Below are 263482 nucleotides of genomic sequence, written 5' to 3'. Positions count from 1 at the left end.
GGCCCGAAAGATCATTGGGGACCCGAGTCACCCCAACCACAAACTGTTCCACCTGCTACCATCTGGGGAACGGTGCTGTAGCATAAAAGACAGGACCAACAGGCTCCGGGACAGCTTCTTCCACCAGGCCATCAACCTGCTTAATTCATGCTGATGCAACTGTATTTCTATGTTATATTGACTATCCTGTTGTGCATAATACATATTTACTATAAAATTAATATAATTGCACATTACACATTTAGATGGAGATGCGACGTAAAGATTTTTACTCCTCATGTATATGAAGGATGTAAGTAATAAAGTCAAGACAATTCAATAAAAGAAACAAAGAGTGACAACTCCTAGGTGGGTATTCATGGAAGCAGCAGCAAATTCCACAGTAAATTATTTTTAAAATTGCAGCTGCTAAAATTCTGAAATAAAAACAGATAATGCTGCAAGTGTGGCAAAGCTCAAGTGGCATCTGTGGAAAGAAAGATCTTCCACCTGAGATCTTAACTATTTGTTTTCCCTTATCTGCTGCCTGTTGTGCTAAATGTTTCCAGCATTTTCCGTTTTATCTCAGATTTCCAGCATTTGCAGTGGTTTGATTTCCAATCTCAGTGAAGATTGGTGTCAAGCAAGGCCTGTGAATGTCTTTAAAGATTTCAGTCTTTATCACTGCAATATTGCACCTCACCTCCAATGGCAAAGGAGCTAATTTTCAACAGTAATGCGGAACTGTTTAACCAATGACAACTAGTCTAGAACCTAAATCACTCAAACTGTGTCATGAGTGCTATAGATAACAGAGAACCCAAGTGCAGTGTATGGTCTAGAATTAACACAGACCTGAAATTAACAAAATGACACAAACAAAATCCAAAGGCAAAAACAACAAACAGTAGCACTATGAATGGAATTCCTCAAAGTTCAAAGTAAAATTTATTATCAGAGTGCATACATTTCACCATATACAACCCGGAAATTCTTTTTCCTGCGGGCATACTTAGCAAATCTATAGAACAGTAACTGTAAACAGGATCAAAGAACAAATTGTGCAAACACTAATATAAATATATAGCAATAAATAACAAGCATGAAATAACAAGATAAAAAGTCCTTAAAGTGAGACCATTGGTTGTGGGAACACCAGAAATAGGATGAGTGTAGCTATTCTCTTTTATTCAAGAGCCTGATGGTTGAGGGGTAGTAACTACTCTTGAACCTGGTGGTACAAGTCCTGAGGCACTTGTACCTTCTACCTAATGGCAGCAGTGAGAAAAGAGCATGGTCTGGGTGGTGAGGAACTTTGATGATGGATGCTGCTTTTCTACAGCAGCAGTTCATGTAGTTCTGCTCAATGGTTGAGAGGGTTTTACCCATGATGTACTGGGCCAAATCCACTACCTTTTGTTGGATTTTCCACTCAAAGATATTGGTTTTCCCACACCAGGCTGTAATGCAGACTTCCCAGCTCATATCTATAGAAGTCTGCCAAGGTTTCTGATGTCATGCCAAATCTCCACAGACTCCTGAGGAAGTAGAGGCGCTGTCATCAACTCAATTGAGCTGAAAATGCTGAGCTGTAATCAATATAGACTATCCTGATGTACAGTATAATCTTTGCTGTCCAGATGCTCCAGGGTTATGTGAAGAGCCAGTGAGATGATATCTGCTGTAGACCTGTTGCTTCAGTTGGCAAATTCAAGCAGATCCCAAGTCACCATTCAGACAGGAGCTGATATACCCCAACACCAGCCTCTCAAATCACTTCATCACCGTGGATGTAAGCGTCACTGGGGGGAGTCACTGAGGCAGGTTACCACAACTCTTTTTGGGTACCAGTATGATTGAATCCTACAATTAAGCACAAGGCCTTGTACAGACTTTCCATGAAGGAATGTAGCTGGCAATAATTGGTAGTCTGAATGTTAAAGGGACAGTGGCAGGTAACCATACTATGGGGAATTGGAGCGCCAAATCATGGATGCCTGCTCCTGTTCAGCTAGGACCATGACAAAACCCACCCTCCTAACGGCAGGCTCCAGACAGCCTGGGGTAATCAGGGTGGTGTTTGTGAATGTCCTCTATCAGGGTAGGGTCCAAAGTGTCCCAAGAAGGAATCCAGCTTCTTTCTTCTGGGACATATCCCTCCTATTCCACAAGGTGCTGCCTTTCAACTGAAACATTGCAGGTGTCCAAAAGTTGCCAGACTATGTAGGTGGGTTGTCCCTCAACAATTCTGAAAGATGGAGGATGTTTCAGATAGGCTGGCATTCAAGGTTTTGAGGCAGGATACATGGATCCGTATCATGCTCAGGAGTTGGAGATGATAGATAACTGGGTTAATGTGTCACCTATAATGAGGGGCCAATTTTCTGGATTCAGCCTGCATACAGAGATCTCCAGTTGAGAACCAAACCCACTGAATGAGATGAAGTGCTGGAAATTCAGATTAACACACGCAAAATGCTGGAGGAACTCAGCAGGACAAGCTGAGGGAAATAAACAGTCAAAGTTTTGGGCCAAGACCCTTCATCAGGAATGGAAAGGAAGCTGGGAGAAGCCAGATTAAAAAGGTAGGGAAACAAAAACAGAACAAGCTGGTAAGTGATAGATGAAACCAAATGAGGGGGTAGGTAGGTGGGTGGGGGAGGGGGATGAAGTGAGGAGCTGGGAGATGATATGTGGAAAAGGTAAAGGGCTGAAGAAGAAAGAATCCCATAGGGTAGAAGGGTGAACTATGGGAGAAAGGGAAGGAGGAGGGCACTAAAGGAAGATGATGGGCAGGTGAGGAGAAGAGAAAGGTTAAGGGGGAGAGACAGAATGGGGAATGAAAGAGAGAAAGGGGAGTTAGAAAAATTGACGTCAATGCCATCAAATTGGAGGTTACCCAGGTGGAATATGAGGTATTGCTCCTGCAACATGAGAGTAGACTCATTGCAGTCGTAGAAGATGCCATGGACCAACATATCAGAAGAGATAAAGGAAGTAGAATAAAAATTAAAAGCTTTATTCCAAGCTTTGTCAGGGGAAGAGAGAGGAAAAGATTCAAACCTGTGCTCAGATCCTTCTTCAGAAATATAATAACTCCATTGATTTTCCTTAAGCAGAGAGCAACAGTCAAATTTGACCATATTTTAATAACTAAGAGCTTGATTTTCAAGCTAAACACATATACAAACAGAGAATCGAGGAACACTTCAACTCCTCGGACCCCCGGTGCATGTGGCATGGCAGACAGGACATTACAGACTTCAAACCACCTAGTACTGTGCCCCCTTCCAGCTCTGCTTCCCTCCCTGATGAGCTCAATTACTTCTACGCTCGCTTTGACCGAGAGAACAAGGTCACCCTCAAAGCAGATCTCCCACCTGATGAACTGCCTCTCTCACTTTCCACCTCCGATGTTTGTGCCACCCTGAGCGGGGTGAATGTACGGAAGGCAGCTGGTCTGGATGGAATACCTGGCCGTGTGCTCAGAGTCTGTGCAGGGCAGTTGGCCGAGGTCTTCACAGACATTTTCAATCTGTCCCTGGCCCAGGCGGTTGTCCCCACAAGCTTCAAGACTGTCACCATCGCGCCAGTGCCGAAGCATTCCACTGCCATGGGCCTGAATGACTTCCGCCCAGTTGCACTCACCCCCATCATTGCAAAGTGCTTTGAGAGACTGGTTCTATCACATCTGAAATCCTGTCTGCCCACTACCCTGGACCCCCATCAATTTGTCTATTGCACCAACAGGTCAACAGAGGACGCCATCTCCACGGCACTTCACTCTGCCCTGACCCACCTGGACAGCCCCAACTCTTACGTCAGAATGCTGTTCATTGACTTTAGTTCGGCATTCAATACTGTGATCCCCTCCAAGCTGATCACCAAACTTCGCCAGCTTGGTATCAGCATATCCCTCTGCAATTGGATCTTCTGACTAACAGACCCCAATCAGTTAAGTTAGACAACCTCTTCTCCTCCACTCTCACCCTGAACACTGGCATGCCTCGAGGCTGTGTGCTGAGCCCTCTTCTGTACTCCCTTTTCACCTATCACAGCATTCCTGTACAAGGTTCTAACTCCAAAATCAAGTTTGCAGATGACACCACGGTGGTTAGTCTGATCAGAGGGAATGTCAAGACGGCCTACAGGGATGAGGTCCAGCACCTGGCCACGTGGTGTGCTGACAACAACCTGGCCCTTAACACCCAGAAGACCAAGGAGATCATTGTGGACTTCAGGCATGCCAGGAGTCACACTCACGTCCCCAACTACATCTACGGAACTTTAGTGGAGCATGTATCAAGCTTCAAATTCCTTGGTGTCCACATTTCCGAGGATCTCACCTGGTCCCTGAACTCCTCTATCCTGATCAAAAAGGCGCAACAGCACCTTTATTTCCTGCGGATCATCAAGAAAGCTCACCTCTGTCCCAGGATACTGACGGACTTTTACTGCTGTACCATTGAGAGCATACTCACCAACTGCATCTCAGTGTGGTATGGCAATTGTCCCGTATCGGCCTGCAAAGCACTCCAGCATGTGGTGAAAACTGCCCAGCGGATTATCAGCACCCAATTGCCCACCATTGAGAACATCTACCATAAACACTGCCTGGACGGTGAAAGGCATTATCAGGGATGCATCTCACCCTAACCATGGACTTTTCACTCTCCTCCCATCCGGTAGGCGCTACAGGAGCCTCCGCTCCCGCACCAGCAGGCACAGGAAGAGCTCCTTCCCTGAGGCTGTGACCCTGCTGAACCTCACATCACAGCGATAAGCAGTATTGCATCCATATTGTACTGTTGCAGTACTTTTATATTTGTGTGCTGTAGCACTTTTTTATTTGCAGTTATTTTGTAAATAACACTATTTTTTACATTTCTGGTCAGATGCTAAATGCATTTCATTGGTTTTGTGTCTGTACTCGGCACAATGACAATAAAGTTGAATCTAATCTAATCTAATATATGCAAGAAACACAATACAATTGTAGTGTATCTCATTACTTTCACTTTTCCATTAAATCAATATATCCTTTATACCTTAATTGCCAACTTGTACTACACTTTTCCCTATAACTATGACACCATATTTTACATTCTGTTATTGCTTTTCCCTTTGTACTTCTTGAAGTAGTCAGGTATGGAATGAGCACCGACACTGTGGAATGAGCTGTCTGGATGGCGCACAGACAGAAGTTTTCACTGTATCATGGTACATGCAACATTAATAAACCACACTACCAATTCTATTTAAACTGCATGAGTGACTCTTTAAACCAAAAAGTGTCTGAGAGGACAAGTGTTTAAAAGGCTTACACAGCAACCTGCCCCTCAATGTCCAGTGAAGGCAGGACTCCAGGCAGTAGGCCCATCCCCACAGAGCCTCTACAGTGGCAGCATCGAGATTCCGAGTGTGTCTCGGCATGCACTCCTGTAGCCTGGATTGTGTCAGAGGGCCTGCCCACAACAATCCATACATGATCTCCCTAATCCCCTATATTTGCTGAACCATAACTTTTCTAGTTTTTCATCCAATTTTCTTCCTTTCCTAATTCCAGAAAGGTAGCTGCACTCGGATGCAGCAACTCCGACTGGGCCAACCAAAGGTGTTTTTCGATTTCAAAGCTTGCTATCTAGCTAGCTTTGTGTCATCGGCGAATTTAGATGTTATACCTTTGGATCACTTCCCCCAAACACTGAGGCCGGGGTTGACCATGGACATTGTATAGTAGCTGTCTATGTGATACACAAATCAGTGCACAAGCCAGGTGAGTGTGATGTGGAGAGCAAGCAGTTGCCCATGCAACAGCTCCTCCTCTCCATGCAGCTGATGAATCCAAAGGAACAACAGAGACCAATACAACTTGGCACCAGCTGTGCTGCAGGAGTTGCCAGTCAGCATTGAACTCAACGCAGGACTGCTTTACGAACTCCAGCTCCGGAATTTTCCTTGAGGTTTCCTCCCAAAGCCTTGCCCATGAGTGGGTATAACTGCAAGGCAACGGAAGATGGAGATCAGATTTTCTTCTCCTACGGCAGGTAAGTCCCATCTGCCCAAAGCAACTGGTCTTAAGGGGCCAGTAATCCACCTTTGCCCCTTCTCCTGTCAGTAGAAATGGTTCTGCTGGGTTTAGGAGCTGCAGGTGAAAGCAAGAGTTAGACTTGGTTGTCAGAGGCTATTTGAGATGTACGTCATTGTGAGCTTATCCCCACTAAAACTCCTGGCTGTAACAGCCTTAAGGAAACTTCTTCCAAAACATGTATACTAATTGTTAAAAAAAGATGAAGGCCCAGTATCAACCGCTGAGGAATTTAATTCATTGGATCTTACCAACTAGTAAAATACCAATCTGAGTTTAGAAGAATTAGGGGGATCTCATTGAAACCTATTGGAAAATGAAAGGTCTAGTGGATGTGGAGAGGGTATTTCCTATAGTGGGCGTATAACACAGAGCACAGCATCAGAAAAGAAGGATGTTCTTTTAGAACAGAGATGAGGAATAATGTCTTTAGGGTGGTGAATCTGTGGAATACATTGCCACAAAGTGGAGGCCAAGTCACTGGGTATATTTAAAGTGGAGGTTGACAGATTATTGATTAGTAAGAATGTCAAAGATTGCAGGGAGAAGGCAGGAGAATGGGGTTGAGATGATTGAATGGCTGAGCAGACGCGAGGGCCAAATGGCCTGCTTCTGCCTTCATGTGTCACGGAATTCCTGTGTCCTAATAGTGATGATTCTTCAGTCCACACCACTGAATTGGCCCCTAATCATAACCTTGTATTTTCAACAATAAATTCTGAGGTGTCACTTTATCTAAATACCAAATGAAAAATCCAAGTCCATTGCATCCATTACTTCCCCTTTTTGTCAAGTAACTTCAATAAGTTGGACAACTGTAAGGAAGCCAGAGGTCCATGAGCCAGTCCTCATTGAGGGATCAGAGGTGGAGAAGGTCAACAACTATAAACTCCTTTTTGTTATTTTGGGGGATCTGTCCTGGGTCCAGCATGTAATGCCGTTACAAAGGAAGCACGACGGTGCGTCTCTTTTATAGAAGCCTGCAAAGATTCGGCATGTCATCTAAAACTTTGACGAACTTCTATAGATGTGTGCGTGGAGATCATATTGACTGGTTGCATGACAGCCTGGTATGGAATCACCAGTGCCCTTGTACGGAAAAGCCTATCAAAAAAAAGATATGGACCAGTTCATCACGGGTGAAGCCCTCACCACCATTGAGTATATCTACGCGGAGTGCTGTCACAGGAAAGCAGCATCCATCGTCAGGGACCCCCACCATCCAGGTCATGCTCTCTTCTCACTGCAGCCATCAAGAAAAAGGTACAGGAGCCTCAGGACCTGCACCACCAGATTCAGAAACGGTTATTATTCCTCAAGCATCATGCTCTTGAACCAGAGAGGATGACCTCACTCAGCTTCACTCCACCCCATCACTGAACTGGACTCACTTTCAAAGACACTTCATCTCAGGTTCTCGATATTTATCTATTATTATTTTTTCTTCTCTTTCTATTTGTTATTTTTGCACATTGGTTGAAGTTCACCTGTTGGGCGTGACCTTTCACAAACAAGAAAAAATCTGCAGATGCCAGAAATCCAAGCAACACACACAAAAACATTTAATCTCTCCCTCTCCCAATGTAGAGTGCCCTCCTGCATCAAAACATCCACCATTGTCCCTGTACCTAAAAAGACCAAGGTAACCTGTCTGAACGACTGGAATCCTGTCATACTCACCTCAATAATAGGCAAATGCTTTGAGAGGCTTGGCAAGGACTACATCTGCAGCTTGCTACCACCCACACTGGACCCCCTACAGTTCGCCTACCAACACAACCGATCGACAGACAACGCAATCACCACAGCTCCACACACCGTCCTTACACATCTGGAGAAGAGGGATGCTTATGTGAGAATGCTGTTCTTGGACTACAGTTCAGCATCCAACGCCATAATTCCCTCCAGGCTCAACAAGAAGCTCAGAGACCTCGGACTTCATCCTGCCTTCTGCAGCTGGATCCTGGACTTCCTGTCAGATCACCGGCAGGTGGCAAGAGTGGGCTCCCTCACCTCTGCCCCTCTGACCCGCAACACAGGTGCCCCTCAGGGCAGTGTACTAAGCCCCCTCCATTACTCCCTGTATATCCATGACTGTGTCACCACCAACAGCTCTAATCTGCTAATTAAGTTTGCTAACGACACTACACTGATTGGCCTAATCTCCTCAAATAATAATGAGGCAGCCTACAGAGAAGAAGTCATCACCTTGACACAGTGGTGTCAAGAAAATAACCTCCCCTTCAATGTCACCAAAACAAAGGAGCTGGTTGTGGACTATAGGAGGAATGGAGACAGGCTAAAACTTATTGACAACAATGGATCTGGGGTTGAGAGAGTGAATGGCTTTAAGTTCCTCAGTATACACATCACCAAGGATCTCACGTGGTCTGTACATACAAATTGTGTGTTAAAAAAACCACAACAGTTCCTCTTCAACCTCGGATGGTTGAAGAAGTTTGGTATGGGCCCCCAAATCCCAAGAACTTTCAAACAGGGACACAATTGAGAGCATCCTGACTGGCTACATCACTGTCTGGTATGGGAACTGTACCTCCCTTAATCACAGGACTCTGCAGAGAGTGGTGCGGACAGCCCAGCACATCTGTAGATGTGAACTTCCCACTATTCTGGACATTTACAAAGATAGGTGGGTAAAAGAGGCTCGAAGGATCACTGGGGACCCGAGTCACTGCAACCACGATCTACTCCAGCTGCTACCATCCAGGAAACGGTACCACAGCATAAAAGCCAGAACCAACAAGCTCTGGGAAAGCTTCTTCCACCGGGCCATCAGACTGATTAATTCACGCTGATACAATTGTATTTCTATGTTATATTGACTGTTATATTTAATATACTATTATTTATTATAATAGTATAATAAATACATACTATTTATTATAAATGCTTATAAATTGCACATTGCACATTTAGAGACATAATGTTTCATTTCATTTTTAAAATCTTTTTATTGATGCATAATCTTCTACAGTTATAAAATGATACAAGACTTCAACAAATTGATATATATACAGTTAATAAAGCTGAAAAAACTTATCAAAAAAGAATAATGTATAATGAAAAAATATATATTTTTCATAAAGAAGGGAAAAAGAGAACCCCATCTAACTAAAAGGAAAAAACCCTCTAACTACAAGAGAAAGAAAAAGAAAAAAGAAGAAAAAAAACACATTAGGCACCAACTCCCAGAGCAATACGTCTTACAATCATCTATATATATTGTTACGTACCCCGTAACTGGGTTGCCAAACCAGCAGAAATGGATCACTCAGTTGGAGTCTGGATTACTAGAACTAAGAAAGTTTTATTAAAGAAACAAGCAACACAGTAATCGAAAGGATAATAAATGCAACAGTTCAGCAATGTTAACCACACATGTGCACAGAATTAAGATAACAGCATCAATCAAGCTCTATCGTTGTCTAGGGGTAAATGACCAAATTTCAAAGAGATTCAAAGTTCAGTTCGCAGTAATCGTTGCCATGGCGATGGACAAGGTGGGGGAAAGAACAGGAACAACTGATCATTCAGAACAGAACACTGCTTCACTCACAGACCGGCGGGATGGCTCACAAGCAACTTTTTGGGCGGGTCCTTGGTGATGTCACCTGAGGTCACCGACTGTGACCCCTCCTCCAGATGCGGTCGATCCTCTGCAGTGAACCCGGCACCCAGGCAAGGGCAGACACACACCGGGTTCCCGCTGATCGTACCTTTCCACCCTGGTCGTTGTCTGATACTTCTCACCCACTCGTGAGAGGCGCACCGCTTCCAGGGTCTCGTTACCTCGGGTGGCGTGTGTGTCCTGCCTTAGCGAACCGGTCCCTTTTTATCCCCCTGCTGGGGTATCACCTGTCCATCACTTCAAACAGTTCAAGGTTCAAAGAGGGGAGCCGCTCCAGACAGCTCTCTCTCCCACATTCCTTCATTACACATCTCCAGACGCTGCTCCATTGTTCCTTATCTCTCCTTCCCCTGAGGGCAGGTGGCAGACCAACTACTGATGTCACTGATGCTAACCCAGGCCAGCAAACATCTTAATTTTATGTGTATTCTCGTAACAATATGAAGAAGAAAAATCATCAACTGCCAATTCACATTTATATAAAATAAGATTGGAAGGAAACCATATAAATTAATTCAAACTAAATGATAATATTTGGCAAAAGAGCCCTATCTTCTCTCAAAATCGAATCGAGGATCAAGAATACTACTTCTAATTTTTCCCAAGCTAAGACATAACATTGCTTTAGAAAACCATTGAATTAATGTAAGGACAGAGGAGGTATCTTTCCATTTCAATAAAATAGCCCTTCTTGCCAACAATATGACAAATGCAATTACATGTTAGTCTGAAGATGAAATACCCTGAATATGATGCGGAACTATTCCAAATAGAACAGTCAATGTATTAGGTTGTAAGTTAATTTTCAGAGCTTTAGAAATTGTAGAAAATAAAGATTTCCAAAAAGATTTTAATGAAGAACATGACCAGAACATATGTGACAAAGTGGCTACTTCAGTTTTACACCTATCACAATGGTTGTCTATGTTAGGAAATATTTTGGATAGTCTTTCCTTTGTTAAATAATAACGATGAACAATTTTAAATTGAATTAAACAGTGATTGGCACATATCGAAGAAGAATTGACCATTTTCAGAACTCGCAACCAATCTTCATTAACAAAGGTCATATGTATTAAGTTCTCTCTTCCAATCTTGTTTAATCTTTAGTGAGAGGTTATCTTTTTGTAGTAAAAATAAATTATAAATTCTACCAATGGAACTTCTCACAAAAGGATTCATATTCAAAATAGTATGCAACAAATCAGATTCTTGCATATATGGAAACTTAGATTTTTTGTAAAAAGTGTCTAACCTGAAGATATTGCAGGAAGTGTGTCTGAGAGAGAGAATATTTGCTAAGTAACTCTTCAAAAGTCATCAATCGACCATCACAAAATAAATCTGCAAAAAAACAGATCTCCTTATTTCTCCATAAGAGAAAAATGGGATCGGTTATTGAAGGTTTAAATAGAAAATTTCGATATAAAGAGCTAGACAGTTTAAATTGTTTAAAGTTAAAAGAGTTGCGAAACTGAAACCAAATCTGTAAGGACTGTTTAATAACAGAGTAAAGATTTAAATATGGAATTTTAGCAAGTTGTAAAGGTAATGGAGCTCCTAATATTAAGGTTAAATGAAATTGTTTGATAGCTTTTAATTCCAAATCAGTCCAAGCTGGATTTTGGCTCTTATCAAGCCAATATAGCCAAAAACGTAATTGTTGAATATTAACAGCCCAATAATACAATCTTAAATTAGGTAGTACAAGTCCACCATCTTTTTTAGATTTTTGTAAATGATACTTATTAATTCTTGGTTTTTTATTATTCCAAATAAAGGACAAAATAATGGAATCAATTTGATCAAAAAGTTTTTTAGTTAAAAAGATAGGTATATTTTGAAAAATATATAAAAATCTAGGTAAAATCATCATTTTCACGGCATGAATATGACCTAAGTGGGTTCCACACAGAAAGTAATTGTTTCATAGAGTCCATTAAAGGAACTACATTAGCTTTATAAAGATCTTTATATTTTTTAGTAATGATAATACCTTAATATTTAAAAGAATTCACAATTCTAAATGGAATATCATCATACATAAAAACAGGAGCATTTAATGGGAACAATTCACTTTTATTTAAGTTAAGTTTATATCCTGAAAATTTTCCAAAATCATTTAATATTTCCAAAAGTTTAGGAATAGATTCTTCAGGGTTCGAAATATAAACCAAAAGATCATCTGAATGAAGAGATATCTTATGTGTGGTCCCATTTATAGAGATACCATGAATATTTTTAGCTTCACGGAGTATTATAGCCAAGATTAAATAATGTTAAAGATTAAATAATAAAGGACTTAATGGACATCCCTGTCCAGTACCTCGTGAGAGTGAAAAAAAGACCTACCAATAAGTGTCTGTTAATCATCAAAAAAAAGACCCGAAATTACAAAAATTAAATTATATAAAAAATAAGTAGCAATAAGATTCTTATAGATCATTTGAATCCACTTATTAAAATTATTACCAAAGCCAAATTTGTCTAATATATTAAACAGATATGTCCATTCAACTCTATCAAATGCCTTTTCTGCGTCAAGAAAAATAACACATTGGGTATCTTGGATAGGGATAAGTATATAACGTTCATCAATCTCCGAACATTGGAGAAAGAGTAACAGCCTTTAATAAAGCCTGTTTGATCCGTAGAGATGATTAGATTCAACTTTATTGTCATTGTGCTGAGTACAGATACAAAGCCAATGAAATGCAACGAGCATCTGACTAGAAGTGCAAAAGAATAGTATTATTTACAAAACAACTGCGAATAAAAAGGAAGTACTACAGCATACAAAATATAAAATATGTGAAGGATGTAAGTAGTAAAGTCAATTCAATTCAAAGTGCTGGAGGAACTCAGCAGGCCAGGCATCATCTAGGAAAAGAGTACCGTCAGCCTGAAACGTCGACTGTACTCTTTTCCATAGATGCTGCCTGGCCTGCTGCATTCCTCCAGCACTTTGTGTGTGTTGCTGGGTGAGATCTTTCATTGATTGTATTGTCTTTCTTCTGTTTATTGTGATTGCCTGCAAGAAAATGAATCTCATGGCTGTACATGGTGACGAATATGTATTTGATAATATTTACGTTGAACTTTCACAAAACCGTATAAGCAATAGACTGTTTACTGTTGAAGATGGCTGTTGCAAGTCTGTCCTTTGCTATTCGTAAGCCGAGGAGACAGACGTCAGGCAGAGCCGTGGTAGTAGGGGACTCCATAGTGAGAGGTACAGAAAGGGATTTCTGTAGCAACAGGCGAGATTTAAGGATGGTGTGTTGCCTCCCTGGTGTCAGGATCCAGGATGTCATGGATCGATTGCAGGGAATCCTCAAGAGTGAAGGTGAACATCCGGAAGTGGTGGTGCACGTCAGCACAAATGACATGGGGAAGAAGAGGAACGACATTCTACAGCGCGACTTCAGAGAACTTGGAAGAAGGCTGAAAAGCAGGACTTCCAGGGTGGTTATCTCCGGTTTGCTTCCAGTTCCCTGTGCTGGAGTGGTCAAGAACAGGGAGATAATGGATCTGAACGTGTGGCTGAGGAACTGGTGCAGGAAGCAAGGATTTACATTCTTGGACCACTGGGGTATGTTTCAGGGTAAGGATGAAGTGTACAAAAGGGACGGGTTGCATCTTGATAAGCGGGGCACCAGCATTCTGGCAGGCAGGTTTGCCTCTGCAACACGGGTGTGTTTAAACTCAGTAGTGAGGGGTGGGGGGAGACGAACTGGAAACATAAGGATGGAGATAAAGGGAAAGTGAGAATAAGAAAAGTTAAGAGTGACAACAGAATCAACAGAGCAGAAAGCTCAAGAAGGGATCGTACAGTATGGCCAAGTGAAATAGGAATTGATGTGGGAGGTGAGGGGAGTAATGAATTAAAAGTATTGTATATGAATGCACGGAGTATAAGAAATAAAGTGGATGAGCTTGAGGCAAAGTTGGAAATTGGTAAGTATGATGTTGTGGGAATATTAGAGACACGGCTTCAAATGGACAGGGCCTGGGAAATGAATATTCAAGCATATACGTCCCATCGAAAGGACAGACTGATGGGCAGAGGGGGTGGGGTGTCTCTGTTGGTGAGGAATGATATTCAGTCCCTTGCGAGGTGGGCATAGGATCAGGAGTCAGTATGGATAGAACTGAGAAATTCTAAGGGCAGAAAGACCTAATGGAAGTTATCTACAGGCTCCCAAACAGTAGTCTGGATGTAGGGTGTAAGTTGAATCAAGAGTTAAGATTGACATGTCGCAAAGGTAATGCTACAGTTGTTATGAGGGACTTCAACATACAGGTAGACTGGAGGAACCAGGTTGATACTGGACCCCAAGAAAGGGAGTTTGTGGAGTCCCTCCGAGATGGATTCTTAGAACAGCTTGTACTGGAGCCTACCAGAGAGAACGCAATTCTAGATTTAGTGTTGTGCAATGAACCAGATTCGATCAGGGACCTTGAGGTAAAGGAGCCATTAGGAGGTAGTGACCATAATATGATAAGTTTTAATCTACAATTTGTGAGGGAGAAGGGAAACTCGGAAGTGTCAGTATTACAGTTGAACAAAGGGAACCACGGAGCTATGAGGGAGGAGCTGGCCAAAGTTCACTGGAACAATGCCCTAGCAGGGATGACAGTGGAACAGCAATAGCAAGTGTTTCTGGGAATAATGCAGAAGGTGCAGGATCAGTTCATTCCAAAGAGGAAGAATGATCCTAAGGGGAGTAAGGGGAGGCCGTGGCAGACAAGTGAAGTAATGGACAGTATAAAAATAAAAGAGAAGAAGTATTACACAGCAAAGATGAATGAGAAGCCGGAGGATTTGGAAACTTTTAAAGAGCAACAGAAGGTAACTAAAAAGGCAATACGTGGAGAAAAAATGAGGTACGAAGGTAAACTAGCCGAGAATATAAAGGAGGATAGTAAAAGCTTCTTTAGGTATGTGAAAAAGAAAAAAATAGTTAAGACCAAAATTGAGCCCTTGAAGACAGAAGCGGGTGAATTTATTATGGGGAACAAGGAAATGGCAGATGAGTTGAACAGGTGCTTTGGATCTGTCTTCACTAGGGAAGACACAAACAACCTCCCAGATGTAATAGTGGCCAAAGGACCTAGGGTAATGGATGAATTGAAGGAAATTTATATTAGGCAGGAAATGTGCTGTTGGGTCTGAAGGCTGATAAGTCCCTGGGACCTGATGGTCTGCATCCCAGTGTATTTAAGGAGGTGGTGTTAGAAATCATGGACGCATTGGTAATCATTTTCCAATGTTCTATAGATTCAGGATCAGTTCCTGTGGATTGGAGGGTGGCTAATGTTGTCCCTCTCTTCAACAAGGGAGGAAGAGAGAAAACAGGGAATTATAGACCGGCTAGCCTGAAGTTGGTGGTGGGAAAGATGCTGGAGTCAATTATAAAAGATGAAATTACGACACATCTGGATAGCAGTAACAGGATCAGTCTGAGTCAGCATGGATTTACGAAGGAGAAATCGTGCTTGACTAATCTTCTGGAATTTTTTGAGGATGTAACTATGAAAATGGACAAGGGAGAGCCAGTGGATGTAGTGTACCTGGACTTTCAGAAAGCTTTTGATAAAGTCCCACATAGGAGATTAGTGGGCAAAATTAGGGCACATAGTATTGGGGGCAGAGTACTGACATGGATTGGAAATTGGCTGGCTGGCAGAAAACAAAGAGTAGCGATTAACGGGTCCCTTTCGGAATGGCAGGCGGTAACCAATGGGTGCCGCAGGGTTCAGTGCTGGGACTGCAGCTGTTTACAATATATATTAATGATTTAGATGAGGGAATTAAAAGTAACAGTAGCAAATTTGCCAATGACACAAAGCTGGGTGGCAGCTGGGTGTGAGGAGGATGTTATGAGAACGCAGGGTGATTTGGACAGGCTGAGTGAGTGGGTAGATGCATGGCAGATGCAGTTTAATGTGGATAAATGTGAGGTTATCCACTGTGGTGTAAGAACAGGAAGGCAGATTATTATCTAAATGGAGTCAAGTTAGGAAAATGGGAAGCACAACGAGATCTGGGTGTTCTTGTACATCAGTCACAATCATGCAAGTACAGCAGGCAGTGAAAAAAACTAATGGCATTCTGGCCTTCATAACAAGGGGAATTGAGTATAAGAGCAAAGAGGTCCTTCTGCAGCTGTACAGGGCCCTGGTGAGAGCACCCCTGGAGTACTGTGTGCAGTTTTGGTCTCCAAATTTGAGGAAGGACATTCTTGCTATTGAGGGAGTGCAGCATAGGTTCACAAGGTTAATTCCCGGGATGGCGGGACTGTCATATGTCGAAAGATTGGAGCGACTGGGCTTGTGTACTCTGGAATTTAGAAGGATGAGAGGGGATCTGATTGAAACATATAAGATTATTAAGGAATTGGACACGCTGGAGGCAGGAAGCATGTTCCCGCTGATGGGTGAGTCCAGACCCAGAGGCCACAGTTTAAGAATAAGGGGTAGGCCATTTAGAACGGAGTTGACGAAAAACTTTTTCACCCAGAGAGTGGTGGATATATGGAATGCTCTGCCCCAGAAGGCTGTGGAGGCCAAGTCTCTGGATGCTTTCAAGAAAGAGATGGATAGAGCTCTTAAAGATAGCGGAATCAAAGGTCATGGGGATAAGGCAGGAACTGGATACTGGTATTGCAGCCATGATCACAGTAAATGGCGGTGCTGGCTCGGGGGGCCGAATGGCCTACTCCTGCACCTATTGTCTATTGTCTATTGTCATTTATATGTTGTCTAGGTCTTACTATATGCAGGTTTGGACTACTTCATAGTCTCATTTAAAAGGTAAGTTTTGGCTGAGACACAGGGTGTTAAATGTCTCATTGAATCTTTGCAGTACTTTGATGAGATCTTCTCTTCCCAAATAACTACTGAAATAATGAAAATATTTTCTCATAGTTCTGAAAGAGATTCAGTATTCAAAACAACTTTTCTTTACTTTTTCATTCCATTATGCATGCCAGTAGAAAAATATTTGTTCTAGATGTCATTTTCAAGAGTTTTAAAGTACATCTGGGATGCCACGGTAGCGTAAATGCTCGCACAACACTGTTACAGTTGGAGTTCGGAGTTCAATTCCACATCAATTTTGATGTTGTTAAGAAGGTGTATGGTGTGATGACCTTCACCAACTGTGGAAATGAGATCAAGAGCCGTGAAGTAATGTTAAAGCTATTTTAGACCTTAGTTAGACCCCACTTTGAGTAATGTGTTCAGTTCTGGTCACTTCACTACAGGAAGGATGTGGATACTATAGAGATAGTGCAGAAGAGACCTACAATGATGTTACCTGGATTGGAGACCATGCCTTATGAGAATAGGTTGAATGAACTTGGCCTTTTCTCCTTGGAGTGATGGAAGATGAGAGTTGACCTGATAGAGGTGTATAAGATGATGAGAGGCATTGATCATGTGGATAGCTAGAGGCTTTTTCTAGGCAACACACACAAAAAATGCTGGTGAACGCAGCAGGCCAGGCAGCATCTATAGGAAGAGGTACAGTCAACACTTCGGGCCAAGATCCTTCTTCAGAACTAACTAAAAGAAGAGATAGTAAGAGATTTGAAAGTGGGAGGAGGAGGGGGAGATCCAAAATGATAGGAGAAGACAGGAGGGTGATGGATGGAGCTAAGAGCTAGAAAGTTGGTTGTCAGAAGGGATACGAAGGTGTATAAGATGATGAGAGGCATTGATCACGTGGATAGCTAGAAGCTTTTTCCCAGGGCTGAAATGGCTAACATGAGAGGGCACAGTTTTAAGGTGCTTGGAAGTAGGTACAAGGGGATGTCATAGGTAAGCTTTTTGCGCAGAGTGGTGGGTGCGTGGAATGGTAGTAGAGGTGGATACAATAGGGTCTTTTAAGAGACTCTTAGCTAGGTACACGGAGCTTAGAAAAATAGAGGGCTATGCGCTAGGGAAATTCTAGGCAGTCTCTAGAGTAGGTTACATGGTCGGCACAACATTGTGGGCTGAAGGGCCTGTAATGTGCTGTAGATTTCAATTTTCTATGTAAGGACTTTGTACGTCTCCCCATGAATGTGTAGGTTTCCTCTGGGTGCTTGGCTTTGCTCCCAGAGTCCAAAGGTGTACTGGTCAGTAGGCTAATTGGTCATGTTAAATTGTCCCGTGATTAAGCTGGAGTTAACTCTGTGCATTGCCTGCGGTGCAGTTCGAAGGCCAAAAAATGCACTGAATAGTGCAAAAAAGTGCACTATTTTGCACTGAATCTGTAAATAAATTTGATCTTTTGAATTTACCATTTTTTGTTATTTTAGGAAAAATTGTATTGTTTTGACCTGCAACATAGTTCCTGCAGCCAGTACTTTCACATTTGTCAAAGAAGCACAATGACACCTAAACTGAGCAGTGATAGGGGCTTGTCTTATGAAACTCAGCTAACATGTCTTATCTTTCCTTTGAAAAGATACGTGCGCATATTAGAAACCTGTGCTGATTACAGTGTGAAGTTCAAAGCAAATGTGGTTTTGCAAAGTGCCGGCAGTCTAGTGCTACAAATGTGAAATTTAATTCGCTTATCACTTGTTTTACCCCGTTTCAGGCAAGAAACACCCTACTGATATCATATTAGAACATTCTGGGCACAATCAAAAAAAGGACAATGAATTAGGGTCTGTTTGTATTTTCTCCCCCACTGATAATGTAACATGTTCCTTAGTGAATAACAACCTTTTGTAATTCTCATTGTTAACTTCTACAGATCCACTTTAGCTTTCTTTATTTTTCCCTCTTTATCTTTAAAGTGTTAAACAATTGAATCAGTTCTGCCAAGTATTTAACAGGGAAGCAGCCATTGTATTTTAAAATGTATGACAGCGAGATTTTGCACCTGATACACTGATAAATAAGCAATAAACAAGGAGGAGAAGATCTTAACAGGCTGGCTCCACATGTCTAGTAAAGAAAGGCTTACCTGTCTCTGCAAACCCATCACCTCAGGGGTCTCCTATGTTTATGGCATTCAAATGCAAACTCAAGACAGAAACAGATTTGTTCTCTCAGGTTCTTGGAGTGGAGGATGATTTTTTTACACTCAAAATAAAGAGAGAAAGAAAACAGAAAATGCTGAAAACAATCAGCAGATTTTTTTTGGTATTGGTAACACAAAAAGAGAGTTGATTGAAATTCGGGTCTGATGAAGGGTCTTTGACCTGAAAATGTCAAAAGAAGCAACACACATCAAAGTTGCTGGTGAATGTAGCAGGCCAGGCAGCATCTCTAGGAAGAGGTACAGTCGACGTCATAGTAGCACAGTAGTGTCAAAAGAAGTTCCTTTTATTTCTTTCCATAAATGCTGCCTGAAATACCAAGTGTTTCTACCATTTTTCTGCTTTTATTTGCTTCTAGAGTTTTGTGGATCGTGAAGTGACTGATGTAAGATCCAGATATAAATGCTAGGCAGAGATTGGTCAGATTCTAGGTGCTTACACTTGGGCTTCATGTATTCCCAGCAGAGAGAGAGCAAAGTGATAAATGTATTGTTCTCAAGTGGAGTTTATTGCAACATGCACAAGTACAGCTCAATAGTTCCATTTAATATCAGAGAAATGTACACAATATGCATCCTGCAATTCTTGTTCTTTGTAGACCTCCACAAAAACAGAAGAGTGCCTCAAAGAATGGAGGAAAGCAAAAATGTTAGAACCCCAAAGCCCCCCTACTCCTCCCATGCGCAAGCAGTGGCAAAGCAACAACCCTCCCCACCCATATTCGCTTAGCAAAAAAGCATCAGCACCCTCCACCCACTGAGCATGCAATAGCAAAGCCCACAATAAAGACCGTGATCTGCAGTGCAACAAAAACTAATCGTTCACCCCACAATTCAACATGCCACAGGCTCTCTCTCTCCCTAATGAAGGGAAACAAGGTGTCCCCTTTCACAACAAAACAATGCACTGCTTTTCAATGATAAAATCTGACGTGTAACTTTTTTATTCTGAGTTCTCTGACCCGAGAATCCGCAACAAACTCTCCTCTACCAACGAGAGAGAGAGCACTCAATTTGCTGAGTACGGCACCTCCGACAGCTGATCCAATATTCGTTTTTCTCCCGCAATGCTTCAACTGCACCAGCATAGACTCAGTCCGTCTGTGCCGGTAGACAGGGCCGCGTGAGGCACAATGTCAGCAGCACGACAAGGGAGCGGATACAAACAACACACAGAATATAACTTAGACCAGAGAACGGAGGGAGAGAAAAACAAATCCCTGGAAAAACAAGATCTTAGTGCAAAAAATATGGACACAATCTGGGACAAGTTCCATTGCTAAGTTAGGGTTAGGGTTAACAGGTCAGTTCAAGAGCCTAGAAGTTATAGGAAAGTAGCTGTTCCTGAACTTGATTTTCTGCTTTGTTCCTGAATGCTCTTGGTTGAGGAATTGCCATGAGGCAGGAGAAGATGTCTCTAGCAGAGATGGTAGTCCAGACATGCATGCACTGAGCACAAAACTCTGATCTCATTTCTTTACTATCCTTCTACAATATCTGGATGTCTGATGTATGGTACCTGCCTTGCAGAACTCAGGACTTTCACTTCCACATTTCCCTGGAGGATATCCAGTCTGGATGTGTTTTTGGGATCGAGGATATTTTGCTTCAATTCCCATTTCATAGGTTTTCCAGTGACTAAAATGAAGCCAATAAGGGAATCAAAGACTCTTCCATAAGTGGGGCAACGGTTGTAGACAGGACAGTCAGGATGCGTTGTTTTCAAGTTGGTACATTTCTTTCATTGCTTGCGTATCCAGCTGATTTCTGGATTGGAGGCTCTCAAAGCCCACTTAATGTTTCCTTCTCCATTTTAAATGATCATAGATTTGTTCCACCGATAACATGGTGTTGGCCTTTCTGGTCCAACCAATGGTATAATCCTTTATGTCTTTTTTACAGTCACAAGACACTGCTGGTTATGAAGAACATCAAGTACTCCCAGTCTACCCCGCTAGCAAGTTGCTGGATAGTAATGTAATTGGACTTGTTGCCTGCTACAACCACCCAGGGAAAAAGGTGTCAGAGGTGGTGTGCAGAGGTGTGGTCCAACAAATAGTGCAAGTGATTATCTTGGACATTTTCCTTTCTGATTGCAAGACCCTGTAGAACATTGTCAATGTAGAATAGTGCAAGTCTGGTTCACTAGCTAATTAGCTAGACTGACAGCGGGGAGCTATGTTGCCTCAGTTGTTGCACGGACCAGGCCCTCTTGCCGTGGCATTGCCTGTTGCAGCTGCCCAGGGGAGGAGACACCGGATGTGATAGCAGAGGCACAGCAGACGTGCCGGAGTCCGTGCTGATTTAGGGGCTGATCCCTCCCATTGGTGCTGCTCTCCAGTGTTCGCTCAATGGAAGACAAACTGGATTGTGTTCATATGTGGAAGCACAAGTGTGTGATGAGGAACTGCTGCATGCTTGTCCTTGCAGAAACATGGCTTCAGTACATCATCCCATGCACCATCAATCTACAGGCCATGCTACTGAGGAGCTGGGGCTAGATTATTTTTTCCTTGTGGCTGCATGTTTTTCAGCTCTCATAACTATATGTGCTTTGTGCTGTGTGTGACTGTTGATACTATATTTTGTACCTTGGCCCCAGAGGAATGCATTTGACTGCATTTGACTGCATTTGTGTGTATGGCTGAATGACAATTTCACTTGAAGCTTGTAACATTTATCACTTATCCTCCAGTGAGTTTGGAAACTTTAGTGAAGACAACAGTGGTGGTATTTTTTCAGTTCCTTGAGATGCTTGCCATAGGTAATCCAGGTCTCCCTCAGATGTAAGGTGTACAGATCACTGAGTGAGGTATTAAAATGTAATTCAGAATTGCTCACTTGTGTAGATTTCTCAAACTATCCTTTTGAGTGAATGGGAGATTTCTTTTCAGATCAACCTCTCTTCCAGGTATGTTTCATTATTGATGGCTGTTGTGGAAATAGTACCTTTGAGAGATACTCTTCTGTGAAAGTAATGATGCAGTGAAACTGGTTGAGGGCCAAGTCCTATTTTATCAGTTGCTTCTGTAAGAATCCATTTCCAAGTTGGACTTCAACCAATTTCAGCTGTCTTCTGTGTTGACACACAGCTGGGCATCAGAGTTAAACAGAGCCATATTTTAGCATGTCAAAAATGAATACAATCTTATTTCTAGGGAATAATAATTCCTTGTAAGAAATGTATGCAGCTTGCCAGAATCAGGTTAAGTAACACTGGCATCTGTCATGAAATTTGTTGTTATGCAGCAGCAGACATTGCAATACATCATAATAAAAACTAAATTGCAGTAAGAAGTATATATATAGTGCCATGATGGAGCTAGCTGAATTTACAACTTTCTGCAGCTTATTTTGAACCTGTGCAGAGGCCTCCCTCATTCCAGATAGTGATGCAACCAGTTAGAAGGCCCTCTATGGTACATCTGTAGAAATTTGTGAGTGTCTTTGGTGACATACCAAATCTCCTCAAATTCCTAATGAAATATAGCCACTGTTGTGTCTTCTTTGTAACTACATCAATATGTTGGGCCCAGGATAGATCCTCAGAGATGCTGACACCCAGGAACTTGAAATTACTCACCCTTCCCACTTCCAATCCCTCGATGAGACTGGTGTATGCTCCCTTGTATTATCCTTTCTGAAGTTCACGATCGATTATTTGGTTTTACTGATGTTGTTCAGATGACACTGCTCAATCAGTTGATCAATTTCTCTCCCGTATGCCTTCTCATCACCATATGAAATTCTGCCAGCAATGGTTGTGACAGGGAGAAGACAGGTTACAATTGGCTATTAGTGTCAACCTGTAATCCTAAATGATATCCTAACACAAATATTAAGTATCAGCTCCAGATATCTGGATCTAATGTAGATGCTTCCTAAAATTAGACACAATGAATTCCAAAAGACTGGGGGAGGAGGTGTTTGCTGTTTTGAGGAAAATTAGAATGGGTAGATCCCCGGGGACTGACAAAGTGTTCCCTTGGACCCTGTGGGAGGTTAGTGCAGAAATTGCAGGTGCTCTAGCAGAGATAAATAAAACATTCTTAGCTACACATGAGGAGCCAGAGGACTGGAGGATAGCTAATGTTATTCTGCTGTTTAAGAAAGGCTTGAAGAATAAACTAGGAAATTATAGGTCAGTGAGCCTGATATCAGTAGTGGGAAAGTTATTGGAAGGTATTCTAAGGGACTGGACATAAAAGTATCACACACAAAATGCTGGAGAAAGTCTGCAGGCCAGGTAGCATTTTGTATGTGTTGCTTGGATTTCCAGCATCTGCAGATTTTCTCTTGTTTGTGATTGGACATAAAATTATTTGAATAGACAGGGACCGACTCGAGAGAGTCAACATGGCTTTGTGTGTGGTAGGTCATGAGTTCTTTAAGGAATTTACCAGGAAAGTTGATGAAGGCAAGTCAATGGATGTTCTCTACATGGACTTGAGCAAGACATTGACAGGGTCCCACATTGGAGGTTGGTCAAGAAGGTTCAGTTGCTTGGCATTCAAGATGAGGTAGTAAATTGGATTAGATATTGGCTTCATAGAAGTCAGAGAGTAGTTGTAGATGGTTGCCTTTCTAACTGGAGACCTGTGACTAGTGGTGTACTGCAGGGATTGGTGCTGGGTCCATTGTTGTTTGTCATCTATATCGATGAGGTGGATGATAACTGGATCAGTAAACTTATTGACGACATCAAGATTGGGGATACAGTGGATATCTAGGAAGACTTTCAAACTTGCAGTTGGATCTGGACCAGCTGGGAAAATGGAATAATGCAGACAAATATGAGGTGTTGCAATTTAGGGCACCAACTAGGATAGGTCTTATATGATGAGAGGTAAGGCACTGCGGAATGCAATGGAACAGAGGTTCTGGGAATGCAGATCGCTAATTCCTTGAAAGTGGCATCATAGATTGATAGAGTTGTAAAATAAACTTTGGGCGCATTGGCCTTTATAAATCAATATATCGCTTACAGGAGTTGGGATGTTAAGTTGAAATTGTATAAGACACTGGTGGGGCCTAATTTGCAGTACTGTGTGCAGCTTTAGTGACCTACCTGCAGAAAAGATGTAAATAAGATTGAAAGAGTGCAGAGAAAGTTTACAAGTATGTTGCTGGGACTTGAGGACCTGAGTTATATGGAAAGGTTGAAGAGGTTAGGACTTCATTCCCTAGAAGACTGCGAGGAGATTTGATAGAGGTGTACGATAGGGGAAATGTAAGCAGGCCTTTATTACAGAAGTTGGGTGACACTACAACTGGGTTAAGAGTGAAAGGTGAAATAATATAGACATAGAAACCTACAGCACATTACGGGCCCTTCGGCCCACAGTGTAACACCGACCATGTAACCTACTCTAGAAACCACCTAGAATTTCCCTAGCGCATAGCCCTCCATTTTTCTAAGCTCCGTGTACCTATCTAAGAGGCTCTTAAAAGACCCTATTGAATCCACTTCCACCACCGCCGCCAGCAGTGACATTCCACGCACCCACCACTCTCTCTGTGAAAAACTTACCCCTGATGTGCCCTCTATGTCGTAAGTAGCTTAAAACTATGCCCCCTCGTGTTGACCATTTCATTTGATTCTCCAGAGGAACTGATTATTTTTGCAAAGAATTTGATAAGTGACTGAATGTGATTTTCTTTATTTAAAAGTTGTAATGTTGGAGAACTGTCATGAGAAGAATTTAGCTGTATATATATATTCTTTTTTTTGGTGTTGAATGTGAATTTGTAGACATACTGACCGGGAACTGAAACTGAGACAAACCATATTGCATAAAAATAGGAATACAATTAGTTTCCTAACTAACTAAGGATAAATAGAAAGGCAAACGTTATTCTGTAAACCTTTAAATAGAGAATAACATTATAGAACATAGAACATAGAATAGTACAGCACAGTACAGGCCCTTCGGCCCACAATGTTGTGCCGACCCTTCAACCCTGCCTCCCATATAACTCCCCACCTTAAATTCCTCCATATACCTGTCTACTTTTTTTTTGAGTAGATCTTGTATTTATTAGTAATAAGACAATTAGACAAAGTAGTAAAACAAAGGCCAAAACAATGCTGATAACAGAAAGAAATAAATAGCCCAGTTTCTGGAATAGTGCATTTACTAGCAATAAGCAATCATTGTCCGATTAGAATATTCTTTCAGTGAGATACAATATGTGCATAACAAATGACAATTATTTCTTCTTGGAATTAGCTGAACCTAAAAGCAAACAGTGTAAAGATTGCCCAAGACCACTGTGAGTCATTTCTCATGACTGAAGCCTTCTCTTTTTACTTGAAACTTACGTCCTTGTCAAAAGCTGCACTTGCTGAAGAATTTGTTCTTGGAATGCCTGCTGTTCATTGTGATCTTGTTCAATACTTATTCTCAAATTCATGTTTTCTAACTGTCTTTGAGCAGCAAAACTTCATCTTGCCATTAGTAAGAGAAATTGAAATAATAAAGTTTATTTTAATGAATCTCACTGATTCTAACTAAAAAGAGTAGAGGAGATCTTACAGAAACATATAAAATTATGAAAGGAATAGATAAGATAGAGGCAGGAATGTTGTTTTCACTAGTAGGTGGGACTAGAACTAGGGGACATAGCCTTAAGATTCAAGGGAGAAGATTTAGGACAGAGATGAGGAGGAACTGCTTTTTCCAGAGAGTGGTGAATCTGTGGAATTCTCTGCCCAATGAAGCAGTGGAGGCTTCCTCAGTAAGTATGTTTAAGATAAGGTTGAAGAGATTTTTGCATTGTAGGGTAATTAAGGCTTATGTGGAAATGCGGGTCGGTGGAGATGAGTCTATGGCTGGATCAGCCATGATCTTTTTGAACGGTAAAGCAGGCTCAATGAGCCAGATAGCCTACTCCTGCTCCTATTTCTTATGTTCTTAAAAGGAATTTGGTTTTTATTGATATCTGAAACAGAATGATGGAATTTTGAAATGTTCTTACTCATGTAGATAATGGCTCTGCTGGTAAAGAATGACATTCGATGATTAGAAAGATGTGACATAGGGTTAGAAGATGTTGAATCCTTGTTAAGAAACTGCAGGGGTAAAAGATCCCTGATGGCTATTATATACAAGCCTCCAAACAGTAGCTGGGATGCGGACTACAAATTACAATAGGAAATAGAAAAGGCGTGCCAAAAGAGCAATGTTATGATAGTCATGAGAGAGTTTAACATGCAGGTAAATCAGGCTTGTAATGGATCTCAGGAGAGTGAATTTATTGACTGACTACAGGATGTCTTTTTAGAGCAGCTTGTCATTGAGCCTACTAAGAGATCAGCTATACTGGATTGGGTGTTATGTAATGAACTGGGGGTGATTAGGGAACTTATGATGATGTTTTCCACGGTGGGGTAGTCTAGGACAAGAGGGCACAGCCTCAAGATGGAGAGGGGTATCCATTTAAAACAGAGATGTGGAGAAATTTCTTTAGTCAGAGGTGGTAAATTTGTGGAATTTGTTACCACATGCAGCTGTGGAGGTCAGGTCATTGGGTGTATTTAATGCAGAGCCTGATAGATTGATTGGCCACAACATCAAAGGTTACCGGGAGAAGGCCGGGGAGTGGGGCTGAGGAGGGGAAACACGATCAGCCATGATCGAATGGAAGAACAGACTCAATGGACCGATGTCCTAACCCTGCTCCAATGTCTTATGGTCTTATTTTGTATATATTGCTATTTTTATAAACAAACTTACCACTAGAGGAGTGTATCTTCTATTCACTGCCTCCTTTCGATACCTAGAGCTTCTGATGATCTTTCAGTACCTAGTGTAGTCCTATGTAATTTGATTTTCCCATAAGGAGTGAAGCGACCAATCACACGAAAAGGCCAGCACTACACAGGCGTTACAGGAGGCAGTTTATTAGATAAACACTAAACACACTGTTTAGTATACACAGCACCAATTCTTATTGTTCAAACTCACTTTCATTCAGTTAAAATCTACAGTGAAAGAAAAGTGTGTCAAAATCCCAAACGCTGTTTTAGTCAGTGGTATAACAGGGACAGGAAAAGATGAGGAAATACTAGACTTTCTAAAAGAGTATGTTTCAGTTGCCACAGTTATTCCTCTAACTGACTCCGGTGCAGAATCTCCCTAGTACCTCACAGTAGAATACAATGTTGGCTCTGCAATGCAAGATCTCCATCCCTTGTTACTGTACATGCAACAAGCAAACGGTGACCAAGAAGATTCCAACCTTGTTATTACTTTAGCCAGTGTTTACACTCTGACACCACTCAAGCTTACCGCAGTGGGAAAGATTATGACAAAATCCTGAGAGAGGTAACAAATTCCATGTCACATGCCAGTGATAATAAACCTGATTCTCAGATGGCAACACAGATCAATGAAACCCTTACTATCGAGAGTAGGGAAACAGTCACTGTTGAAATTGATGAGGATGTACATCACAAAACCACATCTGCTCATACCAGAGCAGGCTCCTCTGATACTAACCAGTCAGACACAGCTCTAGCTGCTCTGCAGAGTAACTCAGTCCCTGTAATACAAACTAATGGAGTTGCAGTGAACCCATCCCTCTCTCCCAGTGACCTTAACCCTCCAGGTATTCAAAAGTTGTAGTGGAGCACATTGTGCACAGTAATGACTTGATGGCTCATGGCAAACCACCAGTAAGGCTCCGAACTTTTTCTGGCAGAATTCCTTGTCCACTTGATGAGATGGATTAAGAGACTTGGTGTGCCCATGTTGAACTGTTCTTGCACGACCCAAGTGTGCCTGATCTTCATAGAGCATGGAAAATAGGTGGAAGTATTCTTCCACCAGCTTCTGACATCATCAAGTCAATAAGACCTGGAACTTCACCTGCTAAATCCATGCAACTCCTAGATTCAGCTTTTGCCACTATGGAAGATGGTGATGAATTATTCACTAAATTCATGAACACAGTACAGAACAAGGGTGAAAAGCCATCTGCCTACCCACAGCGGCTACAGGTAGCATTGACTCTGACCGTAAAGTGAGGCGAAGTTGCTGAAACTGAAGCTAACTGGAACAGAGAAAACAAAACCCACCATTGTTTACTGAACAACATACATCAAAGTTGCTGGTGAACGCAGCAGGCCAAGCAGCATCTGTAGGAAGAGGTGCAGTCGACGTTTCAGGCCGAGACCCTTCGTCAGGACTAACTGAAGGAAGAGTGAGTAAGGGATTTGAAAGTTGGAGGGGGAGGGGGAGATCCAAAATGATAGGAGAAGACAGGAGGGGGAGGGATAGAGCCGAGAGCTGGACAGGTGATAGGCAAAAGGGGATACGAGAGGATCATGGGACAGGAGGTCCGGGAAGAAAGACAAGGAGGTGGGGGGGGGACCCAGAGGATGGGCAAGGGGTATATTCAGAGGAACAGAGGGAGAAAAAGTTATTATTCCCTTAGTTTTCCATGTTAAAAAGGCCTTGACTGAAATTAATGGTTTAAAAAAATAGTTAAAATGGATATTACTAGAAAGAACAAATGGTGGTAAGGGAGGAAGTGTAAGGGCATGTGTAGCACTTGTTCTGCTTACACGGATAAGTGCCAGGAGGGAGATCAGTGGGGAGGGATGGGGGGAACGAATGGACAAGGGAGTTGCGTAGGGAGCGATCCCTGCGGAATGCAGAGAGGGGGGGGAGGGAAAGATGTGCTTAGTGGTGGAATCCCGTTGGAGATGGTGGAAGTTACGGAGAATAATATGTTGGACCCGGAGGCTGGTGGGGTGGTAGGTGAGGACCAGGGGAACCCTATTCCTAGTGGGGTGGCGGGAGGATGGAGTGAGAGCAGATGCACGTGAAATGAGGAAGGGAAGCCCCTTTCTTTAAATTTCGTCCTAGAATGAAAAGCCTCATCCTGAGAACAGATGCGGTCGAGACGGAGGAATTGCGAGAAGGGGATGACCTCCGTCTCCGCTGCATCTGCTCTCAGGATGAGGCTTTTCATTCTAGGACGAGGGAGATGTCTTCCTTTTTTAAAGAAAGGGGCTTCCCTTCCTCCACTATCAACTCTGCTCTTAAACGCATCTCCCCCATTTCACGTACATCTCCCTCTGTCCCTCTGAATATACCCCTTGCCCATCCTCTGGGTCCCCCCATCCTTGTCTTTCTTCCCGGACCTCCTGTCCCATGATCCTCTCGTATCCCCTTTTGCCTATCACCTGTCCAGCTCTCGGCTCTATCCCTCCCTCTCCTGTCTTCTCCTATCATTTTGGATCTCCCCCTCCCCCTCCAACTTTCAAATCCCTTACTCACTCTTTCTTCAGTTAGTCCTGACGAAGGGTCTCGGCCTGAAACGTCGACTGCACCTCTTCCTACAGATGCTGCGTTCACCAGCAACTTTGATGTATGTTGCTTGAATTTTCAGCATCTGCAGAATTCCTGTTGTTTATTGTTTACTGAACAATTGCCATTTCTATGCACTGAGGAAAATAAGCATGCTTCCAGAACCGCACGTATGAAACAGCGTTTAGGAACAGTCAAATAATGTGCCATTAAACAGCCACAGACCACAGGTGCCTGAGCTAACACAGCTAACTTCAGTTACTTCTCAACTGACTAAACAAATTGCTGAGCATCAAAGTCCACTAGCTACTCTACAAGCTACAAAACAGCAGAAGGAAAAAGCGAGCTCCGAGACAGCAAATGATAAGCCACTAAAAGAAAAGGCTGACACAAAAGATAAGCAAGAGACCACAACCACTGACAAACAGCCAAGTGTCAAAGTTAAAACCTTGGTACTATTTTAAATGTGGTGAAGATGGGCGCATAACCGGCTTTTGCTGCTATGAACCTAATCCGGCATTAGTAGCAGAAAAGAGAAGACACCTCGAAAAGAGACGGAGTGAGTGGGAGTCACGTTATGGTACTCAAAAGCCTCTTTTAAACTAGGAGCAGATCCTGTGGCAGGACAAATGAGGACTGATGTTGGCAAAGCATGTTCCAAAAGTTCCGAGACCTTTCTTGGTGAAACAAAGTCCAGAAAACAGACTGTTAACCTACCTAAGGGATTAGTTGGCACAACGTGCACTGCTCAAATAGGCCTAGCTGGAAGAAAATCCATTTGTTTATTACATAGAGGATTGCAGGTTACTACCATCTCTAAATCCACTATGATCACGACTTGTCAGACCTACCAGTTCATTCTGTCACCAACTTGATGGAAGTTTAGTGTGCTAATGGACAAGCTGTCCCATTCCTGGGATATGTAGAGGTCAATGTTACATTCCCAAAAGACTTTATAGGAGTGGATGTAGAAGTGCCTACCCTAGCATTGATTGTTCCAGATATCTCTTTATGTTCACAGCCTGTTCTGTTAGTTGGCATGAATACTCCAAACTGCAAAGTAGCCAGAAATTCCCTTCTAAGTTTGGCTGTAAGCTAGTCCTGGAAGTTTTACAAATGTGACAATTTCAGACTACAGAGGGAAATGACACCACACTCAGGTTGGAGGAACGACACCTTATATTCCGTCTGGGTAGCCTCCAACCTGATGGCATGTGTTCAAGTGCTCTACCTGACAGTTATGCATAGGAAAACCAGTCATTTCTCATCTCTCTGATGCTGAGATTACAAACTCCCATTTAGCTGCTGCTTGTATTAGGGAAGTTGTCATGCAGATAGAAACTGGAGAAAAACCATCCCCTTCAGTGAGAATCACAATTGCTAGACTACCCTACCTTCTCAGAGAATGAGATCATCTGGAGCTAAAAGATGGAATTCTCTACAGGAGAAGATTAACTGGAGATAAAACAACGAAGCAGCTTGTTTTACCTGAAAAGTTTCAAACTGAGGTACTTAAAGAGTCTTCACGATGACTTTGGTCACATGGGTATTGATCGTACTCTGGATTTAGTCAGAAGGCAATTCTATTGGCCCAAGAAGGCTGCTGATGTGGAACACAAGATTAAAACATGTGGTTGATGCTTAAGAAGAAAGACCTTGCCTGGCAAAGCTGCTCCATTAGTGAACACTATTACTACTAGATCCTTGCAGGGGTCTGCATGGGCTTTCTTACATTAGAACCCAATCAAAGTAACATAATAAGTGCGCGAGTAATGACTGATCATTTTACTAAATATGCTTTGGCTATTCCTACACCTAACCAGAAGGCCAAAACGGTTGCAAAGTGCCTACGGAGGCACTTCATCTCACTTTATGGTTATGCTGAGTGTCCACACAGTGACAGAGGGCCTGACTTTGACTCCCACTTGATTAAAGAACTGTGTGAGCTAGCTGGAATTCAAAAAGCCAGAACTACACCATATCATCCTAAAGGAAACCCTGACGAGAAGGTTATCAGGACCTTCTTAAATATGCTAGGAACCCTGGAGGTGAAAAGTAAAAGTTGTTGGCAAGTATTTGTGAAACCCCTAGACCATGCTTATAATTGTATGAGGAATGAGATGACTGGCATTAGTCTGCATGAATTATTATATCGAGGACCTCGATATAATAGCTATCACTACTATTATGGTAACACACATCAAATTTGCTGGTGAATGCAGCAGGCCAGGCAGCATCTCTAGGAAGAGGTACAGTCGACGTTTCAGGCCGAGACCCTTCGTCCAGGATCTGCAGAGTTCCTCATGTCTACTATTAAGGTAGTGCTGAGCAAACCTGTGGCCCTGAAGATAGATATATCCCCTGGTCCTGATGGAATACACCCCAGGATACTGAAAGAAATGGCAGAAATTATAGTAGAGGCTTTGGTGATGATTTACCAAAATCCTCTAGACTCTGGAGGACAGGTCCTGGTGGATTAGAAGACGGTTAATGTCACGTCACTATTCAAAAAAGGATGTAGGCAAAAGGCAGGTAACTATAAGTCAGCAGTTTAACATCTGTAGTTCAGAAAATGCTTGAAGCTATCATTAAAGAAGAAATAGTGTGGCATCGGGAAAGAAATGGATCCACCAGGCAGACGCAGCATAGATTTAACAAAGGCAGGTCCTGTTTGACAAACTTACTGGAGTTCTTTGAGGATATAATGAGTGCAGTGAATAGAGGGGAACAGATAGACGTTACTTACTTGGATTTCCAGAAGGCGTTTGATAAGGTTCTGCATAAAAGACTTGTCCATAAGATAAGGATGCATAGAGTTGGGGGTGACGCATTAGCACAGATAGAGAATTGGTTAACCAATAGAAAGCAGAGAGTTGGAAGACATGGATGTTACTCTGGTTGACAATCAGTGGTGAGTGGTGTGCTGCAGGGGTCGGGGCTGGACCTGCAAATGTTCACGACATACATTAACAATCTGGAAGAGGGGGCCAAGTGTAGTGTATCTAAGTTTGCTGATGATACTAAATTGAGTGGAAAAGGAAATTGTGCAGAAGATACGGAGAGTCTACAGCATGCTACTGTGCAGCTGGACTTGGGAGTGCTTGTGCATGAATCACAAAAGGTTGGCTTGCAGGTGCAGCAGGCCATCAAGGAAGTAAATAGAATGTTGGCCATCACTAAAGGGATTGAATTTAAGAGCAGAGATATGCTGCAACTGCACAGGGTACTGGTGGGACGATATCTGGAGTACAGCATTCAGCTCTGGTCTCCTTACTGAGGAGGGATATACTAGTTTGATTCCAGAGATGAGGGGTAGACTATAAGGAGAGATTGAGTCATCTGGGAATGTACTTGCTGGAATTCAAAAGAAGAGGAAATCTTATAGAAACATATAAAATTACAAAATGGATAGATAAGATAGAGGGAAGAAAATTGTTTCCACTGGTAGGTGGGGGCTAGAACTAGGAGACATAGCCTCAAGACTTGGGGGAGTAATTTTAGGATGGAGATGAGGAGGTACTGCCTTTCCCAGACAGTGGTGAATCTGTGGAATTCTCTGCCCAATGAAGCAGTGGAGGCTACCTCAGTACACATACTTAAGAGAAAGTTGTAAAGATGTTTGCATAGTAGGGGAATTAAGAGTTATGGGGAAAAGGCAAATAGGTGGAGATGAGTCCATGGCCAGATCAGCCATGATCTCATTGAATGGCAGAGCAGGCTCAATGGGCCAGGTGGTCTACTCCTGCTCCAATTTCTTATGTTCTTATGTTAATAAACAGTCGGTTGAAGAGGAAGAAAATCCAATTGATTCTGAAGTGGACAAGGATGAGATTTATTACCTGCGACCAAGATTTGACATTGTAGATGAACCTTCTAAGAGTCAAGAAATCTATGTTTGAAAGCTTTACCAGTAAGCACTTGAAAAAAGAGCTGTGAGAGAACAAGACGTGGCGGATGAATGGCATGGATAAGCAACAGAAACAGCAAACTATAGAATCTAACTAAAGATATAAACTCTTAAAAATGGAACTAGTAGTTAGTATCTCTACCCTACTTATCAGAAATCCTCAGGATGAAACCCCTGGAGGAGAAATGATATCGATAAAAGATTTATTGAAGCTACGGCTATAACGAGCACCAGCTGCAGAGAGAAGTGTCCAAGATCCCTACCATGTAACCAGGAATTAGTTCTGTTAAGTCATACTAAGGGATTTGGTGAGTTAAATCACTTTTACTGTTCCAAGTGTATAATTTGTGCAAGTTATTTTGAAAGAGAAAATAGAATGCTTATAAGAATTTATGGATTGTAATCCTGTTGTATACAGGTCAGGTTTTTTTGTGTAAGTTTTGTGAATCGACTTCCCATAGATGATCCACCATTTCATCCAATGAAGAAGAAAATAAGATGGTGAGCCACCCAATATCAAAGAACCAGCACGGGAACAGAATGTTCAAGACAAAGAGGATTTAATACGGTTAGATGTATAAGTTCATTTCTCATTGAAAGGATCTGAATTTGATTTTCTGGAATAACTGATTATTTTTGCAAAGACTTTGATAAGTGACTGAATGAGATTTTCTTTGTTTAAAAGTTGTGATGTTGGAGAATTCTGGTGTAAAAAGTTAAGCTATGTATATATTTTTATTAACGACCTGGATGTGGGGGTAGAAGGGTGGGTTGGCAAGTCTGCAGACAACACTAAGGCTGGTGGTGTTGTAGATAGTGTGGAGGATTGTCGAAGATTGCAGAGAGACATTGATAGGATGCAGAAGTGGGCTGAGAAGTGGCAGATGGAGTTCAACCTGGAGAAGTGTGAGGTGGTACACTTTGGAAGGACAAACTCCAAGGCAGAGTACAAAGTAAATGGCAGGATACTTGGTAGTGTGGAGGAGCAGAGGGATTTGGGGGTACATGTCCACAGATCCCTGAAAGTTGCCTCACAGGTGGATAGGGTAGTTAAGATAGCTTATGGGGTGTTAGCTTTCATAAGTCGAGGGATAAAGTTTAAGAGTCATGAGATAATGATGCATCTCTATAAAACTCTGGTTAGGCCACACTTGGAGTACTGTATCCAGTTCTGATCACCTCACTATGGTAAGGAAGTGGAAGCATTGGAAAGGGTACAGAGGAGATTTACCAGGATGCTGTCTAGTTTAGAGAGTATGCATTATGATCAGAGATTAAGGGAGCTAGGGCTTTACTCTTTGGAGAGAAGGAGGATGAGAGAAGACATGATAGAGGTATACAAGCTATTAAGAGGAATAGATAGAGTGGACAGCCAGTGCCTCTTCCCCAGGGCACCACTGCTCAATACAAGGGGACATGGCTTTAAGGTAAGGGGTGGGAAGTTCTAGAGGGATATTAGAGGAAGGTTTTTCACTCAGAGAGTGGTTGGTGCGTGGAATACCCTGCCTGCATCAGTGGTGGAGGCAGATACACTAGTGAAATTTAAGAGACTGCTAGACAGGTATATGGAGGAATTTAAGGTGGGTGTTATATGGGAGGCAGGGGTTTGAAGGTTGGCACAACATTGTGGGCCGAAGGGCCTGAACTGTGCTGTACTATTCTATGTCTATGTCTATATATATATATTTGGCATTGAATTTGAATTTGTAGACATGCTGACCTGGAACAAAGGTTATTCTAATGAATCTCACTGATTCTAACTAAAAAAGAATTTGTTTTTTGTTGATATCTGAGTCTTGAACCTAAGACAGAATGTTGAAATTTTGAATTGTTCTTACTCATGTAAATATTTTATATATATTGCTATTTTTATCAACAAACTTACCTCTAGAAGTAATGTGTTTTCTATTCACTGCCTCCCCCCAATACCAAGAGCTTCTGATGGCCCGCCAGCACCTAGTGTAGTATTACGTAATCTGATTTTCTTATAAAGAGTGCAATGACCAGCCACACGAAATATGACAAGCAACTACACAGGTGTTACAAGTTGCCATACCAAGCTATTATGTGTCTCGAGAAGTTGCTTTCTGTGGTGTGTCAATCAAAACTGGTAATTTTTAGTGGAGACATGCATAATTTTTTAGCCTCCAGAGGAAAGAGATGTGTTGGTGAGCATTCTTGATAATGGCATCAATGTGATCAGACAAAGACAGGCTATTGGTGATGATCGCTGTAGGAATCTAAAGCTTTCAACCTTCTCAATCTCAACATCATTGATGTGGACAAAAGCATGTTCATGACCCATCCTTCATGTAGTCAATAACCAGCTCTTTTATTTTGTTGACATTGAGAGAAAGGTTGTTGTCATGACATCATGTTACTAGGCGCTCCATCTTCTGCAGTTGAATCTTTGATTTCATAACCAACAGTCCACAATCAGAAAGGATAGGTAGCAATGACTGTGCCATGATTGTTGTAAACACTGCTGTTGTTTACCTATCTCAGGCAGCTGTTTGTTGATTGCAGCTCAATGTTGAACTCAGCATCCCTTAGTACTAATCAACAAGCTTCAAAGCATAAGCCTCTGTGTCTCCCCTGCAACTAAATTCTTTGACCTCCTCGTCAGGATGGAGTTAGTATCTCCACCTCACTGAGAATCAACACAGGCACACCTGAAGGATGCATGCTTAACCCATTGCTGTCCTCTCTCTCTACACTCATGAATATGTGGCTAGGCACTGCTCAATGCTATCTATTAATTGACCAATGACACAATTATTGTTGGCAGAATATCAGAGGGTGATCAAGAGGCTTACAGGAGTGAGATTTAGACATAAAACATAGGAGCAGAATAAGCCCATCAGCCCATGAAGTCTGCTCTGCCATTCCATCATGGCTGATCCTATATCCCACTCAACCCCATACACCTGCCTTCTCACCATAACCTTTGATGCCCTGACCAATCAGGAAACTATCAGTTTTCACTTTGAATATACCAACCGTCATGGCCTACACTGTTGTCTACGGCAGATCATTCCACAGATTCACTAAGCACTGGCTAAAACAATCCTCCTTATCTCTGTTCTAAAGGGTCGTCCCTCAATTTTTAGGCTGTGCCCTCTAGTTCTGGACAGCCCCACCATAGGAAACATCCTCTCCACATCCATCTTATCTAGTTCTTTCAGCATTCAGTAGGTTTCAATGAGATCCCCACACATTCTTCTAAATTCCAGTGAGTACAGGCACAAAGCTGTCAAATGCTACTCATATGTTAACCCCTTCATTCTGAGAATCAACCCCTTCATTCCAAGAATCATCCTCATGAACCTCCCCTGGACTCTCTCCGATGACAGCACATCCTTTCTGAAATATAGGGCCCAAATCTGTTGACAATTCTCCAAGTGCAGCCTGACTAGTGTCTTATAAAGCCTCAGCATTATCTCCTTGGTTTTATATTCTATTCTCCTTGAACTGAATGCCAACGTTGCATTTGCTTCTATACCACAGACTCAACCTGTAAACTAACCTACTGGGAGCCTTGCACAAGTACTCCTACGTCCCTTTGCATCTCAGATGTTTGAACTTTATCCCCATTTAGATGATACTTTGCAGTTTTGTTCCTTTTACCCAAATGCATTATCATACATTTTCCAATACTGTATTCCATTTGCTACTTTTTTGCCCATTCTCCCAATTTGTCTAAGTCCTTCTGCAATCGTATTGCTTCCTCAGCACTACCTACCCCTCCATCTAGCTTCATCTCATTTGCTAATTTTGTCCACAAAGCCAACAATTCCATTATCTAAATCATTGACAAACAATGTGAAAAGTAGTGGTCCCAATAGTGACCCCTGAACAACACCACTAGTCACTGGCAGCCAACCAGAAAAGGCTACATTTATTCCCACTCACTGCTTCCTGCCTGTCAGCCATGCCAGTATCTTTCCTGTAATACCAGGGGATTTTATCTTGTTAAGCAGCCTCATGTGTGGCACCTTATCAAATGCCTTCTAAAAATCCAAGTAAATGACATCCACTGCCTCTCCTTTGTCCACCCGCTTGTTCCTTCCTCGAAGAACAATAACAGATTTGTCAGGCAAGATTTCCCTTTACAGAAACCATGCTGACTTTGACTTATTATCATTAGTCTCCAAGTACCCTGAAACCTTGTCCTTAATAATGGACTCCAACACTTTCCAGTCCACTGAGATTAGGCTAACTGGCCTATAATTTCCTTTCTTTCACCTTCTTCTCTTCTTAAAGAGTGGAGTGACATAATCTTACAGTCCTCCAGGACCATGTCAGAATCAAGAGATTCATGAATGATCATGACCATTGCATCTACTATCTCTTCAGCCACCACCTTCAGAGCCCTGGGATGTAATCCATCTGGTCCAGGTGACTTATCCACCTTAAGATCGTTGAGTTTGCCTAGCATTTTTCCTTTGGCACTTTCCTTTTCCAATGGCACTTACTCCTGCTCCCTGACACTCACGGACCTCTGGCACACTGCTAATGTCTTCCACAGTGAAGACTGATGCAAAGTTCTTATGAAATTCATCTGATAGATCACCTGGTTGTGTCGTGTCACAACAACGAACTTGCACTTAACATCAGTGAGACCAAGGAACTGATTGTGGACTTCAGAAAGGTAACATTGAAGGAACACACACCACTTATCAAGGGTCAGCATTGGAAAGGGTGAGCAGCTTCCAAGATCCTGGGTGTCAACATTTCATAATCTATCTGGGCCCAACATAGTAATACAATCATGTAGAAGGCACACCATCGACCGTAGAGAGCTACAGGAATTAGAGTAGGGAGATGAGGAACTACAGTGTGGAGCACCAGTGCTTACAATAATCATGGCACAGTCGTTGCTGCCTATCCTTTCTGATTGTGGACAGTAGGTCATGAAATCAGTGATTCAGTTGCAGAGGGAGGCCTTGACTCTGAGGTCCAGAGTTTGGTGATGAGCTTTCTTTAAGTAATAAGTGGTGAAGGCAGAGCTGTGGTCAGTAAACAATAGTCTGATGTACTGTAGGTGACTGAGACTTGTAATCTTAATTTCCATGTACCGGGAAACAGTTTGTCTTTCTCTACTCTATCAATTTAAAACATTTTAAACTTCTTAGTGAGGTCACTCCTTCATTTTAGAGGTTTGAGGTAACACAACGGAAGTTCATTCAGCTATTCTCTGCGAGTTAACCAGCTTGACCTGAGTGAATTCCATGGGCCTGCCTTATTTAAATAAGAGCTACAAGGATGCCAGTGTCTCCCTCAGATTAACAAAGGTGGTTGAACATTTTAGCAACTACTTAATTACAAATCAACTTCCCTCTAACTGATATACAGTATTTTTGAAGCTAGAATTTATTTTTAAACAAATAAAAAATTATTAATGTTGGTTAACAAAACTGAGAAACTCTGGGAGAAGGATGTTGCAACACTATGTGTAAAATGTATTTTTCCCCACCCCACTAATTCTGCATCAGTTTAGCTCCCATATAGTAAAAATGTATGAACATCAGCAGCTGCTCAGTCTGTGTTCACACTCAGTAGGTAGGCCCTTTTGTTTGCAGAGATCATCAGGGAAAGAAGAGGATGGAGAGCGCTCAGACATGTTAATCGAGCTTTGGCCACCGGCTCCATCCACCCAGCAGCAGTTCAATTCCTTTTTTCAGCTAAGCAAGAGTTTGTTTAATTCATTGGAGCTGAGTTAAACAGTTTAAGAGCTTTTTGTTGGTATGAGAAATCAAATGGTCAAAAATCATTATTAGGAATATCAGTTATGAGTTCTACATCGGGTGGAAGATAGATAGATAGATATACTTTACTGATCCCGAGCGAAGGTGCAGGAGGCTAGGAGTTGTGCCACTAGATTCAGGAACATTAAGTTCCTGGACTGGCATGGATGGCTCCACTTGCCTCAGCACTGAACTAACTACACAGCCTGTGGGCTGACTTTTGGGGATTCTGCCTTTGTAACGGAAAAAGAGAGGAAAAACAAACAAGGCCCAGTTGTTAATTTGGGCAAAATTCTAAAGTTTACACAATGTCCTACATTGTTGTTGTTCCTTTCCGCACCTTGTGGCACATCAGGCAGCTATCTTTGCCACTTCTTTAGCACTTTTCTGTTTTGTTTTTACGAGGTTGAGTTGCTAGCTTAATGCTCAACACAGCATGGATGTGAAGCGTGTGAGGATTTGAACCCTGCACCATTTGCTTTGAAGTCCGACGTGGATGCCACTACACCACCAACTGGCAATCCCTACATGATGTTGACATAATGTCCAACCCCTAGTCCATTCTTACTTTCTCTCTAGAAAATTTTATTTTTTATCTCTGCTTCCGTATGATAGGAAAATCCTACACAGCTTCATATACAAATAATATCTGCACAATCAAATTCTCACATTCCCCAGAAATAGGCAATATATTCACAATCTATTGACAGTGGATACTACAAACTATGGGTATTTTATTTTATTGAGACACAGTGTAGAGTAGGTCTTTCTGGCACTTCGAGCCACACTGCCCAGCAATCCCCCAAATTAGTCCTAGCCTAATCACGAGATAATTTATAATGACCAATTAACCTACTGACTGGTATGTCTTTGGACTGCGGGAGACCTACACGGTCAAGGGGGAGAATGTACAAACTCCTTACAGTGGCAAGAATCGAACCCAAGTCACCTGTGCTGTAAAGCATTGTGCTAACGACTATGCTCCATAATAACACTCACAACATGCTGGAGGAACTCAGCAGGTCGGGCAGCATCCGTGGAAACGATCAGTCAACATTTCGGGCTGGAACCCTTTAACTGAAGAGGGAAGGGGCAGAGGCCATATAAAGAAAGTGGGGGGAGGGTGGGAAGGAGAAGGCTGGTAGGTTCCAGGTGAAAAACCAGTAAGGGGAAAGATAAAGGGGTGGCGGAGGGGAGGCAGGGAGGTGATAGGCAGGAAAGGTGAAGAAGGAATCGGGGAAAACACAATCGGTAGTAGAAGGAGGCGGAACCATGAGGGAGGTGATAGGCAGCCGGGGGAGGGGGCAGAGTGACATAGGGATAGAGGAAGGGAGAGGGAGGGAATTACTGGAAGTTGGAGAATTCTATGTTCATACCAAGGGGCCGGAGACTACCCAGACAGTATATGAGGTGTTGCTACATAATATCTGCTCAATCTCCATTGATACTTCCACCATTACATGCTGCCTGTTCTCCCTCTAGTAGGACGTTATCCATGTCAAATACCCCATATTCAATGGGCTGAATGGCCTAATTCTGTTCCTGTCTTACAGTCTGGAGACCATAGAAGAAAGGGAAGGAAGAGGAACACTCGAGGGAGGTGATGGGCAGGTAAGGAGATAGGGAAACAGGAATGGGGAATGGTGAAGGAGAGGGGTCGAGGCGAGATAATTACCGGAAGTTCTCATATGACTAAATGTGGCAGTCATTCTAAACCAGCAAAGACACGCAACTCCAATAAAAGGAATCTCAGTATTTTTGTTTGAATACCTTCAGCTGATGAATGCCCTTTGGACCAGAAAACTGAGGCAGCAATGTGATTTATAGAATCTTTTGATGGGATTAGAGAGTAAATCTCTAGATAAAAGAACAGTTACTAAGAGTTTAGTTCAACAATGACATACTGATTTAAAGCTGAACACTGGGAGTACAGCAGACTCGGCTCGTTTAGGGGATTACACAGTCATAAAGTAGGGCAGGGACCATGTTTTGCCTGTGTCAGCTGCAAACCGTGAGTAGGTATTTATTGTCTAAAGAAGGCAACATCTATTATCAGGCCACACTATTTTCACATGGCTGTTGATGAAACAGATCAACTGCTGCCTGAGATGCGACTTGGACCTGCTCCAATTTGCCTACATGGCACAACAGGACCACGGCAGATGCCACTCACCGGCTCTTCACTCAACCCTGGAACATCTGGACAGCAAAGGCGCAAACATCAGGATGCTGTTTATCAACTTCAGCTCGGCCCCCCCTCAAGACTGATCAATAAACTTCATGATCTAGATTCAACACCTCCTTACGTAATTGGATCCTCGATTTCCTTTCTTACAGGCCCCAGTTAGTTCTGATTGGCAACAATATCTCCTCCACAATCTCCCATCAGCACAGCTGCACCAGAAGGCTGTGTGCTCTGCCCTCTACTCTACTCACTTTACACTTACGGCTGTGTGGCTAAGAACAGCTCCAATGCTATATTCAGGTTTGCTGACAACACCACCGTCATTGGCAGAATCAAAGGTGGTGACAAATCAGCATATAGGAGGGAGATTGAAAATCTGGCTGAGTGGTGCCACAACAGAAACCTCTTGATATTTATTGCATATTTATTATTGTTATTATTTTTTCTTTCTTTTTGTATTTGCACAATACATTGTCTTTTGCACACTGGTCGTCCACCTAGTTGGTGCGGTGTTTCATTGCTTGTATTATGGTTATTGAATTTATTGAGTATGCCCACAAGAAAATGAATCACAGGGTTGTATACGGTGACATATATGTATTTAAAAAATTTACTTTGAGCTCTGTCACCGACAGATTTAAATAACAATCCACTTTTTTCCCCTTTATATCGCAAAATAACACATCATATAAACCAGGGGGGTCAGGCAGCATTTATGGTGGGAAATGAACAGAGAGGGGATATAGTCAGTATAAAATGGTGAGGGGAGGTAATCGGTGGATTCAGGTGAGGGGGTGATAGTTGGGGGGAGGAGAAGTGGGAATAACGTAAGAAGCTGGGGCAGAGATAGGTGGAAGTGACAAAGGACTGAAGATGGAATCTGACAGGAGAGGAAGTTGGACCGTGGAATAAAGGGAGGAGGTGGTGAAGGGATCCAGTGGGAAGAATGGGGAGATTGAGAATGGGAAAAAGTTACAGGGATAATTGGAATAAGTAAAAGAAGAAAGAGAGAAAGGAGAGTGGTTACTGGAGAAAGTGTTGTTCATGGCGTAAGAGCACAGCAAGATAGAATATGAAGTGCTGTTCTTTTAATCTGTATCCTGCCTCAATTTAGCAGCAGAAAAAGGCATCGACACACATGTAGGTGTGGGAATGGAATTAACATGGCTGACCATTGAGAGATCCAGGCTAGTACAGCAGGTAGAGCAAAGGTGCTCAACAAAGCACTACCCTATTCTGCGTCAGATCTCACCGATGAAGGAGGCCACACCAGAATCACTGGAGGCAACAAATGACACCAATGTGAAGGGCTGTTTAGGACTCTGAATGCTAAAGAGGGAGGTGGTGGTGGAGGCATGCGTAACACTTAGCATGGTTGCAGGGATAAGTACCTGGAGTGGGACCGGTGGCAAGGGAGGAGTGGACAAGGGAGTTGTGGAGACAATGATCCTGTTGTGCCTGATGATGAAATGCTGTTGGAGAGAGCGGAGGTTTAGATTAGATTAGATGAGATTAGATTCAACTTTATTGTCATTGTGCCAAGTACAGATACAAAGCCAATGAAATGCATTTAGCATCTGACCAGAAATGCAAAGAATATTGTTATTTACAAAATAACTACAAAGAAAAAAAGTGCTACAGCACACAAATATAAAAGTACTGAGATAGTACAATATAGATGCAATACTGCTTATCGCTGTGATGTGAGGTACAGCAGGATCACAGCCTCAGGGAAGAAGCTCTTCCTGTGCCTGCTGATGCAGGAGCGGAGGCTCCTGTAGCGCCTACCGAATGTGAAGAGGGTAAAAAGTCCATGGTTAGGGTGAGATGCATCCCTGATAACGGTGTTCGCCCTGCCCAGGCAGCGTTTACGGTAGATGTTCTCAATGGGTGCCGATAATCCGCATACATAATTTGATGCATACATAGACTTGTGAGCTGGTAGGCAAGGACTAGGTAAGACAAAACCTATCCCTGTCCTGCAGGAAGTAGAAGAGCTGCAGGTGAGAGTTCTGTTGATATCAGTGAGGGAGAAATCCTACTTTCTGAAATGAAAAGGACATTTTAGATGTCCTGGAGTGAACAACCTCATCATGAGATCAGATACAGTGGAGACAGACGATTGAGGAAAGGGAATTACATCCTTACAAGTGACAAGGTGAGGACCTTAAAACCATAAGACATAGGACCAGAATTAGGTCATTCAGCCCATCAAGTCTGCTCCGCCATTCCATCACGGCTGATCCCAGATCCCACCTCAATCCCATATATCTGCCATCTCGCTATATCCTTTGATGCCCTGACCAATCAGGAAACGATCAACTTCTGCCTTAAGTATACCCACGGACTTGGCCTCCACCGCAGTCTGTGGCAGAGTATTCCACATGTAGCCCCCTGGTAAGCCTCAGGCTCGCTCAACTCGCTTTTGTCTAGGGGAAGCAGGCTTCGGCCCCACCAAACTGGGTAATCAAGTTTGTGTGGATGCTGTGTGATGTACCCCACCCCGCCAGATAAGACAATACACCATATGCGATTAAATGATTACAATTTATAGATATTACTGGAACTATGTAATTAATAGAGATACAATATAAACAGAAAGTAAAAGGCACCAAACTTATCAGAGTTCAACCACTTCATGCACAACAGTTGGAGCTCAATTAACGGGGTCCTCTTTCCACCATTCGATCCCCTCCGACCACCTCAACCCGCCACCTGGGACCAACCACGGTGGTCGACCAGATGCTCCACACGAATCTGTCTTCGTCTCCTCTCCTCGCTGAAGACCCTGGGCCTCGGACTCCCGCTTGGGGTCCGTCCCGTTGGCCATCTTACAGCATCGCGTCTTCTCCCTCTGTCCCCATCACACCTTCTCCGCCAAAGCCCGCTCAACACAATAGCTTACAGACACACAAGAAAGAATAACATCTATCCCAATTGGTTAGCAAATGAATACAATTCTCTTTATAACCCAAACAAGCTGCTAGAGAGAGAACTTTCTCAGCAGTTAACATAACAAAGAAGCCATTTTGATTAGCCTACGTAGTAACATAAAAGAAGAAACCCCTTACACACAAATTCACTCTCTGGCTAAAAAAAATTCCTCATTACCTGCTTTCTAAATGTTTGCTCCTCAGTTTTGAGGCTGTGCCCTCTAGTTCTGGCTACCCTGTCCATAGGTAACATTCTCCCCACATCCACCTTATCTAGTTCTTTCAGCATTCAGTAGGTTTCAGTGAGATCCCCACGCATTCTTCTAAATTCCAGTGAGTACAGCCCTAAAGCTGCCAAACACTCCTCATATATTAACCCCTTCATTCCCAGAATGATCCTCGTGAACCTCTTCTGGACTCTCTCCTATGACAAAACATTCATTCTGAGATATGGGGCCTAAAATTGTTGACAGTACTCCAAGTGTGGTCTGATGTTAGAATGCTGTTCCTGGGCTTCAGTTCAGTATTCAATATTTCCTGATTCTGTAGACTTGTCTGAATTGTCATCTGCATATAATGAATTTGCTATTGGAAGTCACTGCCCAAGGTCTCAGTTTAGAAAGTTTCAGTTGATTTAACAGCTTCTAGGAGGTGAAAGTTCCTCATCTCCACTATCGCTTTGAGTGAAAAGAGTTTCCTGAAATGGCTCTCTTCCAAATTCCTCAAACTTATTTTGGAGCACCACCCACTATAATGTTCTCTGATGATGTCAAGGCTTAAGAATTATTAACTAAGAAAAAAAAAGGCAGATTTGATAAGTCAATCGTTAAATTAAGTTTTCACAATGTTGGAGACTGCAGATTTCCTTAAGATAACAGATGGGCAAATTTAAAATAACAGTGGCGCACTTGTAAAAATCGTAATTGCAAGGTATACAGTATTAGAGAAACTCATTGGGGCTAAAGGCAGATAAATCATTAGGATGATAGCCTATACACAAGGAGTTTAAAGAGTGGTTGCAAACTATAGATGAGATTCCAGGTGGATGCCAAAAGATTGGGAAACAGCCAGAGTGACTCTCTACTTCAAAAAGAAGCCAAGGTCAGCTAAATTTAATGTTAATTGTTGGCAATGTGTCAGTCACATTGATCCAAGAATGAATAATTAGTCATTAAGGAGAGCTGCATATAAACCTAGTCAACATGGTTTTGTGAAAGATAAATCATGTTTCACATATGTTTGTTAGGAAGATTTGAGAGTGGGGAGACATAATGTAGTTGGATTTCCAAAAGACATTTGACAGGGTGTGACAGAGGTTGCCTCTTGAATTAATGCCTAAATGTATTGAAGTGGAAATTAGCTCTCTCATAGAAAATAGGAGCTGGAATAATGGGTAATTTTCAGGCTGGAAGGTTTCTAACTAGTGGGGTACCCTACCCCAGGGGTTGTTCTTGCCCAACTCTTTCCTATTTACACTAAAAACTAGAAAGAGGAAACAAAATGAAAGGTTTTGAAGTTTTTCAGTGATATGAAAATATATGGAAGGACTTGGTGAATCTGCAACAGGATATAGATAGATTAAATGACTGGGCAAAAATCATGGCAAATGAAGTCAAATGTGGGCAAATATGAACTCATGCACTTTGGTAACAAGAATCAAAAGGCAAATGATCATATAAACAGTATACTCATTTTCACTAATCCCATTTCAATTCTTTATTTACCAAATTGTCTGTTTTTGTGCTACATCGATCGCTTTGACACCCAATATTACAGCTCGGACAAATTTTCTCTACTTTCTCAAAAAGTTGCTGCATTTAAAGTTGGATTTACATCTAACCTATATGCCAATTCTAATGGACTGAATTCGTCTGTTATATCATATTGAGGCCACTGATACATACATCCATGAAGAACTGGGAACAGACTACACAGATCAGTAACTTGGTTGGTCAGATTGAAATAAATACAAATTATATCAATTTTAATGCATTTACCTTTATTGGGTTGTAGCATCCAAACCAACAGCATTTATTAATAAAAACCCAAGTGTAAACATGAATTATTAAATATATTACACTGTTATTGAGAATTTCTCATGAGCAACCTTTCAGTTTCACACAAAAGTAGTAATAGTGTGAGAAATCCAAATTGGAAATCAGACACCACACAGAGGCAGAAACAGCCCTTCTAGAATGAAGCAAACATTCATTTGCACTTTCAATATAATGCTTTGAGGCTGATGTTCAATGTGGTTCCCATTACATGGAAGGACCAAACAGATTGGCCAACTGCTTTGCTAAACATCTTCAGTTCAGTTTGCATTGGTGACTAGTGACTAAGCTTCCAGCCACTTACTTTAATTCTCTAAATCTATTCCCACTTTGATCTCTCCATCTTTACTTCCCTTAGGACACCTAACAAAACTTCGAGGAACAGCTTCCATCTCTTATCTGTGATTATTACAACACTCAACATCTCAAGTAACTACCCTTTTGTGCCTCTCCACAGACATGGCTCCTTTTGATTTCAATTTTTTCTCTTCTATCTCTATTCTCTTAACAGCCATTTAAAACAAAATTAAATGTTCTCTTGATAAATTTTGTTTACCACATATATACATTTCCCTTTTCCCTCCTCCCCCTACATTTGCAACTTAAAACACCTGTGATCTTAATGCAATCTTTGCACACCTCCCTTCGTGATTCCTGTACCCAGCTTTTGATTTGGATGTCAAACATGCAGTATTCCTGCTATAAAGTTTATATTCGTATTTCTTATGACAGACAATTATTTGGATAAGTCAATGCCAACTTTGAGTAATCCTGTTCTCCCAATTCCAAACCAATTCTACTTTTCCTTTCATATATCCAGCACCAATCCAATCTCCTCTCCCCTTTACATACTGTCATTATCCTACCAACTAGTAGGTAGGTACTTGATACATGGGGCTGAGTGAGGGTTGGGGAAAACAAAAATTAGAGCATACTCAGAAGAAACCTACCCAGACAGAGAAACGTGCAAGTTCCATAGTGTTCCTGGCCCCATTGCTTCAGATTCAAGGAAAATCCTTGAGTAGCATTGTATTAGTTGTAAACAACACCTTAAAGAGTCTTAGTGAATTTACCAGAATACTAAATGTCATGCATAGAAGTTGCAAACAGAAATGCAAAAAGTTGCAGAAACTTAGCTTGTATTCCCTTAAGGTGAGAGGGAGATAATCTCTTTAGTTTTGTGTTGATTTGATCTTAAATTGAAAGAGATTGAGGTTATTTTTGTACTAATGGGAGAACAAGTGTATTCAAGGAAATCATGGGATTTTGGGTGTTGGCTCTTGACTGAAAATTGCCTTCAGATCACAGCTGAGTGAACAGGAAACCAGCATAGTATAGTGCTGATGTATTTTTAAGCAAGTTTTCCACAAGCAAAAACTTAAGTTCTGTGCCCATCTGTCACAGAGTAATTTGACCCTCACATCTACTGATGCCAATAAGAATTGACACTCATTTTCCAAGGGTAGCATCAGCGCTTTAATCCAGTCAAATGAATTATCCTTCCAATATTGATCTGTATGCTATAGTATTGCTAGGCTTCAGTTACGTGTATCATTGGTCAATAGATGTCCTCCAGTCCCAGTGTGATCATCATTCACACAAAAACACTAATAATGATTATGGGATGCCATTTAGTTACAGCATAACAGGCATGTTCCACCCTTTAATGTTTCCTCCAGCCTCAGCCACAAGCAGAGTTCAGGGGATGAATGTAGCACGTCATTGCCCAGGGTGCATCATCTGATCAGCAGATCTTCCCAAGGGCAAGAGTAATACCAGGTAGGGTACAAGTAAATGCAAACATTTTATTCAACGTGCCTATACAATGGCAGCTTTCTGACAGAGTTGGAGGACATAAAAATCTTACAACTTGCATTCCTAATCTCCAATTCCAAAAGATTTCCAGTAATTTTCCAAGAATTCACATAATTTTATTTTAAAAGTTTTAACAGCAACATTAGAGTCAATGCTCCATATGTGCAAGAATTTCATAAAAACACTTAAAACTTGATTTTTTTTTTAAATATAAAAGTTTCCATACAACTTGCCCTCAATACAGACAAGGTTCTCAGTAATCAAATGGCATGTATCGAGCTCTCATTAGACTGGTGGCACCAGGTGGCACTGCAGAGCCAATAGCACCAGCAGGGCAGAACATGACATCAAAGACACTTTTATTTGGTGGGACAACTTGAAACATTCTGTCCAAATCCAGCACAGGTGATGGTCGCAACGATGGCACAGAACATGGATCAGGGTGAAAAGGCCAGTTCGGCCTGCTTAAGAATTGGGTTGGCCTGTATGGATACAGCAACAAGCCTGATGGATTATTGTACGGGAAGAATGTGGAATACGGCAAGCTCATGGTGGGTGGCAGTGTTACATTTGGAGGGGTATATTTAGTGTAGGAAGTTGGTAACTCCCAGTGCATGTAGGGCCTTACTGAAAGCGCTGGCTCTGGATAGCTGGAGCAATGATTGTCCCAGATGGAAACAGGAGCGGATATGCCATACTCCACAGATAATCTTGGGCGCTTTGACTCTGGTCTACTTGGGGATTCTTGTTGGGAAATATTGGAGTCATCCTCAATGGAGGAAGGACTGGAAGTCGAAGTGCTTAAGGGTGAGTGAAACTGAACACCATGATTAGCCCTTGGTGAGGAAGAGAGTGATGAGGAGCACTGAGCATTCTCAGACGTGACTGGTTGACGATGCCAGGAGTTCAATTCCAATCTCTGTTGGGTAGGATCTTCATTTGAGGACTTTTCTGTGCAGTATCCAGAGGGCCCAGAGTAGCTCTTGTCCTTTTCAGACGCAGAAGCTTCCAAACTGTTCCACAATGTTTCAATGGAGAAGGAATTCTCTAGCCTGCTGTCACCATGTCGTGGAAATGCAGTTGAAGGGCCAGCAGCTTCCAACACTTGTTCCAATTTGCTGCTTTCTTCAGAAGATGCAAGACCCAAAATCCCACCCTGGATATATGCAGTAGAATTAGCTGCAAAGCTATTCCCATCCTGCCTCGAGACAGAGGTGTTTTGCCTTTTTAATGCTTCAGGTGGGATGCGAGTAACATCAACTGTCCAGTAGTTTCCTTTTCCTTGTGGCCTTTTAGGATCATTCAAAACCTAAAACAAAAAACAAAATAATATTCTAAAAAATCACTGACCAAGAGCACAAATTTCAAGTATAGCATTAGCAATCAAATAATTCATAGAGTACAACACAATACAGGTCCTTCAGCCTACAACACTCTGCTGACCTTTATAAAATTACTCCATGATCAATCTCACCCAACCCTCCTGCACAGCCCATAACCTCCAGCTTTTCTTTCTTAATAGCCAGTCATTCATTCTGTCAGGAAATTGTATATAGGCTTACAGTTAAGGCTCCACAGACAAGCTTCATTCGAATTTTATGCAATATTTATCTATGCACACTTAAACAGCATTAAGAAATCACAAACAAGAAAATTAGCAGATACTGGAAATCCAAGCAACACACAATGCTGGATGCAGCAACCAGGCAGCATCTATGGAAAAGAGTAAACAGTTGAAGTTTCAGGCCAAGACCCTTCATCAGGGCTAATCATTAAAGAATGATTAGCTTATCGAAGAATCTTGACTAAATTGCCATCAGCTGACGGCCCCCATTTTTGAACCCAGATATTGAAGCCTATTGCAATGCCTCTACACCCTCCAGAAAACCAGTGAATAACACTCAAAACTGTAGATACAAGAAATCTAAAATGAAAATGGAAGATGTCAGAAATACAGCAGCCCAAGTAGCAAACGTGGAGAGAGAAACAGTATTTCAGACCCTTACATCCTTTGCTAGAATCAAGGTATTTCTATAATACAAAATCAGTTAACACGCCAGTGATTTATGGATTATTTGACGCCAGACATTGAGAGCATGTGGCCAAGTGGTTAAGGCATTGGACTAGCGACCTGAAGGTCGTGAGTTCAAGCCCCAGCCGAGGCAACGTGTTGTGTCCTTGAGCAAGGCACTTAATCATACATTGCTCTGCGACGGCACTGGTGCCAAGCTGTATGGGTCCTAGTGCCCTTCCCTTGGACAACATTGGTGTCGTGGAGAAGGGAGACTTGCAGTATGGGCAACTGCTGGACTTCCATATAACCTTGCCCAGGCCTGTGCCCTGGAGAGTGAAGACTTTCCAGGCGCAGATCCATGGTCTCGCAAGACTGACTAACAGATGCCTTTTATGACCCCAGACTACCAGTTAGTACATGTACAATGTGCACTGTTGAAAAACAACAAGATAAGAGCAAGATCTTAAGAGCAAGAATGAGGAAACATTTGTGACAGGCTAAAAAGTTAGGTTGATGACAAGATCCTCAGGAGTCTCCATCAAGTGGATCTCCTTTTGAAGGATTTCAAAATAGAGATGTCTCCTTTTAGTGAATTTAAACATAGGGGATCATTAATTAAAATGCTCAGATTCATACACTCGAGGTTAAATTCTCTCTAGCAAGTCTTTCGATAGATTTTTTAAATATATCAAGACCAACATAGATTGATTAACTTGAACAGTTGAAATTTCACTGTTGGACAAGAATATAAAACCTAGGTTAATATCAGACATTATAATCAATTGGTGAACCAGGCTGAATAGCTGCGATGGAAACGAGTTCCACTAATTCTTAGCACATAATCAGTTCTGAAATGTTATTCCCATTTCCTTTTAGAGATACTGTCCGAATTGAATTTTTCCTGCATTTTCACTTGGTTTCATGTTTTAGATCCTTCTTCCATTGGATTGGAAAGTTCAGTGATGAATCTGCACAACAGAAAGGAAATCAGTATGACTGACAGTTTGATAAAATGCCAACTGTTGCTTTCCTTTTCATCCCTTAACAGTTGCTGCTGTTGTCAGAGAATTGTCACCAAGATGGTAATCCATCACTCTTAATTAGTCTCAGCTAGTTCCCAATGAATAACATTACTCCCTCCTGGAGTGAATACTGAGGGATTTTCAAAGCTCCTCTCCTAGCAAAAATTCCTTTACATCTCCAAAGTACAAACAAGTGAGGCCATTTATTCCAAATCATTCATCACGCCACAGGAACTTGTAATCTCCTATCACAAAAAAAAATGTTTTCTGGTGTGCACATGACTTTTGAAGCATCTCATTTGGGAAAAATTTCACAAAGGTAAGCAAGAAGCAACCTATGCCATACCACTTATCTGGCTAAAGCAAGTCATTATATCAAGCTCATATCATCTATCTGTATAAATAAAAGTGAAGTATCAAATGAGTGCAAAAATAAATAAGTATGAGGTAGTGTTCATGGGTTCAATGTCCATTCAGAAATCAGATGGCAGAGGGGAAGAAGCCATTGCCAGATTGTTGAGTGGGTGCCTTCAGGTTTCTGTACTTCCATCCTGATGGTAGGAATGAGAACAAGGCATAACCTGGGTATTGGGCTCCTTAATGAAGGACACCACATTTTTGAAGCATCCATTCCTGGAAGATGCCCTGGATACCACGAAGGATAGAGCTCATGATGAAGCTGACTAAATGCACAACTCTCTTCAACCTATTTCGATCCTGTGCAGTAGCCCCACCATACCAGATGGTGATGTAGCCTGTTAGAATGCTCTCCACAGTACACCTGTAGAAGTTTGCAAGCTTCTTTGGTAAACTAAATCTCCTCGAAACCCCAAATGAAATAAAGCCTCAGTATATTCACTGTAGGCAAAGGTTTAGTACTACTAGGAAGAACACCAGGCATCTCAGTTTTCCATCTCTATCTTGTGTTTACCATGACCGGGATCCGAATAAAGCTCAAAAGCTCCAGAGACCATATAACAGAAGGGAGCAAATCTATAGCCTTTTGTAGCTATTTATGATCAACAAGCAACTCAATCTTTATCAAAAAAAACATCTACAATACATTCGGGTTGTCTTCTACATCTTCCCCATGAACTTTGACTAATCTCTCCATAAAACCTCTTCAAGAAATTCTTCTACACATATCCCATTAGTAAATTTCACCAGAGGCAATCTTAACATTGTCTTTCAGCTGCCAGCCAGTTGAACTCTTGCCTCCAGGTTTGGAATTCATCAGGGCACTTTGCCAGAGTAGGGTGTAAACACAATCAATTCTGCAGAACACTTGAACAATACACACAAAATGCTTAACTATTTATTCCCCTCTATAGATACTGCCTAACTTGCTGAGTTCCACAGTTTATGCATTACCAGAGTAAAGTGGTCGGGTTTTAATAATGACCATTTCTAAAGGTTAATATCTGCACTGAGAGGCAAATAATTCCTCTTAAGTTTTAAATTATGTGGTTTTTAAGAGTCACATGTAGTGCAACGGAAAGGCAAGTTATATGTTCTTCATCTGTACACTAGTCACCTGCCATCACAATTTCTACCGCAATAATAAATTCCTTTATAAAAGCTTATTTCTTAGTCATACTTTATTGATCCCGAGGGAAATTGGTTTTCGTTACAGTTGCACCATAAATAAATAGTGATAAAACCATAAATAATATGTAAATTATGCCAGGAAATAAGTCCAGGACCAGCCTATTGGCTCAGGGTGTTTGACTCTCCAAGGGAGGAGTTGTAAAGTTTGATGGCAACAGGCAGGAATGACTTCCTATGTCGCTCAGTGTTGCATCTCGGTGGAATGAGTCTCTGGCTGAATGTACTCCTGTATCTATTATATAGTGGATGGGAGACATTGTCCAAGATGGCATGCAACTTGGACAGCATCCTCTTTTCAGACACCACTGTCAGAGAGTCCAGTTCCATCCCCACAACATCACTGGCCTAACAAATGAGTTTGTTGATTCTGTTGGTGTCTGCTACCCTCAGCATGCTGCCCCAGCACACAAGAGCAAACATGATAGCACTGGCCACCACAGACTCGTGGAACATCCTCAGCATCATCCGACAGATATTAAAGGACCTCAGTCTCCTCAGGAAATAGAGACGGCTCTGACTCTTCTTGTAGACAGCCTGTGTTCTTTGACCAGTCCAGTTTATTGTCAGTTCGTATCCCCAGGTATTTGTAATCCTCCACCATGTCCACACTGACTCCCTGAATGGAAACAGGGGTCACCGGTGCCTTAGCCCTCCTCAGGTCCATCACTAGCTCCTTATTCTTTTTCACATTAAGCTGCAGATAATTCTGCTCACACCATGTGACAAAGTTTCCTACTGTAGCCCTGTACTCAGCCTCATCTCCCTTGCTGATGCATCCAACTATGGCAGAGTCATCAGAAAACTTCTGAAGATGACAAGACTGTGCAGTAGTTGAAGTCAGAGGTATAAATGGTGAATAGAATGGGAGACAAGACAGTCCCCTGTGCTGCTGATCACTCTGTCGGACACACGGTGTTGCCAGCACACGTACTGTGGTCTGCCAGTCAAGTAATCAAGAATGCATGACACCAGGGAAGCATCCACCTGCATCGCTGTCAGCTTCTCCCCCAGCAGAGCAGGGTGGATGGTGTTGAACGCACTGGAGAAGTCAAAAAACATGACCCTCACAGTTCTTGCTGGCTTGTCCAGGTGGGCGTAGACACGGTTCAGCAGGTAGACGATGGCATCCTCAACTCCTAGTCGGGGCTGGTAGGCCTACTGGAGGGGATCTAAGTGTGGCCTAACCATAGGCTGGAGTAGCTCCAGAACGAGTACCTCCAGGGTCTTCATGATGTGGGAGGTCAATGCCACTGGTCTGTAGTCATTGAGGCCACTGGGGCCCGGCGTCTTCGGCACAGGGACGAGGCAGGACGTCTTTCACAGCACAGAAACCCTCTGGAGACTCAGGCTCAGGTTGAAGACATGTCGAAGTACTCCACATAGCTGAGGGGCACAGGCTTTGAGCACCCTGGTACTGAAACCATCCAGGCCTGCAGCCTTGCTTGGGTTGAGATGTTTCAACTGTCTTCTCACTTGTTCAGCTGTGAAGCCCACCGTGGTGGTTTCGTGTGTGAGAGACTTGTTCTGGAGCTGCTCCGGCCTATGGTCAGGCCACACTTGGATCCCCTCCAGTTCGCCTACCAGCCCCGACTAGGAGTTGAGAATGCCATCATCTACCTGCTGAACCGTGTCTACGCCCACATGGACAAGCCAGCGAGCACTGTGAGGGTCATGTTTTTTTGACTTCTCCAGTGCGTTCAACACCATCCGCCCTGCTCTGCTGGGGGAGAAGCTGACAGCGATGCAGATGGATGCTCTCCTGGTGTCATGGATTCTTGATTACCTGACTGGCAGACCACAGTACGTGTGCTTGCAACACTGTGTGTCCGACAGAGTGATCAGCAGCACTGGGGCTCCACAGGGGACTGTCTTGTCTCCCTTTCTCTTCACCATTTACACCTCGGACTTCAACTACTGCACAGAGTCTTACCATCTTCAGAAGTTTTCTGATGACTCTGCCATAGTTGGATGCATCAGCAAGGGAGATGAGGTTGAGTACAGGGCTACGGTAGGAAACTTGTCACATGGTGTGAGCAGAATTATCTGCAGCTTAATGTGAAAAAGAATAAGGAGCTGGTGGTAGACCTGAGGAGAGCTAAGGTACCAGTGACCCCTGGGTGTCAGTGTGGACATGGTGGAGGATTACAAATACCTGGGGATACGAATTGACAATAAACTGGACTGGTCAAAGAACACTGAGGCTGTCTACAAGGGTCAGAGCCATCTCTATTTCCTGAGGAGACTGAGGTCCTTTAACATCTGCTGGATGATGCTGAGGATGTTCTACGAGTCTGTGGTGGCCAGTGCTATCATGTTTGCTGTTGCGTGCTGGGGCAGCAGGCTGAGGGTAGCAGACACCAACAGAATCAACAAACTCATTCGTAAGGCCAGTGATGTTGTGGGGATGGAACTGGACTCTCTGATGGTGTCTGAAAAGAGGATGCTGTCCAAGTTGCATGCCATCTTGGACAATGTCTCCCATCCACTACATAATGTACTGGGTGGGCACAGGAGTACATTCAGCCAGAGACTCATTCCACCGAGATGCAACACAGAGCGTCATAGGAAGTCATTCCTGCCTGTGGCCATCAAACTTTACAACTCCTCCCTTGGAGGGTCAAACAGCCTGAGCCAATAGGCTGGTCCTGGACTTATTTCATAATTTACTGGCATAATTTACATACTACTATTTAACTATCTATGGTTCTATTACAGTTTCACCATAAATAATAAATAGTAACGAAAACCAGTTTGCCCCCGGGATCAATAAAGTATGGCTATCGCTATGGAAGGCATATAGTCATGAGAACAAGGTGGGGGACTGTGAGGAGGGGTAGGAGGGGAGAGTCAAGTCATTTATGCACATGACTTGAGGTAGGGTGGGTATAACGAGGGTATATATTTCTTTTCCCAAACTGTACAGGACTGTGCAAGTCTTAAGGCCAATTTATACTTGTCAAATCGATGCCGTAGGTACGGCATAGCTGCGTACCCTACACCGTAGCCTGACACGCACCTCCCCAAAAATGTAACTGCACATTGTGGCAACGCAGACCGCAACAACTGTGACTGGTCCGCTTGGTAACATCGCATTTCCTCCTATGCTTCAATAGCTTCCCATTGGGCGACTGAAGGGCAGGGAAGGAACTCTGGCTGCAGTGCTCTCCATAAAGCTTTACAGACCTCCGAAATTATGGAGGACCCTGTGCTTGATGCCAGTTTGTAGCTAGCTGCTACAGCCTGTTGACTTCCACCTGAAGCTAAAACTCGAATGGTGATTGCCAGTCTCCGAGTATACTGTGCGTACACAGATGCGAAATAAATGGTTGGAGACGATGAACCAAATCGTCAAATCTACCTGCAGACATCTGAAAATATTTGAGATGCATTTCCTCGTCCATGTCTCTCAGTGGCCAAACAAACACAGAAAATTCACCCTCCTTCAGTTTCAGTCACCATTGCTTGAAGTTTGAGTTTCTTGGTGTCGAAACTCAGTGACATAGAAACCCCACCACCAACTAATGTTTTGGCGGTGAATTGCAGAGCGACGCAGACACACCAAAGCGCAAGTATAAATGCTCACAACAGCGTAGGTCACTGGCGTAGGCTGTGGCAAAAGCTAGTATGCACAAGTATAAATCAGAGCTAGGGTGCTCAAGACTTTTGCACGGAACTGTATTTATCAACGTGGAGCACCGCAGGAGGGGTGTGGGGCAGGAGGCAGAAGAGTGCCAGGGATCGGGGGGGGGGGGGTCAAGGTCGACTGATTCCAAACAATTGGTTTATCAATCATTACAGAATGTCTCACCAGCTGTTCTTATTCAGGCTCTCTCTCAATCCATTCTTCCTTGGCCCTGATCTTTCTGTATGTTACAGTTCCTGCTGTTGTGTTCTTAGTTTTCTTCAGGTCTCTAATGTCACACATTTCCAGGATCTCGTGTTACCCAGGATTGAGTTTTCCCGTGGTGCTTCCCCAAGAATCTCATTGGCTGTTTCTGCCATCACTTAATTGAACTTAGCTGTCAACGTTTCAGCATCTTTGACAAGCATCAGCAGTGGTGCAAATTTTCCAGCAGCTAGAGCTTCGAAGGATTTGGCAATGGAGGAGTCCTTCAGATTGTATAATAATTTACAGCTTTTCGAATCGTGAAGGATCTCACTAAGCAGAGACCATTCAAGGCAAAGGAGGAAACTGCCTCACAGAAGATGAAGACATTCTCAACAGCTGGACTGAGTGTTGTTCAGAACTTTACAACCATCAAGGAGACCACAGTGTACTCGCAAGCCAGGACTCGTCCAATTCTGCATGAAAAAGTAGAAGTAGCCACAAGATTGCTGAAGAATGGGAAAGCTGCAGGAATAGACAACATTCTGGCTGAGCTAATAAAACATGGAGGTAGTGAGAGACATCCCCACCAAAATCTGCAACAAAATCTGGCAGACTGGGGAATGGCCAACACCCTGGATAAAAACCACTCATCACTCCCCCCAAGAAAGGCGACTTACAGCAGTGCCAGAATTATAGAACCACAAGTCTTATCAGCCATGTAAGCAAAGTGATGTTAAAGGCCATCTTGAATAGACCAAAACCACAAGCAGAAGAAATAATTGCTGAAGAGCAGGCTGGATTCAGAAGTGGAAGATGTACAACAGAACAGATATTCAGCCTCCAAGTACTGTGCAAGAGATACAACCAACAACAGGACATCTTCCAGGTGTTCATAGACTTCAATGCAGCATTCGATAGGGTGTGGCCTCCAGGCCAAAATGAAGAGATTCAAAACTATCAAGCAGCTCTACACAAAAGCTAGCAATGCAGTACTTGTACAGTTGGAGAGTGGTTCCACACATCAGCTGGAGTCCAAAAAGGACACGGACAAAATGCTGGAGGAAATCAGTAGGCCAGGAGAAAAAAAATGGAGTAGATTTAAAAGGTGGGAGGGGTGGGAGGAGTGGAGGAGTGGGAAGCACAGAGAGACACGAAGTGTAGGTGAAACCTGAAGGGGGAGGGATGAAGTAAAGAGCTAGGAAGTTGATAGGTGAAAGAGATACAGAGCTGGAGAACAGGGAACACTGAAGGCCACAGAAGAAAGAAAAGTGGAGGGGGGGGGCACCAGAGGGAGGTGATGGACAGGCAAGGAGATAAAAGGGAATGGTGAATGGTGGGGGGGGGGTACATTACTGGAAGTTCAAGAAATCTATGTTCATGCCATCAGGCTGGAGGCTATTCAGACAGAATACAAGGTATTGATTCTCCAACCCCAAGTGTGGTCTCCTCACGACAGCAGTGGAGGCCATGGATTGACATATCAGAACAGGAATAGGAAGTGGAATTAAACTGGGTGGCTACTAGGAGATACAACTTCTTCCAACCTCCGGTTCACCGATGACATTGATGGAATAGCAGGAAGTGATGATGAATTGGCCTGCCTTGTGAACTGCCTGGATGATACATCTACCAGATAATGGCATGGAGACCAGCGCAGAGAAAACCAAGCTAATGAGAAACTGTGAGGAGCCAATCACCACAAAAATGTGGTAAATTGGATCAGCAAATTTGCTGATAATACAAAGATTGGAGGTGTAGTGAACAGTGAGGAAGGTTTTCAAAGCTTGCAGAGGGATTTCGACCAGCTGGAAAAATGGGCTGAAAAAAGGCAGATGGAGTTTAACACAGACAAGTGTGAGGTATTGCACTTTGGAAAGACAAACCAAGGTAGAACATACAAGGTAAATGGTAGGGCACTGAGGAGTGCAGTAGAACAGAGGGATCTGGGAATACAGATACAAAATTCCCTAAAGGTGGCGTCACAGGTAGATAGGGTCATAAAAAGAGCTTTTGGTACATTGGCCTTTATAAATCAAAGTATTGAGTATAAGAGTTGGAATGTTATGGTGAGGTTGTATAAGGTATTGGTGAGGCCAAATTTGGGAGTATGGTGTACAGTTTTGGTCACCAAATTACAGGAAGGATATTAATAAGGTTGAAAGAGTGAAGAGAAGGTTTACAAGGATGTTGCCGGGACTTGAGAAACTCAGTTACAGAGAAAGGTTGAATAGGTTAGGACTTTATTCCCTGGAGCATAGAAGAATGAGCGGAGATTTGATAGAGGTATATAAAATTATGATGGGTATAGATAGAGTGAATGCAAGCAGGCTTTTTCCACTGAGGCTAGGGGAGGGAAAAAAAGAGGACATAGGTTAAGGGTGAAGGGGAAAATTTAAAGGGAACATGGGCGGGGTGCTTCTTCACACAGAGTGGTGGGAGTGTGGAATGAGCTGCCAGATGAAGTGGTCAATGTGGGCTCACTTTTAACATTTAAAAACTTGGACAGGTACATGGATGAGAGGTGTATGGAGGGATATGGTCCAGGTGCAGGTCAATGGGGCTAGGCAGAAAAATGGTTCGGCACAGCCAAGAAGGGCCAAAAGGCCTGTTTCTGTGCTGTAATGTTCTATGGTTCTAAAAATCACTGCTAGTGGGCAAGAACTAGAGACTGTCAATCAGTATCTTGGCGCCATCATCAACTAAGAAGGATTAAAGACTTGAGGACAGTGCAAACAGCAACACTGGCTAAACTAAAACTAATCTGGAGAGATAATCACATGCCCAGATCCAAGTTGAAACTCCTGCATGCACTTGCGCTCTCCATCTTCTTGTACACATCCGAATCATGGACGTTTGGCAGCAGAACTGCAAAAGATCCAGGCAGCAGAGATGAGGTGCTTCAGAAGGCTCCTTGGCACCTCCTATACAGACCATGCCTCAAAGTACAAGGAACCATCACCCAGCACATGAGACACTACAGAGATCTACTGTCCACAGTAAAGAATAGGAAACTAAGATAGGGATTCTCAAAGACCATTCCTCAGGGAATGGTGCAGGGGAAAAGAAAAAGAGGCAGAGAAAGAGGCTGACAACATTGCAGAGTGGGCTGGAGAGAACTTTGCTGCAATCCAGGCACTCACCCACAACCATGAGATGGAGGCAGCTGGTGCAGCGCCCCTTCGACCCAGGAGGGTTGCGGGATCCGTAAACATAACCAAATGTCCCTCGCTTCTCCTTTCCCTTTTCTCCCCCCCCCCAACTATGATTCCCTTCTCCCCATTTCCTTCCAACTCAGTCCATGTAGCCCCACATCAGAATTAAGTATATCACCCCCCACATAGGTCAAGAAATGGTGTTTTTTTTTGCAAAAGCAATGAAGTGGAATAAATAAAATTACTATGGTACTGTAAAATCTTAGGCACCCTAGCTATCTAAATATATACTCTATTGAAATCAACCCCATATTCACTGGCACTCTCGCCACCCTTAGTGAAGAAGTTCCCTCTCATGTTCCCCTGAAACATTTCACCTTTCATTCTTAACCAATGATCTCTAATTGTAGTCTCATCCAATCTCAAGCCTGTAGGCATGTGCCCTCTATACCCCTCAATTTTCCATACCTTTATCAGAACTCCCTGCGTTCTAGGGAATAAAATCCTAACCTATTCAATCTTTACCTATAACTCTTGTCCTCAAGTCCCAGCAACATCATTTAAAATTTCTCCACACCCTCTCAATCTTATTTACATCCTGAATGAACGTTGTATCATTTCTTGATGCTTGCATTTCTAAATGACAATAAACGAGGACTGAGTGTCCTCATAATCTGTTCTTTCCTGTAGGCAGGTGACCAAATGGTGAGCGTCGTGGTAGTGTTGCAGCTCATGCGACACTATTACAGCTCAGGGTGGAGTTCAGAGTTCAGTTCCAGCATCCCCTGCAAGAAAGCTCTGGCTTCCTCCCCCAGTCTAAAGATGTACCAATTGGTAGGTTAATTGGTCGTTGCAGTTTGTCCTGTGATTAGGTAAGGGTTAAATTATTGGGCAGCACAGGTCAAAGGGCCAGAAGGGCTTATTCCATACTGCATCTTCAGATTGAAAATACAAATTAAAAACAAATTTACAGTTAAATTGCCAATGAGAAGAAAAGCTGGATTTCCCCCAGTCACTGGAAAAGGGTATAAAGTTGACAATACACATCGGAAAGTATAGCTATTCCCATATAATCTTAAATCTCACTTAGGAATTCACAGTGCTTACTTACGCCACTGCTGTTTAGGGCAACAATGCACGTCCTCCATCCCTGTCTGTATAGAGGGATTCTTTGTTGCCATTTCCCTAACAATTGGATTTTGACCAGTCAGGATTGGTCCCTCTGAGCTGAATCCCTAAACCTGCAGCACTGGTGGACCACTCCTGGTCTAGAATCCACCATTGGCCTGTTTAGTATGGATGACCTTACCAAGAGCCAGAGCACGAGGCCGACTCCAGCCAACATAGTTCTCCACATAACTGGGGCTACGTCCATACTAGACCAGATAATTTTGAAAACACCAGTTTCGCGTAAAAACGATAGGCATCCACACCTGACGTTTTTGAAAATACCTCTGTCCACATTAAAACAGGTATTTGGGCGAATCTCAATAGACAATAGGTGGAGTAGGCCATTCGGCCCTTCGAGCCAGCACCGCCATTCACTGTGATCATGGCTGATCATCCACAATCAGTATCCAGTTCCTGCCTTATAGATAGATGGATATACTTTATTGATCCAGAGGGAAATTGGGTTTCGTTACAGCCGCACCAACCAAGAATAGAGCATAAATATAGCAATACAAAAACCTCAAACAATCAAACAAAATGCAAACTATGCCAGATGGAAAATAAGTCCAGGACCAGCCTATTGGCTCAGGGTGTCTGACCCTCCACAGGAGGAGCTGCAAGTTCAATAGCCACAGGCAGGAACAACCTCCCGGGCTGCCCAGTGTTGTATCTCGGTGGAATATGGCCGAAGTCCAACAGCAAAAAGTTCAATATCTGGTCTACAAACACGTTCCTCGATCGTAATATGACCCGGATTGCACCATCTGTTATTAACCAGAACAGTAAGCACCCAACTCCTTTACGCTTACCGCTCTCAGTGCACTTCTGGTCAGCCTGAATGGTCTGGAAGCCATCCATGGAGAAGTTTTGATCGGGTATGTCCTTGTGCAGCCCCGTTCCAGTGAAACACATAACACTGCACTCCCGAAATGTTCTCTGACGCCTGGCTAGCGCCGTGAACTCGTCCATTTTATTACCCACCGCACTCCTTTTCTCCATAAGTCTCTGTTGTCTCGACCCAGTCCTCTTTCCTCGACTTTGTGATCCCCCTCTGCATCCTCTGTGTTTTCCTCCAGATTTCAGCAGGGATGTCCGCCGCTCTGCTCGCTAAACCGGCCAGCATAAGCTCAATCAGCTGGTCTCTGGAATACACAATGCTACCATGCTTCTGTCCCGCTAATGAGACGTGTTGGAATGTAACTATTTCCAGCACTAAAAACCCAAGGGTGCAGCTTCGACGTGTTACCGTGCAAAGAGAAAATATAAAACATAACGCAAGTTACAAGGTAAGAAGAAAAAAGTAAGAATACTAGTCTGGAACGGCTGTAACAGGCTGCATGCACAACCGGCCGGATACAACCTGTATTTTAAAGGTTATCCCCATACCCTTTGATTCCGCTATCTTTAAGAGCTCTATTCATCTCTTTTTTGAAAGCATCCAGAGACTTGCCCTCCACAGCCTTCTGGGGCAAAGCATTCGGTATATCCACCACTCTCTGGGTGAAAAAGTTTTTCCCTCAACTCCATTCTAAATGGCCTACCCCCAATTCTTAAACTGTGGCCTCTGGTTCTGGACTCACCCATCAGCGGGAACATGCTTCCTGCCTCCAGCGCGTTCAATCCCTTAATAATCTTGTATGTTTCAACAAGATCCCCTCTCAGCCTTCTAAATTCCAGAGTATACAAGCCCAGTCACTCCAATCTTTCGACATATGACAGTCCCGCCATCCCCGAAATTAACCTTATGAACCTACACTGCACTCCCTCAATAACAAGAATTCCTTCCTCAAATTTGGAGACCAAAACTGCACACAGTACTCCAGGTGTGGTCTCACCAGGGCCCTGTACAGCTGCAGAAGGACCTCTTTGCTCTTATACTCAATTCCCCTTGTCATGAAGGCCAGCATGCTATTAGCTTTTTTCACTGCCTGCTGTACTTGCATGCTTGCTTTCAGTGACTGATGTACAGGAACACCTAGATCTCATTGTGCTTCCCCTTTTCCTAACTTGACTCCATTTAAGTAATAACCTGCCTTCCCTCACATTTATCCACATTAAACTGCATCTGCCCACTCACCCAGCCTGTCCAAGTCACCCTGCATTCTCATAACATCCTCCTCACATTTCACACTGCCACCCAGCTTTGTGTCATCAGCAAGTTTGCTAATCTCCTCCTACTGGGCATGTGCAGGACACACAGAAAACAAGTAAAGAGGAAACTGTATACTTGGTGTGTGTTTGTCCAGAAACATCTCCTACAGCCATAGTCTCTTCACTGATGAAAGGGATGACAGCTACAACTAAATGCAATAAGGCTTATTACTGGGCAAAAGTGAAATTTGCTGTTACTTCAAGCAACACACATCAAAGTTGCTGGTGAACGCAGCAGGCCAGGCAGCATCTGTAGGAAGAGGTGCAGTTGACGTTTCAGGCCGAGACCCTTCGTCAGGACTAACTGAAGGAAGAGTGAGTAAGGATTTGAAAGTTGGAGGGGGAGGGGGAGATCCAAAATGATAGGAGAAGACAGGAGGGGGGAGGGATAGAGCCAAGAGCTGGACAGATGATAGGCAAAAGGGGATACGAGGGGATCATGGGACAGGAGGTCCGGGAAGAAAGACGGGGGGGCGGGAAGAGACCCAGAGGATGGGCAAGAGGTATATTCAGAGGGACAGAGGGAGAAAAAGGAGAGTGAGAGAAAGAATGTGTGCATAAAAATAAGTAACAGATGGGGTACGAGGGGGAGGTGGGGCCTTAGCGGAAGTTAGAGAAGTCGATGTTCATGCCATCAGGTTGGAGGCTACCCAGACGGAATACAAGGTGTTGTTCCTCCAAGCTGAGTGTGGCTTCATCTTTACAGTAGAGGAGGCCGTGGATAGACATGTCAGAATGGGAATGGGATGTGGAATTAAATGTGTGGCCACTGGGAGATCCTGCTTTCTCTGGCGGACAGAGATGAAGCCACACTCAGGTTGGAGGAACAACACCTTATATTCCGTCTGGGTAGCCTCCAACCTGATGGCATGAACATCGACTTCTCTAACTTCCACTAAGGCCCCACCTCCCCCTCGTACCCCATCTGTTACTCATTTTTATACACACATTCTTTCTCTCACTCTCCTTTTTCTCCCTCTGTCCCTCTGAATATACCTCTTGCCCATCCTCTGGGTCACCTCCCCCCCCGTCTTTCTTCCCGGACCTCCTGTCCCATGATCCTCTCGTATCCCCTTTTGCCTATCACCTGTCCAGCTCTCGGCTCTATCCCTCCCCCTCCTGTCTTCTCCTATCATTTTGCATCTCCCCCTCCCCCTCCAGCTTTCAAATCCCTTACTCACTCTTCCTTCAGTTAGTCTTGACGAAGGGTCTCGGCCTGAAACGTCGACTGTACCTCTTCCTAGATATGCTGCCTGGCCTGCTGCGTTCACCAGCAACTTTGATGTGTGTTGCTTGAACTTCCAGCATCTGCAGAATTCTTGTTGTTTACTGTTACTTCATTTGTTTGTCTTTACTTTTGCCATGTCTTTGTGTATTATTTTGCTGTATTTAACATGTGCAATAAAACAAGTTACTGGGTAAAAGTGACAATTGCATCTATTGAATGTTTGCACAAGCAATACATTAATAAAGCACCTTGTTAAATGTATAAAACATGTCTGCATCAGTGTTATCTTGTATTTCCATACAATGTTACATTAAGGAACACACATCAAAGTTGCCGGTGAAGGCAGCAGACCAGGCAGCATTTCTAGGAAGAGGTACAGTCAACGTTTCAAGCCGAGACCCTTCATCAGGACTAACTGAAAGAAGAGTTAGTAAGAGATTTGAAAGTGGGAGGCAGAGGGGGAGATCCAAAATGATAGGAGAAGACAGGAGGGGGAGGGATGGAGCCAAGAGCTGGACAGGTGATTGGCAAAGGGGATATGAGAGGATCATGGGACAGGAGGCCCAGGGAGAAGGAAGGGGGGGGCAACCAAGAGGATGGGCAAGGTATAGTCAGAGGGACAGAGGGAGAAAAAGGAGAGTGAGAGAAAGAATATGTGTATATAAATAAATAACAGATGGGGTACAAGGGGGAGGTGGGGCATTAGCAGAAGTTAGAGAAGTCAATGTTCATGCCATCAGGTTGGAGGCTGCCCAGACGGAATACAAGGCGTTGTTCCTCCAACCCGAGTGTGGTTTCATCTTTACAGTAGAAGAGGCCGTGGATAGACATATCAGAATGGGAATGGATGTGGAATTAAAATGCGTGCCACTGGGAGATCCTGTTTTCTCTGGCGAACAGAGCATAGGGGTTCAGCAAAATGATCTCCCAGTCTGCGTCAGGTCTCGTCAGTATATTGAAGGCCACATTGGGAGCACTGGACGCGGTACATCACCCCAGCCGACTCACAGGAAGTGTCACCTCACCTGGAAGAACTGTCTGGGGCCCTGAATGGTGGTAAGGGAGGAAGTGTAAGGGCATGTGTAGCACTTGTTCCGCTTACATGGATAAGTGCCAGGAGGGAGATCAGTGGGGAGGGATGGGGAAACGAATGGACAAGGGAGTCACGTAGGGAGCAATCCTTGTGGAAAGTGGGGGGGCGGGGGTGGGGAGGGAAAGATGTGCTTAGTGGTGGGATCCCGTTGGAGGTGGCGGAAGTTACCGAGAATAATATGTTGGACCCGGAGGCTGATGGGGTGGTAGGTGAGGACCAGGGGAACCCTATTCCTAGTGGGGTGACAGGAGGATGGAGTGAGAGCAGAAGTGTGTGAAATGGGGAGATGTGTTTGAGAGCAGGGTTGATGGTGAAGGAAGGGAAGCCCCTTTCTTTAAAAAAAAAAGGACATCTCCCTCGTCCTGGAATGAAAAGCCTCATCCTGAGAGCAGATGCTGTGGAGACGGAGGAATTGCAAGAAGGGGATGGCGTTTTTGCAAGAGACAGGGTTAGCAGGGGAATAGTCCAGATAGCTGTGAGAGTTAGTAGGCTTATAGTAGACATCAGTAGATAAGCTGTCTCCAGAGATAGACAGAAAGATGTAGAAAGGGGAGGGAGGTGTCGGAAATGGACCAGGTAAACTTGAGGGCAGGGTGAAAGTTGGAGGCAAAGTTAATAAAGTCAGCATGCGTGCAGGAAGCAGCGCCAATAATTATTTCCCCTTTGGCTCTTCCCACTTCCTCCAAACTAAAGGTGTAGCTATGGGCACCCGTATGGGTCCAAGCTATGCCTGTCTTTTTGTTGGCTTTGTGGAACAATCTATGTTCCACACGTATTCTGGTATCTGTCCCCCATTTTTCCTTCGCTACATCGACGGCAGCATTGGCGCTGCTTCCTGCACGCATGCTGAGCTCGTTGACTTCATTAACTTTGCCTCCAACTTTCACCCTGCCCTCAAGTTTACCTGGTCCATTTCCGACACCTCCCTCCCCTTTCTACATCTTTTTCTCTCTATCTCTGGAGACAGCTTATCTACCGATGTCTCCTATGAGCCTACTGACTCTCACAGCTATCTGGACTATTCCTCTTCTCACCCTGTCTTTTGCAAAAATGCCATCCCCTTCTCGCAATTCCTCCGTCTCCGCCGCATCTGCTCTCAGGATGAGGCTTTTCATTCCAGGACGAGGGAGATGTCCTCCTTTTTTTAAAGAAACGGGCTTCCCTTCCTCCACCATCAACCCTGCTCTCAAACGCATCTCCCCCATTTCACACACTTCTGCTCTCACTCCCTCCTCCTGTCACCCCACTGGAATAGGGTTCCCCTGGTCCTCACCTACCACCCCACCAGCCTCCGGGTCCAACATATTATTCTCCGTAACTTCCGCCACCTCCAACAGGATCCCACCACTAAGCACATCTCTTCACTCCCCCCCCCCCCACTTTCCGCAAGGATCGCTCCCTTCGCAACTCCCTTGTCCATTCGTCCGCCCCCACCCCCCATCCCTCCCCACTGATCTCCCTCCTGGCACTTATCCTTGTAAGCAGAACAAGTGCTACACATGCCCTTACACTTCCTCCCTCACCACCATTCAGGGCCCCAGACAGTCCTTCCAGGTGAGGCGAAACTTCACCTGTGAGTTGGCTGGGGTGATAAACTGCGTCTGGTGCTCCTGATGTGGCCTTTTATATATTGGCGAGACCCAACGCAGACTGGGAGACGGCTTTGCTGAACACCTACACTCTGTCCGCCAGAGAAAGCAGGATCTCCCAGTGGCCACACATTTCAATTCCACATCCCATTCTGATATGTCTATCCACAGCCTCCTCTACTGTAAAGATGAAGCCACACTCAGGTTGGAGGAACAACATCTTATATTCCATCTGGGTAGCCTCCAACCTGATGGCATGAACAATGACTTCTCTAACTTCCACTAATTCCCCACCTCCCCCTCATACCCCATCTGTTATTTATATATACACACATTCTTTCTCTCACTCTCCTTTTTGTCCCTCTGTCTCTCTAACTATACCCCTTGCCCATCCTCTGGGTTCCCCCCCTCCCCCTTTTCTTTCTCCCTGGGCCTCCTGTCCCATGATCCTCTCGTATCCCCTTTTGCCCATCACCTGTCCAGCTCTTGGCTCCATCCCTCCCCCTCCTGTCTTCTCCAATCATTTTGGGTCTCCCCATCCGCCTCACACTTTTAAATCTTACTAGCTCTTTCTTCAGTTAGTCTTGACGAAGGGCCTCCACCTGAAACATCGACTGTACCTCTTCCTGGAGATGCTGCGTGTCCTGCTGTGTTCACCAGCAACTTTGATGTGTGTTGCTTGAATCTCCAGCATCTGCAGAATTCCTCGTGTTTGCAATGTTACATTAGGCTGTTACACATCTATTGTCAGATATTGTGGTGGTGCTGGAGGTTGCATTCAAGAAAACAATGAAATGCCGTGCTGCTGCCACCATTTATTCCGGCTCGTCATGACAGCGGTTTTAAAATTAGCCGGATACCCCATATACACTACAACGCCCAACCAGCATTTTCAGATTTAAACACTCTGAAGAATGTTTTAGAAAAGCTCTGTTTTTGGGGGAGAAAAACACCGTTCCAGTGTGGACGGAGGGTCAAAACGAAGAGAGAAAGCTTCGGTTACAGATTTATCTGATCTAGTGTGGCCGTAGCCTGAGGCATGAAAGCCTCCAAACCCCAAGACAAGATTGCATTTATTTATCAACACCCACAGAGGTCATGAGCGATGATTTTTCAAAAGTCGATAGATTCTGGCATGGTTCCGGAGGACTGGAAGATTGCAAATGTCACTCCACTATTTAAGAAGGGAGCAAGGAAGCAAAAAAGAATTTATAGACCTGCTAGCTTGACATCGGTGGTTGGGAAGTTGTTGGAGTCGATTGTCAAGGATGAGGTGAGAGTACCTGGAGGCATATGACAAGATAGGCAGAACTCAGCATGGATTTCTTAAAGGAACATCCTGCCTGACAATCTATTACAATTTTTTTGAGGAAATTACCAGTAGGCTAGACAAGGGAGATGCAGTGGATGTTGTATATTTGGATTTTCAGAGGCCTTTGACAAGGTGCAACACGAGGCTACTTAACAAGATAAGAGCCCATGGAATTACAGGAAAGTTACATACGTGGATAGAGCGTTGGCTGATTGGCAGGAAACAGAGAGTGGGAATAAAGGGATCCTATTCTGGTTGGCTGCCGGTTACCAGTGGTGTTCCACAGGGGTCCATGTTGGGGCCGCTTCTTTTTACATTGTACATCAACGATTTGGATTATGGAATAGATGGCTTTGTGTCTAAGTTTGCAGATGATATGAAGATAGGTGGAGGGGCTGGTAGTGCTGAGGAAACAGAGTCTGCAGAGAGACTTGGATAGATTGGAAGAATGGGCAGAGAAGTGGCAATTAAGTACAATGTTGGAAAGTGTATGGTTATGCACTTTGGCAGAAAAAATAAACAGGCAGACTATTATTTAAATGGGGAAAGAATTCAAAGTTCTGAGATGCAACGGGACTTGGGAGTCCTCATATAGGATACCCTTAAAGTTAACCTCCAGGTTGAGTCAGTAGTGAAGAAGGCGAATGCAATGTTGGCATTCATTTCTAGAGGAATAGAGTATAGGGGCAGGGATGTGATGTTGAGGCTCTATAAGGCGCTGGTGAGACCTCACTTGGAGTACTGTGGGCAGTTTTGGTCTCCTTATTTAAGAAAAGATGTGCTGACGTTGGAGAGGGTACAGAGAAGATTCACTAGAATGATTCCAGGAATGAGAGGGTTAACATATGAGGAACGTTTGTCCGCTCTTGGACTGTATTCCTTGGAGTTTAGAAGAATGAGGGGAGACCTCAGAAACATTTTGAATGTTGAAAGGCATGGACAGAGTGGATGTGGCAAAGTTGTTTCCCATGATGGGGGAGTCTAGTATGAGAGGGCATGACTTAAGGATTGAAGGGCGCCCATTCAGAACAGAAATGAAGAAATTTTTTTAGTCAGAGGGTGGTGAATCTATGGAATTTGTTGCCATGGGCAGCAGTGGAGGCCAAGTCATTGGGTGTATTTAAGGCAGAGACTGATAGGTATCTGAGTAGCCAGGGCATCAAAGGTTATGGTGAGAAGGCAGGGGAGTGGGACTAAATGGGAGAATGGATCAGCTCATGATTAAAATGGCAGAGCAGACTCAATGGGCCGAATGGCCTACTTCTGCTCCTTTGTCTTATGGTCTTATGAAATTTGTTTTTTTTGGCATCAGTGAATTTATTTGGAATTCATATATCAAGTAGAATGTGGCAATAGTTAACGACAAAATCATTCCCTTTGTCTTGATGATTAGTATCACTGTACAACGCAGGCGAGGTATTTTACACTAGGTTGCCATCTCCAGAATAGATGAATTGTGGACAGCTTTTGACAAGTAATTTACACTTCCTTCAAATTAGAGACCATAAATATCTGTCAATGCGATGGAAATTTCTGCAGAATGTGCTTTTAGGATTCCCACGCAGTTGGTTTTTAAGTAGATGAATGGAGATAAATGATTTAAATCAGACAGAAGTTAAGAATAAAGAGGAGCTGTGGTGTTCAAGATCTTATGTATGATTTTCCCCCATGTGAACTTTGCAGCCTGCATTTAAGTTCTACAATTAAGCATGCATATTCATACCAAGTCCCACCATTTTCAGCTCTACCCCACCCCCCCCAAACAACACACTAAAAGCTATGAACTAGCTCAATTGATTATGTCAAAACCAAGGCAGATATTTAAAAACACAAGATGGTCTGCAGATGCTGGAAACCCAAACCAGTACGCACACACACAGCTAGGGGATCTCAGCAAGTCAGGCAGCATCTGTGGAAATGAATAAACAGTTAATGTTTCAGGCTGAGACCCTTCAGATTTTTGTTTTAGCTTGGAGATGGATACCAAGAGTTAGAGGTTAAGATGCAGATAAGCCACTAGATAATCAGATTGAAGAATAAAATGGAGCTGTCTATTTTATTACTGTTTTATTCAGTGCAATCATGAACAATAGCCAGATCAGAAATACTGATCAAGTCAACTAGTTCCCAAACAGAACCGATAGGCCAATCAAATGGGTCACTGCTGCTCAGAGATAGAACACAAAAAAATGATAGGTACAATTAAGCAGCATTAAAAAATAATAGAAATACTGGAGTCATGATGATCATGAAGTCCGCTGGAGAGAGACATTCATACATATGCTGTCCTCTATAATTCAAAGAGATTGAAGGACAAGGTTGCAGGGTGTCAAAACGTGGCTGGATCACTTGGAACAAAAAATTAATCCCTTCCAGGAGAAAACAGCACCTGTTCTTTCCGCACTGTTCTCCAGCAGTTTAAGGACCAAGTCCAGCCAGAACATAACTCACAAGTGCTCTTGAACATCAGGTATTAACCTTACCTGCCAACAACCAAGCATTGCCAACCTGTTCCCCTTCACGATAGCTTATGAAGAGGCATGCGACTTCCCTCCCAGAGATGATAGGTGTTTGTGCACTTGACTCTTGAAGGCTTGGACCCCATCGTCACAGATGTTTCCAATCACAACATCTGGAAGGCTGTTCCAATTTCTGATAGCATAGTGAAGGAAGCTTCACTATCCAGTAAAAGCTTCTATCTACTGTTCATACATTTTAATGAGCTACAAAATTACAGTTGCAAACCCTATGCTAAATTTGGAAAATCTCTTAAGAAAGCAACTGAAGATGGTAACAATGACAAAGTAAAGATAAATAAAGCAACACACACAAAATGCTGGTGGAACGCAAGAGGTCAGGCAGCATCTATAGGAAGAGGCACAGTCGACGTTTTGGGGCGAGACCCTTTGTCAGGACTAACTGAAAGAAGAGATAGTAAGAGATTTGAAAGGGGGAGGGGGAGAGGGAGATCCGAAATGATAGGAGAAGACAGGAGGGGGAGGGATGAAGCTAAGAGCTGGAAAGTTGATTGGCAAAAGGGATACAAGGCTGGAGAAGGGAGAGGATCATGGGATAGGAGGAGAGGAACACCAGAGGAAGATGGAGAGCAGTCAAGGAGTTAGTGAGAGGGGGACAGGAGAAAAAAAGAGAAAAAGGGAAAATAAATAAGAGATAGGGCAAGAAGGGGAGGAAGGGCATTAGCAGAAGTTAGAGAAGTCAATGTTCATGCCATCAGGTTGGAGGCTACCCAGACAGAATATAAGGTGTTGTTCCTCTAACCTGAGTGTGGCTTCATCTTGACAGTAGAGGAGGCCGTGGATAGACATGTCAGAATGGGAATGGGATGTGGAATTAAAATGTGTGGCCACTGGGAGATCCTGCTTTCTCTGGTGAACAGAAGGTAGGTGTTCAGCGAAACAGTCTCCCAGTCTGCTTCAGGTCTTGCCAATATATCGAAGGTCGCACCGGGAGCACCAGACGCAGTACATCATGCCAGCCGACTCACAGGTGAAGTGTCGCCTCACCTGGAAGGACTGTCTGGGACCCTGAATGGTGGTGAGGGAGGAAGTATAAGGGCATGTGTAGCACTTGTTCTGCTTACAAGGATAAGTGCTGGGCGGGAGATCGGTGGGAAGGGATGGGGGGGGGGAAGAGAGATGAAAGTCTGGTGGACAGAGCGTAGGTGTTCAGCGAATTCCCCCCCCCCCCACATCCCTTTCCACCGATCTCCCTCTCAGCACTTATCCTTGTAAGCAGAACAAGTGCTACACATGCCCTTACACTTCCTCCCTCACCACCAATCAGGGCCCCAGACAGTCCTTCCAAGTGAGGCGACACTTCACCTGTGAGTCGGGAGTCGGCTGGGGTGATATACTGCGTCCGGTGCTCCCAGTGCGGCCTTCAGTATATTGACGAGACCCGACGCAGACTGGGAGACCGTTTTGCTGAACACCTACGCTCTGTCCACCAGAGAAAGCAGGATCTCCCAGTGGTCACACGTCCCATTCCCTTTCTGATACGTCTATCCATGGCCTCCTCTACTGTCAAGATGAAGCCACACCCAGGTTGGAGGAACAACACCTTGTATTCTGTCTGGGTAGCTTCCAACCTGATGGCATGAACATTGACTTGTTAATGCCCCTCCTCCCCTTCTTACCCCATTCCTTCTTTATTATTTTTTTCCTATTTCTTATTTTTCTCCCTCTGTCCCTCTCACTACAACTCCTTGCCTGCTCTCCATCTTCCTCTGGTGTTCCTCTCCTCCCATCCCATGATCCTCTCCCTTCTCCAGCCTTGTATCCCTTTTGCCAATCAACTTTCCAGTTCTTAGCTCCATCCCTCCCCTCCCACTTTCAAATCTCTTACTATCTCTTCTTTGTTAGTCCTGATGAAGGGTCTCAGCCCGAAGCGTTGACTGTACCTCTTCCAATAGGTGCTGCCTCGCCTGCTGCATTCACCAGCATTTTGTGTGTGTTGCTTGAATTTCCAGCACCTGCAGATTTCCTCGTGTTTGTTTTTAAAGTGAAGATAAATATTTGGCTTTGAAGCCACATATTGACCCAGTTGTTTCAGTTTACCATAGAAGGTGCTGAATATTTATAGTTTAATCACCGAAGTGACCTAGTCAAACCTTTCATGTGGAACCTAATGATTCAACAGTGCAACAGGTACAATGGTACAAAATTTTTTCATATGCTACTCGTTCTTGTGTACTGAAGAATATGCGTCATTCACTAACAATGCATAGGACTGCAAGAGGATACATAGGGTTATTGCTTTTAAATGTTGCTATTTGTCTCAACCACTATTCCTGGCAGCTCAAAAGAAAAAAGGAATAATTTATTGCATGAAGCAGCAGCTCCTAATGTTCTTTTTTTTTAAATGAATCTCTTGTCTCTGCTCTTAAATCCATGCCCTCATTTTTAATTACCACCCCCCCCCCAGGAGGAAGACTACTGTATGTAATGTTGCCTTGTCTGTGGCCTTTTATCATGTCACCCTTTATTCTCTACCTCCAGGAAATAAAGTCTTAAATTAATCAAACCTGTGCAACTCAGGCTGTCAAGTTCAGTCAACATCTTGGTAAGTCATTACTGCATTTTTTCTAGCTCATATACTTAGCCTTATGACTGATGAAAGCCAGCATGCCAAAACCCTTATTCACCACCCTATCTACCTGTGACACCACTGTCACTGAGCCATGCTCTTGCTCTCATAGGTCCCTCTGTTCCACAACACTCCTCAGGGGCCCTATCACTTGCTAAACAAGCTGTACCCACAATGCAATACTTTGGCATACAAAATACAACGCATTTATTCGAATAAAAAAACCATTTGCCAGTCCTCAATCCACATGCAAGAGAAAGTCTGCAGATGCTGGAAATCTGAGCAACACATACAAAATGCTGGAGGAACTCAGCAGGCCAGGTAGCATCTATGAAAAAAAGTACAGTCAATCCACATGGCTAGCTGAGTCCCTGCAAATTTTCATAGCTAACCAGGTCATGTCCATCCAATCCGAATGTTTTTTGAGGAAGTTACCAGGAAAGTTGATGAAGGCGTCATTGTCTACATGGACTTTAGCAAGGTCCCACATGGAGGTTTGTCAAGAAGGTTCAGTCACTCAGCATTCAAGATAGTAAATTGGATTAGACATTGGCTTTGTGGGAGAAGCAAGAGAGTGGCAGTAGAGGCCTGCGACTAGTGGAGCACAGTGGGGATCAGTGCTGTGTCTGTTGTTGTTTGTCAACTATATCAACGACCTGGATGATAATCTGGTTGACTGGATCAGCAAATTTGCAGATGACACAATTGGTATTGTAGTGGACACTGAGGAACGTTATCAAGGCTTGTAGCAGGATCCGGAGCAGATGGGTAAATAGGCTGGAGAACGGCAGATGGAATTTAACGCAGACAAGTGCGAGACTTTGCACTTTGGAAGGACCAACCAGGGTAGGTCTTACACAGTAAATGATAGGGCACTGAGGATGTGGAAGAACAAAGTGATATAGGAATACAGATCCATAATTCATTGAAAGTAGCATCTCAGGTAGATAGGGTTGTAAAGAAAGCGTTTGGCACATTTGCCTGCACAAATCAAACTGTGAGCATACAAGATGGGATGTTATGTTGAAGTTTAAGACATTGCTGAGGCCAAATTTGGAGTATTGTGTGCAGTTTGGTCATCTGCCTGCAGGAAAGTTGTGAATAAGGTTGGAAGATTGCAGAGAAAATTTACAAGAGGTTGCTGGGTCTGATTGGAGGGATGAGCTGTGGTGGTGGTGTTACAAAACTGAAGTGCAACGTGTTCAGGATGGGTTTGCAGATGGAGTTAGAGTGAGCGATTTGGAGAAGTGTCAAGGCAGATGAGTTTCCATGCCCCTCCAACTAACTGGGTGTGAGGTTGGATCGTTCTAAGCACCAAGTCGATTAGGAGAGCTTGGGAACTGCTTCAGGTCAGGCGGCAAGGTCTAGGCCCAGAGCTTAAGGCTGAGGCAGGGACCCAGTCCTAATGCAGGGCACAACCTGCTGTTGCAGTGTGTCGTTGCCTGCACACAATACTCCAAATTTGGTCTCAGCAATATCAGGCAAGACACACTGAGGCAAGGGTCAGGCTGATTTCGCACTGAGGCTGCGAGACTGCCCTGGCTGCTGTGCTTCATGTCTGTGAGCTTTGCAGAATACTGCCCCACTAATATGATGAATTGAGTCCGAGGCTTTGGGCCTGCTTGGGGATTTGGATCCAAGGACTCAATTTGGTTTGGAATGCTATTGCTGTCTTCTATTGTTTGCACGATTTGTGTTTTTTTCCATTCTCTGTGCATTGGGTGTTTTTTTTAAAATTGGATTCTTTCAGGTTTCTTGTGGGATGGCTGCCCGTAAGCAGACAAATCAATGCTGTATAATTTATACATACTTTGTGATGATAAATGTAGTTTAAATATTTGAAACCAGAGGTCATGGGTTGAGGGTGGAAGGTGAAAAGCTTAAGTGGCAGAAGCTTCTTCACTCAAAGGGTCACGAGAGTGTGGAATCAGCTGTCAGCACAAGTACTGCAAGCAAGCTCGATTTCCACGTTTGAGAGAAGTTTGGATAAGTGCATGGGTGGTAGGGTATAGAGAGCTATGGTTCTGGTGCAGGTTGAAGGGAGTAGACAATCTAAATGGTTTGGTACAGACTAGCTGTGACAAAGGGCCTGTTCCTGCACTGTACTTGTCTATGACTGATGCACCAGGTCAGGCCACGTTGTTTGATCCATCTTCATATATGTAGCCTCGGGAAAAACACACATGCAAGACAACAAATACTTTTTCAGGTCTTAAATTCCTTTGTCTGTTTATTGCAGGAAGAGGGTGTCAAGATAAAAAGGGCAAGTTAAAAAAACAGTTCCCGCTATTACGATAACAACAGGAATTCTGCAGATGCTGGAAATTCAAGCAACACACATCAAAGTTGCTGGTGAACGCAGCAGGCCAGGCAGCATCTATAGGAAGAGGCGCAGTCGACGTTTCCGGCCGAGACCCTTCGTCAGGACTAACTGAAGGAAGAGTGAGTAAGGGATTTGAAAGCTGGAGGAGCCCCTCCAGCTTTCAAATCCCTTACTCACTCTTCCTTCAGTTAGTCCTGACGAAGGGTCTCGGCCGGAAACGTCGACTGCGCCTCTTCCTATAGATGCTGCCTGGCCTGCTGCGTTCACCAGCAACTTTGATGTGTGTTGCCCGCTATTACGATCACAGTTTAACTTTGAACCACACCCTTATTATGTATGCAACTAAAACAAAATATACGTACAAATCCAATATGGTAGTGGCAATTATTTGGCACATGTGCTTAACTTCCAAACACACGCAGGCTAGACATTGAAAGGAGTTCTCCTCGCTCACACTAGTAGGCTGATTAAGGAACTTCACAATCACACTATTCCAGTGTCGATCAATTTTACTCCCGAAAATCTGTCCTCACCAAACCTGGGAAAAGCATTCGAATGTCGTCCTTTCTAGAACATGGCAGCTCTTTATTCTACTCCACCCATGCAAAATGACATCAGCATTTTCTCTTAAAGGCACAGACAGCTATTTTAGCATTACCAAGGTGAATACACAAGTGAACAAGAAAAATATGATCTTCAACAGTCACCTGGTTGCACAAGTCTCCAATACATCCACTCTGCTAATTTGTGTGATCCAAGAAAACATTCATTTCCTTTTTTCATTAGCTTCCATTATTCCCTCCCCCACAGTAAAAATTGAAGAAAAATTCTCATTAAAAATGTCACCCATTTACTTTGGCTCCACCTACAGACAACCGTGCTGAATAATGCTGTTGTGTTATTTTTGTTCATTTCACTATACAACATTCAAGCTTCTAAAGGACTTTATTGATTACTTCAGTGGATTAAGTCATACCAACTTCAGAAAAAGTACGTACACCACTTAGGGTGTACTATTTCGTTTCCAAACAAAGATGGATTTCATGTTGGCAGTCAACACCCAGTTCTTGGCTCAGGAAAAAAATTCGCAAAGCAGTTTGATATTACAATTATTGCCAGATGAAAATCTACATTTCCTGCCTAACAGCATTTTCAGCACACTGTTAAAATCAGACATGGGAACCCAGACATTTGACACAAACTTGGAATACTAATAAACCCAAGAAACATCAATTAAGCAGTTCTGTTTAGGAGGTAGTGTGTGCCTGCAGCACTTGCAGGACATAACATTCAACAGTGCATATATGTGCAGAATTGCATACATGTACACTTGGTGGCCCCTTTATTAGTTATGTCCTGTACCTAATAAGGTAGACAATATATTTTCATGGTCTTCCATTGCTGTAGTCTATCCCCTCAAGGCTTAACATGCTGTGCATTCAGAGATGCTCTTCTGCACACTACTGTTGCAATGCTTAGTTATTTAAATTACTGTTGCCTTCTTATAGGCTTGAACCAGTCTCCGAATGTGTTTTTTATACCATTCTCTGTAAACTGTATTGTGCATGAAATTCCCAGGTGGTCAGCAGTTTGAGACACTGAAACTACCCTGACTGACACCAACAGTCAATCAATCCATGCTCAAAGTCCCATATATCGCATTTTAAATCCATTCAGATGTTTGGTCTGAACAAGAACTGAGCCTCTTGACCACATCTGCATCCATTGACTTGCTACCACATGAGGGGACGATTGGATATTTGCATTAACAAGCAGCTGTACAGGCATGCCAAATAAAGTGGCCACTTAGTGAATATATTTTCTATGTTCTACCAACAATTTCAGAAAGAATGGAAAATGGCCAAGTATTGCAAATTGGGGACGGAAGGACAAGGTGATCAGTGGCAGAGAAAGGAAAGCACAATGACCCCAATAGGGATGAGGCAGATTAAAGAACAAGACTACAATTGCAGAAGGAACTCACTAAATCAAGCAGCATCTGTTGGGGTTAAGAGGGGTGGGTGTGGTGGAATAATTGTTTCACAAATGTGCACTTTCAGTCAGGGTGTTGGGTCTTGACCCAAAACACTGACAATTCTTACCCGCCACCCACAAAGATTCTGCTGAATATGTTGAGTTCCTCCAACAGCTTGTTTTTGTTCCAGGTTCTGACATTTGTCGTCTCTTGCATCTCCGAGCCTACAAGATACATACCCTGATATTTGGTAAGAGACCTGGTTAGGGCAACAAACATGAGAACATCTGCAGATGCTGGAAACACACAGCAACACACAAAATGCTGGAGGAACTCAGTAGTTCAGTGCTCCAACTCAAAACAGACTTACCCGAGGCTTCAGTCATTGAGACTTTGCCTGGAATGTAGCACTTCAGTTAGAAGGAGACTGGATAGAAGAGGTTTTGTTTTGCTTTCCTGGAATGCAGAGGCCAAGGGATGGTCTAATAGAGGTATCAAAAATTACGAGGAAGGCATATGGCACAGAGAGTCGAAGTCTGCAGTATATCCCTGCCTACCATCACACGCATGGGGTGGCATGGGCTTAACGTGAGAGGTCACGTTTAGAGCAGGGGTGCCCAACCAGGGGTGAACGGGCCCCTCAGTAATGGCAGCGGTCCAAGGCGTAAAGCAGGTTGGGAACCCCTGGTTTAGAAGGAATCCGAGGAGAAATTTGAGCTGCAAATTGTCTCACAGCATTTAACAAGTTTAAGCAAACATCTGAATCAGCAAGGAAGGCTACGGATCCAATGCGAGTCAGTAAGATTGTTATAGGTGGGTATAACAGGTAGTATTGTTAATGAAGACTGAAAGGCTGGTTACTGTGCTAATCACTAAACATGCTCAATGATTCTATGACTACTAATTAATTTTAAAATATTTCTTATTGTAATTTAGCATTTTTTAATATATTGCACTGTACTGCTGCAGCAAAACTACAAGTTTCACAACGTGTCAGGGATATGAAACACAATTCTGACTATTATATATGCAGAGGAGCCTGGCATGTTTAGTGATTAATTCTTTACTATTTAGAAATATAGTCAATTCTAAGTAAATTATCAAAACATGTAGTACATGTTACAAACAAAACTACACAAGGCACACACAAAATGCTGGAGGAACTCAGCATTTTGTGTGTGCATCTTGGATTTCCAGCAACTGAAGATTTTCTCTTGTTTGAAACTACACAAGATACCATTCTTAAAAAAATTCAAAATTAAATTGCCTTGAAAACAAAGATGGCTTTCCGTGAGAGCAGGGGGTTGAAGTGAGAAGAGGTTTCAGAATTCTGGTAATCTGTGTGAAAAAGAATGAAAGACTTGAATTTATAGAACACCTCTCATAGCCCCAGGTCATCCCGAAGCTCTTTACAGCCAATTACATCTTTTTGAAGTGCAACCATTCTTTATGTGCCATAGGAAATGTAACAGTCAATTAACGCATAACACAGACAGTGTAGGTAGAGATGATTTACTGAGGCTCTGAACTAGTTGCCTCACTTGCATCCAGAGGCAGATGGACCTCAAACATCTCAAGTATTGTTAACAATGCAACACTCAGTATTGATGCGGAATTTTCTCAGAACCTTTGCTTTAACTGACACAGTCTCCCACCCACCACCACCTCCCTCTACTCCACAGAGAAACACTGTCGCTCTGAAAAATCCCTTGTATCTCAGTTACAGAAAGGACATTGTCAATCCCCATGAATTTTCCTGGAGCAAACCAGTGGATCCTGCACCAAACTAGGTGATTATAAATAGGTAATTCCTGGGACTGCAACACGGGAATGGGACCCCTTAAAATTTAGCTAACCCAAGTCTAGCACACTCACGAGCGGATTAAAATTCTTCAGACAACTAATTTTTCATTTGTGTGGTAAGAGTGAAAAATATTGTTTTATTTCACACTAATCATGATTTGCACATTACTGGTTACCCATTAACTTTTTAAAAAATCATTCCATGACTCAAGTAGCAAATGATTATATACAAAAGTTAGAGTATGGTAAATGTGTGTATGGACCAAGGACAGAAAAAAAATTCACAGAATTATAAATTCTCGTTTCCTCATTGGCATGGCCTGAAAGGGATTAAGCTGTGGCTTCCTTTTACAGAGGGAACATTGGAAGTTGTTATGCAAGCATTAGTGCAGGCGGCTTTTAAAATAAACTCCAACTAGTCAATGTTTAATGCAACTTGTATTAAGTACTTCTCTTCACACCTCAAAATTACGGCCAGATTTGGGAACAGCTTCTTTCCAACTGTGTTTAGACTGCTGAACGGATCCTAACCCGGATCTGGGCCGTAACCTCCAAATATCCGGACCTGCCTCTCGGTTTTTTTGCACTACCTTACTTTCCCTTTTCTATTTTCTATTTATGATTTATAATTTAACTTTTTATTATTTACTATCGATTTGTACTCCAGGGAGTGCGAAGCACAGAATCAAATATCGCTGTGATGATTGTACCCTCTAGTATCAATTGTTTGGCGACAATAGAGTATAAAAGGGTAAGTATGTCTACAATACCGGCACCTCATGACTTGTAGATATCTACAATGTCACGCTCCCCTACCTCTTGCCCCAAGATGGCAAGCCTCAGCCTATCAAACTTCTTACTACTCAACCCTGCAGGAACCTCCTGCATAGGGAAATGAGAGGATTAATGCAGTTTGAAGATTTGAACATTTAAGGAATGAAGGATAAATGACAGCACCAATCAATTAAGTCCAAAAAACACTTCACTTTGTAATCTTAGTTTTATTTTGGGAGAAAAGATTTTTGATAAATTCTGTTTTTCAGTTTAGTATGACACACACAAACATGCTAAAGGAACCATCCACAGCAAACAAAAAAACAGAAAATTATGAAATATAAACACGAGAAATTCTGTATATGCTGAAAATCCAAAGCAACACCCAAAATCTCAGGCATCATCTAGGAAGAGGAATAAACAGTTGAGATTTTGGGTTGAGACCCTCCTGCATGACTGAAAAGGAAGCGGGGGGGGGCAGGGGAGAAACCAGAATAGGATGGGAGAGGAAGGAATACAAGGTGATAGGTGAAGCCAGGTGGGTGGGGAAAGGGGGAGAAGTAGTAAGAAGCTGGGAGGTGATAGGTGGAAAAGTTAAGGGCTAGAGAAGAAGGAATCTAATAGGAGAGTGAACCATGGGAGAGAGGGGAGCATCAGGAGTGAAGATAGAAATGTGAGAAGAGAAATGGCAAGTAGTAAGAGTGCAGAATTGATGAGGGAAGGGAAGGATGTTCGAGAAATCAATGCTCATGCCAACAGGTTGGAGGCTACCCAGAGTATGAGGTGTTGCAAAGGTTCATTTTATTATCAAAGTATGCACACAGAATACAACTGAGATGTCCTCTTCAGATCGCCATGAAATACAGAGAAACCATGGAAGTTGTGAGGTCCCTCTCCCACACAAAGTAAAAAGAAACAAGATTCACAAACCCCAAACTCAGTTGCACACAAAAACTAACAGATTGCCCACCCAGACCCAGCAGCCAAAACATCAAAGCTCTAACCCCTAAGCGCCTCAAACAAAAACAGCAACAGTAACATCAAACAGAGAACCCCTCCCTCACCCAAAAAACAGACTGCTCATTCGCTAATCAGCAACAAGAAAACTGGAGACCAATATAAGCTAAAGTCCACATCAATAATAATTACATACATCTCATATGTTTCTCCTCTCACCTGAGAGTGGCCTTATCGTGGCCATTGAGGTGGCCAAGACCAACGTCAGAATGGGAATGGGGACTGGAAATGAAATGGCTGGCCACTGGGAAATTTTGCTTTTTGTGGATGAAGCAAAGGCACTCAACAAAGCAGCCCCCCAATCTACATCAGGAACATGGATATAGTAGACAACTCCAACAGATGTACAGATGAAGTGTTGCCTCAATGGAAAGGACTTTTGGAGCCCTGAATAAGGGTAAGGAGGTGGTGAATGGGCAGATCTAACACTTCTCCTTGCAGCAATGCTGAAATCGTTCAGCTAAGGCAACATTCAGAATCAGGTTTACTACCCAGATATCCCACCTCTCCCGGAAGTTCCGGGAGTCTCCCGCATATTAATAGTGGCTTCCTGATGCCCGCAAATTATATACAATATCACAGAAATCAATTTTTTTGGAGAGCGAGAGAAAGCAACAGAGGGCGCGCGCGAGCGAGAGCGTGCGTGCCAAGACAGAGAGAAAGCGGGAGTGAAAGCAAGCAGGAGCACTTGAGAGCGCACAAGCAACCACAAGAAAGAGAGCGCGAGCGAGAGCGAGAGCCCGCCATGGCAGAGTATTCCAAAAAATATATGAAACGTACGTCACCCCAGACTACACTAAAGTGTACCCCTGCCTAACAGGGGTCAAAATAATGAGTGTTGCTCGCTGCACTGTTTGCAACAGTGACTTTTCTATTGCCCATGGTGGGTTAAGACTGTAAAAGACATGCTGAGGTGAGTTTAACAGGTGTCATTCGTTCATCAGCATAGCTAACGTTATTTAAACTAGCTGGCTGGCTGCTAAGGAGCTACTCTATTGCAGACATCCCACCTCTCCCAGAAGTCTCTAGCAAATTGATGGTGCTACCTCCCTGAAATGAGTTTTTGCAGGGTGGGATGTCTAACTATCACCGACAGAGACCATGACATTTGTTGTTTTGCAGCAGCATAATAAACAAATTACAAAATTATACAGAAATAACCAGTACAAAAACAGCACAATAGTAAGGTGGTGTTCATAGGCCATTCAGAAGACCATAAGACATAGGAGCAGAATTAGGCCATTCAGCCCATTGAGTGCTCTCCAGCATTTCATCATAGCTGATCCAAGATCTGGATTTACACCTGCCCTCTCACCAGATCCCTTGACGTCCTGACCAATCTGGAATCTATAAAACTTCTGCTTTGAATATACCCACAGACTTGGCCTCCATTGCGTCTGTGGCAGAGCATTCCACAGATTCACCACTCTTTGGCAAAAAAAAGTTCCTCCTTCTGTTCTAAAAGATCACCCCTCAATTTTGAGGCTGTACCCTCTAGTTCTGGACAGCCCCACCATAGGAAACAGCCTCTCCACATCCATCTTATCTAGTCCTTTCAGCATTTAGTAGTTTTCAATGAGATTCCCAATCATTCTTCTAAATTCCAGTGAGTACGGGCCCAAAGCTGCCAAATGCTCCTCAGGGGTTAACCACTTCATTTCCAGAATTAGCCCTGAGACCCTCCTCTGGACTCTCTCCAATGACAATACATCCTTTCTGAGATAGGCGGCCTAAAACTGTCGACAATAATCCAAGCACTGCCTGACTGGTGTCTTAAAGCTTCAGCATTATCTTATCTTTTATATATTCTATTCCCCTTGCAATGTTGGCATTTATTTCAATTCGCAAACACGAGGAATTCTGCAGATGCTGGAATTCAAGCAACGCACATCAAAGTTGCTGGTGAACGCAGCAGGCCAGGCAGCATCTCTAGGAAGAGGTACAGTCGACGTTTCAGGCCGAGACCCTTCGTCAGGACTAACTGAAGGAAGAGCTAATACTAGACTGTACCTCTTCCTAGAGATGCTGCCTGGCCTGCTGCATTCACCAGCAACTTTGATGTGTGTTGCATTTATTTCAATTACCTTCTTTACCACAGACTCAACCTTGCACAAGTCCCTTTGCCCCTCTGATGCTTGAATCTTCTCCCATTTAGATAGTCCTTTTACCAAAATGCATCATACGTTTCCCAACACTGTATTCCATTTGTCATTTTTTGCTCATTTTCCCCAATTTGACCAAGTCCTGTTGCAATCACATTGCTTCCTCAGCACTACCCCTCCACCTATCTTCATATCATCTGCAAATTTTGCCACAAAGCCATCAATTCAACCATCTAATTCATTGACAAACAATGTGTAAAGTAGCAGTCCTAATACTGACTCCCGAGGAACATCACTAGTTACTAGCAGCCAACCAGGAAAGGACCCCTTTATTCACACTCACTGCCAGCCATTCCTCTATTCGGGCCAATATCTTTCCTGTAACAAAATAAAATCCTATGGTGTTAAGCAGCCTCATGTGAGGCACCTTATCAAATGCCTTCTGAAAATTTAAGTAAATGACATCTATTGTCCTCCCAGCTAATTACTTCCTCGAAGAATTCTAACAGATTTTTCCAGGCAAAATTTCCCTTTACAGAAACTATGCTGACTTTGACTGGTTTTATCATTAGTCTCCAAGTACCCTGAAATCTCATCTTTACTAATGGATTCCAACACTTTCCCAACCACTGAGGTTAGGCTCATGGCCTACAAGTGCAAACACCAGGAAATCTGCAGATGCTGGAATTTCAAGCAACACACATCAAAGTTGCTGGTGAACGCAGCAGGCCAGGCAGCATCTCTAGGAAGAGGTACAGTCGACGTTTTGGGCCGAGACCTTTCATCAGGACTAACTGAAAGAAGAGCTAGTAAGAGATTTGAAAGTGGGAGGGGGAGGGGGAGATCCAAAATGATAAGAGACAGGAGGGGGAGGAATGGAGCCAAGAGCTGGACAGTTGATTGGCAAAGGGGATATGAGAGGATCATGGGATAGGAGGCCCAGGGAGAAAGAAAAGGGGGAGGGGGGAAGCCCAGAGGATGGACAAGGGGTATAGTCAGAGGCGGGGAGGGAGGGGGAGGGAGGGAGAATGTGTGTATATAAATAAATAACGGGTGGGGTACGAGGGTGAGGTGGGGCATTAGTGGAAGTTAGAGAAGTCAATGTTCATGCCATCAGGTTGGAGGCTGCCCAGACGGAATACAAGGCCTACAAGTACCTCTTTTGTCTTCCTCCCTTCTTAGAATGGAGTGACATTTGCAATTTTCCAGTACCCCAGGACCATACCAGAATCAAGTGACTCTTAAAAAAACATGACCAATGCACCCATCATCTCTTCAGCAATCCTTTTCAGTACTCTGGGATGTAGTCCATCTGATCCAGGTGATTTATCCACCTTAAGACCTTTCAGTTCGCCTAGCACTTTTTCCTTTGTAATAGCAATAGCACTCACTCCTGCTACTCATGACCTCTGAAACACTGCTAGTGTCTTCCACAGTGAAGACAGATGCAAAGTACCCATTAAGTTTAACTGCCATTTCTTTGTCCCCCATTACTACCTCACCTGCATCATTTTCCAGTGGTCCAATATCAACTCACCCCTCACTTTTATTCTTTATATAACGGAAGTCTTAAGTATCCTGTGTTATATCATCAGTTAGTTTTCCCTCATTTCATCTTTTCCCTTATAGCTTTTTTTAGTTGCCTTTTGTTGGATTTTAAAAGCTTCCTAATCATCCAACTTCCCACTCACTTTTGCTTCCTTTCCTTGGCTTTTATGCAGTCCTTGTCAGTTTATGGTTGCCTATCCCTGCCATTTGAAAACGTCTTCCTCTGTGGGACATATCTATCCTGCTCCCTTTGCAATCTCAACCCCACCCACATCTTCCCAAAAGCTTCAATCTCTGCTCTGTCTTGCATTACAATACTGATACGTGTGATGCTTCTCCCTCTCAAATTGCAGTATGAATCACTGCCTCCCAATGGTTACTTTACATTAAGCTAATAAAATCTGTGTTACTACACCACACCAAAACTAATATAGCCTTTCCCATTGTCGAGCACAGGCTCCTCTTAAAAAGCCATTTCATGTGCATTCAGCAAATTTCCTCTTGCAATCTGACACCAACCTGATTTTCCCAACCTCTTTGCATATTGAAGTCCCCCATTACTATTATGACATCACCTTTACTACATGCCCTTTCCTGCTCCCTTTACAATCTCAACCTCACCCACACCTTGGTTTCTATTTGGAAGCCCATATGAATCCTATAATTGTATTTCTTTTTTTTTTAAAAAACCCTTGCAGTTTCTTAAATCCACCCTCAGAGATTCAACATTCTCTGACCCTGTCACCTCTTTCTAATGATGTAATTCTATCTCTTACCAACAGAGCCACACCACTGCCAATGCCTTCCTGCCTGTCCTTTCTATACAAAGTACATCCTTTGATGTTAACACTCCCGACTATGGCTTTCTTTCAGCCACGACTGTGATGCCCACAACGACATATGGACCATTCTCTAACTGTGCTACTAAGCTTACCCACCTTATTCCAAATGCTATGCGCATTTAAATACAGCACCTTCAGTCCTGCATTCTTCGCTCTTTTGGAATTTTGTCTCTATGCTCAAATTTAACTCTTTGGTCTGTCTGCATTTGTACCCAATCATTGGCTTGTCCTTCCTTACATTCATATTACATCCATCATCTACTTGTAAACCTGTTGGTTCATTTTCAGCTCCATCATACTGGTTCCCATCCCCCTGCCATATTAGTTTAAACCACTCCCCACAGCTCTAGTAAACCTGCCCGCAAGAATATTGGTCCCTCTTGGATTCAAATGCAGCCCATCCCTTTTGTATAGGTCACATTTGCCCCATAAGTGGTCCCAATGATCCAGAAATTTAAGAGACTACTAGACAGGTTTACGGAGGAATTTAAGGTGGGGGGTTATATGGGAGGCAAGGATTAAGGGTCAGCACAACATTGTGGGCCGAAGGGCCTGTACTGTTCTATGTTCTATAAATCTGAATCCTTGACCCCACTCCTATTCTTCAGGCACACATCTATCTACCCCCTCTGTCTATCCCCATCCTCAACGTTGTATGACACAGGCAGATTACCAACCTTGAGGTCCTGCTTCTCAGCTTCCCTCCCAAATCCCAGTATTCTGTTTTCAGGACCTCTTCCCTTTTTCTACCCATGTCATTGATGCCGATATGTACCGCAGCATCTGGCCGTTCACCCTCCCTTTTCAGGTTATCGCGGACGCATTCAGAAACACCGCAGACCCTGGCACCTGGGAAGATAACTACCATCCGTGTTTCCTTTTTGCATCCACAGAATCACCTGTCTTTCCTCCTAACTATAGTCCTCCATTACTGCTGCCATTCCCTTCAGTTATCTGCCGTTCTGAACCACAGGGCCAGACTCAGTGCCAGAGGCATGGCCACTGTTGGCTCCCCCAGATAGGATTCTGCCCCCTTCCACCCCCCCCCCCAAAACAGTACTCAAAATGGAGAACTTATTGTTGAGGGGGATGGTCACACGGGGCTTTCCACTATCTGACATTCTCCCTTCGCTCTCCTGACAGTCACCCATCAAAGCAACACACACAAAATGCTGGTGGAACGCAGCAGGCCAGACAGCATCCATAGGAAGAAGCACAGTCGACGTTTCGGGCCAAGACCCTTCGTCAGGACTAACTGAAAGCAGAGATAGTAAGAGATTTGAAAGGGGAAGGGGGAGATCTGAAATGATAGGAGAAGACAGGAGGGGGAGGGATAGAGCCAAGAGCTGGAAGGTTCATTGGCAAAAGGGGTACAAGGCTGGAGAAGGGAGAGGATCATGGGACGGGAGGCCTAGGGAGGAAGGGGGAGGGGAGCACCAGAGGAAGATGGAGAGCAGGCAAGGAGCAATTGTGAGAGGGACAGAGAGAAAAAAAAAGTCTGGTCTGCTGCATTCCACCAACATTTTGTGTGTGTGTGTGTTGCTTAAATTTCCAGCATCTGCAGATTTCCTTGTGTTTGAGTCACCCATTAATCTGCCTCCTGTAGCCCTGGTGTGTCTATCACCACTTCACTTTCCCTAACAAGCCAAAGGTCATCGAGCTGTAGCTTCAACACCTGCAACACGGTCTCCAAGGAGCTGCATTTCGATGCACTTGGTGGAGATGTGGCAATCAGGGCTGGAAGTCTGGAAATCTGGAAATCTGACATCTGACATCTGACATCTGACATCTGACATCTGACATCTGACATCTGACATCTGACATCTGACATCTGACATCTGACATCTGACATCTGACACCCAGAACAGAACACTGGCTCTTCAGACATACCCACTATTCTCTCGAGTTAACTCAGGAAAAAAATAAGAAATAAGGAACGAACTTACCTAATTACGTTGCCTCTGCCTATTCTCACTGAAGCCTTATTGAGCCAAACCCTTACTACTATGACTCAGACTATACTGATGACAGACACACCGCTAGTTGGTGCCTCTCTTTTACAGAGACCGGGTTTTTAAAAGCTCTTAACTGGACCTGCACAGGAACGCTTCTGTTGCATCTATGCAGTAGTCCAATCAAAGACTCCTGCTGAAACCTTCCTGCTTTTTAAAATTCTTCACCAGACCTACGTGGGAACACTTCTGTTCTCCCCGCGCAGTACTCCATTTGAAGAAATCTGATGGCAGAGGGGAAGAATCCGTTCCTAAAACATTGAAGCAACACAACTCAAAGTTGCCGGTGAACGCAGCAGGCCAGGCAGCATCTCCAGGAAGAGGTACAGTCCACGTTTCGGGCCGAGACCCTTCGTCAGGACTAACTGAAAGAAGAGCTAGTAAGAGATTTGCAAGTGGGAGGGGGAGGGGGAGATCCAAAATGATAGGAGAAGACAGGAGGGGGAGGGATGGAGCCAAGAGCTGGACAGTTGATTGGCAAAGGGGATATGAGAGGATCATGGGATAGGAGGCCCAGGGAGAAAGACAAGCCGGGGGGGGAAATCCAGAGGATGGGCAAGGGGTATAGTGAGAGGGACAGAGGGAGAAAAAGGAGAGAGAGAGAGAGAGAGAGAGAGAGAGAGAAAGAAAGAATGTGTGTATATAAATATATAACGGGTGGGGTATGAGGGGGAAGTGGGGCATTAGTGGAAGTTTGAGAAGTCAATGTTCATGCCATCAGGTTGGAGGCTACCCAGACAGAATATAAGGTGTTGTTCCTCCAACCTGAGTGTGGCTTCATCTTTACAGTAGAGGAGGCCGTGGACAGACATATCAGAATGGGAATGGGATGTGGAATTAAAATGTGTGGCCACTGGGAGATCCTGCTTTCTCTGGCGGACAGAGCATAGGTGTTCAGCAAAGCGGTCTCCCAGTCTGCGTCGGGTCTCGCCAATATATAGAAGGCCACATCGGGAGCACCGGACGCAGTATATCACCCCAGCCGACTCACAGGTGAAGTGTTGCCTCACCTGGAAGGACTGTCTGGGGCCCTGAATGGTGGTAAGGGAGGAAGTGTAAGGGCATGTGTAGCACCTGTTCCGTCTACAAGGCTAAGTGCCAGGAGGGAGATCAGTGGGGAGGGATGGGGGGGGGGTGCAAGTATGGACAAGGGAGTCGCGTAGGGAGCGATCCCTGCGGAAAGCAGAGAGGGGGGAAGAGGGAAAGATATGCTTAGTTGTGGGATCCCGTTGGAGGTGGCGGAAGTTACGGAGAATAATATGTTGGACCCAGAGGCTGGTGGGGTGATAGGTGAGGACCAGGGGAACCCTATTCCTGGTGGGGTGGCAGGAGGATGGAGTGAGAGCAGACGTGCTTGAAATGGGGGAGATGAGTTTGAGAGCAGGGTTGATGGCAGAGGAAGGGAAGCCCGTTTCTTTAAAAAAAGGACATCTCCCTCGTCCTGGAATGAAAAGCCTCATCCTGAGAGCAGATGCAGCGGAGACAGAGGAATTGCGAGAAGGGGATGACATTGAGTGGGTTTTTAAAACTCCTGTACATAGAACATAGAAATTTACAGCACATTACAGGCCCTTTTGGCCCACAATGTTGTGCCAACCATGCAAACTACTCTAGAAACAGATCAGAATTTCCCTAGCGCATAGCCCTCTATTTTCCTGAGCTCCATGTACCTATCCAAGAAGCTCCTGAAAGACCCTACTGAATCCAATTCTACTACTGTCAGCCGCCAGCAGGTCATTCCACACACCCACCACTCTGTGTGAAAATCTTACCCCTGACAGCCCCTCGGTACCTACTTCCAAGCACCTTAAAACTAGGTCCCCTCATGTTAGCTATTTCAGCCCTGGGAAAAGGCCTCTGGTTATCCACACAATCAATGCTTCTCATCTTGTACCTCCTCCCTGATTGTAGTAATGAGCCAGCCAGCTGACATTTCTGCTTCTCTTCCCAGTTTTTATACAAACAATTTTGTTTTTTGCTTTTTGTTGCCCAAACAGCACTGGAAAATTCAGCATTGTTGAAATCAGAACAGTACAGAGATACAACTTTATGATTGCAGCGGCCAGGGATTGATTGCAGCCACGATGTGTACAGAGTTTGCACATTCCTATATGTTTCCTCCAGGTCCTCTGGTTATCTTTCACATTTCAAAGACATACAAGTTAGTAAGTTGCAACTGTTCTTGCCTCCAGCACCTCTCCGGCGTATATTCAAGCACACCTCCTGCTCAGTACGGAGTGAAGGGGGGAATAAAAAGAGAAAAAAGATGCCTGCGTATGATGGTGGGGTCTCAGCTTGAAATGTTGACTGTTTATTCCCATGCTGCTTGTCCTGCTGAGCTCCTCCAGCTCATTATGTGTGCTGCTCCAGATTTCCAGCATCTGCAGTACCTCCCATGTCATCCATTTTCTTGATAAGCGGTTTATGCTCCAATTGGAGCATCAAATTGCCCGTGTATGTTCGGCTACCAGTCCTCGGCCACCAGACCCTTTCTCATCTCCACAAAATTCAGCAGCTCAAAAGACAACATTGTTCTATATGGAATGTGTGAAGAAAAGTAGGTTGACTGTGGAAAGGGAAGTGAGGTGGTGGGGAGGTGTTAAGAGCATCAGAGTTTGCAGAACTTATTGGTTAGGTGAAGGAAAAGGGCCAGGATAATGATTAACGTTGGTAGGACAGCAGGCCCTGAAGGAGATCTGTCATAAGATCAAGGTTTGACAATTTAATTAAGCTGGTATCTTTCTCCAAGACAGCTCTCCTCACTGTCACATTGAAACTAGTTTGAGATGTTACATTTCTACATGATTGTTCCGCAACATTTGTGCTCAAAACTCAGTTCAAAACTCAGTATCCCAGCATGCATTGCATGCCACAACCTCACTACTGACTGAACACCTCTGTATTCATGTAATAAACAGATGGCAGTCCCAGAAGGAAAACTGAGACACAAGTCCTTAAGAGGTCAGTGGTGGAAAGAGGGATCAGCTTCAAGTTTGTGGGCATCAACACTTCTGAAGATCTATCGTGGGCCCAACACATTCACACAGTCAGAAAGGAGGACAGCATCCATCACTAAAAAGATACACCATTTGGTACATGCCCACTTCTTATTACTGCCATCAGGTAGGAAGTACAGGAGGCCGAAGACAATTTAGGATTATCTTTCCCTCCACTATTAGTCCATGAATACCACCTCATTGTTTCTTTCATTTTGCATTGTTTACTTCTGTAATTTTTGTCTTTGCAATATACTGCTGCCACAGAATAATGTTAGTGATAATAAATCTGATGCTGATGATTTAAACAGTAAATTCCTAACTTTTTTTAATTAAAAATACATATATATAGACTCAGTCATATAGCATGTTACACAATGCAATGAAATCTATTGAATAAGCTTCAGGCAACTTAAAAATTAACAAGACCCAAGAAATTCATGAAACAACACAGAAACTTCTACCTCCCACAACAAAAAAAATTCTGCAGGAATGTTGTATTCACTGAGTGGAAGATTCCTCTTGTTATTTAAGTTTCTAAATTTTTTGTATACGTTTCTCCTCTAGTCAATTGTAATTTTTCTAAACAGCTACAGAGGTTCCTAAGCAATATATACCCCTTTCTTCTACACATCTCTGCACCACAAAATTCTCCCCTTGTTCATTCACTGCCAACGATTCAGTCCCAGAATCATCAACCAAACACTTAAAAAATGTACAGTAATTATTTTTCCATGACTTTTCCACTGATTTTTAAAGAATCACACCTCCAGTGGTCTCAGAATCAAAAGGCCACATATAGGCACTGTTAAATCTTTCCTAGTAAAAACAAAATTCCAACCAACATGAAGCCCAGCTCTTCCCAATCTGTTCCGTGCTCAAAGAACAAACACAAACAAATTCCTTTCAATTACTCACTGGCCTCCAGTGTGTTTTACAGTATGGTTGGAATTACCACCAACAGATAGAAGCAGACTTACTTTGATAAAGCAGTCATTTTGAGACAAGTTGTGCCTGACAGAATCTTTCCAGCCTTTGTAATTCCCTTTGAAAAATGGAAACATGACACTGATCTCATGGAGAATCTGTAAAACATAAAGTACACTTAACCAGTTTGTTATATTTGGAAACCAGTCAGATTGCCTCAACATTTAAAATGACTGAAATATGGTTATATAAAGCAGTACCTGGGATAACTTCAGTCTCTTCTCTGGAGAGTTAAGGATTGCAATGGTTATAAGAGCAAGATAAGTATAAGGTGGTTTAGGGTATCTTTGGTAATTCTTTTTCTTCACTCGTTGTTTAGACCCACTTCCTGTATTTTCTTCATAGTCTTCTGCAGAGTTAGGGTCCATTTTATCTTGTGTCTGATTTGATATCTGTAACTTGTCATTGACATCAACAGTTGCAACATCAGAGATCTGTTCCATCCTAGAAGCATCCATCAGAGTTTGCAAGTGCAGAACTTGAGCTGAAGAATTACTCTGAACAGGAGAGCACAGTTGCAGAGAAGGACCTGCTGCATTATCCCAGTCTTGCTCCGGTAGGTGAACATTACCCTCGTCTATTCCTGGAGACGGTGCTGGAAACATCCCATATCCTTCAACTTCCCAGCTCATTCTCATGCTAATCAATGAGCATAGTACTGGAGCCACACCAACAGACTGCTGCCAGAGTTGTTTTCTCAGAAGACAATCAACATTTGCATGATGATTAAATGTTATCAGTCTTAACACAAGGGGATTAGTCAATGAATATAGGGGTGGGATCTTAAAGGGTTGCAGAAAGTTTGAGTAACTAATAGAGTTAATGAGCTTCACATAATTTTGCCCTCTTCAATCTTTTTGTACCAAATGATGCAAACTTAATTGTGGTTTTGAATTAGTCCACTTCAGAATCCTTTACGATTTTCACCTGAATCTTGTTTCCCACATTTTAGAAGGGCAAAGAAATCAAGGAAAGTAAGTTTCTTGTCATTTGCTTCTTTTTCCTTAAAAAACACAAAGGTATCATGCTTCACTAGTAGTAACTAAAATGATGAAACTTTCTGTTCTTCCAACGAAAAAAAGTAAAAGTTTTGCCCAACTGTTTCTTCTTTGACTTTCCTCCCTCCAGGAGACTATCCCTTTAAATCTTGTCTTTGTTTAGTGGGTATTTGGAGGTGATTTCACTCCACTGAGCTCTTCCTTTGAAACTGCTGATAACTAATTTCACTGATCACTGTTTTATCTTTCTTCCACCATGTTCTTCAGCATCTTCCTTTCCCTCATGAGTTAAAGTCCCTTATTTGTTGGTACAGAGTTGATCTACTTACTCTCAATTTTTTTCTTCTTTTTCCTTGTCATTATTTCTTCATAATCTGTTCAAATGCAACCCCCACTCCCAGAATTTGGCTTCAGTTTACTTGTTAATAATTTTGACTATAAACTCCATCAAAGGCTACCTCCATGATCTCAAATAATTACACTGCCTTAATCAGAACTATTTTTAATGAGAACTATTTTCTTCTGACTTGATTAGGCTTTTTTTGCCCCACTTCATCTCCCTACCCAACTCCGATGAACGTTTAGGCTCCTACTGGCACTCTCCGCATTAATCTGATTTTCTTCACCTCTCCTCCAATCCTTTTATCAGTTACTTTAACTAATATATTGTATCGCTCAGCATATCATGGAATCCAGCCTCCCCCCTCCTCCCCCTACTACTTTCCACGACCCAAGCAACACACACCAACGTTGCTGGTGAACACAGCAGGCCAGGTAGCATCTCTAGGAAGAGGTACAGTCCACGTTTCGGGCCGAGACCCTTCGTCAGGACTAACCGAAGGAAGAGCTAGCAAGAGATCCAAAATGATAGGAGAAGACAGGAGGGGGAAGGATGAAGCCAAGAGCTGGACAGGTGATTGGCAAAAGGGATATGAGAGGATCATGGGACAGGAGGCCCAGGGAGAAGGAAAAGGGAGAGGGGGGGAGAAAACCCAGAGGATGGGCAAGGGGTATAGACAGAGGGACAGAGGGAGAAAAAGGAGAGAGAGAGAAAGAATGTGTGTATATAAATAAATAACGGCTGGGGTACGAGGGGGAGGTGGGGCACCAGCGGAAGTTAGAGAAGTCAATGTTCATGCTATCAGGTTGGAGGCTACCCAAACGGAATATAAGGTGTTGTTCCTCCAACCTGAGTGTGGCTTCGTCTTTACAGTAGAGGAGGCCGTGGATAAACATATCAGAATGGGAATGGGATGTGGAATTAAAATGTGTGGCCACTGGGAGATCCTGCTTTCTCTGGCAGACAGAGTGTAGGTGTTCAGCGAAACGATCTCCCAGTCTGCGTCGGGTCTCGCCAGTATATAGAAGGCCACATCAGGAGCACCGGACGCAGTATATCACCCCAGCTGACTCACAGGTGAAGTGTCGCCTCACCTGGAAGGACTGTCTGGGGCCCTGAATGGTGGCAAGGGAGTAAGTGTAAGGGCATGTGTAGCACTTGTTCCGCTTACAAGGACAAGTGCCAGGAGGGAGATCAGTGGGGAGGGGAGGGGAGGGGAGGGGTGGGGAGGGATGGGGAGGACGAATGGACAAGGGAGTCGCGTAGGGAGCGATCCCTGCAGAAAGCGGGGGCGGGGAGGGAAAGATGTGCTTACTGGTGGGATCCTGTTGGAGGTGGCGGAAGTTACGGAGAATAATATGTTGGATCCGGAGGCTGGTGGGATGGTAGGTGAGGACCAGGGGAACACTATTCCTCGTGGGGTGACAGGAGGATGGAGTGAGAGCAGATGTGCGTGAAATGGGGGAGATGCGTTTGAGAGCAGAGTTGATGGTGGAGGAAGGGAAGCCCCTTTCTTTAAAGAAGGAGGATATCTCCCTCGTCCTGGAATGAAAAGCCTCATCCTGAGAGCAGATGCGGCGGAGATGGAGGAATTGCGAGAAGGGGATGGCATTTTTATCCACGGCCTCCTCTACTGTAAAGATGAAGCCACACTCAGGTTGGAGGAACAACACCTTATATTCCGTCTGGGTAGCCTCCAACCTCATGGCATGAACATTGACTTCTCTAACTTCCGCTAATGCCCCACTCCCCCTCGTACCCCATCTGTTATTTATTTATATACACACATTCTTTCTCTCTCTCTCCTTTTTCTCCCTCTGTCCCTCTCGCTATACCCCTTGCTCATCCTCTGGGTTTTTCCCCCCGTCCCCCTTTTCCTTCTCCCTGGGCCTCCTGTCCCATGGTCCTCTCATATCCCTTTTGCCAATCACCTGTCCAGCTCTTGGCTCCATCCCTCCCCATCCTGTCTTCTCCTGTCATTTTGGATCTCTTACTAGCTCTTCCTTCAGTTAGTCCTGACGAAGGGTCTCGGCCCGAAATGTCGACTGTACCTCTTCCTAGAGATGCTGCCTGGCCTGCTGCATTCACCAGCAACTTTGATGTGTGTTGCTTGAATTTCCAGCATCTGCAGAATTCCTCGTGTTTACTTTCCACTACCCCCTTGCTCCTCCCTCCCTCTCTCTTCCCCTCCTCCCACCCTCCCTTTTCCCCTCCCTTTTTCCCCTCCTCACCCCCCTCTCCTCTCTCAACGTACAGAAGAAACAGAAAGCTGTTACTACCAGGCTCAAAGACAGCTTCTATCCCACTCCCTTCTATTCCCTCCAACCTCAGATTTCTGAATGTGCCAGGAACCCATGAATACTATCTCACACTTTGTTCTCTCTGCACGACTTGTTTATTTTTTTATATTTTTATTGCACTGTACTTCAGCCACAAAACAACAAATTTCATGTCATTGACGTATGTTTGGTGGGGGAGGGGTCAAGAGTTGGGTTGGCATGGTAGCATAGTGGTTAGCACAATGCTTTACAGTACCAGTGACTTGGGTTCAATTCCTGCCATAAGACCATAAGACCAAGGAGCAGAAGTAGGCCATTCGGCCCAGGGAGTCTGCTCCGCCATTTTCTCTTGAGCTGATCCATTTTCTCCTATTTAGTTCCACTCCCCTGCCTTCTCACCATAACCTTTGATGCCCTGGCTACTCAGATACCTATCAATCTCTGCCTTAAATACGCCCAATGACTTGGCCTCCACTGCTGCCCGTGGCAACAAATTCCATAGATTCACCACCCTCTGACTAAAAAAATTTCTTCGCATTTCTGTTCTGAAAGGGCGCCCTTCAATCCTTAAGTCATGCCCTCTCATACTAGATTCCCCCATCACGGGAAACAACTTTGCCACATCCACTCTGTCCATGCCTTTCAACATTCGAAATGTTTCTATGAGGTCTCCCCTCATTCTTCTGAACTCCAAGGAATACAGTCCAAGAGCGGACAAACGTTCCTCATATGTTAACCTTCTCATTCCCGGAATCATTCTAGTGAATCTTCTCTGTACCCTCTCCAACGTCAGCACATCTTTTCTTAAATAAGGAGACCAAAACTGCCCACAGTACTCCAAGTGAGGTCTCACCAGCGCCTTATAGAGCCTCAACATCACATCCCTGCTCCTATACTCTATTCCTCTAGAAATGAATGCCAACATTGCATTCGCCTTCTTCACTACTGACTCAACCTGGAGGTTAACTTTAAGGGTATCCTATATGAGGACTCCCAAGTCCCGTTGCATCTCAGAACTTTGAATTCTTTCCCCATTTAAATAATAGTCTGCCTGTTTATTTTTTCTGCCAAAGTGCATAACCATACACTTTCCAACATTGTACTTAATTGCCACTTCTCTGCCCATTCTTCCAATCTATCCAAGTCTCTCTGCAGACTCTGTTTCCTCAGCACTACCAGCCCCTCCACCTATCTTCATATCGTCTGCAAACTTAGACACAAAGCCATCTATTCCATAATCCAAATCGTTGATGTACAATGTAAAAAGAAGCGGCCCCAACATGGACCCCTGTGGAACACCACTGGTAACCGGCAGCCAACCAGAATAGGATCCCTTTATTCCCACTCTGTTTCCTGCCAATCAGCCAACGCTCTATCCACGTATGTAACTTTCCTGTAATTCCATGGGCTCTTATCTTGTTAAGTAGCCTCATGTGTGGCACCTTGTCAAAGGCCTTCTGAAAATCCAAATATACAACATCCACTGCATCTCCCTTGTCTAGCCTACTGGTAATTTCCTCAAAAAATTGTAATAGGTTTGTCAGGCAGGATTTTCCTTTAAGGAATCCATGCTGAGTTCTGCCTATCTTGTCATATGCCTCCAGGTACTCTGTAACCTCATCCTTGACAATCGACTCCAACAACTTCCCAACCACCGATGTCAAGCTAACAGGTCTATAATTTCCTTTTTGCTTCCTTGCCCCTTTCTTAAATAGCGGAGTGACATTTGCAATCTTCCAGTCCTCCGGAACCATGCCAGAATCTATCGACTTTTGAAAGATCATCGCTAATGCCTCCGCAATCTCCACAGCTACTTCCTTCAGAACACGAGGGTGCATTCCATCTGGTCCAGGAGACTTATCTACCTTTAGCCTATTCAGCTTCCTGAGTACTTTCTCTGTCGTAATTGTGACTGCGCACACTTCTCTTCCCTGCCACCCTTGAGTGTCCGGTACACTGCTGTCTTCCTCAGTGAAGACTGATGCAAAATACTTGTTCAGTTCCTCTGCCATCTCCTCATCTCCCATTACAATTTCTCCAGCATCATTTTCTATCGGTCCTATATCTACTCTCACCTGTCTTTTACTCTTTATATACTTGAAAAAGCTTTTAGTATCCTCTTCGATATTATTTGCTAGCTTCCTTTCATAGTTAATCTTTTCTCTCTTAATGACCTTCTTGGTTTCCTTTTGTAAGGTTTTAAAAGCTTCCCAATCCTCTCTCTTCCCACTAATTTTTGCTTCCTTGTATGCCCTCTCTTTTGCTTTAACTTTGGCTTTGACTTCTCTTGTCAACCACGGTTGCATCCTTTTTCCACTCGAAAATTTCTTCTTTTTTGGAATATACCTGTCTTGTACCTTCCTCACTTCTCGCATAAACTCCAGCCACTGCTGCTCTGCTGTCTTTCCCGCCAGTGTCTCTTTCCAGTCAACTTTGGCCAGTTCCTCTCTCATGCCACTGTAATTTCCTTTACTCCACTGAAATACCGACACATCAGATTTCGGCTTCTCTTTTTCTAATTACACAGTGAACTCAATCATGTTATTATCACTGTCTCCTAAGGGTTCCTTCACCTCAATCTCTCTAATCACCTCCGGTTCGTTACACAATACCCAATCCAGTACAGCCGATCCCCTAGTAGGCTCAACAACAAGCTGTTCTAAAATAGAGACGGCTCTGACCCTTCTTGTAGACAGCCTCAGTGTTCTTTGATCAGTCCAGTTTATTGTCAATTCGTATCCCCAGGTATTTGTAATCCTCCACCATGTCCACACTGACCCCCTGGATGGAAACAGGGGTCACCGGTACCTTAGCTCTCCTCAGGTCTACCACCAGCTCCTTAGTCTTTTTCACATTGAGCTGCAGATAATTCTGCTCACACCATGTGACAAAGTTTCCTACCGTAGCCCTGTACTCAGCCTCATCTCCCTTGCTGATGCATCCAACTATGGCAGAGTCATCAGAAAACTTCTGAAGATGACAAGACTGTGCAGTAGTTGAAGTCCGAGGTGTAAATGGTGAAGAGAAAGGGAGACAGGACAGTCCCCTGTGGAGCACCAGTGTTGCTGATCACTCTGTCTGACACCCAGAGTTGCCAGCACACGTACTATGGTCTGCCCGTCAGGTAATCAATAATCCATGACACCAGGAAAGTATCCACCTGCATCGCTGTCAGCTTCTCCCCCAGCAGAGCAGGGCAGATGGTGTTGAACGCACTGGAGAAGTCAAAAAACATGACCCTCACAGTGCTGGCTGGCTTGTCCAGGTGGGCATAGACACGGTTCAGCAGGTAGACGATGGCATCCTCAACTCCTAGTCGGGGCTGGCAGGCGAACTGGAGGGGATCTAAGTGTGGCCTGACCATAGGCCAGAGCAACTCCAGAACAAGTCTCTCCAGGGTCTTCATGATGTGGGAGGTCAATGCCACCGGTCTGTAGTCATTTAGGCCACTGGGGCCCGGCGTCTTCGGCACAGGGACGAGGCAGGACGTTTTCCACAGTACAGGAACCCTCCGGAGCCCCAGGCTCAGGTTGAATACATGGTGAAGTACTCTGCATAGCTGAGGGGCACAGGCTTTGAGCACCCTGGTACTGACACCATCCGGTCCTGCCGTCTTGCTTGGGTTGAGACGTTTCAGCTGTCTTCTCACCTGTTCAGCCGTGAAGCCCACTGTGGTTTTTTTTGTGTGGGGGAGGGGTATAGTCATGAGAGCAGGGTGGGGGACTGTGAGGAGGGGTAGGAGGAGAGAGTGGAATATGTGTTCGTTGGGGGCCGACAACAGATGAATCATGTGGGGGATGGGTAAGGGCCACAATGTCAAATCTGTTAAAGAACAGGTTAAGTTCGTTGGCCCTGTCCGCAATGCCTTCAGCTCCTCTGTTGCAAGTTTGCCGGAACCCAGTGATGGTCCTCATCCCCCTCCAGACCTCTCTCATGTTGTTCTGCTGGAGTTTCCACTCAAGCTTCCTCCTGTACCTGTCTTTAGCCTCCCTGATCCTGGCTTTCAGGTCCCTCTGTATTGCCCTCGGCTCCTCCCTATTTCCATCTCTAAACACCCTCTTTTTAGCGTTCAGGATGTCCTTAATGTCCTTTGTCACCCATGACTTGTTATTTGAATAACAAAGGACAGTTCTTGTCAGAACATTGCAGTCCACACAGAAGGTGATGTAACCAGTGATGCACTCTGTGAGCCCATCAATATCCTCTCCATGTTTCTGCTTCTGGAAATAGGTCTTTCCTCTTTAGGCCTCTCATAATTTTATGTACTGAATAAAATTTCCATTCTTTTAACATAACCAGCACTAACCTGTCCCAGCATAGTCTTTCTTGGATTCTTTGTGCAGTTTCACTTTGTGCTTCCCGATGAGTGGAATCCTGACACTAGGGGGCACTCGTCAGCCACAAGTAGGAGGTAAATTGCAGTGACTTTCTCTTCAATCACTGCAAAAGAAACTCTCAAATCTTAAAATGTAATTCCAGAGGTATTTTTAAAGCACTTCAGCAGGGATTTTATCCATTTTGGAACACTGGTTATTTTTCAGGTGGTGTAATTGTGGCGACCCACTTTCTGGCACCCACGAACCGGCTCACAACAGCGCGCGCAGGCAGAGGGCCAGCCCCAAAAAGGGCACCAGGCCATCTTCACCAGCAGGGGGAAAATCCCGCGCGCGAAAAGGGTCTGGGAATATGCATTCCCCACAGTAGTCCCGCCCCAGAAAGGGCGGGAACGGGAAGGCTTTAAAGCAGGCCGCAAAGTTTGAATAAATCTCTTTCATCGCAACTCCAACTCACCGACTAGGTGTGGTTATTTTAGCGCTGTGTGTAGCACACCGCTACATAATGTCTTTTAAGAGACTCTTAGATAGGTACATGAAGCTTAGAAAAATAGAGGGCTATGCGGTAGGGAAATTATAGGCAATTTCTAGAGTAGGTTACATGGTCGGCACAACATTGTGGGCTGAAGGGCCTGTAATGTGCTGTAGGTTTCTTTCTCAATCTTTTTTTTATCAAGTTTCGAATTGATAAACATGACAATGATAATGATACAAAGAAATCGGGATTACATTAATAATGGTTAACATATACAGACACAGACTCCCAGTAACATATGTAATTTAAGGCTCCCAATCTCTTAATAACTGAACATGAAAAAGATTCAAAAATTTTATACAAAGTAAAAGTCCCCCTACACTAGAAAAAACAAAAAAAAACAAAACAAAACAAAGGCTGGGCTGCCATGTTTCATCAGTTAAAATCGTTATTTATCATGAACTCCGCTCCTCTATACACAAACAAAAAGTGATTGAAAAGGATTCGGAAAAGGTCAGTTTACATCATATGAAAATGTTGAATAAATGGCCTCCAAGTTTCTTCAAATTTAACCGAAGGATCCATAGTACCACTCCTAATTTTTTCCTACTTTAAACATGTTATGGTTTGGTAAAACCATTGAAATGTAGTAAGGGGATTTGAATCTTTCTATTTAAGTAAAATGGATCTTCTGGTTATTACTGTAACAAAAGCAATCAAATGGCAAGCTGAAGGGGATAAATGACTAGAGTCCATCACTGATAGTCCAAAAATTGCAGTAATAGGATGAGGTTGTAAATCAATACGCAAAACTACTGGTAGAAGCAGAGATACTGAGGAACAGATTGGGAGGCAGATTTTGGAAAGGTGTAAAAATAACAGGGTTGTCATCATGGGTGACTTTAACTTCCCTAATACTGATTGGCACCTGATTAGTTCCAATGGTTTAGATGGGGCAGAGATTGTTAAATTTGTCCAGGACGGATTCCTGTCACAGTATGTTAACAGGCCGACTGGGGGAATGCCATACTAGATCTAGTAATAGGTAACGAACCAGGTCAGGTCACAGATCTCTCAGTGGGTGAGCATCTGGGGGACAGTGACCACCGCTCCCTGGCCTTTAGCAATATCATGGAAAAGGATAGAATCAGAGAGGACAGGAAAATTTTTAATTGGGGAAGGGCAAATTATGAGGCTACAAGGCTGGAACTTACTGGTGTGAATTGGGATGATGATTTTGCAGGGAAATGTACTATGGACATGTGGTCGATGTTTAGGGATCCCTTGCAGGATGTTAGGGATAAATTTGTCCCGGTGAGGAAGATAAAGAATGGTTGGGTGAAGGAACCATGGGTGACAAGTGAGGTGGAAAATCTAGTCAGGTGGAAGAAGGCAGCATACATGAGGATTAGGAAGCAAGGATCAGATGGGTCTATTGAGGAATATAGGGTAGCAAGAAAGGAGCTTAAGAAGGGGCTGAGAAGAGCAAGGAGGCGCATGAGAAACATAGAAACATAGAAACATAGAAAATAGGTGCAGGAGATAGGCCATTCGGCCCTTCGAGCCTGCACCGCCATTTATTATGATCATGGCTGATCATCCAACTCAGAACCCCGCCCCAGCCTTCCCTCCATACCCCCTGACCCCCGTAGCCACAAGGGCCATATCTAACTCCCTCTTAAATATAGCCAATGAACTGGCCTCAACAGTTTCCTGTGGCAGAGAATTCCACAGATTCACCACTCTCTGTGTGAAGAAGTTTTTCCTAATCTCGGTCCTAAAAGGCTTCCCCTCTATCCTCAAACTGTGGCCCCTCGTTCTGGACTTCCCCAACATTGGGAACAATCTTCCTGCATCTAGCCTGTCCAATCCCTTTAGGATCTTATACATTTCAATCAGATCCCCCCTCAATCTTCTAAATTCCAACGAGTACAAGCCTAGTTCATCCAGTCTTTCTTCATATGAAAGTCCTGCCATCCCAGGAATCAATCTGGTGAACCTTCTTTGTACTCCCTCTAAGGCAAGGATGTCTTTCCTCAGATTAGGGGACCAAAACTGCACACAATACTCCAGGTGTGGTCTCACCAAGGCCTTGTACAACTGCAGTAGTACCTCCCTGCTCCTGTACTCGAATCCTCTCGCTATAAATGCCAGCATACCATTCGCCTTTTTCACCGCCTGCTGTACCTGCACGCCCACTTTCAATGACTGGTGTATAATGACACCCAGGTCTCGTTGCACCTCCCCTTTTCCTAATCGGCCACCATTCAGATAATAATCTGTTTTCCTATTTTTGCCACCAAAGTGGATAACTTCACATTTATCCACATTAAATTGCATCTGCCATGAATTTTCCCACTCACCCAACCTATCCAAGTCACCCTGCATCCTCTTAGCATCCTCCTCACTGCTAACACTGCCACCCAGCTTCGTGTCATCCGCAAACTTGGAGATGCTGCATTTAATTCCCTCATCCAAGTCATTAATATATATTGTAAACAACTGGGGTCCCAGCACTGAGCCTTGCGGTACCCCACTAGTCACCGCCTGCCATTCTGAAAAGGTCCCGTTTATTCCCACTCTTTGCTTCCTGTATGCTAACCAATTCTCCACCCACACCAATACCGTACCCCCAATACCGTGTGCTTTAAGTTTGCACACTAATCTCCTGTGTGGGACCTTGTCAAAAGCCTTTTGAAAATCCAAATATACCACATCCACTGGTTCTCCCCTATTCACTCTACTAGTTACATCCTCAAAAAATTCTATGAGATTCGTCAGACATGATTTTCCTTTCACAAATCCATGCTGACTTTGTCCGATGATTTCACCGCTTTCCAAATGTGCTGTTATCACATCTTTGATAACTGACCCCTGCAGTTTCCTCACCATCGACATTAGGCTAACCGGTCTATAATTCCCCGGTTTCTCTCTCCCTCCTTTTTTAAAAAGTGGAGTTAAATTAGCCACCCTCCAATCCTCAGGAACTAGTCCAGAATCTAACGAGTTTTGAAAAATTATCACTAATGCATCCACTATTTCTTGGGCTACTTCCTTAAGCACTCTAGGATGCAGACCATCTGGCCCTTGGGATTTATCTGCCTTCAATCCCTTCAATTTACCTAACACCACTTCCCTACTAACATGTATTTCACTCAGTTCCTCCATCTCACTGGACCCTCTGTCCCCTACTATTTCTGGAAGATTATTTATGTCCTCCTTAGTGAAGACAGAACCAAAGTAATTATTCAATTGGTCTGCCATGTCCTTGCTCCCCATAATCAATTCACCTGTTTCTGTCTGCAGGGGACCTACATTTGTCTTTACCAGTCTTTTCCTTTTTACATATCTATAAAAGCTTTTACAGTCCGTTTTTATGTTCCCTGCCAGTTTTCTCTCATAATCTTTTTCCCCCTTCCTAATTAAGCCCTTTGTCCTCCTCTGCTGAACTCTGAATTTCTCCCAGTCCTCAGGTGAGCCACTTTCTGTGGCTAATTTGTATGCTTCTTCTTTGGAATTGATACTATCCCTAATTTCTCTTGTCAGCCACGGGTGCACTACCTTCCTTGATTTATTCTTTTGCCAAACTGGGACGAACAATTGTTGTAGTTCATCCATGCAACCTTTAAATGCTTGCCATTGCATATCCACCGTCAATCCTTTAAGTGTCATTTGCCAGTCTATCTTAGCTAATTCACGTCTCATACCTTCAAAGTTACCCCTCTTTAAGTTCAGAACCTTTGTTTCTGAATTAACTATGTCACTCTCCATCTTAATGAAGAATTCCACCATATTATGGTCACTCTTACCCAAGGGGCCTCTCACGACAAGATTGCTAATTAACGCTTCCTCATTGCTCAAAACCCAGTCCAGAATAGCCTGCTCTCTAGTTGGTTCCTCGACATGTTGGTTCAAAAAACCATCCCGCATACATTCCAAGAAATCCTCTTCCTCAGCACCTTTACCAATTTGGTTCACCCAATCTATATGTAGATTGAAGTCACCCATTATAACTGCTGTTCCTTTATTGCACACATTTCTAATTTCCTGTTTAATACCATCACCAAGGCCTTGGTCAGTAGGGTAAAGGAAAACCCCAAGGCATTCTTCAATTATGTGAAGAAAAAAGGATGACAGGAGTGAAGGTAGGACCAATTAGAGATAAAGGTGGGAAGATGAGCCTGAAGGCTATGGAAGTGAGCGAGGTCCTCAATGAATACCTCTCTTCGGTATTCACCAATGAGAGGGAACTTGATGAAGGTGAGGACAATATGAGAGAGGTTGATGTTCTAGAGCATGTTGATATCAAGGCAGAGGAGGTGTTGGAGTTGCTAAAATACATTAGGATGGATAAGTCCCTGGGGCCTGATGGAATATTCCCCAGGCTGCTCCATGAGGCGAGGGAAGAGATTGCTGAGCCTCTGGCTAGGATCTTTATGTCCTCGTTGTCCACGGGAATGGTTCCGGAGGATTGGAGGGAGGTGAATGTTGTCCCCTTGTTCAAAAAAGGTAGTAGGGATAGTCCGGGTAATTATAAACCAGTGAGCCTTACGTCTGTGGTGGGAAAGCTGTTGGAAAAGATTCTTAGAGATAGGATCTATGGGCATTTAGAGAATCATGGTCTGATCAAGGACAGACAGCATGGCTTTGTGAAGGGCAGACCGTGTCTGACAAGCCTAATAGAGTTCTTTGAGGAGGTGACCAGGCATATAGATGAGGGTAGTGCAGTGGATGTGATCTACATGGATTTTAGTAAGGCATTTGACAAGGTTTCACACGGTAGGCTTATTCAGAAAGTCAGAAGGCATGGGATCCAGGGGAGTTTGGCCAAGTGGATTCAGAATGGCTTGCTTGCAGAAAGCAGAGGGTCGTGGTGGAGGGAGTACATTCAGATTGGAGGGTTTTGACTAGTGGTGTCCCACAAGGATCGGTTCTGGGACCTTGGCTTTTCATGATCTTTATTAGCGACCTGGACGTGGGGGTAGAATGGTGGGTTGGCAAGTTTGCAGACGACACAAGGGTTGGTGGTGTTATAGATAATGTAGAGGATCGTCGAAGATTGCAGAGAGACATTGATAGGTTGCAGAAGTGGGCTGAGAAGTGGCAGATGGAGTTCAACCCGGAGAAGTGTGAGATGGTACACTTTGGAAGGACAAACTTCAAGGTAGAGTACAAAGTAAATGGCAGGATACTTGGTAGTGTGGAGGAGCAGAGGGATCTGGGGGTACATGTCCACAGATCCCTGAAAGTTGCCTCACAGCTAGATAGGGTAGTTAAGAAAGCTTATGTGGTGTTAGCTTTCATAAGTCAAGGGACAGAGTTTAAGAGTCGCGGGGTAATGATGCAACTCTATAAAACTCTGGTTAGGCCACACTTGGAGTACTGTGTCCAGTTCTGGTCGCCTCACTATAGGAAGGATGTGGAAGCATTGGAAAGGGTACAGAGGAGATTTACCAGGATGCTGCCTGGTTTAGAAAGTATGCTTTATGATCAAAGATTAAGGGAGCTAGGGCTTTAATCTTTGGAGAGAAGGAGAATGAGAGGGGACATGATAGAGGTGTACAAGATATTAAGAGGAATAGATAGAGTGGATAGCCAGCACCTCTTCCCCAGGGCAGCACAGCTCAGTACAAGAGGACATAGCTTTAAGGTAAGGGGTGGGAAGTTCAAGGGGGATATTAGAGGAAGGTTTTTTACTCAGAGAGTGGTTTGTGCGTGGAATGCACTATCTGAGTCAGTGGTGGAGGCAGATACACTCGTGAAATTTAAGAGACTACTAGACAGGTATATGGAGGAATTTAAGGTGGGGGGGTTATATGGGAGGCAGGGTTTGAGGGTCGGCACAACATTGTGGGCCGAAGGGCCTGTACTGTGCTGTACTATTCTAGGTTCTATGTTCTAATATCAAAAATGTCTTTCCAATATTTTTCCAAAAGAGGGCAAGATCAGAACATATGTGTCAAGGAAGCTACCTCAGAATTACATCTGTCACAGACAGGATTTATATGGCAATATGTACTGCAGATTTCTATGTTCTATGTAAGGTTGGAAGCACAGAAGCCATTTTATGAATAGCAAACTCTCAATAATGATATACAGTTTGTTTCTGTAGGTTTGATGCAAGAATAAATGTTGTGCATAGATACCAGAAGTCATATTTAATTTAATGGTAAGAAGTGGGATCCTTCTCTGGTTGGCTGCTGTGACTAGTGGTGTTCCATAGGGATCGGTGTTGGGACCACTCCTTTGCATGTTATACTGTATGTCCATCATTTTGATAACACAATGGATGGCTTTGCGGCCAAGTTTGCAGATGTTTTGAAGATAGGTGGAGGGGCAGGTAGTGTTGAGGAAGGGTCCAAGGCATTGTTGAGTATCCCTACCACCCATCCCACAATCTCTTTGACCCACTACCATCAGGAAGGAGGTACAGTAGCATCAGGACTAGGACTGTCAGACTGGGTAAGAGCTTCTTCCCTCAGGCTGTGAGACCAAGGTGTATTTATAAGGCCGTCAAGCAGTTTATTATTTACTGTACTGTTGAGTATTTATTGACTGCCTGTGCTGCATGCTGGATGCATTTTTGAATTATATTTATTAACATATTTGTGGTTATATTTTGTTTTATCTGCTATGTGTGATATATATTTTGTGGGTGCACTGTAGTCCGGAGAAACTTTGTTTTGTTTGGTAGTATATATACACAGTCAGATGACAATAAACTTGAGCAACACACACAAAATGCTGGAGGAACTCTGCAGGACAGGCAGCATCTATGGAAAAGAGTACAGTTGACGTTTCGGGCCGGGACCGTTCGGCAGGATTGGACAAAAAAAGATGAGCTGTAGATATAAAAATGTGAGGGAGGGGGAGAGAGAAACACAAAGTGATGGGTGAAACCAGGAGTGGGAGGGATGAAGTAAATAGCTGGGAAGTTGATTGGTGAAAGAGATACAGGGCTGGAGAAGGGGGAGTCTGATAGGAGAGGACAGAAGGCCATGGAAGAAAGAACGGGGGGGGGGTGGTAAGAGCACCAGAGGGAGGCGATGATCAGGCAAGGAGATAAGGTGAGAGAGGGAAAAGGGGATGGGGAATGGTGAAGGGATGAGGGTGGGGTGGGGGCCATTACCGGAAGTTCAGGAAATCAATGTTCATGCCATCAGCTTAGAGGCTACCCAGATGGAATATAAGGTGTTGTTCCTCCAACCTGAGTGTGACCTCATTGCGACAGTAAAGGAGGCCATGAATTGACATATCAGAATGGGAATGGGAAGTAGAATTAAAATGGGTGGCCACTGGGAAATCCCACTTCTTCTGGTGGACAGAGTGTAGGTACTCAGCAAAACAGTCTCCCAATCTACGACGGGTCTCAGCGATATACAGGAGGCTACACTGAGAGCACTAGATAGAGTATATGACCCCAAATGACTCACAAGTGAAGGGTCACCTCACCTGGAAGCATTGTTTGGGGCTCTGTATGGTAGTGAGGAGGAGGTGTAGGGGCAGGTGTAGCACTTGTTCCACTTGCAAAGATAAGTGACAGGAGGGAGATCAGTGGGGAGGGACGAACGGACAACGGAGTCGCATAGGGAGCAATCCCTGCGGAAAGCAGAATGTGGGCGGGGGGAGGGAAAGGTGTGTATGGTGGTGGGATCCTATTGGAGATGGCGGATTTTGTGGAGAATTACGTGCTGGACACGGAGGCTGGCGGGGTGGTAGGTGTGCACAAGAGGGTAGAGTGGCAGGAGGTTGGGGTAAGAGCATACGTGTGTGAAATGGAAGAGATGCGGTTGAGAACAGTGTTGATGGTGGAGGAAGGGAAGCTCCTTTCTTTGAAAAAGGAGGACATCTCCTTCATTCTAGAATGAAAAGCCTCATCCTGAGAGCAGATGCGGTGGAGACGGAGGAACTGAGAGAAGGGGATGGCATTTTTAACAAGTAACAGGATGAGAAGAGGTATGGTCCAGGTAGCTACGAGAGTCCATGAGTTTATAATAGACACGAGTAGACAAGCTGTCTCCAGAGACAATAAAAGGTGAGGTCGAGAAAGGGGAGGGAGGTGTCAGAAATTTGATGAAGTCATCAAGCTCGGCATGGATGCAGGAAGCAGCACCAATGCGGTCATTGATATAACATAGGAAGAGTGGGGGACGGATACCAGTGTAGGTTTGGAACATGGACTAAGATAGCATCAGCTGCCATGAGAGAATATCCAGAGGAGGCTTACAAGAATTACCTTGGGAATGAAAGGATTGGTGCAAGAAGAGCATTTGATGGCTCTGGGATTATACTCACAGGGATTTAGAAGAATGTGGGAGATCTCATTGAAAGCTGTTGAATATTGAAAGGCCTATATATTGTGGATATGGTGAGGATGTTTCCTATAGTGGGGGAGTCTAGGACCAGAGGGCACAGCCTCAGAATAGAAGCACGTACCTTTAGATCTGAGATGAAGAGGAATTTCTTTAGCCAGGTGGTAGTGAAAATGTGGAATTCATTGTCACTGGTGGCTGTGGAGGCCAAGTCATTGGGTATATTTAAAGTGGAGGTTGATAGGTTCTTAATTAGTAAGGGGGGACAAAGATTACAGGGAGAAGGTAGGAGAATGGAGTAGAGAGGAATAATAATTCAGTCATGATGGAATGGCGGAGCAGACTCAATGGGCCGATTGGTCTAATTCTGCTCCAATGGCTTATGTTCTTATGGTTTATGGTATAAGTAATCGGAATATTTTGTGCAAGGTATGTAGCTCTATCATGAGGAGGAGGTTCAGGTGACCATAGGATCCCAGCACAGAAAGACGGCCATTTCATGGTGCATTTGCAGGAGAGGGTCCATTGTTTCCTGTTACCTTCTGGAGGAAAGTAGTAACTGGTTTATTATTGTGACATCTCCTGACATTCAGAAAATTAAGTATTTCAGTGTTGTACAAAGGGGAAATCAGTAACTATAGAGAATATAGTGTTACAGTTACAGAGAGTGCATCGCAGGTAGATAATAGGGTGCAAGGGACACAATGAGGTAGATTGAGAAGTCAAGATTTCATCTTTATCATACAATAGATCTGTTCAAGAGCCTTATAACAGTGGGATAGAAGCTGTCCTGAAGCCTGGAGGTACATGTTTTCAGGTTTTGTATCTTTTGGCCAATAGGAGGAGGCTGCCTTTACTGAGGCAGCGAGAAGTGTGGACAAAGTCCATGAAGGGGAGGGGAGGATGTTTTTGTGATGGGATGATAACCCTGCAATTTCTTGCGAACTTGGGCAAAGTAGTTGCCATAACAGGCTGTGGCATATCTAAGTGGTGCATCAATAAATACTGGCAAGGATTAACAAGGATGTACTGAATCTCCTTAGCTGTTTGAGAAAGCAGAGGTGCTGGTGTGCAGGTCAGGCTGGGGGTGATGTTTACATATAGGAACTTGAAGCTCTCAACCATCTCTATCTCAGCTTCATTGATATAAACTGGGGACTATGCTCCACCCAGCTTTCTAAGTCAATGATTCAATGGGCTCTTTTGTTTTGGAGGAACATTGAGGATACAATCTTGTGGGGTGTTGAGAATAATTGTGGCAGAAGTGTTGCTGCCTAACATTACTGATTCCAGTCTGTTGGTCAGGAAGTCCAGCATCCAGTTGTTCAAAGAAGTACTGAGTCCCAGGTCTAGGAGTCCGGAGATTAGTTTTTTTTGGAATTTATGGTCTTGAAGATGGAGTTATGGTCAATTAATAAGAGTGGATCTATTGTCAAAGTGTCAAAATTATTATCAAATAATTGTCTAAGTGGATCTATTGGCCATTAGGCCTGATTTTGGAAACCGTTTAAGAAAGGTGAGGGGAAGGAATTATTTATTGAATGATTCACTCACAGGGAAAGTTTACCCTCTCCTAGGGAACCCATTCATTTAGGCCTGTAGGATGCATTACTTCTTACCTAGAATTTATTCCTTTTTTACTCATCCCATCTACAGCTACAACAGCTTTGACACTCTCTGCTCCTTTGACAGTTCCAGTTTGCTGGTCCATCTGACTAATTTTCACCTTGGACATACAATACAGCTATAACTTCATCCATAGTTTACTAGGAAAGGCTCGGGCCTGAACAGAGGCCCAATCATTAACCCTCCATCACAACCCTGCTTCGTCTGAGTGATCTTGTTCTTGCATTTCCTTTAATTCTTCTCACTTTCAAGAAATGGAAATCTGTATGTCCTCAAGGCAGGCAGCAGCTATAGAATGAGAAATACGAGTTAATATTCCTGGTTGATGGACTTTTCGCTAGATCTGAGAAGAGTTATTCAAACAAGTTGCAAAGGAAAAATGTGGGGAAGCAGAGAGAAACAAAGGGAAGGGCTTTTATAGAGTGGAGACTAGATTATAAGAGCACAGTACAGGCCCTTTTACCCATGATGCTCAGCCAACTTTTGACCTATTCTAAGATCAAGGTATCCCTTCCCTTTTATATAATCCTCTATTTTTCTATCATTCATGTTCCTATCTAAGAGTTTGTTTAAAGCTCCAAATGTATGTGTCTAACACCTCCCCTGGCTATCCACTCTATCTTCTTGTACATGTCCATCAAGTCACCTCCTCATCCTCCTTCACTCCTAGGAGAGAAGAGAGTAAATGACACAAGTGGTGATATCAGCTAGAAGAAAGGATAAAGATCTATGTGGAGAAGTTTAAATGAAACATGAGCGAGAGAAAAAAATAACTGACTGGAGGAAAGGGGAGGTTCAGAGTAATTAACAGAAGGTAACTAATTCAATATTGTATCCCAAAGGCTGTCAGGTGCAAATTTGGAAGAAGAAACATTAAGCTCATGTTGAATTTCTTGGAATCTTGCAGGACATGACAGAAAAGGCAGTTTGGAGAATTAAAGAGTTAGGTAGCTAACCTTGTGAACTAAATGGTGCTATCCTGCACAATTGATGCCAACTCTGTGTCCATTTTCCTCTATGTTGAAGAGACTCCATTCTGAACTGTCAATTGAAAGGAAATAAAATTATTACATTACTGCTTCATCTGACAGGTGGGAAGAGAGATGGTTAAAGGGCATCTATTTCATCTCACCCAGCTGCGTGGTGGTGAGAAGGATAAATGGGAGATGGGACCAGGTCACCACAAAGCAAAAAAGTGTCTTTGAAATGCTGAAAAAGTGAAAGCAAGGGTTGATCTGAATGGTGACTGTATCTACCGGGAGTAGTGAAGAATAACATTAAATATGCTGATAGGTGGATAGAAAATTCAAAATGGAATCCAATCCCTTTTCAGGCTTAGAACTGGTGCAGAAAATTGAACAGACATAGCTGAGAGCCTTGTGAACAGTGGTGGAAGGTGTCATCATCAGAAAAGTTTCAACGGAGATAGAGCAAATAGAAGAGTGGAGTAGGTTTTAAACAGCAATCTGGATGTGAGGCAGTAGTCACGACAGCTGTGGGAATCCTTGGGCCTGTAAGACTCACTTTCAAGAACTCTACAGCACATGTTCTTAATATTTGTTTTGTTTATTTATTTTTGTATTTTTTAAAATATAATTTTTATTGAGTTTTCAAAGTGAAACATGAGAAAATAATATCTACCCTCCCCCCTCCCCTTAACCCTCCCCCTCCCAATATATACTCCTACTTAAAAAGAAAGGAGAAAAAGGAAAAAAAGAACCGCCTGAATATTGGAAGGTTTGCACATGCTCCATAGGATAAAAATAAATTTTATATATATTTGTTACTTTCCCCCAAGGAACCAAGATCTTCATCATCGGAGCTATAAATAAGGGCTCCAAATATTCAAAACTGTTACATATTTATCTCTTAAAATCTAAAACATTACTTAACTTCTCAACTCTCATAGTTCCCTGGGGAATCTCTTTGAACTTCACCATGTTGCTATGTGTTTCCCTCCCAATCATCTGGGCAAAAAGAAAAAAAAGATAGATAAGATACAAAAAAAGAAAAAAACAAAATACCCCCCCACTAATTTTGTGAATGAAAAGATACACAACACTACCCCCCTCCATTGTGCAGGTCGTGGCTATTGCCGCTCTTGCACACATGAATAACGTAGCGATTGGACAGTGTTTCTTCCAGCTCCCCCTTAACAAAAAATTATATATATATAGAAAAAAATTAATGTTATTATTCCCAGCTAATATTCCTCAAATTTTAACCTTTCTTCCCCTCCCTCATATAATTAATAATATATTTATATATTCATCCGCCTAAAAATTCAACAGGCCTAATCCTTGACCCAGTCTTCATCTTCAATCCATCTCGCTCCCCTAAGTTTGTTCTTGTAGCTGGTGAATATTCAAAGAATCTCGCACAAACTCCTCCGCTTTCCTGTAATTGTCAAAAAATCTTTTTTCTCCACCAGGCAAAAAAATCTTCAAGGTTGCAGGATAACGCAATATAAATTGATAACCGTGATCCTATAGGGCTTTTTTCACTGGATTAAACTTCTTCCTTCTTTTCAAAAGTTCATAATTTATGTCAGGGTAGAAAAAATTTTTCTTCCCTTCTATCATCAGTGGCCCTTTTCTCTTCTTGGCAGCTTGGGCAGCCGCCTGTAGAATCCTTTCTTTGTCTTGAAATCTTAAGAATTTTATTAAAATTGATCGTGGATATTGGTCATCTTGTGGTTTTGGTCTTAGAGCTCTATGTACCCGTTCAATTTCAATTGATCGGTCTTCCTCTTTCATTTGCAAGGTTTTCGTGATCCATCTTTGAAAAAATTCTATTGGATTATCTCCCTCTATACCTTCTTTAAGACCAACAATTTTAATGTTATTATGTCTACTAAAATTTTCCAACACGTCCACCTTCTCCAAGAGTTGATTTCTTTCCGTGTTCCAGACAAGCACATCATTTTCTGTTTTTTCCACTCTATCATTAATATGCTCCATTGTTCTTTCCATCTTCTGAAGTTTCTTATCCATTTTATCCTGTCTTTTCATAGCTTTATCATAGCACATCTTCACGTCTCTAAGCTCTGTTCTTAATTTTCTTAGTTCAGCCGTTGATTGCAATAAAGCCTCTCTTATGTCTCCGTCGTCTCCTTTACTTCCAGTCTCTTCCAGTTCTTCCTCCTCTTCTTCCTCTGTATTCTCTGCGATATCCAATTCTGACTCTGAGTCACTTTCAGTTGCAGTGACCATTGGTTCTTGTAGGTTAAATTGTGTCGATTTGCGCATGCGCAATTCCGGCATCTTCTTCTGAGAGACCGCTACCGCCACCATTGCTCCCTGTTCTTCTACGCCAGAGATAAAATGCGTCTCCTCTGAAGGAGATTCAACCTGAATCCGAGGCTCCATTGCTGCAGTAGGCCCATTTTTCTTCCCATCTCGCGGCGACTTCACAACAACAGACTTCTTCTGTTGCGGTTTACGAGGCATATCGTAGAGTAGTCTTACGAAGTTTATAAATAGTTTTCAGAAAGTATTTATTAACTTTACTTTGTTTAAACGGTACTTTGCTGATTTTTTATGGGAGAGCTGGATTTACACGTCTCAATCCCACGTCATCATGTGACACCCCCCCATTTATGTATTTATTATTTGCACACTTTGTCTTTTGCACATTGGATGTTTGTCAGTCTTTGTTACGTATAGTTTTTCATAAATTCTACTGTATTCATTTTCCTGTACAAAAATGAATCTCAAGGTAGGATATGGTAACATATGCTTATGTTGATAGTAAATTTACTTTGAACATTGAACTATGGTACTGGCCACTCACCTGTCCCCTAAGATAGAGGCAGAAGAACATCGAACATAGACCGTAAAATAGTACAGCACAGTACAGGCCCTTCGGCCCACAATGTTGTGCCGACCCTCGAACCCTGCCTCCCATATAATCCCTCCACCTTAAATTCCTTCATATACCTGTCTAGTAGTCTCTTAAATTTCACTAGTGTATCTGCCTCCACCACTGACTCAGGCAGTGCATTCCACACACCAACCACTCTCTGAGTAAAAAACCTCCCTCTAATATCCCCCTTGAACTTCCCACCCCTTACCTTAAAGCCATGTCCTCTTGTATTGAGCAGTGGTGCCCTGGAGAAGAGGCGCTGACTATCCACTCTATCTATTCCTCTTATTATCTTGTACACCTCTATCATGTCTCCTCTCATCCTCCTTCTCTCCAAAGAGTAAAGCCCTAGCTCCCTTAATCTCTGATCATAATGCATACTCTCTAAACCAGGCAGCATCCTGGTAAATCTTCTCTGTACCCTTTCCAATGCTTCCACATCCTTCCTATAGTGAGGCGACCAGAAATGGACACAGAACTCCAAGTGTGGCCTAACCAGAGTTTCATAGAGATGAGCAAGGAGGGAAAAAGAGGACTGAGGTAAGTCAGTAGAAAATGAAAACTGGGTAAATGCTACTTCTGGGCTCTATACTTCTGCAGGCAGCAACATCAGTGCTGACATATTTTGCAGGTTCTGTTGATTTCCATTTTTTGAAATCTTAATGCATCCATATCATCTGTACTGAGAAGTAAAAGGTACCTTTTGATAACATTAAACCACAGAGAGATGCCAGGTTGGTGCTGACTCTTTGAAGAAGCTTTTGCTTTAGTCACAAGGAAATAAAAATAAACTATATCTGCTGTAAATCTGAAATAATACAAAAAAAAACAGGTCAGGTGACATCTGGGGTAGACAACTCATCAACTCCTTGGACTGTGATGAAGGATCGGAAACTCAAAAGTTTGGCATTTTCTCCTCACAGATGCTGTCTGGTTTGCTGAGATTTCCCCCAGTGTTTTCTGTTTGCATTTCCTTTAGTTAGTTATTTGCAGAGTTAGTTTTTTTGGCCTCACTGCCAATTTAATTCATTTGTTCCACTTGCAGCAAAGGGCCACAAGAGGGGGTAAGGCTCCTTCCATTGTGTCAAAATCTGTAGGCAACCGGAACATCAGAGATCTTTTGCATTTTGTTCAAAAGTTCAAAAAGTTCACAGGTTCAAAGGTTCTTTTATTATAAAGGTATGTATGCAGTGTACAGCTCTAAGACTTGTCTTCTGCAGATAGCCATGAAACAAAGCAAACCATGGAAGTAATTCAAAGAGAAACATCAAACCCCTCCAATCCCCCGGACCAAACAAACTTACATTTTTTTGTGTTTATTCATTTAGGGGATGTGGGCGTCCCCAGCTAAGCCAGCATTTATTGTCCATCCCTAGTTGCCCTTGAGAAGGTGGTGATGAACCACTGCAGTCCCTGAGATGTAGGTACACCCACAGTGCTGATAGGGAGGGAATTCCATGACTCTGACCCAGCGACAGTGAAGGAATGGTGATATGTTTCCAAGTCAGGATGATGATTGACTTGGAGAGGGATTTCCAAGTGGTGGTGTTCCCAGGTATCTGCTGTTCTTGTCCACCTAGATGGTAGTGGTTGTGGGTCTGGAAGGTGCTGCCTTAGGAACTTTGCTGTGTTGATGTAGTGTATCTTGTAGATAGTACACACTGCCTCAATTATTCGCCGATGGTGGAGGGATTGGACGCTTGTGGAAGGGGTACCAATCGAGTGAGCTGCCTTGCACTCGACGGAGTTAAGCTTCTTGAGTGTTGATGGAGCTGTACTCATTCAGGCAAGTGGCAAGTATTCCATTACACTCCTGATTTGTGCCTTGTAGATGGTGGACAGGCTTTGGAGAGTCAGGAGGTGAGTTAAACACCACAAGACTCCTAGTCTTTGACCTTCTCTGGTAGCCACGGTGTTTATATGGCTAGACCAGTTCAATTTCCTGTCAATGGTAACTCCCATGATGTTGATAGTAGGGCATTCAATGATGGTGATCCCACTAAATGTCAAGGGACGATAGTTAGAGCCTCTCTCGTTGGAGATGGTCATTGCCTGGCACTTACGTGGCTCAAATGTTACTTGCCACTCGTCAGCCCAAGCCTGGATATTGTCCAGGTCCAGCTGCATTTGGGTATGAAGTGCTTCAGTATCTGAGGAGTCACGGCCTGAACAGCAATAGTCAGCATGACTTGTGCTGGGAGTCATGTCTGATAAATCTTTTGGAGTTTAGGACAGTGGATGTTGTCTGTTTGGACTTTAGTAAGGTCTTTGATAAGGTCCTGCATGGCAGCCACATCTGGAAGTTTACCCTGCTGTAGATTCTGTGGGAGATAGCAATGTCAATTCACAATTGGTTCGATGCTAGGAAGCAGAGGGCAAAGATTGATTCTCTAGAGGCCTGTGACTAGTGACATGCTCCAGGATCAGCGTTGGGCCTTCTGTTTTTCATTAATTATGTCAGTTACTAGATAGGATACATAGCACGATCAGTAGGTTTGCTGAAGATAATAAATTAAGGTGTCTTGTTGATAGTGAAGCAGTTTTTATAATAAATTGAAAATGGATTTTGATCATATACAGGAGATTCTGCAGATACCAGAAATAGAGTCATAGAGTCATAGAATACTACAGCACAGGTACAGGTTCTTCATCACAATTAGTCCATGTGGAACTATTATTCTGCCTAGTCCCATCGACCATCACCCAGACCATACCCCTCCATACCCCTCCCATCCATGTACCTATCCAAACTTCCCTTAAATGTTGAAATCGAACCCACATCCACCACTTCCACACCCTCTGAGTGAAGAAGTTTCCCCTCTTGTTCCCCTTAATCATTTCACTTTTCGCCCTTAACCCTCGACCTCTAGTTGAGCGCGACTGGAAAACGCCTGCTAGCACTTTCCCTTTCTATGCCTCTTGATCTATCAGATCTCCGCTCGTTCTCCTACACTCTAGGGAATAGCATCCTAACCTATTCAGCCCTTCCCTGTAACCCAGGTCCTCAAGTTCCGGCAACATCCTTGGAAATTTTCCCCGCTCTCTCAATCTTATTCATATCCTTCCTGTAGGCAGGTGACCAAAACTGCACACAGTACTCCGAATTAGGCCTCATCAACATCTTACGCAACTTTAGCATAACATTCCAACCCCTGTATTCAATACTTTGACATTTTGGCAATGAGCCTGAAGTTGTCTTTATGATTCTATTTACCTGTGAGGCCATTTTCAAGGGACGATGGACCTGTATTCCCAGACTTCTCTACTCTACTGCACTCTGCAGTGCTATGCCTGACAAGAAGGTGGGGGGAGGGGGAGGAGTACAAGCTGACAGGGGATAGGTGAAACCAGATGAGGTGAAAGGTAGGTGGGTGGGGCGGAGGGTGTCAAATCCTAGCTTCTTACTTCATTCCGGGTCCCCTAACCACCATCTATCTCTTATCGTTCTGCTTAATCCCCTTCTTATTCTGGCTTCTTCCCCATTCCTTTCCTGTCCTGATGAAGGGTCTCACCCAAAATATTGATTGTTTATTCCCCTCCATAGATTTGGATCAGTTAGGGAGATGCACTGAGAAATGGCAAACAAATTTCATTCTAGATAAGTGTGATATGATGCACTTTGGACAGTCAAACCAGGGTGGGATTTATGAATGGCAGGGCTCTGACATGTGATGTGAAACAGAGGGACCTGGGAGTATAAGTGCATAGTTCACTGAAAGAAGCTGAGTCAATGGAGAGAGTGATGAAGAAGGCATTTAGCATGTTGGCCTTCACCAGTCAGGACATGGAGCTTCAGGGTAGGGACATAATGTTTCAGATATATAAGTCACTGACGAGGCTGCATGGGAGTATTGTGCACAGGTTTGATCACACTGTTATTGGAAAGGCATTGTCAAGGTAGCCAGGGTGCAGAAGACATTTACTGAGATACTGCCTGGACTACCCGGCCTGAGTTATAGTGGGACACTAGTTCTTTACTCCCTGGAGGGCAGGAGAATGAGGGGTGACTGCTTAGAAATTACTAAAATCATGAAATCATGAGGGGTATAGTGGTTGGTCTTTTTTCCAGGCTGCAGAGGGCACAGGTACAAGGCATGAAGGAAGAGATTTAAAAAAGATCTGAGAGTTAACTCCCTCAGCATTGAATAAGGCGGACTAAGAAATAAAGAGGGGGACGACTCACAGAAGAGTGAGTGAATTAAATTGCTAACAGGCACAATAAGAGAAATAATGAAAAAGGCAGAAATAGAGATTGCAAAAGTTATATATATTCTTCTTTAAAGCTTAACAATCTAAAAATATCTTGTTACAATCTATATATTCAACGATAGAGGATCAAAAAAATCTTCCGATGGTAGACATCTAAAACAGAAACATAAAATGCTGGAAAAAACTCTTCAGTCGGGCAGCACCTACGCTCTGTCTACCAGAAGAAGCTGGATTTCCCAGTGGCCATGCATTTTAATTCCACTTCCCATTCCCATTCCGATATGTCAATCCATGGCCTCCTCTACTGTCGCGATGAGGCCACGCTCAGGTTGGAGGAGCAACACCTTAAAATTCCGCCTGGGTAGCCTCCAACCTGATGGCATTAACACCGATTTCTCAAACTTCCAGTAAAACCCCCTTCCCCTTCACCATTCCCCTTCCCCTTTTCCCTCTCTCACCTTTTCTCCTTGCCTGCCCATCGTCGCCCTCTGGTGCTCCTCCCCACTTTCTTTCTTCCAAGGCCTTCTGTCCTCTCCTATCAGATTCCCCCTTCTCCAGCCCTGTATCTCTTCCACTAATCAACTTCCCAATCCTTTACTCCCCCCCCTCCAGTTTTCACCTATCACCTTGTGTTTCACTCTCCCATGCCCCCACCTTTTAAATCTACTCCTCATCTTTTTTTTCTCCAGTCCTGCTGAAGGGTCTCTGCCTAAAACATCGACGGTACTTTTTTCCATAGATGCTGGTTCAGTTCCGTCAGCATTTTGTGTGTGTTATCTGTGGCAGAGATCAGTGTGTCTTTGACCCTTCATTAAATAGAAAACTGTGCACTTTTAATGGTCCTGCATTTTTCGCGTTCGCAAGTTAATCATTAAACTTACATATTGATTTTATGTCTTTTTAAACTACAGCCATTAAAGTCTACACCCGTAGCCACACAATTGCATGAAAGCATGCAGAGTGTGATTCTAAACAATGGGTTCACCTCAGATATAACCCTAGGTCAAACAGGGATCAAACAGGGCCATGTTGTTGCCTGAACTCCCTTCTCAAGTTTTACCACTGCAATATTCCACCTTACAAATAAAAAAATTCCCATCAGGTGGAGTGAATCCACAAATGTATGGAAAACCATTCATATAAATGGTAGGTTTAAGGTGAGAGGGGAAGGACTGAAAGGAGAACTGAGGGGTAAGTTTTTCACACAGAGGGTGGTGGGTTTATGGAATGAGGTGACAGTGGAAGCAGGAGAGGTGGGTATAATTATGAAATTTAAAAGGCATTTCGACAAATACAGTACTGTGCACATGTAAAATAATTCTGTAAAGCAAAGATGCATTCAAAAGTAACAAAAAGTTTCTAAGTATAAAAAGATTACTATAATGAACAGTAAACAGTACAAGGTAAGTAAATCAATATTTGGTGTGACCACCCTTTGCACTTAACACTGCATCAGTTCTCTTAGATACACTGTCGTGCAGTTTTATAAGAAAAATAGCTGGTAAGTTGTTCCAAGCATCTTGGGCATCTTGCCACAGCTCTTCTGCAGACTTTGGGCACCTCACTTGCTTCTGTCTCTCCAGGTAATCCCAGAGAGCCTCGATGATGTTGAGATCAGGCTCTCTGAAGGCTATGCCATCTGAAACCATATAAAAAATCTAGGGTGCCTAAGACTTTTGCACTGGACTCTACATCGGATGGGAATGATCTGAAGGGTTATGACATATGCAGGCAAATAGACTGGCTCAGTTTGGCAAACTGGTTGCCACGGCGATGTTGGACTGCAGCACCTTCTACTATGTATAATTTGACTTTATGTCAGTTTTGGGAATTTTTTTTAGAGTGGCATGTTCTGAAGGCAACAGCAAGCAGTCTGGTATTAACCATGTTAAGCAACAGCGATCATAAAAGCGGTGAAATGATCGGACAAAGTCAGCATGGATTTGTGAAAGGAAAATCATGTCTGACGAATCTCATAGAATTTTTTGAGGATGTAACTAGGAGAGTGGATAGGGGAGAACCAGTGGATGTGGTATATTTGGATTTTCAAAAGGCTTTTGACAAGGTCCCACACAGGAGATTAGTGTGCAAACTTAAAGCACACGGGGGTACGGTATTGGTGTGGGTGGAGAATTGGTTAGCAGACAGGAAGCAAAGAGTGGGAATAAACAGGACCTTTTCAGAATGGCAGGCGGTGACTAGTGGGGTACCGCAAGGCTCAGTGCTGGGACCCCAGTTGTTTACAATATATATTAATGACTTGGATGAGGGAATTAAATGCAGCATCTCCAAGTTTGCGGATGACACGAAGCTGGGTGGCAGTGTTAGCAGTGAGGAGGATGCTAAGAGGATGCAGGGTGACTTGGATAGGTTGGGTGAGTGGGCAAATTCATGGCAGATGCAATTTAATGTGAATAAATGTGAAGTTATCCACTTTGGTGGCAAAAATAGGAAAACAGATTATTATCTGAATGGTGGCCGATTAGGAAAAGGGGAGGAGCAATGAGACCTGGGTGTCATTATACACCAGTCATTGAAAGTGGGCGTGCAGGTACAGCAGGCGGTGAAAAAGGCGAATGGTATGCTGGCATTTATAGCGAGAGGATTCGAGTACAGGAGCAGGGAGGTACTACTGCAGTTGTACAAGGCCTTGGTGAGACCACACCTGGAGTATTGTGTGCAGTTTTGGTCCCCTAATCTGAGGAAAGACATCTTTGCCATAGAGGGAGTACAAAGAAGGTTCACCAGATTGATTCCTGGGATGGCAGGACTTTCATATGAAGAAAGACTGGATGAATTGGGCTTGTACTCGCTGGAATTTAGAAGATTGAGGGGGGATCTGATTGAAACGTATAAGATCCTAAAGGGATTGGACAGGCTAGATGCAGGAAGATTGTTCCCGATGTTGGGGAAGTCCAGAACGAGGGGTCACAGTTTGAGGATAGAGGGGAAGCCTTTTAGGACCGAGATTAGGAAAAACTTCTTCACACAGTGAGTGGTGAATCTGTGGAATTCTCTGCCACAGGAAACAGTTGAGGCCAGTTCATTGGCTATATTTAAGAGGGAGTTAGATATGGCCCTTGTGGCTACGGGGGTCAGGGGGTATGGAGGGAAGGCTGGGGCGGGGTTCTGAGTTGGATGATCAGCCATGATCATAATAAATGGCAGTGCAGGCTCGAAGGGCCGAATGGCCTACTCCTGCACCTATTTTCTATGTTTCTATGTCTGTGTTTCTATAATAAAAACATGCGAAATTCTGCAGATGCTGGAAATCAAAAAGCAACACGCATAACATGACAGCACACACAAAATGCTGGAGGAACTCTGCAGGCCAGGCGACATCTATCGAAGGGTCTTGGACCCGAAACGCCAACTGTTTACTCTTTTCTATAGATGCTGCCTGGCCTGCTGAGTTCCTCCAGCATTTTGTGTGTGTTGCTTGGATTTACAGCATCTGCAGATTTTCTTTGTTTGTGATTGGACACATAATATGACTGAATTTTTATATTCAGTTGAAGGGAGAGAAGAATGGTTCGAAGACCAGCAATCGAAATTAAAGATTACGTATTAACTGAGAACAATTTGAAGAGCTGAAATGCAGTGGCTGATATTCATGGGGATACTTCAAAATACATAGAAGAGCTACATTCCAATAGGGAAATCCCAAAAGAGGTCCCATTATAACAGCTTAACTAAAAATGTTAAAAGTAGTAACACCTAAAAAGAACCAGCATATAATTTCTGCAGATGACAGCATACGGTTGTTACTAAAACTCCTTCCCCTCCAAATTTGGTTCCTTCTGCCCATCACCCTTCTTTTATTTGGTTTTGCCTATAACCTACCGGCCACTTTCTATTCCTTGCCCCTTTCCCCCCCAAGCCTGCCACAACTTTCCAATTTTTTTCCTTATGTTTCCACCTATCACACTCTGTCTCACTTCTACCAGATGAATATCTTCCTCTACACTCAGTACTGATGCAGAATCTCATCTTGAAATGTTGTCCATCCCCTGACACTGCTCCCTCAACAGTTTATCTTCTGCTCCACATTCCAGCATCTGCAGTCTCTTGTGCCCCCAATGGTCCTATATAAAGTGGAACGGGGATATTTCATAATGGAAAAAAACAAGAGAATGATAAGTAGATTAGTGCCTACATCTTCACTATCAGGGATGCAAGCAAATTCCCAAACAGTAGTTGTTTATCTGGAACTGGAAGATGGAGAGAGCTAGGAAAATTACAAACAGCAGGGAGGTGAAACGGAGAAAATTGCTGGAGCGGCAGGTTGACGAATCCTCAGTCCCTGATGTACTTCATCCAAGTGTCTTATAAGCAGTGGCTGGTGAGATAGTTGTTGCATTAGTTTCAATTTTCTAAAATTCCCTAGAAATGGGGAAAATTTAATTTGATTGGAAAATATCAAATGTAACTCCTTTATTCAAAAACAGATGACAACATAAAACAGAAAGCAATAAACCAGTTAATTTAATATCTGTCATAGTAAAAATGTTAGAAATTATTACTAGAGATGTTAAGCCAGGGTACTTAGAAAAATTCAAGGTAACCAAGAAAAGTCAATATGTTTCTGTGAAAGGAGATCATGTTTGAACAATCTAATGTAGTTCTTTGAAGAATTAACATGTGCTGTAAGATAAATATATACTTAGATTTCCAGAAGGTATATGATAATTTGCAACATCAAAGGCTATCGCAGAACATAAAAGATTATGTTTAGGAAGTAACATATTGGCATGAATAGAAGGTTAGCAGGTTTTGCTGGAAGCAAAAGCTGGACTTTTTCTTGTTGGCAAGGTAGAACAAGTGAAGGTCAGCACAATCAGGTAGGTACCTCAACATTTTACTATCTATGTAAATAACTTGGATGAAGAGTCTGAAACCACAGTATTTGAATTTATTGATGATAAAGGTAGGTGGAAAAATACTTGTAATGTGGGATATAGATAGGTTAAATGAGAAAGCAAAGATCTGGCAAATGGAGCATGAAGTGCAGTTGTCTATTTTGATAGAAATGATAAAAAGGGAACCTATTATTTAGATGGTAGGAAATAGAGATTTGAGATGGAGAGGAATCTATCCGGGGTTCCCAGCTTGGGGTCCAGAGAGCCCTCAGTTAATGATAGGGGCCCTTGGCATAAAAAAGTTGGGAACCCCTGATCTAGGTGATGATCTTCATGTCTTAAAAAGGGTAGATCACAGGTCCAGCAAGTAAAAAGAAAATATTAATTTTTATTCATAATTTATTGAGAGGGAATTAAATACAGGAGCAGGAAGTTTATACTTCTGTTGTATATGGCATTGATGAGACTACAGCTGGAGCATTTATTTAAGGAAAGGTATAAATGGACTGGAAAAAATGCAGAGAATTACTTGACTTGTAACTGGAATGGGCAGGTTGACTCAGGAGATAAGAATGAACAGGCTAGGCTTGTTTCTAGGTGAGTTTAGAAGAGTGAAAGGTAGCCTGACTGAGACCTAAGATCCTGAGAGGCTTTGACTGGGTTAAGTGGAGGCAGAGATAAAGTGAATCTTTTCCTTTCACGGGGTTGTCTGTCTTTGAAACGTTCTTCATCAAAGTAAGTAAAAACAATTCTTTGAATAATTTTAAGCCAGTGATGAGCACGTCACCTGAGAAACATGCTCATGACTCGCTCCTTTCAGAGTGCTGACTGCGACACGGAACACTCTCTGGTTTGCTGCAAGATCAGACTTCGGCTGAAGAAGATGCACTACGACAAGCCTCCAGACAAGCAGCGCATCGATGCCAGTAAGACACAACACCCAGACAAAGCTGCAGAGTTCATCAATTCACTGGAGGATGCTCTCCTTGCAGACCCACCAGAAGGAGATGCTCAGCAGAGATGGGACTCTCTCAGGGACACTATCCACAGCACTGCACTCAAGGCCTTCGGGAAGAAACGGGGCAAGACACAGGACTGGTTTGAAGCGAGCTCAAGTAAGCTCACCGCTGTCATCGAGGTGAAGCATGTTGCACTACTAGAGCACAAACACCACCCCACCCAGGCAACACTGCAAGCGCTAAGGACAGCAAGAAGCAAGGCCCAGGAAACAGCCAGACGCTGTGCAAATGACTACTGGCTACAACTATGCGAAAGCATTCAGTCATCATTTGACACAGGCAACATCTGTGGAGTGTACAAGGGGATCAAGAAAGGCACAGGCCAACCCAGAGCAAGACAGCACCACTGAAAACCGTAACAGGCGAGACCATCAATGACAAAGGCAAGCAGATGGAGAGATGGGTGGAGTATTACTCTGAACTCTTCTCCAGAGAAAACAGCATCTTAAACAGCGCGCTAGACGCTGTGGAATGCCTGCCTGTCATGGAGGAACTTGATGCATTGCCGACTGCCGAAGAGCTGAGTAAAGCCATCGACAGCCTGCCCACTGGGAAGGCACCAGGATTGGATGGCATTCTGCTAGTGGCCATCAAATGCGCAAAAGGCGTCCTGCTAAACCACCTGCATGAACTACTGTGCCAGTGCTGGACAGAGGGAGCAGTGCCGCAAGACATGAGAGACTGCAACATTATCACCATATATAAGAACAAAGGGGACAGAAGGGACTGTAACACCTACAGGGGAATCTCCTTGCTGAGCATCGTTGGGAAGGTCTTCACCCACGTGGTCCTGAACAGACTGCAGAAGATAGCTGAAAGGGTATATACCGAGTCTCAGTGCGGTTTCAAGTCAGAACGCTCCACAACCAACATGATCTTCTCCCTTCGACAGCTACAAGAGAAACGCAGAGAGCAAAGACAACCACTCTACGTCGCTTTCATTGACCTCACAAAGGCCTTCGACCTTGTGAGCAGAGACGGCCTGTTCAAAATCCTCGCCAGAATTGGTTGTCCCCCGAGGCTCCTCAGGATAGTTCAGTCATTCCACACAGACATCAAGGGCGTCGTTCAGTTCGACGGCTCTTCTTCAGAGGCCTTCAACATCCGCAGCAGTGTGAAGCAGAGCTGTGTGCTTGCCCCCACCCTGTTTGGCATCTTCTTCGCAGTCATGCTGAAGCACGCCTTTGGAAAATCAACTGATGGTATCTACCTCCACACCAGATCGGACAGAAGGCTATTCAGTCTGTCCCGGCTGAGGGCAAAAACCAAGGTTCGAGAAGTACTCATTAGGGACATGTTTTCGCAGATGACGCGGCACTGGCAACACACTCTGAAGAGCAACTGCAACGCCTCATGGACAGCTTCTCAAGAGCCTGCCAGGACGTCAGCTTGACCATCAGCCTGAAGAAAACCAATATGTTGGGCCAAGGCGTTGAGCACCTCCCTGCCATTACCATCAACAACTACAAGCTGGAGGTAGTTCACGAGTTTACATACCTTGGCTCCACCATCACGGACAGCCTCTCCCTAGACCCCGAGATTAACAGACGGATCGGACGAGCAGCCTCAACATTCGCCAGGTTGACAAAGAGAGTCTGGGAGAACAGAAAGCTGACGACGCACACCAAAGTTGCAATTACAGGGCCTGCGTCCTCAGCACACTGCTTTATGGCAGTGAGACCTGGAGCCTCTACTACAGTCAAGAGCGGCGTCTCAACGCCTTCCACCTTTGCAGCCTGAGATGCATCCTGGACATCACGTGGACTGACCGAGTCACCAACAATGAGGTCCTGGCCTGCGCCCAGATACCCAACCTCTTCACCCTGCTCCAACAACGCCGTCTCCACTGGCTGGGCCACGTACACCGCATGTCAGACGGGAGGATCCCGAAAGACCTGTTGTACAGGGTACTGGCCTCTGGCAAGAGAGCACAAGGGTGGCCCCATCTTCCTTTCAAAGATGTTTGCAAGAGAGACATGAAGTCACTGAAAGTGAACGTCGAGAGGTGGGAGGACATCGCAAGTGATCACTCTCCCTGGAGGCTGGAACTACGCAGAGGTCTAAAAAGAGGAGAAGAGAAGCTGAGGCTTGCTGCTGAAGAAAAGCGCACTCATCGGAAAAACAACACCAAGACAATACTGGAGGACAGCGCCTTCAAGTGCAGTCGCTGCAGCCGAGACTGTCACTCCTGTGAGGGCCTCTACAGCCACAACAGACGCTGCTCTAACATAGACTGAAGCAAGACTTTCCAGGTGCAGATCCATGGTCTCGCGAGACTAATGGATGCCACCACCAGTGGTGGATAGACTTTTAAAAAGAAGACCATTAAAACTGATCAAAGGTGATGGGGATACAGAGGCTGAGATTAGCCATGATCCTATCGAATTGAGGAGCTAACATGAGGCGTACTCTTGACCCTAGATTCCAGATCCAAGTTTATTTATTGTCATTCTTCTGTACGTGAGTGTAAAGGGGGAACAAAAGGATGTTACTCTGGGTCCAATGCAGCATAACAAAAAAAAAACAACAAGCATAAAGAACACAATTAAAAAACAAAAAATAACACATAAATATTTTAAAAAATCCTCTAAAATATACACATTACTGTTATATACATAGACTGATTGTATGCACACAAAGTGATGCTAGATGATGTATATGTAGCGGTGGGATGATTAGTTGGGAGGGGGCGGTGTTGATCAGCCTGATGGTTTAGGGGAAGTAACTGTTTTGGAGTCCCATGGTCCTGGTGTGAATGCTGCACAGTTTCTCCCCTGATCAGGGTGGGACAAACAGTCCATGAACAGAGTGGTTGGGATCCTTCATGATATAGCTGATATGTTTGTGTGTTCAAGCAGCTGCAATGCAGCAGGTAATGTCGAATCTCTACATCAAGACCATACAGCAGGCCAGTGAAAACAATCGAAGAGTTTATTACCTCACGAACCATTCAGTCCCCCTAGCAGACATCTTCTGTGGCAGAATGTACAGATCCCACACTGGCCTCTTCCGTTGCTTCACAACCCATAGAAATGACTGGAAGGAAGTCCTCCACTGTCCCATGGGACTGACTGAGGAAAAGAAGAAGAAATCCAAAACACAAAATAATCTGCAGATGCTGGGGTCAAAGCAACACTCACAACATGCTGGAGGAACTCAGCAGGTCGGGCAGCATCCGTGGAAAAGATCGGTCGGCGTTTCAGGCCGGAACCCTTCGTCAGGACTGTAGAGGGAAGGGGCAGAGGCCCTATAAAGAAGGTGGGGGGAGGGCGGGAAGGAGAAGGCTGGGAGGTTCCAGGTGAAAAACCAGTAAGGGGAAAGATAAAGGGGTGGGAGAGAGGAAGCAGGAAGGTGATAGGCAGGAAAGATGAAGCAGGAATCGGGGAAAACACAATGGGTAGTAGAAGGAGGTGGAACCAAGAGGGAGGTGGTAGGCAGCTGGGGGAGGGGGCAGAGTGACATAGGGATAGGGAAAGGGAGGGGAAGAGAATTACCGGAAATTGGAGAACTCTATGTTCATACCAAGGGACTGGAGACTACCTAGACGGTATATGAGGTGTTGCTCCTCCAACCTGAGTTTAGCCTCATCATGGCAGTAGAGGAGGCCATGTATGGACATATCTGAATGGGAGTGGGAAGCAGAGTTGAAGTGGGTGGCTACTGGGAGATCCTGTCTGTTTTAGCGGACGAAGCGGTCCCCCAATCTGTGTCGGGTTTCACCAATGTAGAGGAGACCACACCGGGAGCACCGGATGCAATAGATGACCCCAACAGACTCACAAGTGAGGTGTTGCCTCATCTGGAAGGACTGTTTGGGGCCCTGAATGGTGGCAAGAGAGGAGGTGTAGGGACAGGTGTAGCACTTACGCTTACTGGGATAAGAAATCCAGCTGTATGAAGTAACTCAGAGCAAACCAGACACTGAGCTGTGGCTTTCCTGGTTGGTGCAGATCAATTCCAAAGTAACAACAATATGAGCGGTGATTTTGATCAACGGTGCTTCTTGTGGGCCAGACAAAAGTAAGGAAAGAAAGCTTCTAGCAGAGAATCATAGGAAAAGGGAATGGAGTTGGGCAACAGTTGGTGCAGAGCTGGGCCTAGAAATGTCCAGAAAAAGTCCTTTGCATTTGGGAATTCACTTACCGCAAAGCGGAGCAACTTTGCAAGCATTTCCAGGTGTCTTAAGAAATCCAACTCCCAACTTTTTCACAGGATTTTCTTTCAGTTTAGCATTTTCATTCTGTCGTAAAGCTGCTGCGTATGACATCAGCAACGGTACTCATGCAAAATTGGTGAGTGGCTTCTGATTCACATGGACAGCGATTGTCACAACCACGGATTCGGCAGCGCATCAGATTCAGCAAGTGCACATGTCAGCAATTACTACTTCGTTGTGATAGTATTAACTCCATTCATTCTGTCGTGGTGCTTGTCGAGACTTGGACACAGCAACACTTTGCTGCCTGCATTCCACCTTGCCTGAGAAATTGGACTGTTGAGTCAACTGACTCTGGAGACTGGCGGTATTCGTTTAATTCTTAGTTGTTCTTTTCAGCCACAGTGTAGGCTTCATTTTCCATTTGGGAGTTTTAGTTAACGGCCCTGTTTGACCTAGTGTTTATTGTTTTCTTTTCCCTTTAACACTATTTGCATTAAAGTCTGTGATCTATCGACCTGCTTCAGTGTCTCTCACTCCGCACTTGGGCCATATCCAAACCTGGTGACAATGATAAGCTTTATTTTGCATTCCATCCTGACATCATTCCAAATATAAATACAGTAATGTAGAACAAAAGGAAAAACAATAACAGAATGCAGAATAATTCTGATCTGCAAAACAGACCATATGTATTCAAAGAACAATTAAGTTCTAATAACCCATTTCTCTCAAACCTATGCTGTCAACATTCAGGTGAGACTTCATGGGCACTTGTATCAGTGAGTCCCCACAAAATCATTCAGAGTTTTCCCCAACCAGAAGCAATGAATGAACCATGAGGTCTGCAATCTGCTGAGGCCCAGATCAGAGGCAGTCAAGTCTGGTAACCAGGAAAGTTACAAGAGTTCCAGGCACGATCTCTGGAAAGCCATCGCATGGGCAAAGGGGCAATTCTGGACTACATTAGAATCTACAAAAGATGCTCGACAGTTGTGGCGGGGCTTAAATGCTATCTCCTCTTATAAGGTTAAATCAAGCGACATAGGCAACAACCGAGCTTTGCTTCCAGATGAGCTCGATGCCTTCTATGCTTGTTTTGACTGTCAAAGCATGGAGGAACCATCACAAGCTCACACAGTCCCTGATGATCCTGTCACTTCAGTCTCTGAGGCCAATGTGTGAGCAGCCTTCACCAGGTGATCCCATGAAAAGCATCCGGCTGAGTCGGGATAGCTGGCCAAGTACTAAAGACCTGCTGATCAACTGGCTGGAGCGTTCACTGAGATCTTTAACCTCTTGCTGCAGCAGTCTGAGTTACACAAGCAGGTTTCAATTTTACTGGTGCCCAAGAAGAGCGTGGTGATCTGCCCCAATGACTATTGCCCAGTAGCACTTACATCCACTGTGATGAAGTGTCTCGAGAGATTGGTGATGAAACATATCAACTCCTGCCTGAGAAATGACTTGGATCCACTCCATTTTGCCTACCGGCACAACAGGTCCACAGCAGATGCCATCTCATTGCCTATTCACTCACCCTGGAACATCTGGACAGCAAAGATACATACATCAGGATGTACCTTATCGACTGCAGCTTCGCAATCAATGCCATTATCCCTTCAAAACTAATCAATAAACTTCAAGACCTTAGCCTCAATACCTCTTCGAGCAATTGGGTCCTCCGTTTCCTCACTTGCAAACCTCAGTCAGTTCAGATTGGCAACAATATCTCCTTCACAATCTCCATCTGCACAATCAGCAAGACTGAAGAACTGATTATTGTCAGAAGGAAACCAGTTCTCTTCAGAGGATCAGAGATGGAGAGTGTCAGCAACTTTCAATTCCTTTTCAAGGACCAGTCCCGGGCCTAGCATGTAAGCGCAATTACAAAGAAAGCATGGCAGTGCCTCTATTTCCTTAAGAGTTTGCGAAGATTTGGCATGACATCTAAAACCTTGACAAATTTCCATAGATGTGCATCTATAATGTGTACCAATGTCCTTGAAACAGGCAATCCTTCAAAGTGTAGTGCTAACGTCACAGTCCATCATGGCTAAAGCCCTCCCTGTCATTAAGTACATCTACATTAAGCGTTATTGCAGGGAAGCAGCTTCCATTATTAGGGACCCCCACCACCCAGGCCGTGCTCTCTTCTTGCTGCTGCCATCAGGATCAAGGTACAGGACTGACACCACTAGGTTCAGGAACAGTTATTACCCCTCAACTATCAGGATCTTGAACCAAAGGGGATAAATTCACTCAACTTTTCTTGCCCCATCATTAAAATGTTCCCACAACCTATGGACTCACATTAAAGGACTCTTCATCTCATGTTCTTGAATCAGAATCAGAATCAGGTTTAATATCAATGGCATGTGATGTGAAATTTGTTAACTTAGTAGCAGCAGTTCAATGCAATACATAATATAGAAGAAAAAAATAAAATTATACTAATAAATAAATAAGTAAATCTTATTCAGTATACTTTATACAGTATATGTATATTGAATAGATCAAAATCATGCAAAAAACAATCCTTCAAAGTGTAGTGCTTTGTATTACACTTATAGAAGATATTTATTGTTTCTTTATTTATTGTTATTCTTTCTTTCACTTTGCATTTGCAGTTTTGTGTCTTTCGCACACTGGTTGAACACCCAAGTTGCTGTGGTCTTTTATTGATCTATTCTGGTTATTATTCTATTATGGATTTATTGAGTATGCTCACAAGAAAATAAAGCTCAGGGTTGTATATGGTGACATATATGTACTTCGCTAATAAATTTACTTTGAACATTGAACTTGTAATCTCCTTCAACAATTGCAACCACACAATGTGCTTTGGCTGTTTCTGCTCATGGCCACAGTTATTTTCAGTTTCCTTAACGTCAAGATAACGATGCAGCGGATGGCAGCGCAACGCAGCGCGCAGCGGCCACCCTGGTAATGAATATCTGTTATTTGTCAAGTAGGATGCCATGCACAATTCTGATTTGATGGAGGCAGACGTGAGGAGCATGGAGGAACATCTGGTGAAACTTCTGAAATGCCTGTTTCACTGCCGCTGCTACTGTGCGATCCAGAATCTCCAGAGGGGAAGGCCCCGAGTCCTCGGCTTTGCTTGTTGCTCAGCAGCCGGGGTGGGGTCGAAGCGCTCGGCAGAAATGGTGCTCAGTGTTGGAGGGCTGGTTGGAGGCTCGAAATTTTCGGATGGACACAGAGTCAGCTGTAGTTGGGTGCTTCCAGGGTGCTGCATCGGCAAGTTTGCGGTGCTGGAGGTTCATGGCAGGGAGAGTTTCTCCCTTCTACCGTCTGCGTGTGATGATGGGGCTATCGGGACTTTGAAACTTTTTTTTTACCGTGCCCATGGTCTGCTCTTTATCAGATTATGATATTGCTTTGCACTGTTGTAACTATATGTTATAATCAATCAATGATCTGGATGATAATGTGGTAAATTGGATCAGCAAATTTGCTGATGATACAAAGATTGGAGGTGTAGTAGACAGTGAGGAAGGTTTTCAGAGCCTGCAGAGGGACTTGGACCAGCTGGAAAAATGGGCTGAAAAATGGCAGATGGAGTTTAATACAGACAAGTGTGAGGTATTGCACGTTGGAAGGACAAACCAAGGTAGAACATATAGGGTTAATGGTAAGGCACTGAGGAGTGCAGTGGAACACAAGGATCTGGGAATACAGATACAAAATTCTCTAAAAGTGGCGTCACAGGTAGATAGGGTCGTAAAGAGAGCTTTTGGTACATTGACCTTTATTAATCAAAGTATTGAGTATAAGAGCTGGAATGTTATGATGAGGTTGTATAAGGCATTGGTGAGGCCCAATCTGGAGTATTGTGTTCAGTTTTGGTCACCAAATTACAGGAAGGATATAAATAAGGTTGAAAGAGTGCAGAAAAGGTTTACAAGGATGTTGCCGGGACTTGAGAAACACAGTTACAGAGAAAGGTTGAATAGGTTAGGACTTCATTCCCTGGAGCGTAGAAGAATGAGGGGAGATTTGATAGAGGTATATAAAATTATGATGGGTATAGACAGAGTGAATGCAAGCAGGCTTTTTCCACTGAGGCAAGGGGAGAAAAAAACCAGAGGACATGGGTTTAGGGTGAGGGGGGAAAAGTTTAAAGGGAACATTAGTGGGGGCTTCTTCACACAGAGAGTGGTGGGAGTATGGAATGAGCTGCCAGACGAGGTGGTAAATGCGGGTTCTTTTTTAACATTTAAGAATAAATTGGACGGATACATGGATGGGAGGTGTATGGAGGGATATGGTCCGTGTGCAGGTCAGTGGGACTAGGCAGAAAATGGTTCAGCACAGCTAAGAAGGGCCAAAAGGCCTGTTTCTGTGCTGTAGTTTCTGTGGTTTCTGTCAGTTTTAGTCTTGGTCTGTCTTGTGTTTCTGTGATATCATACTGGAGGAACATTGTATCATTTCTTAATGCATGCATTTCTAAATGACACTAAACGAGGACTGAGTGTCCTCATAATCTAATTCCAAGCTGCAGATGGGAATCCCTTCTATCATTGCTTGCTGCTCACTGCTGCATTTAGGTCAGAATCTCTACTTATGAATAGTAGACTGTATTTACTTATTTTTCATCCCAAAAGAGAAGGCAAAGCAAGCATGGGACTATGCCTGCATTGCTAGCTTCTGCAAAGTGAAGCATTCATAGGCTGGGCTCAGGTCTTCACAGGAACTCCCTTGCAAATTAGACCTCCACGGACTTGAACAATGTAGCTTCTGAAGACTGAGGTACTGTTCCCTCAGACCCACTGGAAGCACCATCCCTCCTATTCCTGACATTACAGTAACATTTCACTCAGTAGCAACACTCTCTTGGAACTGGAAGAACGTGGCTTGCAGAGATATACTTCTTCAAGAAGTATTTGTAAGGAGATAGCAGATATTTGTAGTAAGCACAAGGTTGTGATTGTGGGAGATTTTAATTTTCCACACACTGACTGGGAAGCTCATTTTGCAAAGGGGCTGGATGGTTTGGAGTTTGTAAAATGTGTGCAAGATAGTTTTTTGCAGCAATACATAGAGGTACCAACTAGAGAAGGGGCAGTGTTGGATCTCCTGTTAGGGAATGAGATAGGGCAGGTGACAGAGGTATGTGTTGGGGAGCACTTTGGGTCCAGTGATCACAATACCTTTAGTTTCAGTATAATTATGGAGAAGGATAGGACTGGACCCAGGGTTGAGATTTTTGATTAGAGAAAGGCTAACTTTGAGGAGATGCAAAAGGATTTAGAAGGAGTGGATTGGGACAATTTGTTTTATGGGAAGGGTGTAGTAGAGAAATGGAGGTCATTTAAAGGTGAAATTTTAAGGGTACAGGATCTTTATGTTCCTGTTAGGTTGAAAGGAAAGGTTAAAAGTTTGAGAGAGCCATGGTTTTCAAGGGATATAGGAAACTTGATTTGGAAAAAGAGAGGGATCTTCAATAAATATAGGCAGCTAGGAGTAAATGAGGTACTCAAGGAATATAAAGAATGTATAAAGAATCTTAAGAAAGAAATTAGAAAAGCTAAAAGAAGATATGAGGCTGTTTTGGCAAGTAAGGTGAAAATAAATCCAAAGGGTTTCTACAGTTATATTAATAGCAAAAGGATAGTGAGGGATAAAATTGGTCCCTTAGAGAATCAGAGTGGACGGCTATGTGTGGAGCCAAAAGAGTTGGGGAGATTTTGAACAATTTCTTTTCTTCGGTATTCACTAAGGAGAAGGATATTGAATTGTGTATGGTAAGGCAAACAAGAAGGGTAGTTATGGAAAGTATGACGATTAAAGAAGTGGAAGTACTGGCACTTTTAAGGAATATAAAAGTGGATAAGTCTCTGGGTCCAGACAGGATATTCCCTAGGACCTTGAGGGAAGTTAGTGTGGAAATAGCAGGGGCTCTGACAGAAATACTTCAAACGTCGTTAGAAACGGGGATGGTGCCGGAGGATTGGCATATTGCTCATGTTGTTCCATTGTTTAAAAAGGGTTCTAAGAGTAAACCTAGCAATTATCGGCCTGTGAGTTTGATGTCAGTGGTGAGTAAATTGATGGAAAGTATTCTTAGAGATGGTATATATAATTATCTGGATAGACAGGGTCTGATTAGGAACAGTCAACATGGATTTGTGCGTGGAAGGTCATGTTTGACAAATCTTATTGAATTTTTGATGAGGTTACTAGGAAAGTTGACGAGGGTAGAGTGGTGGATGTTGTCTATATGGACTTCAGTAAGGCCTTTGACAAGGTTCCACACGAAAGGTTAGTTAGGAAGGTTCAATCGTTAGGTATTAATTTCGAAGTAGTAAAATGGATTCAGCAGTGGCTGGATGGGAGACGCCAGAGAGTAGTGGTGGATAACTGTGTGTCAGATTGGAGGACAGTGTCTAGTGGTGTGCCTCAGGGATCTGTACTGGGTCCAATGTTGTTTGTCATATATATTAATGATCTGGATGATGGGGTGGTAAATTGGATTAGTAAGTATGCAGATGATACTAAGATAGGTGGAGTTGTGGATAATGAAGTAGGTTTTCAAAGCTTGCAGAGAGATTTAAACCTCTTAGAAGAGTGGGCCGAAAGATGGCAGATGGAGTTTAATGCTGATAAATGTGAGGTGCTACATTTCGGTAGGACTAATCAAAATAGGACATACATGGTAAATGGTTGGGCATTGAAGAATGCAGTAGAACAGAGGGATCTAGGCATAATGGTGCATAGTTCCCTGAAGGAGGAATCTCCTGTGGATAGGGTGGTGAAGAAAGCTTTTGGTATGCTGGCCTTTATAAATCAGAGCATTGAGAATAGGAGTTGGGATGTAATGTTGAGATTGTATAAGGCATTGGTTAGGCCAAATTTGGAGTATTGTGTACAGTTGTGGTCACCGAATTATAGGAAAGATGTCAATAAAATTGAGAGAGTACAGAGGAGATTTACTAGAATGTTACCTGGGTTTCATCACCTAAGTTACAGAGAAAGGTTGAACAAGTTAGGTCTTTATTCTTTGGAGCGTAGAAGGTTGAGGGGGGATTTGATAGAGATATTTAAAATTATGAGGGGGATAGATAGAGTTGACGTGGATAGGCTTTTTCCATTGAGAGTGGGGAGATTCAAACAAGAGGACATGATTTGAGAGTTAAAGGGCAAAAGTTTAGGGATAACATGAGGGGGAACTTCTTCACTCAGAGAGTGGTAGCTGTGTGGAATGAGCTTCCAGCAGAAGTGGTTGAGGCAGGTTTGATGTTGTCACTTAAAGTTAAATTGGATAGCTATATGGACAGGAAAGGAATGGAGGGTTATGGGCTGAGTGCAGGTCGGTGGAACTAGGTGAGAGTAAGAGTTCGGCACGGACTAGAATGGCCGAGATGGCCTGTTTCCGTGCTGTGATTGTTATATGGTTGTATGGTTATATGGTTACATTGTCTGCAGTAATTGCATCTGTGAAACCAGGCAATATATCAACAACGAACAGTATGTTGAACTTGGTAACTGTGTAGGAAAGCCCAACTGCAAAGTTCTGTGAACCCAACATTTAAAAGTCATGATCAGTGACACCCAGGTAATGTAATGTTAGAAATCTTCGCCTGTGGAGGGATGAAAACCAGATTTACCAAATTTTTAAAAAAGAGAATTTGGGGGAAAGAAAGCTATGTGAGAACGAGGTGTGGCTGATGCAGGTGTGGACAATCAATAGAAACACAGCAAACTATTAGAAAGTAAAGATATAAACCATTAAAAGTGGAATTTGTAGTGAGCATCCCTACCCTACTTACCTGAAATCCTCAGGGTGAAACTCCTGGTGGAGAGACAATATCAATAAAAGGTTTATTGAAGCTATGGCTATAACAAGCAACAGCTATAGAGAGACAATATCATCAGAGACGAGTATCCAAGATCTCTACCATGTAACTGGGAATTGGTTCTGTTAATTCATACCAAGGGATTTGGTCAGTTTTTTTTTATGTAAGTTTTGTGAATCAACCTTCCATGGATGACCAACTATTTCATCCAACAAGCCAAGAAGCAAGATAGTGTGCCACGCAAGATTAAAGAACCAGTGTGAGAACAAAATGCTTAATAGTCATAGTCAGAGTCATACTTTATTGATCCCAAGGGGAAATTGGTTTTCGTTACAGTTGCACCATAAATAATAAATAGTCATAGAACCATAAATAGTTAAATAGTAATATGTAAATTATGCCAGTAAATTATGAAATAAATCCAGGACCAGCCTATTGGCTCAGGGTGTCTGACCCTCCAAGGGAGGAATTGTAAAGTTTGATGGCCACAGGCAGGAATGACATCCTATGACGCTCTGTGTTGCATCTCGGTGGAATGAGTCTCTGGCTGAATGTACTCCTGTGCCCAACCAGTCCATTATGTAGTGGATGGGAGACATTGACCAAGATGGCATGCAACTTGGACAGCATCCTCTTTTCAGACACCACCATCAGAGAGTCCAGTTCCATCCCCACAATATCACTGTCCTTACGAATAAGTTTGTTGATTCTGTTGGTGTCTGCTACCCTCAGCCTGCTGCCCCAGCACACAACAGCAAACATGATAGCACTGGCCACCACAGACTCGTAGAACATCCTCAACATCGTCCGGCAGATGTTAAAGGACCTCAGTCTCCTCAGGAAATAGAGACGGCTCTGACCCTTCTTGTAGACAGCCTCAGTGTTCTTTGACCAGTCCAGTTTATTGTCAATTCGTATCCCCAGGTATTTGTAATCCTCCACCATGCCCACACTGACCCCCTGGATGGAAACAGGGGTCACCGGTACCTTAGTTCTCCTCAGGTCTACCACCAGCTCCTCAGTCTTTTTCACATTAAGCTGCAGATAATTCTGCTCACACCATGTGACAAAGTTTCCTACAGTAGCCCTGTACTCAACCTCATCTCCTAATGACGTAAAGGATTTAATATGATAGGCTGTATAAGTTTATTTTTCATTCGAAGGATCTGAATCTGATTTTCTGCAAAAACTGATTATTTTTGCAAAGACTTTGATAAGTTACTGAATGGGATTTACTTTGTTTAAAAGTTGTGCTGATGGAGAATCTGTCGGGAAAGGACTCAAGCTGTATATATTTTCTTTAATTTGAAATTGAGGACAAACTGACCTAAACTGAAACTGAATACTTAAGAATAGGAACTTTTTTAACTAGCTAGGGATAAATAGAAAGGCAATGGTTAGTCTGTAAACCTTTAACTAGGGAATAACAATAGATCTAATTAGTTAGAGAATTTTTTTTTACAAAATAAAGTTATTTACAAAAAAATTCATTGACTCTGAGTCCTTATTCAATAAAGTTATTTACAATAAATCATGCATTGACTCTCAGTCCTTATTCAGAATAAAGATGTTTACAATAAATCATTCATCGACTCTCAAACCTTAGTCAAGAATAAAACTTATTTACAATAAAAAGCCAGGCGTTGACTCTCATTTCTTTACCGAAGTTCCTTTACAGTCCATACCTTTCCACATTTCCAGCCGCTCCTGTGTCACCCTGTTGATTTATCTTTCCACACCGCTGATGAGGGGTATACTCCTCCCCACACGACCCCTCCCACTCCCGTGGGTGACGAACCTTAAACTGTGGTCCTTCCCCAATGGGCCTTCGCAGTGGCTGCACCAAGTTTGAGCGCATCACTCAGCACGTATTCCTGCAGGTGAGAATGTGCCAGCCGGCAGCATTCAGTCACCGACATCTCCATGTGCTGGTAGACCATCAAGTTTCGGGCTGACCAAAGAAGGTCCTTCACCGAATTGATGATCTGCCAGCAGCATCGGATGTTGGTCTCCGTGTGAGTCCCGGGAACAGGCCGTAAATCAGGGAGTCCTCGGTTACACAGCTGCTGGGCATGAATCTCGACACTGTCTCTTCCATTCTCCTCCACACATTCTTCGTGAACCCACAGTATGCAAAGAGGTGAGTCACCGACTCCACCCCATTACAGTCCTCCCGTGGGCAGTGGGGTGTGGAGATGACATTCCGGGCATGGAGTAACAAAGGTTATTCGAATGAGTCTCACTGATTCTAATTAAAAAGGAATTTGGTTTTCATTTGATATCTGAGATTTGGAACCTAAGACAGAATGTTGGAATTTTGAATTGTTCTTACTCATGTGAATATTTTGTATATGTTGCTATATTTTATCTCTAGAAGTGTGACAATAGACAATAGGTACAGGAGTAGGCCATTTGGCCCTTCGAGCCAGCACTGCCATTCACTGTGATCATGGCTGATCATCCACAATCAGTATCCAGTTCCTGCCTTATCCCCATAACCTTTGATTCCGCTATCTTTAAGAGCTCTATCCATCTCTTTCTTGAAAGCATCCAGAGACTTGGCCTCCACAGCCTTCTGGGGCAGAGCATTCCGTATATCCACTCTCTGGGTGAAAAAGCCTTTCCTCAACTCCGTTCTAAATGGCCTACCCTTTATTCTTAAACTGTGGCCTTTGTTCTGGTTTCACTCATCAGCAGGAACATGCTTCCTGCCTCCAGCGTGTGCAATCCCTTAATAATCTTATATGTTTCAATAAGATCCCCTCTCAGCCTTCTAAATTCCAGAGTATACAAGCCCAGTCGCTCTAATCTTTCGACATATGACAGTCCCGCCATCCCGAGAATTAACCTAGTGAACCTACGCTGCACTCCCTCAATAGCAAGAATGTCCTTCCTCAAATTTGGAGACCAAAACTGCACACGGTACTCCAGGGGTGCTCTCACCAGGGCCCTGTACAGCTGCAGAAGGACCTCTTTGCTCTTATACTCAATTCCCCTTGTTATGAAGGCCAGAATGCCATTAGCTTTCTTCACAGCCTGCTGTACTTGCATGCTTGCTTTCAGTGACTGATGTACAAGAACACCTACATCTCATTGTACTTCCCCTTTTCCTAATTTGACTCCATTTAGATAATAATCTGCCTTCCTGTTCTTACACCACAGTGGATTACCTCACAATTATCCACACTAAACTGCATCTGCCATGCATCTGCCCACTCACCCAGCCTGTCCATGTCGCCCTGCATTCTCATAACATCCTCCTCACATTTCACACTGCCACCCAGCTTTGTGTAATCAGCAAACTTGCTAATGTTACTTTTAATTCCCTCATCTAAATCATTAATATATATTGTAAACAACTGCGGTCCCAGCATTGAACCCTGCGGTACCCCACTGGTCACTGCCTGCCATTCCGAAAGGGACCCATTAATCGCCACTCTTTGTTTTCTGTCAGCCAGCCAATTTTCAATCCATGTCAGTACTCTGCCCCCAATACCATGTGCCCTAATTTTGCCCACTAATCTCCTATGTGGGACTTTATCAAAGGCTTTCTGAAAGTGCAGGTACACTACATCCACTGGCTCTCCCTTGTCCATTTTCATAGTTACATCCTCAAAAAATTCCAGAAGGTTAGTCAAGCACGATTTCCCCTTCGTAAATCCACACTGACTCGGACCAATCCTGTTACTGCTATCCAGATGTGTCGTAATTTCATCTTTTATAATTGACTCCAGCATCTTTCCCACCACCGACATCAGGCTAACCGGTCTATAATTCCCTGTTTTCTCTCTTCCTCCCTTCTTGAAGAGAGGGACAACATTAGCCACCCTCCAATCCACAGGAACTGATCCTGAATCTATAGAACATTGGAAAATGATTACCGATGCATCCACGATTTCTAAAGCCACCTCCTCAAGTACACTGGGATGCAGACCATCAGGTCCTGGGGACTTATCAGCCTTCAGACCCAACAGTCTATCCAACACCATTTCCTGCCTAATATAAATTTCCTTCAGTTCATCCATTACCCTAGGTCCTTTGGCCATTATTATATCTGGGAGATTGTTTGTGTCTTCCCTAGTGAAGACAGATCCAAAGCACCTGCTCAACTCGTCTGCCATTTCCTTGTTCCCCATAATAAATTCACCCGTGTCTGTCTTCAAGGGCCCAATTTTGGTATTAACTATTTTTTTCCTTTTCACATACCTAAAGAAGTTTTTGCTATCCTCCTTTATATTCTTGGCTGGTTTACCTTCGTACCTCATTTTTTCCTCCGTGTATTGCCCTTTTAGTTACCTTCTGTTGCTCTTTAAAAGTTTCCCAATCCTCCAGCTTCCCACTCATCTTTGCTATGTAATACTTCTTCTCTTTTATTTTTATACTGTCCATTACTTCACTTGTCTGCCACGGCCTCCCCTTACTCCCCTTAGGATCTTTCTTCCTCTTTGGAACAAACTGATCCTGCACCTTCTGCATTATTCCCAGAAACACTTGCCATTGCTGTTCCACTGTCATTCCTGCTAGGGTATTGTTCCATTGAACTTTGACCAGCTCCTCCCTCATAGCACCATAGTTCCCTTTGTTCAACTGTAATACTGACACTTCCGAGTTTCCCTTCTCCCTCTCAAATTGTAGATTAAAACTTATCATATTATGGTCACTACCTCCTATGACTCCTTTACCTCGAGGTCCCTGATCAAATCCGGTTCATTGCACAACACTAAATCTAGAATTGCGTTCTCTCTGGTAGGCTCCAGTACAAGCTGTTCTAAGAATCCATCTCGGAGGGACTCCACAAACTCCCTTTCTTGGGGTCCAGTACCAACCTGATTCCTCCAGTCTACCTGCATGTTGAAATCCCCCATAACAACTGTAGCATTACCTTTGTGACATGTCAATCTTAACTCTTGATTCAACTTACACCCTACATCCAGACTACTGTTTGGGGGCCTGTAGATAATCCCCATTAGGGTCTTTCTGCCCTTAGAGTTTCTCAGTTCTATCCATTCTGACTCTACGTCTCCCGATTCTATGTCCCCCCTCGCAAGGGACTGAATATCATTCCTCACTAACAGAGACACCCCACCCCCTCTGCCCATCAGTCTGTCCTTTCGATGGGACGTATATGCTTGAATATTCATTTCCCAGGCCCTGTCCACTTGAAGCCGTGTCTCTGTTATTCCCACAACATCATACTTACCAATTTCCAACTGTGCCCCAAGCTCATCCACTTTATTTCTTATACTCCGTGCATTCATATACAATACTTTTAATTCATTACTCCCCTCACCTCCCACATCAATTCCTATTTCACTTGGCCATACTGTACGATCCCTTCTTGAGCTTTCTGCTCTGTTGATTCTGCTGTCACTCTTAACTTTTCTTATTCTCACTTTCCCTTTATCTCCATCCTTATGTTTCCAGTTCGTTCCCCCCCCCCCACTACTGAGTTTAAACACACCCGTGTTGCAGAGGCAAACCTGCCTGCCAGAATGCTGGTGCCCCGCTTATCAAGATGCAACCCGTCCCTTTTGTACACTTCATCCTTACCCCGAAACATACCCCAGTGGTCCAAGAATGTAAATCCTTGCTTCCTGCACCAGTTCCTCAGCCACATGTTCAGATCCATTATCTCCCTGTTCTTGACCACTCCAGCACAGGGAACTGGAAGCAAACCGGAGATACCCACCCTGGAAGTCCTGCTCTTCAGCCTTCTTCCGAGTTCTCTGAAGTCGCGCTGTAGAATGTCTTTCCTCTTCTTCCCCACGTCATTTGTGCTGACGTGAACCACCACTTCCGGATGTTCACCTTCACTCTTGAGGATTCCCTGCAATCGGTCCGTGACATCCTGGATCCCGACACCAGGGAGGCAACACACCATCCTTTCTGAAGGCCAAAAGCACCTAGTATAGTACTATGTAATTTAATTTTCTCAGAAAGAATGAGGTGACCAGTCAGACAAGATAAGACAAGCACTATACAGATGTTACAACTATATATGGCTTTCAGCATTAATTTAATCAAAGCCACGATCTTTTGGCATCTCATAGGTGCAAGGAAATAGAACAATTATTTAGTGCACAAGAGCATTTATAACTTTCAGACAAGAGAAAATCTTTTATTTACCAACAAATGGATCAGGTAAAGAAAAATAATCCCTCAGTGTAAAACTTTGACATCCTGTTATTGACAAGAATTTATGTAGTTCCATTTAGATTAGACTAGATTATGAGGACACGCAGTCCTCTTTTATTGTCATTTAGTAATGCATGCACTAAGAAATGATACAATGTTCCTCCAGAATGATATCACAGAAACACAAGACAAACCAAGACTGAAAAACTGACAAAAACCACATAATTATAACATATAGTTACAACAGTGCAAAGCAATACTGTAATTTGATAAAGAACAGACCATGGGCATGGTAAAAAAAGTCTCAAAGTCTCTCGAAAGTCCCATCATCTCACGCAGATGGTAGAAGGAAGAAGAGCTCTTCCTGCTATGAGCTTCCAGCGCCGCAAACTCGCCGATGCAGCACCCTGGAAGCACCTGACCACAGCCATATCTTGAGTCCGTCCGAAAACTTCGAGCCTCCGACCAGCCCTCCGACACCGAGCACCATCTCTGCAAAGCGCTTCGACCCCAGCCCCGGCAACAGGCAATAGGCAAAGCCGAGGATTTGGGGCCTTCCCCTCTGGAGATTCTCGATCGCACAGTAGCAGCGGCAGCAAAGTGGGTATTTCAGAAGTTTCCCCAGATGTTCCTCCGTGCTTCTCACATCCGGCTCCATCAAATCAGGATTGTGCATGTCTCCTACTTCCAAATACGATATCATTTCGGAGTGGCCGCTTGCACTGCGTCGCGCTGCCATCTTCTCCTCCCCTCATTTATGAAAGCTCCACCTTTGGCATGTTAATTGTGATGTAACAGTTGGCTAGACACCAGAGAATATGCATTAGTTGAACCTCTTCTTCACCTTCAAACAAAGTCAGTTACATCCTCCTAACAAAGTTTCAGTTTGATGCTCAAAATCAATTCTGAAGAGCCCAATGAACATGAGGTTAACTCCTGGTCACAGTCACAGTCTGCTATCTTTGACACAGGATTGCTGTTAATTGAACGAATAAGACTCGTATTGTGTTGGCGCGTGGGCAAGCAGTTAAGGCGTCTGTCTAGTGATTTGAAGGTTGCTAGTTCGAGCCTTGGCTGAGGCAGCGTGTGTGTCCTTGAGCAAGGCACTTAACCACACATTGCTCTGCAACAACACCGGTGCCAAGCTGTATGGGTCCTAATGCCCTTCCCTTGGACAACATCGGTGGCGTGGAGAGGGGAGACTTGCAGCATGGGCAACTGCTGGTCTTCCATACAACCTTGCCCAGGCCTGCGCCCTGGAAACTTTCCACGGCACAAATCCATGGTCTCATGAGACTAATGGATGCCTATTTTAATTTAAGACTCATATTGAACATGAGTTAACAAGGTAAACCCCTCCTGTCTTCTCCTATCATTTTGGATCTCCCCCCCACCCCCCACTTTCAAATCTCTTACTAGCTCTTCCTTCAGTTAGTCCTGACGAAGGGTCTCGGCCCGAAACGTCGACTGTACCTCTCCCTAGAGATGCTGCCTGGCCTGCTGCGTTCACCAGCAACTTTGATGTGTGTTGCATGAGTTAACAAGGAACAGTTTTCTACAGCACTTATTTAGGTTTTACCACTTTTTGCTGCGTGAGCAGATTTGGAAGTTTATTTTGCTATCAGTGCTGTTTAAGAGGGAATAAACTGGATGTGACGATAGTTAGCCTACTTGTTGAAAAATAAGCAAACACAATAATTTACCTGACAAAAACAGAATGGAAAGAGATTTGACTGAGGGCCAAAGATACTTCTGCTAATCATTGCAAACGGTTCAGAATTCAACAGGTTCACAGTTCAATTATGTTAGCAATTTTCTCCTTCCTTGCCTAAAGGCATGGACTCATTATAGTGCAGTCCTATAGGAACTGATTGCCCCAAGTTCAAATGTTCAGTCTTCGTGTACGTGTATAAGTTTTGATTCACCAACAGTCAGAACACTTAACTTGCCAGTGAATAACAAACCAGAATTGTAATATTTACTTTGTACATGTCAGTGCTGAAGTTCAGCTATAATCATTTATGCTGAAACTTCAGCCAATTTGACTGTGACTGAAGTTTACCTCTTGACCAGATCTCCTTTCTTTTCAAATCCTTTTATTGTTATATTATACAAAAAAATAACATGAGTACATTGAACTAACAACACTTACAATGTGTCAAAAAAGACTATCTTAAAGATTGAAAAAAGAAATTTGTGATGTGACGAGAATACACATAAAATTAAGATGTTTGCTGGCCTGGGTTAGCATCAGTGACATCAGCAAGTGGTCTGCCACCTGCCCTCAGGGGAAGGAGAGATAAGGAACAATGGAGCAGCGTCTGGAGATGTGTAATGAAGGGGCGGGGGAGAGAGAGCTGTCTGGAGCGGCTCCCCCCTTTGAACCTTGAACTGTTTGAAGTGATGGACAGGCGATACCCCAGCAGGGGGATAAAAAGGGACCGGTTCGCTAAGGCAAGACACACGACACCCGAGGTAATGAGAAGCGGGAACCCGGTGTGTGTCCGCCCTTGCCTGGGTGCCGGGTTCACTGCAGAGGATCGACCGCATCTGGAGGAGGGGTCACAGTCGGTGACCTCAGGTGACATCACCAAGGACCCGCCCAAAAGCTGCTTGTGAGCAATATCACCGGTCTGTGAGTGAAGCCGTTCTGAATGATCAGTTGTTCCTGTTCCCTCTCTCTCTTCCCCCACGTTGTCCATCGCCATGGCAATGATTACTGCGAACTGAACTACTAAACTGGACTGAATTTTGAGTCACTTTGAAATTTGGTCATTTACCCCTAGACAACGATAGAGCTTGATTGATGCTGTTATCTTAATTCTGTGCACATGTGTGTTTATCATCGCTGAACTGTTGCATTTATTATCCTTTCGATTACTGTATTGCTTGTTTCTTTAATAAAACTTTCTTAGTTCTAGTACTCCAGACTCCAACTGAGTGATCCATTTCTGCTGGTTTGGCAACCCAGTTACGGGGTACGTAACAGTGATAACAAAAAAAACCTACTAAGCAGAAAAAGTGAGGAAAAAAAAGAACCCATTAGGTGTACAACCCTGAAGTCATGCATCATATAAAAAGCTTCTAAAAATAAACATCAAACCACCAGCTAGAAAAGAAAATATACTAAAAAATTTACAATTAGATCGTGGAAAAATCTATCAATTAGCTCAAATGATAATAATGAGCAAATGAGCCCCATCTTTTCTCAAAATCAAATAAAGGTTCAAAGGATTAACCTAATTTTGAGGAATTATTCCAAGAAGCACAGTTAATTTATTAGGTTGTAGATTAATTTTAAGTGCTTTAGAAATTGTTGAAAAAACTGACTTCCAGAACTGTTCCAATATAGAACACGACCAAAACATATGCGTCAGTGTAGCTATCTCAGTTTTACTTCTATCACAATGACTATCAACATTAGAAAAGATATTCTTGACCAGATCTCCAATAGCAATCTCAACTAACAGAGTATAGTGCATCAAGAATATAATAGCTAAATCTCAGTTGGTAGCTTGTAAAATATCTGTACAATAACTTTTCAGGGCAACAAGTCTTTCTGGAATGTAGTTCAACAAAACCTACACGTCATTTAAAGAAATATTTCATAATTTCCATTGTTATTTCTGTGGAAAGTGGATGCATCTTTGTTAACTAATAAAATTAAGGACAATATTTGTTGAAAGGAAAAGCTTATAACATTACAGTGATAAAGTGATAGGTTTCAGGATGGGAGCTAACCAGATGAAGTCTATCTTGGAAAAAGTAATGGACAACTAGACAAGTTTAATCACGACATTCAATGTCTCCCTAGAAAAAAATTATCATGGTTTGATAGAAAACACAGGAGACTGAAGACACTGGAATCTGGAGCAACAAACCATCTGCTGGGAGATCTCAGCAGGTCAAGCAACGTCTACAGGAGGAAAGAAAATATTGATAATTTGATACAAGTTTGTATTCCATTTGAGACAGAAAAAATTGGAACAGAAACAACTAGCTTTAACAAGTGAAATGAATTACAATGGAGTGAATATGGAGTTGGCTAAGGTGAACTGGACTAAAGATTAACAGGGAAAACAGTTCAAACATTTAAGGAGATAAGCCTCGATGTCCGGCAAAGGAAGAGAGCGTAATTTTCAATTTGGTTTTAAACATGGCGTAGAAAGTTTTCTACAGAATTATTTAGTTCTTTTAGAACATAGAACATAGAACAGTACAGCACAGTACAGGCCCTTTGGCCCACAATGTTGTGCCGACCCTCAAACCCTGCCTCCCATATAAGCCCCCACCTTAGGTTCCTCCATATACCCGTCTAATAGTCTCTTAAACTTCACCAGTGTATCTGCCTCCACCACTGACTCAGGCAGTGCATTCCACACACCAACCACTCTCTGAGTAAAAAACCTTCCTCTAATATCCCCCTTGAACTTCCCACCCCTTACCTTAAAGCCATGTCCTCTTGTATTAAGCAGTGGTGCCCTGGGGAAGAGGTGCTGGCTATCCACTCTATCTATTCCTCTTATTATCTTGTACACCTCTATCATGTCTCCTCTCATCCTCCTTCTCTCCAAAGAGTAAAGCCCTAGCTCCCTTAATCTCTGATCATAAAGCATACTTTCTAAACCAGGCAGCATCCTGGTAAATCTCCTCTGTACCCTTTCCAATGCTTCCACATCCTTCCTATAGTGAGGTGACCAGAACTGGACACAATACTCCAAGTGTGGCCTAACCAGAGTTTTATAGAGCTGCATCATTACATCGCAACTCTTAAACTCTATCCCTCGACTTATGAAAGCTAACACCCCATAAGCTTTCTTAACTACCCTATCCACCTGTGAGGCAACTTTCAGCGATCTGTGGACATGTACCCCAAGATCCCTCTGCTCCTCCACACAACCAAGTATCCTGCCATTTACTTTGTACTCTGCCTTGGAGTTTGTCCTTCCAAAGTGTACCACCTCACACTTCTCCAGGTTGAACTCCATCTGCCACTTCTCAGCCCACTTCTACATCCTGTCAATGTCTCTCTGCAATCTTTGACAATCCTCTACACTATCTACAACACCACCAACCTTTGTGTCGTCTGCAAACTTGCCAACCCACCCTTCTACCCCAACATCCAGGTCGTTAATAAAAATCACAAAAAGTAGAGGTCCCAGAACAGATCCTTGTGGGACACCACTAGTCACAATCCTCCAATCTGAATGTAGTCCCTCCACCACCACCCTCTGCCTTCTGCAGGCAAGCCAATTCTGAATCCACCTGGCCAAACTTCCATGGATCCCATGCCTTCTAACTTTCTGAATAAGCCTACCATGTGGAACCTTGTCAAATGCCTTACTAAAATCCATATAGATCACATCCACTGCACTACTCTCATCTATATGCCTGGTCACCTCCTCAAAGAACTCTATCAGGCTTGCTAGACATGATCTGCCCTTCACAAAGCCATGCTGACTGTCCCTGATCAGACCATGATTCTCTAAATGCCTATAGATCCTATCTCTAAGAATCTTTTCCAACAGTTTTCCCACCACAGACGTAAGGCTCACTGGTCTATAATTACCCGGACTATCCCTACTACCTTTTTTGAACAAGGGAACAATATTCGCCTCCCTCCAATCCTCCGGTACCATTCCCGTGAACAACGAGGACATGAAGATCCTAGCCAGAGGCTCAGCAATCTCTTCTCTCACCTCGTGGAGCAGCCTGGGGAATATTCCGTCAGGCCCCGGGGACTTATCTGCCCTAATGTATTTTAATAACTCCAACACCTCCTCTCCCTTAATATCAGCATGCTCCAGAACATCAACCTCACTCATATTGTCCTCACCATCACCAAGTTCCCTCTCATTGGTGAATACTGAAGAGAAGTATTCATTGAGGACCTCGCTATTTCCACAGCCTCCAGGCACATCTTCCCACCTTTATCTCCAATCGGTCCTACCTTCACTCCTGTCATCCTTTTTTTCTTCACATAATTGAAGAATGCCTTGGGGTTTTCTTTTACCCTACTCACCAAGGCCTTTTCATGCCCCCTTCTTACTCTTCTCAGCCCCTTCTTAAGCTCCTTTCTTGCTTCCTTATATTTCTCAATAGACCCATCTGATCCTTGCTTCCTAAACCTCATGTATGCTGCCTTCTTCCTCCTGACTAGATTTTCCACCTCACTTGTCACCCATGGTTCCTTCACCCTACCATTCTTTATCTTCCTCACTGGGACAAATTTATCCCTTACATCCCGCAAGAGATCCCTAAACATCGACCACATGTCCATAGTACATTTCCCTGCAAAAAGGCGCTGAGAAGGCGCTGCTGACTGGGGAGTGGGATCAGGTATAAATCAAAGCAAAAAGTACCAAATACTGGTCTTAAGGTGTTATACTTAAATGCACGCAGCATAAGAAATAAGGTGGACGATCTTGTCGTACAGTTACAGATTGGCAGGTATGATATTGTGGCCATCACTGAGACCTGGCTAAAGGATGCATGTCTCTGGGAGCTGAACGTCCAAGGATACACGGTGTATCGGAAGGACAGGAAGGTAGGCAGAGGGGGAGGCGTGGCTTTATTGGTAAGTAATGATATTAAATCATTAGAAAGAGGTGATATAGGATCGGAAGGTGCAGAATCTTTATGGGTTGAGCTAAGAAATCGCAGGGGTAAAAGGACCCTGATGGCAGTTATTTATAGGCCTCCAAACAGCTGCAGTGATGTGGACTACAAATTACAACTGGAAATAGAAAAGGCTTGTCAGAAGGGCAGTGTTATGATAATTGTGGGAAATTTTAACATGCGAGTAGATTAGAAAAATCAGGTCAGCACTGGATCTCAAGAGAGAGAATTTGTAGAATGTCTGCGAGATGGCTTTTTAGAACAGCTTGTTGTTGAGCCCACTAGGGGATCGGCTGTACTGGATTGGGTATTGTGTAATGAACCGGAGGTGATTGGAGAGATTGAGGTGAAGGAACCCTTCGGAGGCAGTGATCATAACATGATTGAGTTCACTGTGAAATTAGAAAAAGAGAAGCCGAAATCTGATGTGTCAGTATTTCAGTGGAGTAAAGGAAATTGCAGTGGCATGATAGAGGGACTGGCCAAAGTTGACTGGAAAGGGACACTGGCGAGAAAGACGGCAGAGCAGCAGTAGCTGAAGTTTATGCGGAAGTGAGGAAGGTGCAAGACAGGTATATTCCAAAAAAGAAGACATTTTCGAATGGAAAAAGGATGCAACCGTGGTTGACAAGAGAAGTAAAAGCCAAAGTTAAAGCAAAGGAGAGGGCATACAAGGAAACAAAAATTAGTGGGAAGACAGAGGATTGGGAAGTTTTTAAAACCTTACAAAAGGAAACTAAGAAGGTCATTAAGAGGGAAAAGATTAACTATGAAAGGAAGCTAGCAAATAATATCAAAGAGGATACGAAATGCTTTTTCAAGTATATAAAGAGTAAAGGACAGGTGGAACGATAGAAAAGAACGATAGAAAATGATGCTGGAGAAATTGTAATGGGAGATAAGGAGATGGCAGAGGAACTGAACGAGTATTTTGCATCAGTCTTCACTGAGGAAGACAGCAGGATACCGGACACTCAAGGGTGGCAGGGAAGAGAAGTGTGCGCAGTCACAATTACGACAGAGAAAGTACTCAGGAAGCTGAATAGGCTAAAGGTAGATAAATCTCCCAGACCAGATGGAATGCACCCGCGTGTTCTGAAGGAAGTAGCTGTGGAGATTGCGAAGGCATTAGCGATGATCTTTCAGAAGTCGATAGATTTTGGCATAGTTCCGGAGGACTGGAAGATTGCAAATGACACTCCGCTATTTAAGAAGGGGGCAAGGAAGCAAAAAGGAAATTATAGACCTGTTAGCTTGACATCGGTGGTTGGGAAGTTGTTAGAGTCAATTGTCAAGGATGAGGTTACAGAGTACCTGGAGGCATATGACAAGATAGGCAGAACTCAGCATGGATTCCTTAAAGGAAAATCCTGCCTGACAAACCTATTACAATTTTTTGAGGAAATTACCAGTAGGCTAGACAAGGGAGATGCAGTGGATGTTGTATATTTGGATTTTCAGAAGGCCTTTGACAAGGCGCCACACATGAGGCTACTTAACAAGATAAAAGCCCATGGAATTACGGGAAAGTTACATACGTGGATAGTGCGTTGGCTGATTGGCAGGAAACAGAGACTGGGAATAAAGGGATCCTATTCTGGTTGGCTGCCGGTTACCAGTGGTGTTCCACAGGGGTCCGTGTTGGGGCCGCTTCTTTTTACATTGTACATCAACTATTTGGATTATGGAATAGATGGCTTTGTGTCTAAGTTTGCAGACGATATGAAGATAGGTGGAGGGGCCGGTAGTGCTGAGGAAACGGAGAGTCTGCAGAGAGACTTGGATAGATTGGAAGAATGGGCAAAGAAGTGGCAAATGAAATACAATGTTGGAAAGTGTATGGTTATGCACTTTGGCAAAAGAAATAAACGGGCTGACTATTACTTAAATGGGGAAAGAATTCAAAGTTCTGAGATGCAACGGGACTTGGGAGTCCTCGTACAGGATACCCTTAAGGTTAACCTCCAGGTTGAGTCGGTAGTGAAGAAGGCGAATGCAATGTTGGCATTCATTTCTAGAGGAATAGAGTATAGGAGCAGGGATGTGATGTTGAGGCTCTATAAGGCGCTGGTGAGACCTCACTTGGAGTACTGTGGGCAGTTTTGGTCTCCTTATTTAAGAAAGGATGTGCTGATGTGAGAGAGGGTACAGAGAAGATTCACTAGAATGATTCTGGGAATGAGAGGGTTAACATATGAGGGACGTTTGTCCGCTCTTGGACTGTATTCCTTGGAGTTTAGAAGAATGAGGGGAGACTTCATAGAAACATTTCGAATGTTGAAAAGCATGGACAGAGTGGATGTGGCAAAGTTGTTTCCCATGATGGGGGAGTCTAGTACAAGAGGGCATGACTTAATGATTGAAGGGCACCCATTCAGAACAGAAATGCAAAGAAATTTTTTTAGTCAGAGGGTGGTGAATCTATGGAATTTGTTGCCATGGGCAGCAGTGGAGGCCAAGTCACTGGTTGTATTTAAGGCAGAGATTGATAGGTATCTGAGTAGCCAGGGCATCAAAGGTTATGGTGAGAAGGCGGGGGAGTGGGACTAAATGGGAGAATGGATCAGCTCATGATAAAATGGCGGAGCAGACTCAATGGGCTGAATGGACGACCTCTGTTCCTTTGTCTTATGGTGTTAAATATTAAAGAATTCAATGTGACAATAGCATATGTGTTATATGGTCTCATAATGGTTCTGTTACAACACAAGTGATCCACAGCTCTGAGTAATCGTCTGGAGATGAGCTTTGAATTCTATCACAGCAACTAGGATGTTTAAGATCAGTTAATTAGTGGATAAAACAAAATTATATCAATGACAATGGCTATAAAATACTGGATTGAAATAAAAGCTGTTTCATTGATGTACTGATGAGAAGGAAACATGCTGTCCTCACCTGGTCCAGCCCACGTTTGACCCCAGAAAGGGAGACATATGTCTGATTCTAATTTGTCCTGAAATGAAGCACAACTCCAGTTAATTCTAGAAGGATTGGTAATGGGCATAATACTGGCTTTACCTTGAATACCTGATCACATACATCATGTGCTTCAAAAAGGCAACAATTATACCAGTGCCTATGAAGAAGAATATAAGCTGCCTTAATGACTATTCCCGGTAGCACTCACATCTACAGTGATGAAATACTTTGAGAGGTTGGTTATGACTAGACTGAACTCCTGCCTCAGCAGGGCCCTGGACCCATTGATATTTGCCTATTGTCACAATAGGTCAATGGCAGATGCAATCTCAATGGCTCTTCATATGGCATTCGACCACGTGGACAACACAAACACCTGCTGTTTATCGACTATAGCTCAGTATTTAATACCATCGTTCCCACAATCCTGATTGAGAAGTTGCAGAACCTGGGCCTCTGTACCTCCCTCTGCAATTGGATCCTCGACTTCCTAACCAGAAGACCACAGTCTGTGTGGATTGGTGATAGCATATCCTCCTCGCTGACGATCAACACTGGTGCACCTCAGGGGAGCGTGCTTAGCCCACTGCTCTACTCTCTATATATCCATGACTGTGTGGCCAGGCATAGATCAAATACCATCTATAAATTTGCTGATGATACAACTATTGTTGGTAGAATCTCAGGTGGTGATGAGAGGGCTTCAGGAGTGAGATATGCCAACTAGTGGAGTGGTGTTGCAGCAACAACCCGGCACTCAATGTCAGTAAGACGAAAGAACTGATTGTGGGCTTCCAGAAGGGTAAGACAAAGGAACACATACCAATCCTCATAGAGGGATCAGAAGTGGAGAGAGTGAGCAGTTTCAAGTTCCTGGGTGTCACAATCTCTGAGGATCTAACCTGGTCACAACATATCGATGCAGTTATAAAGAAGGCAAGACAGTGATTATACTTCATTAGGAGTTGGAAGAGATTTGGTACGTCAACAAGTACACTCAAAAACTTCTATAGATGTATTGTGGAGAGCATTCTGACAGGCTGCATCACTGTCTCGTATGGGGGGGGGGCAACTGCACAGGACCGATAAAAGCTGCAGAGGGTTGTAAATTTATTTGGCTCCATCTTGGGTACCAGCCTACAAAATACCCAGGACATCTTCAAGGAGCGGTGTCTCAGAAAGGCAGCATCCATTATTAAGGACCTCCAGCACCCATTGCATGTCCTTTTCTCACTGTTACCATCAGGTAGGAGGCATAGAAGCTTAAAGGCACACACTCAGCGATTCAGAAACAGCTTCTTCCCCTTTGCCATCCAATTCCTAAATGGACATTGAACCCTTGGACACTAACTCGCTTTTTCAATGTATAGTATTTCTGTTTTTTGCATGATTTTTAATCTATTCAATGTAGGTATACTGTAATTGATTTACTTATTTATTATTCTCATAATTTTATTTTGTTTTTTTTTCCTTCTGTATTATGTATTGCATTGAAATGCTGCTGTTAAGTTAACAAATTTCACATCACATACCAATGATAATAAACCTGATTCTGATTCTGTTCCAAAATAAAAAAGGGAACAATACACAGGAATGTGGACTTTGGACGTATCATTCCACCACTGAGCTGGATAGAAACCCACACTTACCTAGAGGCCATTAATGACCACCTTTTAAACTGCGCATCACTGAGTATTGATCCGTTCTCAAGATGGTGCTGAATTACAGTTTCCATTGAGGTCATGGCTCATCCTTAATTATTTGGTTTAGTTTTTTTTAGGTTCATAGGGATGGTTTTGGAGACATGAGGGGAGTTAGAGGTCAGGTTAGGGTTTAGGGACAGGGACTTGGGGGAATTAGAGGACAGGCCAAAGTCTGTTTCCATTCTCCATTCAAAGACTAGCAGCGAGGTCACGGTTGGATATCAGCTGGCAGAGCGGCGAGGATGTTCAGAGTCCCGTCATTGGCGAGTAGGGCATTTGATGCCTAGTGTTCAGCTCCTGTCATTGGTGAGACCAGTGTTCGAGGCCTGAAGTTCAGACCCTCATTCATTGCCATCAGCGAGTCCTGAGTCAATGCCAAAGATCGAAGTCCAAAGGTCGATCAGAGCTCCAAATCAAAGCACAAAAATTGATTGTGAGTCTAGAAGTCGAGGTCTGATGGTCAGAGCTCGAATCTGCAAATCTCTGTGTGTCTTTTTGGGAAGTTGGGGTCCAGTATCTGCAAATCCATGAGGCTGGACACCGAAGGTGGCCTGTCCTTGATTAGAGGACTATGTATGTGCGTTTATGGAGGGAGAAAAGGGGCTTTTTTGCTTTGTTGCTTGTTGTGTACTGTTTTGTTGTGTTCTGTGTTGTTCTGCCAAGCATTGGGAGCATATTATGTTGATGCAAAATCGTGTGGTGACACTTGCAGAATGCCCCCAGCACATCCTTGGGTGTTCATGCAAATGACACACTTCACTGTATGTTTTGATGTGATAAATAAATAAATAGTGTTACGAGAATACACATAAAATTAAGATGTTTGCTGGCCTGGGCTAGCATCAGTGGCATCAGCAGTTGGTCTGCCACCTGCCCTCAGGGGAAGGAGAGATAAGGAACAATGGAGCAGCGTCTGGAGATGTGTAATGAAGGGATGTGGGAGGAAGAGCTGTCTGGAGCGGCTCCCCCCTTTGAGCCCTGAACTGTTTGAAGTGATGGACAGGCGATACCCCAGCAGGGGGATAAAAAGGGACAGGTTCGCTAAGACAGACACACACGCCACCCGAGGTAACGAGACCCTGGAAGCGGTGCGCCTCTCACGAGTGGGTGAGAAGTCCCAGACAACGACAAGGGTGGAAAGGTACGATCAGCGGGAACCCGGTGTGTGTCCGCCCTTGCCTGGGTGCCGGGTTCACTGCAGAGGATCGACCGCATCTGGAGGAGGGGTCACAGTCGGTGACCTCAGGTGACATCACCAAGGACCCGCCCAAAAGCTGTTTGTGAGCCATCTTGCTGGTCTGTGAGTGAAGCCGTTCTGAATGATGAGTTGTTCCTATTCTATCTCTCTCTTCCCCCACATTGTCCACCGCCATGACAACGATTACTGCGAACTGAACTACTAAACTGGACTGAACTTTGAGTCATTTTGAAATTGGTCATTTACCCCTAGACAACGATAGAGCTTGATTGATGCTGTTATCTTAATTCTGTGCACATGTGTGTTTATCATCACTGAACTGTTGCATTTATTATCCTTTCGATTACTGTGTTGCTTGTTTCTTTAATAAAACTTTCTTAGTTCTAGTACTCCAGACTCCAACTGAGTGATCCATTTCTGCTGGTTTGGCAACCCAGTTACGGGGTACGTAACATAAGTGGGGTTCTCGTCCGCGATTTTGAACGCTAAATTTGGGACGGAGTAAATTGATTGGGTTAAAATTCCCGAAAGAAAGAAAAGACAAACAGCAGAAATGGAGGTTGAGGAATTTATAAAGGCGCCGACCTTGGAGGCATTAGAGGATGCCAGGAAATCGGAATTGATAGCTGTGGCCAAACGGGTGAATCTTGCTAAGGTGAAGTCGACAATGAGGAGAGAGGAGATACACAGAGCTATTGTAGAGCACTATGTATCTAAAGGTGTGTTTCCCCAAGGTGAGCTGGGGGAGGTGTCTATTGAAAAACCTGCTGGAGACGCGGTACAGGTACAGCTTGAAAAACTGAGACTCGAGCACGAGTTCCGGGTACGGCAGTTAGAACACGAAGAGAAGCAGTTAGAAAGGCAGGAGAGAGAGTTAGAAAGGCGGGAGAAAGAGAGAGAGTTAGAAAGGCAGGAGAAAGAGAGAGAGTTAGAAAGGCAGGAGAAAGAGAGAGAGTTAGAAAGGCAGCAGAAAGAGAGAGAGTTAGAAAGGCGGGAGAGAGAGAAAGAGGTAGAAAGGCAAGAGAGAGAAAGACAGTTGGAGAGAGAGGAGAAACAGAGGGAAAGGGAATTTGAGCTGGAGAAGTTAAAGATAAGGGCCGAGCAGGGGCTCGTGCCGAACCAAGGTGGAGGGTTCCGGGCGACCCAGGAGGTTAGGCTGGTTCCCCCATTTGACGATACCGATGTGGATCGGTACTTTCTCCACTTCGAAAAAGTAGCTATAAGTCAGGAATGGCCGAGGGATAAGTGGGTTGTCTTACTTCAGAGTGTACTGAAGGGAAAGCCCAACAAGCTTACTCCGCTTTATCCCCGGAAGATGCCCAGAAGTATGAGGTGGTGAAGGAGGCCATCCTCAGGACTTATGAGTTGGTCCCGGAGGCATACCGGCAGAGGTTCCGGAATGCGAGGAAGCGGTGGGACCGCACGTATTTGGAGTTTGCTCGTGAGATGCAAACATATTGTGAGCGTTGGTGCGCCTCGAAAGGGGTAGAGGGGGATTACGACAGACTGCTGCAACTGGTTCTGATTGAGCAGTTTAAAGGTTGTGTCCCTGAGGGTATGAGACCCTACCTCGATGAGAAAGAGGCAGCCACGTTAGCCGCAACTGCTAAGTTAGCGGATGAGTATGCGTTGACGCATAAAATGAAGGTTGCCCCGAGTAAAGGCTACCAGAAGGGTAGTCAGGACGGCGGGGAGAGTCCGCCGGAAAAGTCAGAAAGTAAGCCGGGGACTAGTGAAAAGGATAAGGTAGACCGGGAGCAGCCTGGTAGGAAGTCTCCTGGGGTCGTCTGTTATAATTGTGGGAAAGTCGGACACTTTGCGTCCAGGTGCTTTGCCCCAAGAAAGGAGACGGGGAAAGGAAAAGCGGAAATTTGGAATGGCTGTATTGAGCTGTTAAGCGAACCGCTAGGGAAGGACAGGTCTGAAAAAGTCCAGGAAGGGCGCGAGAGGTTTATCTCGGCCGGACTGGTGTCAGTGAAAAAGAGGTTAAAACCAGTTCCAGTGCGGATCTGGAGAGACACGGGAGCGTGTCAGTCACTAATACTGAAGAGTGTATTAGAGTTTAGCTCAGAGACCCAGACTGGGGAGGTAGAGGTCAAAGGTGTTGGGGAAGGGACAGAGTCAGTCCCTTTGCACCAGATACATTTACAGAGCAACCTGGTCTCTGGACTAGTCACGATCGGGGTGAGGTCCGAATTACCGATGAAAGACGTGGAAGTCTTGCTCGGTAATGACATCGCCGGAGGAATCGTGTTCCCAGTCGTGAGATTGACGGGTCAGCCTGCCAGCATGGAGGCCCCGCCCGCGATGGTGAATTTGGCTGAAACATTTCTGCCAACCTTGTATGAGACAGGGTGTAGTGAGATAAGAGGTAGTGAGGGAGCTGGGACGGACGTAGCAGTAGCCAGGAAAGAATTTGTGCAGACGCAGGAGCGAGACGAGGGGCTGATGGTTTTGGCCGAGACAGCTCTCTCTGACACAGCCTTGACAAGGGAACTAGTAGGCTATTGTGCGGATGAGGAAGTGCTAAGGAAGAAAGGGAAATCAAGTACAGCATCCGCAGATGAGGAGTGGGGGGTGGTGCAAAAGAGTTATGGGGATGAGGTTTTTAACATGGCCCACGAGGTACCCCCCGGTGGACATTTTGCGGTGCTGGAGGAAACAGTTGGTGGAATCATGAAAGAGATTTACCGGCTGCCCAGGGGGAAGAATGTTATTGATCATGACCGACGCGAACTGAGACGGTCACCGGCTTTTGATATGCTAACAAACCTAGTCGGTGTTAGCGTGGAAATCAATGAAGCTAGGGGCCCCTTGATAAGAGGAAAAAACCATTTTGAAAAGATTAGGATGGGATCGGTCAGATGGGAGAAGGCTATTGTTTTGGCCAGGTCTACTGATAAGGTCTCTCCCTTAATCCCCGAAGGAGTAATTAAACGACTCGCACCCATGTGTTTGATTGTCCCGAGGAAATGCAAAGAACTGGGACGTTGGGTTATGTCGGTTACAATAGGGCGGCCAAGTAAACAACACCCATATTTTTTGAGTAATTCAGTGACTAAAGGGCTGATGAACACAGAGGTGTGTATTGGCAATTTAACACGGCTGTCTGAAGCCAGCTTGATAGTGAACCTTGGAAAAAATGAATTCGGCCACACGAATGTCACTTACCTGGGAATTGTGGTGACACAGGGGCAGCTGGCAGTGATGCAAGCTACAGTGCAGGCTATCGCTGACCTCCCAACCCCGACAGACAAGAGGGCCCTCAGAAGGCTTTTGGAGATGGTGGGGTACTGCAGGAAGTTTTGCAATAACTCTGCGGTCAATACCCGTCCCCCTCCTACTAAGCCCTTGCGAGAGAAAACTGAGCCGGAATGGGACGACCCTTGTTGTTGTGGTCCGGGACAAAACCAAATGAGAGGTTACATTGGTCGCAATTCATCAGTGTTTTTGGCCACTCTGAAGTTTGCTGAGTTGGAGCCTGGTCTAAGGGATTATTAATAACACGTGTAAAAGGAACAGAAAATGTGATGACTGTCTGTCAAGGTGTTGACAGCTTCAAATTCTCTGTATTAGCTAAATAACTGTTAAAGATGTATATTGTGTATGTATCAGATAATGTAGTCATGTTTGTAATTTTTACCTCCCGGTAAAAATCCTTAAAGGGGGGAAGTGTTACGAGAATACACATAAAATTAAGATGTTTGCTGGCCTGGGCTAGCATCAGTGGCATCAGCAGTTGGTCTGCCACCTGCCCTCAGGGGAAGGAGAGATAAGGAACAATGGAGCAGCGTCTGGAGATGTGTAATGAAGGGATGTGGGAGGAAGAGCTGTCTGGAGCGGCTCCCCCCTTTGAGCCCTGAACTGTTTGAAGTGATGGACAGGCGATACCCCAGCAGGGGGATAAAAAGGGACAGGTTCGCTAAGACAGACACACACGCCACCCGAGGTAACGAGACCCTGGAAGCGGTGCGCTTCTCACGAGTGGGTGAGAAGTCCCAGACAACGACAAGGGTGGAAAGGTACGATCAGCGGGAACCCGGTGTGTGTCCGCCCTTGCCTGGGTGCCGGGTTCACTGCAGAGGATCGACCGCATCTGGAGGAGGGGTCACAGTCGGTGACCTCAGGTGACATCACCAAGGACCCGCCCAAAAGCTGTTTGTGAGCCATCCCGCTGGTCTGTGAGTGAAGCAGTGTTCTGAATGATCAGTTGTTCCTGTTCTATCTCTCTCTTCCCCCACGTTGTCCATCGCCATGGCAACGATTACTGCGAACTGAACTACTAAACTGGACTGAACTTTGAGTCATTTTGAAATTGGTCATTTACCCCTAGACAACGATAGAGCTTGATTGATGCTGTTATCTTAATTCTGTGCACATGTGTGTTTATCATCACTGAACTGTTGCATTTATTATCCTTTCGATTACTGTGTTGCTTGTTTCTTTAATAAAACTTTCTTAGTTCTAGTACTCCAGACTCCAACTGAGTGATCCATTTCTGCTGGTTTGGCAACCCAGTTACGGGGTACGTAACAATAGTCATAGAAAAGTACAACACAGGAACAGGCCCTTTGACCCATCTAGTCCATGCAACCATTTAAACTGCCTATTCCCATCAACCTACTCTGGGACCATAGCCCTCCATACCCCTACTATTCATGTACCTATCCAAACTTCTCTTAAACACTGAAATCAAACTTGCGTGCACCACTTGTGCTGGAAACTCGTTCCGCACTTTCACAACCCTCTGTTCCCCTTAAACTTTTAATCTTTCACCCTTAACATATGAACTCTAGTTGTAGTCCCACCCAACCTCAGTGGGAAAAGCCTGTTTGCATTTACCCTGTCTATATCCCGCATAATTTTGTGTACCTCTATCAAATCTCCCCTCAATCTTCTACATTTCAAGGAATAATGTCCTGATCTATTCATTTTTTCCCTATAACTCAGGTCCTCAATCCCAACAACATCCTTGTAAACTTTCTCTGTACTCTTTCAACCTTATTCACATTTTTCCTGTAGGTAAATTACCAAATCAGCACACAGTACTCTAAATGAGGCCCCACCAATGTTTTACTGAACTTCAACATAACAATGCATCTCTTGTACCTGATCCTTTGATTTATGAAGACCAATATGCCAAAAGCTTTCTCTACAACCCTATATACCTGTGACCCCACTTTCAACAAATTATGGACCAGTATTCCCAGATCCCTTTGTTCTATCACACTCCTCGGTGCCCTACCACTCACTAGTAAGACCTACCCTGATTGGCCCTACCGAAGTGCAACATCTCATTGTCGACATTAAATTCTAGCTGTAATCTTTCAGCCAATTTTTCCAGCTGGCACAGTTCCCTTTGCAAGCTGTGATAGCTGTCGTCACTGTCCACTACACCCCAGTTTTGGTGTCACCCGCAGATTTGCTGATCCAGTTAACCACATCATCCAGATTGTTGATATAGATGACAAACAACAATGGACCCAGCACTGATCCCCACAGTATTCCATTAGTCACAGGTCTCCAGTCAGAGAGGCAACCATCTACTACCACTCTCTGGCTTCTCCCACTCAGCCAATGTCTAATCCAATTTACTCCCTCATCTTGAATGCCAAGTGACTGAACCTTCTTGACCAACCTCCCATGCGGGACCTTGTCAAACGCTTTGCTAAAGTCCATGCAGGCAGCATCCATTGCCTTGCCTTCATCAACTTTCCTGGTAAAAAATTTTATGGGGTTGGTTAGACATGGCCCATTACGCAAGAAGCCATGCTGACTATCCATAATCATTCCATGTCTATCCAAATACTTATATATCCAGTCCCTTAGAATACGTTCCAATAACTTTCCCACATTGGTGTCAGGCTCATTGGCCTTTGTTTTCCTGGTTTATTTTGAGAGCCTTTCTCAAAATAAACCTAAATCTAAATTGATGTTGGTTTACTTATTAAAACCCTTATTAATTAACTCATTTTAAATGAGACAAAATATAACATATTTTACAAGCATTCTGCATTGTTGAAGTTTCTAGACTGATCCATCCTGTCCAGTCCAACCCAATGAAAGCAGCACACATTACATTAAATGATAACTGGTTCTTCTCCAATAAATTAATTCATTTCTGATTGGACAAAGAAATTAATAGAGGAGATGCTGAGACCAAAGGTGCATCAGCCAGAAACAAATGGTGCATCATTGCCAGCTGATACATTTTCACGCCAGTTATCTCTTCTACCTTTTTCATGAAGTCACTGAGCACTACGGTACAGAAACAGCCCTCTGGCCCATCTGGCCTGGTCTTCTGCCTCATCCCATCGACTTCCATCTGTACTATAGCCCTCCATACCTCTCCCACCTATGTAACTATGAAAACTTCTCCTAAACGTTACAATTGAACTTGCACTCCTACCACTTCTGCTGGCAGCTCGTTCAACACTTGCACCACCCTTTGAGAAAAGAAATCCCCCCTCAGATTCCCCTTAAATACTTCGCCTTTCTCTAGAACTGCACAAAATACTCCAAATTTAGCCTTACCAATGTCTTTCACAACTCCAATATAGCAACCCAACTCCCGTACTCAATCCTCTTTCACCTCCCTTCTTTACCCTTCATGATCCAGAGTACCGTAACTGTCCAGCTGTGCAGACCGCACAGTACACTTGCCCTCTGACTCATTTTCCTCGGCTCCTTACAAACTACCAGACATTTAACGTCGACTGCGCCTCTTCCTATAGATGCTGCTTGGCCTGCTGCGTTCACCAGCAACTTTGATGTATGTTGCAGACATTTTAATTACTTATTTGGTTAGCTAGTTACTTAGAAATACAACACAGTACCAGACCCTTCTGCAAGCCTGTATCGCCCAATTACACCTATGTGACCAACTAGCCTAACAACCTGCATGTCTTTGGACTGGATGGAAACCAGAAGACCAAAGGGAATGTGGGGAGAATGCATGATCTCTCTAGAGACAGCATTGGGATTTGAAACCTGATGCCTGGTGCTGTAATAGTGTTATGTTTGTTGTTCTCGGTGTCGGATGTGGGAGGCCCTGGAGTCTCCAAGCCTCCCGGACGTCTACATCTGCGCCAAGTGCATCGAGATGCAGTTCCTAAGGGACCGCGTTACGGAACTGGAGCTGCAGCTCGATGACCTTCGTCTGGTCAGGGAGAGCGAGGAGGTGATAGAGAGGAGTGGAAGGCAGGTGGTCACGCCAGGGCCACGGGAGGCAGACAAGTGGGTCACGGTTAGGAGGGGGAAGGGGAAAAGTCAGGTGATGGGGAGTACCCCGGTGGCTTGCCCCTTAACAAAAGGTACTCCTGTTTGAGTACTGTTGGGGGGGACAGCTTACCCGGGGGAAGCGACAGTGGCCGTGCCTCCGGCACAGAGTCCGGCCCTGTAGCTCAGAAGGGTAGGGCAAGGAAGAGGAGGGCAGTTGTGATAGGGAACTCGATAGTAAGGGGGTCAGATAGGCGATTCTGTGGACGCAGTCCAGAGACCCGGATGGTAGTTTGCCTCCCTGCTGCCAGGGTCCGGGATATTTCTGATGGTGTTCAAGATATCCTGAAGTGGGAGGGTGAGGATCCAGAGGCCGTGGTACATATAGGTACCAATGACATAGGTAGGAAAAGGGAAGAGGTCCTGAAAGGAGAATATAGGGAGCTAGGAAGGGAGTTGAGAAAAAGGACCGCAAAGGTAGTAATCTCGGGATTACTGCCTGTGCCACGCGACAGTGAGAGTAGGAATGCGATGAGGTGGAGGATAAATGCGTGGCTGAGGGATTGGAGCAGGAGGCAGGGATTCAAGTTTTTGGATCATTGGGACCTCTTTTGGCGCAGGCGTGACCTGTACAAAAAGGACGGGTTACACTTGAATCCTAGGGGGACCAATATCCTGGCAGGGAGATTAGCGGGGGCTACTGAGGTGACTTTAAACTAGAATGGTTGGGGGGTGGGAATCAAATTAAAGAGGCTAGGCGTGAGGAGGTTAGTTCACAACAGGGGGATGGGAACCAGTGCAGAGAGACAGAGGGGTGTAAAGTGAGGGTAGAAGCAAAAAGTAGTAAGGAGAAAAGTAAAAGTGGCAGGCCAACAAATCCAGGGCAAGCATCAAAAAGGGCCACTTTTCAACATAATTGTATAAGGGCTAAGAGAGTTGTAAAAGAGCACCTGAAGGCTTTGTGTGTCAATGAAAGGAGCATTCGTAACAAGGTGGATGAATTGAAAGTGCAGATTGTTATTAATGATTATGATATAGTTGGGATCACAGAGACATGGCTCCAGGGTGACCAGGGATGGGAGCTCAACGTTCAGGGATATTCAATATTCAGGAGGGATAGACATGAAGGAAGGGGAGGTGGGGTGGCGTTGCTGGTTAAAGAAGAGATTAACGCAATAGAAAGGAAGGACATAAGCCGGGAAGATGTGGAATCGATATGGGTAGAGCTGCGTAACACTAAGGGGCAGAAGACGCTGGTGGGAGTTGTGTACAGGCCACCTAACAGTAGTAGTGAGGTCAGAGATGGTATTAAACAGGAAATTAGAAATGTGTGCAATAAAGGAACAGCAGTTATAATGGGTGACTTCAATCTACATGTAGACTGGGTGAACCAAATTGGTAAAGGTGCTGAGGAAGAGGATTTCTTGGAATGTATGCGGGATGGTTTTTTGAACCAACGTGTCGAGGAACCAACTAGAGAGCAGGCTATTCTAGACTGGGTTTTGAGCAATGAGGAAGGGTTAATTAGCAATCTTGTCGTGAGAGGCCCCTTGGGTAAGAGTGACCATAATATGGTGGAATTCTTCATTAAGATGGAGAGTGACATAGTTAATTCAGAAACAAAGGTTCTGAACTTAAAGAGGGGTAACTTTGAAGGCATGAGACGTGAATTAGCTGAGATTGACTGGCAAATGACACTTAAAGGATTGATGGTGGATATGCAGTGGCAATCATTTAAAGATTGCATGGATGAACTACAACAATTGTTCATCCCAGTTTGGCAAAAGAATAAATCAAGGAAGGTAGTGCACCCGTGGCTGACAAGAGAAATTAGGGATAGTATCAATTCCAAAGAAGAAGCATACAAATTAGCCAGAAAAAGTGGCTCACCTGAGGACTGGGAGAAATTCAGAGTTCAGCAGAGGAGGACAAAGGGCTTAATTAGGAAGGGGAAAAAAGATTATGAGAGAAAACTGGCAGGGAACATAAAAACGGACTGTGAAAGCTTTTATAGATATGTAAAAAGGAAAAGACTGGTAAAGACAAATGTAGGTCCCCTACAGACAGAAACAGGTGAATTGATTATGGGGAGCAAGGACATGGCAGACCAATTGAATAATTACTTTGGTTCTGTCTTCACTAAGGAGGACATAAATAATCTTCCAGAAATAGTAGGGGACAGAGGGTCCAGTGAGATGGAGGAACTGAGCGAAATACATGTTAGTAGGGAAGTGGTGTTAGGTAAATTGAAGGGATTAAAGGCAGATAAATCCCCAGGGCCAGATGGTCTGCATCCCAGAGTGCTTAAGGAAGTAGCCCAAGAAATAGTGGATGCATTAGTGATAATTTTTCAAACCTCGTTAGATTCTGGACTAGTTCCTGAGGATTGGAGGGTGGCTAATGTAACCCCACTTTTTAAAAAAAGGAGGGAGAGAGAAACCGGGGAATTATAGACCGGTTAGCCTAACGTCAGTGGTGGGGAAACTGCTGGAGTCAGTTATCAAAGATGTGATAACAGCACATTTGGAAAGCGGTGAAATCATCGGACAAAGTCAGCATGGATTTGTGAAAGGAAAATCATGTCTGACGAATCTCATAGAATTTTTTGAGGATGTAAATAGTAGAGTGGATAGGGGAGAACCAGTGGATGTGGTATATATGGATTTTCAAAAGGCTTTTGACAAGGTCCCACACAGGAGATTAGTGTGCAAACTTAAAGCACACGGTATTGGGGGTACGGTATTGATGTGGATAGAGAATTGGTTAGCAGACAGGAAGCAAAGAGTGGGAATAAACGGGACCTTTTCAGAATGGCAGGCGGTGACTAGTGGGCTACCGCAAGGCTCAGTGCTGGGACCCCAGTTGTTTACAATATATATTAATGACTTGGATGAGGGAATTAAATGCAGCATCTCCAAGTTTGCGGATGACACGAAGCTGGGCGACAGTGTTAGCTGTGAGGAGGATGCTAAGAGGATGCAGAGTGACTTGGATAGGTTGGGTGAGTGGGCAAGTTCATGGCAGATGCAATTTAATGTGGATAAATGTGAAGTTATCCACTTTGGTGGCAAAAATAGGAAAACAGATTATTATCTGAATGGTGGCCGATTAGGAAAAGGGGAGGTGCAATGAGACCTGGGTGTCATTATACACCAGTCATTGAAAGTGGGCATGCAGGTACAGCAGGCGGTGAAAAAGATGAATGGTATGCTGGCATTCATAGCAAGAGGTTTCGAGTACAGGAGCAGGGAGGTACTACTGCAGTTGTACAAGGCCTTGGTGAGACCACACCTGGAGTATTGTGTGCAGTTTTGGTCCCCTAATCTGAGGAAAGACATCCTTGCCATAGAGGGAGTACAAAGAAGGTTCACCAGATTGATTCCTGGGATGGCAGGACTTTCATATGAAGAAAGACTGGATGAACTGGGCTTGTACTCATTGGAATTTAGAAGATTGACGGGGGATCTGATTGAAACGTATAAAATCCTAAAGGGATTGGACAGGCTAGATGCAGGAAGATTGTTCCTGATGTTGGGGAAGTTCAGAACGAGGGGTCACAGTTTGAGGATAAAGGGGAAGCCTTTTAGGACCGAGATTAGGAAAAACTTCTTCACACAGACAGTGGTGAATCTGTGGAATTCTCTGCCACAGGAAACAGTTGAGGCCAGTTCATTGGCTATATTTAAGAGGGAGTTAGATATGGCCCTTGTGGCTACGGGGATCAGGGGGTATGGAGGGAAGGCTGGAACAGCGTTCTGAGTTGGATGATCAGCCATGATCATAATAAATGGCGGTGCAGTCTCGAAGGGCCGAATGGCCTACTCCTGCACCTATTTTCTATGTTTCTATGTTTCTACATAACTGTGCCACCCTATATCTTATCAGTATCTTTGCTTCTTAGTGGCAAGCGCATACCTTAGTTAGATGTCTTTCAGGCTAAAGCAGCAATCAGTTAAGAAATGTAAAAGAAAATTGATGCAACCAGTCTCCACTCCCTACCTAAGAAACAGGAGCAGGCACAGGCTATTTGGACTTTCAGGTCTGCTTCAATGTTCATTGAGACCACATTTGACCTTCTAACTCAGTACTGTTTTTCTGCAATCCGGAAGAATTTCAGTCACAGTTTTGATTGAGTAACTGAACCTCTTTGTTTTTATTGAATAGCTAGTTCTCACCCTATGACAGCAGACTATCTGTGTGCTTTGATCTTGTTCATTCTCCTGTGTGAAACCCATTAAAAACTGTTCTTAAGACACAAAAAACGACAATTATTATCACCTTAGCTGATCAGCTTCTTACAAGCCTCTGTTCTTCTCATAGATCCAGGTTCACTCTCCAGTCTTTGACTCTGAAACTCTGCCTTATTTTTTCATGAATACCAACAAGGTAATACATGTATTGACTGGAGATTATAGCTAAGTCATGAATAAGACTTACTTAATTTATGCCATTTGCTTTCTAACTTTCCCCCAAAGAATGATGCTGAGTCTTCGGCTCTGTTTCACCTGCCATTAGACCCTCTGACCTGCCCTAAATCTCTACCATCAGCCAACATAATTTTATATTAGTATGCATATTCACTCAGGCACGATTTAGAAAATGATGGGGGACTGTGGCCCCAATTAGCCTCCATTCCCCCTCAACCACTATTTTTACCTAAGCCACCCAATTGTAAATTTCTGGCATTTTTCCCTTTTCAGAGAATAAAGGCTGAGATCTGATTTCACCTTCATGACTCCAAATTGGGAGTCAGATTCACTTTGAATCATGCCTTTCTTGTTCCTTCTGTTGAGCTCTACTCCTCAGCCTATCTTTACCACATGTCTCCTTTTAAATTTAAAAGTATTTCTATAAAATGTTCCATGAGCAGATAGATTCTCTTTTTTTTGTTGCACATGAATGTACACAGTTAAAGAGAATCAACAGCATAGGGACAAATCTAGCCAGAAATGCCGAGCGTATGATTCATCATGATTTCATTCCAACATCCTCACCATCGCAGTTTTTTTCTTAGCTGAAGTGATCCCTCCTATGCAATAGGGGTGAGAGTGATGGATATATCCAAGAATATGGGAAATGATAATGTTCCACATGTCCATTCCAGAATTACCCACCCCTTTGGCCAAGCACTTCCAGCATAATACTGGCACCAAATCAACAGTGCTGCAAATCTCCCAAAGCCTCCTTAACCACCAATAAATACTGCATCATTAGTCTACGCTCAGTCAAAGACAAAGAAAGCATCCCATCTGGGTGTAGCACAGCTTGGCACGGCAATTGTGTTTTTTTTCCCCAAGACCACAAGAAATTGCAGAGTTGTGAACACAGCCTAGTTGATCACACAAGACAACCTGCCTCCCCCCACCCCACACACGCACACACACTCATTTCTCCCTTTGATGCTGCCTATTTTTCCAGCTGCCATGGGAAAGCAGCCAATATGATCAAAGACTCCTCCCACCACAGTCACGCTCTCTTCTCAACTCTCTCATTGGGCAGAAGGTACAAAAGCTTAAGAGCACAAACCACCAAACTCATAGGCAGCTTCTGTCCCACTAATATCAGACGCTCGAACAGACCTCTCATTTACATTTGTAGTTGAGGATAAATTCTTGAACTCTTGACCTCTCAGTCTACATTATCACCACTCCTACACATTATTGACGTAACTGCACTTTAGCTGTAACGGTACTCTCTATTTTGAATATTGTTTTCTCTTTATTATCTTCATGTAATTAAGTATGGCATGATCTGTCTGGATTGCATGTAAAACAAAAGCTTTACACTGTATCTCAGTATATACGCTTAGAGGTCACTTTAGTTACCTCCCGTACCTAATAAAGTGGTCACTGAGTATAGTTTCATGCTCTTCTGCTGCTGTAGAACATCCACTTCAAGATTCGACAAGTTGTTCGTTCAGAGACGGTCTTCTGCACACCACTGTTGTAACGCTTGGTTATTTGAGTCACTGTCTCCTTCCTGTCACCTTGCACCAGTCCGGCTATTCTCCTCTGAACTCTCTCATTAACAAGATGTTTTCGCACACTGAATTTCCACATATTGGTGTCATGGTCCAGTCTGGCAATTCCCCACCTTGCTATTACCTCAGTAATTGGGCCTCAATCCCTTTGTCTAATTTCCAATCATTCCCAGCTCCACGTATTACACACACCTGCCTTCCATCCGTAAATGCAGGATTAAAAACCCTGTAGTCACAACAAGGAGCTGCCAGTTTGTTGGTCAACTCTAGTATGAGTAAACCTCGTTTCCTGATTCCTGAGAACTCTCAGTTCGAAGTTTGGCATTGTTTCCTTTATACTCTACGTTAAACTTGTCTCTGTGTAAAGACTCTCCTGGATACTGGTTCCCCGTTCGCTGTGGTGCTAATGCCTAATGACTCTGCCTCAGCGCCTGTGTCCTGCACTTGGGTTCATCCTCAGCCTCATCCTTGCAACAGAACGAACTGGCCAAGAATGAACCCAGCGGACGCGCACCCCGTGCAACAGGCCCACGCCAGCCAGAGCTACTTACTGGGCGCCCACGACCAACTGCTCATGGAGGTCACGGAAAACCTTCGTGTGCTGTCCACGAATATGGGGAAGGGTATCTGCTTCCCTTACTCCATCCCCTCCAAGACCCCTGACTGGCCAAACCGCACAGCTGGGGATGGCTACACCCCTGGGATCGGCAACACAATCCCTACAAGAGCCGTACGTACCTGAGCCGGAACCCTACGCTGGGGACCTAGGGAGGTGCCGGGCCTTCTTATTACAATGCTCCTTGGTTTTTGAGCTACAGTCACGTACATACTCTTTGGATAGATCAAAGATTGTGTACATCATGGGGCTGTTACAAGGGGATGCCTTGGCATGGGCCACTGCGATATGGGATAACCGACCAAAGGTTTGTTCCTCCTTCCCCTCCTTCGTCTCTGAAATGAGAAAGATCTTCGAACAGCCTATTTGCGGTAAGGATGCCGCAAGGCGCTTGCTGAATCCTTGTCAGGGTTCGCGGAGCGCAGCGAAGTACTCCATCAAGTTTCGAATTTTAGCAGCTGACTCAGAGTGGAATGACGAGGCCCTATGGGAGGCGTTCCGACAGGGCCTCTCAGAGAAGATAAAGGATGAACTGGCAGCGAGGGTTGACACGGACAGCCTGGACTCTGATCTCTCTAGCCACCAGGCTAGATAATCGACTTTGAGAGCGTCTGAGAGAAAAAACCAGTCACCCCGCTCCTCGGGTCAGCCCATGTCCCACCTGACTGTCTTTTACCAGCACTAACCTCTCTCTCCCTCTGTTCCTCGTAGAGCTCCCGCTCCTACTGTTCTGGTGAGTCAGATGACCCTCCCTTCTGTTCCCCAAACCCGGATGCAGATCCCGGCTACCGTGAATTATCAACAACCGTCCCTGTCCCTATCCGCCTTGGTGGATTCCGGTACCGAGGGTAATCTGCTGGACGAAGACATAGCCTCCCAGGCTGGAATACCTCACAAGCCGCTAACTACCCCCCGGAGGCCTGGGCCCTGGACGGGAAACTGCTGGCTCGCGTGACCCACTGTACGCCGCCCCTGACCTTGATCCTATCCGGCAACCATCGGGAGGAGGTACGATTCAGTCTCATTCATTCACCTCAAGTCCCTGTAGTTCTAGGGTACCCGTGGCTGTATCACCACAATCCCCACGTCCACTGGTCTACCGGGAGAATAGTCAAATGGAGCCAGTCTTGCCACGCCAACTGTCTGTGGTCAGCCCCACCTCCCAGGGAGACTACCGTGACCCCGCCTGCCTTAGAACCCCTCAACTTGTCCCATTTACCCACAGAATACCATTACCTGGGACAGGTATTCAGTAAACAACGGGCTCTCTCCCTGCCTCCGCACCGCCCGTATGATTGTGCCATCGTCCTTCTCCCCGGGGCCTCGCTACCCACCAGTCGCCTTTTTAACCTATCCCGACTGGAGAGAGAGGCCATGGAGAAGTACATTAGCAAGTCCCTCGCAGCGGGCATTATCAGACCTTCATCCTCCCTGTAGGCGCCGGTTTTTTCTTTGTAGAAAAGAAGGATGGGTCGCTTCGTCCTTGTATTGATTACCGAGGCCTAAACAATATAACAGTTAAAAATAAGTGCCCACTACCCCTCATTAGTTCGGCATTTGAACCACTGCATGGCGTCACCATCTTCTCGAAGTTAGACCTTCGTAACGCCATCTGGTCAGGATGAGGGAGGGGGACGAGTGGAAGACGGCCTTTAATACACCTCTGTGCCACTTCGAATACTTGGTCATACCGTTTGGCCTCACCAATGTTCCCGCCGTTTTTCAAGCCCTAATCAATGATGTGCTGAGGGACTTTATTAATCGCTTCGTATTCATTTACCTCGATGATATATTGATATTTTCTAGCAGCCCTCAGGAATACATTCACCATGTCCGTCTAGTCCTCCAGAGACTGTGGGAGAACAAGTTATTTGTGAAGGTGAAGAAATGCGAGTTTCAAGTTCCTTCGGTCAGCTTCCTGGGTTATATCATTCAGAGCGGGCAGGTGAGAGCAGACCCCACGAAAATTCGGGCAGTGGAAGAATGGCCTAGGCCCACGACCCGCAAGCAACTTCAACAATTCCTGGGGTTTGCAAACTTCTACCGCCGATTTATCAGAGACTACAGTCGAGTGGCGGCCCCCCTTCCCTGGCTTACCTGGCCTACCACACTTTTGTGTTGGGACTCTGAAGCTGACTCGGCATTCACCGACCTGAAGAGGCGTTTCACCACCACTCCCATCCTGGTCCATCTGGACCCAGCCCGTCAATTCATTGTTGAGGTGGACATCTCTGACTCCGGGATAGGAGCAGTCCTGTCCCAACGATCAAGTTTGGACGAAAAGCTTCACCCCTGCTCCTTGTATACTCGCCAACTGTCCCCAGCCAAGCGGAATTACGACGTGGGGAATCCGGAGCTACTGGCAGTCAAGCTAGCATTGGAGGAGTGAAGGCACTGGCTGGAGGGAGCGGAACAACCGTTTATTGTTTAGGCTGATCATAAGAACCTGGGATATATTCAGACTGCCAAATGTTTCAACTCCCGCCAGGTCCATTGGGCATTATTTTTTGGACAGTTCAAGTTTTCCCCTCACATACAGTCCAGGATCCAAGAACAGGAAGCCAGACGTGCTCTCCTGCCAATACGACTCCAAGGGGGACACTTCCAGCACAGGGACTATCCTCCCACCATCCTGTGTGGTGGCAACCCTCACTTGGAAGATCGAGTCCAAAGTAAAGGAAGCCCAACGGGACGACCCCGACCGCGGCAATGGACCCGGTGATCGCCTGTATGTGCCCGTTTCCGTCAGGTCCCAGGTTCTCCAGTGGGGGCACACATCTCAGTTCGCCTGCCACCCCGGGAGTGATCGGGCCCTAGTGCTCCTGAGAAAATACTTTTGGTGGCCTTCCATGGAGGCGGATACCCATTCCTATGTCTCAGCATGTTCCGTCTGTGCCCGTGGAAAAGCTTCTCATTGGCCACCTGCAGGGTTACTTTGTCCTCTACCTGTCCCTGGTCGTCCCTAGACTTAGTCACCGGTCTACCCCCTTCATGCGGAACCATCACTGCCCTAACCGTGGTAGACTGGTTCTCCAAGATGGTGCACTTTGTAGCCCTCCCTAAACTCCCTTCTGCTCAGGAAACCGCAGACCTTCTCGTCCACCACTTCTTCTGCCTCCATGGAATCCTCATGGACATCGTCTTCGATTGAGGTCCCCAGTTCGTCTCGCAGGTATGGAAGGCATTCTGTCACGCCTTGGGTGCATCGGTCAGCCTGTCATCCGGCTTCCAACCCCAGACGAACGGGCAGATGGAACGGGTCAGCCAGGACCTGGAGGCGACGCTACGTTATGTAACAGCAAACAACCCATCAACCTGGAGCGACCACCTCCCGTGGGCTGAGTACGCCCACAACTCTCTGGTGAGCTCTGCCATTGGAAGGTCTCCTTTCGAGTGTTCTCTTGGGTACCAACCCCTGCTGTTCCCCATGCAAGAGGAAGAGATTGCTGTGCCATCGGTTCAGGACCATATCGATCGGTGCCTTAAGGTTTGGAAGGAGACACACACTGCCCTACTCAGATCGGCAAATTGCAATAAAAAGACGGCCGACCGACACCGGACTCCGGCGCCTGAGTTCCAACCTGGGTAGATGGTGTGGCTTTCATCCAAGGACATCCCGCTCAAGATCGAGCCTAGGAAACTCGCCTCTTGCTTCCTGGGACCATTCAAGGTTGAAAAGGTTCCACAGCACTCCGACTTAAACTGCCAAGATCTATGCGCATCCACCCTACCTTTCATGTTTCCCAGTTAAAGCCAGTTTCCGTCAGTCCCTTGTGTGTCCCGGCTGAGACTCCCCCACCTGCCCGTATCATTGACAACCATCTGGCATACACTGTCCGACTACTGGATGTGCACCGTCAGGGCAGGGGTTTCCAATACCTGGTAGACTGGGAGGGGTACGGTCCAGAAGAACGTTCCTGGGTTCCCCACTCCTTCATCCTGGACCCTTCCCTCATCCAGGACTTTCATTGGGACCATCCAGACAAGCCTGGAGGCTCCCATTGGGGGGGGGGGTATTTTGTGGTCCCATCTGGCCATTCCCCACCTTGCTATTACCTCAGTAATTGGGCCTCAATCCCCTCGTTTAATTTCCAATCATTCCCAGTTCCACTAATTACACACACCTGCCTTCCATCAGTAAATGCAGGATAAAAACCCTGTAATCACAACAAGGAGCTGCCAGTTCATTGGTAGACTCTAATGTGAGTAAGCCTTGTTTCCTGATTCCTGAGAACTCTCAGTTCTAAGTTCCACATCGTTTCCCGGATTCTCTACATGAACCTCGTCTCTGTGTAAAGACTCTGCTGGATACCGGTTCCCCATTCGCGGTGATGCTAATGTCTAATGACTCTGCCTCAGTGCCTATGTTCTACACTTGGGTTTGTCCCCAGCCATGCCCTTGCAACAATTGGATATTTTTCATTAAACAAGTGATGGCAGGTTTTTAAAAATAATATAATAATATAAACAAGGGACAATCACTGACTATTAACCTGCCCATTAATAGTTTGCATGAGATTTATCGGGAAGATTTGACTCAAGAGCACAAACATGGAGAAAGAAATTAAATTTTGAGGTAAGTTGAGAGTTATATCTGTAGTGGTTAGCTTAATGCTATTGCAGTGCCAGTAACCCAGGTTCAATTCCATCGTTGTCTGTAAGGAGTTTGTACTTTCTCTGTGACCCCATGAGTTTGCTCTGAGTGCTGTGGTTTCCTCCCACATTCCAAAGTAATGGTTAGTAGGTTAATTGGTCATGTGGGTATAACTAAACAGCATGACTCTTTGGGCTGGAAGGACCTGTTACTGTGCTGTATATCTAAATAAATATGTATAACTAAATATCCAGAGTGTGTTATCAAGGAACCACACTGAAATCAAAGGAAATGGGAATGATTGGAAAACTTCTTGCAGAGTCCCTTCTCAGACAGATGTTGCTACTGTTATTGCATGAAGTAAATCACCTTAGCCCCAGAACATTTTGGCAGAAGTTCCTCAGGCCATTGTTTTGGGACAAATCATCTTTAGGTCTCGGCCTCCAAGGAAACAACTTGGAGATGTTTGTTGATTAAAACGATCAGTTCCATTTGCAAATGTTCAGAAAATCAATTAGTTTGTGCCTTTGTGCAGTAAGACATGAGTGACATTTTGACATGATGTGGCAAGCAAGCATCGCACTCTGGAAGTGTTAGCTAATGACCTTTTCAAAAAGGTACAATTGATCACCCACTTACCTTCCTCCTCTCACCCAGACTCACTTAGTTCCTGCCAACTTGTGCTCTTCCCTTTCCCCTTACATTTTATTACACTCCACTGCCAATGTATTGATCAGACAATAACAATATTTAAAAGGCAACTGAACAGGTACATGGTTTGGAAAGGTTTAGAAGTTTATGGGATTAGTTTGGATGAGCCATTTGATCAGCATGGAGCAGGTTGGGACAAAGAATCTGTTTCTGTGCTGTATGACTCAAAGACTCTATGATTAGTTTGCAAAACATGCTAATTTGTGCTAGGTCCTTTAAACCACATTAGATTTAACTTGGCTAGTTCAACTTCTCTAACTTAGGCTCATCAACACAATGTTACAGTTAATTTTTTTATGCTTCTTTGCTTTCATCAGTAATCTTTCCCTCTTTATATTTCTCAACTATAAATACTTCTGTCTCTGCATGGATTTTATGTGATCGACTTTCACCTTTGGCAGAAGATCTCCTGCCTGAATCTCAATGTGGCATCCATCCAGCCAGAACATCTGACATGATTTTTACCGCACGTCAATTGCAGAAAGCTCGGGAACAAAATCTCCCACTTTGTATAGCCTTTGTTAACCTTACAAAAGCATTTGACTCTGGAAATTGTCCTGCCCTTTGGCAGTAACTGTCCAAAGTTGGGTGCCCAGAGAAATACCTCAAGAACCAGCAGGTCTTACACAGTGATATGACTGCAACAGTCATCAGCAACAGTGGTTCTGAAACAGTACCTGTTATGGTTGAGACCAGGGCTAGACAGTGGTACATCATTGCCCCAACTCTGTTTGCTATTTTTACTGCAAATTTTCTTCACATCACAGGCCAAGACCTCCCACAGGGAGTCCAGATTCTCTATAGGACAGATGGGGGGGGGGGGCTCTTTAAACTTAACAAGTTCAAGGAAAAGAGAAAGGTGTCAACTACTTTCATCACTGAGTTCCAATATGCTGATGACAATGCCATCGTAGCTCACCCTGAGGAGGGTCTGCAGCACATAATGTTTGCCAGAGCATACAAGCTCCTGGGACTTGATCTGAACATCAAAAAACCCAAGTCTTGCACCAAACTTCTCCAGATCAAGCTGCTAAACCTCCAACCCTTCAAGTTGACAACATCCTTCTGGGGAACACTGATCATTTCCCATACCTTAGCAGCCGTCTTTCTTCAAGAGCCAACATTAACTTTGAAAAAATCGCAGAGTAGACTGTGTGACCGGAGCTTTTGCCAAGATGAGAAAAAGGGGTTTTGAAGGTCAGGATATCAAGACCAACACTAAGCTTCTGGTCCATAAAGCCATAGTCCTCCCCTCCTTGCTATATTTAGCAGAGTCATGAACAACATATAGCAAGCACATATATCCCTGGAAATTTCCCATCAAAGGTGCCTCCAAAAGATTCTGAGAATTAGCTGGAAGAGCAGGCATACTAACTCCAGCGTCCTAGAGGAAGCTAACATTAACTCCATAGCCACAATCATAACTCAACACCAATTATAATGGGTTGGCCACATCAGCCTGACTCCAGCCTCCCTAAACAACTTCTCTTTGGCTAACTCAAGGATGCAACGCGCACTCCTGGAGGGCAGAAAAAGTGGTTCAAGGGCAATATCAAGACCCATTTGAGGACATGCCATATCGACCTGGATGGATGGGAGAAATTAGCTCAGGATAAGGAAAGCTGTCTATGAGGGGACTGCACAGCTCAAAGAATACCCCCACTGTGCCATTGAGACTAAACAGCTTCAATGTAAGGAGAGACGAGGAAAGGTCCAACCAGCTACATCCACCACCACTTCAATGACCCACAGCTGCCAATACTGCAATAGGATTTGTGGAATGCAGATCAGCCTCTTCAGTCATCTCAAGAGCCACCATTGACCGGATCAACCACCATGAGAAGAAACAGACTCGACTACGAGTGATCACTGATGATGATGATACATGGATCTGTTTGCTAGCTGAGCAACTGTTTTTGCATATTAAATCAGTAATGAGGCACTGCGGTAGCCCAGTTTAGAGTACTGGTTTCAGGAAAGGAGGGGTCATAAGAACATGCAGAAATACAGGCAGGGGCAGTCCCTCAAACCAACTCCACCATTCGATAAAATGGCTGATCCAATCTTTGCCCAATATCACATCCTTGTGCTCTCTGCGTACTCCTTGTCCTCACATATTCTTCAAAGGGAGGTGTTGTGCAATCGAGCATTAGTCAGATGCTGTGGCAATTGCCCAGACTGTGCTGATGCTGTCCGTGTTGACTGACACTGAGCTGCAACCATTGAAACTTGGACATGTTCCCTGTTAAGTTTTTGCTGCGATAATCAACCTTACTATATCTAGCCAACAGTAAACTAGAAACGTCATATCTGAATGCTTCAGTGATTAGAACATGCTGCACCTGGGTGTGCAGTGACTATTGGTACTAGTAGCTAAGCAGAAACTGTTTTTGTGTTGGTTTATTGACATCAGGCCTCCAATTCTTCGAGCTCTCACAAATAGGACCAACAGCCAATTAAATGTACCAGGTTGACGAAAGCGAGCTATTATTTTCTAGGTGAATTTTTGCAACCAGTAGAAAGAGCAGCTGGATTGTTCCTCAAGCTACAGCTTCTAATTCAATTACAGATCTTCCACAAACCTATGTAGAATTGTACTGAAGTACTGCTGTAACCTAGAAGTGGAAGTAATAAACTTACCTTCAGTGTCATGGACGTGGACATCCATCTTAACAAGTCTACTTACCTACTGGAGCTTCCTATTCTTATAATTATATAAGGAGGAGCAGTTTAGGAGGATGATGGTGCCTCACAACAACTCCTTTGCTTGCATCTTTGGAAACAGCTCTATTTCTATCTTAAATATCTCTATTTTTCCCTTTCAGGGTTCTTTTGAAGACCCTGACCTGGAGTTACATGTTGACTTCATTCTTATTTTTACTATGGACGTCCAATCCCTATACACTTCCATCCCCCACCAGAAAGGCCTCAAAGCTCTCCATTTTTTTTCTGGACATTAGTCTCCACTAGTTCCCCTCCACCACTACTCTCCTCCATCTGGTGGAACTTGCCCTCACTCTCAATAATTTCTCATTTGGCTCTTCCCACTTCCTTCAAGCAAAAGGTGTGGCCATGGGCACTCATATGGGTCCCAGATATGCCTGCCTTTTTGTCGGCTTTATGGAACAGTCAATGTTCCAAGCCTACACTGGTATCTCTCCTTAACTTTTCCTTCACATAGATGACTGCATTGGTACTGCTTCCTGCACTCATTTGAAGCTCATCAACTTCAGCAACTTTGCTTCCAACTTCCACCCTGCCCTCAAATATACCAAGATCCTACTGCACATCAAAACTGTTAAGGCTTGCTATTACAGAGTACGGTCCCTTTTTATTTGATCACCCAAAGTGCAACGTTTCATATTTGGCCATGTTAAACTACATCTGCCATTCCTCTACACATATCTGCAACTGACTTATATCCTCATCTATTCTTTCTACAACAACACCAATCTATGTATCATCTAAAAACTTACAAACCCACCTATCTACATTTTCATCCAGGTCATATATATATATATATATATATAATCACAAACAGCAGAGGTTCCAGTACAGGTTCACACCAAGAAATTCTTCATACTCTTGCAACAGATTTCCAGTCAGAATCGGTCCCTTTGATTAGTTCCTTCTGTCTTCTCGGAGCAAGGCAACTCTGAATCCAAATGCTGAATTCTTTGAGGATCCCATACGTCTTAATCTTCTGGATGAGCCAACCCTGATGGACCTTAACAAATGCCTTACTAAAATCTACGTAGACAACATCCACAGCTTTACTTTAAGGAATCACCTTTGACACCTCCTCGAAAAGCTTAATCAAGTAATAAGGCATGACTTCCCCATACAAAGACATGTCCATTGTCCCCAATCAGGCCATGGTTTTTGAAATGTTCATGCCCTATCCCAGAGATTACATTCAGTAACTTTCCTACCACTGACATGAAACTCATTGGTCTATACTTTCCAGGATTATTCCTATTTTGCTTCCTGAACAATAGAATAAAATTAACTACTCGCCAGTTCTCGACGACCTCACCTGTGGCCGGAGACAACACAAATCAATATTAATCAAGTCCCAGCAATCTCGTCTATTCCCTCTCTCAGTAACCTGGAGCATATCCCATAAGGCCCTAGGGACTAATCCACCTTAATGTTCTATTGTGTTTAGAAACATAGAAAATCTACAGCACAATACAGGCCCTTCAGCCCACAAAGCTCTGTTGAACATGTCCTTACCTTAGAACTACCTGTTTACCCATAGCCCTCTATTTTTCTAAGCTCCATGTACCTATCTAGGAGTCTCTTAAAAGACCCTATCGTTATCATTTCCGCCTCCACCACTGCCGCTGGCAGCCCATTCCACACACTCACTAATCTCTGCGTAAAAAAACTTACCCCTGATATCTCCTCTGTACCTACTTCCAAATACCTTAAAACTATGCCCTCTTGTGCTAGCCATTTCAGCCCTGGGAAAAAGCCTCTGACTATCCACATGATCAATGCCTCTCATTATCTCATTATCATTATCTATCAGGTCACCTCTCATCCTCCGTCACTCCAAGGAGAAAAGGCCGAGTTCACTCAGCCTATTCTCATAAGGCATGCTCCCCAATCCAGGCAACATCCTTGTAAATCTCCTCTGCACCCTTTTATGGTTTCCATATCCTTCCTGTAGTGGGGTGACCAAAATTGAGCACAATACTCCAAGTGGGGTCTGACCAGGGTTCTTTACAGCTGCAACATTACCTCTCGGCACTTAAACACAATCCCACGATTGATGAAGGCCAATGCACCGTATGCCCTCTTAACCACAGAGTCAACCTGTGTAGCAGCTTTGAGTGTCCTATGGACTTGCACCCCAAGATCTCTCTGATCCTTCACACTGTCAAGAGTCTTACCATTAATACTATATTCTGCCATCATATTTCACCTACCAAAATGAACCACCTCACATTTATCTGGGTTGAACTCCATCTGCCACTTCTCAGCCCAGTTTTGCATCCTATCAATGTCCTGCTGCATCCTCCACACTATCCACAACACCCCCAACCTTTGTGTCATCAGCAAATTTACTAACCCATCCTTCCACTTCCTCATCCAGGTCATTTATAAAAATCACAAAGATTCGGGGTCCCAGAACAGATCCCTGAGGCACACCACTGGTCACCGAACTCAATGCAGAATATGACCTGTCTACAACCACTCTTTGCCTTCTGTGGGCAAGCCAGTTCTGGATCTACAAAGCAATGTCCCCTTGGATCCCATGCCTCCTTACTTTCTCAATAAGCCTTGCATGGGATACCTTATCGAATGCCTTGCTGAAATCCATATACACTACATCTATGGCTCTACCTTCATCAATGTGTTTAGTCACATCCTCAAAAAATTCAATCTGGCTCGTAAGGCACGACCTGCCTTTGACAAAGCCATGCTGACTATTCCTAATCATATTATGCCTCTCCAAATGTTAATAAATCCTGCCTCTCAGGATCTTCTCCATCAACTTACCAACCACAGAATAAGACTCACCGGTCTATAATTTCCTGGGCTATCTCTACTCCCTTTCTTGAATAAGGGAACAATATCTGCAACCCTCCAATCCTCCAGAACCTCTCCTGTCCCCATTGATGATGCAAAGATCATCACCAGAGGCTCAACAATCTCTGCCCTCCCTTCCCATAGTAGCCTGGGGTACATCTGCTCTGGTCCCGGTAACTTATCCAACTTGATGCTTTCCAAAAGCTCCAGCACATCCTCTTTCTTAATAACTACATTCTCAAGCTTTTCAGTCCACTGCAAGTCATCCCTACAATCACCAAGATCCTTTTCCGCAGTGAATACTGAAGCCAAGTATGCATTAAGTACCTCTGCTATCTCCTCCAGTTTTCTTGTATTTACTGTGAATTCTCACAAGAAAATGAGTCTCAGAGTTGTATATGGTGACGTATATGTAATTTGATAATAAAGTTACTTTGAACTTTTGAACTTCCTTTTCTTCTTCATTTTAACAATGATTTATTGACATCCAAGTTTCCCTTACCTTGCTGTTTTCTCCTTCTTACTGTTCTGTACTCTGTGCTGTTAGTCATTACATACACTCCACATGCCAGATGTGGACTTGCCAAATACATCTACTCCCAATTAACTCTCCTTAGTTCGTACCTCATGCTCTGGTAATTTGGCCTGCTCTCCTGCAAGATTCACACATATCCTTATCTGTAGCCTTCTTAAACTTAAGCAGTTATGATTGTTGTTCCCTGACTGTTTTCCATCTAAAACAGCGGTCCCCAACCACCGGGCCGCAAAGCATGTTCTACCGGGCCGCGAGGAAACCTTTCCTCATTCCGTGTCACGCGCACTGTTGAACTTGAACACACGCGAGGTCTTTACTCACACGTCATCCATGTCAGCGTGGGAAGGAGATTAACTCCTTGAGCTTGCATATGGTGGTGAGCTGAAAAGTATGTTTGACATAACATCTCTGCCGGCATTCTGGATCAAAGTCAAGGCTGAATATCCTGAGAGAGCTACGAAAGCACTGAAAACGTTGCTTCCATTTCCAACATATCTCTGCAATGAATGCAACGAAAACTAAATTGCGGAATAGACTGGACATAAGGAACCCCCTTCGAGTATCTCTGTCTCCCATCACCCCTCAATGGGACTGTCTTGTTGCAGGGAAACAAGCCCAGGGCTCCCACTGATTCAGCAATATTGGTGTGTTGCAATGATTTTATATATTAATACAGGGAAAACACGTGCTGTGTGTTTAATATCCAAATGTTACTTAAAATGTTATGATGCTATTGACTTATAAGTGACTTATATAACCATATAACAGTTACAGCACGGAAACAGGCCATCTCTGCCCTTCTAGTCCGTGCCGAACGCTACTCTTACCTAGTCCCACCAACCTGCACTCAGCCCATAACCCTCCATTCCTTTCCTGTCCATATACCTATCCAATTTAACTTTAAATGATAATATCGAACCTGCCTCTGCCACTTCTACTGGAAGTTCGTTCAACACTTACTTCAAGCTCCCCTGTCCTCCCCTGATAATTGACTTATCACTATTATCATGCGAGGAAAATATGCGCTGTGTGTTTAATATTAAATCCGTTAGATGAACCCTGTTAGAAACGAAATTGAGTGTATTAGCCACTTATCACCTATATTCCGGTTGTGATTAACACCCCTCCCCCCCCGAACAGAATCGCCAAAAACGAATTGCAGAAAAAAAATTGGCATGTACACACCACGCATGTGCACACAGGTGCCTGCTCAAGGCTTCATGGTCATTGTAGTCTTTCTCGGGGTAAACACAACATATTTGACTGCTACTCTTGTCAGTTGGCAATCTTACCACCCGCCCCCCCGTCGGCCGGTCCACAAGAATATTGTCAATATTAAACCGGTCTGCAGTGCAAAAAAAGTTGGGGACCCCCGGATCTAAAACATTGATCACCTGGCTGGGCTCATTACCTAACACTAGGTCCGGTATGGTCTCTCCTCTTGTTCCACTATCTAAATGTTGATTTACATAATCCTCCTGGATGCATTGAACAAACTCTACCCTATCTAATCCTCTTTCACTGAGGAGGTCCCAGTCTGTATTGAGAAGTTGAAGTTACCCATTGCAACAACCCTGTTGTTTTTACACCTTTCTCTAATCTGTCTGCATATCTGTTTCCCAATGCCTCCAGTGGCTACTGGGGATCGTGACATACAATCCCATGAGAGTGATTGCACTTCTCCTATTTTTTGAGTTCTACCCATAATGCCCGCTGTAAGTGCAACCCTGTTATCATCTCTGATTAATAGTGTACCTCTCCCCAAAGCCTTTTATCTCCTTCTGAAATGATGAAGTGGCCCAGTGCAGTTGATCATGCAATGCTCTTCTCACAAGAACCTCAGATGGAAGAGCTGTTCCACAGTCTGGTTAAGCAGTATGCCTTCTATCACAGGGGACTTTGGAATTTCCATGGAGTTCTTTGGAAGTTCCTCTTGTCAGCAGCGCAGACCTCTGTTGGATCAGTGATACAGCAGCAGGAGGGGGTTGCCCTGGGAATCCTCACCAATTGAAAAAACACTGACAGGGTACAGAAGATACTCTACTTAGGTATAGTCAGGTCCACTATCTTGGTAACACCATTTCATGGAGTCAATGTTCGCACCAAGCACACTCTATCGTCTTGTGTGCCTTTGCAAACTCATACTGAATGGGTAAACATATCATAGATGTGACTGCTCAAAACTGGTTATCTCTAAAGTTCTGTACGTTGTTACTAGTAACAAAAATGTCTCAGTCTGTTATCTCATGGTCTGAGACTTGTGGTCAAAATGTAACCATAAATTTAGCAAGCCATTCCAGTACAATTATGACACTGGCAGTTAACAAACTGAAAAGTTGTCCAGTTATGTCCTGTGTTCAAAAAGCTGGACAAATTCATCAGTCTATCCAAACATCATGAGTAGTTCTGACACAGTGCAGCACTTACTCACCAATAACCTGTGCACTGATACTTGCGTTTTGCCAGGATCTCTCGGGTTTGGTCCTGATCATCATCTTGGTTCAAACGTGGATCAAAGAGCTAAATTCCAGGGCTGAGGTGAAGGTAACTGCCCTTGAGATCAAGGCAGCATACAGCCAAATGTGGCTTCAAGGAGAAGTTCATTGGGAATCAAGGAATGAAAAACACTTTAAAAGTTGGAGCCATAACTGCACAAGGAAGATAGATACATTGTTCGACATCAGCCAACCCAGCCTGAGGACATCACATCCAGAATTCCATAGTGCAGTTCTAGGCCCAACATTTTCAGCAGTTTTATCAACAATCTTCCATCCATCATAAGTTCAGGTGTGAAGATGTTTGTTAATGATAATTCCATTGTAAACTCCTCAGCAAATAAAACTATCCATATTTACATGCAGGAAGATCTAAGCATGGGCTGATAATTAGCAGGTAATATTTACACCACAAAAGTGTCAAGTAATGGCCATCTCCAACAAGAGGAAGTCCAGTCACCTAACCTTGACAATCAATAGTGCTACCATTACCAAGTCCACTGCTGAGGCTCACCATTGACCAGAAATTCAAATGGACCAGTCTTATAAATACGGTGGCTACAAGAACACATCTGAAGCTGGGTACGCTGAAGTGAATGTGTCACCTCCCAAAGCCTTGCACCATGTAATAAGGCAGATTCAGGTTCATGTTCATTTATTTATTACACGTACATTGAAACATACAGTGAAACATGCTACACACATCAAAGTTGCTGGTGAACGCAGCAGGCCAGGCAGCATCTATAGGAAGAGGCGCAGTCGACGTTTCAGGCCGAGACCCTTCGTCAGGGCTGTTTACATTAATAACCAACATAACTTAAGGATGTGCAGGAGGCAGTCCACAAGTATCACCACACATTCCGGTGTCAATATAGCATACCTACCATGTTCACAGTACATATAAGCATCAAAAACCGCAGAACAACAGCAAAGCCCCTAACCTTACTCCCACCTGTACATATGCACGGAGCGACCAGTAATTCCAGGACAGGCATCTCCAGGTCTCCAGCCTCCAGTGGACTTAGACTAATAGACATTGGGACTTTGACCTCCATACTGGAGGCCCACAGGCCTAGGCATGTGTATCTATAGATTAACCAGCCCTCCATCTCCCGCAGATTTCCAATCCTGGAACTGGCCGGTGACTCACTAACTTGGGAGGGCCATCAGCCTTCCAAATGGCTAATCTGTCAGCCCAATATCTGACTATAGGTGTCCTTTATCAAATGCTCATGTCACTGGCCTTCGAACACAGAGCATAGTGAAGAGACCTAGGCTCTGGCCTGACCTCTAATTTCCCCACATGCCTGTCCCTAACCTGATCCCTAAATCATCCCTACGAAAGTGTAAATCATCCTTACACTCCCTTTGCAGGAATGGGACCCACTTTCGGTGCCTCACGATCAGCTGCTTTTTGATATCCCAAGGACATGGCCTGGAAGATGAGGGCGCCTTCAGGGTGCCGGATTTTTGTGGTTCTGGAGACATGCTGATTCAAAGCCGGTGCCCCAGACTGAGGCATCATGGGAGAACACGGAACATCGTGAGCAGCAGGCTACCTGCTGGCTGTGAGTCCAGAAACCTGAGCTCTCTGAGCACAGAGCTCAGAAAAAGTGAGGCAACAGGCTTTCCTCATCATAAATCAGCAAGTTGTTTGTTATGTCTCCCCTCTCACTGTGAAATGGGGACATTTCTTTTTCCCTTATTAGGGAGAGAGAGCCTGTGGTATGTTGAATTAACAGGTGAACGAGTAGTCTTTGGGGTACTGCAAGTCTGTGTCTTTATTGATGCTTTGCTGCACATTTGAGTGCTCAGAGGGGGGCCTTTGGGATTCTAACATTTAACTATCATTCATTCTTTGGGGCACTCCTCTGTTTTCATAGATGTTTGCGAAGAAAAAGAATTTCAGGATGTATATTGTATACATTTCTCTGACATTAAATGCACCTATTGAAACCTAAAAAAAAATCAGCTGAGTCTGACCAACAAACTTGATTGAATTGAATTGACTTTATTAATTACATCCTTCATATACATGAGGAGTAAAAATCTTTGCGTTACATCTCCATCTAAGTGTGCAATTTATAATAAATAGTATGTACAACAGGATAGTCAGTATAACATAGAAATACAGTTCTGTCAGCATGAATTAAGCAGTCTGATGGCCTGGTGGAAGAAGCTGTCCCGGAGCCTGTTGGTGCTGCGGTACCATTTCCCGGAGGTGGCATCTTGACGCCATCTTGACCAGAACAAATTAATGATGCTAATAAATACTCTCCACTTGTGTGGAAAGTCATTACAACACTCTAGAAGCTTGAAACCATCCAGGACAAAATAGTTTATTTGATCGCCATCTTCTCTGCACCCTAATTGTTCATTGTGTCCATCATCAGAGTGTGTGGCTGCGGTGTGTACCATCAATAAACCACATTCTAGTTGCTCATCTAGACCTACTCTAAGGTCATCACCCAAATCGATGATCTCCACTAGCAAGAAAGGCAGAGATTTCTGGTGAATTGGAAAGTGACATGCAGCTTGCCTTTCCTGTTGGATATCATCCTGTTTTGAAAGTACTTTCTCATGCTTTAATAATTCAAGATTCAAGATTGTTTATTGTCATTTGTCAGTGCACAAGTGTAAAGGAAAATGAAATGATTGTTACTCCAGATCTGATGCAGCATAAAGAAGCACAATAAGCATAAACAACACAATAAAAGCACACAAAAATCACAACTATAAGATTAGCTTATACACTTAGACTGTATGTACACAAGGTGTACTGGAGTATTTGTATGTAAGGTGACTGACAGGAAATGATAAAATTGTGGTGGTGGGGGTTGAAGTGTGTTAATGGGCGGCGTGCTGCCTGATAACTTGAGGAAAGTAATTGTTTTCGAATCTGGTGGTCCTGGTGTGGGTGCTGTGTAACCTCTTCCCTGATAGGAGTGGGACAAAACAGTCCACGAGCAGGATGGGTGGGGTCCTTGATGATATTGCTGTTTGAGTAACTCCTCTGAAGTCTTGTGGGAGTTCCTACACTGGAAGGACATGGCAGTTCAAGAAAATAGTTCAATTCCAAGGGAAACCAGATATGCCCAACAAATACAACAAAAACATGATGCCCAAAAAGATTAATTAAAAATCCCTTAACACTTGCATGAGCTTTACCTATGTTCTTTCCAACAAAGCAAGAAATAAATGATTAACTAATATTACCTGTACTAACAGACATTTAGATATGATTAATCAGATAAAGCAAATGGTTTTCCAAAACCCAAACCAAAGACCTTGGCTGATTAACTTTTCTATATGGTTGTTTTTGTTGTTGTTTCTTAAAGATAATAAGCTCCACAGGGTGCCAAAAGGACTGTTTGTATTTTTAGCTTGGTTTAAATGCCTTCCCTCTAGCACAAATGCCTGAATCTCTTTTTTTAATTTTACTGACTTTTACACTTTGTCTTGTATACCCATTTACACAGGCACTCAGTGTTATCCCTTAACCGCTGTGAACCTGTACCAGTAGCTGTTGCCAAATGAAAGGGAGAGTTTCAGGAGCCACTTCCATAGTTTGCACTCCCAACCCCCCACCCACCCACGTACACGTTTAACGCAAGAGTTTGGCACAAGAAGCTTAAAAGGTGCTGCTTGGATTAGATTAGATAAAGTAGAAAGGAATGAAGTTCAAATTCAACGTAAACATCTGCACAGATAGTATGAACCCAATGCCCTGCTTCTGCAGTATTTGTAGGCTTGGAGTGAAGAACACTGTTTGTTCCCTAGCACCAGAGAACTGTATTTTCTGAACATCCAAAAGCTTGAACCTATAGGATCCAGCCAGGCTGGCAAATTGAACTCCAGATCAGATTGGTAATAGGAAGCAGAGGGTGGTGTTGGAGAGTTGATTTTCTGATTGGAATTCTGTGACCAGTGGTGTACCACAAAGATTGGTGCTGTGAACTTTGATGTTTGTGATATATGTAAATTAATTACCTATATGTGATTTTAGGAAATGTGGTAAGTAGGTTTCCAGGTGATATGAAAATTAGATAGTGAGGAAGATTATTTAGGTCTACAGCAGGACGTACAGGATATCAGCTAGAAGGTTTGGCACAGCAATGACAAATGGTGTTTAATCCAGACAGGTGGAAATGATATGTTTTGGGAGGGCAAACAAGGTTAGTAAATGGTAGAATCTGAGGGAATGTTGTTGAACAAAGGGACATTGGGGTAAAAGTCCATTGATTTCTGAATATATACGGCAGAGCAGATGGAAAAGTTGAAGGGCTGAAGAAATTATAGATGGGGAACAGTGAGAGATGGTTTCCCTAAACTCCCATCGAAGAGCAGATTTAAACTTCTTCAGTGTAGGCATCACCGGAAGAGGCTTCGCAGTAGTGAATTTAAAAACGCAAACACGAGGAAATCTGCAGATGCTGGAATTTCAAGCAACACACATAAAAATTGCTGGTGAACGCAGCAGGTCAGGCAGCATCTCTAGGAAGAGGTACAGTCGACGTTTCAGGCTGAGACCCTTCGTCAGGACTAACTGAAAGAAGAGATATAAGAGATTTGAGAGGGGGAGGGGGAGAATGCCTGATGTTTCTGGAACCTTGTTAACCAAAGGTATTTGGGGTAAAGGCACATTGATGGAGTGAGACAGGTTTTCGGGCTGCTGGAATGACACCCAAATGCCTGCAAAGTTCTACCTTTAAATGAGTATCACCGACCTGTGAGAAACCTCCTCTCTACGCTGCTCTCACCGCTGATTGGGACCATCTAGGCACCATTCATTTCCTAGGCATATTTTTCTTTGAAGTTAGTTGAAGGAGCCCATTAATCTGCTGCAGCTAGTTCCTGGAGATCTTTTCCATTCTCCAGAGAAATCCACCAGGACCTCAGTGTTACAATTGATTCTGATATCAAAGTCAAAATCAACATCAAGTAATAAGCAGAACTGGAATGACAAACTTACTTTTAGCAGTATCATGGGCACATTCATAAGAAAAACATAAATTGAGCATTACATTATGTACAATATTTATATGAATGAGCACAAATACAACAAAAGATCCATTTTAGCGTACATCTTTCACATGCTTTTTTGAGTTCTGGGCAGGAAAAGCTCAAGAAATCAAATGGCAGAATTCTAGCCCTATTTCTTAAGGAACAATGCTTCAGTGTGAGTTAGTACTATGAATAAGCAAAGAGATGGTCAAATGTTTCAGAAAAGATTCTCTACAATGCAGACAAGTTTTCAGAAATTTCCTGTAAGGAACTGACAGAAGTTTTAGAAAAGTCCCTATAATTATGGGGTTCCTTAAAATAAATCAGCCAACTTTTGACAGTACCTGGTATTTCCAGCAACTCTGTTCACAAGAAGTTCAAGGTCGGCAGCAGCAAAAGAGCTACACCAGCTGCAAGTTCTGTTGTAGGTCACACACGGGAAACATATGATCATTCATACACTTATGTGGGTTTACTTTATAGAACTCCCCCATCGACTGCACTCTGGGAGTTCCTCCACCTCTTTCTCAAGGTGATTAGGAGTGGGGATTCAATAGTGGCCTAACCATTGATGCCTTCAAGCATTTAAAAAAAACACAACAACCAATCATATTTGAAAATCTAAACCTACTTAAACTAGGTCTGGTTTCATCTAGTAGAAGTTTGCTTAGCTCAACATTTGGATTGCCCCTTGAAACTAAAATAGTAGTTCATTAATATAAAGTATCTCCCTACATATGTGTTAATATTTCCTCATCGTTTCTCTGTTTAGGCAGATGGAAACAAGTGGAAGCTACCTATGGCTGGAAAATATTGGCAATAATTTTGTTTAATTTTTGTTTTTTTTTTAATGTTTGTTAATTACCAGCTTTTAACTTCCTTCATAACTAACTTAGTCCAGTAAGCTGCAAAGTTGTAAAAGGCAGAGCCAAACCCAGTCGGCCTCTGTCCTCACCTCCACACTGCAATACAAGTGGTCTCACTGTCTGCCGTAATGAAAGGAAAAAAGAAGTCCAGTGTTTCCGAACCGGATCACCTTTTGACATGTCCTACTGGAAGTTAGATCCGGAAAATACTAGGCTGCCATTTGTAGAAGTTATTAGAGTGCTGTTGATCTGCAGAGAAATCCTGTCAGCAATGAATCAAGATGAGTAATGTAAAACTGAGTAACCTAAGCTGAGTAAAGGTCAGCTGGTAAATAGTCAAAAAGCTCTTGAACCTTGAACTCTTCCTCAGTTTGAGTTACTTTCAGTGCACGTACATAATATGGGCTCTTGGAAAATCACCAAGGCCTGATGTAAAGATTTCTAAATTAGGCCTCCTTCATCATCAATCTTTCATGTTTCACACACACATTGGCAATAGGCGGTTTCACAGTGCAACTTTTTAATGCAGGCTTGCTGACTCTCCTGTCTCCCACCTCATTTGTTTCTGCTTATTACTCTAGATCTGACTAAAACAAGTTGGAATGTAAATATTCATAAGTAAGTTCATCTTTAAATAGGTTTGGATAGTCCCACACATAAACTTGGCAGAAGTTTCAAGGTGATCTTTTAATTAAATTCTTGGACTCTGTAAATCTGTTAAAGGTTTCCCTTGGTATGCAAGGGCCACTCTAAAACCAAGATCCATTTTTGAGTAGAATTTACTGGAAAGCTGCTGGCTCAATGTCCTGGCAATACTTCCAGGTAAGAAAAAGAGGCAAATTCAATTGTGTCATTTAAAATTAGACTAGATAAGTAACTGATGGGGATAAAATAAAAACATGCAGTTTTGCAGAGGGTGAGATGTGCTAGACTAGTCTTTAACCTGGATTCAGTATTCTGAGGACATGAAGGAGGTAATGTAAATGCTGTTAGTTGTTATGTTGACTCTCATCATTAATGAAGACCTTCCCTTCCTTCCTTTATTCCTTAGTGAAATGGAAATGAAATTCAACTTCAAATTCTTGGAATTTCAGTGAACAGTGGCAGATTGTCCAGCTGGTGTACACCTCACATATTTACTATAATGCTATAGTATAATGCTATATCACTATAACGCTTTCCTTAGAAAGCCATTGATTTGAGTGGAGCTGTTTATTTGTTCAGTCAGGCTCATCCTTTATTTTTATACAATTGATCTGCTTCCCATTGCTCAGTCTTCCTCTTATCTTTTAATGATGTGGTGCATTATCAATTACTCTCCTCAGAGTCTGAACTGGATAGGAGTATTTTAGTGCTCAGTAATAAATGACTTTATGATTATTGGTATTATTACAATAAACCACAGAAAACCACCATATCTTGTCTTTCTTGCGATAACGTAACATTATCTAGAACATAAAAGCTAAAACAAGGGTAAGGACTAGACCATCTGCCCTTTGAACCTGCTCAGCCTTCAGGCAAGATTATCACCATTAGCTTAGCATTATTTCATAGAATTATTCCCTCATCCTTCAAATTCCATTATTAATTTTATTTATCTAGAGATACACCATGGCTACAGGCCCTTCCGGCCCAAGCGTCCACTCTGCCCAATTCCATCCACGTGACCAATTAACCTACCATCCCCTGTGTCTTTTGAATACGGCAGGAAAGTGGAGAAAAACAGAGGGAACCCACACAGTTACGGGGAGAAGTACAATCTCCTTACAGATGGCAAGCACCACAATAGCATCACGCTAACTGCCATGCCACTGTGTTGCCCCTAGCAGCATGAAGCTGTAGGTTAATGTGGAAGACACTGGAGAAAACTCTACTTGTCATCTGCCATGTTCCAGCTCACCGAGGCTCTGGTTTAGGTTCCACCCTCTGATTTTGTTCGGAACTCTGGTCGGACTTCCCCCAGAAGTCCAATGTGATATTCAGTGTACTTGACCACACAAGTGGAAGTGGCAGGGATTGAACCCGGGATTTCCTAGATGCACTGAGATACATCCCCGAATATAACCAGAATTTTATAGAGCTGCAAACTTATCTCATAATCCCCCAGCTAACGAAGGCCAACACACCATACACCTTCTTAACCACTCTATCAAGTTGTCCGCCAGCTTTGACAAATTTACAGACCTGGGCCCCAAGATCCCTCTATTCCTCCACACTGCTAAGAATCATGCTCACAATACTCTGTACTATTACTTCAAATTCAACCTTCCAAAGCAAATCACACTTATCTGGACTGACGAAGGATCTCAGCCTGAAACGTCGACTGTACCTCTTCCTAGAGATGCTGCCTGGCCTGCTGTGTTCACCAGCAACTTTGATGTGTGTTATCTGGACTGAACTGCTTCTGCCATTTCTCAGCCCAGCTTTGCATCCTGTCTAGGTCCTGTTGCAATCTATGACAAATTTCTACTCTATCCACAACACCATCAACCTTCGTGGTCATCTGAAAACTTACTAACCCACCCCTTCCACTCCCTCATCCATGTCACAACAAGCTCAAAGAGCAGCTGTCACAGTACAGACTCTTCTGGAGCACCACTAGTCTCCAAACACCTGGCAGATCATGCTCCATGTATTACTACCGCTGCGTTCTGAGGACAAATCAGTTGCAAATCCATGCCGCCAAGATTCCCTGGATCCCATTCCTCATGATTTTCTGGATGAAAAGTCTGGATAATTCTTGTATGGTTAGTATATGTCAATTTGGAACTGAATAAAGTAAATTATTATAATATTTATTTTCTTACTGACTGGATTCCTTAAGGTTGCTGCAGCTGGGGGAGGTAGTGGAGACAAGCTCCCATTACCAATAAATGCTTTCAATAGGGTGCATCTCAATGAGCCTCTGACAACTAAATCCAGCTCCTGGCTGTCACGTGTGGCTTCGCTACTCAGCCTGGCTGAACTGCTTCTACCGACAGTTACTGACGCTTTAAAACCAATCGCTTTGGGCAGATGGGGCTTGTCAGCTGTTGTTGGCAGTTCAGTTAGGAGAAAGAAAACTCTGATCTCAAACCTCCACTGTCTTGTGGCTATATCTATTGTTTGCCTACCGACACAACTGAACAACAGATGACGAAGAGGCACAATTTTACATGCCGTCCTTACACATCTAGAGGAGAAGGATGCTTATGTGAGAACGCTGTTCTTCGGCTACAGTTCAGCATTCAATACCATAATTCCATCCAACTTGTACATCTTTGGAATGCAGGGCAAACTGGAGCATCCAGAGGAAATGTGCAGTCCTGGGGAGATCATTAAAACTCTCAATACCATCCAGGCTTGAGAAGAAGCTCAGAGACCTCAGCCTTCACCCTGCCTTGTGCAGTTGGATCTTGGATTTCCTGTCAGATTGCCAGCAGGTGGTAAGAGTGGGCTCCCTCACCTCTGCCCCTCTGACCCTCAACACAGGTGCCCCTCAGGGCTGTGTCCTAAGCCCTCTCCTTTACTCTCTGTATACACATGACTATGTCACCACCCACAGCTCCAATCTGCTAACTAAATTTGCTGATGATACTACATTAATTGGCCTTATCTCAAGTAATAATGAGGCAGCCTATGGAGAAGAAGTTATCACCCTGACACAGTGGTGTCAAGTAAACAACCTTTCCCTCAATGTCGCAAAAGCATAGGAGCTGGTTGTGAGCTATACGAGGAATGGAGACAGGCTAACTCCTATTGACATCAATGGATCTGGGGTTGAGCGAGTGAACAGCTTTAAGTTCCTCAGCATACACATCACCGAGGATCTCATGTGGTCTGCACATACTAACTGCGTGGTGAAAAAAATCACAACAGCACCTCTTTCACCTCAGAGGGTTGAAAGTTTTGTATGGGTCCCCAAATCCTAAGGACTTTCTATAGGGGCACAATTGAGAGCATCCTGACTGGCTGTATCACTGCCTGATATGGGAATAGTACTTCCCTCAATTCCAGGACTCTGCTGAGAGTGATGTGAACTTCTCACTATTCAGGACATTTACAAAGACAGGTGTGTAAAAAGGGCCCGAAAGATCATTGGGGACCCGAGTCACCCCAACCACAAACTGTCCCAGCTGCTGCCATCTGGGAAACGGTACCGCAGCATAACAGCCAGGACCAACAGGCTCCGGGACAGCTTCCTCCACCAGGCCATCACACTGATTAATTCACGCTGACACAATTGTATTTCCATGCTACATTGACTGTCCTGTTGTACGTACTATTTATTACAAATTACTATAATTTGCATATTGCATATTTAGATGGAGACATAGCCTGAAGGTTTTTACTCATGTATGTGAAGGATGTAAGAAATAAAGCCAATTCAATTCAATTCAATATCCATTCATAAGGAAGATGTCAGGAGGGTCCCTGAGTTGGAGTACCTAAGGCAGTCCTACATTGAGTTCAATGCTGAATGGCAATTCCTGCGATGCTGCTGGTACTAAACTGTTTCGGTTTCTGTCATTGCTTTGGGTTCATCAGATGTGTGGAGGGGGGAGCTTGTTACATGGGCAATAGGTTGCCCACCGTATCATACTGTCCTGGCTCGTGTATCTACACAGCTAGGATGCAATATCCACCATCAGCTGGCTGCTGGAGGCCTCACTTACTCACTCACTGGATTGCATTATGAATTTACACAGAACACAACACATGCCCTGAAACCGCACATTGATGCTGAAATCGAGGGAGGATGGGAAAAGGCAATAGGGTGCTATAGAAAGCTCAACTGGGTTTCTCAATTGTACAAATAGGAGGGAAATATAAGAAAGAACATGCATTAATATAATTTCTTCAGATCCTTCTGAGAAACATCTCTAATTTCTTCACAGACAATAAATTATTTTGACATATGGTGGTGGTTCGTCTCTGCGCAAACAAGGTCACCAATGTTTGCATCACAGATGAATGACTAGTAAACCTGTGATGTTTCCATTTTTTGTATGAGTCATCTTTTATGTGTAAAATGGATAGTTCATGGAAAAGTTTAGCTGCTTATGACCCATAATGTCATTGCTAACAGAAAGATGAGAACTTAAAGTTCACTCTATTTAGGACCCTTATGTAGAAGAGAGAAGAAAAAAAGGCTTCTATATCATATTCTTTGGCTGAATTTCAGTAAAAGGATGTTTGCACTCCCTGCTACTAATACTTATATTTTTTAAATGACTTGGAAGGTGCAGGTCAAAGTGTATTTGTTGAACAAAAGAATGACGGAGCTGTGTTCACTCAAACGCAATACTAATAGACTCCTGAACATTTGGTTGTTTGACAGTAGTGTTGCAGTTAGCGTAACGCTTTTACATCATTAGCGAACTGGGCTCAAATCCGCAGCCGTCCATACGGAGTTTCAATGTTCTCCCCAGGACTATACATTTCCTCTGGATGCTCCAGTTTACCCCACATTCCAAAGATGTACAAGTAGCCAGGTGAACTGTTCACTTGGTTGTAATGAGTCATTGGGCCAGAAGAGCTGGTTACCACGCTATATCTCTAAAAATAAATAAATAAAGGTCACTCTTGGAGTATTCCCTGGTTCTGGTCACTTCATTATTGTAAGGATGAGGAAAAAATAGAAGGGGTGCAGAGGAAATTTACCAGGACACTGCCTGGATTAGAGAACACCTCTTATGAGGAAAGGTTGAAAATGCTAGGACTCTTCTCTCTGGAGCAGGTGGCTTGATAGAGATGAATAACATTATAAGCGGCATTGATAGACGGGACAGCCACCACTTTTTTCCCAGGGCTGCGATGACTAGTTTAACAAGCTGGGAAAGGTTTGCCTGCTTATGTAATGGTTTCTCTGTAGCGCAGTGTTTGGGTTATGACTAGAGATAACGGGGGTTTTGGAATGTGCGCTGGCCAACGAGGGGAGATGTTTTTTTCTTTCTTGTGGGCCCGAGAGAAGGTTTTGCCGTCTTTTGTTCAGCGGAAGATGGAGAAAGAAGTTGCCAGATTGGGAAAATCGTAGATTGCAGGACGGAGTGGACTTGGAATGGGGTCGGGTGTCGACACCCAGGGAGAAAATCTATGGAGAATGAACAGACTAGAAAACCGTGAGCTCCAACGTTGCTCATTAGACTTTTTCATGAGAATGGGCCCTTACTCTTTTTTATTTTCTTTACTAACCATATAGTCAAATTAAGAATTATAAAGCTCAATCGTTTAAATGCATATTGTGTACCGTTTGTTATTTCGTGGTACTGATTTGTAGCAGGGGAACACATCATGCAGCATCCATCCAAGCAAGATTTCTTAAGCTTGGCCGAACTGGAGGCTGTCTTCCCCTAGATTAAGTTGCTAGCCGAATCTAGGGTTATACTAGTATCAGAGGGCATAATGAGAGGGAAATTGGAGGAAAGTTCAGAGGAGATGCCAGAGGGATGTTTTTACACAAGGACTGATAAGTGCCTGGTGTGGAGGTAGAGAACAAAATGAATGTTTCTCCAGATCCAGTGCAGCACAAAATAGCAACAATAAGATGCAGAACACAATAATAAAAACACAATAAATATAAACACATAAGACAGCATATTTACATAGATTGATTGTATGCTCATAAAGTGATGCTTCTCACAGAAGAGTCTATATATTATGTGACTGACAAAAATTGATAAAGTATTGGTGATGAGGGGTGTGGTTGGGAGTGTTAGTGGGTGGAGGCATTGATCAACCTTACTGCTTAGGGAAAGTAACTGTTTTTGAATCTGGTGCTCCTGGTATGGATGCTACGTAGACTCCTTCCTGATGGGAGTGGGACAAACTGTCCATGAGCAGGGTGCGGTGGGGGGGGCGGAATCCTTTACAATGTTGCTAGCCTTGGTCTGGCATTTTTCTGGGTATATGTCCTTGATGGTGGGTAGGCTGGTGAGGTATTGGACAGCCTTAACTACCTGTTGTCAAGCCTTCCTAATGCCAGTGCAGTTTACACACAATGCGGTGATGCTCTCTGCTGCATCTGGGATAAGTAAAGAGAAAACAGCTCACTGTCCTAGTGACATCTCAGCAGTGGCAGATTATTCATTAGTCTCACTTCCTGAGGGAAGTACTCATTACCCAGTCTGAGATCTGCTGGTTAGAAAGTCCAACGTTCAATTGCACAGTGGTGCATTTAGACTGAGGAGCGGAAATTTGTTCAATAAAGTCTGCGGCAATAGTGCTGAATGCCAAACTGAAATCCAGAAACGGCATTTTGACGTTAGTGTCCTCGTCTCTAAGTGTGTCAGGGCCAGGTGCACAACAGAAGCTATGGCTATGACATCTGTCATAGAACAGTTCTGTTGACAAGCATATTGGTCAGTGTCCAGTGTGGCAGGAATTGAGCTTTTAACAAAAACCCGTAAGACATAGGAGCAGAATTAGGCATTTTGGCCCATTGAGTCTGCTCTACCATTACATCAGTTATTATCTTTTTCAAACCCATTCTCTTGCTTCTCTCTGTAATCTTTGATCCCTTGACTAATCAAGAACTTTGCTTTAAGTATACCAATGACTTGGCCTCCATAGCTAAATACGGCAATGAATTCCACAGATTCAGTGCCTTCTGGCTAAAGAAATTCCTCCTCATCTTGTTCTAAATGGACATCTCTCTATTCTGAAGCTGTACCCTCTAGTTCTAGATTCACCCAGTATACGAAACAAAAACTCTGTCTAGGCCTTTCAATATTCGATAGGTTTTAATGAGATCCCCACTCATTCTTCTAAACTTCAGCGGGTACAAGCCTAGAGCTATCAAGCTCTCCTTATACGTTAACCTTTCATTCCTGGTACTATTCTCATGAACCTCCTCTGGACACTCTCCAATAGCAGCACATTTTTTTCCTCAGAAAAGGGGCCTCAGAGAGTGCTGTCTGACTGATATCCTATAAAGCCTCAGCATTACAACCTTGCTCTTATATTCTAGTCTTCTTGAAATTCATTTGCCTTCCTTACCACCGACTCAACCTGCATGCTATCTTTCAGGAAATCCTGCACAAGGACTCACAAGTCCTTTTGCACCTCTGATTTTGAATTTTCTCCCCATTTAGAAATAGTCTATGCCTATATTCAAACGCAAACACGAGGAAATCTGCAGATGCTGGAATTTCAAGCAACACACATAAAAGTTGCTGGTGAACGCAGCAGGCCAGGCAGCATCTATTGGAAGAGGTACAGTCGACGTTTTGGGCCGAGATCCTTCATGTGTGTGCTATGCCTATATTCCTTCTGCTAAAGCACATGACCTTACACTTCCCTGCACTATGTTCCATCTACCACTTCTTTGTCCATTGTCCTAAACTACCTAAGTCCTTCTGCAGATTCTCTGCTTCCTCAACACTACTTGCCCCCTCTGTCTATCTTCATATCATCCATATGTCTGCCATTAACAGCCATTCAAAGCACTTCATGATGATAGCATCAGTGCCACTGGGCAGCAGTCATTTAGTTCTGAAGGTGTATAGTGTACAAGGTTGGCTGATTTGAAGCATACGGGACAGCAACCTGGATAACTGAAATGTTGAAGATGGCCATGACGATGTCAGTGAGCTGGTGCGCCCTGGAATATTGTCCTACGGGGGTTGACTCTCCACAGAGAGTGAAGATCTCACTGAAACTCACAAAATTCCTAAAGGGGCTTGATAGGCCAGATACATGGAACTGTGGAGAATAGGCCCAAACATTCCAAACATGGATAATAGATCAAAGTACCACAGGTGAGGTGAAAGTAACTGTTCTTGTCATCAAATCTACATTTGATCGAATGGGGCATCAAGGACCTTTTCTAGAAGGAGTCATATCTAGCACAATAGACCATTAGAAGTCAATCACATCTGCAAAACAGGGAGATCCAGGAGAAACGATTAGGCTACAGTGGGCCTAAGGTTTCTGTATGAAACAATTAAAATAAAATCACATAATTAAATGAAATAAAACAAGTAAATAATCAAAAACCACATATTACTCATGTAAATTAATTGAAAAGGTGAATGCAGTGAAATCAAGCTACTTCTTTTTCGTTATTTTTTACTGATGGTCTGTGACACCCACGAAATCAAACAAATGGGGTCACAATTGACATTTGATCCACGGAAAAGCTGAGAGTCTGAACACAAAGCAGAACAGTCTGCATGGATCAGAACATTAGGGAACACCTGCAATCTCTGTGATGCCCGACAACAGCGTGTGAGTTTAAATGTGCCTGAATCTGAGCTCTAGCACACTCCGAATCCCCCCACCCGCACAATGTTGTGTGCAAGTACAAACACCCACAACACAGAGGCTGGAGCTGCCATCAGCTCCATCCAGCCTGTCAGATCCAGGTCTATTCACAATCCCTCCCTTAATGAAGCAGTCTTGTAAAAAGACCTGAAGTATTTTCTGAACTAGAGTGATAAGGGCATGTAAGCACCTGTAACACACTTTTGAGGAAATGGCCAGTGCACTGCCTACATCCCTAACTGTGAATTCTTGACCTCATGTAATTCAAAGGTTTGTGGCAGTGTAGCTGTAGGACAATGCTGATCCAATCATATGCTCTGCGGTCCACTTGGAATCATAAATAGTTCTGGTTTCTGATCTCAGTGAACTAATCACAGAGTCATTGAGTCATAGAGTACTACAGTGCAGAAACAGGCCCTTTGGCCCATCTAGTCTATGCCAACCTGTTTTACCTCTTAGTCCCAACAACCTGCACCCAGACCATAGCCCTTCATAGCTCTCTCATCCATGTACCTATACATGCCTCTCTCAGTATTTTTAGTATTACTGTGACTAGGAGTTCCTCTAATTTATCTATTGGGACCAAGTGGTGCTGGCTAAGATCTTGGGAAGCAGAGAGACCAAAAGAGAGGCTTCACAAAACACTGAAAATTGTTATTAGATCCCTAATGATAACCGGGGGCTTAAGTGGAAAATATTTAATTTACACTATTGGTAAGTAAAGATTTCTAATCACCATTTTCACAGTTTTAACAAAAGTTAACCCCCAACTGTCTAAGTCACTCCATAGGATGATAGAGAGCTGGATGTAGGAGGTAGAACATGGATGATCTATGGCTTGCTGGATGAAATAAAAATGGAATGGGAAGGGCATAATATTGAAAAGGAGAAGACAAAAAGATCCGAAACAGGACAAACGATGAAAAAGTGAAGGTGGAATTAATGGGCTTTAATTTGGATCAGCAGATGAATAAGCAATGCAGTCTCCTGCGGATTATTCATCAGGGTCAGGTTCTATAGCAATGAAGTATACCTTTGTCCTGAATCTCTCAACCTGCCTGCTCCCCCACAGTTGTTTTGTACACCAGTGATTATTACACATTCTCTGTCCTAATATAACAACAAGTGTTACAACATTTAATTAATTATTAACGCTAAATGGCAAACTTATCTGTACCAATAATCTCAGCAATCACTAAAGCACATGACTACTTTCATCTTTCTCTAATCCTCAATCACATGAAGCAAACTTATCTCCCATTATCCTGTAAATATCCTATAATTCATTTGCAATTATATGGAATCTGATCAGACAACACCTGAAAAATAGCTGAACCCCATTTACGGAGGAGTTCCATTCCTAGAAATCTGTCGTTATGAAGATTTTCCATAACATGACACCTCATTGCCTATTGAAGAAGAGTTTAATTTCAATGGAATTTTTTACTCTCAGCAATAATGATAAGCACTGCAGCTGCTGGTTCATGATAGGGGCAACTTATGGGATTTATTTTGGAAACTGACAAGACAGCGGTATTTGGAGACACCTTCCAGCTTTCAGCCTGAATGGAGAGGTACACTTTTAGCACATATCAAAAATCAGTAAGGTAATTCTAGGATATGACTCACAGCTAACAGCAGTCATTTCGACTCACAATTTGCACTTAAGTTTGCTGCTCTTGTTTCAGACATTTAATGGGTAACTAATAGGGCATTCCCAGCTGTCTGATAAATTTGATATAATTCCTTCCAAACTCTGTTCAGCTCAAACTCCCTGATAAAAATCTCATTTGAAACTTATTCTCTGACTGTACTATAATATTAATTGGAAACCAGCCATAACTCACCCCAGATTATCTGTAATTTAAGATGTAACCCATGCAATCCCACTATTAGATCCATCCAGCAGCACATTTCTGGATTTCTTTTATTCTATATATACGTATTTTTCTATATATAAACTTTTGTTTGAATACCAGTCTGTTGCTTTCACCTGGTTATATATAGAAACAGGGTTTCTATATAGAAAGCCACTGAAACTTTCAAATACATTCCAGTCTGTTTTTTATTCTGTACTGAAATGGACAACTTCTTTTATTTTGAATTATGTTATTTGCATCTCATTGTTTGAATATCATGTCAAGAAATCTTTACCTGGACATGATGGACTCAACAACAATCGATTTATTTGTTACCACAACCTTTCAATATCCAGGGCCACAGTAACAGTTCAGTCATCATTCATAGACAGCAAGTCAGATACTTTACACTAACAGTCAGATTTTGTTAATGCCGCATTAATTATAGACTTGAAAATAAAACAGGTACTTTACAAAGCAAAGCTACAAATCTATGCATGTGTCAAGAAACGCAAGTTAAAAAATAGACATTTCCATTCAAGTATTTTCTTATCGAACCAACCTGTATATTCCTAATACCTAGCTAATCCATAATAACCTCGGTATAACAACACTATGACCAATGTGACCACTTCACTCTAAAATAGACCTTGCTTTTTTGTTTATTACGTTTCTGTATAATTTTGGATAACTTATACTTAAATTGTTTTTCATGTAAATATTGCATCTCCAAAGCTACTGTATGTGTAAGTCAGTTTCACATTGCACCTGTGTATGCATGTACTTGTGCATATGACAATAAAGGATTTTGACTTTGATTTTCACATTTTGTGAAAATGTTATCCCTTGGATATATAGCAATAAACCAGAGGTCACAATTTAGAAAGAAAAATATAATAGGCCTTTTAGGTTAAGATGAGAGAACATCTTCACTCAAAAGGGTGGTAAATCTTTGAAGTTCTTTATCCCAGATGGTAGTGAATTTCCATCACTGAGTTCATTCTGACCTGAATTTGAAACATTTCAGTAGAATAAGAGAATCTAGGAATCCGGGATAATGCAGGAAAATGGAACAGAGGGAGAAAATCAGCCACGATCTTAAAGAATGGAAGGGCAGTTTCAGGGGCCAGATGTTATGTTCCTAAGATCTTCACCAGGTCCACTGTTCAAAAAGAGATTCAGGTCTGTGATAATGCTGCCAAGTCCATTGATTATAAAGCATGATAGAGATTGTTTTTAATAATATGATTCAATTATATATTTGAGTCTCTCTCTCTCTCCCTCCCTCCATCTCTCCCCATATAACCCTTTCCCCAAATCCATTTTCCTATTTAATATTATTAATCTTTAACTAGTTGTTCAAAATCAATGCTTCATATTTCATTGTAAAACTCTCATGGTCACTGACTTGTCGTTTACAAAAATTCTTTAGGCTACAAATCCTCATGTCCAAAGTACAAAGTAAATTTATTATCAAAGCATGTAAATGTTACCTAGAGAGTCGTAAACACAAAATACCCTGCAGATGCTGGGATCAAAGCAACACGCACAACATGCTGGAGGAACTCAGCAGGCTGGCCAGCATCTGTGGAAACGAACAGTCAACGTTTTGGGCCGAGACCCTTCGCCAGGACTGAAGAGGGAGGGGGCAAGGGCACCAAAGACACTCACAAATTTCTACAGATGTGTCGTGCAGAGTGATCTAACTGGTTGCATCATGGTCTGGTATTTGTGGGCTAGTGAACAGGATGAAAAGGAGCTGCAGCAAGTTGTGAACTCAGTCAGCTCTATCATTGACACTAGCCTCCATAGCATCCAGGCATCGGTTAGTCTTGCGAGACCATGGATCTGCGCCTGGAAAGTCTTCACTCTCCAGGGCGCAGGCCTGGGCAAGGTTGTATGGAAGATCAGTAGTTGCCCATGCTGCAAGTCTCCCCTCTCCACGACACTAATGTTGTCATTAGGGCATTAGGACCCATACAGCTTGGCACCAGTGCCGTCGCAGAGCAATGTGTGATTAAGTGCCTTGCTCAAGGACACAACACGTTGCCTCGGCTGGGGCTCGAACTCACGACCTTCAGGTAGCTAGTCCAATGCCTTAACCACTTGGCCACGTGTATCCAGGACGATGCCTCAAAAAGGCAGCATTCATTATTAAGGGCCCCCATCACCCAGGACAAGCCCTCTTCTCATTCCTACCATTAGGAAGGAGGACCAGGAGCCTGAAGACAAACACTCAAAGATTCAGGAACAGCTTCTTCCTCTTTGCCATCTGTTTTCTGAATGGACATTGAATGCATGAACACTACCTCACTACATTTTTTGCTACATTTGTTTAGTTTAACTATTATATATATAAAATAAATCTCTTATGAAGCCTCAACATTACTCCGCTTTGCTCACCAGTTAGAAAATAGTTAAGCTGCATTTTTTTTTCCTTAAGGAAATCATGTTGACTTTGGCCTATTTTATCATGTGCCTTCACGTATCCCAAAACTTTATTGTTCATAATGGTCTCCAACATCTTGCCAACTACTGAAATCAGGCTAACTTGCTTATAATTTCTTGTCCTTTGCCTCTCTCCCTTCTCATTGAGTGAAGGGACATCTGAAATTTTCCAGTCCTCTGGAACCATCCCAGAATTTAGTGATTCTTGAAAGATCACTACTAATGCATCACAATCTTTTTAGCTACCTCTTTCAGAACCATAGGACCATAAAATACAGGAGCAGAATTAGGCCCTGGGCTGTAGTTCATTTGGTCCAGGCGACTTTTTACCTTCAGACCTTTCAGTTTCCCAATTACCTTCTCCATAGTAATACATTCACTTCTGCCCCCAACACTCTCTAATTTCCGGCATGTTGCTGATATTGTCCTCAGTGAAGACTGACACAATAAACTTAGTCAGTTCATCCAACATTTCTTTGTATCCCATTACTGTCTTTCCAGTATTACTTAAAGGCCATAAGACCATAAGATATATGAGCAATTTCAGGCCATTTGGCCCATCAAGTCTGTTCTGCCATTTCATTGTGGCTGATCCATTTTCCCTCTCAGACCCAATCTCTTACCTTCTCCCCGTATTCCTTCATGGCCAGTTTAATCAAGAATTTATCAATCTCTGCTTTAAATATATCCAATGACTTAGTCTCCACAGATGGCTGTAGCAATGAATTCCACAGATTCATCACTCACTTGTTAAAGAAATTCATCTTAGTCTCCATTCTAAAAAGGTGACCCTTTAATTTGAGGCTGTGTCATCTGGTCTGAGATACTTCCACCATAGGAAACATCCTCTCCACATTTACTCTATCAAGGCCTTTCACAATTCGATAGGTTTCAATGAGGTCACTGCTCATTCTTCTGAATTCCAGTGAGTATCAAACATCAAACATTCATGTGATAAGCCTTTCAATCATGGAACCATTTTCATGAACCTTTTTTGAAACCTCTCCAGTCTCAGCACATCCTTGCTTAGCTAAGAGGCTCAATACTGCTCACAATATTCTTAGTGAGGCCTCAACAGTGCTTTATAAAGTCTCAACATTACACCCTTGCTTTGGTATTCTAGTCCTCTTGAAATGAATTCTAACATTGTATTTGTTTCCTCACCACAGACTCAACCTTCAAATTAACCTTTAGGAAATCCTGCACAAGGACTCCCAAATCCCTTTGTGCCTCAGATTTTTTAATTTTCTCTCTATTTTGAAAATAGTCTACCCTTTCATTTTTTCTACCACAGTGCATGACCATGTACTTACTGATACTGTATTCCACCTGCCACTTCTATGCCCATTCTCCTAATCTGTCTAAGTCCATCTGTGGTTTCTCTAATTCATCAAAGCTACTTGCCCCTTCACCTATCTTTAGATCATCCATAAACTTGGTCACAAAGCTATCAATTCCATTATCCAAGTCATTGAAACAATCCAACACAGATGATTGTCACAGACAGTCAACCAGAAAATGCTCTCTTTATTCCCATTCTTTGCCTCCTGCCAATAGACCACTGCTTTATCCTTCCTGTTATACCATGGGCTCTTAACTTGTTAAGCAGCTTCATAAGTGGCACCTTGTCAAAGGCCTTCTGAAAATCCAAGTACAGAATTTCCACCAATTCTCCTTTGTCTATCCTGCTTGTTATTTCTTCAAAGAATTCCAACATATTGGTCAGGCAAGATTTTCCCTTAAGGAAGCCATGCTGATGACAGCCTATCTTATCAAGTGCCTCCAAATACCCCAAAACCACAACTTTAACAATCAACTCCAACATCTTCCCAACTATTGAGGTCAGACTAACTGACTTGTAACTTCCATTCTTCTGCCTCTCTCCCTCCTTGAAGAGTGGAATGACATTCGTAATTTTCCAATCTTCCAGAACCATGCCAGAATCAATTGATTCTTGAGAGATCATTACCAATGCCTCCACAATCTTTTCAGCCACCTCTTTCAGAACCCTGGGGTGTAGACCATCTGGTCCAGGTGACTTATCTACTTTCAAACCTTTCAGTTTCCCAAGAACCTTTTCCCGACTAATGGTAACTTCACACACTTCTGCCCCCTAACATTCTTGAACTTCCAGCATACTGTTAGTATCATCCTCAGTGAAGAGGGATGAAAAATGCTTATTCAGCTTATCCGCCATTTTTTCCCCATTACTACCTCTCCGGCATTGTTTTCTAATAGTCCAATATCCACTCTCACTTCTCTTTTACGCTTTATGTACCTGAAGAAACTTTTGGTATCTTCTTTAATATTATTGTTAGCTTATCTTCATATTCTATCTTTTCCTTCTTAATGATTTTTTAGTTGCAATTTGTTTTTAAAGCTTTCCAATCCCTTTAACTTCCCATTAATCTTTGCTCTATTATATGCCCTGTCTTTGACATTTATGTTTGCTTTGACTTCCCTTGTTAGCCATGGTTCTGTCATTTCAGAATACTTCTTCAGAATACCTTTAGAAAACTTCTTCCTCTTTGGTATGTATATGTCCCGTGCCTTCGAAATTGCTTCCAGAAATTCCAACCGTTGCTGCTCTGCAGTCACCCTCACCACTGTTCTTTTCCAATCAATTTTGGCCAACTCCTCTCTTATGCCTCTATAATTCCATTTATTCCACTGTAATGCTGATACATCTGACTTTAGCTTCTTCTCAAATTGCAGGATAAATTCAATCATATTATGACCACTTGCCTCTAAGGGTTCTTTTACCTTAAGCTCTCTAATCAAATCCGGTTCATTGCACAACATCCAATCCAGAATAGCTGATCCCCTACGGGGCTCAACCACTAGCTGCTCTAAAAAGCCATCTCATAGGCGTTCTACAAATCCTTCTACAAATCAATACTGCTTATCCTTTTGATGCAATGTGTATCCTTGGGCATTAAACTCCCAGCTATAATCTTCTTTCTGCCATGATTCCGTGATGCCTACAACATCATACATGTCAATCAGTAACGGTGCTACATGTTCAGCTACTTTATTCCATATACTGTGTGCATTCAAATATAACACTCTCAGTCCTATATTCACCTTTTTCAATGTTGTACACCTTTTACATTGTAACACATCCTATTGACTGCAATTTTGCCCTATCATCAGCCTCTCCTTGCTAGCAGTTTTACTACACACTTCCTCTGTTTGTAAACCAACTACTTCATCCTCAGCCCTATCACTCCAGTTCCCATTTGCCTGCCAAATTAGTTTAAACCTTCCCAATCCTATACATGTGGATATCAGTCCCCCTTGGTTTCAGATGTAACCCTGCCCCTTTTGTGTGGGTTGTACCTTCTCCAGAAGAGGTCCCAATGATCCATAAATCGAAACCTTGCCTGTGCACCAGTTCCTCAGCGATGCATGTCCATTCTTGACTCTCTTTTAGTCTTTATATCTCTGACCGCACATGTCCATTCTTGTCTCTCTTTTATATCACTGAAAAAAAAACTTTTGGTATCCTCTTTCATTTTATTGGTGAGCTTATCTGCATATTTATCTCCATATTGTTTTTTAGTTGCCTTCTTTTGGTTTTATACCTTCCCATTAACTTTAGTACATTGTATGCCCTTCCTTTTACTCTTATGCTTTCTTTGAAAGTTGACTTTTAAGTCTTTCAGCTGTCAGTAATGAGAGGTTGCCATTGACCTAGACATTATTGCGTACCAGTGTGTGAGTGTTATTATGAAATACTATATTCTCATTTCATTTACCAGGAGTAGATGGGAGAGGTTCAAATCTGTCACCTTTTCACACAAATGCACACATAGAGTTGTCTAGGTATACAGGCATTCTTCAAATATGGAATTAGTGATTAAGAGCATATGGATTAAAGTATGAGTGGGAGAAGTTCAAAGTAGATGTGCAGGGCAAATATTTTACATACAGCGAGCTGAGTACCTGGTATGTACTGCCAAGGCTTGTGGTGGAAGCAGAGGCAATGGAGGTATTTCAGAGGCTCTGAGATAGGCAAGTGAATATGTAGAGAATGTAGAGGCATATTGACCACATTTTGACAGAAGGGTGTCAACATCTTAAATAATTTGGTACAGTATTTTCAGCCACCTTGTTTTTTGGCAATGCAACGGCAGCCAAAATCTGAAACAGATTGGCTGGTTAAGCATTAACAAAATGAAATGGGGCAGCATCACCAACAACAACACATCCATTCCCGATGAGCATCGCATATTCTATGCACATTTTGAACAGAAAGGAACAAATTATCATCAGCCACCCTGGCAGTCTCCAGTGCACCTGAATCTACAGTCGCAGTAAGATCAGGCTTCCAGTGGGTGAACCCACAAGAAGTATTGAGCCCAGATGGTGTTGCTGGTCATGTCCATAGATCCTGTGTGGATCAGCTGGCAGGAGTACTTGCAGATATTTTTTAACCTGTCCCTGTTTCAGGCTGTGGTTCCCTCATGCTTTAAGAAGACCACTGTCATTTTGGACCCAAGAAAAATAAGATAACGTGTCTTAATGGTTACAGCCCAGTGACTCTACTATCTAACATGATGTAGTGGAGAGGCAGGTCATGTCAAGCATCATATCTAGTTTCCCAGACAATCTTGACCCACTGCAATTTGCCTACCATCAAAACAGGTCTATTGCACATACCATCTCTAGACCTACACTCATCTCTGGAGCATCTGAACAGTAAATACATCTACTGTAAGTCAGACCTTTGTTTATTGTGCCTTCCATTTTATTATTCCTAGCAAACTCATTACCAAACTCACAACCATGGGAGTTCATATCTCCTTCTGTAACTGCATCTTTTACTTTCTGACCAACAGACTTCAATCAGTAATGATAGGATTAACACCTTAATCACAATTAGCTTAAGCACTGGTACTCCCCTATCCAATTCTCTCTACACTTACAGCATGATTGGGTGGCCAGATTTTGCTCTAACACCACCTACAAGTTTGCAGATAACATCACTGTAGTGAGCTGCATCTCAAATAACATTGAGTTGGAGTGCAGGAAAAAGCTAGAGAGCCTAGCAACATTGTGTCATAGCAACAATCTTTCCCTCAATGTTAACAAAACAAAAGAGCTGGTTATTGACCACAGGAAGGGAGATGGTGCACTTGCTCCTGTTTACATCAGTGATCCTGAGGTGGAGAGGGTTGAGAGCTTCCAGTTTCTAGAAGTGAATATCACTGATAGCCTGTCCTGATCCAACTACATGGACACCACTGCCAAGAAAGTGGTGTCTATGTGGTCACCAATGCTCCTACTTCCTCAGAAGACTGAGGAAATTTGGCCCTCGCCATTTTTTACTGATGTACCAAGGAAAACATCCTATCCAGATGAATCATGGCTTGGTGTGCAACTGTTCTGCCCAAGACACAAGAAACTGTGGACAGTAGTGGACACAGCTCAGCACATCATGGAAACCAACCTCCACTCCATGGAACACACATGAAAGTTGCTGGTGAACGCAGCAGGCCAGGCAGCGTCTCTAGGAAGAGGTACAGTCGACGTTTCAGGCCGAGACTCTTCGTCAGGACACTCCATGGACTTTGCTTTCTCACTGCCTTGGTAAAGCAGCAAGCATAATCAAAGCCACCACCCATCCCAGACATTCTTTCTTCTCCCATACACCACCCCACCCAAGTGGACAGAAGATACAGAAGCCTGAAAACACGTACCACCAGGCCCCAGACAACTTCCAGCCAACTGTTGTGAGATTAAGAATCCATTTTAATTCACTAGGGAAATAGGAATGGAGGTACTTTTATTGCAAGACCCTGCAGCGGATAGTGAGGTCAGCTGAGGGGATCATTGGGGTCTCTCTTCCTGCCATCACAGACATTCACACCACACGCTGCTTCCACAAAGCTAACAGCATTGTGAAGGACCCCACACACCCCTCATACAAACTCTTCTCCCTCCTGCCATCTGGCAAAAGGTACCAACGTATTCGGGCTCTCACAACCAGACTGTGTAACAGTTTCTTCCCCCAAGCCATTTGACTCTTCAATTCCTAGAGTCCAGTCTGACACCAGCCTACACACACACACACACACACACACACACACACACACTCAGCTGAACACCACTCCACTCCCTTTGCAATTTTTGCTCATTTCTTTCTCAATTCCTGCTAAAACATTGTTTACATTGTTTACATTTACATCATTTATTATTATATTCTAATTTGTCCTTTACTGTGCCTATTGTCTTGTTTTTTAATTATTGTACTGTCTTGCACTGTTTTGTGCACTTTATGTAGTCCCGTGTAGGCCTGAAGTCTAAAGTAGTTTTGTGTTGTCTCACTTAGTCTAGTGTAGTTTTGTGTTGTTTCAGGTAGCACCAGGGTCCTGGAGGAACGTTGTTTTGTTTTTACTGTGTACTGTACCAGCAGTTCATGGTCGAAATGACAATAAAAGTGACTTACTTATTTACTTACTTAATTACTAGGGCGGTGCACATGATCCTAGTGCAATAAACTGGACTCTTAATCTCACAATCTACCTCATTGTGACCTTGTACCTTAATGTTTACCTACACTGCATTTTCTCTGTGCCTGCAAACACTTTATTCTGTACTGTGTTATTGTTTTATCTTTTACTAACTCAATGGATTATTGTAATGAATTGATCTGCAAGGCACGTTTCTCACTGTATGTCAGTACATGTGACAATAAAAAGGCAATTTACCAAATTCTTTCCTTTCATCATCAGATTTCTGAAGTCAAAAAACCCATGAACACTACCACTTTATTCCTTTATTTGCACTTTTATTTTATCCTGTAATTTATACCAATTTTATGTCTTTGCACTGTCCTGCTGTAACAAATTTCACATTACATCTTCTCTCTCTCTCTTCTTGGTTGTCCATTGAAATACAATGACGACGTCCATTCCTTTAACGGTGAGATCTTCGATGACCATACAGTCATCACATTAAGAATCAAAAATACAAATAGACTAAGATGTTAACTGTCCTGTGCTATCACCAGTGGGATCATCAGTTGCTCCACCAGCTGTCTTCAGGAGTTTTGGCCCGCTTATGATCAAGAATCCCTCGAGGTGGTGGGCCAGCAGTGCTAAAGCACCACCTCCCACTGGTGAGCTTAAAAACTTGGCATCTGCCTCTATCAGAGTTGTTGGTCACTTCCATCCAACAGATAGTCTACTCTTCAGGTGTCTATGCAACTACTGAAGGGTTTGCAAGATATGTCTACACTGTCTGACTATCTGCCCCTCTGGACATATTTGGTCCACACCCATGCTGATCCTGTCTCTGCTAACTCAGCTACAGTCCTGCTGGTTGACTTGATCTCTCTTCTAGTGAGGCCAAGGTCACACAGCCACTTCTGGAAAGTGAACGTAATAAACCCACGGCAGCCTACTTTGAATGGATGGCATGAGACCTTCCACCCTCTGTCTCTGCACTCTGATCTTAATTCTGCATACTTGGCTAACTTGCGCTCATGGGCTTCATCGATGTTGTCTTCCCAGGGGACTGTGAGTTCACAAACAACCACTTCTCTACTGGTGTCAGGCCATATGATTATATCTGGATGCAATGTGGTGAAAGCTATTTGCTCTGGGAAATTGCCTTTCCCATCCAGGTTGGCCTTGACACACCAATCATTGGCTGAAGAAAGTATGCTTGATCGTGAACCTGTGCTGTACACCCTTGACTTGGAGCCTTCTTTCACAAATGATATGCGATGTTCTGTGCAGCATGGGGCATGAGATAAGTTGTGCTGCAGTACTCTCTGCTCAACTGCTTTTGTTACAACTTTGAGAACGTTGTTATGTCTCCAAGTGTACCTGCCGCTGGAAAGATTGACTCTGCATGCACTCAAGATATATTGAAATGTTCCCTTCTCGCCACAAGCAGCACACCTGTCTGTCTTATCTTCATACCAGGTGCTGAGGTTGGCAGGTGTTGGGAGCAGATCGCATGCTGCTCTGCATAGAAAAGAAATGCGGAGCGGTTCCATCTGCCACAGAACATTCCAAGATAGACGTTGTTGTTCAACACTTTCCCACCAGGTTCAAGCCCCTTGTTTGGCCAGGCCAGCTGTTTTAGCTAACCTCTTCTCCACTTCTACCTCTCATATTTCTTGTGTTACAAGCTCACGGCACTCCTTACCTGTAGAAGGTGACCACCACTTGTGGGTTGTCCATCCAAGTCCCTGTTGGCCTAGCTGGGTAGCCCCAACCGGCTCCTTGTGCTTCAATCTAGACTCTGCCTCATCAAATGCTACACGGGCTGACCACTTCCTGCCTGATCTCACATTCGGCTGGGAGTGGTGACAGGGTCTTTTGAGTCTCGAACCATCAAGAATGATCTTACCTTGGCTACCTTGACCTCTTCAACAAGGGATTGCACTGGGTTGGTAAGCTTTGTCTGGCTACCGTGGATTGCAACATTGGTGATTATATATATAATTATTGGTGATTATATATCACATTATATAAGACAGTGATAATAAACCTGATTCTGATTCTAAGTTCTATATTAAATGTTAACTGTTCATGACGAAAACCAAGGCTGCCTCATCCACCTGCACCTTCCAACAGGAATCTGTATCTAACAGTAATCAGCAGAAGAATCCTGTCCATCTTGATTTTCTGTCTGAGAGGCTTTGAGGTCAATTGGGGATGATACGTCAAAGCAGAAAAGGTCATCCGTCAAAGACAAGAATTTACATCTTCCATCAATGAGCACCTTTGGGAATAGCACAGACTACTCAGACTGAACTAACTAGTTTTGAAGAGCTGGGTGGGGACTTGGGCTGGGTTTGGGAAGGTGACACCCAGAGCAGTCACCTTAGTTTAGGAGATTCAGGTTAATGAGGGGAAAGCATGGAAGCATGTTCTTTGGGGTGAATGAGTCCACACTGAGAATTAAATCCTAATTTACACTAATCCTACACTAATCCAATTTTATTCTCCTTACATTCACATCAGATTACCCCAGATCCCACCACCCTGAATATGCTGGGCTTAATTTACAGTGGCTATTTAAACTACTAACCTGTGTATATTGGGTTATGCAAGGAAACCCATTTATTCATAGGCAGAACAGAGAAACTCAATGCAGAAAGGACAAGAGATCAATATTGAGAGTTGAGAGGCAGCAGCTCTATACACTATGCCATGTGTTGCCTACATCTGCTAGGTTATTTACTTCTGACTGCTACCCAGCCATAGTTTAATCTGACCTTTCTGGTCAGTTCCACAAAGCAAAGTCCACTTAACAGCAGGGCCTTTGAGGAAGCTCTAATTACTTACTTTTCTAATGCTGGATTTACTAAATGGAGCAAGTGATAAATTTATCCCACAGACGTCAGCGCACGTTTAGAAATTAGATCCTTTCAGAGATGAAGTACGTCTCTGTGGAGTCATTCTGTTTTTGTTTATATTGCATTGCTAAATAGATCTTGGTTAAAAGTTTTGCCAGCTGGTTTTTGGGTTGTTTCCAGCTTTGGCTTGACAGAAATCCAGATCCAAGTTCAACAAGTCCTTAATATAGCTGTTGTATGCTAACACAAGTGAATACACAGACCCACATGCACACACACACACACACACACGCGCGCGCACGCACACTCAGACACAGACACAATGTAGTTTATTAATGTGTTTTAATCAGTACAACTGTTTAAGAAGAGCCTGTAAGCTAAACCAACAGTGATTTATTAAGTAGAAGAGCTTACAGAGGCCTGCATATTTTTTTCTATTGAATATCCTACAATCTCCTCCCTCAACACTGCTGTAAACAAGTGTACAAAGTTGCAACACGAGTAGGTTATTTAGCCCTTAGAGGCTGTTCAATGTAATCATGGCTGATCATCTTTTGTACTTCAACAGCCTGTTCCAATTCTCTCCTTAAAACCACTGGGCCCTTTGTTATTAAGGAATATACCTGCACCTCTCTTGAATACATGCAGTGACTTGGCTTCCACTGCCTTCTGTGATAGGGGATTCCCTACTTCACCATACTCTGTGTGAAGAAATATTTCCTGGTTTTAGCTCTTAATGGCCTACAGAGAGATGTCAGGTCATTTGCTGCAGTCCTTAAAGAGAAAGAGCCACACATTGTATATTAGATCCACAACCAGTGCTTCATTGAGAAATGCATGCTTCACACTGAAAACACAAAATTATCTCAACAGAACCTATCAGCGAAATCAGGAATCTCTAAATGTGGGGAAATGGATCTTACAAAGAAGCAATCTAATTTGTGTGCAACAGTATCCTTCATCAGCTTCCGATCATTGCTTCCTCTGTTTGACATGACATGGTCGTGTAATAATCTCATTTAAAGCTAGAGTCCTGATCAAATAGAATCAGATTTAACAATTTGAAACAGTAGAGTAATAATAAACCAGAGAGATGAGACAAATATTATTTGTCTTAAAAGGGAAAATTATTTGGAGAAACAAAAATGAATTTGAGGTTCCTGAAAATAGTAAGAGCGAGTGAGTGCTATGTTCTGAACTTGATTCACCTCTTCTCCAGCAAATAAATTATAACAGGGGAATTCCCCTGGAGGGAAATAACTTAATGCATTTGCTCTTCTTTTTTAGGGACAGATTCCAAAAATAATCCCCTAAGGTACTTACAAGTTAAAGCAAAGCAAAACTTGGCAAAAGGTCAAAGCAAGGTAAAATTATGATCCCTAATATTAAAACACAACCAGAATCAAGTTTATTATAACTGACATAAATGATGTGGAATTTGCTGTTTTGCAGCAGCCGTACTGTGCAAAAGCAAAAAAATTACTAAAAATAAGTTTTAAAAAATTAAAATTATGTTTGTTTGTTCATTGGCTGCTCAGAAATCTAATGGTAGAAGGGAAGAAGCTGTGCCTGAATCATTCAATGTGAGTTTTTAGGCTCCTGCATCACCTGCCTGATGGTCATAAACATGAAGAGAGCACGTGCCTGATGTTGAGAGTCCTTAGTAACGGGTGCCGCCTTCTTGAGGCAACATCTCTTACAGATATCATTGACGGTGGGGAAGGTTGTGTACACGACAGAGCTGGCTGACTCTATACTATATCCCATTGCAGCCTCTTGTCCTCATCTACCCTGTCAATAAGTTACCTCCTACAACATGAGTTTTAACTTTTTGTTATAATCTTTGATGCACCACCTAATCAAATATCTTCAGGAAAACTATGAATAGAACTTCCGTAGGTTCTCTTTTATCCATAGCACGTGTACTTCTTCAATGAACTCGAAACAATTGGGTAAAAAATGATTTCCCTTTCATAAATACATTTTGCCTTTGCCTGATTACCTTGACTCTTTTGAAATATCCTGCTATTTTCTCCAGTAATGGCTCTAAAATTTTCCCAAAGGCAGATGAATAGAAAGCCTGTAGTTTTCTGTTTTCTGTGTCACTCTCCATTTTAAATAAGGGAGTAACTTTTGCTCCTTTGCAATCTAATGAAACCTTCCTCAAATCTGTGGAACTTTAGAAAATCAAAACAAACAAATAAACTTTCTCATCAGCCATTTCCTTCAAAACCCTCTGTTGAAGTTCATGTGGACTGGAAACTTGCCAACTTGCAGCTCCAAATTTTTACTCAGTACCATACCTTTGGTGATTATAACTTTCCTGAGTTCCTCCCTTCCTTCCAATTCCTGATTTACTAATTGGAATGTTATTTGCATATTGTGTAATGAAGATTGATGCAAAATATTCATTTTCAATGTGACCAAAGTCATTTAGTTAACTTTTCTTTTTTAGACATCTATAGAATTTTTTATTAACTGCTTTGATATGCAGATTAGCTTTTCCTCAAAGTCTAACGACTTGTAATTCTTCATTAGGCACTTAGCCATTCTTCTCTTTTTGTTACATTCTGTCCACTTTTCTGACCTGGCAGTTCTCTGCGCGATTATATAACTTTCATTTAGCCCTGAATCAATCAACATTTTGTTTGGAGTGATCTTGGGATATTTTATATTTTGTTAAAAATATTTTTATGTTGTGTACTTTGAAATATCTCCTTAAATGACTGCCACTACATTGAAACTTACTGTGCATGGTAACTTCAAATTGATGGCTTTCAAATAGGCTACCAAAGATTCTGAACATGTTGGGCAGAACAAATGTATGCATATTCATATATTTACATATATGTAGTTACATATATTTTCTTCGGATGATGCTCTCCAGAATAAACCATCCCAATGCACTCCTTGTTTTCTTCCCTGGTTTTAGGATCCATAAACTTGAGGTCTTCCAGAACCCTGTACTAATGTCCTAACTTGTAATCATCACCCCTACACTATGTGAACTACATCTTTGGCCAATTCTTTCCTCATCTATCATAATGGCCAGGAACTTCCAGGCAGCAATGAGCCACCTAATCTCACCAGTGCTTCATCTGTTCGATCTACATCTAATGAGAGCAGTTCTTGTTTCTGCTCTGCAGATCTGTAGGACGATGACTGACGTCTTTCCCTTAGTCCCACTTTACTCTTTAAGCTCCACCTGCTTTGATTCTTTTTGAACATAGAACAGTACAGCACAGTACAACCGCAGAAGCCCAAGATATGCCAATCTTTTAACCAACTCTAAGACCAATCTAACCCTTCCCTCCCATGAAGCCCTCCATTTTTCTTTCATTCATGTACCTATCTAAGAGCCTCTTATATGTCTCAAATGTATCTACCTCTACTACCACCCTTGGCATCGCGTTTCTACACACCTATCACTTTCATCAGGGGTATAAGAGGAAATGGGCCTGGAGTGGGAGGAAGTACTTTTGTTTCTCTTTTATAACATAACATAGCCAACATAAAAGCCAAAGAGAGGGCAAATAACAGAGCAAAAATTAATGGGAAATAAGACAATTGAGAAGCTTTTACAAACCAACAGAAGGCAACTAAAAAAGTAATTAAGAAGTTAAAGGAATACAAAAGTAAGTAAGCCTTTGATATTAAAGAAGATACCAGAAGTTTCTTCAGATATATAAAGTGTAAAAGAGAAGTGAGAGTGGATATCAGACCGTTGGAGGGTAGTAATGGGGACAACAAAGTGGCAGACGAACTGGCTGCGGTCAGCATGGTTTCCTCAAGGGAAAATCATGCCTGACAAATCGACTGGAATTCTTTGAAGAAATAACAGGCAGGATAAACAAAAGAGAATCAGTTGATGTTGTGTACTTGGATTTTCAGAAGGCCTTTGACAAGGAGCCAAACATGAGGCTGCTTAACAAGCTACGTCCATCGTATTACAGGAACGATTCTAACATGGATCAGGCAGTGACTGATCGGCAGGAGACAAACAATGGGTATAAAGGGTGCCTTTTCTGGTTGGCTTCTGGTGACTAGTGGTGTTCCACAGGGGTCGGTGTTGGGACTGCTTCTTTTTATGTTATATGTCAATGATTTGAATGATGGAATTGATGGCTTTGTTGCAAAGTTTGCAGACGAAATGAAGATAGGTGGAAGGATAGGCAGTTTTAAGTAAGTAGAGATGCTACAGAAGGACTTAGACAAGTTTAGGAGATTGGGCAAAGAAATGGCAGATAGAATGCAATGTTGGGAAGTGTATGGTCGTGCATTTTGGTACAAGAAATGAAAGAGTTGGCTATTTTCTAAATGGATAGAAAGTACAAAAACTGAGGCACAAAGGGACTAGGGAGTGCTTGTGTGGGATTCACTAAAGATTAATTTGCAGGTTGAGTCCGTGGTGAGGAAGCCAAATGCAATGTTAACATTCATTTCAAGAGGACTAGAATTTAAAAACAAGGATGTAATGTTGAGACTGTATAAAGCACTGGTGAGGCCTCACTTGGAGAATTGTGAGCAGTTTTAGTATCCTTATCTTAGTAAGGATGTGCTGAAATTGGAGAGGTTTCAAAGGAGATTCACAAAAGTTATTCCAGGGTTGAATGGCTTGTCATATGAAGAGCATTTGATGGCTCTGGACCTGTATTCACTAGAATTCAGAAGAATAAGGGGTAATCTCATTTAAACCTATTGAATGGTGAAAGGGCTTGACAGAGTGGATGTGGACAGGATGCTTCCTATGCTGGGAGAATCTAAGACCAGAGGATACAGCCTCAGAATAGAGGGGCGTCCTTTTAGAACAGAGGTGAGGAGGAATTTCACCCTTGACTGCCTTCCTGTACATGGCTCTAACTCCATAATCAAGTTGACACCACGGTGGTTGGACTGATCAGAGGGGATGACGAGACGGCCTACAGGGACGAGGTCCAGCACCTGGCTGTGTGGTGTGCTGACAACAACCTGGCTGTTAACACCCAGAAGACCAAGGAGATCATTGTGGACTTCAGGCATGCTAGGAACCACACTCACATCCCCATCTACATCAACGGAGCTGTAGTGGAGCGTGTATCAAGCTCCAAATTCCTTAGTGTCCACATTTCCGAGGATCTCAGCTGGTCCCTGAACTCCTTCATCCTGATCAAAAAGGTGCAACAGTGCCTTTACTTCCTGCAGAGCATCAAGAAAACTCACCTCTGTCCAAGGATACTGATGGACTTTTACTGCTGTACCATTGAGAGCATACTCACCAACTGCATCTCGGTGTGGTATGGCAATTGTCCCGTATCGGACCGCAAAGCACTCCAGCGTGTGGTGAAAACTGCCCAGTGGATTATCAGCACCCAATTGCCCACCATTGAGAACATCTAGAATAAACGCTGCCTGGGCAGGGCGAAAAGCATTATCAAGGATGCATCTCACCCTAACCATGGACTTTTTACTCTTCCTCCCATCCGGTGGGCGCTACAGGAGCCTCCACTCCCGCACCAGCAGGCACAGGAAGAGCTTCTTCCCTGAGACTATGACCCTGCTGAACCTCTCATCACAGCGCTAAGCAGTATTGTACCCATATTGTACTGTCTCAGTACTTTTATATTTGTGTGCTGTAGCACTTACTTTTTATTCGCAGTTATTTTGTAAATAACACTGTTCTTTGCATTTCTGGTCAGATGCTAATTGCATTTCATTGGCTTTGTATCTGTAATTGGCACAATGACAATAAAGTTGAATCTAATTTAATATTAGATATATATATTATATAATAAATATATATTATTGTATTATTATAATATATATAATAATTATATAATATATATTATTAAATATCTAATATCTAATAATAGATATTCTAATCTATCAGATTAGAATCTGATCTAATCTAATTTCTTTAGCCAGAGAGCGGTGAATCATGAAATTCCTTGCTACAGACAGCCATGGAGGCCAAGTCTTTATGTATATTTAAGGCAGAGGTTCATAGATTCTTGACTGGTCAGGGCATGAAGGGATATGGGGAGACGGCAGGAGACTGGGGCAAAAAGGAAATTTGCCCCAGTCTCCTGCCCCTATTTCTGCTCCTGTATCTTATGGTCTTATGGTCTAATTGTTGGCAGAACTTCAGCTGATGAGGAGGTGAACAGGAGTGAGATACTGTTGATTGCTGGTTGAGTGATGTTGTAACAGCAACCTTGCACTCAACGTCACTAACACAAAGGAATTGATTGTCGACTTCAGGGAGAGGAAAGCAAGGGAACAATCCAGTCCTCATCGAGAGATTAGCAGCAGAAAGGATGAGCAGTTTCAAGTTCCTGGGTGTCAGCACCCTTGAAGAACTATCCTGGGCCAAACATATTACAACAAAGCCACACACACAAGCAGTTATATTTTATTATGGAGTTTGAGGAGCTTGGTATATCACCAAAGACTTGCAGATTTCCACAGAAGCAACATGGGGAGAACTGTAACTGGTTGCATCACCATCTGGTATGGAGTGGCTACTGCACTCAACCAGTAAAAGCTGCAGAAAGTCATAAACTCAGCCAGCTCCACCATGGATACTAGCTCCCTAGCAATGAGAACACCTTCAAAAGACATTGCCTCAGAAAACCAACATTCATGATTAAGTGCTCCTAACACCTAGGGGTGTTAATAATGCCCTCTTCTCACGGCTACCGTCAAGGAGAAGGCCCATACTCATGGTTTCGGGAACAGCTTCTTCCCTTCTATCATCAGATTTCTGAATGGACAATAAACCCTTGGACACTAGAGTCCTGCTGAAAGGTCTCAGTCCAAAACATTGACTATTCTTTTCCATAGATGCTGCCTGACCTGCTGAGTTCCTCCAGCATTTTGTGTAAGTTGCTTGGATTGCCAGCATCTGCAGATATTCTCATTCACAATTTTTTAGCTCTCCTTTTGTACTAATTATCTAAATTAATTTTGTATATTTTTTATTGCAATTTATACTTTTAAAATATTATTGTCACAACCACGGACTTGGCTGTGCAGAAGATTCAGAAATTGCATTCATGAATATGCACGTGTCAGCTAATTATTATTTAATTATGGCTGTATTTAATTCCCTTCTTTACATTGTTGCGCTTGTGGAGACTTGAGCAAAGCACACCAACGTTGCGCTGCCTGCTTGCGTTTGGCCTTGCCTGAGAAAAGTGGACTATCTAGTCAACTGATGCTGAAGACTAGCAGTACTCATTTTGTATTTAGATATAACTTTCAGCCATAGTGTTTGAGAGTTTTAGTTAATGACCCTGTTTGCTCTCTCTCTCTCTCTCATAATTAGACAATGTCCTTACCTATTCCCACTCTCACCAGGAACACATCCAGCATGTCTGCAGAGATTACAGATAGCTCCTTGAAAATAAACTGTACACCAACCTCGAGAAATCTGGTGTCGTTTTGAGGCTATATACTTACCCCATCCTATGTTCAAATGGACCCTAGTAAAGTTCAGGCAGTTACAAAGTGGTCCAAACAATTTACAGTCAAACAGGTGTGGTGCTTTATGGGGTTTGTGAACTATTATTCATCTGGAATTTTGGCTCTATCATGGCTCCCATAAACATACTCACCAGGAAGACCTCGGCAGGATTCTATTGCACAGACAATGCCAACCAAACATTTTTGTAGTTAAAGTGATGTTGTACCACTGCCCCAGACCCATCACAGCCAGTCATAGTCAAGGTGGATGCATCCGATGCAGGCATTAAAGGTGTCCTCTCTCAGCGCTCGTCTACGGACAGTGGCTGTACTCTTCTGCCTTTCTTTTTCATGGCTTGACTCTAGCTGAGGGGAATTATGATGTTGGGAAACCTCTCCTACATTTAGGATGCTAAGAGACTCAACTCCCATCAAGCCCGGTGGGCTCTCTTCTTCACCCGGTTTAATTTCATCCTCACCTATTGTCCCGGCAGCAGGAATACCAAGGTCAACACTCTCTCCCGGCAGTTCGACAGACCTGAGGACAATGCTGATCCAGAGCCCATCATTCCTTGCTCATGTATTGCTGCTCTGCTGACTTGGGGAATAGAGGCAAAGGTGAGGGCCGCCCAACAGTTGGACCCAGGTCTGGGTGGGGTGCCACCCAGCTGGTTGTTTGCCCCTGCTGTAACGCATTCCAAAGTGTTGGAATGGGATCATTCCTCCTGCCTGGCTCGCCATCTGGGTATTCAATGGATCCAGGAGTTTATTAAGAGATGATTTTGTTGGCCACCTATGTCCCAGGATGTCCACAACTTCATATCTGCCTGTTCCATCTCTGCTCAAAACAAGATATCACGTCAGCATCCTGTGGGTCTGCTATGTCTGCTGCCTGTGCCCCACCTCCCCTGGTCCCACCTCTGGGCTGCCCCCGTCTAATGGAAACACTACCATTTTGGTCATTGTGGATCAATTCTCCAAGGCTGCCCATTTCATTGCCCTCTCTAAGCTCCCATAGGCTCATGAGACTGCCACCCTCATGTATACAGGCTCCATGTCTTCCCTCAAATAGTGTCTGAGCATGGCCCACAGTTCACATCCCATTTTTGAAGACTTTCTGTTTTCTTGTTGGAGCCATGGCCAGCCTCTCATTTGGTTTCCACCCCCAATCCAATGGCCAGACTGAGAGAATGAATCAAGATTTGGTGACAACCCTGCACTTCCTTGGCTCTTCCAACCCCAAGTCCTGGAACTTCTAGCTGGTTTGGGCAGAGATCACCCACAATAACCACCAGTCATCTTCCGCAGCTATGTCCCCCTTTGAATGCCAGAAAGGATTCCAGCCTCCCCTCTTCCCTGTCCAGGAGATTGATGTAGGAGTTCCTGCTGCTGAACAGTTGATCCAGCGCTACAAGCACACCTGGAGACAAGCCAGGGCTTCTCTGCTGCACCCCCAGAAACAACATGCCCGGCAGGCTGACCATCTCTGCCGACAGGTAAGGCCTTTCAAGCCAGGAGGGAAGATCTGGTTGGCATCGAGGGATCTTCCCCTAGAAGTGAAGAGCCCCAAATTGGCTCCATGCTACATGGGACCATTTGTAGTGGAAAAGGTCATCAACAAGGTCTCATATAAATTGCGACTACCATCATCAATGAAGATCCACCTAGTGTTCCTTGTTTCCCAGCTCAAGCTGGTTACTACCTCTCCCCTGGCCAAAGTCACCCCACCTCCCCTTCCTCCCATTTGGTAGATGGTTCCCTGTCTGTACAGTGTGGTGCCTCCTGGCATCTTGCCGGCTACGTGGTAAGGTCCAGTACCTTGTGTATTGGGGAGGATATGGTCCTGAAGATCATTCTTGGATCCTAGCAAGGTCTTCTTGGACAAATCGCTCATCTGGGATTTCCAGCGGGCACAGGTCTGTGGCGCTTCAGGAGCTGCACCGAGGGAGAGGGCCCTGTCACAACCACAGACCTGGCTGTGCAGCAAATTTGGCAATTGTGCTTGTGAATATGCTCATGTCAGCTAATTACTATGGCGGTATTTAACTCCCTTCTTTTCCTTGTAGCTCCTGTCCAGACTTGAGCAAAGCACAACAGCATTACGCTGCCTGCTTGCATTCGGCCTTGCCTGAGAAAGTGGACTATTGAGTCAAATGACACTGAAGACTAGCAGTTTTCGTTTTGCATTTAGGTATTCCTTTCAGCCAGGGCGTTGGCATCTAGTTTTGCACTTGAGCGTTTTCGTTAATGACCCTGTTTGGCCTAGTGTTTATTGTTTTCTTTTCCCTCTAACTCTGTTCGCATTAAAGTCTGTAAACTATCGACCCGCTTCAGCCTCCCACTCTCCGCACTTGGACCATATCTGACAATTATGTATTGCAGTGTACTGCTGCAGCAAAACAACAAATTTTACCACATATGCCAGTGATATCAAACCTGATTCTGATTCTAATTCTGATTCAATACAAGTTTTGAGTCCTGCACCTTGTATTCTTCTCCATTATCCATCTGTCCCATTCTTCTCTCCCACTGCCTGGTTCCACCTACCAGCTTCCATCACAATACACTTTGTACTGTTATATACTAGCAATCTTTCCTCTTCCCTCTCAATCCTGATGCAAGGTCTTAGCAGAGTTGTCAAATTACTCAAACACTCCTTCACCTGCTGAGTTCTGGCAGCATTTTGTTTTTGTTCTACTTTCCAACATCTGAAGTCTCCTTACTCTTCAAATTCAAAGAGAATTTGGTTTGAAGAGTAGAGTGGAGTGGAACATTAGAGATTGTCAGTGCCCTGTCAAAGGTTCCCCATGAAGGGACCTAGTGAATGGAAGAAGTATGGTTTAGTTGGGGAAAAAAATTGAAAGTAGGCAAAAAGACCTATTGCTCATAGGAAGACAAGCAAATGTAGAATTGGGCATAGAGGTGAAGGAAGTCCAACTGGGTAGGTACGGTAAAGTAATCATTGGCTTATTGGCGATTGTTTGTTCTGAAGTCTAGGTTGCATAGGATGGCTGATTTGACTCTAGTTTCCAGTTTCTAAATCTAGTTTCCACTTCAACTAACTGATAAGTTATCATCTACTAAGCTAGATACAATAGGCTCTGTGTTCTACTGCCACATTGATTTTGTCCCCAATCTGGAAGTGTTAAAGGTTCACCTTACAACACTCATAAGCAAAGCAGTAATCACCTGAAAAGCAACTTTATTGTTGATTTGAACTTGGGAATGAAGATTAACGAAAATCTGCAGATAGTTAAAAACAGAGTGGAAGAACAAGTAGCAAGCAGTGCTTAGTTATAACAGGAAGCCACCTTGTGCTTGGAGCTGCTTCTGTCTCAGGATGTGATCAGATTCCCACATCCTCCAGCAGCCTCCAGATGTTATACTGGAGACTGCAGTATCCAAGCAAAGGGGGACTGGATGCAACCAACGAATAAGACTGTGACTGACGCAGTGCTGAACAAGTCCAACTCTAAACACTGACTGTAAAGCTCTGTTGACAGTTTCTTTTGCATTGGTTGTTTTTAAATCTGAACAGTTACTTCCAGCTGCTTCCCTCAAAATGCCCCGGGAGTCCTATTTGACTTGTAACCAGATGTGAGAGAGCTGGGCTTCCAGGAAATAGCACCATTAGCAGAAACCTTATAAAAGCAGCCATAGGAAGACATCAAGCAGTTACCGTGCACTTAACCCAAGGGGAGAAAGGAGGAAGGGAAAATGAGCAGCATGTTCATCTTTGGCCTTTTTCTGCAGTGTTAATGGGAGTGATGGGTTTTATTATAAATTGATGCCTGCTTTTTCATCATGTTTAAGTTACAAAAGTAAATGACAATATCTTTGTAATGAAAATTGGCCATGTTGACCAATTGTGCGAATATTGAAGGAACTTCAGTTAAAATTAGGAAATTAAAGTATAAGAATCAGATGTTTAATATCACTGGCATATATTACGAAATCTGTTGTTTTGAGGCAGCAGCACATTGCAATACATAATAATAATAAAAAACTAGATAATACATTAAAAATACATGTAAACAATTAACTTAAATAGGTAGTGAGAAAAGGAAAGCAAAAATAAAGAGAAAAAATAGTGAGGTAGGTAATATTGATTCATTGTCCATTCAGAAATCTGATAGCAGAGGAGAAGAAGCTGTTCCTGAATCGTTGAGTGTGTGCCTTCAGGCTCCTGTATCTCCTCCTTCATGGTAGCAATAAAAAGAAGGCATGTCCTGGGTGATGGGGGTCCTTAATGATGGATGCTGCCTTTTTGAGGCATCTGCTTTTGAAGATGTCCTAGATGCTGAGGAGGCTAGTGCCCATGAAGGAGCTGGCTAACTTTTCAACCTTCTGTAGCTTTTTTTCGATCCTTTGCAGTGGCACTTCCATACTAGGTGGAGATGCAACCAGGTAGAATGCTCTTCATGGTACATCTGTAGAAATTTGCTAGTGTTGTTGGTGATGTACTAAGTCTTCTGAAGTCCTATTGAAATATAGCTGCTCTCACGTCTTCTTTGTAATTCTATCAATAGGTTGGGTCTGGATATATTTTCGAAGATGTTGTCACCCAGGAACTTGAAACTGCTCACACCTTCCAATGCTGATCCCTCGACTTCCCCTTCCTGAAGTGCACAATTGATTCTTTCTCTTACTGATGTTGAGTGCAAATTTGTTGTTGGGACACCACTCAGCCAGCTGATCTTCAGTATCTCACTGAACACCTTCTTGTCACCATCTGAAATTTTGCCAACAATAGTTGTGTCATTGGCAAATTTATGGATGGCGTTTGAGCTGTAGCTAGTCACACAGACATGGGTGTAGAGCGAGTAGAGCAGTGGGCTAAGCACACATCCTTGAGATGTGCCAGTGTTGATTGTCAGTGAGGAGGAGATGTTATTTCCAATCCACACTGACTGTGCTCTCCTAGTAAAAATGTCAAGGATCCAGTTGCAGAGGGAGGTACGGAAGCTCAGATTTTGGAGCTTGGTGATTAGTACTATGGGTATGATGGTGTTGAACACTGAGAAGGAATCAACATTCAGCAGCCTAACGTAGGTATTGCAACTGTCCAGGTGATCTAAGGCCGAATGAAGTGCCAGTGAGATGGCAGCTGCTGTAGACCTATTGTGGGGATAGGCCAATTGCATTGGGTGCAGGTCCTTGCTTAGGCAGGAGATGATTCTGGCCATAACCAACATGTCAAAGCATGTCATCACAGTTGATATGCATGCAACTGGGGGACAGTCAGTGAGGCAGCTCAGCCTGCCTTTCTTGGGCTCTGGTATGACTGTCGCCCTTTTGAAGCGGGTGGGAAACTCCAAATGCAGCAGTGAGGGATTGAAGATGTCTTTAAATACCCTCACCAGTTGGTTGGCACAGGTTTTCAGTGCCGTAACAGGTAAACTATCAGGGCCTGATGCCTTACGAGGGTTCACCCTCTTGAAAGATGTTCTGACGTCAGCCTCAAAGACAGAGATCACAAGGTCACCAAGGTCAAGGACACCCCTCTTGAAGTATTCTCCCTAATGGAAACTGAAAGTCTGCCTATTACAGCAGAGGTGATCCAAAGGGAAACCAGAAAAGACCCCACACTGCCCATACTGTCTCCAGTCTACATGGGTAGAATGTGCTGGAGCACCTCACTAAAAATAAGAATGAAGTACACACATTATCCCCGGGCTTCCAAGTTTTTCTTTCAATTAATTTCTGGAGTTACAAAATATAACATGTCATGTTAATATTTGAGACTGATCCTTATCCTCATTGAGCACAATGTCTCCATCGTATTATTTTGGTCTGAGTTGTGCTGGGTTTGTCAGTCACAGGATGATGCATTCATAGAGCGATGCATTACAAAAACAAACCATTCAGCCCAACTCATTCATACTGACCAAGGTACCCATCTCAGCTGGTCCCACTTGTCCCCATTTGACCCATATCCCTCTAAACCTTCCCCATCTCTTTTATCTTTTATATGTTGTCAAGGTAATTGTCTTAACCATTTCCTATGACAGCTTGTTCTATATACACACCACCTTGGGTGAAAAAGTTGCTCCCCAAGGCTTTCTTTAAGTGTTCCCCTCTCTCTTTAAACCTCGCACCTTATTGTCTGCCTGCACTGCAATTTCTCTACAAGTGTAACAATTTGTTCTGCATTCTGTTACTGTTTTTCCTTGCACTATCTCAGTTCTCTGTTGTAATGAAATGATCTGTACAGATGGTTTATAAAACAAGTTTTTCATTGTACCTTTGGTAATGTAACAATAATAAATCAAATCAGTTCAATTCAGTCCATGCCCTTTAGATTTCGATTCCCTTTCCTTGGAAAAAAGACTGAGTGCATTGCCCTGATCTATGCTTTCTCTGATCTCACTCCTCAGTCTCCAAAGCTCCAGGGAATTAAGCCTTGGCCTGCTGAACCTGTCCCTATAACCCAGACCCTCAATTTCTGGTAACAGGGTATGAGCTGTGAAGAAAGATAGAAAGAATTAAATCTTTTTAGCCTAAGTAAATGTAGAATAAGAGGAGACATGATTGAAGTGTTCAAAATAATTAAAGTTATAAGTAAGGTGGATGTCAGCTGCTAGTTCAAAGTAAATTCATCATCAAGGACACGGGGCCATAGGTGGATACAGGATAAAGGGAGATTTCAGACTTACATTGCTTTATACAACTAGTTGTGGACACATAGAACTAACTACCTAGTTGTGTAGTTGAGAGTAGTACCTTAGATACTTTCAAATCTAAAATTAATAGTTATTTCAACCCACTAAGTGAATAGGAATTTGGCAGGCTTTGTTGGGCTGAATGGCCTGTTCTTGTCGAAAGCTTTCTAATGTTCCAATACTCATTCTCGTAAATCTTCTTTGCACTCTTTCCACTTTAATGGAGTAACCAAAACTGTATACATTAACTGTCACACCTAATAAAGGCCACAATAGATTAAAGAAACACAGACAAAATGCTGAAGGAACTCAGTAGTTCAGACAGCATCTGTGGAAATGAAGAAACAGTTGACGTTTTGGGCCAAGACTCTTGTCAGGACTGGAAAGGAAGGGGGAAGATCCCAGAATAAGAAGGTGAGGGGAAAGAGGATAAGCTGGAAGGTGATAAGTGAAACCAGGTGAGTAGGAAAGGATAAGTGATGGAGTTGAAGGAATCTGATAGGAGAGGAGAGTGGACCTTAGGAGAAAGGGAAGAAGGAGGGGCACCAAGGGGAGGTAATAGGCAAGTGAAAGAGATTTGAGGACAGAGTGGCTAATAGAAGAAGAGGGGATGGGAAGGGAAAAATAGATTAAAGAATTTCTATCACAAAATACATCACGTGCAAAATCAGGCTCTGTAGCATTTTGCACTAGTTTCAAAGCACTGTGCTGAATGTTGGCCCTGTCTACGGAACTGTCTTTGTCTCATATGAAAAAAAAAATCACCATTTTTTTTTGTTGCTAGTTGTACCAATTTATGACTCAGAAAATTAGGGGTTTTTTTTGTAGGTTCAATTAGGGACTCTGAAATATTCTGAAGTTTGAAAGCTGAAGCAAAAAATTACAGGAAATAATCTGCAGGTCAGTCAGCATCTGTGGAAAGAGAAACAGAGAACACATTTCATGTTGATAACCTTACATCAGAACAAGGCTTTTTCAAGTCAATTTCCATTCTTTATGTTTGAGCTCCCTGTAAATTAAAAATGGCCATAGTTGTAAATGCATTTTTAGCTGTATTAGTAGCATGGTACCAAGTTGTCATTCTTAAAGATAACAAGGATTATTTTTAGGATATATTTATAAGAAGAGAAAATGATTTAAAATATTGAAAATAATGATTTAAAAAAATGGGAAAAATACAATATTTATGACAAACTTCTATCTGGAGAGGCAGTATAGTCAATGTTTCTGGTTTAGACCCTATATCCCTTTGTCCCTGCCAATGCTGCTTGATCCACTATGTTCCTCCAACAGCTGTTTCTTCACTCCAAGTTCCAGCATCTGAAGTTTCTTGTGTTGTGCAGTATTTATTACAATTAGTGCCTGGATTGCTGCTCTTCTCCAGGGTGCAAACTCTTATCTTGCTGTTCATACATAAATTTATTGTATGACTATGCAAACTATTTTTTACCGGATTGTACAGTTTACTTGATAGCGAAGAAACAACAAAAATAATGAGTGTGATATATTTAATATTTCAGTAATATTTTGAGTAATATTGTTAATATATTGTTTGATTAACCATTCTTTGTTTGTTTACATAATCCTTTACAGGTTATATATAAAAGTACATGAATGGCATACATCATTACGCCACTATGTGCTTGCCTCACTAAAACAAAGAACAAAGTAGAGATGCTATTACCAGCTCCATGTTTTTCTTTCAATTAGCTTTATATTTTGCAGTTACAAAGCATAACAATGAGCAAAGTCTCATCAGAGATATATTTTAGGGCAGGGGTGTCAAACTCATTTTAGGTCACGGGCTGGATTAGGCAAAATGCGACTTCATGCAGGTCAGATCCGTTGTGCACGTGCGAATGCACACGCGCATGCTCCCACAGCTTTCGTTGCCTTCGTTTTTTCAACCTGCTCTCATGTGTGTCAGTCTCTTCTATAACTACAAAGTGTTTCACTTTACGAATTTCATTTCTTATGAAGAAGATTGCCTAGCAAGGATTATTTTTATGATTGATATTAACTTATAGTCGTAAGCTACAAGAAAGTTGTGATGAGAGAGAGAAAAAACAATGCTATTTTGGCTAAGATTGTTTTGGGAGCCACACCCTTTCCATTAATAAACCATTTGAAATCAAACATTAGCAGACACAAATGTAGACTAACGAAACAAATTGTAAATGTAGGCTACACAACTGCACCTAATTTTTATTAGCCTGCTTCCAGCAATCAAACTCAGACAATGAACACAGTTAGCCTCTAATTTTTATTGAAGTGATCACATTTACAATAATAGAATAGTCAGAAAATAAATGAATCACAATATTATGGCACTCAATATTTCATAATGCATTTTGCTTACATGTTGCAGTGCATTGAACAGTGTCACTCATTTTTCACTTGCTGCTTCCAGACAGCTGATATCTCTTGGCTTTAACCAGCCTGTCAACATCAGGGACCAATTTCTGGGCAGTTGTGATTTTCATAATGTCATTTAGATGTCTGTGTGTCAGCTACGAGCGCAGTTTGGATTTGTTAATGTTCATTATGGAGAATGCCTGCTCACAGAGATATGTTGTCCCGAACATGCAAAGGATCTTTGAGGCAAAGTCTGTCATCTTGGGGTACATTGGTCCCAGGTATTTATAGAATGAGTCCAGACCCACAGTATCAAATTTATATTTCAAAGCCGAGTTACACTGAATTTCAATTAGTTCCATTTGGAGTTCCTCCGGCACATCTGATGCTGCGTTGACGGCAAACGGCGAGCAGAATAGTGAGAATTCCTTCTCGAGCTGAGTGAAGACCTGGAAACGATTCTGAAACTCACTTTTCAGCCGTGATATTTTGTCCTTGTACCTGTCCATGTTGTTATTCCCATGAGCGACACGCACAGACTGCAAAGAGGGGAAATGAGCTGGGTTGCTCCGGGATAGTTGCATCTCCCACAGACCTAATTTAATTTGAAAGGCACGATTGCCGTCGTAGTATTACATAACAAGTTTGTTGCGGCCTTGCATGTTAACATTAAGCACATTTAAGTGCTCTGTTACATCCACCAAAAATGGAAGATCATGAAGCCAGTCTGGGTCATCCAACTCTGCCACTGGCTTCCCTTTCTCATTCATGAATAGTTCAATTTCCGCACGTAATTGAAAAAAACGCTTGAGCACAACCCGTCTGCTTAACCAGCGGACTTCAGTGTGGTAGGGTAGGCCGTGTCCAATGTTACTTTCAGACAAAAGAGAGTCAAATTGCTGATGGTTGAGTCCCTTGGCTCCAATAAAATTAACCATTTTGATTACTACATCCATAACATTGTCCATTTTCAGGCTCCTGCTACATAACGCCTCTTGGTGCATAATACAATGAAAATTGCAGAATTTCTGCTCTGGATTCTGTGTCTGAATTTTCTCTCTGAGTTTCGCAACAACACCTGCCTTTTTCCTGACCATGGACGGTGCGACATCCATTGCCACACCGACAGCGTGAGTCCAGTCAACCCCCAGTCTGTCCAAGGCCTCGACGAGGCTGAAGAAAACGTCATTCGCCATTGTGGTGTTTGTCATGGGCACCATCTCCTCAAACCCCTTGGTGACGTTCAAAGATGCATCAACACCACGAATAAATATTCCCAACTGAGCTACATCAGTCACGTTGGTGCTCTCATCAATTGCAATAGAGAAGGCAATAAGTGACTTCACTTTGTCTGTTAGTTGACTGTTCAAATCTCCTGCATGGTCCCCGATTCTCTCTGCCACAGTGTTTCTTGACACGCTGAAATTACCAAAAGCCTGTCTCTTCTCAGGGCACACAAGCTCAGCCGCCGTCAGCATGCATGCTTTGATGAATTCCCCCTCTGAGTATGGCTTCGACGCAGCAGCTATTTTGTTGGCAATAATACATCAAAGTTGCTGGTGAACGCAGCAGGCCAAGCAGCATCTATAGGAAGAGGCGCAGTCGACGTTTCCGGCCGAGACCCTTCGTCAGGACTAACTGAAGGAAGAGTGAGTAAGGGATTAGAAAGCTGGAGGGGGAGGGGGAGATGCAAAATGATAGGAGAAGACAGGAGGGGGAGGGATAGAGCCGAGAGCTGGACAGGTGATAGGCAAAAGGGGATACGAGAGGATCATGGGACAGGAGGTCCGGGAAGAAAGACGGGGGGGGGGTGACCCAGAGGATGGGCAAGAGGTATATTCAGAGGGACAGAGGGAGAAAAAGGAGAGTGAGAGAAAGAATGTGTGTATAAAAATGAGTAACAGATGGGGTACGAGGGGGAGGTGGGGCCTTAGCGGAAGTTAGAGAAGTCAATGTTCATGCCATCAGGTTGGAGGCTACCCAGACAGAATATGAGGTGTTGTTCCTCCAACCTGAGTGTGGCTTCATCTTTACAGTAGAGGAGGCCGTGGATAGACATGTCAGAATGGGAATGGGATGTGGAATTAAAATGTGTGGCCACTGGGAGATCCTGCTTTCTCTGGCGGACAGAGCGTAGATGTTCAGCAAAGCGGTCTCCCAGTCTGCGTCGGGTCTCACCAATAAAAGACCCGACACAGACTGGGAGACCGCTTTGCTGAACATCTACGCTCTGTCCGCCAGAGAAAGCAGGATCTCCCAGTGGCCACACATTTTAATTCCACATCCCATTCCCATTCTGACATGTCTATCCACGGCCTCCTCTACTGTAAAGATGAAGCCACACTCAGGTTGGAGGAACAACACCTTATATTCCGTCTGGGTAGCCTCCAACCTGATGGCATGAACATCGACTTCTCTAACTTCCGCTAAGGCCCCACCTCCCCCTCGTACCCCATCTGTTACTCATTTTTATACACACATTCTTTCTCTCACTCTCCTTTTTCTCCCTCTGTCCCTCTGAATATACCTCTTGCCCATCCTCTGGGTCACCCCCCCCCCCTGTCTTTCTTCCCGGACCTCCTGTCCCATGATCCTCTCGTATCCCCTTTTGCCTATCACCTGTCCAGCTCTCGGCTCTATCCCCCCCCCTCCTGTCTTCTCCTATCATTTTGCATCTCCCCCTCCCCCTCTAGCTTTCTAATCCCTTACTCACTCTTCCTTCAGTTAGTCCTGACGAAGGGTCTCGGCCGGAAACGTCGACTGCGCCTCTTCCTATAGATGCTGCTTGGCCTGCTGCGTTCACCAGCAACTTTGATGTATGTTGCTTGAATTTCCGGCATCTGCAGAATTCCTGTTGTTTGTTGGCAATAATATAGCTGGCCTTGACAGCTCCATCATGAGTCTCTCGACTTTTGGTGAACACTAATTGCTGTTTTTTCAGAGCTGCTTCAAGCTCATTTACCTTTGGCGTTCTGAGTCGTCCTGCATATTTGTCATATTTTTCTCCGTGCGACGTCTCATAGTGTCGTTTGATATTGTACTCTTTTGCCACAGCCACTTGTTGTGAGCATATCAGACACACAGGTTTGCCGTTGACCTCACAGAAGAAAAAACGATCTTTCCAATTATCATTGAATATCTGACCTTCGATGTCAACTTTTTTTGGAAAGCATCTTGAACCACAGCAGCAAACAGTCTCAGCCTTGCTACAGGTGTTACGTACCTGAGTACTCTGTGTGTTTATACTGTGTCTGACGACGTAAGTGGGGCCCCAGTGGTCTTCAGTGCGGGGTGGTAGGTGCTTATGCACAGCGGGTGGTTAACTGCACCCTATTGTTTTCTAAGTACACACAACAAGCTGCCGGCGCAGCAGGCGGCACAGACAGCGGTGGGAGAGAGAGCGGCTGCCGTACAGATACATAATAAATAGTCGTGAATACACATTTTCTTTCCCAAATCACCCCGAGGGCCGGATTGGACCCCTTCGCGGGCCGGTAGTTTGACACCCCTGTTTTAGGGAATGATTCTTCGTCTATCAACTGCATCATTAGTCACAACAGCTCATGTAATTTTGTTAGAAGTTGCAAATTTAACAAGGCTTTTTGCTAATCTTTACTATGATTGCAATGCACTAGATATTCATCCCTTTTTCTTCTAAATCTAGGACATTATCTTGCAAAACTTAAGGGAATTTCCTGCTAGGGTATATAACAATGTGTGCTTTTGTTTATAATGTAGCCACATCTGAGGAAGCAAAAACCAGATGCGGGGAAGAGAGTTAACAGTTTTATTAATTCCACTTTGTAACATTTTACATTTGACGTGGGTAAACAGAGGTAAGGCAGGAAATGTGAGTATTTATAAAAGACTGGGGGAATCCAAGACCAGTCCTTTAGCATAGATTACATGGAAAAATATTTGGTAATTATTTTCCCAATGTGTTTTCAAACATACACCATTAAAATCATATCAAAATATTTTATATTGCTATATACATATGATGCAACTCACTTAAACACAAAAATTAATTTGCAAGTCTCTCTTGCAGTGAAAGAGTTTGCCTCAGACGTTCAATTTTTTTTACTAAAGTGTTAGAAATAACAAACCCACAGTTTGTCTTGCTAAGCCTTGCGATGATTATTAGTCATAGAGTCACCTGTGACACCACTTTCAATGAACTATGGACCTGTATTCCCAGATCCCTTTGTACTACCACACTCCTCAGTGCCCCACCATTCACTGTGTAGGTTCTATCCTGCTGAATACATGCAGCACTATATGCATCTGGATTATGATGATGCTACTGAAGAAGTGCAACTACTTACTGATAAACCATAAGGCAAGAGAATCAACTGAAAACTTTATTTATAACATCTTTCATGAAACAAACTGCGGTGAGTTATTGCCACAGACAGTAAGGAAGCAGGCAGAGGTGAGGCGGTTTCAGGGGATGGGCCGTGCTGAGGTATTGCGATGCGCAACATGTTTGAGCTGCAGGGTTCACCAACTGAGTTCATATCACTACTGGAGATGGAGTGAGTGATTTGGAGAGGAGTCGATGCTGAAGAGGTTGGATCACTCCAAGCGCTGAACCAGTTTGCTGAGTCTGAGAGTGGCCTCGGGTGGGGCAGCCCAGGTGTATAAGGGTGTCTGGATCCGTGTCCTGGACTGTAGCACGACTCAGTTCTTGGAGAATTTAAATGCCAGCTCAGTAGATTGGAAGCCAGAGGTCGGGCTGATTTCGCTCGCTGCCTTGCAAATGTTCATTCCTTTCTCCATGGCTGTGAACTGGTCCATAAGACCATTAGGCCATTTGGCCCATCGAGTATGCTCCACCATTCAATCATCACTGATCCTTTTTTCCCCTCCTCAGTCCCACTCCCCAGCCTCATCCCCATAACCTTTGATGCCATGTCCAATCAAGAATCTATCATGCTCTGCCTTAAATACACTCAAGGACCTGACCTCTACTGCTGCCTGTGATAACAAATTCCACAAATTCACCACCCTCTGGCAAAAGAAATTTCTCTGCACCTCAGTTTTAAATGGACGCCTCTCTATCCTGAGGCTGTGCCCTCTTGCCCTAGACTCCCCCGCCATGGGAAACATCCTTTTCACATCTACTCTGTCTAGGCCTTTCAACATTTGAAGGGTTTCAATGAGATCCCTGCTCATCCTTCTAAATTCCAGCCAGTACAGACCCAGAGCTATCAAACGTTCCTCAAATGATAACCCTTTCATTCCCAGAATCATCCTTGAAACCTCCTCTGAGCCCTCTTCAATGCCAGCACATCTTTTCTTAGATAAGGAGCCCAAAACTCCTCTCTCATATCATTGTCATTTCCTTTACTCTGCTGAAATACTGCTATGTCAGACATTACTTTCTTCCTATCAAATTTCAAGTTGAGCTCAATCATATTGTGATCACTGCCTCCTAAGTGTTCTTTTATCATAAGCTCCCTAACCACCCTCGGTTCATTGCATAACACCCAATCCTACATTGAGTACTGGAGAAACCTAACATGGGTACTGGTGCATTTGCATAGTGGAGCACATTCAAACATGCTGCATCTTTGTGGGGTTTGGAAACTGCACTGCGATGGACAAGAGGGCTCTACAATGGTTAGTTAAACTGTCCAATGGATCACCGGCACTGGCCTACCTACCATCAAGAACATACATACAGAAAGGTGCTGGAAAAAGTCCAACAGTATCATAAAGGATCCCACCCACCCAACTAATGGACTATCTGTCCCACTTTTATCGGGATGCAGCTATGAAGTATCCACACCAAGACCACTAGACTCGAAAATCAGTTACTTCCCCCAAACCATCATGTTCATCAACCCCTCCATCTATTAATGCACCCCATCACCACCACATATACATCACTTACCATCACTTTATGTACATACAGTCAGTCTCCGTACAGCATATAATACATTGTGTTTTATAGGATTGCTTGTATATTTATACTTACCGTGTTTTTATGCTTATTGAGTTTTATTATGTTGCATCAGATTTGGAGTACCATCATTTTGTTCTCCTTTACACTCACGTACTGAAGACTGACAGTAAACAATCCTGAATATGAATGTTATTAGAGTGTGTGCTACTTGGTAGCACCGCTATCAATAGATTCCATCAGTTTGTTGCCCATTAGGTGGTAATTAACAACTATGAATTTACAATCTTATCCAAGTGGCAATGAGTTACAGGGCAAAATGGCCCCCTTCGTATGACAAATTACCTGTGACACTACTATTCCAGTATTCTAACAGCTACTCATGGAACATTTTGCTAGTAGGAGCACTGAACAATGAAAGGACTGAAAACAATTGTGATGATGTCCTATTTCAGTCTTAGTATTGTTCTCCTGATAGGGCATGAGACACAGGGTCCTTTACATTATTCTTGTTTTTTTTTAAATAGGGTGTTGTAGTTGTACTAGAATAGAGTTCATGAAAAGCCAGCTCTGGAGCAAAGTTTGTTGTTACACAATGGCATGAAGTTTGCTCCCATAACTTTTCCCATGCTCTCAACCATTTCTTGGTATCACATGGGTGAATTGAATTAGCTGGAGACTGGCTTCTGAGATGATGATGATTCAGAAGGGAGGTGAGATTGTTTTTATGTAGATTGATTTTCTGGCAGAGGTAAAGCATTCAAGACAACACCACTTCCCTGTCACAAACTTCGAACACACACACACTTACAATCTCCTTGAAATAATAGAGTAGATTCTTTTACATCAGATCGGGTAAGTAATTGCTGTTATGTATTTAATATTTTAGTGGTATTGTAAATATATCATTTTATTAAGCATTCTTTGATTGTTTACATAATTCATTATGGGTTATATTAAAAGTACATGAATGGGATATGTCGTTACATCACCATGTCATAGGTACACGTCTCCCTAAAGTAAAAACTAAACTAGACATGTTATCCCTGGCTCTATGTTTTGCTTTTGATTAGCTTTATGTTTTGGAGTTACAATATATCGAAGATGGCTACTTACCTGTTGAAGCACAGCAAGATATTTGAGCTTTTAAAAATGTGCAGCACGCTTTCTTCACAAAAGCAGAAAAATGGTCGAGTAAAAAAAAGGCAGAAAACAGATGAAATTCACAGCTTCATAAACAGTGAGTATCAGGTGATAACAATAATAAATTCAAAAAAGAAATGGCTGGTTGTATCGAAAAGATAGATGCATTTGATTGTACAAGAGATAACTGGATATTGTGTACTGAGTCCATTGAAAAGTGTTTTGAAACAATAGAAATAGTCAATGAAAAGTGACTGCCAGCTTAGTAGTCTAATCATTGGGTAGTACCTAATTCATTTTTTTCCAAGATCACAGACCTCTAACTACAGAGGTGATCAAAAGTGGGTACTTGGAAAGATTAAAGACAGAATTAGACCATTCTCCTACACAGTGGAGATTGTGTCTGACATCATCTAGAGATGACACAATGATTAGAGAAGAAAGGTGGCCAGAGCTGTCAGAACCACTTCCTGCAATTCCAGAGTCAACTCTTACAACCACTACGGAGGAGAACTGAGATTGTTTCACAGCCACAAGTCTAACCTGCCAAGCAGAGTAACCCCCTGCCACACCAAATCCCCTACCGCCTTGTCAGAAATAACGTTATTCCACAAGGATAAGAAATCCTCCACACCAATTAAATCTTTAGGCCTGAATGGGGGAAATGAAAAATTACTATGTTATGGATGTCTATATAGTAGTTGTATTATATAGTATATATATGTAGATAAGTTGAGTTGCATACTATATTGAGTTGGAGTTTATGGCTAAGCAGGGAAGATTGTTGTGTTTAATATTTCAGTAATATTTAAGTAATATTGTAAAGATATTGTTTGATTAAGTATTCTTTGTTTAGTTACGCAATTCATTACAGGTTATATGTAAAAGTACATGAGTGGCATAGTCATTATGCCACTATGTCATATCCGCATGCCTCATTAAAGTATAAGCAAAACTAGTCATGTTATCACTGGCTCTGTGTTTTTCTTTCAATTAGTTTTACATTTCGGATTTACAACTGGGAGCTTGGTTTAAGGCATTGGCCAGAAGGCATCACCAGCATCAGCACAGCATTATCTCAATGCTACACTGGAATTTCAGTCTAGATCGGGAACACATCCCCGAAGTAGAAGGTGAACCAAAAACTTGTCTCTTTCGGAAACAAGAGTGTTCAACTGAACCCACAGCAGGATGAAAACTGTTTCATCCCATATTACCTAAAGGAAATTGTGTCCTATGCACAATCAGGGGAGATGCATATCATTACTGAAATAGGACAGAATCACAACTGTACTCTGTCTTTTCATTGCTCAGTGGCCACGCCAGTAGGATTTCCATGAGTGGCTATTAGATAGTGACCTAGATGAACAATCCTAGTATCATGGAATCATAGCAAATTTGCCAGATAGAAGGTCGTTTTGCACAACATGTCATTGCCATTTAGAAAAGAGCTAACCAGCCTAATCCCACTTTCTAGCATCAACACCATAGCTGCCCAGGTCACAGAATTTCAACATCCAAGGACATGACTAAAGAATGTCATTGAGCTAGAGAGAGTGCAGAGAAGATTCACCAGGATGTTACCTGTATAAATGACTTTAGTCATGGGGAGAGAGAGCTTGGATAGGCTGGGCTTGGTTTCCCTGGAGTAAAAGAGGCTGATAGAAAATTATAAGATTATGAGAGGCTTAGATAGTGTAGACAGTCCATATCTTTTTCCCTTCAGAGGAAAATAGAAAAAGAGATGGGCAAAGGATTAAGGAGAGAGGAAGGAGTTTTAAGTGGTGAACATACTGCCGGATGGGGTGGGGGGATCAAATGCATTTGTTATGTTTTGGAGGCATTCAAATAGACAGTTAAGTAGGCAAGGAATAGGAAAGTACAAACCTAATGAGGGCAAAAGGAATTAGTGTAGATGGACAAAAGGATCAAATGGACCAAAAGGCACATTATACTGCGGTACAGCTCTTTGACTCTATGAGTCTATGACTTTCGGAATCTGCAGTTTACCAACCCAGCAGATGACCCGACTCAAAATTCAGTATATTTACGGAGCAAAACATTTGAGCAGCTCGGATCTATCACAATTTAATGTATGATATCCTCTACACAAACAGTTACATCATAAAGTGCTAATTTGGTTACACTGTGGCTATTTCTGGGCATGCTTCCTCTTGGATTGTGATTGATGCTTCCTGCCTGTTTTTTGATCTCTGGAGAATGACCTCTCAAACCACCAGTTGGGAGGCCAGAATCAGGGAAATGGAAACTATGATATCTTTACAAAAGATACACAACAAATTAAAGGAGAGGTTTTATGCTCCTCTGATGGGGTTGGGGGCAGGGAAATAGACTATCTACCCTACCTAGAATTCTGCTTGAATGTGCTTGCTGTTTTTCAAACATACTTACCTGAAATCAATGTAAGAGGAACAACAGGCCATAGAGGTTTAGCTTGCTCCTTTCGTGTTTCCACAACTTTTTGAACCAGTTTGGCAAACATTATGCAGACTACATTCCAAGGTGAATTTATCATTAGCAGGCTCCCACAATTAATCCACTTCTTTTGCATGCAAGGTCATGAAGAGATCTACTTATAATATTTTAATGGTAAGTTTTGACTTAATTTGTTAAAACCTATCATCTAATCCAATGTAAGTAGAAAATAGTTTAGTATATTTGTTTTAAGTGAATTTCAATCATGAGGAATGTAGTTATTCAGAGTTGTGGGAATAACACTTTTTAAAAAAGTTTCATTTTGTACTAAATTAGTCTTCAGCTGTTTTACTCAAATTGCCGCTTCGAAATATCTAAAAGAAAAATTCTCATTGAAAAAAATATGCAGGATTGTGTTGACATTACAATCTTGTGGTTTCAAATTGACTATAATTTAGGACACTTATGCCAGAATAACTTCTGATTACAGCATTGTCATATAGCAAGAAACTAATTCAAATGGATTTGCATTTACAGGATTTAAGAAGAATGACATGGAGCTAGTTAAGACATAGAAAATTCCAAGGAGATTCAATAGTCTCGAAGGGAGGAGAATCCTTCCCTAGGAGGTGGGAAGGTATAGAATTTGGAGTCACAGTTTCATGAAACAGGATCAAGTATTTGGTACAAGATGAAGAAGAATTCCTTCATTCAGAGACTAGTGAACCTATGGAGTTTGTTACCACAGGGGATTGAGGGGTCAAATGGGTAAATATATTTATGAAGGAGGTACACTCTTTTACAGATATAAAAGACATCATGGGGTATAAGGAGAGAGGGCAATTATGGTATTGTGATTGATATCAATCACGATAGTAATAAATGGAGCGGGAGGAGAAGATGGCGACGCAATGCAGTGCGCATAGCCTTTCCGGTGAAATTATATCGTATTGTTAAGTAGGGGCCGTGCACAATTCTGATTTGATGGAGACAGCTGTGAGAGCACAGAGGAACATCTGGAGTAACTTCTGAAATGCCTGGTTCGCTGCCGCTGTTACTGTGCGATCGAGAATCTCCAGAGGAAAGGCCCCAAAATCCTCGGCTTTGCCTGCTGCTGGCAGCCAGGGCTGGGGTCGAAGTGTTCGGCAGAGATGGTGCTCAGTGCTCGGTGTCGGAGGGCTGGTCAGAGCTCGAAGCTTTCGGACGACTCAGAGTCGGACTGTGGTCGGGTATGGCAGGGAGAGTTTTCTTCCTTCTCCCGTCTGCGTGAGATGTGGGATTTACGAGTGACTTTGAGCTTTTTACAGTGCTAATGGCCTGTTCTTCATCAAGTTACGGTATTGCTTACACTGTTGTAAATATATGTTATAATTATGTGGTTTTTGTCAGTTTTTCTGTCTTGGTCTGTCCTGTGTTTCTGTGATATCACACCAGAGGAATATTGTATTATTTCCTAATGCATGCATTACTAAATGACAATAAAAGAGGACTGCATGTCCTCATAATCTAAATGGTGGGGCAGGCTTAAAGGACCAAACTCATGCTCACAGTTTTTCATGGTTCTTTCAAAATATGCTCAATTATTGCATAAAATTAAATGTTATATTGGATAAATATCAGTGTACAATTTGTCTTTCAATTTACTTTTTGACACTGTTTTGCGCTTATAAACAAAACAAGAACTTGTGTTTATCTCTCAGCCTCTTTTCCCTATTTGGCAGTCTCTCTGAGTCAGGGACGATAATTGTTTTCACATCAGTTCTGCAATTTCATCAGTTGTGACTGATGAAATTCTCAGAATTGCAGACAATCCCAAGATGGGCAGGAGATACATGACAATCTGGGGGATGTACAATCTTCCTATCACTTCTGTATGAACATCTCGAGTTCTCCGTTCCATCCCAAGTACATTTTGAAAGCTCATTGTCCAGGAATCCCCATGAGTTGGTGGTGGTTGTTACAGTTTTTGGGGGAGATCCCAGAATGTTTTCATTTTGAAAACTGTCTAGTGAATCATCCATCATTATCAGATTCTTACTCCTTCCACCTCACCAGCCAAGCCACCTAGAGTGCCTCTGTCTACACTCCTCTTTTCCTCTTTGCCGTCACTGAATATAAGCCTCACTGCAGACTCCTGCTCAATTTCTGTGCCTGTTGCCATCTCCTGCACATTGTTTTCTTTCTTTCCCTGTTTCTCTCTCCACAGATGCTGCCCGTCTGCCTGATTGTTCACAGCCCTTTTTGCTTTCTTGTGACAGAGCTTGGACGAGAGTCCGTTTTTGGTCATTCTAACAACATGGCATGCTAATTGAAGGCAACCGACCACAAGGAAAGTGACAAAGATGATCTCTCGTTGTTAGACTGCCCACCACCTTCGCACACTCTTCTCATCCCATACCTCTGATATAGGCAGCAGCACGATCCACACCAACTCCAGCTCCTTCAGTGTCTCCGCCTATGAGCATGTCACTGATGGGGTAAACCCGCACGACTTTAATTTGATTGACCTTGTAGAAGCCACTGCGATTGAATGCGACACTAGCTTACCAGAAGCCATTCACTGAAAACATCTCTCACTTTGTCAGGAATCTGGCCACAGATCTTCACTGTCAGAGTATACAGTGGGACCAGGTAGAAATTAGGATGACCTTGATTTTGGAATGTGGGTGACTTCAGTTGAAAATTTTCCCATTTATCCAGCAAATTAACTCTTTAGCAGGATGCTTGTTGGAGATGAGGTTCATATTTCAGCCAGTAGTGTTATGGAAACTCTGGGGCAATAATACAGCTTAGTTTGGAGTTGCACACAGTCCCTTTCAATGGATAGTTTTTGTGAGGTCAAAAAAGACCATGTATATTGGTTGAAGATACTTCTTACATTTTGACTTTATATGTTGTGAGGACTTGTCCACAGATATGGACTGAATATATGTTCAATGTCTTCTGCTGTTGTAGCCCATCCATATCAAGGCTCAGCGTGTTGTGCATTCAGAGATGCTCTTCTGCAGACTCTGTGGTAACATGTGATTATTTAAGTTACTGCTGTCATCCTGTCACACTGAACCAGTCTGGCCATTCTCCTCTGACCTTTCTCATTAACAAGGCATTTTTGCCCACAGAGCTACCATTCGCTAGATTTTTTTTGTTTTTCGCACCATTCTCTGTAAACTGTAGAAACTGTTGTGCATAAAAATCCCAGAAGATCAGCAGTTTCTGACATATTCCCTGAGTATAGGAAAATACTGAAGACTGCAGCACCCGTGGTGAGGACCAAGAAGGTATGGACAAGGGAAGCACAGGAGTGCTTACAGGACTGCTTTGAATTGGTGGACAGGACTGTATTCAGGGATTCATCATCGAACCTGTCGCAGTTGTTACTGACTTCATTAAAACCTATATGGATGAGTGTGTGCTTTATGTAAACTTGCTGTACGTTCCCAAACCAAAAGCTGTGGATGAACCAGGAGGGGACCAAGGCCTGAACAAGAAAACCAGGTATGACTTGCGGGGGGGGGGGGGGGGGGCGGGGGGGGGCTATTTCATGATCAAAGAGACAATTCCGAGTGAACTTGTAGGCGACATTGGATGCACATCAACTCTGGCAGGGTTTGCAGGACATTACTTCCTACAAAGCAAAACACAATAGCATGACAAACAGCAACGCTTCACTACCAGATGAGCTCAACACCTTTTATGCCTGCTCTGAAAGGGAGAATATAACCACAGCTGTGAAGATCCCTGCTGTACCCAGTGACCCTGTGATCTCTGTCTCGGAGGCCAATATCAGGTTGTCTTTCAGGAGGGTGAACCCTCATTAGGCGGCAGGTCCCGATGGAGTACCTGGTAAGGCTCTGAAAACTTGTGCCAACAAACCGGCTGGTTTATTCAAGGCCACTTTCAACCTCTCACTGCTATGGTTGGAAGTTCCTACCTGTTTCAAAAGGGCAACAATTATACCAGTGCCCAAGAAAAGTGGTGTGAGCTGCCTTAATGACTATCATCCAGTAGCATTCACATCTAATGTGATGAAATGCTTTGAGAGGTTGGTCATAGCCAGAATGAACTCCTGTCTCCTCAAAGACTTGGACCTACTACAATTTGCCTATCACCACAATAGGTCTACAGCAGATGCAATCTCAATAGCTCTTCACATGGCCTTAGATCACCTGAACAATACAAACACCCTATGTCAGGATGCTGTTCAACGACTTTAGCTCAGGATTTAACACCATCATTCCTACAGTCCTAATCGATAAGCTACAGAACCTGGATCTCTGTGTTTCCCACTGCAATTGGACCTTTGACTTCCTAACTGGAAGACCACAATCTGTGCAGATTGGTATTAATAGCTCCTCCTCGTTGACAATCAACACCGGTGCATCTCAAGGTTGTTTGTTTAGCCCACTGCTCGACTCTCCCTGTACCCATGACTGTGTGGCTAGGCATAGCTCAAATACCATCTATAAATTTGCTGATGATACAACCATTGTTGAAACAATCACAGATGGAGATGAGGGCATAAAAGAGTGAGATATTGAAAGGTGTGAAATTAGTCTGCTCCATCTTGGATACTAGCCTCCATAGTATCCAAAGAACATAAAAACATAGAAATCAGCCCACAATGTTGTGCCGACTATATAACCTACTCTAGAAACTGCCCAGAATTACCCTACCACATAGCTCTCTAATCTTCTAAGCTCCAAGTATCTAACTGAGTCTCTTAAAAGACACTATTGTATCCGCCTCCACCACCGTCATTGGTAGTGCATTCCACACACCCACCACTATCTGTGTGAAAAACTTACCCCTGATATCTCCTCCAACCACCTTAGAACTATGCCCCCTTGTGTTAGCCATTTCAGCCCTGGGGGAAAAAACCTTTCATCATCTTATACACGATCAATGCATTTCATCATCTTATACACCTCTAACAGGTCACTTCTCACTCTCCGTCGCTCCAAGGAGAAAAGGCCAAGTTCACTCAACCTATTCTCATAAGGTACACCGTCCAATCCAGGCAACATCTTTGTAAATCTCCTCTGCACTCTCTCTATAGTATCCATTTCCTTCCTATAGTGAGGTGACCAGAACTGAACACAGTACTCCAAGTGGGGTCTGACCAAGGTCTTATATAGCTGTAACATTACCTCATGGCTCTTGAACTCAATCCCACGGTTGATGAATGCCAATGCACCATACGCCTTCTTAACCACACAGTCAACCTGTGCAGCAGTTTTGTGTGTCCTCTGGACATGGACCCCAAGATCTCTCTGATCCTCCACACTTCCAAGAGTCTTAACATTAATACTATATTCAGTCTTCAAATTTGACCTACAGAAGTGAACGAAGACATCTTCAAAGAGTGGTCGTTCAAAAAAACATGGTGTCCATCTTTCAGGAACCCAGTCATCCAGGACATGCATTCTTCTCATTGTTATCATCAAGAAGGCGGTATAAAAGTCTAAGGGCACACACTCAGTGATTCAGGAACAGTTTCTTCCTTTCTGCTATCCGATTCCTAAATGGACATTGAAACCAGGAAAACCACCTCGCTTTTATTATTTCTATTTTTGTATTATTTTAATTTAACTATTTAATACACACACATGCATATATATGTATATTTACTGTAGTTGATTTACTTATTTATTTATTTTTCTATATTGTTATATATTGCATTGTACTGCTGCCACTAAGTCATCAAATTTCCCAACATATGCTAGTGATATTAAACCTGATCCTGATTCTGGTTCTGATTCCGACAATTTGGTGAAAAGATCTAGGCTTGGTGATGAATCACCTCACTCAATATCAGCAAGACCACTTATTGACTGATTATTGACTATAGGAGAAGGAAACTGGAGGTCCATGAGCCTTTCCTTATTGGAGAATCAAAGATGGACAGGGTCTGAAATTAAAATTCTCTGCATTATCATTTCAGAAGATCTGCCCTGAGACCAACGTGTTAGTGGCATTACAAAGAAAACACAGCCGCTTGGGAAGATTTGGCATGTCAACTAAAACTTTGACTAACTTCCACAGATGTGCGATGGAGAGTATACTGACTGGTTGCATCACAGCCTGGTATGGAAACACAATGCCCTTGAAAGGAAAAGCCTACAAAAAGCAGTGGATACCGACCAGTCCATTATGGGTAAAACCCTCCCCTCCATGAATCACATCTAAAAGGAGTGGTGTCACAAGAAAGCAGCATCCATCATCAAGGACTCCCATATCCAGGTCATGCTCTCTTCTTCCTGCTGCCATCAGAAAGGAGATACAGGAGTCTCAGGACCCACACCTCCAGGTTCAGGAACAGTTATTACCCCTCAATCATCAGAATTGACAATTTTATTCGCCCCAAACTGAACTGTTCCCATAACCTATGGGCTTACTTTCAAGGACTCAATATGTGCCAAAGGACCTGTTGTACTTTTCTTGACTCTATGATTCCTCATCCATGTTCTTGATATTTATTGCTTATTTTTTTTTTGCAGTTGCACAGCTGATTGCCTTTTGCACATGGGTTATTTGTCCTTCTTGTATGTATTGCTTTCATAGATTCAGTGGTGCTTCTTTGCATCTACCATGAATGCTTGGAAGAAAATGAATCATAAGGTAGTATAAGTTGACATGTATGTACTTTGATAATAAATTTACTTTGAACTTTGAACTTTGCACTGCTGGAGATGTGAAGTTTTTGAAACATACTATAGGGGACAAAGTTGTAAGGAAGCAAATGGTAGCCTTTTGAACCTGTTAAAATTAAGGGATCATGACCCAAAGAAAAAGTTTGGTTTCAAAGGAAATGGTGAGGCTAATCTTATCTTGGAAGCTCTGGTTTGTTTGTTTAAATCTTCTTGCAATGCAGTTTTTAGTGCCACTGACGTGTTACTTTCAACATTAGACATCTTTCGTATCTTTCATTATGGGACTTTTGCCATTCAGCAAATAATCCATCTCTCCTGCATTATGTCCAGTATACTGACTGGTTTGATTTTATTCCTGTCACTCTCCCAACAAGCAGCAGTAGTAGCAGAATTCCTCATGTTTACGTTCCTGAGAAATGTTCCTTTTCAATAACACCATTAATTGGTGACTTGGTGTGTAGCTCTGTCTCTGGCACAGTTCAGCTACTCATTTCCAAACATCCTGAACGGCAAGCAGGTTATTCACACAACACGCACAAAATGCTGGAGGAACTCAGCAGGCCAGGCAGCATCTATGTAAAAGAATACGGTTGATGTTTCCGGCCATTCAATCTATCCAGCGCCGATGAAGATCATTGGCTTAAAGATTTTTTAAAAATTCACAATGCATGCTGCCTGACCTTTCAACTCTTCCCAGCATTTTCTGTTCCTATTTCGGATTTGCAGAACCTGAATTATTTAGCACATATTCTACTGACATGTGTTTTCTCAGAATGCCAACCCTCACCCTAAAATAATTTCCTTTATTCCTTCTTGTCTCAGGACAAAAAGTCCAGTTATACTTAACTAGGAAGTCCAGTTATACTTAACTAGGATTACCCTGGCTGAGATCAAATAACCCAGCATGAATATAATTTGAATGCGGAATTTCCTTAATCATTATTTGTGACAATGAGTTTATTAAAGAAAGAAACGAAAGAAAGAAATATGCTTGCACTCATGAGTGCCTGATTCAGATTTGTTTGACTAGTTTGCCTATTACGTTTCACTTACCTCCCAGCAAGAAGGACAAATGAAAACAAAGGTGCCATGTTTTTGATAAGTCATTGTGAGTCTTGAAGAATTATATTTTGGATCATAATGGTGAGTTTTTCACGGCACTGTCAGACAATCAATAGTAATTCTGTATTGGAAAACAAAAGGGTCTACTGATCTGCTTCAGCATTACATTAATACCCAAGCCAGTCCTAACCTGACCACAATCCATCTGCATGTGATAGCTAAACAACCATCTTAGAACATAAGAATGGACATTTGATGGTTGCCACATACAAAGATAGTAAAATGTCTTTGAAACATTCTCAGAATGTCAAGAAATATGAGCAAAGAGGTTAATTGATCACAGGACGAAATAGTCAAGTATGGGGTGAACAACAATGACCTAACATTCTCTCATTTTCTCTGAAGAACAGCTATAAGTTAGCCTGCTTCATTAACATTCAAGGTCTTCTTGTTAGTATCAACAGGGAGGATGTATAGAAGCCTGAAGACCCACGCTGTGGTAAACCATATATATATGTTGTAATTGGGTTACCTGTCTGGACACGCCCCTCTGCTGACTGCCCCTGTGGCTCCTCCCACAGACCCCTGAATAAAGGTGATTGGGCCACTACTCCTCCTCTCAGTCCGGGGCTGATACTCAGCATGGTCAAGGTCACATTTTACTGCTAATAAAAGCCTTTTGGTATTTACTCTACTTCCAGTCTTTTGGAGTAATTGATAGTGCATCACACGCTTAACAATGAAAAAACAGCTTCTTCTCCTCTGCCGTCAGATTTTTGAATGGCCCATGAACACAATCTCATTATTCCTTTTATTTTGCACTATTTACTTATTTTTTGTAATTTATAGCAGTGGAATACATTTGCACTGTACTGTTGCCACAAAACGGAACATTTCATGTGATTTATGTCAGTGGTAAATCTGTTTTCTGTTTCTGATTCTGACTCTAAAGTGACCATCTGGTTGAAGCAATGGGCCAAGCGTAAGGAGCGTCAAGAGTGTCAATGAGTGTCTTTGCTCATATTTTCTTGATATTCGGAGAATGTTTCAAAGACAAAAGTGTTTACAGTGCAGCGACTGAGATAAACAGAAAATTGCCACTTAAGGTTGGTTTAGATTTTTTTAAATTTCTGTGCTGATATTGAACATTCACCATGCTAAATTTATTTATATTTAGTTTGCTTTAAGAATGCCAGATATGTCTTTTAAAATGCACATATAGACAAACATTATTGGGAAACGTGGGACAGTCATGTGATGATGATCATTTTGGGGGTGTAGCTAAATGTTAATGTTAAAATACCTTTAAATCCAGATGCTTTACCAATTGTAGTTTGGTTGCAGTTTATAGATACCATCTGTTTTATTAGTAATGAAAATGCCAAATTTTATTTTAAAAAATAAACTAAACCAAAAAAAATATACAAGTTAAACCCTCTTGACCCATTTAATAAAAAGCACGGGAATAAGGAGGAAGATGACTGCAAAACATACCCTCTAGTCCAGGCAGACCTTACCAAAAATTCAGGTGTTCAGTGAATCAATGTCAAAATTCAGTCCTTCATGTGATTCCACTCGTGAAATCCGTGCCTCAAATTTGCAAGGTACCTTCTAATTCATTTTCCAGCTGCAGAAACCAACCATTCCTCTCAGTAGGACATTCTTACATGGCCTGAAAATTATGACGCACTTTAAGTGTTTTTTTATATAATATGAATATTTAGAATGAAAATTGAAAACTCACATACATTTGAATTTATTAATTGAAGGGTATAATGAAATGCAAAAAATGAAATAAAACATAATAAATAATGACATTTTTAAAAACTCTTATTTGATCATGATTTTTTTGAAAGATTACTAACCAAAGAGATCAGAATATAGATTTTTTTTACATCAAATTCAAATAAATACAAACCATAACTCATAACACAGTAAGTAACTGACAGGCACAATGGCAAAAATAAAGTGTTTTAACCAGCTGGCATCGGCATTCAGTAGACTGGTGGTTTAATAACCAACTCCATTCTGCATTGTTGTAACTTGAAACACTGACAATGCAATTGAACGTTTAAAATGTTTTAAAGTAAAGTTATGGTACATTTATTATTTAGAAAATTTATGGATTATATTCATTTAACATAATTAATTACAGGGTATTTCACAATTATATTAACACACATTTCAAAATCATATTAACGTTATATAAAAGAAAACTTCAGCTGCACAGCAATAAATGCTATGTGCATGGGAGTATTTTAGTAACTGTGTGGCCCCACACCTGCACAGCTTAGAGAGAATAGTGAACATTAGTTTGACTTGTTCTTATTTCCCTTTAGAAGAAATAATTTCTCAAGGTAATCCCAATCATTTCTTTTAGAGATATTGTAAAATTTATTTAGAATTTACAATATTCTTTACCTCTTCCACTTATCACTTCCCAGCTCTTCACATCATAGAACATAGAACATAGAACATAGAAATCTACAGCAAATTACAGTCCCTTCTGCCGACCATGTAACCTACTCTGGAAACTTCCTAGAATTACCCTCTGCAAAGCATTCTATTTTGCTAAGCTCCGTGTACCTATCTAAGAGTCTCTTCAAAGACTCTATTTTGTATCCACCTCCACCACTGATGCCTGCAAAGTATTCCATAAACCACCATTCTCTGTGGAAAAACTTATCCCTGACATCCCCTCTGTACTGACGTCCAAGCACTTTAAATCCATGCCCCTTCGTATTAGCCATTTCACCCCTGGGAAAAAGCCTCTGGCTATCCACAAGATCAGTGCCTCTCATCATCTTATACACCTCTATCAGGTCACCTCTCATCCTCCGTTGCTCCAAGGAGAAAAACCAAGTTCACTCAACCTATTCTCATAAGGCCACACTCTCCAATTCAGGCAACATCCTTGTAAATCTCCTGTGCACTCTCTCTATAGTATCCACATCCTTCCTGTAGTGAGGTGACCAGAACTGAACACAGTACTCCAAGTGGGGTCTGATCAAGGTCTTCTATAGCTGTAACAGTACCTCACGGCTCTTGAACTCATTCCCACGATTGATGAAGGCCAACACACTATATGTCTACTTAACAACACTGTCAACCTGCGTAGCAGCTTTGAGTGTCCTATGGATGTGGACCCCAATATCTTGCTGATCCTCCACACTGCAAAGAGTCTTACCATTAATACTATAATCTGTCTTCAAATTTGACCTACCGAAATGAACCACTTCACACTTATTTAGGTTGAACTCCATCTGCCACTTCTCAGCCCAATTCTGTATCCTGTCGATGTCCCGCTGTAATCTCTGCAAACCTTCCAGACTATCCACAACACCCCCCAACCTTTGTGTCATCAACAAACTTATTAACCCACCCTTCTACTTCTTCATCCATTCATGAAAATTACAAAGAGGAGGGGTCTCAGAACATATCCCTGCAGAACACCACTGGTCACTGACCTCCATGCAGAAAACGAACCATCTACAACCATCCTTTGCCTTCTGTAAGCAAACCAATTCTGGATCCACAAAGCAAGGTCTCCTTGGATCCCATGCCTCCCTACTTTCTGAATGAACCTTGCATGAGAACCTTGTCAAATGGCTTATTAAAATCTACATGTACTACTCTACCTTCATCAATGTGTTTTGTTACATCCTCAAAGAATTTGATCAGGCTCATAAGGCATGATCTGCCCTTGACAAAGCCATGCTGACCATCCCTAATCAGATTATGTCTGCAAATGCTCATAAATCCTACCTCTCAGGATCTTCTGCAACAACTTGCCCACCACTGAAGTCAGACTCACTGGTCTATAATTTTTTGGGTTATCTCTACTCTCTTTCTTGAACAAGAGATCAACATTTGCAACCCTCCAATCCTCTGGTACTTCTCCCATCCCTATTGATGATGCAAAGATCATTGCCAGAGACTCAGCAATCTCCCCCTTCACTTCCCACAATAGCCTGGAGTATATTTCATCCAGACCCGGCAACTTATCTAACAATACTTCTCAAAAGCTCCAGAACATCCCCTTTCTTAATGTCTATATGCTCAAGCATTTTGGTCTACTGTAAGTCATCCCCACAATTGTCAAGGTCCTTTTCACTGGTGAATACTGAAGCAAAGTGTTCATTAAGTACCTCTGCTACCTCTTCTGACTACAAGCACATGTTTCCACTATCGCACCTGATTGGTCCTATTCTCACACGGCTCATCCTCTTGCTCTTCAGGTACTTGTGGAATACCCTGGTGGGTTTTCTTAATCCTACTCGCCAAGGCCTTCTCATGGCCTCTTCTAGCTCTCCTAATTTCATTGTTAAGCTCCTTCCTAGCAACTTCATAATTTTCTAGAACTCTATCTGTACCTAGTTTCTTTCATAATCTTTTCTTTCCTTCTTAACTAGATGTTCCATATCCTTTGTACAGCATCGTTCTTTTACCTTATCATCCTTTCCCTGCCTCAATGGAACATAGGGAATGTTCCCTGAACATTTGCCAGATTTCTGCCATGCAATTCATACTCCCAAGTTGCTGCCTAAGACCATCATATTTTCCGCTACCCCAATTAAATGCTGATGTCTACTATAAGCCTACTGACTCTCACAGTTATCTGGACTATTCCTCTCCTCACCCTGTCTCTTGCAAAAATGCCATCTCCTTCTCGCAATTCCTCCATCTCCGCCGCATCTGCTCTCAGGATGAGGCTTTTCATTCCAGGACAAGGGAGATGTCCTCTTTTTTTAAAAGAAGGGGCTTCCCTTCCTCCACCATCAACTCTGCTCTCAAACGCATCTCCCCCATTTCACGCACATCTGCTCTCACTCCATCCTCCCGTCACCCCACTAGGAATAGGGTTCCCCTGGTCCTCACCTAGCACCCCACCAGCCTCCGGGTCCAACATATTATTCTCCGTAACTTCCGCCACCTCCAACGAGATCCCACCACTAAGCACATCTTTCCCTCCCCCCCCCCGCTTTCCGCAGGGATCGCTCCCTACGCGATTCCCTTGTCCATTAGTCCCCCCCATCCCTCCCCACTGATCTCCCTCCTGGCATTTATCCTTGTAAGCAGAACAATTGCTACACATGCCCTTACACTTCCTCCCTTACCACAATTCTGGGCTGCAGACAGTTCTTCCAGGTGAGGCGACACTTCACCTGTGAGTCGGCTGGGGTGATATACTATGTCCGGTGCTCCCGATGTGGCCTTCTATATATTGGCGAGACCCGACGCAGACTGGGAGATCGCTTTGCTGAACACCTACGCTCTGTCCGCCAGAGAAAGCAGGATCTCCCAGTGGCCACACATTTTAATTCCACATCCCATTCCCATTCTGACATGTCTATCCACGGCCTCCTCTACTGTAAAGATGAAGCCATACTCAGGTTGGAGGAACAACACCTTATATTCCGTCTGGGTAGCCTCCAACCTGATGGCATGAACATTGACGTCTCTAACTTCCGCTAATGCCCCACCTCCCCCTCGTACCCCATCCGTTATTTATTTATATACACACATTCTTTCTCTCTCTCTCCTTTTTTTCCCTCTGTCCCTCTGACTCTACGCCTTGCCCATCCTCTGGGTTTTTCCCCCCTCCCCCCTTTCCTTCTCCCTGGGCCTCCTGTCCCATGATCCTCTCATATCCCTTTTGCCAATCACCTGTCCAGCTCTTGGCTCCATCCCTCCCCCTCCTGTCTTCTCCTATCATTTTGGACCTCCCCTCCCCCTCCCACTTTCAAATCTCTTACTAGCTCTTCCTTCAGTTAGTCCTGACGAAGGGTCTCGGCCAACACGTCAACTGTATCTCTTCCTAGAGATGCTGCTTGGCCTGCTGCGTTCACCAGCAACTTTGATATGTGTTGCGTTCCCAAATTATCTGCTCCTATCCCTCTCCAGCGCTATGGTAAAGGAGATAGAATTGTGATCACTACCTCTAAAATGCTCTCCCACCGAGAGACCTGACACCTGACCAGGTTCATTTCCCAATACCAATTCAAGTACAACCTCTCCTCCAGTTCGCTTATCCATATTGTGTCAGGGAACCTTCCGGTACACATGTGACAAACACCACCTCTTCTAAACCTCTTGCTCTAAGGAGATGCCAGTCAATATTACAAAAGTTAAAATATCTCATCACAACAACCCTATTATTATTGCAGAATCTGCCTCCCTATCTGCTCCTCAATGTCCATGTTACTATTGGGATGTCAGTAGAGTTACGGCCCCCTTCCTGTTTCTGACTTCCACCCACACTGACTCAGTAGATAATCCCTCCATGACTTCCTCCTTTTCTGCAGCTGTGACACTATCTCTGATTTGCAATGTCATGCCCCCATCTCTTTTGTCTTCCTTCCTGCCCTCTTTGAAACATCTAAAGCCCAGCACACTCAGCAGCCAGTCCTGCCCCTGAGACATCCAAGTCTCTGTAATGGCCACAACATCATAGTCCACGTATTGATCCACGCCCTAAATTCATCTGCCCTGTTTATGATACTCTTTGCATTAAAATAGACACATCTTAAACCACAAACAAGAGAAAATCTGCAGCTGCTGGAAACCATAAGACTGAGTGCATCTTTGCTGCAGTATCTGACCATCCTTCCTCACAAACGCCCTACAAGCTGTCTGTACTTGTGCTTCAATCTCCCCATCCTCTGCCTCTTCACTTCAGTTCCCACCCAACTGCAAATCTACTTTAAACCCTCCCCCATAGCTTTAGCAAACCTCCCCGCCAGGATATTGGTCCCCCTGGGATTCAAGTGCAACCCATCCTTTTTGTACAGGTCACACCTGCCCCAGAAGAGGTCCCAGTGATCAAGAAATCTGAATCCCTGCGCCCAGCTCCAATCCCTCAGCCACGCATTTATCCTCCACCTCACTCTATTCCTATACACTGCCGCATGGCACGGGCAGCAATCCCGAGAGGTCTTGCTACTCAGCTTCCTTCCTGACTCCCTATATTCTGTTTTCAGGACCTCCTTCCTCTTTCTACCTATGTCATTGGTACCAATATGTACCACATCCTCTGACTGCTCACACTCCCCTCTCCTCTCTCCCACCTTCCTACCTTGCCCCTGTCAAATGGATTCATTTATTATTTATCACCTTATGCTTTTCCCTCTCCCACCCTCCCTTTATTCTGGCCTCTGGATTTTTTTTTCTAGACCTGGTGATGGTTCTCAGCCCTAAACGTTGACTGTTTACTCTTTTCCGTAGATGCTGCCTGACCTGCTGAGCTCCTCCAACATTCTGTGTATGTTACTCCAGATTTCTAGTACCTTCAATCTCTCTCATGTCTCTTCTATCCAAGCTAAGTTTATGCAATGACGTTCTCTTACAGAACAGAATAGAGTGTCATTTTAAACATTTTCAAACTATTTTCCATGTCACATCACAGGCTAGAATCATTTAGTCAGAACCAGTTTTAATATCACTGGCATATTTTGTGAAATTTGTTGCTTTGCAGCAGCAGTAAAGTACAATACATACAATAGATATATATATATATATAAACGTTTGTGTATATATGTGTGTGTGTGTGTGTGTGTGTGTGTGTGTGTGTGTGTGTGTGTGTAATAAATTAAATTAATTAATAGTGCAAAAGCAGAGGGAAAAAATAACGTACATGGATTTATTGCCCATCAGAAATCTGATGGCAGAGGGGACGAAGCTATTCCTAAAATAATGAGTGTGTGTCCTCATATTCCTGTACCACCTTCTTGATGGTAGCATTAAGAAAAGACATGTCCTGGGTATTGGGGATCCTTGATGATTGATGCAGTCTTTTTGAGGTATCGACTGTTGAAGATGTCCTCATTGCTGGGGAGGCTGGTGCCTCCATGACTGAGCTGGCTTAGTTTGCAATTTCCTGCAGCTTTTTGCAGAGTACTGAAGCAATTTTTTTAGATTAAATGTAAGAATAAAATTTGAATCCAGAACCTTCACACTCAAAGCTATAAGACTCCATCTGAACACAAAATCAATGCAAACAAACTCCACAACATTTGCTGCATAAACCTAATTGTCAGGGTATTTATACCTGGCATATGCATGCCTATGGCAACAATAAATTTGAACTTGAAAATTACATATAGCATCCTCTCACTAGAAAAAATACTAACATAGTTATTTGCCAAATAGGTTTTTTTTCATAAAAGTAATGCTCCTTTAATTCAGATTTCTGCCTTACAGCAGTTTAGGAGCAGAAATGCAGTTCTAAGTCATAATAGTACTGAACTTTAGTTCACAACGTTCACATGGCAAAGCAAAGCTACGTGTATACATCTGATTAAGTACATAAAATAAATATTGATCCTGGAAAAAGCAGGAGATGGAAAGTCCAACTCCCTTTGGTTTCTGTGGCTCTAAACGACAGTTGATTTAGATGAACAAAACTAAATCAGAACCAGGTTTAATATCACTGCTGTATGTCATGATTTTTTTTGTTTTGCGGCAGCTGTAATTTCAATAATAAAAACTATGAATTGCAATAAGGATATGTAAAAAAAAATTAAACAAGTAGTGCGAAAAAGGGAAAATACTGAGGTAGTGTGCATGTGTGTATTGTCCATTCAGAAATCTGATGTTGAAGGGGAAGAAGCTGTTCTGGAGATTTTGAGTGTGTGTCTTCAGGCTCCTGTACTTCCTCCTTGATGGTAGCAATGAGAAGAGGGCATATCCTGTGTGATAAGGGTTCTTGACGATGGATGCCACATTTCTTCAGCATCACCTTTTGAAAGTGTCCTTGATGCGGGGGAGGCTATTGCCCATGATGGAACTGACTGAATTTACAAGTTTCTGCAGCTTTTTCAGATTGCGTGTAGAGGCCCCTCCATACTAGATGGTGATGCAACCATTCATAATGCTTTCCACGGTACATCTGCAGAAATTTGCGAGTGTCTTTGGTGGCATACCAAGTCTTGCAAACTCCTAATGACATATAGCTGTTGTCATGCCTTCTTTGTATTTCCAGTAATATGTTGGGCCTGGAATAGATCTTCAGAGACATTGACACCCAGGAGCTTGAAATTGCTCACTCTTTCCGCTGCTGAGGACTGGTGTGTGTTCCTATGACTTCCTCTGCCTGAAGTCCACAATCAATTCCTTGCTCTTACTGATGTAGAGGACAAGGTTGTTGCAACGCCACTGAACCAGCTGATCTACTTCGTTCCTGTTTGTATCCTCGTCACCATCAGAAATTTTGCCAACAACAGTTGTGTTTTTTGGCATTTAGGCTGTGTCTAGCCACACAATAGTGGGTGTGGAGAGAGTAGAGCAGAGGGCCAAGCACGCATCCTTGAGGTGCGGCAGTGTTGACTGTCAGAGAGGAGGAGATGTTATTTCCAATGCACACAGACTGTGGCCTCCCAGTGAGGAAGACTAGATTCCAGTTGCAGAGGGAGGTACAGAGGCCCACGGTTTGGAACTAGTACTGAGGGTATGATGGTGTTGAACACTGAGCTGTAATCAGTAGTCAGCAGCCTGAATAGGTATTACTATTAGGTATCCAGATGATTAAAGGCTGAATGGAGAGCCAGTGAGATTGCATTCACTGTAGGTATATTGTGGCAAAGACAAATTGCAGCAGGTCCAGGGCCTTGCTTAGGTAGAAGTTGATTCTAACCATGACCAACCTCTCAAAGTACTTCATCACGGTAGATGAGAGTGCCACTGGGAGAGGGTCATTGAGGAAGCTCTCCCTGCTCTTCTTGGGCACTGGTATGATTGTTGCCCTTTTAAAGAAGGTGGAAACCACCGAATGTAGAAGTGAGGGATGAAGATACCCTTGAATGCTCCCACCAGTTGGTTGGCTTAGTTTTCAGAGACCTACTAGGTACATCATCACGGCCTGATGCCTAGATAGGATTCACCCCCCTGAAAGATGTTCTTATGTTGGCCTTGAAGACAGAGATCACAGGGTCACCAGTAGCTGCAGGATTACACAGGTATAGTTTTGTTCTCCCTTTCAATGCGTGCATAAAAGGCTTTGAGACATTAGCTTTCGTTTTGTAACAAGTAATGGCCTGCAAACACTGCCAGAGCTGATATGCATCCTATTCCTTCCCTAACCTCAATTGACACCAGCAATCAACACTGGCGCACCTCAAGGATGCATGCTTGGCCCACTGGCCTGCTCTCTCTATCCCCAAGACTGTGTGGGTAGGCACAACCCACACCCTAGAAAACAAAACTATTGTTGCCAAAATTTTTGGTGGTGACAAGGAGACATATAGGAGAGAGAAAGATCAACTCTTAAAATAGCATTCCACATGTCGTACCTGGACTGCTTGTAGAGTTCTGGACACCAGTCCTGAATGCCACAGATCTAGCCTTCAACAGAATGCAAATCTCCTGGTTCATCGCAAACACGAGGAATTCTGCAGATGCTGGAAATTCAAGCAACACACATCAAAGTTGCTGGTGAACACAGCAGGCCAGGCAGCATCTCTAGGAAGAGGTACAGTCGACGTTTCAGGCCGAGACCCTTCGTCAGGACTAACTGAATGACCTTCCTTCAGTTAGTCCTGACGAAGGGTCTCGGCCTGAAATGTCGACTGTACCTCTTCCTAGAGATGCTGCCTGGCCTACTGCGTTCACCAGCAACTTTGATGTGTGCTCCTGGTTCATCCACAGCTTTTGGTTTGGGTATGTCTGGTATATTCTCAAATACATATTCTCATTCACACAGGGCTTGATGAAGCCGATGACAACTATGGTATATTCATTCAGATTTGAAGATGTATCTTTGAATATTTTCCAATCCACCGACTCAAAGCAGTCCTGTAAGTGCTCCTCCATTTGCCTTGACCGTACCTTCTTGGTTCTCACCATTGGTGCTGTGGTCTTTAGTCTCTGCCTACATGCTGGAAGAAGAAGTACAGCCATGTGAACGGACTTCCCAAAATGTGTGTGTGGGATGTCATGGTAAATCCCCTGATGGTGATATAACAGTGGTCAAGTGTGTTGGCTCGCCTGGTTCTACAGGATATGTTGATGGTTGTTGTTCAGAGACTTTTTCAAGCTGACCTGCAATGCCAGGGAAGGCATTCAGGTGCACTGTTTTGTGCTTGCTGATTGTGTTCTCAGCTCCTCCAGTGACTGTGTGACGTTGGCTGGAGGTGGAATTTATACCACTGCCAAGATGAAGACAGAAAACTCCCTCAGCAGATTAAAAAGGATGAAATCTTTTCTTTACAGATCATGAATATATTTTGCATTTTTCACAACATTACAAAACATAATGATGATTTTATAAACTACAGGAAACACATGAGGAAATTTTGCCTCAAGATCCCACAAACAGCAACGACTGGATAATCTATCAGTCCCGATGCAGGGTTTCAGTCCAAAACATCAATAATTCTTTCTTCCCACAGATGCTACTTGGCCCACTGAGTTGCTCCAGCAAATTGTTTGCTATTCTGGATAATACATTCCATTGATTGCAGGTAAATTTTACAGAAAACTCTCCTAGTATTCTTTGAAATTTGCCTTTGGATATTTTATGCCCAAATAAAATGGCAGTTGGGATCTCAGTTGAAAATCACATCAAAAAGCACTTCATTTGTTGTCCATAGATATGCCAGCTTAGGTTATATATGCAAATATCTGGTACCACAAGACAAAGGAGCAGAAGTAGGCCATTCGGCCCAATGAGTCTGCTCCGCAGCTCCACCATGAGCTAAACTGTTCTCCCAACTAGTTCCAATTTCCGGCTTTTTCCCCCTATCCCTTGATACACTGATTAATTAGGTACCTATCAACCTCCTTCTTAAACACCCTCAATGATCAGGCCTCCACAGCTGTATGTGGCAATGAATTCCATAGATCCACAACCCTCTGGCTAAAAAAATTTCTCCTCAACTCTGTTTTAAATGGGTACCCTCTAATTCTAAGACTGTGGCCTCTTGTCCTGGACTCACCCACCAAGGGAAACAACCTTTCCACATCTACTCTGTCCAACCCTTTCAACATTCGAAATGTTTCTATGAGATCCCCTCTCATTCTTCTATACTCTGATGAATACAGTCCAAGCGCCGACAAACACTCCTCGTATGTTAGCCCCTGCATTCCAGGAATCATCCTCGTAAATCTTCTCTGAACTCTCTCCAACATCAATACATCCCTTCCAAGATAGGGGGCCCAAAACTGCACACAGTATTCCAAATGAGGTCTCACTAATGCCCCATAAAGCCTCATCAACACCTCCTTACTCTTATACACTATTCCTCTTGAAATGAATGCCAACATAGCATTCGCTTTCCTTACTGCCCATCCAACCTGGTGGTTAACCTTTAGGGTATCCTGCACGAGGACCCCCAAGTCCTTTTGCACTTCCGATTTTTGGATTTTCTCCCCATCTAAATAATAATGGGGAGAAAATTCAAAAATGGTACAGAGAATAAAATTAGTAATTCCAGGTTGGATCTCTGGTATCCAGCAATAGTTTTTCAAGGATGAATTGTCAAATACACTGAAGAATTATTGTTGACTGAAAACTAAGAATGAGAGACGCCTGTTATATTACTTTTAAAATATTTTAGGGACGACGACATTCAGATGCTGTAAATTTTCAAAATAGAATAGAAAATAACATATATCAGGCAAGCTATTCAAACATTTTTTATGATTATGAAATCTGTTTTCCTAAATCAATTTAGTGAAAGGGTCATGCTTTATTTGCACTGTTTATAAAAATCAGTGTTCGCAGAATGAATGCAATTGCAGTAGTTTCTTTATCATTTCATTATTAAATATGACATGTCCTGTCATGAAATTTTGTTTGCAAGAGTTCAGCATGCATGTAATAATGCTACTTGTATGCAATAGCCACTCAGAGTGCGGGAAGGAAATACATTCCTGAAGCATGACTGTCATTGTTTGCTATCAGTCAATTAGGTTATCATGTTGCTGTGTGTTCTGCAATTGCATAATTTAGAATTAAAATTGCTAAGTAAGACCCATCCTAGCAACCTGAAGACAATTCAGATCAGTTTGCTCTTAATTAATTAATTGCTTACTTACTTTCCAGCTTTCCTTTATCCCCACCACGCCCGGAGCTGATCATACTTGCCCAGCACCACCAATTTCCGAAATTCCACATCCACTGGTTATGTCTACTGAGTCACCCTTGCATAACAGTATGTAAAGAAAAGTCCTGAATTAATCATCTTTTTTCTTTTTCAATCTTTTTATTAAGTTTCAAAATTAAACATAACAATAATAGTGATGATACTTAGAGATCGGGATTACAATAATAACAGTTAACATGTACAAGCACAGATTCCAAGTAACAAACATAGTTTAGCCTCCCAATCTCAAGTAATTGACCATGAAAGAGATATTTTATAAAGAGAAAAAAAGAAAACCCCCTGAACTAAAGAAAAACTAAACTAAAAAAAAACAAACAAAGCTTGGGTGGGCACCCGTATGGGTCCTAGCTATGCCTGCCTTTTTGTTGGGTTTGTGGAACAATCTATGTTCCGTGCCTATTCTGGTATCTGTCCCCCACTTTTCCTTCGCTATATCGACGACTGCATTGGCGCTGCTTCCTGCACGCATGCAGAACTCGTTGACTTTATTAACTTTGCCTCCAACTTTCACCCTGCCCTCAAGTTTACCTGGTCTATTTCCGACACCTCCCTCCCCTTTCTAGATCTTTCTGTCTCTGTCTCTGGAGACAGCTTATCCACTGATATCTACTATAAGCCTACGTATTGGTGAGACCCGACGCAGACTGGGAGACCGCTTTGCTGAACATCTACGTTCTGTCCGCCAGAGAAAGCAGGATCTCCCAGTGGCCACACATTTTAATTCCACATCCCATTCCCATTCTGACATGTCTATCCACGGCCTCCTCTACTGTAAAGATGAAGCCACACTCAGGTTGGAGGAACAACACCTTATATTCCGTCTGGGTAGCCTCCAACCTGATGGCCTGAACATTGACTTCTCTAACTTCCGCTAGGCCCCACCTCCCCCTCGTACCCCAGCTGTTACTCATTTTTATGCACGCATTCTTTCTCTCACTCTCCTTTTTCTCCCTCTGTCCCTCTGAATATACCTCTTGCCCATCCTCTGGGTCACCCCCCCCCCGTCTTTCTCCCTAGGCCTCCTGTCCCATGATCCTCTCGTATCCCCTTTTGCCTATCACCTGTCCAGCTCTCGGCTCTATCCCTCCCCCTCCTGTCTTCTCCTATCATTTTGCATCTCCCCCTCCCCCTCCAGCTTTCAAATCCCTTACTCACTCTTCCTTCAGTTAGTCCTGACGAAGGGTCTCGGCCGGAAACGTCGACTGCGCCTCTTCCTATAGATGCTGCTTGGCCTGCTGCGTTCACCAGCAACTTTGATGTATGTTGCTTGAAATTCCAGCATCTGCGGAATTCCTGTTGTTTGCTGTCATATTACATTGGCTAAAATTATTATTTATCGTTAACTCCACTCCTCTAAACAGGAACAAAAAAATTACTACAAAGGGTTCAGAAAGGGTCAACTTACATAATATGAAAATATTGAATAAATGGCCTCCAAGTTTCTTCTTGTTATATACACCCGTTTGGGTGCATTCTCCAGTTACTTTATAAGGTAACCGTAGCCTTCAGCCAGGAGCAGATGTCATCAGGTGGTTCACAACCTTCACAGAGTGTTTCGACCCTTAACCACGACACTCTCCAGTTGGTGGGCCGGCAGTGGAGGCCAAATCACTGCCCATCTGCTCCTGGCTTCCAGCTCCCCTCCTCTCGCCTACTCCAAATCCAAGAAGAGGCTCATTCTGCCTCTTCCCCCATCCTACGAGCTGCTTGTTTTTTGCTCCTTTCATCCAGGCCCAGATCTGACAACAACCGCCATGCTGATTTGGCTGGGAAACCTCTGCAGCCGATCTCCACAGGGAACAACCATGCCTGCCATCCCTTGTCTTCACACTCCTGCACAAAGGGCTGGTATTTCAAGGCCTTTCTCTCGTGGGCCTCTTCCCATCCCTCCTCCCACAGCACAGTCAACTCAACCAGAATTATTTTCTTGTCTTCCGTTGACCACAGTACAATGTCCAGGCGTAGGGTTGTGTGCACCACGTCCGGGAACTGCAACCTCCTTCCCACATCAACACTCATCTCCCAGGGCGTGGCCATTAGCAGCAGATTGGGCTTTGGTTGTTTGGTTACGAAAAGCCTCGCTCCCTCTTTGATGAAGGTGATGGCTTTCCTCAAATCTGTGCCAGTCGTCCTCTTCTTGCATTTCTCCCGCTCTAGTGTGTCAGCAAGAGCCAGAAGCACCTTATCATGGCGCCACCTATATCGTCCTTGAGTTAGAGCTGTTTTACACCTGGACAGTATATGAGCCAGTGTCCCCTTTTGACCACAGAGCTTACAGTTCGGGTCCTCTCTCATCCTCCATGTGTACAGATGTAAAGGTGAAGGAAGGGTGTCATACACGGATCGCAAGAGGAAGGAAATACGGAAGGGCTCCAGTCTCCATAACTCTGCCCATGAGATCTTGTGCTTAGGCAGATCCCATTTTGACCAGGCACCCTGGGACCCTTGTTCCACTGCCTTTGACATCCGCTTCTCTTCCTCATGGATCCGTACTTCTGCCTGTATCATGTCTCGCCTGTTCCTTATGCTTGCGTTTCCCCACTTCTGGAAGTGAACTGAGCCGAGTCCTTGCCGCCCAACGCAGGGGTTGCCGATGATATCTCGCAGCTTCAGAGAACACACTGCCTCCTCCCCAGCTGCGTTGGCTGCCCACTTGCGGTCAGATCTGGTTGTAACACCTGCTTGCTTTACCAGGACGTCATTGGAATCTCTCAAGCTTAATAAGGCTCTGCATTTTGCCACCTTGAATTCCTCCACAACAGATGACAGGGGAAGCTGCAGTTGCCCAGAACGAATGTAGAGGTCCGCTGAAAAGAAGCTTGGGGGAACTCCCAACCATCTCCTCAGGTGCTTGTTGGTTCTCCTCTCAATGCTCTCTACGGCAGTCATGGGGAACTCATAAAGTGTGAAGAGCCAGAGGAGCCTGGGCAGAATGCCTTATTGGTACAGCCAGGTCTTGAGTTTACCCAGAAGTCCAGATTTGTCGATCTTCTTCAGCCATTTGTCTGTCTGCTTCACAGCACTGGTGACATTAGCCCCATCTGTCAGTGACACATTAAACCACTTCCCCAAGCATTTTATTGGGTTATCTTCAATGGAAGGGATGACCTCACCTTGAACTTGAAGGCTAAACTTGCTAGTAACTTTGCCCTTTCTGTTCACCATGCACCTGGACTTCTTGGCCTTGAAGGACATCCTCACCCAAGTGGCTACATTACCCAGGGTTTCCAATACCCATCTTGCTTGGACATGTGACACAGTTGTTATAGTGATGTCGTCCATGAACCCTCGTAGAGCTGGCTGAACAATGCCCGACTCCAGCGTCGGGCTGCGGGTTACATCTTCTGCTGCTGATAATAGGAGGTTCGTTCTCATAATAAATAGGATGGGGGAGATGGTGCACCCTGTTGGAATTCCCTTCTGGAGGTCCTGCCAACTAGTTGTGAAATGGGTTGATGTAAATCTGAGTTTGAATCCTCCTGGGTAGCTGGTGATCATGTCTCGAATAGTCACTGGGATGTAGTAGTGGTCGAGTCTTTCTAGGATGAGGTCATGTGGAATAGACACGTAGGCGTTCACGAGGTCTAACCAGGCAACTGTTAGGTCGCCTTTTTTCTGCTTGGCCTCACAGATCAGAAGGCTAATGTTCCAGACACCCTGAAAAGCCTGGAATACCGCCTTTCTGGATGGATGTGTTGATATAGCGGTTCTGCATCATGTAAGAAGTCAGCCTTCTTGCAAGCACAGAAAAGAAAATCTTACATTCCACATCCAGGACAGAAATTGTCCTAAACTGGGCAATTGTGGAAGAAACCTCTTCCTTTGGAATAAAGCATCCCTCTGCCAATTTCCAACTTGATGGAATAGTACCTTTGGCCCAGATCTTTCTCATGACCTTCCACAGCCTCCGAAGATGTTTTGGGCATTTCTTATACACCTTATAAGGTATGCTGCTTGGGGCTGGGGCAGCTGATGCTTTAGCTTTCCGGATGATGTCCTGGATTTCCTGCCGTGTAGGCTCCTTCACATTCTGCCGGATTTTCCAGTCTACGCACAGCCCGATTGGTTCCTAGTCCCTGACCCCTCCGTGGGTCACTGTGTGCCTCCCGCAGGAACTCCTCTACCTCTGGCTTCAAGCTGGATAGTATACCAGATTTTTGTTGGCCGAGAAGAGTCCTGGTGAAGCTGAATGGATTTCTCACAAACTGCGCTCGCCTCTTCTCTTTCTTCCTTCTTTGCCGTTGTAGATGTTTCGCCTTCCAGAGTTTGCACAGCTTTTCCCGCAGCTTACTGGTTAAGTCCTTAATACCTTCTTTTTCAGCCGGTGAGCTGGTTTTAAACCTCTTGTTGAGCATCTTTAATTCACCTCTCAAGCACCGAATCTCCATTTCCCTCCTATTTGGTTGCCGCAGTAACTCCGGCTGGCTTCTCCGCTCCATTGGACCAAATCGTTCCTCAGCTAGATTGTACGCTATGGCTGTGAGTGAGTCGATCTTTCTGTGTACTGGACCTGCTAAGGCAACTTCCAGGATACCATCTAGATCGTCATCGAACTGCATCCAGGTGACGTTGTCTGATGATCTAGGCCATTTGATCCTGTCTTTCCTTGACGAATGGATTGGGGTAGCAGAAGAGGAACTCACTAGGTCTGTTGTTCGGTGCTGAGGGGACTCAAGTGGGGAGAGATCTTCAGCTCTGTGGGGTGCTTCCCGGCTGGAATTCTCCTTCGTCTCACCAGACACTAGGTCTGTGCACTGCACTTGGGTCACCATTGATCCACATCTAGACTTGCTCTGGTGTATCTTGAGCCCTCTGATGTTTTTGCAGACTTTCCCGCAATGACACCTTACTGTGAATTCCTCTCCGGTCAGTGTTGTTTGCTTTAGCTTCCTCGTAGTCGTGTTTCCTGTCCTGGCCATTGCCGGTATGACAATCCTGTTGAGTCTCTCATCCTCCCCCTCTCTCGGGAGACTCTGGGGTTATTGTTCTTCGTATTCAGTTGTAGCTTGAGTGGTGCCCTCTTGCGAGTGCTGCCCACAAGGGCTCAAATTTAACAGAAGGATCCAGATTACCACTCCTAATTTTTTCCAAATTTTGGCGTGCTATCGTTTCAGACCCCACAGGGAAAGCGAAGTAGGGGCAGGCCCAAAATGACGTGGTGAAGATCTGTGGAAGTAGAACTGAAAGAAGTAGGCATGAACTGGGTAACAGCGAGCAGCAGAGAGAAAGACCGGCGGAAATGGAAGGCCCTTGTGGAGGCCCCATGTGCCACCTAGGCACTAAGGGTTCAGATGATGACAACGATCGTTTGCGAAAACCATTGAAATGTAGTGGGGGGATTAGAATCTTTCCATTTCCATTCCAGTAGGAGGGAGGAGAAGATGGCAGCGCAACGCAGTGCGTGCGACCGTTCCGAATGATATCGTAATGTGTTAACTAGGGGCCGTGCACAATCCTGATTTAATGGAGACAGACGTGAGAAGCTCGGAGGAACACCTGGAGAAACTTCTGAAATACCCACTTCGCTGCCACTGCTACTGTGCGATCAAGAATCTCCGGAGGGGAAGGCCCCAAATCCTCGACTTTGCCTATTGCCTGTTGCCGGAGTCTGGGTCGAAGCGCTCGGCAGAGATGGTGCTCAGTGCTCAGTGTCGGATAGCTGGTCAGAGGCTCGAAGTTTTCGGACGGACTCGGAGTCGGACTGTGGTCAGATGCTTCCAGTATGCTGCATCGGCAAGTTTGCGGCGCTGGAGGTTCACCGTCTGTGTGAGATGATGGGACTTTGGAGAGGCTTTGAGACTTTTTACTGTGCCATGGTCTGTTCTTTATCAAATTATGGTATTGCTTTGCACTGTTGTAACTATATGTTAGAAGGGTCTCGGCCTGAAACGTCGACAGAAACTCTTCCAATAGATGCTGCCTGGCCTGCTGCGTTTACCAGCAACTTTGATATGTTATAATTATGTAGTTTTTGTCAGTTTTTCAGTCGGTTTGTCATGTATTTCTGTGATATCATTCTGGAGAAACATTGTATCATTTCCTAATGCATGCATTACTAAATGACAATGAAAGAGGA

At 43.4% G+C, this 263482-nt stretch overlaps 1 protein-coding gene across 15 annotated transcripts; it reads right to left on the bottom strand.

Moving 5' to 3' along the window:
* Window positions 1–45874: 45874 nt before the first annotated feature.
* Window positions 45875–187475, bottom strand: foxh1 (forkhead box H1). 15 transcript variants are annotated; one of them, XM_063057885.1, is made up of 11 exons: window positions 187266–187475; window positions 151306–151363; window positions 141344–141540; window positions 127822–128395; window positions 126617–126749; window positions 111621–111694; window positions 110684–110768; window positions 109721–110015; window positions 99287–99420; window positions 91357–91461; window positions 45875–49019 (listed from the first exon to the last, which is right to left on the bottom strand). In XM_063057885.1, exons 9-11 carry the CDS (start codon window positions 99296–99298, stop codon window positions 47964–47966), a joined length of 1173 nt encoding a protein of 390 aa, XP_062913955.1. In that variant the 5' UTR covers window positions 99299–99420; window positions 109721–110015; window positions 110684–110768; window positions 111621–111694; window positions 126617–126749; window positions 127822–128395; window positions 141344–141540; window positions 151306–151363; window positions 187266–187475; the 3' UTR covers window positions 45875–47963. The 15 variants fall into 15 exon arrangements, 13 of the variants coding, with proteins under 13 accessions (XP_062913955.1, XP_062913992.1, XP_062914054.1 ...); XM_063057922.1 differs by having other exon boundaries at window positions 109973–110015; XM_063057984.1 differs by lacking the exon at window positions 91357–91461.
* Between the last annotated feature and the right edge of the window lie 76007 nt (window positions 187476–263482).

Source organism: Mobula hypostoma, chromosome 1 (genome assembly GCF_963921235.1).
Source record: "Mobula hypostoma chromosome 1, sMobHyp1.1, whole genome shotgun sequence".
Taxonomy (NCBI): Eukaryota; Metazoa; Chordata; class Chondrichthyes; order Myliobatiformes; family Myliobatidae; genus Mobula; species Mobula hypostoma.
This window is presented reverse-complemented; position numbering and strand designations above follow the sequence as displayed.

Excerpts from the sequence above, each read along its gene's own strand:
- foxh1 (XM_063057877.1), bottom strand. The coding sequence starts at position 91,527 with ATGTTGAGGCAATCTGACTGGTTTCCAAATATAACAAACTGGTTAAGT. Across the intron at positions 49,020-91,356 it reads AAAATGACTGCTTTATCAAA|GTTTTGAATGATCCTAAAAG; the intron begins GTAAGTCTGCTT and ends TTTTTGTTTTAG.